The sequence below is a fragment of the Phytophthora infestans genome, genomic scaffold (genome assembly GCF_000142945.1).
Source record: "Phytophthora infestans T30-4 supercont1.19 genomic scaffold, whole genome shotgun sequence".
NCBI lineage: Eukaryota > Oomycota > Peronosporomycetes > Peronosporales > Peronosporaceae > Phytophthora > Phytophthora infestans.
The window spans coordinates 1141720-1388048 of record NW_003303740.1 but is presented as its reverse complement, the minus strand read 5'-3'; the positions used below and the strand labels follow the sequence as shown (position 1 = coordinate 1388048).

Here is a 246329-nt window from a genome sequence, read left to right as displayed (position 1 = left end):
CCAGGCCGAAATGATTTTGAGCAGTTTTTAGTAAGCCGTACAATTATTTATACAAAAAACTGAGCCCCCAGCATCTAGCCTACCCGATTAAAATAAAATTTCTAATAGTCTTGATACAATATCTTTAATTTTGCTGGCTATCTCTGTATATTTATCTTCCACCCAAAACCACCTGCACTTTAAATACACACTTTTACAAACGCTACACATTTGTTTTAGTTAAGCGTCGTACTCGATGTCACGGGCCGTTTCTGAGCCGCTATAAGGCTTAGCTCATACCAACGCAAAAGATAGTTTTGGCCTGTCCAGCTTGCACTAATTTCACGCTTGCACTGCCCCTTTAAGCTTAAAGGCTGATGACTTCTCATACCAACCTCAATGAAAGCTAAATATTTTCAAATTGAAATATTTTTAATGCATACAGCGTTCCTCTGTGCTGATTCAGAATTAGTCATTAGACACTCAATTCTGTGCCAGTTATGATTAAATCATTTGGACAATGTGTCGCAAGACGTCTTGCTGCTGTTGTTGTTGTTGTTGACGGTAGTGCTTTTTATTTGAGAGTTTAATGATGCTTTCAGGATGGTTAAACGTTATTTAGGCTTCAAGTTTACTAACGTTTCTTAATGGGGTCTACTTAACCAACTATAATTTACACCTCTCGTGTTTTGTTGTTGTCTTGGCGCTCCGTTTAAAATCGTATCATACGCCCTTGTCGGCAACACGTCCGCCGGTTAAGTAGTATCGAATTTTGCTGTCTAAAAAGCGCTTAGAAACAATGGCCAAGTAGTGATTGTCATCAGCACATATAAGTTCTTTTGCTCAATCTAAACCTATCTATCTTTGTGGCTCAAGCGACAACGTTTATTAGCCCAGCGTTCTTCTTACGGCCGGCTACTGATGTACTTGTAACTTGTACGATTTAGCAATACCTCATAGAAACCCACTCAGATTACTTATTAATGTTAGTACTTTTACAGGTAGTTATCATTTTAGTCATTGTAACTCGCAGAAACTACTGAGTACAGAGTATTACGCGTATTAATAGTATGTCCTCGAAAACATGCGTTCCTACGAGCACCTTGAAGTATTGGAAGCAAGCCCTCAGTTTAGCACTCGAATATTAAAAACAACATGCATTATCAATAGAGTAAATACGATCCCGCCTTCGGATAATGGACAAATCTCCATATGTGCTCTGTGAACCACATGAATTTACTAATATAAGCTACATAATTCAGTTTTGACCAATTGGAGCCGCCTTCGCTCCGCTCGACAGCCAATGATAAAGCTCAAAAACCCGAGCGTTTCGTGTGACGGACGGACAGACACCGTGCTAGCATTGATAGCTTAGGACTAGCCGTTCGCCGCCGCTACGCGGCGGAGGTGGCAGGTTTTAGTCCCAGGGGGAAATGGGCTCGCGCCTTCGCTGCGCTCCGACGTAAACATGATTATGTAAACGGGATGTATTAAATGCATATGAAATTAGACATTCCTACTCTGAACCAAAGATCTGCCCGTAGACAATGTTCTGGGTGTAGACCCCATCCTCCTCCTCCAGCTTTGGGTACTCGACCAGCGCCTTGAATCTTGATCTTGAAGTAACTCGCGACATCGCAACGTACAGCTGACCGTGGGAGAAGCAAGGCGTAGCAAGATATAGCCCCAAGTGCTGCACCGTTTGTCCCTGCGCCTTGTTAATGGTCATCGCAAAGGCCGGTTGGACAGGAAACTGCTTGCGTCTCAAGTGAAACGGAAAGCTCCGAATGTCTCCGTCACTGATGAAAACAATGCGGGGAATCAACACATGTTGCCCTTGTCGCTCACCTGTCGTGATAGTGGCGTGGATGACATGTGGCTTGAGCGCCACGATTCGAAGCCGTGTTCCGTTGCACAGCCCTAGATCTGGATTCAGGCTCCGCATCATCATAATAGGCATTCCTACCTTGAGGGTCAGCTTGTGGGGAGGCATTCCACTGGTATTCATCGAGTGGAGTACCTCCTGCTCGAAGAAATTACCGTCACCGTCGTCTTGTACAGAATCGGAAGACATATTCACGCGCCTGTCCAGTTAATCGATCGGTCACCGCTTCATTTATGCGGTGGACGATTGCGTTCGTGGTCGTGAGGATCGTTCGGTTAGCGAAATACTCGTCGGTAGCAACCTCGGGGTTGTTAATCTCTCCATACATCTCGTCAATGATTCGATCCATGCCTCTTGGAATAACACCAGGACAAATTTTTACTGGTCGTCGTCCTCGGGCACAGGTGGATTCTCAATCAGCATATCGCGTGGAAGCTTTATGTAATCGCTTCCTAGGGAATGGTTAGCTTCACGCCTTCCCTCGCCGACTTGCAGCAGGAACTCGGAGAACGCAGCCATTTCCTCAGCAGTGTCCGCAGTATCAGCTATGCGCACTCGCATGTTTTCCGTAAGCCGGAACGTCTGGAATTGGGGACACAGCCTAGACGACTTGAGGCAAGCGTCAATTGTCTCTACGGGTGTTCCATTCTTAACGACCGGAAGAATCTGGCGGAAATCTCACCGAAAGTACAAACACTTTCCCCCCAAAAGGCTCGGTATCGTTGTCAAGTATGTCCCGCAGTGTTCTGTCTACTGCCTCGAATGCGTGGCGATGGGCCATAGGTGCTTCGTCCCAAATAATCAAACTTGCATGCTTGATCAACTCCTAAATATGGGAGTTCTTCCTGATACCGCACGTAGAGCTCTCGTTTAATTTCAAAGGGATCTTGAATGTAGAATGAGCTGTCCTACCACCCATGAGCAAGAGCGAGGCAATACCGCTAGACGCCACAGCGATGGCGATTTTTCCCGAGAGTCTGACTTTGGCCAGTATGTTTCGAAGCAGCGTAGATTTTCCAGTACCACCCGGGCCATCGACAAAAAATAACTTGTTGCCTTCCTGAGGACAGTCTACCGCTTCAATAATCTGGTCGTAAACCACTCGCTGTCCTTCGTTTAGCTGATCTTCTGTGCTTACAATTGCCTCCAAAGCTGACGCATCGTATCCAGTGAGCTCACGTCGTAGTAATCCGTTTTGGCGAAGCGATTCACGAACCAATGTTGGGAACGGCCCCAGCTGAGGAAGCTCGTCGAAGTCAGCTATCGCATACCCACTCGCTTGAAGTAGTTCTTGAATGCTCATCAGCGTTTCAAATTCGACCAACGCCGACATAAAGGGGTCCATCAAAGCCTGATGTTTGCGTGCGAAGTCTTGGGAAAGATCCGCGAAAAACCGATCCCATAGAACACCAACATTTGCTGGAGCTGAATACACCAGAATGGTGACGTAGAGCTGGCGTAGTTGATACGGCATTTGGAACTCAGCCGCTTCCCTCAAACACGAAACCCACTTGTTGTCATTCTTCAAGTAGCCAGCCTCCCGCGCCGCAATTTGGAATGTGGCAGACAATCCCGTTAACCGTTCTCAAGTCTTCAAACGACGTTGGACCTCTACGCTGACAGAGCAGTAGCCGAAGATAGAACCGCTCCATGTCTCGAGGAGACACATGAATCATGCGACCAATCGCAGCTTGATACTGTTTCCTGCGGACCCACCTTTTCGGTTGACCTTTCTCCGGCGCTTTCCAGCTGAACTCTTTAGGGATGTCCTGATACAACATCGTTCTGGCAATATGATTATCGGGCACCTCGCTCGCACACAACGCAAAGAATCTGGTCAGCATCGTGTGACTACCACGTTCCAAAACCGCCTCCGGGTTTTCCGTCTCGCGAAAGCAAATCGTCTGGCCTGACTCGTTATGAACCGTTAGCTGTGTCACCGCATGGGTTTCCCCTGAATCGTGAAATCGAGCAGGCTTCCACCGGAGAAATGTACCGGGCGCTCAAAAAACGTAAAATCTCATTTGGTTTTCGACGCGCACTCTGCTGCCCTCCTCGGACTTCTTCCACAGTGAGTATAGCCATGTCGGGTCCTTTGTACACATACTTGTACAGGTATTTAAACACAGTAATATCCGTGCACACTTCCACATTTATGTGGCAGTTGTACTTCTGGGATAAGTACGGGTTGTACGGTACAACCCACTGGTTGATCGTAGCATTGTCGTATTCTCTGCCTTTGAACTTTAGAAAACCTTCTTGCCGTCGACGTCGTCTGTACACTGGATATCCGTTGGCATTGGCTTGTGTAACTTCTGCTAAGGGCTTCGGATATCCTTTGGTGCACTTGCCGTCCTTCATACACGCGCAGAAAGGGTTTGAAGGCCCGCATGGACCATGGAGCATGCACGACATGACCGTCTCATACAGCTGAGGGTTTGTATCCTTATCTGGGATCTCAGCGCATACCATCTTGTCTACGATCTCGCGGGTTCGAGGTTTGTCTTCGTCAGCCAAAATAACCAGTACGTGAGCGTGGGGTAGCCCTCGTTTTTGAAGCTCAACAACGTAAATCCGCGCGCGCACTCGCCCCAGACCGCCTTAATTTAAATGACCATGGAGCATGCACGACATGACCGTCTCATACAGCTGAGGGTTTGTATCCTTATCTGGGATCTCAGCGCATACCATCTTGTCTACGATCTCGCGGGTTCGAGGTTTGTCTTCGTCAGCCCAAATAACCAGTACGTGAGCGTGGGGTAGCCCTCGTTTTTGAAACTCGACAGCGTAAATCCGCGCGCGCACTCGCCCCAGAACGCCATGGTTTAAATGACCATGGAGCATGCACGACATGACCGTCTCATACAGCTGAGGGTTTGTATCCTTATCTGGGATCTCAGCGCATACCATCTTGTCTACGATCTCGCGGGTTCGAGGTTTGTCTTCGTCAGCCAAAATAACCAGTACGTGAGAGTGGGGTAGCCCTCGTTTTTGAAACTCGACAACGTAAATCCGCGCGCGCACTCGCCCCAGAACGCCTTAGTTTAAATCGTCAAGCGTCGCTTATAGTTTCTACTGCCACACGCGAGCCACGATATCTGGTCGGTCTTGAGCTGTCTGGATATTGGAAGGTATCGCTTCAAGAATCTCGTCCCGTTTGGGGTTGCACGTTTCCGTCAGGAAGACGTCGGGCCGTCCATACTCCCGAAAAATTGCCATCGAATCTTGATACGACTTGTACATGGACCGCGGGCTACCCAGGTGTGAAGCCGGTAGTATGATACGCTTGCCAACCTGATTAAGAAAGTGGGTTGGTCGTCCTCTGTTGCCTCCGTCCTGGTCCGGGTGCACCAATCTGTTCTGGGCCCGGTCATATTCCGATAGCAGCACTTCTCCTTCCGCCAAAGCCAAAGTATTCTCATTGAGCAAAGCGTCTTGATTACCCCTGTATTGATCGGCGCGAAGTGTTTTCTGATTGTCGGCCACCCAGCGAAGCTGTTCTTGTTCACATTCTGCACGCTGATCTACACACCACTGCTGAAATAGACGCCCGCCTTGGTGGAGAGCGGACTGATCATCCACTTTCTGGTGGAGGCGGAACGCGACGTGTTCACGAAGCGACATCGCCTTCTTGTTTCTATACTCAGCACCATTCGCGAACTCGTCTGTGTAGGTCCAGCCCTTCTCTCCATATGGAAGGAGAAGCGGGTATTGGAGTGGATCGTAATCGGCGTGAGTCTCGTACAAACGTAGCAGTCTTTGATTGCGTGTAAAGAGAAGTAGATCCCGAGGCTGAGCCAGGTTGCCATCCTCAATGAGGGTCGCAGCCACTTCAGACACAGTGGGGCGGTTATGTGTCCTCGGTCGCGAGGAGTTGTCATGTAGACGGAACACCAAGTCTACTGGAGCCTCCGTGTTGTGTTGACGCACTTGCTGCCCAAAGTGGAGGAACCGTTGCGCTAATGGGTTGTGCTCTGCCATCATTTTCTCGATGTCTAGTAGTGCAACACGATCCAGATCCGCGAATGTACCAAGACGTCGCTCCGCGCGGCGTTGCATGTCTGGATCCACAATGTAGATCTGCGCAAACTTGGGTGTTACCCGCGCGCCTGTCCGACGGTCTATGTGGGGAAGGAGAGACCCTAGGTAGTGCCCCATAGCCCCTTGAATGCGATATGTGTACACGCCGTGTGTACCGGCAACGCTCTCGTCTTGACGTACGTTTTGAAACGATCGGTTTGAGCACGATGCACCAATCGACGTAAATGCAAAAGCTTGGTTAGAGGCACGGATTTGACGCCGAAACTCGGGATCTCCGTACAGCTGAAGCAGCTTCTGGGGTGCGGGGTGTAGTGGGGGCAGCCTTACCCTGCCTGTCAGACAGCATGATATCGCAGACTCGCCAGGCCACTTCCAAGCATTGCAGATCGGGCAAACGGTAGTAGCCGGGAGCTTGTGGCGACCGTTCACCACGTCGTCACCCGTTATCATGGACGCATCGATCTCCTCAAGAGATATAAGAGCGTGCCCATGTCGGACGCATTGGCGTCGAGTGCGCACACGTTCGAGCTCCTGCTGGCGTTCTGCTTCCGTCAGCCGAGCTCGTCGATCCGCATGCTGCTGACGGTTTAGCTCACGTTCAGCTTCCTGTTCTTGTGGAGGCAGCCCCGCACGTCTTTCTTGATGGCGAGCTCTGTCTTCCTCGCATCGCTCCTGACGCTCCTCTCCACGCTGTCGAGCTCTTCGTGTGCGTTTACGCTCAGCATCGTTTTTCCTGACACGGTTGCGCTGAGATAGTGTCATGTTGGCTCGTCGTGTTCGGGCCCTCTGTGCGTCGCGGGCGCGCTCGCGCTCTGCCTGAGACAGTGTCCTGCTATCTCTTTTCGCGCGAGCCCGCTGCGCAGCCGACACTGGAACCGCGTCTTGAACAGGAACGGGTGGTATGACAGGCACCGCAAGCAAAGCCACTTCGGAGACCCCCGCTTGATATGCCGCTTCCATTAGAGCGGCAAACCGTCGTTGATGCTCCGCAGGATTGGACTCTTCTGTCTTCTCCTCCTGCTCTTCCAAAGCCACCGTTTGGCCTTCCGTAACTTCTGTAACCTCTGTAACTTCTTGGTGCCTGAAGCTCTTTGTTTAAGTCGTATCGTTTCTTTCTGCTCTTGGTTTGACGTTTTTTTCGGGCATCCATTTCCTCTTGTATGGGTGCTGAGTTAATGCGTTCGTTCTCGCGCAGGGCCTCCTCGAGCTCCTCGCGCGTCCTCTTTCGCTTACTCCGAACCATAGTTCTGCGAACACGAAAACGTGACGCGTTAGACAATGTCTAAGTACACCGCACGTAGCAGTAGGTTTTCATAGAGTAGTGTGTCGGAATACGCGTATTACCCGGGATTGCTTGCCCCCATCAAGGTTATCTCCGATCACTTATCCCACATCACGGGCCGTGAGGCCCGGAGCGGTTTTAGTTTGCAAATTGTGCAGTCGAATCTTCAGGGTTGGGCCCCCGGATAGTACTGTAGCTTGAAGTGCGATATCCTTTTGCCAAAAAGGCGGCCGTTAATTGCAAAGGCTGGTTATTGATAGGCTATTACAGCCCCCATCCCATCTGTCGGTTAAAAGAGGCCAGTTACGGTACCCCTCCTGACCAACTGCACGCACGCAAAGTGCGTGCCCATCAATAACCATTAGCGACCGGCTCAACTGGTTCGCTGTCGGGTTTGCGGTCAATGGACCAGGTGCCAAATGTGCTCTCGCGCAGAGTGGGCGGTGGGATAAAGCCCCAAGAACCCAGAGGGCTATGGAACTAAATCCCCATAGCACGGCTACCCACTTGCAGGATAAAATCCCGCAAGTTATAAGCTACCCCCTAAGCAGCCCCAAGAACCTCGGACTATCTGTGTATGTGTGTCTTGCTACCTACTAATGTAAACTGACATGCATACACGCAGCGTACCTTGAGTATCGTGGCGCTCCGCGGCTTCCGTTTTGAAAATGGGGGCAAAATGAAATTTGAACTGTGCATTTTAAGTACGATGTCTTGACCACATACAGTGTGTACACCACATAATGCGATTTAGCCAATTGGAGCCGCCTTCGCTGCGCTCGGCAGCCAGTAGAACGCCCGCATTTGCGTTACATTTTAGAACCCTACCCTCGGACGGACAGACGGACACCACACTCCACTAGGGTGGTAAGACTAGCCGTTCGCCGCCGCTACGCGGCGGAGTGGCATGGTTTGTTGGAGATGAGGTGGCCGCAAATATAGTGCTTCTTGGTGTCGCGTGTTTTGTGGGCGTCGTTCAACCTAGTACGTCGTGGCTTCGTGTAGTCAACCACTTAACTGTCCGTAATCTCATGTGGCTTTGTCCAATATCGTGGTTTGGTACGTTTCCGTTTCCCCGTACTACAGGTGGAATGTCGTGTTCTTCAATGGGCTGTGCTCTTCTGTGTTCTTCTTGGTTTCGTGGTTCTCTGTTCACCTGTGGTCCACGCTGTTTGTGGATATGCGCTCTCGTTTGAGCTTATGCACTTTAGTACATCCTCTTTCGTGGCTCCTAACTATTCCCTGTTCTCAAACGCTTACGTGGGTTGCACCGGCTTCGTGGTATATAGTCTTTCGTGGGCGTTGGCCTCTTTATCGCCAGTACGCTAGACTAAGGGTACTATTCCGTGGATTGGTGCCTCCACGCAGTCGTGTGTTTCCGTCGCCCGTGCATCGTGATCTCCTGGTGAAGTGTCATCGACCGCGGTATCACACTATCGTGCAATCGCGGTGTGGTTATACTGTCTATGGTATTGTACGCGTGTAGTGCATCTGCGTTGTCCGTGTTATCGTGCTCTACGATGTTATCGTGCTCCACGGTGTGTAATCGTGGTCATATCAAGCCCACCCCCTGTGCATTTGGTGGGCGGTCCGCAGCCCGTGTAATCGTGTTCTCGTGTACTGCTGTCCTCCGTGGCTCGGTAAGCTCAGGTTCTACATTGGTATTGTGCTCCGTGACTCGGTGATTTCGCGGGGCAGTGTGTTCTCCGATGGTTTAGTGGCTAACCCACCGTCAATGCTGTCGTGTTATCTCAGGTGTCGGGGCTGGGCTGTCGTGTGGCTTATCGTTAGCTACCGTAGTGTCGCGCTCCGTGGATCGGTGAGCTCATGTTCTACCTAGGCATCGTGCTCCAAAGATTGATGATTTCTGCTTTCCCGTATCTGCCTCCTGCGGGCTCAGGTTTGGTCGGTTGACTGTGCTCCATGTTTACCCGTGGTGTTGTTGGAGTATTGATTCTGCGCACTCTTACCGTAACGTGCTCTACCGTGGCTTCGAGCGTGCGTGCTCTTCCGTAGCCGTGCTTTTCAGCATGCTGGGATGTCTATGTATTTAGTTCCCTTCCGTGGCCCGTACGTTCCTGTCATGTTCTGTCCATCAGTTCTTTTCATGGCTGCGTGCTCTTTCATCTTTCACGCTACTTATAAAACTTCGTGGTTTGCATCGGCTAAGTCTTCTATCATCGTCCATGGCCTTCCGTGCTTCGTGTTGCTCTTCTATTCCATCGTCTACATAGTGTGGGTCGGTGTTACTTCGTGTTTCGTGTCCTTGCTTAGACATGTGCATCCGCGCCAACTTAATCACAAACGCTCTTCCCATTTTGTTTGATGTACACAACGTATATTGTTGGAAAGCTCACATAATAACTTAAGGTCGCACACTACGCGCGCAAATACAAAGAAAGATGATACTTTTTCCCGGGGGCAGTGTGGGGGGTACAGGGGTGTAAGCCACAATAATCTTATTTTTAAGTATTCGCATTTTTATTAATAGTAATAAAACTGTGATTTATTATCGAACGCTGATATAATAATTATGTGTACTCCTACTACAAATAGCTGCAAGGAAAAATATGACAAGCCTTGATAATAGTACTAAGCAAAATAAGTTTGTAAGTTAAATTAGTACAGCAGTACTACGAAGCCTAAAACATCATTCTGTATCCAATAAGTACCAAATATCCAGTTTAAGGCGAAATATAGGTCAACTGGGCCTACAATTTTTTGCAACAGCTCCTACGACGATATAGTACGTGTGTGCTCATCGGCGCCTTCTACTAATGCCTACTAACGCGCACACAGGCAGCGCCCTTTGCGTGGCCTCACAAAGCGCAGCTGAAAATGAAAGCAACATGAAATTTGAGCGGTGCATTTAAGTACGATGTGTAGACCACATACATAGTGTACAAAACACAACGTCGATTTTAGCCAATGGGGGCCGCCTTCGCTGCGCTCGGCAGCCAGTAGAACGCGCGTATTAGCGTGAGTTATATTAACCCTAGCCCGTTACGGACGGAATGACGGACGCAGACCAGACTCCACTAGGGGGGTAAGACTAGCCGTTCGCCGTCGCTACGCGGCGGAGTGGCATGGTTTGTTGGAGATGAGGTGGCCGCAACCTTAGTGCTTCTTGGTGTCGCGTGTTTTGAGAGCGTGGTTCACCCCATAGATCTTGGCATCGTGTATTTAACCACTTGCCTTTCCGTAGTCTCATTCGGCCCCGTATAATATCGTGGTTTGGAACGTTTCCGCTACCCCGTACTACAGGTTGGGTGTTGTTTTCTTCAATGGTCCATGCTCTTTCGTGCTCTTCCCGGCTTCGAGGTTCCTGTTCACTCATGGCCCACGCTGCTCAGCGGTTCTGTCCTCTCTCTTGTGGGTTCATGCTCTTTAGTACGGTATTTTCGTTAAAGCTAACTTTTCTCTGTTATCAAACGTTTACGTGGGTTGCACTGGCTTCGTTGTAGATACTATTTCGTGACCGTTGGCCTTCCATCGCCGGTGCTCTAGCCGAAGTGTGCTATTCCGTGGTTTGATGTCTCCACGCAGTCGTGTGTTTCCGTCGCCCGTGCATCGTGATCTCCTGGTGAAGTGTCATCGACCGCGGTATCACACTATCGTGCAATCGCGGTGTGGTTATACTGTCTATGGTATTGTACGCGTGTAGTGCATCTGCGCTGTCCGTGTTATCGTGCTCTACGATGTTATCGTGCTCCACGGTGTGTAATCGTGGTCATACCAAGCCCACCCCCTGTGCATTTGGTGGGCGGTCCGCAGTCCGTGCAATCGTGTTCTCATGTACTGCTGTCTTCCGTGGCTTGGTAAGCTCAGGTTCTACACTGGTATCGTTCTCCGCGGCTCTGTCATTTTCCGTCGATAGCTCCGCGACTGCGTTCTCCCATGGCTTAGTGGCACAGCCCATGCTATCGAGCTAACTTGTGGTGTCGCGATTGGTCTTTCGTCAATGCGATCGTTAGCTACCGTAGTATCGGGCAGTGAGACTCGGTGAGCTCCGGTTCTACCCTTATATCGCGTCCCAATTTTCGGTGGTATCCCGTTTTTGGTCTCCCGCGAGTTCATGTTCGGTTTGCTGACTGTGCTCCGTGTTCAACCGTGGTGTTGCTGAAGAATTGCTGTCCGTGCACTCTTAGCGCTACGTGCTCTACCGTGGCTTCGAACGTGCGTGCTCTTCCGTAGCCGTGCTTTTCAGCATGCTGGGGTGTCTATATAATTAGTTCCTTTCCGTGGCCCGTACGCTCCCGTCATATTCTTGTCCTTCTGTCCTTTTCATGGCTGTGTGCTCTTCCGTCTTTCGCGCTACGCATACAACTTTGTGGTTTGCATCGGCTAAGTCTTCTATCATCGTCCGTTGCCTTCCGTGCTTCGAGTTGCTCTTCTATCACATCATCTACATAGCGTGGGTCGGTGTTCCTTCGTGTTTCGAGTTCTTGCTGAGTCACGTGCCTCCACGCTAGATTAATCGCAAACGCTCTTCCCATTTTGTTTGATTTACGCAACATAGATTGTTGGAAAGCTCACACAATATCTTGAGGTCGCACAATACGCGCGCAAATACAAAGGAAGATGATACTTTCTCCCGGAGGCAGTGTGGGATGCAGGGGTGTGAGCCACAATAGTCATATTTAAAAGTTTTCAAATTATTATTAACAGTAATACAATTGCTATTTATTATCAAACGCTGATATATTTATTATGTGATCTACTACTAACAGCAGGAAGTAAAAATATGAAATGTCTTGATAATAGTACTACTCATATTATCAAACGCTGATATATTTATTATGTGATCTACTACTAACAGCAGGAAGTAAAAATATGAAATGTCTTGATAATAGTACTACTCAAAACATATTGTAAGTTTGATTTTTAGAAAAGTACTAAGAAGCCTAAAATATCATTCTATATCCAATAGCTACTAAAGTGTCAATTCAGGCCTAAATATACCTACAAAATTTTTCAAAAGCTCCTACGACGATATTGTATGTGTGTGCACGTCGGCGCCTCCTATTACTGCTAATTAACGCGTGCACAGGCAGCGCCCTTTGCGTGGCCTTGCGAGCCGCAGCTGAAAATGAGAGCAAAATGAAATTTAAACGGTGCTTTTAATTACGATGTGTAGTCCACATACATAGTGTACAAAACACAACGTCAATTTTAACCAATGGGGGCCGCCTTCGCTGCGCTCGGCAGCCAGTAGAGCGCGCGTATTAGCGTGAGTTTTATTAGCCCTAGCCCGTTACGGACGGAATGACGGACGCAGACCAGACTCCACTAGAGGGGTATTCAGGATCATTAGATCGGACCGTTTATCAAAGGTGAGTATTTCCCAAAAGCAGTACCGATTTGACCCAATAGTTTCGGAAGCAGTACCTGCTTCCGAACCGACCACATGGATAACATGCTCGAAGAAGGTTTTCACACGCTGGTGAAGCGTCGAATAATTGTGAGACGGGGGGCTGAAATGTAGTGTTGTCTGTACGTGCACAAACACTGTTTACTACTAGTGTTGGTTAAAACCACTACCGAGTTAATACCTTTTACCGTTAATCAACCCCCTAATACCAGTTAGTACCGTTAATAACTTTGTGTACTACTAATGTGTCAGAATGTTCGGATAGCGTTGTTGAAATCTGACGTGGCGGCCAAAATGTTTTGGTCGCGTTGTTGCTGTCTTGCGTGGTGGTCTGCTCGAACAACACGCTTTGTTGGCCCCCCTGGTCCTCCACATAGAGGTATCTACGGTCCTCCATCCTCGAGAAGCCGTACTCCGTCCTCCTCACTACCATTTCATAATTTTATTTGCTGTAAAGAGCATTGTGAGACCGACGATAGCGAACCATGGACCACGACACAGACGCAAGAGAGCCTAATGACGCCAGTACTCTGCCCCGAATCAGTGAACAAGGACGTCCACAGGATAGTGTTTGGAGCGAGTTTGATGTGGTTGTTCCAAGGTGGTCGACACCGAAGAAACAACATCCTGACGTCCAGTGTAAATACTGCGCGAAAACTATTCGTCATGCCCAACCGAAAAAGAATCTTCGCCCTCACATTCGTCGCTGCCATAAGGCTCCTAACAACGTTCGTTTTCGATATCCGCCAACTCCAGCCAAGGGATCCCGAGATGGCGAGAGTGAAACCCGTCAACACAAGCGAGCTCGAAGTGAAGGCGAAGAAACGCGAGCGGTAGTACCTCGACTCTACACGAAGAGTGAGATCAGGGCTTTTCATCACGAGGTCGCCCCTGCCTTTTATTCGTCTGCAATTCCCTTCCGTGTGGTCGAAAACCCGAAGATGCGGCATATTTTGACAAAGTATTGCCCCGGGATGCCGCTACCATCGCGTCAGGATCTCGCTAGCGCGCTACTGGATGATGCTTATCGCGAAAAACGAGCCAATGTCGAGCTGGTGCTACGAAGTCAAACATACGTTACTGTGGTTACCGACGGTTGGTCGGACCCAAATAGCGAGAGCATCATCAATTTCATGATCACATCGCCGTTTATGCGTCCAATATTTTGGTGCTCCATTCGAACGGGCGAAGACCGGCGCACCGGGATGTATATGGAATCTGCATTGGCAAAAGTAGTCGAAGAAATAGTTGGAAAGGGGGCTGTCGCTGCGGTCGTCACGGATAATGCTGCCAACATGCGTAAGTCATGGGAAATACTCGTGAAAAGAATTCCATCTCTGACGTGCAATGGATGCTCGGCTCACACGCTCAACTTGCTGCTGAAGGATATGTTCGGTATTGAGTTCATGAGAGACGTCCTCAACAAAGCGGTTGCCATTACCAAATTTGTCCGGAAACGACCAGCACTTCTCTATTACTTTAGGTCGAAGCAGCGACAGAGAATCGGCTCGCGCCAGCATCGACGATCATTGATACTTCCTGTTTCCACACGCTGGTACTCTAGTACCAATTGCATCTCTAGTGTCGTGAAGAATGAAGAAGTGCTACGTGCTGTCTTTCGAAACGACAGTCTCCTGGATCGCTACGGAAATGCTGCAGCGAAGCTACAACATGTACAGGAAATACTGGCGGACAGCCACTTTTGGACTAGAGCTCGTACCGTATTACGACTGGTTGAACCAGAAACTAAGGCTCTAGGGGCTCTCGAGAAGGATGGTTGCTGTCTATCTATGGTTTATCATTATTTTCGCGGCTTGCAATACAACAGCATCTACGCCATGAGTCATGGTCCATGACGACAGATGACGTAGCTGAAGGCGTTCTCGCGGACAAATTCGGTCTCGATGGAGAATGCTACAGCGGGAGTCGGTTTTGGCAGCGTTTTTGTTGGATCCGTCGAAGCATATAGCTGAATTTGAGGATTCAGACTTAATCAAGGCCGTTAAGGCATGTGTCGCACTCGCTTTGCGTGTCGGATTACCTTCGGGTGTGAGTGCTCAGGCGTTTCGGCAGGCGGTTCTACGATTTGTACGGATGAAGGAGAGTTGGAGTCCTGAGGAGCACGCCGAAAATGCTGTGGATGCGCCTTTGGATTGGTGGCTTCTTTACCGGAAGAAGCTCTTCGTATTGTACACGCTTGCTACCCGTGTGCTTAGCATTCCGACGTCCTCTGCAGCAAGCGAACGCTCCTGGAGTGTTCACTCTTTTATTCACAGCAAACGACGGAACCGGTTAAAACCCGAGCGAGTCGAGAAACTGGCGTTTGTGTATTCAAATTCGGGAGACAAGGATGCCACAAGCTGTATTCACTATATGGAAGTTGAGCAAGATGCGAGTGATAGCGAAGTAAGTGACGATGCGAGCGAAAGTGGCGACGAGTCACCTTCAGCAGCACACAGGAGCCGTATGAATGGTGCCCGCGTCGTCGCGAGACACGATGTCAATACTTCGCCACCTACTAGGTTTTTTGATCAAGATGCACCAAGAAGTATTAGGACGCCAACGCCTCATGTACGGCGAATGTCTACAACAACATCCCGTCGTACAAGACGAAGCCTTTGCAGCTCAAGCTCACACGGATACCAATCGACTACTACATCATCCCGTCGTAAACGACGAAGCCCTCGCAGCTCAAGTCCACGCGGGCCACAACCATCCACAAGTGAGCCACAACCAGCAAGACGCACGTTGTTCGCAGCGTCAAGCAGTCCTTTTTCCCCAAGGTTTTCTCCAAGCAACTATCACCCGCGAGCTGATTCAACCACGCCGTCAGAGCGCAGTGGAAATATGTCCACGCCCGCAGACGAATACCAAATAATGCGTCCACATCCACGAAGTGAACTAATTTCTGAGCATTTGTCTCAACATCTCACTACAAGGGTCAATGCCACTCCACGCGAAGAAATTAGTCAATCAGCAGCCAGCCTCGTGGATCAGCAGCGTTTACACCAGGCAGATTGAGGATTCTTCTCCTGAAGCGGTTTTAGCCGTCTTGGGTCGCGTTTGGATGGCTAAACTAAAAAGGAACTATGGGAGCTTGAGTCCAACATCTGATCATTGCCTCTTGTTAGTCCTCATTTATTTGTCACTTGATCTTTCAGTTTTGTAGGTAGCTCACAGCGTCTTGCTCCAGCTGCAAATGCGAAACTGCTTAGTACTACGATAATTTTGTTATTGATCTGCTCTTTGGCTACTGTAGGGATGAGTATTGTTGCCGACTTCAGCACTTATAGTGTTGGCGGTCTCGCTAAGCAATGTCTCTATCTGCTACTTGGATAGCATCAGGTTGGTATAGCTCGTGCGCATCATAGATCTTTGTTCGTACAGTACGGATCGTACTACATTCATACACGAGGCATATTTTCGATGGAGTGACGACGGGTCTTCTTGCCGCCCGCTTGTATCACCAAGAAATACCACATCGTGATGCCGCGCCATAGTGATTACTTTTTCCATTAAGACATTCCTTCATCTTCCTTTTCGGGAGATTCTTGCCGGCCTAAGCATATCAAGAGCCGGTTGCCTATCTTAAATCCTGCACCACAGCGTGGCAGCCCCACCCAAGAGCGATAATATGGGTCCAGCTCCTACAGCAAGCTGACTGGGTCGCACCCGCGACTTTTTATGATATTAGGTACACGATGCAGCTACCGCTGACGCTGTTCCAGGGGACATCCATTTCGGGCTGCTTCAGGCTTCCACGGAATCGCATTCTAGCCGCCGCATTGCTCAGGCTGACGTGGCGCCTCGCAAGTGTAAAGATAAAAATGTGAGTTGCCAACAAAATTTAATATGTGCAAAAAAACGACCCAAATAGTTAATACCATTCCCTATTACCTGTATAAACTACCGCGGTAAGTTATTACCCGTTTATTAACTTGGTAAAAAAAAAAACACTATTTACTACTTCCTGTAGTCATGTAGGTGAACACATCGTCTATAGTCATAAAGGTGAGCACATCATCGTTATTAATAGTCATATAGGCGAGCACATCGTCCGTAGGGATACTCTTCCGTAGGCATGTACGCCAATACGGTGTCCACGTTTTCGCTCTCCATCAAGTTCTGGGCAGCGTACATGCTCTTATCCGTCTATTTTAAGCGTCTTGTGGAGTTCTTGAGGACTGCTACAGAACACTTTCGTGCGATAACTGATTTTCATCAACCTCACACACCTCAACCTTATCGATGGCTTCGTCAAATCAACCTCGTATGGCACTTCTCAGCTGATCATCGGATTTTCATTTAGCTCTGGCAAGACAGCAGCGTACTTAATGCAGGACTATACATTCAACTCCAATACAAATTGTGTGGTCGAGAGCTGTGGTAAGATGAAGAAGTACAAGTGCGACGACAACCGAAATGGTGCCGAAGATGGGTGCAAATGGGAGGTCAAAGTCTCGTGTAAAAAAACGTGACAGCACTCCATTTTTTGGGGGGTCTCATCAATTAACGATGAGCACAGCGATTTCTGCACATCTATCGCAAAACCAACAAGGCGTCAGCTTGCCCAGCTTGCAACACTTCGTGCGGCCGTTCTTGAAGATCGAACAGTTAAACGTAAGGGTTTAATCTCCATGTTATAGTCCAGAGATGGAATAAATATGCAGTTTAGCCGGTCGATGATGTATCGCGCAAAGGACAGAATTTTACAGAGCGCCAATGGCGAATGAGAGGCTTCCTTTAAACATCTACCATTTATGCTAGCAGACCTCCGATATAGCAACGATGGCACACTGATCTCTCTAAACGTTGATCAACATCAACGATTCTTGCGGTGTTTTGTCACGTTCGGGTCAAACCTTGCGTGTCAAGAAGGTTTACTTCCGTTACTTGGCTTTGGTGGCGCTCATTCTAAACATCCAATGTACAGCGGAGTAGTGATAACCATTCTCGGTCGGGACGGAAACAACCGCAACGTGACCTTAGCATCAGCTTTAGTGAACATTGAAAATGAAGCGATTATTTTGTGGTTTCTCGAACAATGTCACGCTGCTGGAATCAATCTGGGTGATCGTGCTGTGTGTTGTGATCGTGGAAAAAAAATTGAGGCAGTAAGACGGCTTTTCGATACAACCGGAGTTCAAGTTAACTTACGCTATTGTACATTACACATGATCAGGAGCATAAAAAAATTAAGATTAGCGGTCAGCCGTTTGAAAACTTAATTTGGAGGGTTCAAGACGCTAAAAGTCATGATGACTACGTGGCAGCTCTGGAGTGTGTTGAAAATGGTTACGGAGAAGCCGTTATGAAGTATAGTAAGGCAATTGCCCCAGGCTCGTGGACCATGCATGCTAACATGACAACTTATGTGGAGCCTGTAGAAGAAACTTCAGAAGACAGCACTAGATGTGTTTCAACCCACGGCGTGTCGGCAGGTTCCGATGCTGCTCAATGTTGCAGCTGTGGCGTTCAACATCCCAACGACATTGCACTGGGGTTACCGCTACAAGGTGACTTGGCTTCGTTACTTCAAGCGGAAGAAGTTAAAACCGATAAACACGGAATAAATGATCTCGACAACCTCAGTGAAGCTTTATGCGAATGCAGCAATTTTGATCAAGAAAAAAAACTCCCCATGTTCAAGTGGAGAACGTCAAATTTTGTGGAGAGCGTTAACAATGTAATGATTGAAAACGGCGTGCGCCAATTCGACCCCTGCCGTGCTCTTTACAAAACTGCTGTAGAAGAAATGGCGAAATTTAGTCAAAGGCGCGACACAATTGATTCATGGCAAAAATCTAAGCTGATTTTAACCCCTTACGCGAAGAAACTCTGGATATTAGAAAAGAACGTGTTGGCGAATACAAGGTGTACGATCGAGCGACACCATATCTTACGTATCACATCCTGGGGTGACAACCCGTAGTTGTGAAGTGAACATCCCGAAATTATCGTATACGTGCAGTCACTTCGATCAAATGAGGATGGCTTGCCGCCACATTTTTGCAGTATTGAGTGAGCGTGGCATTCAAGATCAAGCTCTACACGCCTTTCATTCTGCGTATTTGGCGTCAAACTACAAATCTACTTTTTTCGACAAGAGTATCCATCTTCCCGTGAAAGATGCCCCACCGCGGAGTGCGACTATGAGGCCATCTCCATACTACAGACAAGCTGGCCGTCGCGTAACCCGACGGATTGTAAGCAGTGGAGAGAGCAACAACCGTTCAACTTACGTTTGTCGAGGATGCAGAGAAAGCGATCACAATAGGAGGACATGTCGGCGTCATGCACACGATTCGGATGAAGCTAATCCCGACCTTATAGCCACTATATTTGATCTCCGTCCGTACACACAGATGAGAGATCTATGGCAGGATCAAGTACCATTGATCTAGATCTAGCGCACCAAGCCCAGATAAGCGAACAGAACGCATACCAGCTCGAAGATCGACCCGACACCCAATCATCAAACGAAGGATCTGCCCAAGGTAGCCGAATGTCACTGAACTTCCTCTTAGGTATCTAAGCCATCTATAAATACATTTACAGAAAATGCTTTCTCCGAAATTCTTAAAAATACTTTATTTAATCTGTAACCCGACAATTTATTTAAGGCTTATGCTACCTTTAATTAGCTGATGCTGAACGGTTAAATTTACTTTATTCTTATCTTTCCCATCGGTCTTGGACCCATGATAATGGTACATGTAAGTATGTATGCGTCGGGGCCTTTGACGATTATGCTAGGACACAGCTCTGTGCCAATTGTCGGTGTGTTAAAATAGATAACTTCATTTGGTCCCTAACGGTATTTAATGTCGCTCCGTTATTTACTATTGTCCACATATCAGGTATTGTATGATGAGATACAAGCGGAGGTGCGCTCAGCTGATACTAACCTCCATCGAGCATGTTATCCATGTGTTCGGTACTGCTTTTGAAGCAGGTACTGCTTCCGGAACTATTGGGTCAAATCGGTACTGCTTTTGGAAGATACTCTATTCAACATTGATGCCTCAGTAAGTGTTGCCGAATCTGTGCCCAGAAAATACTGCAGAATCGCGGATACACGGATAAGCTCCCTAGCCTGCTGTTTCTCTTAAAACCTCTTCAATATTATGGACCGTTTATACATACACAACACAATTCCTCAAAAAATATTAGCCTATGAAACTGTCATATTGCTTACCCATGATCATTTCCAACCAGAGGAAGTAACAGATTAAATTCCTAGCAGATTTACGAAAAAAATAGCTGTCGGCGTATTTCTCTGGTGATGTGTACGTGTATTTTAACCAGCATTATTCTCACTACCAAATAATCAAGCCTTGGCTCTAGCTGCCTCCTTCTTTAACAACCTGGCTGCCATTTTTTTAGGTACTTTTTGTATAATGTTTCTGTTGTGTCTAGGTAAGATACTTGAACACCTTTTTTGGCTTGACCCCTAGGGCTAGTAAGCTCTTTATCTTCAAATTCGAGAAAGGTCCCCCTCTTCTCGTCTAGCGCAGACTTGTCTCCAGTGGGATCATTAGCAAGCGCTTGGAGCCTGAAATCTGGAAGTTTAGTGACATTTTTCAAGGTTTCAGGGGAAATCGTCTTCAGCATACCATTTTTTTCTCTGAAACCTTCCAAACTGTTCCAAGAACACCTCATTCTAATGGCATTGTTTCAGGGGCACATCTGGAATCCTAAAACCTGAAACTTGTAAGATTGAATAGTGCTCCTCACATCAAGTCCTCCCTTTTTAAAAGTTATGGACAGCGGAGCGGGGCAAATTCCGAAATCGGAACCGCTCCTGGCCAATCTGCTCTGATTAACGATCGCAAACGCAACTGGAATGATAACACAGCCTTGGCGCTCGTGTGAGTAGGTGGATAAGAGCAGCTGTGGGAAGAATGAAAAGACGGGCTTGTAATAATAACAGTGTTTAAAAAGCACTATATTCTACTTAGCTTAGAACAAGGCGATAAACGATATGCTGCAGGCTCAAAAGTATTATCCACAGAGGACGCTCGAGTCTGAGAATTGGCCCGATCTCAGGAATACGGCAAGCTTGGACGGGGCTTTGGCCTCGTAGACTGCCTATGGCACTGTAAGAGGCTTGTGCGCTAGAGTAGATGTAAACCCGTTATGGTCCGCTCGCTTCTTTCTCTCCGACGGTGTGATCTTCACAGCACCAGTGCGAGATTAGTGGCTCGCAACGCTGTGGCGGACATGCTGCCACGTATACTGAGAGGGAGGCGTAGGTAGGGACAGGAGCTAAGTCTTGAGGTGGCGTGACTTTGCTCGCACTAAGATCACGAAAAACGCCGCGTATTGATCGGTGGGAAGCGGGAACTAAAGCCGCCTTAAGTCTACCAGCTGAATTAAATGGTAACAGCTCGAGATGAGTTTGGTAAAGAGTAGCAAAAAAGAGCTGCTCGGAGCTTTATTCCAGGTTTCAGGCTCCAAATTTGCTAACGAGGACCACTGGCTCTCTTTAACAAACGGCTCGGAAGTTTGTGTGTACTGTCGCCATCGCTCTTGCTCCGAAGTGAGCGTAGCAAGAGCCACGAAAGAAGGTGCGTCCGATTTGTTCATGGTAGGCAACTTGGCTTGGTTTTTTTCTGCGGCAGCTGAAAGTCCATGACTCCCCACAACGAGAGCAACCGCAGCAACTACTAGGAAAACATTGAATTGACGCATGGCTAGTTTCCATTCTCTTCGGTAAAGCAAGTGTCTGCTGAATTCATAATTAACCATCACAAGCAAACCTGCTTACTACATATGTTCACAACTGCCTATCGCAAGCAAAAGTGTTTACCCAGAATGATTTGCATTTTTAAGTGCCTCATATTTACCGGTAACGGTTTTTGATGATCACCAATTCTAAGCGAAAAGCGCACTAGCTTATTAATAATACAATACAATACAATACGAAACAATACAAACAACGTTGAAATAAAAAAACAGGTAGCAGCTAATAGCATAGTCACTGTTGCTCAAAATGATGCTCTCAATTCCTGCAGTGCATTTAGCTTTCGAGTACGGTATTACTAGGACTGGTTTACATTACACTTTTAATATTTTTATTATGTCTTAAAGGATTTAAATATAAGAAAGTAGTAGAGAGTAGAAGTAGGGAGGTGGCATAAAACAGATGATCCAGCTTTTGGAAAAAAGTGAATACATCTTGCGCCAACAGGTCTGGACTGTTCCATTTGTATCCAGATGTAGCTCACAAATGTAATGCCTATATTAGATCTTGAACAGCATTCAATTTGGTGTCGGTGTAAACCCTCGTGTTTCAGGCTGCTCATATCATCTCCTATTGACTACCAGAAACACCGAATGCAGGACTCAGAGGGATGTCATCAACCCTAGTTCTGTCTTTGTTCACACCACAGGGCGCGATTCTCCGTAGCCACGAGAAGTCACCTCACACACCGCGCACCACCGTCACTAGAACGTGTGTATGCAGTAGGCTACCAAGTAGGCCAGCAAGCTTAGCACGCAAGCAGCATGCTTCGCCGTCCATAACCGACTGAAGGCGGGAGCCACGTTTGTTGATTTTTGCCACATGGAGTCATCGCAAGAAATTTTGACAGCACATGCGTCACCTCGCAAAACTGACGCCAGGGAGGTTGTAGAGTCGTCGGGGGGGGGGGGTCTCTATCTGCATAGGCTCCACACTTGGCCTTAGTGAGAGGTGGTATTCACTATGGACTACATTCCGTAGTAGCCTTAGTAACAATAGGTCAGCACAGCACCAAGCTGCACCTTGCGCACGCACGTTAATCACAAAGTGGATATGCAAAGCCATGACGTAAGGCTGCACGCGCACCTTTGCACGCTACTAGGTAGAGCGGCCACATATTTAAATTTCACCAAGCTGGACAATCGTCCATTGTATTATAACAGTAGATCGGTACAACACCAAGCTGCACCTTGCACACGCACGTTAGTTACAAACCCGGTTATGCAGAATAATTACAAGTTGTAATTTACAACCGTGTCATAAAGCGGTACACCTCACGCCAGCACGATGCGACGATGTGTCGACTAAAAAATGGTGGTCACAGATCAAATTTCACCAAATTGGATCACTGGAGCTTAATATAGAGCAATAAGAGAGAAAGTTGTCGAAAAAAGATGTAGAGTCGAATCGTTCAACCCGTTGACATTCCTGGTGAAGCCATCCAGGTACCACGATGTCTTAGATGAAGGAAGTGTTTATCCTCCCTCCCCCTCCCCTCTACATTCGGGTTCTCCGATGTGGTTATCTCATCATCTTCATCTGTTGAATCGTCAATCCCCATGAACGCTTCAACTGTAGCTTCGACATGTTCTGGCTAGTGGGTGTCAAAGTGTTAGCCCAAAGCACCGGGCCATAAGACCTCGAGTGTTTAATCTAACCATAGTAGGAACGGCTACAAATGCATGCAGGCAGGTTTAGTCGTACCTGCGAGAGGGGATCTCGTAATGGTGCCGTTGTAGATGGTGGGAGCGTGGCAAAACAGGTACAAAAAATTAGTTAGTTCGTAAGCACTTGCTGTGTCACGAGCGTCCGGGTCTGGGTACATTTTCTTCCGTATATCGTCGCATGGGGTTGTCGTCGGAAAGCGTTTTTTGTTCATGCGAGAGAGGAGATTCGCACCTGTGCGATGGGAGGTCGAGGATCGAGGATGCTCCGGCATACACGCGCAGCACATCGTACTCCCGCACCGCCACCTCGAGAAGGTGGCTTCTGGCATTGACCACTACGTGCATTGCATGAGGTTGAGCTGAACTCGCAGCTAGACAGCTCTCCGGCTCCGTAAGCTGCGCAATGGTATCCTGCATGTTTCTAGTCATCTTTCTTAGCTTTGAGCGTATCGGTGGACGTGGAGGAACGAGTTGTCTGAGCTGAGGCTACAAACCGCTGGGATCGGTTTAAGAGGTGCTGTTGACAGTATGTTTTCGTCCACTGAGACGCCAACATCTGTGTCCTCGGCGTCATCCTCGTCGTCAGTATCGTTAAAAGCAATCTCGTAAAAAGTTAGCCCACAAGAATACCAAAGTCCATTCTCCCATCCGCTCCTTGAGCTGGCGTCATGTACCCATTGGACGGGCTTAAACTGGGAGATCGAGATTCGACTCATTTCTGGAGTGGGACATTTCCTGGCTTTGCCAAGCTGAACAAAAGGTCTACCAAAGATGTAAAGACCATGGTCGCATTGCCCAACGCAGCTCCTACTGAGGGGATAGTCGCGCCGTGACCGATCACCTGAACCGGTAATGTTGGGTCATTGGTTGAAGGTGTCGAGACATCCTGTGGTCGCTGTGTCTTTCGAGCAGCAATAGAAGGGTGAAAAGTATTAATACTGAAAAGTACAAACACTGGTCTTGGAAAACGATCGAAGCAATATTCATCAACGCGGTGGTGTCATTCACCATGAGGGGGCACATGTTGATGACAGGAACCGCATCATACTGTCGCCAGACATGAGCGCTTCGACTGGAAACGTTGGGGTGATTAACGGTATGAGTCCTATCTTCGAGATGAAGTCGTACATATCGCCGTCGTCAAGGTCAGGGGGCACGTTGTTCAAGTCCACATAGAACATCCGATCGAACGCACTAGCAATCTTAACGGTGAAGTCCGTTCCGAAAATGCGGGCCGCAGAGCCGGCTAGCTTGGCATCAACGCTTCGGAACGCGTACGTAGAGTGAATACCGCGTCCAGGCATGCGAATAAAGCTGCACAGTGATGACAAGGCTGCGGACCAGGTAGCCGTCTGGGGTTCCTTGGTAATCGCGGTCATAATGCCATCAATACGTGCGATTTCGTGAGCTGTCCTGCAGGAATAAACAGCTTGAGCTTCTCTTTCGTCGGTACACAAGCACGTTCTACTTCACACAAGGCTACTAGGCGGAGATCCGCAGCGTTGCCGGCGCTCGCTAAGGCTTCGTCCAGTGTCATTAGTACGAATCGGGTGGCTAAACGGTCGCTGGTGCGACCCAACATCCGTAGGGTTCTGGTGTTCGATTCGCGGTTGTGCCACGTAACGCACGACGCAGGATATACGTGGAAAAGCGATTATCAGGTGTCGACAAGCTCGTAGAACTAGGGGGGGGGGGGTCGGGAGATGTCGAGTTGAGAGGGTGTAGAGGCCTGTAGGCAAAAAAAGTTAGTCACAAAAACAGCCCCTTGCCCTGTGTGATATCACTTAAGGGGTCGGCAATATATTCGACTAAGACTGATGATGACATCATAGAGAGCTTTAGCTGTTGGAATAGTGTAGCCTTTGGAACATCGATATTCTGGATAAAGTCCGAAGAGATGACGGATAAATTACCGATGGCTGTTCCAAAACATAGTTTTCAGTGGAAGAACGAAGGGTCGAGTAGACGGTGCTTCCGAATAGAGCAAACAGTATTTGTAAGTGAAAACAAAATAATTTGATTTTGATTTTCTGTTGTGTTTATGAAAAGATTTACTCGCAGTTCATGCAGATGCTCTTTTCATCCAATCAGATACGCTTTATGTGGCACGCTCGGAGCTGCATTATTGCTTGGAATCGGGACTATGGAGCACGACGTACCCGCCGCAACCGACGCTTTTGTCACGGCTGCCGGCGAACCGAACGAACGAATGCAAGCACCAGACACTTCGTTGGCAGGTACCCCTGTCGACAGCGGCATTTCTGCTGCTCAGGTGGAGATTGACACGGAACACGAGATGGTAACTGATGCTGAGCAACAATTGGATGGCGACGCGTCCCAGCAGCCTGTTGAGGCGGAAGACGCAAAAGAAAAAGAAGATCCTACTTCAGACGAAGATAACGTGGCTGCTGCTGGCCTTCAGGAGCAAAACGACGTGGTCATGGCAGAGCCAACGGCTTCGGCTGCTGCGCAACAAGTGGACGATGTTTCTGAGGAGAAGGATACCGTAATTGTAGGAAATGAGGACGCTGCGACCATTACGGCGCAAGAAGCAGACCTGGCTGGAGCGTCTAAATCGAATGATGAAGCAGGCAAGAAGGAAATGCCAGTGGCGGATATTAAGGCTCCCCCAGCTCAAGATTCTGCCTCTTTAAATGAAGCGGACACTGCTTCAAATGACGAGCAACACACCAACAAGAATGCGGATGTAATGAGCGCAGAAGACGACGGCGCATCATCCCCACCACCACACGATGAGAGTGAATACGATCCGTCTGCTCCTTCCCTGATAGTAGACCCTGTTCCTCATGGCGAAGACGAGTACGATCCAGCCAACCCGTCTCCTGCTGGAACACCAGTCGCAAGTAATGCAGCATCAGGAATTGCATCGTACCGGCCAGCCAATGAACAGGAAGAGTACGACCCAGATCATCCGTCCATGACTTCCGCAGCTGAGGAACCTGCTGCAATGGAAGTGGACCATTTGTCGACTAACTCGAATGATAACGAGCAGTCTAGTGCGACTCCAGCAAAGAGAAAAGCTGACGACGAGTCTCGTCCCTCCCACGTATCAGCCAATGGAGATAACGATCCCAAGCGACCGAGACACGTTGATGACAGCAAGAGCCGCTCTCACGACGACCACAGACACGGTCGTCCGCGTCGTGGAAGCAGCGATTCAGTTTCGTCTTCTAGCAGCAGACACAAGCACGAGGAAGACCACAAGGGACTCTCAGCAGCTGCGTGGGACCGCCTCATGGACTTCCAGACTAGCGGCGAGTTTCGCGTCACTCAAGTGAGTCGCGCAGCCTTCGCATCTGTCGGTGCCATGCCCGAGTTTGCCCAGATTGCTATCATCGCTCGCTTCGTACGCACACCCATGAAGGAAATACGCGACAAGAACGGACAGCTCATGCGGATCTATCGCGAATATCAGAAGGAAAACCCGCAGATCGCAGCTCTGCAACCTGCGGACGCCTTCGTGTCGGACTACAAGAGTGACCCAGGCCTCTTCCGCTTCGGCTATGCTCCTCCACAACCTGCGACGGGCATGTCTAACGTTCAAGTACCCTATCAACGCAATCAAGTTCAAGAAGATACACCCGCCAAGAACTCCCCTCGTCCAGAACGAACACCCACGTCACGATCGGAGTCTGAACGGCATCAGAAACCTGTGGACGAGTTTGGACGTGCTGTTAGCTCAGACAATCCACTAGCTCCAGCGACAAACGGGGCGTCGCGGTCAACCCAGAGACCCGCAGCAGACCCTCGTCTAGCGTCGCGAAGCCGTCAAGGTCCCGCATCTCCAACGCTTCAGCCGATGCCTCGCGCCACGTCAGGAGCAAGAGCTGAAGACCCGCGTCGTCGTGACCAGCCTCCACAAAGCTCTAATGCTGGACGTGATCCTCGTCGTCGAGCTTTGGTGACGAACCAGCCGTCACCACGTGGGAACCAACCGAACGCTCCTCAATCCGCGGCATCGAATGACTTGTATGAGCGTCTACCAGCTCCAGTGAAAGCTGTAGTGGACAGCATGCGTCGCGAAGGAAGACTACATGAACCGCTCAATGATAACGTGATCACCCGGTTGCTGCATCTACCCGAACGTGTAGCTCTGCAAGCTGTCGAGAATTTCAGCAATGTGGATCTGTCACAAGTGGAGAACTTGCAAGGCTTCCTGGTGGGGATCATCAACCGAGTCAATGAGAAGGCCATTGCCTCAGAGAAGCAACACCGACCGCAAGTGCCTTCTCCTCGAGGACAGCCTCCTTCTTCCATGTCTCGGGGCTATGGAGCTCCACCACAAGGTAGCTCTGTCCTTGGTGGGCCACCGCAAGGTGGGCGTTTAAACAACAATAACGGCGCTAATACTGCTGGTTACCGTGGTCAACCAGCACCAGGACCTGGTCCAGCATTGTATGAGCGACCGTACGAGGCTCCACAGGAGCCCCGAGACCCACGACGTCGACAGCCAGCACCCCAGGGACCAACGCAATATGGCGGAGCCGGTCGAGGACCGTCTCCGGTTGGTGGACATGCTCCTATTGGCATGCCGTCGTTCACTGCGCTTCCGATGTCGGTGCAGAACCACGTGCACTCGTTAGTGGCTAATCATACGCTGTCGTCACTGGAAGAGCTTGGTGGCAAGTGCTACGAGGTGCTGGGACAGCTCTCCGAGCCCTTGGCGAACCAAGTTCTCACTCGGTTCGCTGGTGCCAACCTCTCCAACGTTCGCAACAAGAGCGGATTCCTCATTGGTGTCGTCAAAAGAGCTCGTCAAGAGTACGGCTTTAACTAAATAGTGGCTAGGAAAAGTCGAGACACGGTGTGATGCTTTCGTTTGTGTGTGTGTTCTAGTGACCATTTCAACAAAAGTACGTACGTGTATAAGTTGCAAAGATAGAGGAAGCTCTTTTGTCTACGTCCAGGTGTCTACGGAGCCATACGAGGCACGAAAGCAGGCAAGCCAGTGATGGCACGTCCGAGGATGAGTGCGTGCACGTCGTGGGTGCCCTCGTACGTGTTGACAGCCTCCAGGTTGACGACGTGGCGGATGATGTGGTATTCGTCCGACACGCCGTTGCCGCCGAGCATGTCACGAGCGTTGCGAGCGATCTCGATTGCCTTCCCACACGAATTGCGCTTGACCATGGAGATCAACTCGACTGGCGCCTTGCCCTCATCAAGCAGACGTCCAACTTGCAGACAACCCTGAAGACCGATCGCGATCTCCGTGTTCATGTCAGCCAGTTTCTTCTGGATAAGCTGGTTGCTGTTGACAAATATACAGACGCATATTGTCAGAACTGCACTAATTGACCAGCATGAATCGATTGATTGCACGTACGCTGCGAGTGGAGCACCGAACTGGTTGCGGTCAAGAGTGTACTGACGAGCGATGTCCATGCATGCGTCTGAGTTGAGAAAAGCAAAGTGTTAGGGGGAGCAACAACACGTCTCTGTATTTAAGGCTCGTACATGCTGCTCCGAGGGCACCCCAAGAAATTCCGTAGCGAGCACTGTTCAAGCACGTGAAAGGCCCCTGATACACGTCACCAGAGTTAGTTCGCATGACGGATATATGGTGTTAGAAAGGCTCGCTGTGTTACCTTCAGGCCCTTCACCTTGGGCAACATGTTCTCCTTGGGAACTTCGACGTCTTCCAGGAAGATCATACCAGTAGCAGATGCCAACAACGTCGCCTTGCCTTCGATGTAGGGAGCTGATAGGCCAGGGAAGTCCTGTAGATGCAGGTGAAGTTACGTGAGTCAACTGCAAGTGACAAGTGAAGAGTAAGTAAACCCACCTTCTCCAGAATGAAACCACGGATGTCGCCCTCGTCGTCCTTGGCCCAGACGAGGAACACGTCAGCGATCGGAGCGTTGGTGATCCAGTTCTTGGAGCCGTTGAGGATGTACTTGTCTCCTTTGAGTCTAGCACGCGTCTCCATTCTTTAAAAGAAGATAAAACACAATCAGTTAAGAGACACAAACTCAGCGGTCTTCAGTCATGAACTACTCACGATCCAGGGTCTGATCCGTGGTTCGGCTCCGTCAAGCCGAAGCAGCCAATGAGTTCGCCAGTGGCAAGACGAGGGAGGTACTGCAACGATACAAGCACGCGTGAGGTACAATCCTTTATAGAAACTCATGATCTACCACATACCTTTTCCTTCTGCTCGTCAGATCCGAATTGGTTAATTGGGTGCATTACCAGAGACGACTGCACACTCATCGCCGACCTGTAGGCGCTGTCAACCTGCCACACAGCAAACACGACTAAGCAATTTATGCAAAGCACAGCAATGCCAAAGCTACGTACACGCTCCACTGCGTTCGCAATGAGTCCATAGGACACGTAGCCCACACCGGCGCAGCCGTAGCCCTGGACCGTGGGACCAAGGAAGCCCATTTCGCCCATTTCCTTCATAATGGAGCGGTCAAACTTGCCCTTACGGTTCGCTTCTACAATGCGCGGCAGCAGTTTGCCCTGGCAGTAGTCGTTGGCCGATTTCTGCGGAGAAAAGGCCATAAAGTCAGTCTCAAACGCGTTTAATGACCGTAGCTAAGACCGGCCAGACGCACTTGAATCATGGCCTCCTCGTCCGTCAGCTGGCCATCCAGCATAAGCGGATCACGCCAATTAAAGGCAGCACGGCCTCCAGCCATGCCACGTGACGCTACGAGCAAGCGACGTCCAACACCGGAAAGAGAGAGAGACTTAGCGGCCAACATTGCGAAAAGAAGTTGCGTCTACTTTGAAAATCGGGATATGACGCGGTCTGGTTTTGGTCACGTGAAGTGGATGCTGATTGGTTCGTCCTATATCGTGATTGGAAGTTTGTATGTGAAAATGATGTGCTAAACACGAACTTGAAGATTTGAGCGCTGAAAAGGTCCAGCAATAACGCACTTCAAGTTGGCTACCGGTAATCTCCTCTGACCAAGTGATATATTGTAAAAATATAAAGATAGGTAGGTTTAACAGAGAATTATCAACGACTCAGTTCTGACGCACTCGTTTCATCCTATCTTAATTTCTTCGCAAGTATTCCACTTCGTTAGCCTGCTCCAGTCCAGTCCATGCTTAAATCTTGACGGCCTTCCCACTCACGTTTCAACACGCAGACATAGTTTCCTTCGTAATTTTCTGAGAGCTCTCACACAATACGCAACTTCATCGATTTCTTTCGCTTCAGGAGCATCAGTGACTTTACGTCTGAGTAACAGTGGCATTGAGGTTTGCTTCCATTGGTAGACCTTCTCACCCAATTCAAAAATCAATCGACTTTAGTCGTTGTGGATTATGTCGCGGGCCTCCTCTTCATCGCGAAAAATGTGGTATAGGATCTTTCCGTCAACCAGCAAGAACACAATCCAGCCAACGACTGCGCCAGCAATGGCCCCAATACCAACTCGCATTACCGGGGCCGTCCAAAAGTTTATTGCGGTGGCGGCGGCAGCAGCAGCGGATTTTTGGCTACCCTCCTGTCCAAACCGGCACCCATGACAGGAGCGGCAATGCCGCCAATTGCGAGGACAACAACTGACCCCAGACCAAGCACGCCGATGCTTTGCAAACACGCCACGAAACCTCCAGCAGGGACCCCTCCACTGTTTGCGATGGCGCTCATGGACATTATCTTTGCAGCGATGGAGCCGCTCGCAATACCACTCGACGTGAAGCCAATGAGACCGGGGATTACAGCGACTGCTGACGATACTGATAGCCAAATTCCAGACCCGACTGCTACTTTAACCTTAACGGCAGGAACTGCCGCCGAGGTAGCCACAGCAGCGCAACAGAAATAAGCAGCTGCGGAACTAATGGCAGCACCAACACCAACGTTTATAACTTTGGTAAATGCCTTCTTGTTTGCATTGGTATCGGGTTTTGTGGAAGCCTGAGCGGGCTGTGGCACATTCTTGTCTGACTTCGCAGCACAAACAGTAGCTACAATCCCAATTCCAGAAGTAGCTTCAACTTCCCCACATCACATTGTTTTGATTATGATCCAATCAGCGTCCAAAAATTATTGATCACGTCCCATTGGTCAATATCCCTTTCATCGCCCCCTTGCCAAGCTCGCAGAGCTGCACACGTGGGTAATCCCAGCTAAAGCTCTTCGCTGCACCCCTCTCGTTGACGGCACCTCGACCCCCTGCAGAGCTACGGCAACTGTGTTTGCACCTCTCTGCTTTCTACACGCTGGTTCTTCGCCCCCCCCCACTTTTCCAGTAGAATCCGAGAGATCTCGTAAACCATGAGTCAGAAGTTGCGCGACTTGATCCGCGGCGTGCGCGCCTGCAAGACTGCGGCCGAGGAGCGTGCCGTGATCGCGAAGGAGAGCGCACTGATCCGCACAAAGTTTAAGGACCAGGACAAGCAGTATCGCCACCGCAACGTGGCCAAACTGCTCTTCATCCACATGCTGGGCTATCCGTCGCATTTCGGTCAAATGGAGTGCGTTAAGCTCATCGCCAGCCCCTACTTCGCCGAGAAACGTATGGGCTACTTGGGTCTAATTCTACTGCTCACAGACCAGGAGGATGTGCTCACACTCGTCACGAATTCCGTCAAAAAGTAGGTACTTCGATTGTCATTATTGTGAAATTTGGACTAAATTGTGTTTTTTTTTTTGCTATGATTTAGTGATTTGAACAACCAAACCCACTTCACTGTGGCACTGGCACTCACGGCAGTTGGCAACATTGCTTCGGTACGTCTCTTTAAGGTTCCAGAGCGAGAAAGGAGGCCAAAAAGCTCATCATTAAATCATATTGCAGGCAGATATGGCGCGTGACTTGGTGATGGATGTGGATCGTCATCTACGCAGCGACAACGAGCATCTGCGCAAGAAGGCGGCGTTGGCAGCTGTTCGGGTGTTTACAAAGGTGCCAGATCTAGTGGAAGACTTCACAGAATCGATCCTTGGACTTCTGCGCTCCAAGCACCACGGCGTTTTACTTGCAGGTGTCCAGCTGATCACTGAGGTTGTCATTCTGGATGCAGAGAACTTGAAGACGTTCAGTAGTCTCGTCCCCAAGCTCGTTAAGCAGCTACGCAACTTGCTATCCATGGGATACTCGAGCGAGTACGACGTCAGTGGCATAGCCGACCCGTTCTTGCAAGTGGCAATTCTGAAGCTGCTGCGTCTATTGGGTAAGGACAACGAGGAAGCGAGTGAAGCCATGAACGATGTGCTGGCACAAGTGGCTACAAACACAGAGACAGCCAAGACAGCGGGCAACGCCATTCTGTACGAATGTGTGCAGACGATTATGACGATCGAGAGCGACAGTGGACTTCGCGTGCTTGCGATAAACATTCTGGGGCGATTCCTGCTCAATCGCGACAATAACATCCGCTACGTGGCACTTAACACGTTGTCCAAGGTCGTCACGGACGATATTGCGGCGGTGCAGCGTCATACCAACACTATCGTGGACTGTCTGAAAGACCCAGACACTTCTATCCGTCAGCGTGCACTCGAGCTGATCTATTCACTTGTGAACTCCTCCAATATCCAAACGGTGAGTTCTTAACTGAAATGTGCAGTTATGGTATCATTTTCTAACTCTATTGCTTGTTATGATCTTTACAGCTCGCTCGTGAGATGCTCAACTACCTTGTCATCGCTCCAAATGATCAGAAGCCTGAGCTGTGCTCCCGTATTGCTGGTAACTTTTCGGTTTCTCGCGTTTTCGGTGTTGGTGGATAGTTTCTTAGCGTGTTATTTGTTGCTGTTAGATGCTGTGGACCGCTACGCGCCGTCGAGTCGGTGGCACATTGATACGTTGATCACGATGTTGTCGATTGCAGGTTCGACGCTGCCGGACGAGCGGATATGCAGCTCGCTTATCACGCTTATCCAGCGCAACACTGACCTGCACCCTTACGTGGTCCACAAACTGTTCTGGGCACTTCACGACGATGTGTCGCAGCTCTCGCTTGTCCACGTGGGTATCTGGTGTGTCGGAGAGTACAGCAAGTTCCTTTTGCTAGACGCGCCACCGTCCGAAGAGACCTTGAGCGACAAGAGTCGTGTGGACGAGAGCAGCATTGTGGAGCTCTTCACGACGATCCTACGTCACCATGGAGCCACTGACATCACGCGCGCGTACTCGTTGAACGCTATGGTGAAGCTGACGACGCGTTTCAGCTCTCCGTCGGAGATTGCCAAGCTCAATTTTATGATCTCTTCTTTCAACACGTCCATGGTGCTGGAGCTTCAGCAACGCGCCACAGAGTACACCACTCTGGGCCAGCCGCAGTGGTCTTCTCTACGCAATGACGTACTGGTTAATATGCCTGCGATCGATGCGTCCAAGGTGCGCAGTCGCAATGACAACCTTACGTCATCGGCTGTGGGTTCTGCTGATCTCCTCGGCGACGACAATACCAGCGCAAACGCCACTGCTGCCGCTGCTCCGAAGCCTGCGCAGACAAAGTCGAGTGCGAGTGCCAGTCTACTAGACCTGGACGACATCTTTGGCGGAGGCGCATCGACGTCAAGTGCCGGCACGTCGATGTCAGCTTCGTCTTCGGCTCCTGCTGTACCTGCTGTGGACTTGCTAGCAGATATTTTCTCAAGCGGCCCGAGTGCGCCAGCTCCTGCAGCTTCGTTCGGGTCAAACAACGGTGGGTCGGCTGCTCCGGGTGCCGACGACTTGCTAGGATTAATGGACTTTGGTGCTCCTGCAGCAGCCGCTCCTCCCGCAGCGAACCCTCCAGTGCGTGCGTACGACAAGAACGGATTGACTGTGGACTTGGAGATCACAAAGCCCAATCCGGACGACAAGTCCGTGACGTACATCACGGCGACGACGCGAAACTCGACGGCCCAGGCGATCGAGAAGTTCGTGTTCCTGGCTGCGTTCCCAAAGTACATCAAACTGAAGATGGAGCCTCCAACTGGCGACTCTGTGCCCGCGAACAACAGCGGCGTAGTGACTCAAGTCGTCAAGATCCAGAACAGCATGCAGGGCGAGGTGAGTGTTCGCTGTGGACTGGACTATTTCGTTGTGTGTGAGAAGCTAATTATGCGTGCTTGACGTTGCTGTAGAAACCTGTGCTCATGAGGATCAAGCTGGAATTCTTGGTAAATGGCAGCAAGGTGGAGGACATGGCGACAGTCAACAACTTCCCGTCCAACATTTAACCAGTCAAGTAGAGACCAAGTAGGCATTCGGTCTGGCTACAGCTGTGGGATGTGGGGTCAAAGTCTGACCAAGACCAACAAAGAATATAGCCGTGCTTGTTTTTCGTGTTGATCGTCGGCTACCAACGCACCTTTACGCGCGTCGCTTGAGTGTAGTGAGACGGAATTGCCAGTAGGCCTTCCTCACACAATCTGTGTCGTTCATGAGCGTCTCCACTAGCTTGTAGGCCGCTTCAACCGCCTCGTCTGTGCCTTCCTTCGCGTAAAAGTCCACTAGCAAAGCCGCTGCGAAGATGCAATCCGGTGTGGCTGTCAGTATCTCTTGTATCTTCGTCTTCACCTGCGCAGCAAACGCAGCTTCATGGCCACGGACGAGACCGCGGAGATAGTTCCACGGACTCTCGTTGTGCACTGCGATGGAGATTTTGTCCAGTGCATAGTCGATTTCTCGCTGACGATCCGCTGTAGTTGCAAGTCCCGACGAGTTGTTCAACACGAACCAGCGGTGATTCCACGCCGAGTTGTTGCGCACGTCCTCGAGCAACATTTTGTCCACGAACTGGAGCTCTCCGTCCCAGAGGCCGAAGGTCTTGACAACCCACTGACGGTGTGCCCAGGCGTGGTAGTTCTTGGAGTCTCCGTCGATAGCCAAAGCGCAGAACTCCTTCTCTTCGCTGGCGTCATGCAGCATGGTGCAGATCTCGCGGCGGTGGTGCCAGATCTGGTAGTTCTTAGGGTGCTGGATGGCCATATCGGCGGTGAACTGCAGCTCCTCGCGCAGATCCGAGCCTAGAGCCTCCAAGACACGTCGACGGAAGTACCAGACGGTGTAGTTGGCTGGATTAGCGTCGATCACGTCCAGGGTCAGCGCCAGTGTACGCTCGCTGCACTCGTTTAGCTTGAGCACACCTCGGAAACAGTCCATTACATCTGTGACTATAGCAACATGGAGAGAGTTAGGGGAGAAAGGAGCAAGCAAGATACACGTACAGTTGGCGGAGTAGGCGATGCTCACGATCGGGTTCGGGCCGTCATCCTGCGGCACCTTGACCACGTCGGCCCATGCAGGGTCCTCGCTGTACTTCATGGCGTTTTTCGGAAATGACTTGGCGCAACATAATTTCATCTAAAAGCAACTTAAATAGAACATCACATCATGTTGCTGAAATTTCACTAGCTGAGCCTACAATTTGGTGCCCTTCGCTTTGATGCAAATGGGAGGATACAGCTAGTTGCCTAGCACCTACGCTGCCTTTCCCTTGAGTACGGCGCGCATATCCTCAGCCGTCTGCTTGGCGATATCTTGTGAGCGCATCATGAATCGGTCCGAGACCCAGCAAACCAGGAAGTAGATGAGACCGAAAGGGATCTGCTCGGCTAGCAAGTCTCCTGCCTGGCGCGGGAGCTCCATGAAACGCGACGAGTAGCTAGCCAAATACCAGAAGCCTTGCAGTAGCGAGAACGCGAATGCCACTTTGAAGGCCAACAGCGGGTTAAACCATCGCCGAATGAAGAGCACCGTGCTGGCCCCGATGAGCACTGATAACGCCTCAAAACCCACGACGAAGCTGATACCGCGTGGACTGCGACGCATGCGCTGCACCTCCATGTAGCTCATGAGCGCTACAAGACCCGCCATCTTGCTCAGGAAGGACACCCACAAGTCATTGAAGTACACCGTCTTGGCGTAGTGCTGCAGGACCTTCTGGTTAGCGGCCTCCTCTGCCGATAACTTTACTGCCTCCTGCTTGATACGCTCGGCACGCTGACCAGCGCTTGTCTTGATTGCCGCCATATCCGTCAAAATTATTGTGTGAAACATTGTCATTATAACAAAATTGTCGCAGATTGCTTTTATTTTACCGGTATCAAGACGTTTTATTTTCGGGATGATCGGCGTCATATTTTATTTTTCCTGCATTTGAGCCTTTTATTTTTCCTACAAAAAACACACTGGATAAATTACAAAATCGAGCCTTCAGTATTCAATCGCGGCTACTTCACTTATTTCGTAAGCAGTGTTTCCTTGGAGTTCCCCTCTGACTAGGGCTACGCGAGGCATGCCTGAGTCACCACTTACCAGTAAAACTAAGTGTGTACATATTACCGTACCTCACAAAAAAAGATTTTAGAAATTCTGAACTCCAGTCATCTTAACGTTAAACATCCCCATTGTCGATGATACTGTTCTTTTTGTGTGAAACGTTGAAACACTCCCATTGTTATCTTTTGGCACTCGTTACATCCACCAACTATTTCGACATAAAATGGACAAATCTCAAAAACACATGTGAGCTTAGGGTTAGAAGATACCGGTATCAATGTCGGTATGAATCTCTACGAGTTGGCCCAGACCAACTATAAACCAATTTAAGTCTAGTACATAGGTGACACATAGATGTTATTTTTTTTCAACAATGTCAATGCGTTGTATTCGCTGTGTCGGAATTCCCAACGTTATATTGAGCACTGATACACGCAAAAGAAGAAGAAGAAAAAGAAGGACAATAATAATAAGAAAAAAGGTGGGGCAGGTGCTTTAATATATACAAAGCCATTATTTATATAAAGAAGGCATTCGAAAGTAGAATAAATCCATTTTTTAGTAGTTACTTCGAAATATTCTTGGTTTGCATCCCGAAGAGTACATAGCAGAAGATCTTGTAGCGAATTCTCTCCAGTTCGTTCTCTGATAACGGTTCCGTATCAGTAGATACGGTCGTATCTGGTGACAATATGTAGGTAGACATAGTAGTCGAACCAGTGAGCCACATACACGCCACAGCTAAATCCATCTTGTTGAATCCAAGCGCGAAATTCCCGAATCTCCAATTTGTAGGCCGGGTCGACTAGTTCCAAAAATACGTTTACCACCTTCCTTTTCACCTCATCTTCATGTTTCTTCTTGTGAAGTGGGTCGTAGATCCACATCACGCGTCTCTTAATATCAATTATAACTCCACACCAATGTCCGTAGTCGATATTAATGTAGATTGGACACAACATCGCTAACCATCGTGACATTTGCTGAAAATATGGTTCTTTGTGTCTAGGAGTCGATTGCGCTGGTCATCATCCTCGAAATACGAAAACGTCGGGCTGATTACATGAATATTCGGAGGGGGATTCCACGATGCCTCTGCTGCAATTCGTTGCGTTGCGCTCATCAGACACTGGTCACTGAGCCATCCGTCGTCGCCAAATCTAGCAAGCTCGGCAAATTCCACGGACACTCCACCAGAATTATTAGACCCGTGTAGATTTAACTCTAAAACAGTCTCCACAATAGCATTTCTCTCTTCCTCATCATCAGGATTCTCAATCTTCACACTTTTAATCCATGATACCAGCGCCTTTGCTCCTCGAACAACGGATGCCATGGAATGCCATTGCTGCATATGAGCAATATCAGTTGCCCGAAACGTCCCCACCTTCAAAATCACCACGGCAACATCGTCATGGGAGACATCCCTCCCATTGTTTGCTTTCTCGCGGAGTATCACGTTTTCAGTTGCAGAGATACACTTCTTAACCAGCGCAACTACAATTAACAGTTAATATATGTTAGTTTCAATTCACACAATAGTTGGTATCGAGTCGTTGGTAATTGGTGCAGGATTGGTGTTTGGTACACGGAGTAATCATATCCCAACTGCTTACCAATTATACCAATTTTGAACCAATTATACCAACTCAAGCACAAGATAGCAAACTTACCAGGCAGAATACCACGGGAGTTTAGTTTCACATGCGTCACTTGACAAATCGGTGAGCAGCTTCGCCTTGGGACGCTTGAAAACCGCATCTGCATGCATTAGTTGAAGACCACTAAACACGTCTTCAATCTCAGACAGCGTAATTGCCTCGTGCAGCGCAAGCTCGGCAAACTTGGCGAGCGTCACATCCCCGATTGTAGTTAGGCGGCCGGCTAGTTCTTGGCTCTCTTTGTACTCTTTCTTCCGTTTAGATTTCTTTACCGCCTGCTGCAACCGTGGCCGTCCAGACGGACGACTAGCTTCGTTCAAGTTAACCGCGGGCAGAGGTAACTCTGCCACGTTCTCGTTCGTAGTCGGCGCGTAATTCTCCTTGTCAGATACTCCATTGTCGTTGGTCACACTCTCCATATCGAGACGGCGTCTAGTTGTACTCACTTCGACAGAACCGTCATTAATCATGTTGCTTTCTCCACAATTATCATCCGCACCAACCGGTACGGGGTTTCCATTATCTCTAGCGTTCCGCTCGAGGCACTCAAGATGCGAAAGCCATCGACTTTAGTCTGTCGTCCCTTTGTCAGCAACGACTTCTGCGATCCGTTGGCAGACGGCAAATGCGTTCTTGTACTTGGCATTGTGTGAAATCACTTTTGATGACTTCACCCCAGGCACGTCTGCAATCGCAAACCTAGACACCTCCACTGGGCGCAGATTAGCATCCTCAGCTTCTTCAAGCAAGCACCATCGTGGCGGGATATTTTCGCAGGGAATAGCCGTAGATTTTGACTGCTGAAGCCGCAGAAATATAATATGGCGACACGGTAACATTTGAGTCTGGTTGAAGACGCAAGTGCACGTGTTTGTATCCACGTTCACCTGCAGAATTTGAATATCCAGAATAAAGGGAGGCAAATTAAAAAGAAATAAATCAATAAACAACATACCGCGTAGTCTTGCTGAGTTACTTTGCTTCTGAGAGTTTGAAACGTTGACGTCAGTCCATCTGCTACCACTGCATCTGCTACCACTGTGTATTCTGCCTTTTGACAAGCCTTGTACTGCTCCTCCACGAGAGTACAGGCATGGTGAGTGGCTATACGAGCTAGCATCTTCATTTCTCGGTCGTAGCCATGATTTACACGGTGACCGATCCGTGTAGTCTTGAACTTGTAAGAGTCTTCAGCTGCCTGCTGTAAAAATAAAAGTGTTTCAATACATTCATCCATTGGCATGTGTCTCGACAATACGTCCTTGGCAGCACCCCAGGTAGCCTCAAGCCTATTGTTGGTGTTATTATCGAGATGTGGCAGCTCACCTCGACGGAATGTACACCATCGATCTTTGCACGAAAGCCAGTTGGTCTCCAAATACTCCACAAATGCCAACTTCCCACGACATAACTCCTTCAGAGCATTCAGGTAGTGATCAAATAGCTCCTCAGTTGTAGCTCGAGCCATAATCGTACTAAAGTTCTTGAGGTGAAGCCTCGAGTGTGGATAGCTCGGTAAAATCCTTGTCAATAACTATGACTTGGATTTCCTTCCAGCATTCGTTGTTGATCTAGAGCGTCGAAATTGCGTTTTTCATGTTCTGTTCAGTTTCACCATCAATCAGTGAATGCTGCGCAAACGCTCCACCGAATTTGTCCGTCACCATGAAGCTAAAAAGCCGATACCTAGAAAGGAATAGTTGAGAATGGTTAGAAAGATATGATAATATAAGATAAATAAACATGATTGGTAAGTAATTGGTATAGTAGATGGTATAGTAATTGGTAGCGCAATTGGGTATCCAATTATTTCCCAACTATACCAACAGAGTCACCAACCAAACCAATTACGTCATTCTGCTCACCTGTTGATGTTCGTGCCATGAGTAGCATCAATGCAGACCACCTCAGGGAACAGACGCGCCATGCGTCTCATATGACTCGTCTGGAAGGCAATACAGGTCGTTAACTGAGAGTCCGTGTCTCGGTACACCCTCACCACGCTACCGGGGCCCTCGCTGAAGTCCTGTAGTAGCTCCGTAACGCGAATGTTGGCGTCAGGCGAAGTGTAGGACTCACGTCTCATCTCCGCGATCATGTTGTTTACATCTTGCGTTTGAATCGGCTTTCCAGATACATCTTTTAGGTATCGGAGGATTTTTTTTCTCTTGGCTCCACTTCATAAAAACAAACTTAGTGATACGTAAATAATAAAACAATTTCCTGGTTGCTTGCGGCGTACCTTGCCACATTGTCCGAACGACACTTCGAGTAGCAGGTGACGTGATCTTCCGCGTCGCTGCGTATGTGTTGAACACGTTCTTGCCGATGGCGTGGTTGTGTGTGGAATCGTGCAGCTTCACGCGCACGCGAAAAGAACCATCGTCGTCGACGGACAACAAAGCATTCAGCTTCGCAGGACATTGAATTCGACGTGTTGTGTGATTCGTACGCTTCCCCTGCCCTTTAGGCTTGAATTTACCTCCGTGAGTGCATGTCCGTCCCTTCGTGTAGTACAGAAGTGCTTCATCCCATAACTTTGGCTGCGTTTCACGAGCCTCCGCTTGCCGAGCACGAGTTCGATTGCGATCTCTAATTGAGTTGCTCGTCCGCAGTTTGTAGACTTGGAATGTATCGCGCTGGTAGCTAGGAACAAAACAAAATTATTAATTAAAACGATATTGATAAAAAAATTAATTGCAAATAATTGTACATACCCGCTGAATGCCGCCTCCATATCATCCCACGAGTCGAATACCTCAGCGGAGGGCTCACACATCACACGAACTTCGGCTTGATCAGCGTCGTCTGGATCGCGGGAGTTTCCGTCAACTGGCGGGATGGCATCAGCGTCGGTGACGCTCCTCTTCGTCTTTTTTGCTGGCCGATGCGTGCTGGCCCCTGGTGACTCTACGCCGCTGCCCCCCGATGTTATCTCATCCCTTCCCTCAGCAAGCTTCTTGTCATGCGCCGTGTCTCCCTCGCTGCTGCGCTCGCCTCCTTGCGTTGGCGCGCGCTTGACCTTCTTCGCGTCCTCCATTTAAGCGAACGGGGGATAAGAAATGAGCGGACAGGAACGGTTTGAAATGTCAAAACTTTAAGAATCGAAAAAATCAATTGTGTGGTTAGGGTAAAGTCGGTATTTCAGATTGTACGTTTTCTACAAAAATAGCTGGTGGATCTAGGCACTTCCTTATCTTTTTGTGTTACCGGCATCCTCCGTTCTTTACTGACGGTCGCTTATTACTGACAAACGATTTTAGCCAATCAAATACCGCTACCGCAGTCCCTCACTCGTAACTGACAACACATAAAATGGGGACGGGAAAACGTAAATCGGCTGTGCGCCACTCACTTCTCAAGATGCCACCGGGGCGCCACCGCGCCTCTGTTCCTGCAGCCGAAAAGCTAGCAGCGCTCGATGCCTGGCGGCAGTGCGGCAACATCAATGCTGTTATGGCAGCTTTCTATAGTGATCTAGATGCGTTTGCGCAAGAGCAGCGACGCAAGCTGTTGTATCAGTGGCGCGATAAGCGCAAAAGTATCGAATTAGCGTGCAAGACGGCTCGAGGACGAGCCAAGAAGAAGGCTCGGCAGCTCGGCACAGGTACTGCCCTCACCGCCGAGGCTGAGGAGGAGTTGGTAGCCTGGGTGAACGAGTTGCGGGGGGAGGGAGTACCTATTTCCTCCGTAATGTTGCACTTAAAAGCTATAGATGTTGCTAATTCGTGCGAGGTTGCCGGTTTTAAAGCTTCGTGGTCCTGGATGAAGCGTTTTAAGGCGCGGCACAGGCTTTCGATGCGAGCTAAGGCTCGTCAGGGCCAAACCAGCCCTGAAGACCTTGACAAAATTGCAGCAGCTTTCAGCAAAAAAGTCGCTGCAACGGTGCAAGACCTCGGGATCACACGCATATTCAACGCCGATCAAACTGGTGCGTTAATTTTTTTATTCGCTAATGGACATGATCTTAACTATTGAATCCTTCTCATGTGTTTATAATAGCTGTATTCTTTGAATACCTTCCTACAAGGACCATATCTAAGAAAGGCGTTAAGACGGTTTGGGTGCGCTGTGGCGGTAAGAGCAAAAAGCGAGCAACGGTACTGCTTCTTGCCGATTCGGACGGCAAGAAAATGGCTCCATTCGTTGTGTTTAAAACGGGTCCTTCTCGACATGAAGACACACAAGAGCAGAATACGCGCCTTCGCCACGGTTTTGGTGTCCGTATTTGGAAGAAAATCGACAAAATCCAACAAGATACATCTCTTCAGATCTACGGCAACAGAAAAGGTAATTTATTTCCGGTCTGCTTTTTTGCTTATTCTAATTCGTTCCGTAATACAATGCAGGGTGGTGGAATAGCTATCTATCAATTCGGTTTTTAAGATTTCATTTTGAAACTCGCGAAAACCCGTCGGAGCCGATCTTGCTGCTGTGGGGTGATTTCTCCGGACATTGGACCGAAGAAGTCGTCCAATATGCAGCAAGTATCAACGTTGTTTTGATGAAAGTGCCTCCGAATGCGACCGCTGTCTGCCAGCCAGCGGACGTGGCCTGGAACAGGCCGCTCAAACAGAAGCTGCGTGGGTTTTGGGTGGAGTGATTGCGGGAGCAGCTCAAGACAAAAAAGGATGGCGTTTCATTCAAGCTGGAGCCTCCTGACAGGGCTGTTATTGCAAGCTGGGTTGAGCGTGCGTGGGGGGAGCTGGATGCAAAGACTGTAAAGGCTGGATACAAGAAAGCAGGACTCGTAGTGCCAGAAGTAGAGATTGTAGCGAGTGAGATTATCTCGGAATTGGCTAGCTTTAGTCTTGTAGATGGTAGAATCGGCACGGTAGCTGACGAGCACAACACCATTGACGAGCTGCTCGAATAATCAATGCACTTTCTCGTGATTCACAACGCGCGGCAAACATCACCTTTTTACCCTTGTTTTGTACCCAAACATGCTTGTCAGTAAAAAGCGGAGGATGCCGGTAAGATGGTCAGAAACCGATGGAAATTAAGTGATGTGCTTTCAAAAATAATATTTTTTGATAAATCAGGATCTCTTAAACTTGTATGCACCGCTCGATATTTTTATCAAATCTTCTGCGTATTCTCCTCCGTATGGCGCATACAAGCTCTGAAGTGAGATTGCACATTATCTATATAGCTACTCCTATTTCTGATGTAAACGAAAAGCTTTGACGAGCTTGTATGCGTCTTAAGCAGAAGTAAAACCTTCCGTGACGTAGGTAATTATGTCCGATCTCAAAAGGCAGGGCACATCCAATACTCGAGGACACATTACGAAAGAAAGCGATATTGAGTAGCTAATTTTTGCTAAAAACTGCCATCGGAGCTACGCCGACTCGCTCGAATTTCTTGTAGTGCACTAACTCATTTGTGTTGGCTTTTGACGATTCTTTGCAGCGGCATCACAAATTGGGAGGTCGGGCAACACATTCAACAGCATTGTGCGCGCTTGTTTTAAGATGGGGCGATTAATCCAGATCGATTTTCCGGTGGTTCTACTTTGAATTTTCACCATCATGCACCTTTAGTACGAAAGTCCTTTGATAATTTGAAGGGTCTTCCCATTCCAAGAAACGGTAAGGTCTTTACTCACCACTGGGGTGATTTTCATGAGCAGCAGTTCGCTTCAGGCCTTTATAGAAGACGGTCAGATCAGCAGCAAAATCCACGTTAATTGAGCGCCCGTATACGCGATTTAAATAAAAACTACTTGACCGATGTAGAGTCGTACGCAGAAAGTCCAGGTATTTATTCATTACGGGCTTGCAGACGATGGTAGATTTTTTTACGGGGTCCAATACGGGTAGGGCTCGATAACAGGGTCTCGTAAATTTTCGCATGTATAGATCTGGTATTTCAGAGACCTTGAAATGGGGTCTGTATTCAACCTAGTGATACCTCGCTCAAATCAAAGTTGCTCCCCTAAACAACAGTGAATGAATATCAAAACTCTGAAATTGCAGCCCCGATTTCTGTAGTTACATTCTTACGTTTTCAATTGAGCTTTTTTATACTTGGTAGCCTCAGAGCTTAGCGAACGCTGCCTTAACTGGGCACAAAGGAGTTGACTTCGGCCACTTGACTAACGGTATCATAACACAAAGTAGAACATTCGTAAAAGCTAGATTTTCATCAATTTCACGATGTCCCACGGTATCCTGATGCACCCAAGCTGTCTTTTATCAGTTTCACGATGTCTCACGGGATGCTAGCAGCACACAGTGCTACATACTCAAACGGTGTTTACTACGATCTGCTAAATGCGTTGGTGTCACGTTCGCAAGTATCCACATTGGATCCGTGCAGCAGATATGTCCGCTACGACGTTTAAAGTGGTATACCACCTTGCTCAAGATCGTACAAGTGCACCTTCATATTTCGTCTCCTTTCTCAATTCGTCTTCCTTCTACCCGGCAAGTCCTATCGCTGGCCGGCATGGCATTAACAGACCCGGAACCTTCTGATAATGACCGCGCAACCTCAGCTGCTGATCACTCACGCCAAGTTTTGCATATGTACGAGCTACCTCTGGTTGCGCTTCCCCATGCCGCGGTAGTGTGGCACGCTCGCTATGATGCCATCATTAACCTAGGCGGTTTCCAGTATACACAAGCTTGGGTGTCAAGGCGCAAAATTGTATACCGCTGGAGCTACTATCGTGAATTTAGCTGCCGTGGGACAGTCGAGTATCGTGCGACCACAGGGGAGTACGACAACTTTGCCCTCCCCATATACCTGCCGGGTAGATTGAATCGCTGTACGAGCGCCTGCGAATGCTGTTGAAAAAATGCAACAGGCAGTGGATGAGCTTGCTCGCCGCGACGTCTTGTTGCCAGCAGAAGCGATTTGGGCGACGGTGGATGAGCGATTTACGGCGGCGATCACATGCAAGCGGTGGTGGGACTATAACGCAGGTCCTTTGTCGCGTGTACCGTGTTCAGGGTCGTTATTTTGGTGGAAATGCCCATGGGCGAATTGAAATGCCACATCTACTCTCAACTTCTTTCAGCTCCACTTTATATGTGTATTTAACGCATCGAACAATCTGCCCGAATCGTTGGGTTGGCACACCGGGAGCTAATAGATATGTTTAAGTACTCGGGAACATACCTCTTATTGACGGCACCTTGAGGTGTGCCCCCCCCCTGGATTTCACCGGTGCGTTGTGATGATAATCTACGACCGATCGACGGGCAAATATGTACCCATCTTTTATGTTTTAACGACTCAGAGGACACTAAACACCAATAGAATTTTTTTTTTCATCATACACGCTACCGAAGAGCAGCTTGAGCCTTCTGAGGTTGTATGCAATTTCGAGAGGGCTCTGGTAGATGCTGTCGGCATGCGGCTTACGGCCGCTGACGTTATTGGGTGCATGTTCTATTTTAAACAAGCAAATCGGAGGAGGATAAAAAAACTGGGGATTTTCAATCGAGCTGCAGCTATTGCAATGGTGCCTGTGGGTACTCGACATGCTGATCATAGTGCCACCAGACCAAATTGCCGTACTAGGTATTACATGACTTTCGAGCCCTAGTGTCCGTTAGATTGTCACCATCAGCCACAATTGGCCCGCTCGTCAGTCACCACCTCCCACCCCACACAATGATGATACCATCATGTACACTAGGCACAACCATTATGATAAAGAGTACTTGAGCTCAGTATACTAAGGCGTGCATGATTAATGTGTCGCAGTGTCAGAATCAATTATTTGTATCGGAGACCTTGTGTAAACTGCATAATCGCAATCATTAGCACATGTAGCCTATTCAGTGTGATAGCAGGAACAGCATATTTAAAAAGCACGTTTTATCTCTAATATTTGAGTGAGCTACAGCCACCGACGTGGGTGCGTGATCGTATGTGGCGCGGAGTGTATGAGCTGTCAGAGCCTATGCGCAATTGACCTCTGAAGTATTCCGTAAAAAGCGTTTAACGACTAGACATGGAAGAATCTACTTAAGTATCCCTTTGTCTAAAAGTTAAATATTGTATTCAGGTCAATATAACAGAGCAAGTGGAATGGTTAATAAACCCATGTCAAAATCCGTACAGAAACAGAGCTTATGCATGGGCATTCGCCGCGCTTAAATGGAATGAGCTGGAGCTCAGGTTTTAAATGTCCATTTCGATGGTGTTTAGCTCATTACATTTTATTGTTGCTAATATGACCTTAATTTTAAGTTTAGGGTAAAAAAGGAATTGTCGATGGTGACCGAAAAGAGGTCCAACTGAAACAAGTCCTAAAAAATGTTTTAATGCCGTTCGAATAGGTGCATTGTAAGACGTACATTCGAGCTCAAGCTAAATTGAGTATAGTTCGATGAGCCAAAGCCTGCTACTTTTTGTGCATTTCAAACAGAATAACCACGTGAAAAGCGCTTCTTCTGCTAAGCATTTTTTTGTGATATGCGGAGTGTTTTACTTCAAACTTAAAGGACATTTTAGCTTTTTAATCTAATAAAAATGCTGTCCCCAAAAAATGAAAAACGTGTTAAAGCTCGAAAAATACGATGCCCTCCAATATGGGCACGTACTGCACCTGCTTCGCATCCACGTGCTGTCGATACTTTTAGTAAGTCTCACCCGTAGGAGTAATAGAAGACTCGAATGCTTACGACGATATTTTGTCGTTGTGTCTTACTGAGAGATAAACAGCGGTCTAAGTCAGTGAGTTTTGGTCAGGGCCTCCGAAAATGATATTGTTATTTATCGGCCCGTTTGAGTAGGATAAATCATTGCAATGCTGAATCATGCGCTTACAGTACATAGCGTTCTGGTGCATGATAAAAATTATTAACGGCATTATTGATACAATAATAAACGGATTAGCTGTTTATTTTTAGCAGTACGGACATACTATCTACAAACGTGTTGCCTTATCTACTTCGAGTACGTACCATTTTCTCTTAGAAAGAGAATCATTTCCGATGTGATAGGAAGTAAGCCATGTCGCTCTTGGCCAAACGTGGTGCGAGCTACGCTGAAAACCGCTCGACTACGTTGGAAGCAGCCGGGGTCGCGTGGAGCAAGTCGTAATTTACATTCTTCTCAGCAAGACGACGCCGTTTCTGAAGCTGCTCGACACAAATGTTTTTTTCTTCTTCGTCATCCTCTCAGATCTCTGCATACAAACTAACTTTTGCAAACAGCGAAAGTGCGGCTTTCTCTGCGCGGGTGAGACGGCTCGTATTTCCGCTCAGGGCCCGGACGCACCTCGCCTCAAAATCAGGTCTGTGGACGATTTCGGCGCGCGGACGTGATTAATAAAAGCACATTAATCAAAATGAAAAGTTAGCAATTAGCGAGATAGCAACAACAGCAACAACAAGCTTACCGGTGAAGCGAGCATGGTGGTGCTTGATCGAAATTTATCCATCAAGCCACACACGAGCGCCTAACAGCGACACGTCTTCCTCTTGCAGCGTTTTCGATACATACTCTACTCTATTCAGGCCTTCAGCAATGCAAGGAGACGACAATTGCACGCTGGCGTCGGAAACAGGTCAATTATGTCATCGTCGCTAGTGTCGATAAACGCAAGAGGAATAAAGTACCGGTTGGCCATCGGGAATGTCGATCTCCATCGCGTGTCTTGGCGGATGACTGGTGGAAGCTTCGTTTAACCCCTGTAGCCAAAATTAAAACCAAGTTAGAAAATATTTTAATTCAAACATGTGGTGTACAAAACACCACGATCTTCAAACGGTTATTACCTGAGCTTGGCTGTCTATGTCAGAGTGCGCAGCCTAATCATCAGTTTTTGTACTGCATCGAAGTCAGTCTCAAAGTTCGCCAACTCAGCTTGTACCGCGCGGTTAAGACGGTGATTGGCGCAGCCGATTAATGGCACGCCCATCAGCGTCGTCAGCCGGCAGCTCACTGCACAGCTGTCTGTTACCAAAAAGCAGCACTGTCCCAGCTTCTTTCCATAGTCGCGGGGCAGCATGGTGGCGGGGAACGCCATGTGGACGCGAACTAAAAGAATCATCCTTCTCGTCGTTGAGGACTGAGGCCATTCACAAGAGGGGGGTCTTAATGACGCCGCTAACTTCGTAACGAGTATACACAGCAATGTAGTGCGCTGATGCATGCGACCATCCACCCAGGATTAGCCTGAAGCGTTCCTGCAGCTCTGCCCCAATGATGAGCCCGATAGCGCGCGTCAAGCTGTTCATCCCGGAGACTAGTGTCGCGACGCAAATGGGATCCAAGTTAGAGTACCTGTACATTGCAGAACAGTAATTAGAAGCAAAAGGAAAAAAAACGTTTGGACAATAGAAATAGGATATAAAACATATTAGCTTGCCGTCTAGCCGCCTCGTTCTCACAAAATGACAGCGGTAGGTTATTCTTCAAGATCCCCTCTAGCCAGCTGAAAAGGTTAAGGGACGATTGACGCACGTAGTTAATGACAGACCCCGTCTCCGCGGTTGTAGCCGTAAGCATGAGACTCTCGTAGTCAGGGTGCTCGCTTCGAACGTGGGACATGAGGTTGGAGAAGACGTTTGGACGGGCTTGCTTTCTAACCGTGTCGCAACGACAACGGTAGTACTCAAGTATGATCTCCTCGAGCTCGTAGCGGCACGGTTGAAAGAAAAAGCCAGCAAGCTGGGCCGGGGTAAACATCGAGTGAGCAAGGCAGCAGGGAGCTAGGATCATCTTGAAGGGCTTGTTGCTATAGACTGAGTAGCTTGCTGGAAAATTTGAAAGTGAGCTAGAGTAAATCGGTCAGAAGCGGCACCAAAAAGGATGCAAGGGAGCTCTCAAAAATAACTTAAGGTGAATATGTAATGTCAAAACCGCCCATTTTACCTGTTTCTTTTTTAAATTTATCGATTCAGCGATCGATTTATATTAAAACACTCCGTATTACTTATGTAAATCTACCACGGTACCTTAAATAATGGTTGTGAAGTCAGATTTGCGCTTTCAATAATACTTCCTCAGACGCCAGTAAATATAGCTACCAGCGGTCGATTTATGTATGAATCCCTCAGAATGCCGTATTTAACATGGGCATCCCAAGCCATTTGCAAATATATTGCTTCCTCTTTTCATCCATGAAAGTGCAGGTTGCAGTTAAGGTTAGGGAGATTGGCCGAACAAGCAGGACACATGTACGAGTGGAAGCTTCAACTTTGGCACGGATGCCTTCGAGCACCTAGCAGCCCAATCCAAATTACTTGTTACATCGACGCTCGAAGATTACGAACCAAAGACAGTCAGAACGGACCAGATCATCTACTTAAAACTAGGCCCGAAAAGCTTCCCAAATAGAAGAGGTGGTCAAACCTGGATCCAAAATGCTGCCAGAGAAATGGATGCCCACCTCCGAGAACGACCCCGACATCTAAGTCGTCGAGTTAGACCAGCGCATTGGGCAATAACGCAGGCTCGGCAGCCGGCAGGGACTGATTCTTAGGTTCCAAGCAATGCAACGTTTCAGCAGGCACAGCATATTGATGCGATGCGATCGACGCAGAAACAAGAGCAAGACGAGGATAAAGCCACTACAGCAACTCTGTTGGTCAGTATAAAAGGCTCGACCCCAATGCGTTTGACGTTTAATGTCAGCGCGATGCGGAGGGTTATTGAGATGCCCAAATACAATTTCTTAGCTTAAGGTGTCTTTTCTGAGTTTGTAGCTTCTGCTGGACCAAGTGAAACGTTCACGCAAAACTAATTTATGTTTTTTTATTATGCATCGGCTACAAAAATAAAATGAATTGCGGTAACTACACTCGCACAATTATTCATCCGCTCACACAAACAACCTATCCATCTCCCCGACTCACATGGCGCCTAGATTTTCCATGAAGGCTTCGTCATTTAGTCCACCTATTCCGTATCCACATTGACGAAAGCGATTAAAACAACTATCTTCAGCCTTCACACAGGCTCGCATAGGCACCTCCGAACTTGCTCAGGATATAAAGGGAATGCCAAGTTGGCGTTACGCATCTTTTCAGCTGACCAATAATCACTTCAATGGGATTGTACTGTGGACAATACGGCGGTAGAACCCGATGCATATCATCGCAGGCGTGTTGAGCTTCCTCCAACTCGGTATACATATGTATACTAGCATTATCAAGAACCACGATCGACCTGGGTAGAGACCACGGATTTAAATGCCGGACGAAGTGCTGTATGATAGCACGATGACAGTCGAGACGACTGAAAGTGCCTCTCGTTGTGATCCACGCAACCAATCCGTTAGCATCACAAGCCGCTAAAAAAGCCCCGGCAACATTCAGTAAAAGGAACACGTACTACAACTCGAGTTCGCTATCTTGACCACGCGTATCACCACATTGCGTCCATCCCATTCTTTGATGTTATATCGAGAAACAGAAGCTGGTCAGGGTACAGATACCAGCACCGGAGCTTTACCATGAAGGTCTCGATTCCGAGAGAAACAGCCTCTCTTGCCCGCCTCTCCAATACTATGCGAGACATTCCAGCTCAAACCGAGCTATACGTAGTATCGACGTAGAGCTTTGACCGGTTCTTAGCTCACTAAATGCTTCTTTTTAGCGCGCACTGCAACCCTTCTACATAGTGTTGGGTGCTCGTTTTCGTAGCCAGTAATAAAGTATATCAACCGAGGAGGATATGTTTTCTTCCGCACTCGGTTGTCACGGACGACGTGGCCCGTGGACTTAAACAATTCCTACCGCCGCCGAGCCGAGCGACCGGCGATTCTAAAAATGCGGCTAACAGCTTCGCAAGGGACGGAGTAGGCGTAGTGAAGGACAACTGCCCGCCATCGGAAGTCTGCTCCGTACTGGTTCGTGGGTTAGAAGGAAATTCAGCATATTTCTTAAACTCACTGGTGCTAGCTTCACAGACGGTATTAAGTGGCTCACCCTGATTAGTTACAAAGTAGGGCACTGTCAGCTACTATTTCCCGAAACGGGGACCTCTGTCAAAAGGGGGACCATCGGCCCCCGAAGTAGTGTGACCCACTCGTCGGAGGTGACGGCCACATCACAGAGGCGACGGAGCCAATGGTGACTTCCGCTAGAGCACTGACGCAGGCGGCGGGGTGCAGCACTACAAGGTGCACGACGGAGTGGAGCAATGCAAGAAATGAAGAACCGCTAAATTGTACAGGGACAATGGAGCGCTACCACCCCATGAAGTCGAGGGAGCGCTGTAAGTTGATAGTGTCGAAGATTCGCTTCCACGTGAAGAAAATGATGAATTGCACGACAGAGTGCAGCCATTCGAAACAGCACGACGGAGCACTGCAATTTGACGGAAGTGACAGAGCACTGCAAGCTGACAGAGACGATGGAGCGTTGGAAGTTGACAGGGACGGCGGAGTGCTCCAAGCTGAAAGAGCGCTGGAAAGTGGCAGGGACGGCGGAGTGCTGCAAGTTGGCAGATACGACGGAGCGCCGCAAGTAGATAGAGACGTTGGGGCGCTGCATGTTGACAGATACGAGGAGGACTTTAAGATTAGTGTTCTGCGAGAAGAACGACGGGGAGCTGCGAGCTGAAAGAGACGACGGAGCGTTGCTACGTTTATGATAAAATTATACACGTTGAACGCTAGTTCGCTCATAAGATGCGAAGACCGTGGCTCTGAGTAGAACACGGAGAGAAATGTACCAATGAAAGTATTGAACACTTCGCAATTTAGCTGCAGATACTAAAGTGCAGCGAAGTTTGACGTGTCGGGTCAGTTCCAATGTCACTAATTGACCTAGCATGGGTACACGGGACGGATCGATTAGAAGAAGGTCAAGTGTTTGCATCGATGAAAACAGCTACATATTTCATGATAGACTGCAACTTCAACATTGATCGGCGTGTAGTCAAGCGTCAGAACGGAGGGACAAATCAGCTGCTGCTTATTAATGCAGTGACTCCGCGCGGTGCTCCCGGTCAGCCGCTGTGTATAGGCGACATTTGGGAAACAAGCAATATCGAATATTACATTTCCTCACTAAACATCGTACATTCAGACTCTTTGCTCTTCTTTCAAATAAGCATATGAGCGCCAGCTCCAGGTACTCGACACATTCAACAGTGCTTTTGCTGCAAAAAAAAAACATTGAGACGTCAGGTGCAAGGACTTATGTTAATTCGAGACAAGTTGACCATTCAGCATCTTAGAAGCCTACTCTATAGGGCTAAGGGTGCCGTTCTGCAAAAACAAGATCGGGACTGGAGCTTGTCATTTACAATGATCCCCGCTCTTTCACAAGGTTTTGCTTCCAGAAATACTGAGTCTCGTGTAGCTTTGGGGCTTAATGCAGAGGTCCGCTTCTTTCGTTCGTTTGCTGCTTTGGGATCTGCCATCTGTGTCCTAGAATCATGTCAGCTTCTTTATGGTTTCGATGGAACTCATTCGAAACACAAGTAATATCCTGGTGTCATACTGATTATACTATCTCGAAATGGGAATGGGAATAATATCACTCTGGTCATGGCAGTAGTCCACTCAGAAAATGAATACAACATCCAGTGTTTTTTTTAATTGCGCTTCTACTGGAGTTTCTTTTGACGACAGTCCTGTTTTTTATCGCGGACACATACGCGGAGCTACCGATAAACCACTGAAGAAGATGATACAACTTAATTTAAAGTTCTGTACCATTCACATCATTCGAAATGCTCACGGCACATGCAAAGCCCGTGGCAAAGAGATTGAGAACCTTGTGCACTCATACAGAAACCAAGGATAAATATGACGAGGCTCTCGATGATATTGAGCGAAAATACAATGTTGAGACACGGGAATACATTGAATCTATTCCACCAGTGCATTGGTGCGTTTGGGCAAATATGCGAGGCCATGTCTCTTCAGAGCCCTTTCTTAATAGATTCGTTTCTCCGCCCCTTTTTTGGTGGAGATCAACCCATTTCGTGGAAACTGCGAACATCCAAATGTTAACAGCTGGACTACGGGATTGTACGCTTCAATCCGCGATGATCAACATGATGCAGCCACGGTTCGTATAAAACTATATAAAATGGAGTAACGCTGAGAAAACCATCACCGAACTTGCGGCAAAACAACACGATGTGGAGAAAAAAAAAGCAGGGTCGTACTGGATACGTCAGAGCTCAAGTACGAAGTATTTTACGAGCAGAAGTGCTTTTGGATCGAAAAGTGAGGTGGATATCAACTCATTAACTTGTGACTGCCCAACACGAAATCATATGTTGATTCCGTGTCGGCACGCTATATCAGTGCAACGCAGTACTGGATAGACAGATCGGGAGATGAGTGTATTTCAGAAAGTGTACTCACTACACGAATACGGACAAGCTTTTGGCGGATCAGCTGTCTTTATTGTTCCAGACAGCGCTATGTCAAAGATTTTCGTATTATCCCGTCTTCGTATTATCGACGTGCTGGCAGACCTAAACCCAGAAGAATAAGAAGTGCTGGCGAGCCAACTTACAAGTGCCGCGGATGTAGCCAAAAAACCGGACACAACGTTGCAACGTGCACAAACTATGCTGCAGAAATTCAAAATGCCGATGTTCGTATGGGTCGTGTTGTTTTGCCTGTAGAGATTGCAGTTGAAAACAGTAACACGGACATATCTTCAGCAGATGAAGCTACTGACACGACTACATGGAATACAGCTACTGATACGAATTCCATGGATGCTGGAATAAATATCGACGGCTCGACAACGCGGCACAGTATTCCATTTCTCTTGTCATAGCTAAACCGTTCAAATAAAAAATCTTTCTCCTTCGACTTAGCGTATTTCGGCGTGCACATTCGTGTCGATTCCCTCCGTCGGCAGTCCTCCGTCACTTCTGTCGACTTGCGGCTCTACGTTGTGCTGTCTCGCATGGATGCACTCCGTTGTACACTTCGCGTGATGGCCTTCTTCGCGATGCTACACCCCGTCGTCCTCCTTCGCGTGACAGCGCCCCCATTGTCTTGCAGTGGTTCTTAATGTAGCAGCGTCGCCTCTGTCAGCTAATAGCGCTCCGATGTTCTCTTTTTCGTGACTGCATTCGGTCGTACACATTGCATTGCTGCACTCCGTCGTTTTCTTTCTTGTGGCAGCGCTCCGTCGACGTGTTGAAAGGTACCGATACGGCCGAGATCCCGATAAGACGAGAGCGACACTACGGCGGACGAGGCTACGAGGCTCGATGGCACGAGCAACACGACGGCGTTCCTACAAATACACGTTGACTACAAGACGACAGCAAGAAGAGGTTCACAAGGAGCTGGTTAGTGAAGAGGATTAACAAGACAATAAAGCTCACTTTACATTCTTCTACGTCGAGCGCAACAGCTACTTCCTAAAGGTTATGAGCCCAAGCGGTGACCTCGACACACCGGCAGCGCAAGTGCCGGCGGCAACATCTCCCGCTCGCGAAAGGAGCGATGATAGTCAAGAAGATAAGTAAAGCTGACAGAGGCGACGGAGCGCTGCGTGCTGACAGGTACGGCAGAGTGCTGCAAGTTGTCAGACAAGACGGAGCGTCGCAAGTGGACAGGGACGGCGGAGTGCTGCATGTTGAAAGATACGACGGAGCGCTGCCACACCCAAAAGCATAGTGTGATGTTCCTGAAGATGGTGTTCGTTGAGACCTATTTTAATGAGAGTCCGTCTTCGTATTTTTGTCGTTACCACGACAAACTTCAAGAGCAAAGGTGCTGTGGTACAGTGCAGTGCATTCCATGTATTGCGTGTTGCCTTTCCATCGTTAGCCAATCGATCTTGATTAAAATTGTACCACGTGCGAGTAATTCAGGAATCTTTGCTGTTGTATTGGTGCTGTACAGTATTAGTCGTGTAACACACACAATATTCATTAAAAACCGTTAGTTTCTTCCCGTGAAAAATATGCAGGATGCGCATGATAATGCTTAGGAAGTGCTGGCACTGGAAGCCTATTAACTTCGTTAAATCGGAAACTGAGCTGATTCACCTGTAGGGATTCACTGAATTATGAATCTCCGTGCGTAACGGCTCAGTTTCCGATTGAACAAGCATCCAACTGTGAAGTGTGGAGGAAGAGCCAGGACTGCGTCCAGCTCAAACCTGAGGCTCAGGTGCCTCCAGGACGCGATGCTCGCGTCCAGAAGCCGGACTTCGACGGACCATTGGCTGGCGAGCCGCCAGCCCCATCCTACTGCTAATCCTACCAATATATGTTACCGGGGGGTTTCCGTGTGCTGCTACACACTCGACAACTTGCGCCGTCAAGAGCAAGCAGCAGCACTCGGTTTTCTCCCCTGCTGGACTTTCAGTCCCTGCAACTTACTGTTGTTACGACTACTTCCTTCATCACAATGGTCATTACTCGGCGTAGCCGAGGAGCGACCATCACTCAGGTTATGAGCCCAAGAAGGAAAGCTGGAAGCCCAGTCCGGAGTGTGCAGAGCTCGCGCGCGTCCGACGAGTTGCAGTTGCCTGCAAGAGCAGACGAGACAACGTCAGACGAGGCACATGCGACATCACAAGCGTCATCAACCCGAGTTGAGCAACAACTCGAGCTCTTATTGGCCCAATTCGGTACCGTTATGACTACACTGACAAAATCAGCAGCAAGTGCAGATCATTCCAGTGGAAGCATCCACCCGACGCCCACAAAGGCAGCTCATTCAAGAATTCTCAGCGGCTCGAGCACAGCCGCAGCGAGTGCCGACGCCGTACGGGCCCCGCCGAGGAAACCCAAGCACAGAGTAACTTACCGCCGGCGCCAGCACGCGTCAGAGCGAGCCGCCAAGAAACCCAAGAACGTCCGAGGCTGCAGCGCAGCCAGTCCAGACCGAGGCCGGGACCGACTCCGCTACGGACGAACCCATGGTTGGAGACCACAGATGCACGCGGTGCATGAACCAGAGCGGACACGTGCAGTTGAACGCAAGACTTACCGATACCAACTATTAGACGTGGCGCGTCGAGATTTGCTCCATTCTCGACGTCGCACACCTCTTGGACCCCATCATGGAGCGCGAAACGATGGCAGACCAACGTAACGAAGGACAGCGCGGCTGTTTCAAGCAACGACTGCGTGTTGCTCAACGTGAACTTACGATGGGACTTAGTCAAGAGCTACAGATGCGATTTACAAGTGTTATTCAACGTGCTGATCCTATCCTACTGTGGCGTACACTGGAAGATCACTTTAATAACCATCCTGGAGTAAACAGCGTATTTCTCAAGCGAGATATGCTGAATCGTCGCCCACAACGTGACGAACGACTTGACGATTACATTCGTGACATCGACGACTACCAACAGAGACTTCGCCGCGCAAACAAGCAGCTGCCTGAGCAGGAAGCCGTCTCTATCCTATTGTCAAATACAGTGGGTGTGTACCCAGCGGTGGTAAACGAACATGAAGTACGTATTGGACGTGATGAGTCCATTACGTGGGAGCAAGCGATCAAACGCCTTCGACTCGCTGACCACTCACGCCAAGAGACTGAACTACAGCAAGGACGTGGTGGAGGTGGACGTGCCGTCCAGCGAGATGTTGCATTTGTTGGTGGCCGTGGCGACGGACACAACGACGGAAGAGGACGTCGAAACTCGAGCAGCAGCCAAGCACGAGGCAACAACAACCGCAACAATCGTCGCAACCGCAGCTCATCGCCGCGTGGGCGGAACAAGCGGCAGAAGAGCAAGAGCTCATCCAGTGCGAGGGATGCATCGCCAAGCGAAAGGCGAAGACGAAGTGCAACACGTGCGGAGAGCAAGGACATTGGAGTGGCGATCCTGAGTGCCGCCAGCGTGGCAACAATAACAACAACAACTCGAGCAACCCGCCGCGCAGGATGATCGATGTGGTTACTGTGAAGACAGCCAAGTCGGCTGCTCCGACTCAAGCTGAAGGACAAGAGCATGTACTCGCGGTGCGTGACAACTTCAACTACAAGGACAAGGACAAGCACCAGGACATGGTGGAGTTGGTGTTGGATAGCGGCGCGCAGACCAACGTCTCGAGCGACCTTACCTTGTTTACGGAGCTACACGAAGACTCAGTTGCAGAGCTAGTCTTCGGCAACGGCACAACCGAGCGCGCAACTGTGGGCACAGTGCTTATGCAAGTGCTGAACGAGCACACGGGCCAGATCGAGGAGCGCCTCCTTGATGACGTGAGCTACGCCAAGTCGGCTGCCTACAACCTGATCTCGCAGAGCTACATGCAATTCAAAGGAAACTTCAAGGTGCGCGTCTCGCATGATCAGATAACTACGTGGCTGGTCAAGGACACATTGAAGCTGCGCTTCAAGTACATCCGCGGGATGTACTGCATGTGGACGCCACGTCAGAGCAAGAACGTGATGAGCGTCAAGGCCAGTGAAGCGGAGAACCCCATGACGTTGCTGCACAACCGCATGGGCCACGTAAACATGGAGACTATCAAGACTATGGCAGGAAACTATAATTTTGGCATCAACATGCAGTCGAAGAATTTTGCTCTCTATGAATGCATTCCATGCTTAGAGTCAAAGACGAAGCGCATGAGCTACAAGCGCAAGCCGTCTCGCTCTGCAAAGCCCTTGCACAAGCTTTGTGTCGACCTATGCAGTGTTGGAGTGGATACAATATCGAAATCAAACCAGTTTCTATTGATTATCGACGAAGCTACGAGATACAAGTGGGAATATCTATTAGCCTACAAAGACGAAGCCACGAAGCTGATTCAGAAGCAGATTTGCTGGATCCAGAACCAGTTCCCGAAGGCGACCATCAAAATGCTGTTCTCCGATGGTGGTGGCGAGCTCGTCAACATGCAGCTCGAGGCCTTCTGCAAGGACCTCGGCATCGACACGCGCTCATCCAATCCCTACAGCCCGCAGGAGAACGCTATCGTGGAGCGCACGAACCAGACCGCCATGCGGCAGGTCAAATCTATGTTACAAGCTACGCAAATGCCTATTTCATTATGGGGAGAAGCCTTCCTACATGCAATTGAGACGCTCAACAAGACGCCGACGCCGGTGTTAAAGGACCAGCAGTCCCCGTACGAGGCCCTGTACGGAGAGCGGCCAGACCTCAGCGTGCTGCGCACGTGGGGGTGCTTGGTGCACGCGCACATCCCTGATGATTCTCGGCAGAGAAAGGAGAAGCTCACTCCAAGGACGCAGATGTGCTTACTACTTGGCTACAGCGAGAAGACCAAGGGCTATAAGCTGCTGAACCTGCGCACAGGATCAGTGACGACGTGCAGAGATGGAAACATGAGGGCACATGAGAAGTACACGGTGAACACTGTGTATATTGAGCAACTTCTTGCAAACACCTACGCTTACGGAGACTACGACTTACCTGCAGAGATCCCGATCGTGCCGATCCGGACGACAATGTCTACGTACCTGCAGCTTCCTGCAGAGCTTGCAGAATAGCGAGCAGCGGAAATGGCGAAGCTGGCTACTGCTGGTGAGAGCCAGGACCAAGGTGTTGAAGTTGAAGCCGAGTCTGCGACTCGAAGTGATGACCCACAGCTACCAAGCGAGGACGCTAAGAAGCCAGCAGCTTCAGTGGGAGGTTCCAAGCGGAAGAACACAGAGGGCAAGAATAAGGCGAAAGCATGTGCAAATCGAGTGGGAGCCTCGAAGGCCAAGGACAGTCGACGTGATGCTCACGAAGACGAGAACTGGGAGCCATGCACGACGCAGAAGTCGTCGCCAGACGACAGTGCAGCTACCTCGCGACCGAAGCGGAAGCGACAGCCATCCGCCCGACTCAAGGACTACGTAGTGACGAATGTGACGAAGCAGAACGTCGAGGATGTGCAGATTCCCATTAGTCACAAGCATGCGGCAAGGTCAAAGAAGTAAAAGGAGTGGAAAGCAGCGATGCAAGTTGAGATGGACTCACAGCAGATCTACGAACCTTGGGTGCTCGTGCGACGCACGGAGGCCAAGGGCATGCGTGTCATTTCGTGCAAGTGGGTGTACGCGCTCAAGAGAGACTCTACGGGCCGGATTAAGCGATATAAAGCTCGACTAGTGATCAGAGGCTTTCTACAACGCATGGGCATCGACTACAGTGAAACATACACACCTGATATCAGATTTGAGACGATCAGATGCGTGATCGTATACGCGCTGCAACGCGGATGGGCCATCTTGCAGTTCGACGTCAAGACCGCGTTCTTGTACGGTGATCTCGACGAGGAGGTCTACATGGAGCAGCCTCCAGGCTTCGGAGAAGACTCTACGCGCTACGTATGCAAGCTACAGAAGAGTTTGTATGAGCTAAAGCAAGTGCCTCGCGTTTGGAACAAGACATTACACAAGTTCCTGACGAAGATCGGACTCGAGCGCCTCGACTCTGACTACGGACTCTACGCCAGGAAAGTGGGAGGAGAAGTCACCATGCTGCTCACGGTGTATGTCGACGACCTACTGCTCCTCGGCCCTAGTGACCTTTGCGCTAAGGTTGCTAAGCAACTCAGTGAGGAGTATGAGCTCACATATCTCGGACCAGTCAAGTATCTACTAGGCGTGGAGATACTGTTTGACAGCGAGCGTCGACATGCGGTATTTTGCCAGCGGCAACATATTACGGAGGTGCTAAAGCGATTTCACATGGAGGGTTGCAACGCGGTTGCAACACCGGAAACACTGCGCGCTGAGGTGGTCACAGATGCGAAAGATGACTCCCCGCCCCCGTACCGAGAGCTCATTGGTGCACTACAATATCTGGTCTCAGCCTCAAGGCCGGACATTGCGCAAGCTGTGCGTAATCTCAGCAAGTACCTGTCCTGCTTCGACCACACACACTACGCTATGGGGAAGAGGGTGCTACGCTATCTGAGTGGTACTCAAGACCACGGCTTAGTGATGGACATTGTTATTAGGAACGACGTCAAGCTGACGTGTTACACCGATGCTGACTACGCTAATGACCCTGATGACCGAAAGAGTGTTAGCGGGTTCGTGACGTTCGTCAATGGTAACGTGGTTTCGTACGGATCAAGAAAGCAAGAGATTAACGCACAGAGCACAACGGAAGCAGAGTATATTGCCATGAATGAAGGCACTAGCGATCTACAGTGGCTACGTGGACTCTGTGAAGAACTATGCTGGGAGTTCGCGACTCCGGAGATTATCGGCGATAACAAGTCGTGTATCTATCTGACTGCCAAGCCTGGCAAGCACAGCAAGAACAAGCACATTATGAACAAGTTCCACGTGGTGCGCCCCCTCGTGGAGGACGAGCAGCTACGGATTCGCCATGTTGGCACCGACGACATGATCGCCGACGCGATGACGAAGCCATTGCCGAAGGACAAGTTCGAACATTGCCGTGATGGGGTGAAGGTGCTGCGCATCGACCGTCAGCAAGGCTCAGCTCGTTCAGTGGGAGCCAAACATCATCGCCATGCGCGAATGCAAGCTACTACTACCAGTTCATGCATGCGAAGGACAAGAAGGAGGAAGAGCGCTACCAAGGACGAAGCGTCGTGCTGCAGCGCAGCTAGAAGATGCCAAGGACATCGTGGTTAGCTCTACAAGGTGATCATGTTGAAGCTGCGCTTCGACTAGATCAAGTGGGAGTGTGAAGTGTGGAGGAAGAGCCAGGACTGCGTCCAGCTCAAACCTGAGGCTCAGGTGCCTCCAGGACGCGATGCTCGCGTCCAGAAGCCGGACTTCGACGGACCATTGGCTGGCGAGCCGCCAGCCCTATCCTACTGCTAATCCTACCAATATAAGTTACCGGGGGTTTTCCGTGTGCTGCTACACACTCGACAGCTTGCGCCCGTCAAGAGCAAGCAGCAGCACTCGGTTTTCTCCCCTGCTGGACTTTCAGTCCCTGCAACTTACTGTTGTTACGACTACTTCCTTCATCACAATGGTCACCACTCGGCGTAGCCGAGGAGCGACCATCACTCAGCATTAATCTGTCTAGATGATCAACAACGATTACGAGAAGGCCTCGACGCCATACTGCGAACCTCGAGCGAGTTCCATTACCAGTGACTGCAATCTCAAGCAGATTGCACTAATTGAAAATGAGGAAGACTCTTACTCCAAGAAACCTCTTCAGGAAAAGATCATCTGGGGTGCCATCTACGGCGCTGCGTCGCTGGTCGCACTGTACTTCTTCATGGTGGCTGTCAAGCTTATCGGAGATGGTTTCACACTAGCACTCGGATGTGACAACAAGGGTGCCTTCGACTTCGCTGACAACCCTGTGGCTGGTTTGATGATCGGTATTATTGCCACCGCTCTGCTCCACAGTTCGGGTACGGTGACGTCTATCGTCGTTGCTCTTGTGGGTTCTGGTGGTATGACGATTCGTCAGGGTGTGTATGTCATCATGGGTGTCAACATCGGTACGTGTATCACGTGCATCATGGTGGCGTTCGGCCAGGTCGGAGACCGTGCTCGTTTCCAGCGTGCCATGGCTGCCGCAACGGTCCACGACATGTACAACCTGTGGTCGGTCTTCGTGCTGTTCCCCCTTGAAGTGCTCTTTCACCCGCTTGAGGAGCTGTCTAGAGCCATGTCGAGCGCTCAGACTGACAGTGGTGCGTTCTCAAGTCCTGTCGAGGCCATCGTAAACCCACTCGCGAAGGAGCTGATCGTTGTGGATAAGAAGTCTATCTACAAAGTTGCTACTGGCGACTAAGTGTGCGAGCCTGGGCAGTCATTTGCAACTGGAGGCGCGTTCGAGGGTTTCAGTTTGAGTGACGGAAGCATCGGTGCCATTGGGGTCGTCATCGGCTTCTGTATACTAGTCTGCTCTCTGCTGACGTTGGTGAAGATGCTAGCCAAGGTTTTCATGGGCCCCACCAAGCGTCTCATTTCCAAGCTGCTGAACTACAACGGCTACATCAACATCCTGGTCGGAACGATAATCGCATTCGCTGTTCACTCTATGACAGTCGTCACGTCCACCCTTACTCCGTTGGCAGGTCTGGGTGTTGTCTCACTAGAGCAGGTGTACCCTTTGGTGATCGGAGCCAACCTTGGCACGACGGGCACGGCGCTACTTGCAGCATTGGTGACGGGTAAGTCCGACTCAGTGGCAATTGCCCTCGTGCACTTCTGGTTTAACACGTTTGGTATCCTTCTCTTCTACCCGATCCCGATCACCCGTAAACCCATTCTAAGCTGGGCGCGCTCTCTGGCTTTCGCCAGTGCTGCATGGCCGATGACTGCGATACTCTTCCTCGTGATCCTCTTTCTGATTGCACCGGGTATTCTGCTTGGACTGGTGTACATGTGCACTGCCGACAGCACGGCGGTGGAGGTGATTGGATACATTGTGGGTGCAATCGTGGTTGTGGCGCTGGGTGGGGTCATTTTCTGGTACCAGAAGAAGGGCGGTCGAACAGTGTGGCACGCGTTTTTGGAGAAAAAACGCCAGGAACGCGAAATTCAAGACCCTGCTAGGTCGTCCACTCATTCAAACCTTGCAGTATAAAATAAGATTGTAGAAAGAAGCGTGCTTCTTGAAATATCCTCTCGTCCTTTCTACGACTTTCGAGTAAAATACTACTACTACTTGTACTAGTATTATTAATAGTAGTATTTTAGTGGCTGCTGCTCGCTATGAAAACGCAAACAAGAATAATTTGTTGTGAGAACTCTCTAATTTGCAGCTAATACGCACTCTATCAATGGTATTACCATGGGTTCGTACAGTATTATACTACGAAGTAGAATGCAGATCCATACTACTATTACTGAGGCGGAAATAGATTCCAGAAAACTATCGTACTTTCCCCACTTTTCTACTATCTTCACGTTTCTCAGAATCTTTATCAAGTAATATATTTTTGTTTGCAACTCATTATACTACCAGTGGGGAGCTATTTGTATTTTGCAGTGCAACTCGCTTTTGTGGATACGAAGCCAGGACCGCAAGTTTAGCAGCCTATATTGCTGAAAATGAAGCTACAATACCGGCAGCTTTCCCCGTAAATGGGTGAAAAAATAGTATGTCCCTCATATTTAGCTAAATTTGTGTCTTAATCCACTTGCACATATTGTAATCGATGTGGCCACGAGGCTACACCAGCAAACAGTGCCTTATGTTTGAGCTGGTAAATCCTCCCAATTGAATTGTGCAGCTACGGGCGCAGTTGAGCGGTATACAGCATATGTGCCAGAATTGCAGATTCTAAAGTGCAATTCAAGCTGCTTTACTGAAACTTAGCGTAGATCACGGTTTTATGAACTTGCACTATCGTAAATCCACCACCTGCTACTTATAAATCCAGCAAATCCAATCTAGTTTTGTCAAATCGCTGCAAAGCAATATAAGGTTTATTGTGTTACTAGTGCTGGGCACCTGAACTCTACCAACCATTCCCAGTGGAGATGTGTTATCAAGCCGAGTCCGCTGTCACTACGCACATTGCTACTTTCACACCATACCATCATGAGCTTCCAGAAATCTTGTCTTCCACCGTCCGACATTTCCAGTTACACCGTTCACCCTAATTAGTCGTGTGACTTTAATATAGTCATGCATCGTACTTATACGAAAGTAAACTGTGCATACACCTTAATTAGTCATACACCACAATTAAACATACACCAAGATTAGGCATGCTGGCAACAGCAGCTATGCATTCTGTTACTGTACTTTTCATTCGCAACCTCCAAGTGTTTTCTCACTTTAAAACAGGCATGGTAGAAGAAGTGCCGCGCAAGCTTCAGCAGGTCGTTCCTCTCTGCGATCGTGTACGGTGCACCGACTGGATGGAGCTGGATCAAGCTCTCCGAGGTTCTAATGGTCTCAACTGTCGACTTCTTTCCTTTGCTGTTTTGCTCATCAGATAGAAGGGTGAACATGAACAAGGCTCGCGACTGGTGGAAGAAGCGTGTTGACACAGCTACAAGCCTAAAGGACCCTAAGCAGCTCAAGTATGCGAGTCGAAGACAACGTATCCGACATCAATTCGTCGTAAAAGCTCTGGATGGTAGGGGCAGCAAATTAGCGGAGCACTGGATGTGGCTATACCCAATGTTAATGTTGACAGAGTTTCAAAGACTACGGCGAGCTGGTATCAAGCTCTCGAACCAGCTTGTTGCTGAAATGGACTTCGTCCTCATTCAGGATAGTGAGCACCCACGCTTCAACTCTCGCTTCAGTGTCAAGAACAAGCCATTTACGAGTCTTCTGACTCCTCGTCGCGTTCAAGACTTCTTGGAGCGCTACAACATCGTCTACAGGAGACACAAGTGCAAGAAGCAGGTCAGCGTTGAGAAACAGGCTCAGATCGACATATCTATAGAGAAGCACAAGGGTGAGCTTAAGCGCCAGTTTGAAGAAGGAACGCTTCACCCTGATCAGCAGTACAACATGGACGAGAGCCACTTCGTTATTGACCTTGAAGACGCTGGACTTCGTTGGATCACAGTCCGTCAAATATCGCAGCGTTGTGTCAGGTATGTAATATGGGATCTACGCAGTGATGATTTAAATTAACTGTGTTGCTTATGCTATAGGTCGCGAGGGCATCATAATGTGTGTTCTTTTGAAAGGGGGTAGCGATGCACGCATCCTGTGTCCGATGCTGATATTCAAGAACAAGAACTCTAGCTACCCTATTCAAAATCTTGCCGATTCGACGCCTGGTATGTGCTACCGGACTTCGCCGAGTGCGTTCATCAATGGACGCTTAATGTGTCAATGGCTGCGCGACCCAAGGTGCTGGGGCCGGGTGGACAGTTCGCGTCTGGACGGATTCTTTGGACGGACAACGCTAGTGGACATTGCGGTACAGACGTCGAGAACACAGCTCACGAACTGCGGACGAAGGTGAAGCTTTTCCCTGCTAACGCCACCGAAAAAGTCCAGCCTGCAGAATAATTCCCAATTCAGCGTATCGAGGACCACTGGCGTCGCCTTGCCGAGCGACGGAATACGGAAGCTATTCGGAATGGCGATTGGAAGACCGGCAATTCATCATCAGGAAAGTTTGCAAACCCTGGGAAGAAGTTCTTTCTTGAACTGGCAGCTGAGTACATACGCCTCGTCAACTTAGAGAAAGACAAAAACGGAGAAAATTGGGCAAAGAAGTTCATGGTTCGGTGCGGCCTGGATCTTCCTCGTGTCTGGAAAGTCGAGCAGCTCAGTAGAGAGCTTCAACAGATTATTGCGATGTATCCTGACGCTTTTAGCGACGGATACGAGGAAGCTGCCAGGTCTGCAGATATATAGTGGTACATTGTTTGTATTCATAATGCATAAATATATTTTTCACTTTTTTTAAAAAAGACTTACATGGCAGTTCCAGACCCCTAAGGGATCCTTCTGTTTTATCGCTACGCGCGGACTCGAACCCGCGATATTGCGCGTGGAACGACGCGGCTAAATCTCTCCACCAATGCCGTCGTTTATTACGAAAGTGCAAAAATGTCGCTCGTGACCTTTCTTGGAATAAACCGGTAATAGTCGTGCACATAATTTAGTCGTGCACCAAAATTGATCATGAACAATTTTAAGCATTTTGGGGATGCACGGTAAATAGTCGTGCCACGACTAATTAGGGTGAACGGTGTACCGATTTGTCAAACCGTTCCGTCATGAGTAGTAATCTTCCCACGTACATGACGCTTCTCCTAGTGTCCATGGCGAAGTTCGCTAACTAGTACGCATCCGTTATAATGTGTCCTGAATTTATGATTCCAATTTTTCACGGAGCATCGGTCTGACATTTTGCGCACAAGCCAAAACCAATGCAGCAATTTTAGGACATCGGTGGACGCCTTCTCTTTATGAGCCTTAAACAATTGCACTGTTGTCAACCACGCGTATGTGCGTCTATTCACCCGCTTGAGTAGACGGTGAGCCAATAAATTCAGCAATATTGTTGGCAATCTCTGGATTTCCAAGAGCAATAGTCGCGGTCCACACCCCTGTCTGCGCTCCCGTAGCCGAATCCTTTTCCAGAACTACACTCCCGCTTCCACCGGGTCTAGGGCTGTCCCCTAGATTGATCATAAAGAACCCGACTACCTACCTCCCCATATCCGCATTGGCTAAGGGGGTTGAGCAGTCCGTAGACCACTTTGTAATAATCCGATCGATGATATCCACTTGACAATTTTAATCACTAGTCAGCGGGAGTAGCCCTACATAAAACCTTCGGAAGGCGTCGATGACTACCCCCGTCGTCTCGTTTAGCATCGCTGCTTCCATTGGTCGTGAGACTCCCTCCGTATTTGGAGCTCTAAACGGCAGGCTCCAGATTCTGCGCTGAAAATTGCTTCAATTGTCGTGAAACAGATGGATTCGCTTCATAGCTGGTTTCCCTTTGTATCGCGTAGTGCTCGAGGTCGCCCCGAAGATCTGGACTTGGCTCATCGTAGACTTGGTCGTTGGAAGGACTACAAAGTGCTACCAGGTGTAACGGGGTAAGAGATACCGTTACTAGCTTACACTATAGTGCGGAGGAAGCTCGCAATAATAAAACCAAGTCTTAGGTTTGTGTCAAATTCAACTCTGATTTATTTAGGACCAGGGCGGCTACCCCTGGCCTCGTGTGAACCACTCAAACACATGTCTATATCTGATTGGTCAATAAGTGAGTCTGGGTCCTCGCTATCAACCAATCAGATGATGACACTTTGGCACACGCTACCCGTGTGCCACTTTACCTACTTATGTAATAACTAAAGAAATATCTACCTACTTATGTAATTGGAGTTGGGCCCATTACAGGTAACCCCGCTTACCTGCTGGTTGTGAAGGATGGTCTGTCGCACTTCTGTGAGCTGTTTCCGTGCGCTACGCCCACTGCCTACTTCGCTGCGGAAGCATCGACGCTTTGGTATGCCCGATTCGGATTACCGCAGACGCTTCTATCCGACCAAGGAACGCATTTCCGTAACGAGATGGTCAAGCATTTGGCAGCGAGACTCAAAATGGAGCTCCAATTTACGCCTGTGTACTCACCATGGCTGAATGGGACGGTCGAACGACTGAACAAGGACGTCATGCAGGTTCTTCGAGCGTTGCTGATGAAATACGCTCTGGATCATCACGAATGGCCATACGTGTTGCCTGCTATCCAAGCCAACCTGAATCATACACCGGTCCCATCTCTTGCTGGACACGCTCATGTGGAAGTCTTCACGAATGATTTCCATCACATGCATTGCATCAATATAACGATGAAAAAAAAACTTAAAAATCAGGTAGTAGCTAATAACACTGCCATTGTTGCTCAAATTGGGTTCTCAATTCCTGCACATTTGAGTACCGGCTGCTGATGACATAATAGATAACTTCAGCTGTTGGAATAGCTTGTAAACAGCGATATTCTGGATAAAATCCGAATAAATAACGGATAGATTACCGAAGAATGTATATAATAATTAGCTTCAGTGGAAGAACGAATGGTCGAGCGAATTGAGAGAGCCCCGAGATCAGTACACGTCTCAGCGACGGTGCCAATACAGCAAGTTTAACAAGTGAGCAGTATTGTCAGTGTAATACAAATAAAATGATTATTATTTTATGTTGTGGTTATGATAAGATTCTCGGGTAACTTTCACCCCGACCAATTATGGATGTACCTGGTATTTTCGAAGATCCGGTGCCTGTTGCCACAGTAGAAAAATCGGATGTCCCCACTAACTTAAGGATTTTCTTATGTTTCTAGCTAGTAAAGTATTATTTTTGCGTTAGTATAACGACCCGCAGCAGACAGTTAAATACTACGACAAGTACTACTACTAGGGAGTTTAAGATACGACTTGCATCGGTCTATTTTGCATTTTATAGACAAACTTATCAATCATTTCTAGATGGGGATTATTTGTTTAAAGGGGCTTTAAGCATAGCATAAGTTCGCTTCAACACTTGATGGAGTTGCAGTTGACATCATACTGCGGAGCGCTGCTGTAGAGGACATTACGGTCGATGAGATTCCCACTCAACACGAGAAGCAAACCGCTTACTACATGTGTCGCTCGAGCAACATTTTCGCGGAGCTGAAAGCCTTGCTGTTGGAGATGTTCTTCATGGCGTCGTTGATTAAAATTCCATCTTTTCTCACATGAAAATCACGCCGGTCCTGGGCCATTCTTTCAAGCATGCGATAAACGCGTTCCTGGCATCATTAACCCGCGTGTACCGGAATCTTAGCAGCTCATAGCTTAGCCATAAATAACACATTACCTGCGCCGGCGTCCGGTCGTGCTCTTGTCCAAATTCACCGTTGTGCTGCCGTTCTTCTCGTTCATGGTTGTCCATCGGTTCCGTAGCGTACCACGCCATCGTTCTCGGATTAAAAGAGACTCCAAATCGAGGCCAGTTGATTGACAGCTTATTCGGCACGCTTGCCTCCTTCTCAGTGAGGAGAGACATAAACACCAAATAATTATAGCATTCTAAAACGGCTTCTTGGGCATCTTAGTTGCTATTCCAGCTCTTGATGCGTTTGATGAATCGATTTTGGCTCACGTTTTGCTGGGCATGGAGGGGGCCGGCTTCGACTTGGGTATTCTCCGTTGTGTCTACACAGCGAAGGGCGGTAGCATTTTTCGCTCCAACCACACGCAATTCCCGCGCGGCGACTTGATTTCGTTAGGTTTGTCCACTGTTGCTCGTCTGGATGGTGGTGTCTACGTCAATCCCACCACGATCAGAGTCTTCTTCGTCGTCTCAACGATCGCCGCTCGCTCGAAGAAGAGCTCTGTAGCGCTGCCAGCGCAAGTCCGCTTTTGAAGACCGTTGCGTCCTGGAGCATGCTGCATTCCCCCATCTCACTCGCGTGGAGTGGGAAGCGCTTCACCGCCTCATGGCGGTGTCCGGAGACGCTGTCGTCGCATCGCTGCTGAGCTCAGCGACGCCCGACCAGCAACGTCTTGTAGCACAAGAGTTCATGGAACGCGAGCTCGCCGATGCGAATCGGCGGGTGTCAACTCCCTCGCGTCCATCCCAGAATGACGTCGTCAAGATGGAGACGTCTACGTATTCTGGCGCCGGTGAAAACCGGCTTCCGCTAAATCGGTGGTTCCGCGAGATCGACATCGCTATCGCCTCGCGACGCATCGAGGCGTCATCGGCCAAGATGAACTTCCTCCTCTCCCGGTTAACCGGGAAGGCCAAAGAATGGGCCCTCGGGAAGCTGGTTGTCGACCCTGAGGCTTTCCCGACTCTGGAAACTCTCCAGAGCGACTTGCGCCTCGCGTTCGAGCCCCCGCAAGATGAGTCTCGCGTTCGCGCAGAGTTCTTCGCTCTGCGGCAAGGTCAGATGCCCATGCGTGATTACGTCCAGAAGACGCGACATCTGGCGTCATGCATCGTGACCAAGCCAATCGACATGGCCTCGCAAGTCCACGTATTTGTGTTCGGCATGCGCGAGGGTATGACCCGCTACTGCCTCACCAGAGCTGAGCCCTCCTCTCTCGAGGAGGCGTTTGCACTCGCGATTCGCGAGGATTACATGGTAGCTGCATCGTACGCCGCAGCCATACCTGCGGAAGCCCGGGAGTCTACCCCCGAGCCCATGGAGATCGACGCCATCAACGCGTCGAGAAATCGACGTCGCGGGTCCTACCGCGGCAGCTCTGGGCGAAGCAATCGCTCCCTCATTTGCTTCCGCTGTGGGAAGAAGGGTCATCGCGCGGCGGAGTGCCGCGCGCCAGCTCCCGCCGTCTCTCACGTCGACGCGGAACACTCCTCGGTCGCTCATTCAAAAAACGACCAGGACCAGTAGGTGCGGGGCGCCCTACTGGCTTTAACGAAGGACCGGGCCCTCCGGTGGCAGCCCAACCTTCGAGCCCTCCCGTGCTCCAAGCACACACCAATGCCACCACTACGCCGGGCGACTCGAGACTGATCATTGTCAGCCTCCACGTCACCGGTGCCCGGCGACCACTGCGCGCGCTCCTTGACTCAGGAGCGACCAACAACTTCTTTCGCGCGTCGTGTTTGTCGGTACTACCCAAGAACGTCCGCGTCCGGAATGGTCCGGGCGAGATCCAAGTCAAACTCGCAGATGGTAAGGCTCGCCGCGTTGCGCGGCGTGACGTGTCTTTGTCGTACACGCTCGACGGCTTCCGTAGCAAGGACGACTTCTTGGTGATCAAGATGAACTACGCGTTTGACTGCATCCTGGGCATCCCTTGGGCTTGCGCGATATCAGCCAGAGATTGACTGGCTGGCCCAATCAGCCAAGCGTCGACGTGGATTCGACGTGAGCGAGGTCTTCACACACCTCTTGGTGGCGCCAAAAGACTGGCCCCACGTCACAGTCGTCGACAAAACAGCAACGACACAAGCAGTGCACAGAGCGAGCGATGGCCCTCTCTGCATGGCTTGTGCTACGTTGTTGAACGAAGAGCCCTCGCGGTTTCGCGAGGTAGATGATGAGGTGGTTGAGCAGTGGCTCCCACAGTACAAGACGGTGGTCGAGCAGGGGCTCCCACAACACGAGATGATGGTCGAGCAGGGGCTCCCACAACACGAGACAGTGTGCGAGCACAGGGTCTCCCACACAACGAGACGGCGGTAGAGCAGAGGTTCCCGCCGAACGATTCGGCGGTCGAGCAGATTGGGCTCCCGTCAAACGATGCCGCGGTTGAGCAGGGGCTCCCGCGTGTTCCCGGCCCGGTCGAGTACGGTCTCCCGCGCCTAGAGGAGGGTGATGCATCGTCGAGTAGCAGTGCGTCAGACTTAAGCGTAAGCTCGAGGAAGTCGAAGAAGAAGTCGAAGCGACGACGCCTGAAACCTCGTCGAGACTACACGACCAGCGATAGCCCGCCGATGGAATCGGTCAGCGCGCTGGAGTACGTGGAAGGAGGCCCGAATCGGTCGCGCAGCATCGCAATCGCGAGCCCGCCGCGCGAAGCGGCGGCGATCACACGCCTTCCAGGCTTGTCCTGGAAGAACTTTCTTCGGGACCTCAAGGCTGGAGACGTCGAGCAAATATGCTTGGTCACCGAGGCAGTCTCGGTGGATGAGGCGGCAAATGCGGTCGCAACGGACAGTGATCGTTCACGTCCGCTAGGTGCTGAACCTAAGTCTGCTCGAGAGGAACGGTTCCAAACGCAGTCTTGGGAGGCCTTGCGGGAGTCAGCGAATCCCGTATACGACACCGCCTGCGAGTACGCCGACGTCTTCCCGGATGAGATCCCCGCCCATCTACCGGCGGATCGTGGGGTTCAGCATGAGATCGACCTCGCGCCAGGTACGAAGTACTGCGTTACCAGACAATGGCCACTTCCGCGTGATCGAGTGAAAGCGATCGATGACTTCTTCGAGGGCAGCCGAAAGGCGGGTCACGTGCGTGAGAGTACCTCTCCCCATTCCAGTCCAACGTTCTGTGTGAAGAAAGCTACAGGGGGATGGCGTATCGTTCACGCATTCAACAAGTTGAATGATGCCACCATCCCCGCGCAGACTCCGATCCCTCGGAAGGACATGGTACTGGACTCCATGGCTGGCAGCGTCATCTACAGCGCCATCGACCTGACCGATGGATTCTATCAGATCCTGATGAGAACATCTGATGTGCCTCTCACCGCCGTAAGTACACCGAGCGGGATGCTCTGGGAGTGGCTCGTGATGCCACAGGGCCTCAAGAACGCGCCTGCCACCTTTAATCGCATGGTCTCCCATGTGCTTCGCCCGCTTCGAGACTTCGCGCCGAGTTACTTCGACGACATCTTCGTGCACAGCCGCGCTGAGGGCAACCTCAGTGCCGTGGACGTACATCTAAAACACCTGAGACAAGTCTTCCAGGTGATGCGAGAGAACAAGCTCTACGCAAACCTAAAGAAATGTGTCTTCTGCGCACCGGAGATTCCGGTGTTGGGATGCTACGTGAGCAAGAACGGTGTGCGCGCGGATCCCGAGAAGGTATCGTCTATCTGTGCTTGGCCAACGCCGACAAGCCCCACTGAGTTGCGTCAGTGGCTTGGCATGGCCAATTACTTGCACAAGTACACGAAGAATTACGCTGGGTTGATCCAGCCGCTGTCCTCGCTGCTGAAGAAGGACGTGATCTGGGAGTGGAAATCGGACCACCAAGCTGCATTCGACTCGGTGAAGAAGAGCTTAGCGTCTGCGCCGATACTGAAGCTTGCTGATGACTCAAAGCCATTCCACGTCGTCTGCGACGCGAGCGATTTTGCCATCGGCTGTGCGTAGATGCAGTTCGATGATGACGAACACGAACGCGTTATCAGCTATCAGTCGCGCCAACTGAAGCCAGCCGAGAAGAATTACCCAGTCCACGACAAGGAGCTCCTGGCAATGCGGTACGCTCTGATCAAATTCAGAGTGTACCTGCTCGGTGAACAGTCATTTGCGGTTTACACTGATCACGCATCGCTGCGGACAGCGATGAAGAGCCCTCACTTGTCGCAACGGATGGCCCGTTGGCTGTCATTCTTCTCCGAGTACAACTTCGTTGTTCACTACAAGCCGGGCAAGAATGACATTCTCGCCGACGCGCTGTCTCGGCGTCCGGACTACGATCCCCGTGAAGCGCTAGGACATCAGCTCGCTGATGAGGACGACGACGCATGTGCGGTCTGCGTGTCGTCAGGCTTCAACTTGACGTTGACCACGCCCACGCTCCCGCTGGGCGACGAGATTGCTACAGCGTACGATGATGACCCTATATACGGCGCCATCATGAAGCACCTGCGTGCTCCTAGTAGTGACACGCTAAGTGCCCTGTCAAAGACCACGTGGAATCAGATCGATCGATATCGACTGGACGGTAATCTGCTCAAGTACAGCATCGACAGGTTCGATGGACCTCGAGTCGTCGTCCCAAACGACGCTGATCTACGTGCGCGCATAATCCACGAGTAACATGACGCCCCGACTGGAGGACATCTCGGTCGCGAGAAGACGTACGCGGCTCTGTCGAGAGACTTCTATAGGCCGCACATGTACAAATGGGTACGCAAGTGGGTCCGCACATGTGAAACTTGCCAGCGAGTCAAACCGTCTTCGACGTCTCAGGCCCCATTGCGCCCTCTTCCGGTCGCCACGGAAGCCTGGCGCTCCATTTCGATGGACTTCATCTTCGGTCTTCCGCCCGATACAGCCGGGCGCACAGGTGTACTTGTGTTCGTCGATCGTTTCAGCAAGATGGTCCATCTCGTTCCGGTGGCGGCCTCAATCACCGCGGAAGAGTCCGCGGCCCACTTCGTCGACGTGATTTTTCGTCACCACGGCCTGCCGGAGTCTATCGTGTCCGACCGCGACCCGCGGTTTACATCCGCATTCTGGTCACGCCTCTTCGAGCTCTTGGGAACCAAATTGCTGATGTCAACTGCGGCACATCCGGAGACGGATAGACAAACAGAACGCGTCAACCGCGTTCTTGAAGACGTTCTTCGCAGCTATGCAACTTCGTACACGAGCTGGAGCTCGTTCCTACCGCTAGCCGAGTTCGCACTCAACAACGCCGAGCACTCCTCGACGGGTATGACGCCGTTCTTCGTGAACAACGCTCGCCACCCACGTGTTCCGGCACTTCTCGCCGTGGGTCACCCCACGGATGCTGGCGGCTCCACCCTTGGTGGGGGAGAACCTCCTTCGGTCGACATGGATGCTGAAGCTGCGCTCGGCTCTAGGGACAACGTGTCCGTGTCGTGGTCATCACCGGTACGTGAACCGTTGTCTCAGCACGCACCGGTAGCCTCACCGGTGTCAACAAGCCTGCCGGCGCACTCGACTTCAGGGTTATCTTCGGGTGTAGCCAGTGCGAACGCCCTGACTCGTTCTCCGTCCAGGCAGTCCATCGAGCCTCCTCGGCATACTGCATCTCCGATAACGAGATGGACGTCGCAGAACTTGATCGATCCAGGCAGCAAGATTCGTGAGCAAGAAGTTACCACGGCAAACTATACACCGAGACCCTCGGTGCTTCCTGCCGATCGCTCGGCAGTTGCGGAATTTGTCATGCAAAGGCAATCCATCGCAAGGTTCGTCCGCGACGCACTGCAGAACGCAGTGGACAAGCAAAAGGAACAAGCTGATAAGCACGGTCGAAAGAACGTGAATGTATTCAAGATAGGAGATCGCGTTCTCCTATCGACCGAGGGAATCCGCGCTTCCGCCGTGACCAACCTCGGCGCCAACAAACTTGCCCCACGCTTCATCGGTCCTTTTCGTGTAACCAAGGCTGTGGGCGACGCCTACACCTTGGACATCCCGTCATCACTTAGACTCCACCCGACGTTTTACGTCGGGCGACTCAAGCGGTACTTCCCTGCGACGATTCCTGATTCGAGCCAGCAGACGGAGCATGCGTCGGGCGACCAGCCCGACGAGCCTGACGCGCCAGAAAGCTGTCAGCCCCTGGCGCCCGCTCTCGCGGACATCTCCCTGCTGGGCAGAGCCAAGCACATGCGTCTCCAATCCCCGTAGGCGAGATAACAGCTCCCGATTCGAATGACGAAGCTCCGACGCGATCTGCTCAGCCCGCCAGGCACGATCTTCCGCCCGCTCAGCCCCAACCTGAGCGTCCAACGCGCGATTCGAAGCTGCCTCCACCTCGCCCTGAACGTACAGGGCGTACGCCGTATCATCGTGAAGGCCCACTACCGATAATTGACTCGGTGGGTGATGCGCGCTGGATTGTGGAGCGTATCGTTGACCACGAAGATTCCCACAGCTCGACCGCTCAGCGAAACGTCCGTAGTCGTGTTCCTCGCGCGGTTCCGACCGCGCGCCGCTACTTGGTACGTTGGCTCGGTTATCCCCCAGAACATGATACGTGGGAGCCCCGCGCCAACCTTCTCCGCGACGTTCCGGACGTGGTCCACGAGTATGAGACCATGCTGCTTGAGAAGAAGAATTCCGCGGGTCACCCCGCGGAGACCGTGAATGAGATCGAGAGCGGCCACGAGTACGACCCGCACGAGGAGGTGACAACGACGCCGCGCTCCGACGCGTGCAACGTCGGCGTGAGCCGCGGCGAACACTGACACAACTTGTCAGTGCAAGAATGAAAACAAGAAACCACCGGCGACATCGAACCGGTGACCAGTGGGTTGGCAACCCGACACGCTACGACGGCGCCGAAACGGACTTCGCGCTCACAGCGGCGATTCGGGTGGCCCTCCAAGTTCCTGGATTCCTGGGAGCAGCAGCGGGGGGCCAACGTGAAGCTCACCTTAGGGTGCTCCAAGTGGGTTGACCTTTGTCGGACAAGTATCATATTCTCGAGAATATTTGGAACCTATTCCCGTCTGGCAGCCAAAACAACACTCGCGTGTGCGTGAGTGAATGCGCCTGGTGGGAATCGAACCCTGGCGTCCTGACTGGAAGCCCCATGCATTGACCATTGCGCCACGAAGTCGGCTTCGTGAGGTTCCTCATGTCTGTGATCCAAGTGCCTCCAGCTCGGAGTCTTCTAAGTCGCATGTACGCTGGGCACTTCGTCGATGTGTGTCTTGGGAGCCGAGACGCACAGTGACGGTCCTCGCAGTACATCCAGAGCTTGTGGTGCACCTGTCGACCCTGGGCTTTCCCTTGCTACCACCGCCAGCGACGCGCTGGCGCTGCCGCCCTTCGCGCTGTCTCCAATGTCTCCGCCTTGTCGGTTTTCGAGTTTTCTTCAAATGTGTTCCGTGCGCTTATGTTGCGTAAGCGCAACTTAGAGAGGAGGGTGATGTAATGGGCCCAACTCCAATTACATAAGTAGGTAGATATTTCTTTAGTTATTACATAAGTAGGTAAAGTGGCACACGGGTAGCGTGTGCCAAAGTGTCATCATCTGATTGGTTGATAGCGAGGACCCAGACTCACTTATTGACCAATCAGATATAGACATGTGTTTGAGTGGTTCACACGAGGCCAGGGGTAGCCGCCCTGGTCCTAAATAAATCAGAGTTGAATTTGACACAAACCTAAGACTTGGTTTTATTATTGCGAGCTTCCTCCGCACTATAGTGTAAGCTAGTAACGGTATCTCTTACCCCGTTACATTACCGAAGCCTTCGCCTAGGAACAGGAAGTCTCAATGCACGACTTCGTTTCTCTGCGTCGTCGTCAATAGCAGGCCGTATGGACGCGGGATTTGACGTGGTCCCTTGAAATGCTTGCACAGAAGACACTCCCGCACAAACTTGGCCGTTTCACCGTCCAGCTTTCCGATGGCAAAACGCTTCTTCAGAGCCAAAGTTATAGCTTCCTGGCCACGGTGGCCATGAGAACCGCAGTGAGCGACGACAAAAATTCGAGCGAGTAAGTCCTTGGCATCAGTGGGGATCCATAGGCGGTTATCGACTGTCACCACACCATCCTCCCTCTCCGAAGCGTTCTGCAGCCGAGAGGCCTTCGCTGGAGGCAGCGAGCTGAGCTGCACGGACGTCGTTCAGTGTAGGGAAAATAAATTGATCGTCAGAGAGGGGGCGAAGCTGGGACAGAATCCACGGGGACAATATTACGACTGCGCGTCTGCACGGCAGCGACAGTCACGATGTCACGCGCGTGCCAACGCGAGACGATGTCGGCCCAAACATTTTTCTCGCCGGGAATGTGCTCGATTGTGTAATGAAGGTCACAAAGACGCATCGCCCAGCGCTGCAGCCTATCGCGAACATGGGTTTTCAGCTCGACATTGGGCGCAAAGATGTAAGCCAGGTTGGCGTGATCGCAGTACAAATGAAATCCGTTGGGGCGGAGCAGTAGATATTCAAGGTCGTGACAGGCCTTGACAATCGGGTAGGCCTCTTTTTCCACAGCAGTCCAATTCAACTCGTGGTGCTTGAACAAACCACCCTTGCACACGATCAGTTCGTGGTGTTGCTCGTCCACAGGCAGGGATGAATCTCAATCGTGCATCTGGGTGATGACAATGGCGTAGCCCGTCGCCGAAGCGTCCTTGAAGAGAAGCAGCTGAGCATTCGGGTCAGGTAAATTCATCAGCGCCGAGTCCTTCACCAGCGACTTGACATTACTGTAGGCAGCCTGCTCGTCGACAGTCCAGGTAGTCGCCACACTCAGTGCGTGTCGGCTGCGCCGACCAAGCCTGGCCCTTTCCACGTTCAGTTTCTCGTGTAGCGGGGCAATAATGCTCGCGTAGTCAGGAAGCGAGTCGTGCTGCCAATTCGTGGCACACACGAAGTACTGTAGGTCAGCAACGGTTGCTGAGAGCGGAAGCTTTGCCAGTGCACTGACACGGGACGGGTCGTGGCGAGCACCTTCACTGGAAATATGGCGCCCGGACCACAGGATCTCCAGCTCATACAGTGACGACTTCGCCATGTTGAGTTTGAACTTGGCCGCACTCCCAATCTTAAAAAACGCACGGAGCGTCTGTAAGAACTCCGAGATCGTGGGCGCGAACAGTATCACGTCGTCCACCCAAACCAGTGCCCTGTGGGGGATCAGGGGTGCGAGTTTAGCCTGCACCTGACCTTGAAAATGCAGGGCGGAGTCCATCGCTCCTTGTGGTACACGATTCGGCGTGAGCACACCGCCTAGCGTAACGAACGAGAACATCTCTTGGCTGTCCTCGTGCAGGGGCATCTACCAAAAGCCCTGCGTAAAATCAAATCGGGCGAAAAACTGCTTGCCTTGAAACGAGTCGATTTGAGTGGCAGCCGAAGGCATGGTACCGGCAATAGGGACGGTCATTGTGCTAACTGGCCGGTAGTCGATGGTCAGTCGAAATTTGTCCAGGGTGCCTGGCTTGCGTACGGGAACCACGGCCCATCGCGACGCATTGTTCTGCTCCACTAAGCCATTTTACGAGAGGCTTCACGTATTCTCAAATAAAAGCAGCCTGTAAAGGGGCATACTTGCGCGGGGCACTGCGGTGAGGCACGGCACCTGGTCTTAGCGTCACCAGGAGTGGCTCGACGTCGGCCGGCGGGTCCGCTCCAACTGCCTCGCGCCAAACTTCTGGGAACGTCTCTAGCAACCCTCGGACGGTGTCAACGTTCTCCTCTGGCAGTCCATTTACCACCGCACGGTCTAGCATCTGGCTGAGCGAGATGATTGGCTCAGTATCTGGCTGCGGGTCAGGAAGTGCGTCTCCAACAGGAAACTCGTCCTCTGCATTGTCAAGCGGTGTGCTCCCGGCCAGTTGAGCGAGCTGCTGGTCAACATCGATGCCGAGCCCCTTTAACACATCTCTCCCTAATAAGAGCTCGTCTCCGTCGCCGCCCAGAACCAGACATGACACCGATCGCAGCGACACAAGGCCAGCCACCGTTGTCAGCTCGAGATTCAAAAGCAGCTCTTGATCGCAGACCAACCGACGCCCATCAGCCATTTCCGTCTCTACAGGCGTACTTAGTCGAATGGTCGAGAGCGTGGGCTGCACAGCACGGAGTGAAGCCACGATTCCTCCCGGAATGACGCTTCTGTCAGCACCAGTATCGGGGACGTAAGGCACCGTAAGCAGACGGCTGATGCAAACGGACCCACTGCTCATCTTGTGACGAGCGACCTTGGATCTGAGAGCACCAGCACGTTGCTCCTCGGAAGCCTGGAACCTTTCTCTGGTTGCGGTTCGCTGCGCGTCCGTAGCCGTTGGGCAGTCCTTCAGCCAGTGGGGCCCTTTGCAGAACAAGCATCCGTCGTGTGGCGGTAGATTAGATGATCGGGGGCCCCGCGCGGGTTAAGAAGACCGTGAGAGCTGTGCGGCTGCCGACGCTGTTGCGGGCGTTGACGTTGCAGGCGTGACAGTCCCTGGTCGCTGTGACTTGCGTTCTGCCGGTCGCCCAGCCTTGGTGTCGGCCTTCGTCGCATAATCGTGCGACAGCAGATGGAAACGCTGTTGCACCTTCGCGTGTTCCAGTATCAGGTCGAAGAGGGCGACGTCATCAGATCTGCAGTCACGCCTCTCCAAGTCGATAAGCCGAGCGATTTGGGCTTTGAGAACAGGAGGCTGTAGGTTGTCCACCAAGATGCGACAACGAGCCTTCAGTCTGCTCTTGTAGCCCGCCTCGGACTCGCTTCCAGTTCCGATAAGCTTTTGCAGCCCGTTGCCCTCCACAATCCCATTGAAGTCCTTGTAATAGCGGAAGACGCGTGCGTTGCAGTCATCCACCGAGAGGTTCATCTTGAGCTTCTGGCGGAACAGAGACGTGACATCTGGCACAACTCGTTCCTGAGCGTATGACAGCGGGGCTCCCACTCGCGATACCACTCTATCAGAGCAGCATGGTCCAGCTGGACAGCTCCGATGCTTGAATGACCTCGAAGATCGGCTAAGGGATCGACATCTCGACGTCTCCGTCGGAGTCTAGCCTGTAGCCTGGACCCGACATGGTTGACGTTGAAGCTGAAGGAACCGAACTTAATGCGAACCGCACTTAAGCCGGGTACGGATTTCTAATCCGCTCTTAGTCGACGAAGTCCGGTAGTGCCCACGACACGGCGACGACAGCAGCTGTCTCTTGGTCGACGCGCGCACCGAGAGATCGAGGATTAAGAAAACTTGCGCTTCGACTAGCGCAAAGCTAGCTTTGTCGCGAAACCCGGGGTAGAAAAGTTTATTAATGAGCAAAAGCAAAGCAAAAGAAGTGGGGCGCCTTCACTCGAGTGCGCTCCTACATGAAGTTGAAATGGGCGCGTGCCAGCAACCTCTGGCGGCACTACTCGCGTGCACCAGCCCAGCAGCCTGCTTCTTGGCGCGCGTCCCGCGATCCGATTGGGTGGCAATCCCAACTCGTGCTGCAACGTATCCAAGCTCAAACCTTGTGACAGCAATCATGGCGACAAGCTTTTTAAAATTTCTAATCTTACAATCTTTACTAGTGGTTCTCACGGCTCGAATGCTTTGCATGTTTCACCAGCCAAGATGATTCCCTATTTTTTTTTCTGCAAGCCTGCACTGACCTTGCAAATAGAGAGTCAGTATGGCGACCACCCTGCAATGCTTGTTTTCTACTCATCTGCAGGTTAGCATTGTGTCAATGTTCCGTGAATAGGATTGGGTAGTAGAGCCTGCAACCTGTTAATCTGCCGTCTGTGTGAAACACTACTAGAGACCTTTAGTTTCGGAATTATTGCAAGATTTTTAAAGCAGCAATTGTCAGAAAAGGGTGAAATCCAATGGTTTAAAAATATATTCCAGTGGAACATTTGCGACCCTTCGTTCTTTCACATAACCTATGTATTGTAACATCCAACGGTAATCTATCATCATTTATTCGGATTTTATCGAGAATATCGTTGTTCCAAAGGCTGCACTATTTCAGCAACTAAAGCTCTTTATAATATCATCACCAGCCTTGGTAATACTCGCAAAAATACCGCCAACCCTTCAAGTGATATCGCACGGGGCAAAAGTCTCTTTTTGTAAGTAACTCTGTTTCCGCCTACAGGCCTCTACGCCCTCTCACCCCGACATCTCCCGATTCGTCGACACCCGCCAACCGCTCCCCCACGCCAACTCTGCAACGTGCTCCACGAGGCTCAACCGCGAATCAAACTCAAGAAACTTCCGGAGGCGGGGTCACACCGGCGACCGTTCGTCCTAATCGTTATACGCCCCCGCATCCGATACTTCAGACACTGGACAAAGCCTTAGCGAGCGCCTGCAACGCTGCGGATCTCCGCCTAATGCTCCTGCGTGAAGTACAACGCGCTCGTGTATCGACGGAAGAGAATATCAAGTTGTGTATTGTTGCTAAACAGCTCATGAAATCGCACCAACTTGACCAAATTATGGCCGCAATTACCAAGGGGTACCTGGTCCGCAGCCCCATCATTGCTGTGTAACTTCCTTCGCATCCCTGGACGCGGTATTCGCCTTACGTGCACGTCGCGTAACGTAGCTGTCAAGCTAACCGGCTATGTCGTCCCCGTTCTTGGAACAGACTTCGTCAGTAACGCCACTAGTGCATTCGACCGGATGTACAATGTGGACTTGAAGAACGTACCCTCTGACCTTAACGACGACGATATCTACGGCCTCTTCTCGAAGCTAGATCTCACTCCGTTAATAATCTCAGCGTACAAAGTATGTCTCGCGGCAGGACGGTGCCAATTCCGTCGTCACCATGTCCAAGACCCCTCATGTTGGATGACACCACCGCGTTGAGGTGGCTTTTCTTCAATGGTTTTCCAAGACATGTGTTTGTGCAGCATTAGAGCCGTGTTCTTAGTACTTTATCACCTTTATTGCTGCTCGAAAGGTGCAGCGACCGTATTCTCTCTCGATGGACGCGCCATCTTCGACCGATGACTCAATAGTACCGGGTTAGGTGACAGGTCACGGCCCGATTCCCCCCTCAGCCGAAACTATGTCTGGCAATGCAGCCATGGTCTTTACACATTCAGTAGACACGGTGCTCGACCTGGCAAAGTCGAAAAAAACGCCCCGTTCCAGAAATGGATTGAAGTAACAAGTCGAATCTCAATCTCCCAGCTTAGAGCCCGTCAAATGGGTACAGAGTACCAAGTGACGCCAACTGACGGAATGGATGAAGAATATGTTCGGTCATTCTTGTTTCTCAGGGTACTACGAGATCGCGTTCAGCGACTCCTGACGATCGGGAGAACGCCGAGGGCACAGAAGCTGACCCGCGAAAACATAGGGTCAACAGTACCTCTTAAACTGACCCCAGTGGTTGGGGCCTCATCTCAGCTTACTCTTTCCTCCACGTCCATTGCCTGAAATGAAACGCTCAAAAGCTAAGGAAGATGGATAAATCGTGCAGGATGCCTTTGCGCAACTTACGGAGCCCGAGAGCCGCCTAGCTGCAATTTAAGCTCAGCCTAATGTAATGCACGCAGTGGTCAATGACAGTAGTGCAGGAGCACGCTGTGCTGCGCGCGTATGTCGGAGCACCCCCCACCTTCCATGGCATAGACGTGAATCTCCTTTCGCGCTTGAAGAAAATATTTCCGACGACCCCCCCCCTCCCCGGCCGACGATATCCTGAAGAAAATGTACCCAAACCCGGAGGTTCGTGACACAGCAAGTGCTCATGCACTAAATGATCTGCATCTGTCTTGTCGAGCTCCGACCATCTACGACGACCCTATTAAGGTAGCCGCTATCGCAAGTACGACTATACCTACTAGTCTGCTGTACTCGCAGTTCCTAATATTGTCAGATGAAATACTCGAGGCCTTATGGTCCAGTGATTTGGGCGAACCCTTTAACACCCGCTTGCCAGAATGCTCATAGAGATTGACAATTCACTAGATGAAGATGATCACATCTGAGAATCTGAATGTAGAGGGGGGGGGGCGGTAAACACTTCCTCTCTCTAAGACACCGTGGTACCTGGATGTTATCACCATGAATGTCAACGGATTACACGATCTGCCTCTACATCATTTCGACAACTTTACTCTAACTACGCTCTTATTGGTTTTAAAAAAACCATATTCAGCTCCAGTGGTTCAGTTTGGTGTAATTATAATTAGTGGCCACGTCACTTTGTCGACACGTAATTGTAGCATGTTGGCGTGAGGTGTACAGCTTCACGAGACGACGGTTAATGTTCTACACAACCGCTTTTGTGTGCACAAGGTACAGCTTGGTGCTGTACCGAATAATTGTTACAAAGGCTACTATGACTGTAGTACATAATGACCGTGTGTGGGAGTAAAGTAATGCTGACAGAAACCGGATGACTGTTCAACCTACCTGGCGTCGGTTATGCGAGGTGACGCATGTGCTGTCAAATTTTCACGCGCTGACTACATGTGGCACAATGCGATGAACGTAGCTTCCGCCTTCAGTCGGTGACATTGGCCGTACGAGCTCGGTGAAGGTTGGAAATAGCAGATCTAGTGTTGATGGTACATTGGCCATATCCTACCACCAATTGAGCTTTCCTTTGCACGTGCAGATCCGTAATATCGATAAGATTAACTACTTGGCCGGAAATACCCAAGAGGATCTCAACGTTCAAGTTCCCGCTACAGGAAGCGGCAAGTACGACATAAAGTAGCTTAAAGGCTAGATAACACACCCGTAAGGTACCCTACGGTCAGATCGCAGATTAAGACAGTCAGATTGTACAAGCTCGAAAGCCTCGCTTGTGATCTGGACCCTACATCGGACGTACAGTGATGGTCTTTCACTACCACTCCAACCCATCCCTGCGACTCGCCAACACGCTCAAGCTTCCACCTCTTGAATTTCTCTGCAGTTACCAGAGGCTAGGCGATACATTGAGTGTATGACCCTGTGTTTGGTTACCAAAATGAACCTGCACTGCCAACACGCAGTAGCCGCCGATGAGCGCAAGGAAAACATGCGCTACGTTATGTGATCCGCTCCGTTGTTAGGCTGTGCGCCACCATGGTGTACGATTTCTTCAATTCGCTGTGCAGTTTTATGTCAAATTCAAAATTTACGTTTCTTCTCGCAATTTGTATAATAATATTTGTTGCGCAATAGTTGCCCCGCAGTACCGCCAACTTGACCGGTAAGTGTGTGGAAGCTATAACTCGCCACGCTAGGGAGCTGAGCATGACGCGTTGTGGTGCGAAGTAAAATAGGTGGGCTGTATTCGCTACTGTAGTCCGCGATCTTTTTCGCTGTGTAGCTTTGGGGCTACTTTATGTTCATATCGCTAGAGCGGTAGAGGTCATATTCTGTAATGTTATAAATTCTCGTCAATGTTGCATATTTGACAATACCGGTTTACCTTTGTTAAATACATATCAGGTAAAGATGTCGATATTTTAAATAAATCTAATACGTTTTGGCACGGCAAATCAAATTTTGACATTTAACAAAGGGGAAAAGACAAAAAAAACGTACAATTGAAATAACAGCAAAACGGATCCGTGTTGTCGAGCTAGCAACGGTGCGTATGTTGATCACCGTCAGCTAAAATGAATGGCGGTGTAGCCTTTTTGTAACATGGAACCGTTTAGTGTGTTTAACCATTAGCTTTGAGGTAATCTAGATTGCAGGATGGAGCCTACCTACAAAGATAATCCTACACATCCTATGAAGGCCAAATGAATAACGCAGTTCGCTGCGCGCTCGGCGTTTGCGCTTGTTGCGCTGCGGTGGCGCTGGGGTCTCCTTCTCCGTCGACTCTGGCTCGGATGCCTCCTGCACAGTTGAATATTCAGGCGTTTCGTTAGCGTCGGAGTGCTCACTTTCTTGAGCAATCTCGTTAATAGTGGAGTCGTGCGACGTAACAGCTTTTATGGCACCTTACACAAAGCCTTGATCTCTCTGTTCAACGCACACCAGCCGCTCGTCAATGTCCTTTAGCCGCTCGATTATGCCTTCCAGTAGTTTAATATGGTAACGTCACGCGCCTTCGGGCGTGGCCACACATGCAGGGCTTTGCAGGCACACTCGTACTCATCTCGGTGTCGGGGGGGGGGGGGCTGTACACATACCTTGAGGTGTTCAGCCACGAAGAGGTCTTTGAGTCGCTGCGTCGCTAGAGCTGCTGTTCGTGGGCAGTCCGGGAAGAGTCAATAAACACCGTTCTTCTTGTCCAAAACCCGTGACTCTTCTTTCCCCTCCATGATCGTCGCTTGTCAGCTTAAGATGTGAGGCTGAACGACGTGTGGCATGTTATGTGTACAGGTACTACTATGTGTACCATACATAGATACATACACGTCCAACACAAATTTGTTATGTAATGTGTATACGTTACGTATTGCATATACAGTACCAGGATGCTATACGTTGTATGAGAACTGTTCGTGACATAGAAGCTATACCTTACGCGAAAGATGTCTGTTTCTGTATGGCTATCTTCTTCACTGTGTTTGATTCCTGGCCCCGTTTGCTATGGTTCGTCGATCACACGCTCTGATATTGTGCCCTGCCTTACCACATCTACTGCAGTGAGCAGGAGAATCTCCTGAGTGATAGTCCACTCAATTCCAGATACGGACGACTTTAGGGCGACATCTTCGAGATCTTGAATCTGGGGGCTGCGTTTCGTCATTGCTAAATGTGTTCAGATCAACAGAAAAACGTGACACCTTCGTACACCGCCCGATGTTCGTGATGGAGTAGTAGGTGGATACGGAGCTGAGAGGGCAGGGCTGTGCAGTAATCCGGCCCACCAGTAGAAAATAGTACTATAGTACTATTAATATTACTATAGTACTCAGTAACTCGGCCAATTTTGATACTACTGTTACAGCAGTACTCAGTAACTCAGATTGGAGCTCGGATAGTACTATCGAATTACTGCCAAGATCCAGAAGAAGAAGGAACACGCTCCGTTTTGACCACCACACTGGATTTCCGAATGGCTTGATCACTAAGCTGTATGCGGCATCGGTATGTCTATCGTGTCATGTTCCCGTCGTTTACTTCACTCGAACACGACGAATTTGCAAGTTGAATGGCTGCTGGTGAGCCTTCAAGCACAATTGCAAAGTAATTTCGTTCAGCGAGTCCTGTTCGGGTCTGATGCGCAGGCCAGTCTCATTTACTTGCGATCTGAGCGAGCTTTCAGTCACTTTGCGATTTTCATTGCAACCCAGACTTCCTTTCCAGCCCGCTCAACGCCTCTCTCGCGCCAATAAAGTGCTCTTTTGCTGGATGTGACTACCCCGACATCGCGGTAGCGGTTCCTTGCTCCGTTTGCCAAAGGCCGGTCCATCATCTCTGCTCTAACAGCCAATACGACCCGGACAACATCGCCGTGCGGTAAGTAATCTTTAAACATTATACATATTCTATGGTTGAATTCACTTTACTAACAGATGCGTTATAGATTTTGCAGCGCGTCGTGTGTCACGAATTGGAGAGCCAAGAATCTGTCTGCGGGGACTGTTGCTGCGGACGATCGGCGACATACCGGATTAAGGGGCAAATTATGAAGAGGCTGCCCACGCTTACGGCTGAGTCGGTGGTTATCTTGTTGCTCGACCCCCGAACGAAGTTCACGGTCGACAGTCTCATTCATCATCCAAAGCTACGCCAAGAAGCCGCCGTTGGTGGTTGTCTCTGGTGAAGGCTTCGATGATACCGCTGGGCTCGCAGAAGACGCAGGTGATGCGGATACCGTTATAAGCAAGGGCAAGCAAATGCTTCGCAACGCACACCGAGAAGTTTTTCGGGCAATCCACGGTTCCAACACGAATAACAGCCTGCACACGGACGTGGATACACCACCGAACCTGGACTTGGTACCGTCGGTTGACGACGAGTTAGTGATGTGTGGCGCGCCATTGGTTGCTTCATCTTCAAGCAACACGCCTGTGGCCAGCCGTCACGACCGAGTCGATGAGGTCCTTGCGAAGTGGTACCAGCACAGTATGAACTGGGTACCCGTTGCACTCCAACAAGCATCGGACGACCAGTTGACGGAAGCAGACTTCACCAAGTTACTCCTAGTCCGACGCAGAAACGACATTTGCTGGAACTTGCAAGCTCTATGCGAGCACATCGACATTTGCCATTGGTACCGTGAGACTGGGGCTGCAACATTCCCGTCAATTGCTGCTCTTGCCCGTGTATGGCTAGGCCGGAGCCCCTCGAACGCCTTCCAAGAGCGTGTCTTCTCAACGGGAGCCTTTGTCATGGGACCTCTACGTACAAGCACAGACAACCGTCGAGCTAAAATCCAGGTGCTGATGAAGCACAACCGTGCGGAGATTCGGCGAATGGAACATGCGAGCATCCGCGTTTGCGAGAAGATTGACCATGCAGCGTCCCTCTAGTTGGTCGAGCAGCGGGAGCACAAGCGAGAGTGTGGACCGCACAAGCGAGAGTGTGAACCACACTTGACAATATTAAGTTGGTCGTAAGCAGTAGTTAGATAATACTACAGTACTTCTACTAAGTAGTTCAGACGCCGTGAATCGAGTTACTGAGTACTGCAGTAGGCTTCAGCTTTGCATCCTTCTACTGCCGCCAGTACTTTGGAAAAAGTGGCAGTACTGCACAGCCCTGTGAGAGGGTCTTCGGGTCTAAATAATAAAGTCGCTCAAGCGTGAACACATGGGAATTCCATCTCTTGCCATCTCCCACACGAGTAAGTGCGCTGCTGTACATCTACGACTGCGTACGAATTGTCGAAATCTCGCATACCTTCAGCGACGAAATCTGAACTGGGCGACATGAACCGCTTTTGAGCTTCTGCAGTCATCTATTTCGCCCATACGACCAGTAGTGGCTTCCTATTAAGATTAGGCACGCCTAACCTCGTGATAATGAAGCAGCATCTTCCGGGCCATCACACTTAGACCTTGAAACCACTTTTGGCTTCGTTCATCTATCAACCAGCTGTTAGAGCTCTCCGAAATATTTAAAGTCACTTGCCCCAATTGAGCGCGAGGAAAAACATGGGCAATCCAGCATTGGAAGATCTATAGCTAGCTTTTACATAATATCAACACGTCACACAACAGAAACACGTTAGTCATTCCAAATTCGATGTCTGCGATATACTCTGTTGCTAAAGTATCGGTTTCCGCAAATATCTGGTATGCATACTTTGCGGTACGACATGTAGCGAGCTTGCGAATATTCTGGTGCAGATCCATTCGAAACGCAAGACTTTACGTTCTTCTTAATGTGGAAGGCCCATTTTCTGTGTGATCACCAGACATTATTGAGGAAACTGCGCTAGAGATCCCCTTATCTATATCGCTCATCAATAAAATTATCCGACACAGAAGTAAAACTGTACTTATCATTAGATGCGAAAACAAATACGTATGCCATCCATCGTCTTCTGCCGGAGCAATCCCGGCCGCAATTAACATGATCTCATAATTTCCATTGAGCATCGATGCTGCAAGTAAAGTTCATTCCCGGGTTCAATGACACCACATGGAAGCAGGTGCTAGCCGTGGATGCCCTATACCGTAAGGCTATGTACACAGCCTGTAGTTTCCGTTGCGCCTTAACTACGTTTGCAATAGTTCTCGGGTACTGCGTGAAATAGTGTCTAATCGTGGAGTAACCAGGCCGTAACTGTCTTGATTCAATTCCAGATGACGACTGCAGGTGAAAACAAGAGCGCGATGTGCTTGTTGGTAGGAGACCTGAGCTTCACGCACCGTCCTAGCTTGTGCGATTACATCTGCAGGAGTAATAGGCGCATATTGAGATGCCTCTTCAGCCAAGGCTGTCCCCAGAAGCCTTTCGATGTCGCCATACATCGAGGCACACATGAATGCATCGTGTGGCAGGATGGTACGCGAGGAAGCCTGGCCAGATTAGCTCGCACGCTGACGAAAAACGGACAACGTTGACGCTTGTATGCGGTCCTCACGCGTATAGCGTTGTTCCGGGGCAAGACAACTCGCAGTTACCATTCACCGTTTCCTCTGCTCTCTGTAAGAAGCTATGTGAGACAAAACCCAGAGCTGCTCGTTCAACGATTAACGACGCTAGCCTCTGAGTGTGTGGCGTAACTAGACCAACAGAGGCAGTCCCCGGGAGTGATGGGTGGGAAACAAACAATTCATGCGGTGCCCGAGTCGAACGTGGCCTTGTACGCGCGCTCAGTTTTCGTCGCTGTTGAGGCACTGGATGCCGGAGCAGCGAAATGCCAAATGAGAGCTCTGGAGCTACACGACTTCACCGATGCTACCGCAGTGGAACTACCAGTGGTTGATTGGTGGGACGTGACAGACGAAACCACTTGCCTTGTCTAAGTCGTTTGCAGCGCTGCGGTCCATATCCACACTGGGGGGGTTTCTACTGATCTACGGTTATACAGATCTTCGGTCTTGCCGGAATTCTGGACGCTACTGAGGTGTATGTACGTGTGCGCCCCGAGCTGGTGTACATGGACTTCTTTCCGATCCAGCCCGAAAACCACGTTTCCACTTCGCTTTGTGCACCTGAAACTTAGCACATCTTCCACGATCGCTAGCTTGAACGTCTACTTGCTTACGTAAGTATCGCTTTTCTCGATTATTGTTGGGTGAAAATGGCTGAGGCCAGCCATTTTCACCAGTGGGGGGGGGTAGATATAATGCCCACTGGGCTCCTGGGCATTGCCCAATAGCCACCCATCAAGAAACATATGTCGCATAAATACGCAGAAAAGACGATATTGTCGGCTGGTAAATGTTCCAATGCTTTACTCACTTTTTACGCGGTGCCTTACAGCTAGTCGACACTATTTAGCTACAAGCTACTAAACAATATGTATGGTGTGCAGCACACAGCGTTTTAGCTGCTACTAGAGTGTGCACGAATCTGCTTTGATATTATTTCAATTATACGTATTTTGTCTGGATAAAATGCTCATCCGTTGATGAACATTTGTTTATAGCAAAAAAATCATTTTTACTTATAAACTGAATGAAAAATATAATTACCCAACTAAACCGCCAGAGACCTGTACATGTACCATTTTTCCGTAGATGTATCTCCGAGCTCTTGAACAAGAGCTCTTCAGGTTATGCTTTGATCTAAGTAAAATCTTACGAGGCTCGTTAAGAAAATTCCTTTTGCTTTTTTTAAGGATAATAAGTTCTTCTAAAACCCTTAAATGAAATGATAATTTAAAAAGTAGTACTGGCTCAGAGCTACTACTTCAGGTAGTAGTACTAATGCTGAGGTTTTTGACATTCAGAAAAAAAGAGAAAGACACATTTTATATTTCACAGGACCAAAGCCTATTTTAGATGTCGCCGAATTCATATTTTGGATTTAATCCTTTCGGATAATATGGGATTGCATGAAATACTACATGTATTACTAGACTAATTTGCTTGATACTCTTTAGACCGCATGGTGAGGAAGGTTCGACTGGGTGTGCGACCTGGCAGAATCGCGAGCCTCCTGGGCTTCACGCTCCATACGTTTCTTCTCCAAAAACGCGTGCCACACCGTTCGACCGCCCTTCTTCTGGTACCAGAAAATAGTCCACACCAGCGCCACCACCACGATGGCACCCACGATGTATCCAATCACCTCCACCGCGGTGCTGTCGGCGGTACACATGTACACCAGTCCAAGCAGGATACCAGGTGCAACCAGGAAGAGGATCATGAGGAAGATTATAGCAGTCATCGGCCACGCAGCACTGGAGAAAGCCAGAGAACGTGCCCAGCCCAAAATGGGCTTACGGGTAATCGGGATCGGGTAGAAGAGAAGGATACCGAACACGTTGAACCAGAAGTGCACGAGGGCAATAGCCACCGAGTCGGACTTACCCGTCACCAATGCTGCAAGTAGCGCTGTGCCCGTCGTTCCGAGGTTGGCTCCGATCACCAAGGGGTACACCTGCTCCAGTGAGACAACACCCAGACCTGCCAACGGAGTAAGGGTGGACGTGACGACTGTCGACGAGTGAACAACGAATGTGATCATCGTTCCGACCAGGATGTTGATGTAGCCGTTGTAGTTCAGCAGCTTGGAAATGAGACGCTTGGTGGGGCCCATGAAAACCTTGGCTAGCATCTTCACCAACGTCAGCAGAGAGCAGACTAGGATACAGAAGCCGATCACGACCACAATGGCACCGATGCTTCCGTCACTCAAACTGGAACCCTCGAACGCGCCTCCGGTGACGAATGTCTGACCGGGTTCGCACACTAAATCACCAGTAGCGACATCGTAGATGGAGTCCTTGTCCACGACCAGAAGCTCCTTCGCGAGCGGCTTCACGATTGTGTCGACAGGGCTTGAGAACGCACCACTGTCAGTCTGAGCATTGGACATGGCTATCGACAGCTCCTCAAGCGGATGGAAGAGCACTTCCAGGGGGAACAGGACGAACACTGACCACAGGTTGTACATGTCGTGGACCGTTGCGGCAGCCATGGCACGCTGGAAACGAGCACGGTCTCCGACCTGGCCGAACGCCACCATGATGCACGTGATGCACGTACCGATGTTGGCACCCATGATGACATACACACCCTGACGAATCGTCATACCACCAGAGCCCACAAGAGCCACGACGATAGACGTCACCGTACCCGAACTGTGGAGCAGAGCGGTGGCAATGGTACCGATCATCAAACCAGCCACGGGGTTGTCAGCGAAGTCGAAGGCACCCTTGGTGTCACATCCGAGTGCTAGTGTGAAACCATCTCCGATAAGCTTGACAGCCACCATGAAGAAGTACAGTGCGGCCAGCGACGCGGTGCCGTAGATGATACCCCAGATGATCTTCTCCTGAAGAGGTTTCTTGGAGTAAGAGTCTTCCTCTTCATCTTCAATAGCGATATCTTGCTTCTGGTTGGTGTCACTAATAATAGTGCTACGACGTGGCTCAAGGTTTGGCGTGGTCACCTTCTCATAGTCGGCAGAGGTGTCGTGGATCATGGCAACTGGTTTGGGTGCTGGGTGAGAGTCAAGTCGGAAACTGATGTTGAGATTGATGCGAGGAACAGTTGTCTAAAGAACCCTGATGGCAACCGACCACGGACGAGGAGGAGACCACCTTTCTGACAAGAAGCATCCGTTGATGTGGGGTCGAGTGCTGCCTGCATGTATCTGAGACTCGCGATTCAAGTTCAAAGCAGTAACTTCTAGGAAGTATTTCCCACATCTCCTAGAATCTACAAAAATCTTGGAGAGTGGTGTTGGAGGGCGACGATGGCAGGAGGGGGGTAAAGCAGGACACGTACCACGCATAAATGCCGCGCAGACGTGAAAGCCGGCGTTGCGCCTTTTGAGCAAATCTGAATGATCACCCTCTGATTAAAACAGTAACCAATTGATTAATGGCCCATCGAAACTTCAAGATTCACTACGACGACTGGGATAGCCCGTTCTTTCTAAAATCATACAATGGCGGGTACCACAGACGCAGTGAATCTTCCACATTCCTGATGTGATGCGTTTCGAACGCAAGCTGAGATTCATTGAGTCGAAGTGAGGCGCTTTCATCGACTCGCTGACTTGCTTGCTGTACATGTAAACTGTCATCAAAGCTGCGCTCTAAAGCCCCCTGTGCAGTGCTCTGCATAGGGGTAGATGCCCTTGCCGTTGCTGTGTTTCCGTCTATTAATACACCGAAAAGGCTTCTACAGTAGTTTTCTAAAATCGACTAATTTCTGGAAATTAAAATACGCCTGGTTATGTCACGTGAATGCAACTTCAATGCTCTTCATATCGAGACTCCACCGCAGTCGCTTAATGTCGGTTTGGGTGGAGGAGAACGACCCTGGCGCGCGACGCCCTCGCTCTGCCAATATCTGCGGCTATCGCCGGTGTATATTCCCTGCAGCATGCTTGAGACATCGGGTTTGTAACAAATTGTTGCTGCAGCTCTCGTCGACGAGCAAACGAGGTGCTTCGCCACATCGTTTGATGACAGCTGAAGACAAGATACCGTCCCATCAGTTGGTATTGGATCAAGCCTTCAGCTCGTAGCGGTTGAATCGCAGATTCGCGGTAGATGTAGAAGTAGCTTATCTAGGTACTGTACTGCCATCGGTCACGCGAGTGCACATGTACAGCGCTGATTTAGCCCACTGACTACTGTAGCATGTACTGTACTAGCACTTCGAAGTAAAGGGGTCACGGCACGATGAAGCGCAGTATTATACTTCGAGGTAGTCCACAGATCAGCTGTTTTCCATATAATTGGTCGGGCAAGTGCTGTTGAGCCGGGTCAACAGCACTTTCAGTACGGCTATTCAGAGGAATCGTGGACGCCCGCTAAAAGATTCAAGTGATCCTTTTCGTGCACACACATCGCGCTGAGATTACCACATGGCGAATCTCTTAACAAAACGCGTTGAAACAGAAAACAAGAATTACTGTAGTACATAATACAGTCGTGCACCTCCAATTCGGCACCGGTATCAGTCGATACCCTGCCAGATTCTATGATTACGCGAATCGGATGCGCAATTACCTTTGCCCATCACCACCTAGCAATTAACCTCAACTCCTCGCGGAGGGATGACACGCCGCATCGATCTGATTTTAAATTTTGGATCGGACGTCTTCATACAAGCACACACTTTGATTTTTACCGCCAAAGACAATGGGAAATCGCCCTTTCTCCTACATGTCCCCAACTCTAGCACAAAAGCAGTCTTTGTGCGAAGCACAAGTCAGATCCTGCATGCTCTCACTCCGAACTTGCTCGTTGGGCAACGGAGCGCCTTAAGACCCCCCAAGCAGTAAAGCGCACTACCGTCCAGAGTATTCTTAAGCGGTCGGCGGACGTTGCCGCCTTGCCGGATGCCTATCACGACCGGACCGGAAGCGCTGTTGCGCGCCCGCGATTCGCGCGTCTGACGCCAAGATTATGCAGAAGATTGAAGTAAATTTTGTACTGAATTGACAAAACAAATATCAGTGCACTGGATTTGCGTTTGTTTTTTGCTTTACGCTGTGCACGTAATAACAGTCCATTTTATTAGTACTAATATAAGCACACAAAAATTCAGTACTATTTTTTGTTTAGTAAGTACCTGGCACCCAATGTGTACATGCCGCGGTCTCTCACATCTTTAGGTGAGTCTAGCAATTTACTTCAAAGTTTCACACGAAAACAACCCAATCACGCTCAAATAAAGGTTAATTGTTGGCTAGTGTAACCCCGCATGCTACTGCCGTCTAGCGTACTCCACAGGCGGTATAATTTACGAAGATGATTAGGCCCGATCCTAGTTCATTAAACCTCAAGCCACACACGACACGAGGGAAACCACCAACCGAGTATTGAATCTTACCTGTTGAAAAGTTTACCGGGCACGTATATGCCTAGCAAACGCATAGCACATTTCAGTTGCAAGAATGAATGTCCAAGCTACATTTAGAAAAAAATGTAGGGCTCCGCCACCAGATAAACTATCACTGACCACGGCTGCTTCTTTTAAGAGAGCACCATAAAACAATGAGGTGCGTCAGCTCTAGCACAGAACCGATAGGTATCCTTTGCGTATTTACTTCTGCTAGACAACTTTTAATAAGTATTTGTTAGTTTCAATAGTAGCTGGCTACTGAAGTGCTGTGGTGCATTTCACGTTATTTATCTAACACTTTACCCTACAACGCTCGGGACACCACTGCTCTTATGTAGCAGATGTGTCAGGGGCGTTGTCTCGTACGATTAGTGCTGCCAACATTGGTTCGACAGGGTCACAGCACTTGTTGTTGCAGAATGGCTGCAGTTGAATAGTTTTTTACAAACTTAAGCCTCCATAAAAAATTAAACATTAAATCAAGCAGCCGTGTGATCATTATTACAAGGAAGCTTACTCAAAAAGCTTTCAGAACATACCATCGGCACTTGAAGTGAAAACAATGCAGCAGCAACCGCAATATTAATGTAGGCCGAGTTGAACTCGACCCTGTCACACTTCCCTTTTCAGAAATCGCGGATACAAGACCTGTGTCAAACGAGTCATTTGGCAAGTCTCCCATACACTCGAAAAAAATTACAAACAGAGAGTCCTATCGCCAAGCGTTATGCCATTTACCTAGACTGTGTTACAGTTGTTTCACTTTTACTCGAAGAGCTATTGAAACGAAAGGTGCATACAGTAGACAGCAATACACGTAGTTCTGCTCTACGCGCATAATCTTTCCCAAGGCTATCTCCCCGAGAAACCTGCATAGTGCTATCGCCGAATGAAATGTATTAGCTTGTCATAGATATTTCGGCTGATCATCATAGCAGCCCGGCAGTGGTAGCAGTTTACCGTATTTATCATTTTAATTACGACGCAATCTATCTAAAGCCATGCATGTTTTTGTTTTGTGGAGTTGTCATGTGCATAAATAATACTACAAAAATTGTTTTTGTTTTTAATAGGTTATTTAAACGCCTTTTATTGATCAAATTGATCCGTTGAAATAAATTGCCGAGGTCGATGGCACTAGCATCACAACCCGAAAGATAATTCAAAATACTTACTAGATTTCTTAACGGCAATTTTAACGGAGACTCTGGGAGACTTAATCACGAAAGTGTCATCGATCCCTCCTTTGTGCACGGATTCATTGGCATTACCAAAAGCAACATCAGAAGAACGGTACAAGCAGTGTATTCTATCAAATGGCCGTATGACGTTGTTACCTTGCATCAGCACGATTTGTCTTGATCTGAACGTGTTAGCAGCCTATATTTCGCGAAGTTGGAACATGGATGTTTGCGCGTTCATTTCTGAAGAGCAGTATAGATGTAGAAACTTCATGTACATTACAGCGATGGCCACGCCAAGCTTTTTGTTTTTTTTGGATATGCATGCTGATAGAATGGCTTCGGCTAACCAAAACGAAAGGTATTGATAAAAAGATGCACCAACAAAAATACAAAATGTTGTTTAGCAGCTTATTGGAATAAACATTTGGAATAAATAAGCTACAGTATTGATGTAGGCGAAAGCTGCACGGGCCTCCGTGTAATGTAGCCACTTTGATCCCATGGTTGGACGAAATTATTCTACATGTATTATAATGCTTCGTGCAGTACTTGCCGGTGGAGATGCCCTCAGACAAATTCGCTGAATTTTTATTGCAGTGCAGCAGTTTAAGCAAATCACCAAAAAAAATCTCGTGTGTACTGTACCCATGCGGATCATCGTATTTCACCGGCTCGTTCACTGGAGGAGGCGACGCGGCTCGGCATCGTCGAGTCATATTCTTCGGTTGGAGACCGTCACTTTCGCTAAGGCGTAACAGCGCCAGGCGCTACAAAGGCCAACGTACACGCGCAGTGCGGTTTTGACGGGCTTGCTTCAGTTCCAACTCCAAGCCATGCTCACGCGAAGTCTATAAGTAGCAAAGAGCTCGAATTGCCGCTTTCCAGTGTTGTCGCCCAGGGTTCTCGAGGAGACGGGACAACTGTGTCACCAAGTTTCCTCGAACGGGACAAAATGATCCCCTCAAACAAATTACATGTACCGGTAATGGCTCCTATTAAACGGTAGAAGTCCTATAGCGGCAAGAGAAGCCCGGTTCTGTATGTACCGGTGTACTTGAGTTCTTGATTTTCAATTTTTCCAAGCAGCATCTCGATCGCAGCTTTAATGGTCACACATAAAATGGGCAAGTCGCCTGAATGTTATTATTCGATACGGGTATTAATACCGGTTGACATGTATAATTCAATTCTGGTGAAAAGATCCCCTGGAATCCAGGCTGGATGGCAGCCCGAGGCACCAGCACCATTCAACTGATTGCAGATCTTATTGCAGCAGGCTTACACCTCTCAGTTTAACTCAAAAATGCCACCGTGGAACAGTCTGTTCCTTTTGAAGGCATCCAAAAAGCGATAGATGTATGGTATCGGCAAGGCTCGCAAAACATGTACCAACGGTGACTACAGTAAACATCTTCAGTCGACAACATGTTCATGTACATGTATTTATGGTTGGGTACTTTGTTGTACTAAGTACACAAGTACACAATACAGTACTTCTGTGATTGTAAATGTGTACTCGAGTCCTCGAGTTCCGATCGGCACGTTGGTCCAGTCGAGCAGTCAGACTGCTCCGAAACACGCAACAAGAGTCTTGCTGCTGACACGGGACTGATTTCCGCTGGATTTTATGCCGGCTCGACTCGAGTCTCGCAAGCAAAGCGAAGCCAGCCTGTCAGCATACTGTATCACATGCTCAATGCATCAAACAGGCTACTGTACATGTACAACTCCATTGGAAACTCTGTAAACTGCACTTTCACAGCCATCTTTCGTGGAAAATGAACTTGCCGCGTTATTAAGATGCGTGCGTTCGCCTCATATCGCATGCTTGAGAGCTGACAAACCATGTACTGCTACATGTGTCGAGTTTGACGCTGGATACATGTCGACAGCCAACTGAAAGGGCCAGATAGCATAACTTAAGTTTAAGTGTGTAATTAACCGTTTAGTTCTCGGAAGGCGCGAAGTTGGTGGCGATCTTTGACATTCGATTAAGCACAGCGACGGGTCATCTTCGTACCGCCAATCTGATTGGCCATTTTGATGCTTAATCGTCCAGCACTGCAAGCAGAGCAGTGCGAGATTGATATCCGCACACAACCCAGCGACTTCTTTTTCAACCTGACCTATAATACAGCAACACACGCCATGTTAAAATCTACGGAAGATCTGTGATCGTAGCTCGAGGTGGACACGCAGCTTTCCAGCGGTAAAAATACACCAGTCAAAACCCTTTATGAATGCATATTGAAACATTCAGTTAAAAAATCCACCGCCACCGGGCTAGTGAGATTCAGTCAAATCAGCGAGATTCATCTCTGAGATCCGATTCCTCTCGATAGCGGATCCGCCGGATCAGTTGCACCTACGCCAAAAGAAAAACGCGGCAAGCTTGCTTGAAGATGTCTCCACCTTCGCAACTTTTTGTCTTGGTTTCCACGACTTGACTTCCAAGCCTACAAGCGTTTGGTATCACCTACCTTCACCACCACCACTGCTGGCTGCTTTTGTTGACTGCACGCTTATCTCGATTTGCGCGGGACCTTTCCCCAGCCCCAAATCGTCTGGCCCGTCTGGAGTGCCTCTGGCTCTGTACCAACACACGAACGACACACCAACAACGGGTTGGGCGAAGGGGGACGAGCTCGTCAACCCGCTTAGTCGAAGGCCTCGGTCATTCCCGAACTTCCCTCGGCAGATTCAAGTCAAGCCTACAGTCTGGTATAAAGGTACTCGACTAAAAACAGCTTTACTCGATCGCCTCTGCCCCGTGTCTGTGCGTCCTGATCTGGAGATTCGATCTTATCATTCTCCCGCTCGTCGACTAAAGAAGAAGAGACCATGGCCTCGTTCAAGCTGGTCACGGGAGACCTCATCCGACTCGTGGAGACCCCTCATGAGAAGCAACAGAACGTGCTCGCTAGCATGGGCGGCCTCGAGGGCGTTGCCGCTGCGCTCAACGTGGACCCTCGTCAAGGTCTCGACTCGAACAACGCCGCGGATCTCGCCAAGCGTGAGGAATCGTTCGGCAAGAACTACGTGCCGCCCCCCAAGCCCAAGAGCTTCCTGGAGCTCATGTGGGACGCGTATCAGGACATCACGATCATCGTGTTGACCATCTCGGGTTTCATCTCCATCATCCTATCGAGTACAGTGGGCGACCATCCCGAGACCGGCTGGGTCGAAGGAGCTTGTATCATTCTGGCCGTCGTCGTCGTCACGATCGTAACGGCTATGAACGACTACCAGAAGGAAGCGCAGTTCCGCGCCCTGAACGCTGTCAAGGAAGACGAGAAGATCAAGGTCATTCGTAACGGCCAGCCTGCTGAAGTCAGCAAGTGGAGCCTCGTGGTGGGCGACATTGTCCGTGTGGACTTGGGTGACATCATCCCGGCCGACGGTATCGTGTTCGACGAGAAGGAGATCAAGATGGACGAGAGTGCCATGACGGGTGAGTCGGATCTGCTCTCCAAGAACGCTGACAACCCGTTCTTACTCTCCGGCACGAAGGTCATGGAAGGTGTCGGTAAGATGCTCGTGGTGTGTGTCGGCGAACACTCGCAGGCTGGTATCATCAAGAGTCTGATCAACGGCAACCGACCGGGAGCTGCTGCCGGTGGAAGTGACAGCAAGACCAAGAAGAACCCGGACGCTGCTGACGACCAGATCTACGTCGAGATTGAGACCCCCAAGAACGTCGCTACCCTCGAGGAAGAGACCAAGGGTGGAGAAGAGGAGGAGAGTCAGTCTCCTCTTGAAGGCAAGCTGTACAACTTGACGGTGCTTATCGGCAAGCTCGGTACGCTTGTGGCTCTGCTGGTGTTCGTGATCATGTCGATCCGCTTCTCCATCGACACGTTCGGCAACGACAACAAGCCCTGGAAGAGCGGATACGTCAGTGACTACCTCAACTTCTTCATTATTGCTATTACGGTGCTTGTGGTGGCTATCCCCGAGGGTCTACCGCTCGCTGTGACCATCGCTCTGGCCTACTCGGTCAAGAAGATGCTGGTGGACAACAATCTGGTGCGTCACTTGGACGCTTGTGAGACGATGGGAAGTGCCACGACCGTGTGCTCCGACAAGACCGGCACCCTGACGACCAACCGTATGACGGTGATGCAGCTGTGGATTGGAGACCAGGAGTTCTCTTCTGCTACGGAGGGTGTTGGTGCTCTCTCAGACGCCACTAAGGAGGCTCTGTGCGTGGGTATTGCTGTCAACTCGACGGCCGAGATCTTGCCTCCCAAGGTGGACAACGGACTGCCTGAACACACTGGTAACAAGACGGAGTGCGCTCTGCTGCAGTACATTCGTGATGGTGGCGTCGAGTACCCCGAGATTCGCCTGAACAATGAAGTGGTGCACATGTTGACGTTCAGCAGTGCCAAGAAGCGTATGTCCGTGGTGGTTCGTCGTAGTGCGACCACGTGCCGTGTGTACACCAAGGGGGCCACGGAGGTGGTGCTTGGTCTGTGCCAGGACATGCAGCGTGTAGATGGCTCCATTGAGGCTCTGGATGATGCTCGCAAGGCGAAGATTGGTGACGAGGTGATTGAGAAGTACGCGTCTCAGGCGTACCGTACGTTGTGTCTGGCCTACCGTGACTTGGACGTGCCTGCTGAGGAGACGGCTAACTGGTCTGATGAGGATGTGGAGAAGAACTTGACTTGTGTGGCCATTGTGGGCATTGAAGACCCCGTGCGTCCCGAGGTGCCCGGTGCTATTCAGAAGTGCTATCGTGCCGGTATTACCGTGCGTATGGTGACTGGAGACAACATCACGACTGCTCGCTCCATTGCCAGCAAGTGTGGTATCACACAACCTGGTGATGGCTCGTTGATCATGGACGGACTGACGTTCCGTAGCCGTGTGCTGGACGCTCAGGGCAACATCATCCAATCGGAGTTTGACAACATCTGGCCTATGCTTCGTGTGCTCGCCCGTTCATCGCCTAAGGACAAGTACACGCTGGTGTCTGGTCTCATGCAGAGCAACGTTATCCCGCACGGCCCTCAGGTTGTTGCTGTCACCGGTGACGGTACTAATGACGCTCCTGCTCTTAAGAAGGCCAACGTGGGGTTCGCTATGGGTATCAGTGGCACGGCTGTGGCCAAGGATGCCTCGGATATTATTCTGATGGACGACAACTTCAACTCTATCGTGAACGCCATCAAGTGGGGACGTAACGTGTACGACTCGATCGCCAAGTTCCTGCAGTTCCAGCTGACTGTCAACGTGGTTGCTATCTCGCTGGCTTTCATCGGTGCCGTCGTGCTGGAGCAGTCTCCTCTGTCTGCTGTGCAGATGCTGTGGGTCAATCTGATCATGGACTCATTCGCCTCGCTGGCTCTGGCCACTGAGGAGCCCACGCCTCAACTTCTGGAGCGCAAGCCGTACCCGAAGACGCAGCCGCTTATCTCTAAGAAGATGACCAAGCACATCCTCGGTCAGTCTGCGTACCAGCTGATTCTGCTGCTGGTCATTGTGTTCACTGGTGAGAAGTGGTTCGACATCCCGTCTGGCCGCCTTCCTGACCTTCCCGAGGAAATCGAAGATGACCCGACGGTCCACATGACCATCGTGTTCAACACGTTCGTGTGGGCTCAACTCTTCAACGAGCTCAACTGCCGTAAGATTCACGATGAGATCAACATCTTCACGGGTATCACCAAGAACCGCGTCTTCCTGTACGTGTGCGTGCTGCAGGTTGCCATGCAGTACGTGATGGTGCAGCACACTGGTGACTGGTTCAAGTGCAAGCCTCTCAGCGTTGGCCAGTGGTTCGCCTGTATCGGCATGGGCTTCGTCTCGATGCCGCTTGGGCTCGTGCTGCGCTCGATTTCCATGAAGAACGCTCCCAGCTGGATGGCTCTTTGCCGCGAGGTGGACGAGGATGAAGTTCGCAAGATGACTTCGAACTCTGGTCGCGGCCAGGAGCTTTGGGTTCGTAGCCTCGCTCGCATTCGCGCCCAGATTCGGGTTATTAAGGCCTTCCGGAAGGGACTCCAGTCGAAGGCTCTCCTCAAGGGATAGATTAAGTATCAGCAATATTGTTTTCATCTGAACGATCTTGCTTGTCTCTCTCTAAAATTACTTTAAAGACGTAAAACTCCTTTTTTACTTCAAAGCAGTAGTAGTACTTTAGTACTACTTTTCGTGACAATTTTGCGAAGCTACTTCAGATGCACTGATAACTCATACTACAGTATTACTAAAACAAAACGAAGAGGTACTACTTCGTAAGTAGTAGTACCGCAGCAACATCTTACTACTTGTAGTACAACGAGGTTATTCTAGTAGTACAAATGAAAGTACTACTACAAGATGCTTCACAGTAGTACATGTACCCAGATTCTAGTAGTAGTAGATGTACTATCTGACTCTTCTTCGCAGTAGTACTGTACTACTCTTCCTAAATTGTCCACCTTCATTCCACTGTGGAATTTCCACAACAATTTTCTAAAAGCTCATCACTTATCACTTTGGTTTTTATATGATACAGTACTGCGTCCACGTTGTCATTCTTCGATATGCTGTCAAGCACACTCGCCCGGCGCCTCCTGCGAGGCAAGTTTATCATGACACTGCGGGTGCAAAGAGCATGCACAAACACGTCAACGTATCTTTGACGCTAAAATCGTTTTCTTATCAGGTAAACCCAAGCTCCGCAGCTTGACACTCGACACTTTGACCTGGTAGGTGATGATGGTCCATTCTGCAATCTTCCCTGGTAGACAGCAACGCCGCTCGCCCGCCGTCTTACTGCTGGTGGTGCTCCCTCTGCTGCTCGGTTTAGATACAGATACGAAATGAAAACTGCCATCAATGGCCGGCAGTTCGCCTGACAACGTCACACAACAACACGCCGCTATGGAGAAGCACGTGGACCTCACTATTGTCGGTGCCGGACTGGCTGGTGCGTTAGCTATCGTAAACTTATCAAAGAGATACAGTCACTAACCCAAGAGCTTTGTAGGTCTCACCGCCAGTCTGGAAGCCGCCAATCTGGATCCGTCGCTCAAGATTCTGCTCGTGGAAAAGGAAAAGAAGGTCGGAGGCAACTCAGCCAAAGCTTCATCCGGTATCAACGCGGCACTGGACGCCGCCGACGAGCCAGTATTCACACGAGACACTCTGAAGTCGGGTGGTGGACTTGCTGTCGAGAAGATCGTCGACACCTTCATCCCCAAGGTGTGTCAGTCGATACGATGTAGATCCCTAGATTTGAGCTAATTTGTTGCTACTCCAGACTCCAGACACCAAGGAGTTTCTGGAGAAATACAACGTGGATCTGTCGGTGCTCTCACAGCTCGGTGGCCACTCCGCCAAGCGCACGCACCGCAACAAGAGCGGACCCAACATCGGATTCGCAATTATCAGTACACTGCAGAAGGAGATCGTCACCAGAGACAACATTGAGATCCTCACTGGAGCTACAGCTAAGAAACTTTTACTAGCGGACGAGACACAGACCCCTCCGAGCGTGACGGGCGTTGAAGTCAAGCTGGTCGATGGACAGACAGTTTCCATCTACAGTAAGGCTGTGATCCTGACCACGGGAGGCTTCTCGGCTAGTCACAAGATGCTCAAGCGCTTTTCCCCTGGTATGGAGATGTACCCGACGACTAACGGCGTGTGGGCGCAGGGCGAAGGTGCTCTGATGTCGGAAGCCATTGGCGTGGACCTCACGCTTATGGACAAAGTGCAGCTGCATCCGACAGGTTTTATCAACCCGAAAGACCGTGAGGCTGGCACGCGTTTCCTCGCCCCTGAAGCCATCCGAGGCTCTGGAGCTGTGTTGCTGAACAAGAATGGCAAACGCTTCGTGGACGAACTGACAACTCGTGACAAGGCCTCGGATGCTATACTGGCTCAGCCTGGTCAACAAGCGTACATGTTATTGTTCGAGGACGGCGCGAAGGCGATGGCATCGGAGCTGCCTTTCTACAAACACATGGGCATCGTAACGATGACAAAATCGGTCGCAGAAGCTGCTGAGTTCTGTCACTTTGACGACCCACAAGCTCTGCTGAAGGAGCTGAATGATTACGCGGAAATAGCTGGCGGCAACCAGGAGGATCCGTTTGGAAAGAAGACGTTCCCGTACCCGATTGAGCGTCTCGCCACTATCGACACTCGGATGCAGATCGTGGCGATGGAAGTGGCTCCTACCGTTCACTACACTATGGGTATGTTTTGAGTGTACTTAGCAAGTTACCAATGACTTTTGAGTTGTGGATTGTTAACGTATTTGCTGCAGGTGGTGTTAAGATTACGGAGAACACGGAAGTGATCCACAAGAACGGAGAGGTTGTGCCGGGTCTGTTTGCTGCCGGAGAAGTTTCAGGAGGATTACACGGTGCCAACCGTCTGGGTGGCAACTCACTCGCGGAGTGCGTGGTCTTCGGCCGCGTTTCGGCTCAGCAGGCAATCAGCTCGCTACTTTGAATCTGTGTTGCATGTTTCTAAATGGAAGGCTCTTGCGTCATGAACCATGACATGGTGTCGCAATCTTTGGGTCGTAAAACTACCTCGTCCGACAAGGAAATCTACCGTTGTTGCACCCGATTACTGTAACGAGCTTCCGTGCAATGGTCGTTTCTTGGGTTGAGGAAACGTCGCGACCTTGGAAAATGGGGTTTCGTTAGTTGAAACGTGTGTTATTGAGCAGGAAATGGCTTCCACCAGCGCATCCGACGCCGGTGACAGCGAGTCTTGGTCCTCCTCGGAAGGAGAGGAGCAGCTGATTGAGATCTCTTCACACAGTCGGATCCTCATTTCTCCACGGAAAACTCGTCGCCACAGCAAGTCACAAACTAGCCGCGTGAATGTAGTTAAGAGAAAGGATAATCGAGTTCAGCAGGAGCATGACGATTTAAAGGGTCCAAGAGCTCAGACAAGTCTTCATTCTCTAAAATCGAAGTCGTACTGGGCTGCAAGTCCGCGAAAAAAACCAACGAGTAATCAACCAGAGCGATCGAACAACTCCGACAGCTCAGGTAGTGAGAGTGAGGAAGATCTCGCCTCCAGTCGAGGTGACAGTGATAGCGATGACTCGTCAGAATCTGACGAGGAAACGTCAGAGTTTCGTCGAATTAAAAGAAATCAAGAACCCAAGAAAACCACCTCGAAAGCGTATAAACATCTAGCTACGTCCTTACGGGAGTCACTTGGATCACCGACAAGCTCAGGGAACGAACTAGAAAGCTTGAAAGCGACGCTGAAGAAGTTAACTCGACACGATGACAGCGACGATAACCCGGTTACGCAGAAAAGGCCCAATATAACATCCGCCACAGCGTTGCATGAATATCTTACCGCAGCGACTGCGGTAGCTGCTGCAAGTCAGACTCGTCCGACGGAAACCACACGAATGAAGCCAAGACATTCCTCTCTTCACCTGCCCCGATCGAGTTCCAACATATCGAGTGGGTGGAAGAGAAATAAACCGGTATCAAAGCGAGAAAATGATAGTGGTGATCCTCTTCCCAACAAGCTTAAAGGGGGTGCAGTATCTGGGGATGAAGGTCTTAGCTTTGACAAGAAAATCTTCAGCACCCCTCCTCCACCCTTTAAAGTACCGGGCACGTATGCTGGATTTGCGTTTCCTATGAAAAGTAATGTAACAAGCGGAGGAAGCGGTGGGGGTGCCCAAGGGTCTCGAGCTATGTTGGCGGCTCTCAAGGCATTGCAAGACAAGATCGGTCGATTGGAACAAGAGCGCGAGAGTTTATTACAGCAACTTTCAGATGCCAAGTTGACTGCTCGAAAGAGAGAAGCAGAGTTGACTGCAACGGAGAAGAAGTTGTCCTACGAGCTGGGGCAAACCAAGGAATCTGCCAGAGCCGCGTACGACGCACTGCGTTGTGACCGTGAAGAGCTCAAGTTACAACTCGTCAGATCCGAGGAGCGAAGAGAGACGACTCACAACGAACTGCAGCATTTCCAGGAGCTTGCAAAGAATTTATCAGCCAAAGCAGACGAGTTGCAGTCACGACTTGAGATCTCGGAGTCACATCGCTCGCGTCAAAAAGCTGGTAAGCTCTAGAGTTTGGTGCTGATAAAAAAAACGCTCGACAACTCACCCACGTTATGTGCAGAGATGAAGGAGTCTAATAGCAACCATAAACGTGTCGTGGACGAGCTGCAAGCTGAGCTCACTCAAGTACGTCAGAAAGAGCAGGCCACTGTAGAGCGAAACGAGCTACTCGAAGCGCAAGTTCAGCGTGAATCCACGAATTGTGCCGAGAGTAGAGAGCGAATGAAAGACGCAGAGGTATACGCAAGCACTCATCCGCTTGGAGACTGGAGCTGCACCGACTGATCTTTACTATTTCTTATGTAGCAAACAGTGGCGTCGATCTCACAGCTGAACGAAAAGCTGGTAGCCAAAGTTTTGGAGACGACGGAAGCTGCGAACCAGGCGATGAAGAAGAACAAGAAACTCCAACAGCAGATACGTTCGTCAACTCTGCTTCGACCCACAGCTGCAAGTCGTGCTAGTGCAGCAGCAGCCAGCGAGGCAACAGCACGACGATCCTCACATTCCAGGGGAGAGACTCCGGCCAAAACGCTGAAGAAAAAGAAGGCAGCGACCGGAACGGCATCCTCGACTACTAAGAAACCAAAGAAAACCGAGAGCGTCAACAACATGACTCTGTTGCGAGAAGCCAATCTCGGCAAGTACGTCGGTCTTCTGTCCACTGGATCTAGAAATCCAAGCACTAACCGACATTGTTTTCCTTTAGGGAGATCCCATTCTTGCTGGGTAATTCAGTCCAGCCGTCATTCTCGTTGATTGGAAACATCCAAGATGCACTGCGACGATGCGATACAACGTACGTCATGCCGACACTTCTTAGTGGCGCATCGACAACGCCAGGATCCTCTTCAAACCAGCCGACGACAGACAACTCTGCAGCTACCAATAGAGAGGACATTAGTCCAGCACCGCCAGCTCCTTCACAAGCGACACCAACCAACGAAGCCGCATCATCGTCGCCGCCCACATGGGTCCAGTATCACAGTGCCAGCGGCAAACCCCCACCTATCGAAGTGGCATCTGCTTTGCCGAAAACGTACACGAGTCCCATGCAGGTACCTCCCCGTCCTTGTCTTCAATCATCCCATCACCTGACAGTCTGTTCGTTCTTCTGTGTAGTGTCAAATAATGGAGGATCTACACACAGCTATTGCATCTGCTGAGAAGGAGTTCAAAGCTCTCAACAACCGGTATAGAGCTCTAGTCACTCAGATGGAGACAAACAATCGTCGAGGGGTCTCTGGATCTCAAGATGGCTCAGGTATTAGCTCTGCGCAGTTATCGCAAGCTTTGACTCCATTGCTGGACGAGCTGGAAGCAAAAGCGAATCAGCTAAACCTGCTCAAGCAAATCTACCAGCAAGCAGCCAACAGCACCATCAACCCACAAAGGCACGTAGTTGTCAGCCCAGCGGCTATTCGTCGCAAAACGGCGTCGTTGCGAGTGCTCAACACGTATCGACAGCTCGAGAGCGACTCCAAGAACAAAGGAAGTGGACAATCAGCCTCTTCTTGAGATAGATCAACGTATGCAGCCTAGAATAGAGCTAACAATCTAGTCCGACTCGCCAAAGTTCCTCCGTCTCTTCTTGCCTGACGTCGTAGAGCTCGAGTTCAGGTTTTCCCGATGGAATTTTTGAAGCAAGTTGGTCTACAACGACGATAAAGGTAGAAGATATCACGCAGCAGTGAGAACGGCGTTTGAAAGTATTAAGTGATGCTCTTATCGCCGAAATTATTACCATGTTGGGGTGTTTCCGGGCAAGGAGCGTCACGTCCTCGGTCTTGATGATCTTACGGTTGGCATGACGCGCGAAAAACTGCAGCTCCGTCGCCATCACTGCGAAATAACAATGATAATGAGACTGATTTAGCAATTAGAGGCCGTGGTAGTATTGCAGTGGACCTTCGGATTGTTTGTAGACTAGATCGGCGAGTAATGCCATGGCCTCCTTAGACATATGAGGTCTCGGACGGGCATGGTGCTCCTGTTGCTGCTTCTGAGCTGCGGGAGGAGCGACAGTGAGCAAAATAGCCGGAGTAGAAGGTGGGAAGGAAAATTAGCAGACCCTCTTCGTCGCAGATGCGGCCGACAGTGTACAGGATGCTCTGGCGAACGCGCAGCTCCTCGCCACCACCCAGGTTCATTGTCAATTTGAAAATGGGGACTTTCAATTGGTTGCTTTGGATTTGTGGACAAAACACGAAATACACTTCAACTTCGGTACAGTAGCTCTTTTTTAAAAGAGAAGAAAAAAACTTTTAAGTTTAAAAAAGTTCGAAAAAGTAGAAGTGACTGAAGATCCCACATTCAGCTTTGATTGAGAAGAATATTGAATGTACTGCACACGTTTTCCGTCAGTACAGTGAACTCTTTCTCACAGAACGTCAGTTCAGTGAGCTGCAGCAACGATGACGAGCACCAGAAGGTGTGGTACAGTTACAGAAGCACAAGTAGCACGACCTTTTTGCAGTCTGCAATTTGCAGAAGTGGTCTCTTATTACCGGTATAGCTCTTTTTGCTTCGCCCATCGGCAATGAAACTGTCGTGCGTAGAAATGCGGTGTTACCCAGCAAATTGAATTTCACTAGGGTGGGATGTCTCTGCCTTTTGATTGGTCAGGTAATTGTCTCATCCTGGTACGTAATCGATCGAGTGGTCCACACACCTGTCAACTGAAGCAGACGTCTATTTCACTTCTCGATTCGCCTTTACCAGAATACACAAGGCAATGAGCCACAATTCAGGTGCGCTCGCTGTTGCCTTGTACTTGTCACTTGCATGTAAGTAAAGTACTCACCTCCAGTGTGTAAATACGCTGCAGACTTGCTGTTAAACTCGGACATGGACCTGCACGCGGTCGTGAATGGGCTGGACGATTCGCTACCTCTACTGGACATCGAATCCTTGGACAGCGGCGCCGTGTTCGACGCGTCAGTGGACGATATGGACCTGAGCTTCCTATCAGACTTGCTGCAACAGAGCGAGCCCGTGCCGGAGCCAGCGTCACCTGCGTCGACGTCCTCGGTCTCGTCTCCAAGCGCCAAGAGCGACACCGCCGAGAGTAGCGACGACGACTCGACACACGACATGGCGGTGGCTATGCAAAACTACGGTCCAAAGCGTGCCACGGAGCCCAGTGGGCTCAAGAAGGTAGAAGAGCGCAAGGCCAAGCGAAGAGCGCAAGTGGCCGTTAGTGCCCGACGTCACCGTTCCCGCAAGAAAGTGAGTTCCCGCACCTAATATGGAGCTCTAAAAAGGGATATTGTTACTGACTGGTATTGTTGACTGTAGATGGATATGATCAACCTGAAGAAGGCAGCTGATTACCTCATCTACCAGCTAGATTTCCTGCGTTCCAAGCACAAGTTGATGCGTGCTGATGGTGCTGTGGCCGAGTGGGAAGAGAAGGCCATTGCACAACGACACAAGCGTCGTCAAGCGGAGGAACTGAACGCTCAATTGCGGTACGCGCTATTCCAACAGAGCGGCTACGTGCGCGACTTTAAGGCCATGTTCGCGCTCGGGTCGCCGAACACAATGGAGCTCAATATGCGGCGCTTCCTGCACACGTACACGCATCTGCGCAAAGACCCGCAGTCTCGTGAACGTGACTTGGCTTCGGTATGCACAGACGCCAAGCTGGAGCTCGGAATGCAGACGGTTCTTCGCGAGACAGAGGGTATCCCAGTCCTGCGTCCGCATATCAGCACTCGTCAGATCAGCACGAGCTCAACCGAGTTTGGTGCGTCCACAGTGGCCGTGTACGCGTTCGACACGATGAATATGGTCCAGATCTTCCTTGCTGCGTGCGTAGCCATTTTGGGTTGCGGCAGTGAGTGGCCCAAGTACGCGCAGCTGGACTCATACGGCAAGGTTGTGGATGCACCTACAGATAGCATTCGGTACGGAGTCTCGGGATGCCGCTACCGCAGTGACGACGGCCAGGACGAAGTGGCCGTCGAGAGTCGAGGACTATCGTACTTTAAGATAATGGACCAATGCGCAGTGCTGCTTTGGGACTATATCGATGACGACGACTTGTACCCGATGAACAGAAACACTTCGGTCAAGCGCGACATCATTGGAACGTACGTTTTATTCCGACGCTGATGTTTTTCTGCTGTGCTCACAAGAGTGCTAACGTCTCGGTGGACTTGTATTGTGTTGATCAGTGTGGTTGTTCGTCCTGAGATTTGCGAAGATGGCGTCAAGCGTGTGGTGTGCCGCAGTATTTGCACGAAGGTTCACTCGGCCAACATGACGCAGTTGTCTCCGGACATTCGTCGATTCTCCGAGTCGAAGAAAATGGGTGCGCAGATTTGTGGCTCGATGGTTTACCAAACCATTGTGGGTCGCTGCCCCGATGCCCGACCAATTTCGGCGTAAGAAGCCGTCATGTAGTGTAGTGCGATTCTTTTCAAGTTGATTATTTAGCCGTGTACTCTTTCGGTAGCAAAAAAGAAGAAACAATACTTACTAAAGGGTATGTACATGTAGCAGCACTCGATTTACCTTAACAGCATTGAATTCGACTAAAAAAACTTTAAGACACCGCACAAACCAACCAAACGGGTGCATTATATGGGGTAATGCTGGTAGCAGTAGTACGTGTACATAGAGTGATGTTTTTAGCATCGGAACAGGACCGTATCACTTCAATACGAGCTGATCACTGCATCACTCTTGATAGTCTCGTACACCAGTGACCCGCAGATCTGAGCACATGCATATTGCAGCTGTCTCGACTTCGAGAAGCGCTCTAGCGTCGGTCACCTCGGACGAGTCCAAAAGGTGCACCTTTGTGCAAATATTACGGCAAACAATGCGCTCCACGCCGTCAAGGCAGGTCTCCGGACGCACCAACACCCTACACAAACGTTAAATCAGTTGTCTCTGCATCTGACCACAAAAGGACAAGTCCAAGCAAACTGACGCTCCCGTCGTGCAGCGAATGGCGGACGTCTTCGTCTCCAGTGGATTCAAGTCGTCCGCATCCACATAATCCCACAGGAAGATACCGCAGTCCTTGGTCATGCGGTAGTACGAGATCTCTCGGCCCTCCACAGACACCCGATCGCCCGTAGCGTCGCTCTCATAGACGTTGTGGGACTTCCCGTATTGAATGTTGAGCTTCGTTGGAGGTAAATCTGCAGCCTTGAATGAGGAGGTCACAAGCCTGTAATTTGGCCAAACTACCGCACAGTTCATGACGGCACTGCACGTAGCTTTGAACGTTTTACACGCGTTTCGAGTTTCCAGCGCGTACACAGCCACTGTGGTCATTCCAAAGCCGTCACGTCCCAGATCGATATGCTGGCAGGCAATGTGAGGCGTCGTGAATGGCTTAATCCCACCCGTTTCCTCCATGATGATCTGCTTAGCCATGTCTAGCTTCGCATCGGTGCAAACACTCTCCAAATTTCGTACTCGAGAGTGTTGACCCTCCAGTAGACGCGTGGGTGTGTGGAGGAAGTTGCGCATATTTAGTTCAGTACTGCACGGCATCGTGTCGATGAACATCGACCGGAGGTTCCGTACAAAGCCACTTTGTAAAAATAATGCTTGTCGTAGCTGTTCATTCGTCTTCTCCGCCTGTCGCCGCTTATGGCGCTGTGCAATGGCTCGCTCTTCCCACGCTGCTACGGCGTTATTAGCACGCGATTGTTTGTGTCTTGAGTGGAGAGTGTCCAATTGTTGCTCCAAGTGAATCACCTCAGTCTTTAATGCCACCCTCTCCCACTTCGTACAGAAATCAAAAGGCAGTTACAGCTGTTTACCTTCTTTCTGCACCTTAATAGTCGCCGAGCACTGCTGGCGACTTGTGCTCTCCGTCTTGCATCGCGATCGGTCAATCCTTTCTCTTATTCCAGTTCCAGCTCAGTCCCTACCGCACCCAAATGACGACAACAGCGTCTTCTTCGCCTCAGTATCCGGCGTACTGCTACTCACGTTAGCTGCATCACTACTGCAGCTGTTCGCAGGTGACGAGACTCCTGTCAGGGATCCTGACTCGTTACTCGATGGTAGAAACTCCGCTTGCGAGCTGTTGTCGGACTGCAGCAAGTCCGACAAGAAGTTCATATCGAAGTCACCTGTTGAGCTTCCACTGTCCACCACCCCACAAGCGCTTAGATGGAGTGGCTCATCCACTAGGTCGCCAATGCGCAGTTCCAACTCCTCCGGTACCAGGAATTCTGAGGATGAGATAGCAAATTAGCAACTTAACAAACGATTAAAAAGAGCGCTAAAGGCGACATTCCGAACCAGCATCGAGCGAGTCGACCTCTAACGACGCGAGAGACGCTAAGACTGACTCGTCGGTCATTTTATCAAGCGCCTCCATTCGCGCAGAGCTGTCGCCGGTTTTCTCCTTTGTAAAGATTGTCGTATGTGATGACGAATCTTAGTTTTAGCGTCTACATGTAGAAGTGTTTTAGTCGATCCAAATTTATGTTTTGTTTACTCTACGTACGCCATTGAGTCTTGCCAGTCCGTGGCTCCTTCCTTGATGAATTCGTACACCATCATGTCTTCCAGCAGTGCATATTCGGCAACATTTAGTGATGGTTTCGGCGAATTCACGAGTATTTGCATGTCCGTGCAAATATTGCGACAGACCATGCGCTCCACGCCGTCCGCGCAGACCTCTGGACGTAGTACCAACCTGCCCCATTTCAGCAAGTTAGAACTTCTTTTAACAAGTGTTCTTAACAGCGATATCCAAATAAACGTACGCTCCGACGGTGTCACGCTTGATAAATGTGCTACATTTCAACGGGTACGAGTCGTCGTCGTCGACAAAGTCCCAGACCAGAACACCGCAAGACCCGATCATTCGAGAATAATAAAGGTCCCTCGCTTCAGTAGAAGCTTGAGCCTTCGTCACGTTATGCTGGTAGCTGTGCTTTGTGATACCGTACCGAACATTGAATTCCGTTGGGGGGACGTCTACAAACTTCATCGATGACTCAATTCGGGAGTGATCAGGCCAAACTCCACAGGTATTCAGTATCGCCCTGCACGCCACGTCGAATGCCTTGCTCGCATCTCTAGTGTTGAACGCATACACTGCAGTGCTGGTCTTGCCGAGACCCTCAGCGCCTAGATCGAGCTCCTGGAACAGAATCTCGGGGGCAGTAGAAACCGGGATGGTCGCTGTTTCGCGTAACACAACTTGCATAGCACGGTTGATCTTGGTGGCCGTGCCGACAGCTTCCAAGTCTCGCATTCGGAGGTGGGGCTCTCTTCGGAGGTGAGTGTACATGTGTAGAAAATGCCGCATATTGAGCGCTGCGCTTGGAGGTGCCGACTCGGTAAAAATGGACCTCGAGTCGCGACCCACACCGGTATAGGTAAATAGTGCGTGCTTCAGCTGCTCATTTAACTCCTCAGCTTGACGCCTTCTGAGTCGTTGAGCAATTGCCTTCTCCTCCCAACATGCAACAGCACTATCTGCGCGGAGCACGTGATGTCTGCGCCGTAATGCGTTCAGCTGCTCCTCGAATCGGTGAGCTTGCTCTATCAACGTCACCAGCTCATTCTGCAATAATGAGAAAGCACGTTAGATACCAGTGAAGATTGCTTATAACCAGTATTACCTTCTTGCGGGAGCGGTAGAGTCGAGCATTCTTTGCACTGAGCATTCTGCGTCTCTCATTGCGGCTGTCTGTTTGAGCATTATCGTCCACAGACTCTGGCGATGATGACACCAGCTTATCGCTGTGCTCAAACCCACTAGCAGCATTCGTATCATCGGACGACTTTGCGCTACTGGTGCTTCCACTTACTGTGGCTTGACGATGAGGGCGACGGTGCTTTGTTCATCATGGGAACGGTGACATTTGGGACGTCATTTGGGACGTTCGAATTTTGAGACAGAAGCTCAGACAAGAAGGTCAAGTCGACCTCGTCCATTTGACTGGTGGGTTCTCGGTGCGTCTCAAAATCGGCAAAATTAAGAGAATCGTGTCCACCTAGAAATTCGGATACAAACAGCAGCTCATTAGTGAAAGAGGGTTAGACTTTAATGTCACGGGCACAGCAAGGACGCTATAACGCTGGGTGGCTGGATCGAAGGAACCGGGATTCAGGTCGACGGTGCGAAACTTTACCTAGCACGACGTTGGTGGAGCTGTCGGGTGCCTCTAGACGCTCAGTACTACCGGTATTCTTCATCAGGAAGCGGGATTTAGTGGAAAATGTAAAATGTCATTATGCACCACTAGGGCTAGGGAAGGGTTCATCAATCTGAATCTGGAACAATTAAATTATTAAGACTGATTTAAAAAAAAAAAGCTAAGTCAAATCTAGCTTATCAAAACTAGAATCGTCGGGAGACCGAAAAACGAAGTAAAGCTATGACGACCGTAAGGTAGCGCCTGAACTGAAGAGTACCGCGTCTACAGGGCCCAGCTCACTCGATATTGGTAGGAAATGAAAATCCCCACACGAGCGTTTGACATGATGTAGACATTCCGTTGTGAGCTATAAAACTTACCTGCGTGTCGAGCGCCAGTGCATTGCAGTCTGCCAGTGTCCGGTGCCCCCATCTACGAGCCACCGTCCACTTCCAGTGTCTGCAAAGACACATCCCAAGGACACTCATGCGCCTGGCAGTGCAGCTTGCGGCTGCACTACAACCGGCTACACTGAGTACACATGCGTGCAATGGCGAAGGACTATACCAAGGACTGTATGCACAAGGACATCGTTGGCTGTGCGCTGCCAAGATGGTGTACTCAAACGAGAGTGCATTTATCTAGAGTTTAGTATTGACCTATTTGCTATTTGTATACTAATCTACTTTTGCGGTACAGCGGTGTTCTGGCGGAGGCTGCTCCACACTTTGCGTTTTGACGCCTGCCGCTCATCAGAGAGCAGCAGAGAAGAGCAGCCTCGCCAGACACCGCAGTCCTGTCGCGGCCTTTTGCCCGGCACTTACGTGTTTACGTTACTTCCTGATTAGTTTCCTAAAGTTGACATTTAAGTGTATTTACATTTAAATGGCTCCTACTTTTAGAAGCGATCGACACATGGAGAACAATCCCCCCGCGACGAACCCTACGTCACCACTGGTTATGAGCCCAATCAGGGCGCAGTCTGCGACTGACGTGGCTGCTGGCGTTCCAGACACAAGTTCTGGAATTTCGACCAATCAAGATCAAGCTTCAACCCCATTGGCAGGAAATTCAAGCTTGAACAATGACGCAACACTGTCGCACAGTGATGCAGAACGACTAATTCGTTCATTGGCTGGAATCCCGGGTGGCCGCCCGTTATTCCAAATGTTACTCGAAAGTATGCATAAACTTTCGTCGACGAACACGGAAGAATCCGTGCCAGTTGACAATCCTCCCCAGTCGCCGCTAAACGAACAAAACGGCGACCGAGACCCTGACGATCCGTGGCGCCCTCTAGACAACATGAACCCTACTGGCCGCTACAACGACGGCGAGCTGGCTGAGTACACCAAGGTCCTTATCAACTCGCCTCCGATCAAGCTGCCCAAGCTACATCTGAAAGGCGACTACAAGGCCTGGAAGAGCGAGGTGCCGTTGCACTTCGAGCCGAAGATGCTGGGAGACATCACCTATGGCCCTGAGCGTTACGATGCAGTAGAAGGCATGCGTCGTGACAAATATCGCGTGTGGTACAAGTCGCGCAAGAACAAGGCATTCTCAGCACTCGCGTTGTCGCTGTCTGTTGACCTACGTACGACGTTCAAAATCGACGACATCCACGACAACATGGACGCCGCCGCTATGCTCTACGATGCGATTACGCAGCACTTTGAGGCTGGAGATGGTATTAATCCTGATTACCTACTGCAAGAGCTAGTGACGCGCCGGCTCAAGCCAAACGAGTCAGTATCGCAGTATGCTGACGACATTGCAAAGAAGGTGACACTTCTACATCAAGCTAATGGTGAGTTTGCTGAGTGGCAACATGCAAGCCTACTACTATCGAACAGCGTGGAAGCGTTTAAAGATCTCGCCCGTGAACACGGCGATTGGCTTAACAACCATGATCGTAAGACACTTACACTTGCTAAAGCTTTACAACGACTACGCGCTGCTGAACACCAGCGTGACCAGCTGCGTGCACAGACCAGACAACCGGTCGCGCATTCAATGCAAATTGCTCATGTCGGAACGGACCAAGGACAAGGTCAAGCCCGAGGACGCAAGCGCAACAAGCAACAGCGCAAGCGATCTAAGGGCGTTGCAGATAAGAAGCAGCGCACAAACTGCGCGAACTGTCAAGGAGAAGGACATTGGTATGCCGAGTGTACGGCTCTCACTGGCCAGCAACTGAAGCCAGAGCTCGCGAGAAAGCTGCAAGAGAGACAACTAAGGGCTCCCGTGTCGCTGGTGAACTCTGTACGTCGTGTGGATGCGGTAGCGTCGGAAGAAGATGGCCAAGGACTGTTTGCTGGCCTATCACTATGCGATGCGAATGCGATTGACCTTACGGATGGTGCTGCCCTATCGTCTACGGCTACGCAATCACCTGCATGGTCACTAAAGTCTCCTGCAGAAAGTGAAGAAGGAGGAGAGCGTCGTGTTGTTGAAGGGGTGCGGGCAAGTACGCAACGCACTCAATCGTCGGTTGCGCAAGCAACGCAGCGACTGCAGCTGCAAGTTGGAGTTCCTGTTCAACACATACAAGTTGGAGGACAAGGACTACAACAACGACAATCAACCTCACTGCCTACACTGCAAGCACCAGCTGTAGCTGTGCAAACTGCCATACAATCTGCGATACAACCTGAAGTGCAACCTACTGGACAACCTGCTGTTCAACAGGGTGTACAAGCTACTGTACTGCAAAACATGCAACCTACTGTATCGAGTACTGCGCAGACTCAGTGGGAGGGCAATCGGTCTACAGCTGGATTGGTGCCTACGTGGGAATCAGTCATCTACTACTTGGGGCAAGGACTGTCGAGTAACTCGAAAGGGCCTACACTTGAGCCATGGCGCAATCAAGCTGAACCACAAGGGGGTTCGACTGTGCCGGGGGATAGCTGTCGAGGTCCTGATGTCGGGTTTAACAGACGCCAAGAATCAGGGATGCGCAATGATTGCAGACCTAACTTGGAGAGTGCGTACGAGAGAGGACTCTGGAGTCAAGATGTTGGACACTTTGACCCTCCTATTCAAGGACGAGGACGAAGTCGTTCACCACCCCGATTCTTCAATCGAGAACGAACTCCACCAAGAGGAAGAGGCCGTTCTCCGTCAATGCGAGGGTGTGAACCAAGAGGAAATCCAGGGCGTTATCGATCTCCACCGCGTCAGCAGCAGTGGCGTAACGAGAGACCGAGTCGCTATGAGCCGCCACCTCAACGTGATGATCGACTGAGTCGCTATGGACCGTCGTCTCCGCAGCAGCAGTGGCGTGACAATCCTTCGAGAGGACGAGGACCTTCACCTCGACGTGACAATTTCCAAGGGCGGAACATGTCTCCGCGTCGATTTGAAGACCGTCGTGAGAACAGACCACCCAACTCTCGTCAAGTCAACGCTGTGAACCAGAACCAAGGTATGCAATCAGCTCAGTCTGAGTTTGTGGAGTGGATACTTGATTCAGGATCCCAGGCAAATGTCTGTGGTGACCTGTCATTGTTTACTACCATAAGGGAAGACCAAGCTAGTCGACTTGACTTTGCGAATGGCACAACTGAACACACTTCTGTTTGTGGGTCTGTGCTATTGCGTGTTGTTAACCAGGCAACTGGCCAGCTCGAGGACCGTCTCCTGGACGACGTGGTGTACACACCGAACGCGAAGGTGAACATCATTAGTTTGGGCTACCTACAAACGAAGGGCATTTTCAAGTTGACATGCTCAGAGGACCAACAGACTGCTTGGATCTCCAAGCCAAGCACATCACTCAAGTTCAGGATGCGTGACAGTATCTACCGACTACGTGCAGAAAGAGTGACTGGAGTAATGGTGATGGCGGCTCTAAAAGAGGACATGGACAGCAAGAAAGCCATGGAGCTGCTTCACCAACGATTTGGTCATATGAGCATGGAGACGGTGAAAGTGTTGGCAAACAAACTCGATGTTGGAGTTAAGATGAATGCAAAAGGTCTGACTTCCTACGAGTGCGTTGCTTGTGCTGCCAGTAAGGAAAAACGAATGTCTTATAAACGGATTCCATCGCGGAAGTCCGAACCTCTGGAGACTCTCATGATGGACATTTTCTCTGTGAACGAACAGTCTGTGGATGGAGCTACAATGTTTCTCTTTATCATAGATGAGTCTACAAGGTACAAGTGGCCGTTCCTACTCAAGAAGAAGAGTGAAGCAACGTTTCACATCAAGGTCCTACTGAACAGGCTGCGAACTCGTTTTCCTGAGAAGAAGGTGCGACGACTACACTCTGACCAAGGAGGTGAATTTGCAAGCAAGGAGCTAAGTGACTACTGCGTCGACCAAGGGATTGAGCAGCAGTTTACGAACGCCTATTCTCCTCAAGAGAACGGCATTGTGGAGCGTGCTAATGGCGTGGTTCTACCAAGAATCAGAGCGATGCTGATGGCTACACACATGCCCAACTCCTTGTGAGGAGAAGCCTTCCTGCATGTGGTGACGACGTTGAACTGGTTGCCCACCAAGCCTTTAGGATTGGTGTCCCCGCACCAGAAACTGTACGAATCGGAGCCCATGCTGGATGATTTGCGTACTTGGGGCTGTCTGGCACACGTGCGTATTCCCTCTGAGTCAAGACAAGCGAAAGAAAAGCTGGAAGCAAGGGCAAGACTGTGTTTATTACTGGGTTATAGCGAAGCGACCCTAGGCTACAAGTTCATTGACCTGGTGACAGCTCAAGTGGTGACAGCTCGTAGTGGGAATGTGAAGTTCCATGAGGAGTTCACAACCGATGGCATCTACATGAAGCATCTATTAGAGAACGCATTCTTTGATGGTGATCATACTCTACTCAGACTGTACCTGTGGCGCGCATCAAGACCAACATGGAGACGTACCTTCCAGGTTGGAGTGACGGCATCTCTAGTGCGGAGAAGCCACTTGAGGCGGTACCACTTGCTGACGAACCTGCAGAAACTGAGTTAAGTTCAAGTGGGAGTTTGTCAATCGCTGACGCACCTGTGAGCAAGGACAGTGCGGAGACTGCTGGTGTTGCAGCACCAGCCGTGTTGCAGGATCCTGCTGAAGAAACCGAGAAGGGTTTGGAAGTGAGGAAGCGCAAGAGACGCAGAATAAAGAAGAAACCTGTAATGGTGGAGAAGGAGACAAGTGGCTTCGAGATTCAACCTCCATCAAGAGAACCCTGCCTAAAGCGACCAAGAAGGAAGCAGAAGGCAAACGTTCGACTGTCGGATTACGTGGTAGGCCTAGTGCAGGCTATGACTACGGATGTGCAGATTCCGACGACGTACAAACAAGCACGTGCAAGCAAGTACTGGCAGCAGTGGAGAGCTGCAATGTTGGTGGAACTTCAATCGTTGAAGGGTCACAAGACCTGGAAACTTGTACCCCGCAAAGATGCCAAGAAAGTGAAGGTGATAACGTGTAGGTGGGTCTTTGCTGTGAAGCGAGATGAGCGTGGACGAATCAAACGTTTCAAGGCGCGACTAGTGATCCATGGATTCAAACAACAACTTGGGATTAACTACTCTGAGACCTATGCACCTGTGATCCGGTTCGAAACCATACGTGCGGCTATCTACTACGCTGTACAAAGAGGTTGGGAGGTGTTGCAATTTGACGTGAAGACGGCTTTTCTGTATGGAGACTTGGACGAGACTATCTTCATGGAGCAGCCTCCTGGCTTCCAGGTGGATGGACCTGGGTCCATTTGCAGATTGTTGAAGAGCCTGTACGGACTGAAGCAAGCACCGAACGTTTGGATTCGCACGCTTCATACGAAGCTTGTTGCGATGGGGTTTACTAGGACGGACTCTGACTACGGCCTATATGCATTGAGGAAGGATGGTGAAGTCAAGTTGCTATTGACTGTATACGTGGATGATCTACTGCTGATGGGTTCACGTGACCTGTGTGCCACAATCGCTGCCTCACTGCAAGAGACATTCGAGCTCACGACGATGGGCACAGTCAAATATCTCTTAGGCGTCGAGATCCTGATTGACCGGCCGCGCCGGCAAATAGTGTACTGCCAGAAGCAGTACGTACTGGAGGTGTTGAAGCGTTTTCATATGGAGAACTGTAATGGCTGCGCTACACCAGAAGCTACGACGCCCTCGAAGACAGACGTGCCTGCTTCGAAGGAGTATCTTCCCTACAGAGAACTGGTGGGTGCTCTCCAGTACCTCGTTAGTGCATCGAGACCTGACATAGCTCATGCTACCCGACACCTGGGCAAGTATCTTGCGAGCTATGATCATATGCATTTCGCACAAGCCAAGAGGGTACTGCGTTACCTGAAGGCTACATGTGACTACGGACTAGTGATGAATGTGAAGCTACAGACTGATGTGCAAGTTAGTGGCTACTCTGATGCTGATTATGCGAACGACCCTGTGGATCGACGGAGTATCAGTGGCTACATCACTATGCTGGACGACAACGTCATCTCCTACGCATCTCGCAAGCAAGAGATCAACGCGCTTAGTACCTGTGAAGCTGAGTACGTAGCAATGGCAGAGGCGACCAAGGACTTGTTGTGGCTTGCTGGCCTATGCAAAGAGTTGAGCTGGAAGCATCCAGTACCTCAACTACTGGGAGACAATCAAGGAGCCATTGCCCTAACTGCGAAACCTGGCAAACATTCGAAATCGAAACATATCGATAACAAGTACCACATGATCAGACGCCATGTGGAGTTGAAGCAACTTACAACCCAACACATCGGAACTGATGATATGGTGGCCGATATAATGACAAAGGCACTTGCAGTGGTGAAGTTCACACACTTTCGCAAGGCTATGAAAGTCTTACCTATTGTGTCGAGCGATGACAACGTATCCGAGGACATGGCTACAACTACGACTACTGCTACTGCGTTGACTACTGCTGTTGATGCGGAGGCTGTACCTGAGCGACATTGATGAAGACGAGGGCGATCGAGTGGGAGTACTGTTACTGAGTGGACTGCTATTGCCTTTGAGCTGCGACTACGCTACTACTAGGACTATGGCGGCAACTAGGATGCGCGTGTGTGATCGCGTCGACTTCCAAGTGCGTCGCCGAGATCAAGTGGGAGTGTGAGCTATAAAACTTACCTGCGTGTCGAGCGCCAGTGCATTGCAGTCTGCCAGTGTCCGGTGCCCCCATCTACGAGCCACCGTCCACTGCCAGTGTCTGCAAAGACACATCCCAAGGACACTCATGCGCCTGGCAGTGCAGATTGCGGCTGCACTACAACCGGCTACACTGAGTACACATGCGTGCAATGGCGAAGGACTATATCAAGGACTGTATGCACAAGGACATCGTTGGCTGTGCGCTGCCAAGATGGTGTACTCAAACGAGAGTGCATTTATCTAGAGTTTAGTATTGACCTATTTGCTATTTGTATACTAATCTACTTTTGCGGTACAGCGGTGTTCTGGCGGAGGCTGCTCCACACTTTGCGTTTTGACGCCTGCCGCTCATCAGAGAGCAGCAGAGAAGAGCAGCCTCGCCAGACACCGCAGTCCTGTCGCGGCCTTTTGCCCGGCACTTACGTGTTTACGTTACTTCCTGATTAGTTTCCTAAAGTTGACATTTAAGTGTATTTACATTTAAATGGCTCCTACTCTTAGAAGCGATCGACACATGGAGAACAATCCCCCCGTGACGAACCCTACGTCACCACTTCCGTTTTCGTCGCTAACTCGTTCTCGTACTCAGACTTCTTGGTCCCCGAAGAGATGGAACTACAGACTGGTACCTTAGCGGACGAACCACTCCATCTAAACGCTTGTGGGGTGGTGGGACACTGCAGTGACCCAACGGACGACTTGGACATGAACTTCTTGTCCGACTTGCTGCCGTCCGACAGCTCGCGAGTGGAACTTCTATCCACGAGTAACGAGTCAGGGGACTCATCACCGACAGGCAGTCTCAGCAGTGATTCAGCCGATACAAGTAGCAGCGCGAACGAGCCCATGAAATCTGGTAGACCCAAGAGAGCTAAGCCGATGCTGTCTCCGCCTTCGTATTCAATACTGATTGGGATTCTGTTTTTAAGGTGATGAGAGTCCCACCTGTATGAAGGTATCCAGACTGCTGAGTTCTATGACAAGCTCGAGAACGTGCTTGCTACCCAGACTAACGCCTTCAAGGTAAACATTGCTCTTGGGTACGATCTCATAAGTCTAACGAATGGCAATTTTACCCAGTACTGGCACCCGAATCTGGCTACCACTTACGTATTTGAGACGACCAAGGCCCCAGCTCTCCAGTTACAGTGCCATTTTACCATTACTTTATTGAGAGTCGTCAATAGAAATTGCATCAGCCGCGGTGTTGCCAACAGGAAGTAGATTCGTACATTCATCTAGAAGCTTTGCAGGAAGAATGTAAAATGGAGCCCTTGAAAAGAAGAAGCCAAAACGCAAAATTTTAGAGAAGCTAGCAGAGGCTGAGCCTGGACGGGAGCAAGAGAGACGACAGACCGATCGCAAGGCAAGACGACGAGCACAAGTCGCCAGCAGCGCTCGACGCCTGCGTTGCAAGAAGAAGGTGTGTTGGTCACCCGGTGGATGACGTGATTGACTCACTAATATTATGTGTGTACCCATTACAGAACGAGAGGATGACGCTGGAGACCGAGGCGAACTACTTGGAGCAACAATTGGACTCTCTCCGCTCAAGACACAAACAATCGCGTGCTAATAACGCCGTAGCAGCGTGGGAAGAGCGAGCCATTGCACAGCGCCATAAGCGGCGACAGGCGGAGAAAACGAACGAACAGCTACGACAAGCATTATTTCTACAAAGTGGCTTTGTACGGAACCTCCGGTCGATGTTCATCGACACGATGCCGTGCAGTATTGAATTAAATATGCGCAACTTCCTCCACACACCCACGCGTCTACTGAAGGACCAACGCTCTCGAGTACGAAATTTGGAGAGTGTTTGCACCGATGCGAAGCTAGACATGGCTAAGCAGATCATCATGGAGGATTCGGGCGGGATTAAGCCATTCACAACGCCTCACATTGCCTGCCAGCAGATCGATCTGGGACGTGACGGCTTTGGAATGACCACAGTGGCTGTGTACGCGCTGGAAACTCGAAACGCGTGCAAAACGTTCAAAGCCACGTGCAGTGCCGTCATGAACTGTGTGGCGGTATGGCCAAATTACAGGCTTGTGAACTCCTCATCAAAGGCTGCAGATTTACCCCCAACGAAGCTCAACATTCGATACGGGAAGTCCCACAACGTCTACGAGAGCGACGCTACGGGCGATCGGGTGTCTGTGGAGAGATCTCGTACTACCGCATGACCAAGGACTGCGGTATCTTCCTGTGGGATTATGTGGATGCGGACGATCTGAATCCGATGCAGAAGGAGACGACTGCTAGGCGCTGCACGATCGGAGCGTAAGTTTGCTTTGTTTTTGTGCATTTGCAGTAGTAGACACTGACTATTGGTGTGTATGCTGCAAAGTGCTGGTGCGGCCTGAGATCTGTGTTGACGGCGTGGAACGCATCGTTTGCCGCAATATCTGCACAAAAGTTCACCTCGTGGACTCGTCCGAGCTGACACCGAGCTTGGAGCGTTTCTCAAAGTCGAGGCAGTTGTGTGCTCAGATCTGCGGATCGTTGGTATACGAGGCCATTAGAAATGACGCAGCGACGAGCTCGTGCTAAGAAACCAAATTTGGCGAGGAAGGGCAACGCTCTCAATTGCTCAATTAGGTGAGCTTCTTTACTTGTCAAAAATTTGTTCGATGGCACACCGAGTGCAAGTAAAACGTGGGGTACCGGAAACATCGTAATTTGGAGAATGACGCTGTGTGGTATGTATTTTACAAAGTTTGCTCTGGTAAATGATGTTGCTTCAGGTAATTGTCGTTGGGGACAAGTATACCGGTGCTTAAGTAAGTGTACATGTACTTTTGGTCCAAAGGCTTGGTCAGCCATGTGAACTGGCGCGTATACAAACTGATATCCTTGAGGACGACGATTACGGGGACAAGTCTTGTTGACGTATCTCGTCGGAACTGAAGACGTTAAAGCTCAGTCTTGAAATTAATACACGCACATCACGTGATAAGAACCGACAACTAAGCATGAGATCTCTTGGCGATGCATCGATCAGTGTGGGCGACGCAGATTTCGACATGAATTTACTGTCTGAATTCCTGTTCCAGACGGATGAGGTTCCTCAAGTACTCGACGATAACGAACTTCAGATCAGTATCCTTTTGACAACAAGCACGGACGGCACTAGTAGCAGCGACGACGCAAATGTATCGCCTAATTCCACCTTGCTTTCGATTGGAAACGACAAACTGACGGACCGCAAGACGAAACGAAGGGCACAAGTGGCGGTGAGTGCGCGACGGCATCGCTACCGCAAGAGACACGAGATGCTGGACCTAAAAAAGAAGGTGACGGACCTCACCGATCAGCTGCATTATCTGCGCTCCAAGCACAAGTTGCTGCAGTCGGATGGGACTGTTGTGGAGAGTAAGGAGTATACTATGATGCAACGACACAAGCGACACCAAGCGGAGAAGCTGAACGAGCAGCTACGATGTGCGTTGGTGATGCAACGGCGCTTCTTCGCTTCGGTTCAACGTATAGTATTGAATTCCCCAGTCACGAACAGTGACCTCAACATGTCCACTCTGCTGCACACCTTCACGCATCTCGGACAGACAGCATATGCGCGTCGACGTGACTTCTTGGCGATGTGCACGGACTCAAAGGCGGACTTGGCAGCTCAGATCCTTTTACGCGAGACGCAAGGAATAAACTTCGCTGGGCCGCCGTCGATTATTGCGCGTATTGTACCTGCCTCGAATGAGCAACAGCAGATCGTGACTACTGTTGCAGCGTACGCGTTTGACTGTTTGGATCTGAAGACCATCTTTGTGTCAGCTTGCGATGCTGTTCTGGGTTGTGGCACGGACTGGCCGCAGTACACGACAGTATCCCAGAATGGTGGGGTTGTCGACAAGCCTCAAGGCAACATCAGCTAAGCGAAATCGGACACAAATTACCGTAGCAGTGCTGCTGCATGTACACAAACTGTGGGAGTAGAGTCTCGCTCCCTTGTGTTTTATCGCATGGGTCACAACTACGGCGTGCTGGTGTGGGACTTCGCAGACCAGCACGATCTGCAAACCCGAGACGACTATCAAGCGCGATCTCATTAGAGAATTGTGTCAGGATGGAGCGGAACGAGTAGTCTATCGATCGATTTGCACGAAGTTGCACTCATTTTCACTCCCAACAGCGTCTGATAGTACAAACTACTTACAGCAGACAGAGGAAGGTGCCAAGGTCTGTGGCGGCGCTGTGTTCAGCCATAAAGCTACGAAAGTTACTAGATGTACAGTGTAAATCCACAACAATGATTATAATTCTTCACATTAGAAATTAATATTCTCTGCAATTGCACATAAAACACAAACTTCAATACAGTGAGCTTACGGGTTGATCATCAAACGACAACTTCCGCTTTGGGCACGCGCTCTGGGTGTGTTTTCATCAGCAGGTTCCACGCGGAGTTCTCGACTGTGTCGGCGTTGCGGCAAAACACCGTCAGGAACGCCTCATTCACTTTGCCACGCGGGTGTGTCATAACTCCAACAGGCGGAGTGCTGTGTGTGATGGAACGGAACGTGGTGCGTACCCCCTGGTCTGGCATGCGCTCTGACTCTAGAATCATACTGTACGCACAACGTTAGCATAAAATACATGACGTTAAACACCAGCAATGGACGTACCAGCCAACTTCGTCGTTGCGCAATGTCGTCTCTGGGCTCTCATCAGCTGGAGGCGGATACAGATCGTCATCTGTGATGGTCTCCCACGTGATCATCACGTAGTCGTCACGCACGTGTCGTCGCACTAGAAAATACGAATGGAAGTAGACGATGCGGCCTTTGTGATCCCGAAGCAGCGGGACGATCGTGCGTCCATAGCGAGTGTTGGAATCCAGCTCCATGAGGCGTTCACACGTCACATGGCGTCGGAATCTCTCGGGAACGTCGAACAAGAAGTTGGAGAACGAGTTCCAGCACGCTTCGCCCACTTCGTGATGGGTGAAACCCGACACCAGTCGTCCGCGCACTTGTTTGATCTCCAGATCCGGCCCGTTCGAGTTCAGCTTGATATCCGTCAACGGATACGACGTCCCAGCGCCAAATTCAGCACGAATGTATTGCTCTCCAATCGCCATACGCTTATCGGCAATACGCGTTAGCATGGTCGATCGCTCGAGCGTGTCAATAGGCAAACGGTGATACCAGTGCTGGATGTGTGGCTTCTGTGAAGGCATCGAGATGAGACCGACGTTCAGGTTCGTGAGCACGCCATTGCGCAATATCTCCTCGTCTTCGTCCACTTTCTTGCGTTTGCGGTGTTGTGTGATCACGTCCTGTTCACGTTTGATGCTGGTGGGGGAGCTGGAGCCTTGATGGTGGGCCATGATGGCCATCTGCTCCTGTAGCATCTGTACTTGCTCTCTGAGCCTCGTCAGCTCCTCTTTCTGACGGTTACGGTGCTTCCTTGCGGACTTGGCCACTTGTGCACGGCGCCGCAACTTCTTCTCCTCTTCCGTGAGGCTCTTTACGGGCGCATTGAGGATCTCTTCCGAGTCCTTTAGACTGAAGCCGCCCCCATCGCTGCCGTTCACGCTTGACGGCGGCGAGTATGTGGGCGAATACGAGCGTGTAGGACTCGGTGCCGATGCCACGCGGGGACGCGCACGTTGACGGCTGCGTGGCCGCGAGGTTTTGTGGGGTGATGCACCAAATAATGGCTTCTGTACCTTCGGAGGATCGCGGAAGGCCGACGGGGACAACGGAAGGTTCAGAGGTTGGTGCAGTAGGCCATCGCTGAAGGATGTGGGCTGCTCGGGGGAGGAGGAAGGTGTCGTATCGTTCTGGTGCGTGGGTAGCGCCTGCACAGTAGCGGCGAAGTCCAAGTCGGCGATTGAGGAGGGATACCCACTCAGGAAGAACTCGTTCTCGGGTGAGTCGACGGCCTCTCCTTCGAGGAACGGATACAGCTCGTCCTCCAGCGTGTGTGACGCCGGTGTCGGGTGGAAGGCTTGCGCGAGTGGCGTCTCCATTGTTGCAAGAACTGCTCTGCGTCGTGGCTGGTCTCTTGTGAACTGGCAGCTCAGCTTTTCGCCAGCAGAATGGGAGATCCAAATTCAGTATGTTGGGCTGCTGTCAAACTACAGCTGTAAAGCTTGAGACAAAACGAATATACTGCTATAGCGCTAGAATGTTTTTTTTTTCAGGCTAAAATTAAGCAAATAAAAATGTTCTTACTAAAGACGCCTTTAAACTGCTATTACAGGCCCAAAAATAAGAAAATCGAACCGCTTGTCATCGACGATTGTGTGAAGTGGGACGAAAGAAGTTCCACCCCCCTTTGTACAGTATTGATAAACCACTCCAGTCCATGCATATATGACATATATAATATGTGTACAGCTATGGCTCTAGGTTGTTGGCTGCCAGTGGCAGCCTGACTGGTCGACTTTTGTGGGAGCAATCCGCGCTCACTGCTCGTAATCAATGCTCGCTGCAGACTGATGAAAGAACGTCAGCTCATCGGCGCAGCGACGGGGCATCTTTGACAAGTTGAAGTTTTTTTTGTAAAGTATCCGGTGCTCCATTGCAGGACAGTGCTCCACTCCCTCGTCGCCTTCAACCACGTTGGTATGCGGCTCGAGCCGTCGTTGATACATGTATGATAATGCGAGACGGGATCCATTGCACGCGGCGCCTTGCCTAAAGCAGGCGTCTCCTGCCGCGGCTTTGCTGCTGGCGCCGACTCTCGTTAAACCCAGAGTCGGATTCCGAGTCCCGGACCGCAACGTGGGAGATTCTGACGGTGGTTTGGTGTGGTTAAATGAGGCGATGTAATCGCGGGGGATTTCATGAGCGGAGACGGGCAGCAGCGCCAACAGTACGCGTTGCAGTTCGAAGTAGAAGTTCTACAGTAGTTGGACTGTGCGATTGACTCTGTCAGCATCACTTGCTGTAGCCGTTCTCTGAAGTGCAAAATGCTATACAATCTTCCCCGTTGAAGCATTAAATACCAATTAGCACGGCAAGTGCTGTGCACTAGGTATTCTACAAGGCCCTAGTCACTACACAACCAACAACAGTTGTAGCGGCTGCTGCAAAATGCGAAGAACACGTACAGGGCCTGCTTACGGACGCACTGTGACGAATCAAGCAGCACTTTTAATATACTGTTCATATTAGTACATGTTTGCTTTATCACATTGACTCAAAGCTCTCAAGTGGAACGCAAGGTGCTAAACGTGTCCAGCGTCGCCAACTAAAATCTGATCGCGCGCTTCGGTGGAATTGAGCACCACTTGGGGCCCCACTTGTGCCCAGAGGTTCCGAAAATGTTATTTTTATTGAGACTGGCAAAACAGCAATAAAAATAATTTTAAGTGCTTGGAGCACCACGGGTGCAAAAATTATTGGTGTTATTGCATGCAATATACAGTGGGCTGATACTCGTCTAGTTGGTGGGAGCCTCACCACGCACAACCTTCCGGACTGTGGCAGCGTTCCAGTAGGTGACCAACCATCAAAATGAGAGGACAAGAGCGCGGCAGATCGATCGTAGATTGCGGTTTAGCTGGACCGCTGGTCTGTAGGAGACCGCAGAATAAATTATTTGATTTTGAAATGGGAGCTCGAAAATAAATTATTTTACTGCAAAATAAAAAAATATATTTAATAAAAATAACATTTTCGGAACCCCTGCTTGTGCCCCAAGTTGGGGCGGCCGAATTGAAGGTTCTGACCGGCTGAGGGGCTCATCGCTTTCTGAATAAACAAGAGAGAGAAGTTGGCCTTTAGTTTACATGTAGTTTTTCTTTACTATAGATTCTGAATAAGCAAGAGCTCCAAGTCGCCCAAACCAATTTGAAACTTAAAATAAACTGCTTTCGCGAAATTAAATCGGTCACAAATTCAGATTCTGAAGCAAACGGGGCTTGATGGTACTGTAAGCTGCTTACGTACCTTTTGACCGAGACACGATGAGATAGCGCCGACCAGGCTGGATGCTGGCTGAATTAGCATCCATCATGAATTCCATGCCTCACTTCTTACTTTGGAATTTGGAAGGTATTTATCCTTTTCCTAATTTAATCGTTCGTGTTTTCATAATATAGGTTTTAGAATTCATTTCCTAGGGTCAATCCTTGATGTTGTAAAGTCAAAATGGAAGCGACGGGTGCGCTAGAGGAGTTGCTGCTGGAACAGCGAGCTCTCATTGATCATGCGCTGTACTCAGTGCTGGAGGACGCGCCGGTACGTCGTTGTCATCGTCACAGAAGTAGCTGAATCTCATCCGTTTGTCGTAGCTCGGAGATCTGTTGGAACATTTCCAGTCAACTCTACTGGGTCTGCAACAGCAGGAACCGTCATTCTGGCATTTGCAAGTGGTAGATTTTATCCGGAGTGTATTCAAGTCGCGGGTGGGCAGCTGCATCGATGCAGAAGTCAAAGCTGCTGCCTCCAAGAAGCCACAGAATCCAGACATTGCTGTGAACCGCGCAAAGGCTCAAGTGCAGACAAGCAGTGAACTACAGGAAGCTCTGGTGCAATTGCAGAGAGATGTGGAGATGGAAGTGGCCAGAATAAAGGATGTGCTGACTGAGAAGCACTTAAAAGTAGCTTCAGACATGGACGAGCATTTCTTGGTCAAATTCTGGACGGAGCTGCAAGACGTAATTGGAACTAAAGCGAATCAACATAAGCTGGACGAGGAACGTGAAGTAAAAGGCGTCGAGCAGGAGCTTGAGAGCTGCTCGTTCGAGAGATTTAGTTTTGACGAGGATTTTAATGACCTGTCCAGGTCAGCGATGAGGTGTGTACGGGTGGAGACTTTGAGTAAGGAAAACAAAACTTATCGCTGTTGTTGTGTGGTGCATGGGAAGTTTCCCATGTATGGAGGATTTCCCAATGACAATTAGACGGATGCAGAGCGCAGATGTGACAGAGCGGGCGGCTGGCTTGGACGAGTTTCTGCAGGTGAGTTTCTCAGCTCGTCGGCTGTTTAAAGTGAGATTGTTTACCTAACGCTCTGTTTCCTAGATCCCCGTACCGGAAATCATCCATTCTGGACCCATTTTCCCTACTGCTTGTTCAGCTGTTGTTGGGTTGTTTCTCGACACTGGAGAACGATGTGCTGAACGAGCTAAAAGGGTTGTGTACGACTTGATGAACCAGGTTGAGGACGCTGCTCAGTTTCTCGAACTGTTTTGGGCAGTCCTCGACTTCATGGGGGCGCGTCTGGAGACTGGAGAGTTGTTCTTGTACCGACGTGAGATCTGTGACGCACAATCGATCGCTGCTGTGGATTGTTTTCGCGTATTGCACGCGTTACTCTTCAAGACGATGCGGCACTGGGTGTATCTTGCTGCCGAAGCACTCGCCCAAGTCTTGCACTCAACATTTCGCCTGCTGATCACGTACTCGAAGGCAGAAACGGAAGTCGAAGCGAAGCAGCTCACTCCTCTTACAATGTTGTTCCTGGTCGACAACGATCCAGTGCGATGGTTTAAGCTCTGGCTGCTCAATGCTCCAAGTTCACGACAACTTTTCGTGGCGATGGATGAATCTGGCTTCATCGCTGATCTACTCCAAAATCTGTCTCGATTTCGCCCATTAAGCTTCGAAAAATCATCCAACCGCTCAGTTAATGCCATCGAAAAACGTATTGCTCAATGCGTAAGTCGAGAAAAGGTTATAGGATGTTTTAGTACGTTTATTTATTTATTTTTCTGAGCAGGCGTTGGCAATTTTGTCCTGCATTTGCGAGTATCAACAAGGGCGAGATCTAGTTGGCCAATGGCAACGACTTCCTGCTCACGCGTATATTAAACAACGGCGTACAAGTTGGAAGAAATGTGCTCTGGAAAGTGACGCAATGGAAAATGATTCGCTGTATCATACAGTGCAGCAACCGGCGTCTGCAGAGGTGAGTTTGCATTGCTAAAACACGACCGCAATTGGGATCTAATTAGCGCTCTGTTGATCGATAGGAACTGCGCGATGAACTGGGAGCTGACTACCCGGATCTCGGAAAGGGTGTTGTGGATGCACTCATCCTATCAGTTGCAGCGGTTTGTTGCTTATGTTTGGCCTTAGGAGCGCTAGCGATCATTGACAGCTTGACGTGTATGTAGGTGATCGTGACGACTTCGTGTTCGCAAAAGGACACCGACGTGCTGTTTAATGAACAGTGGTCCACGAGTATCTCGAGAAGTGTGGCGACGTACCTGCATTGTGCAGACGCTCCCGATCTACTACCAGCACTTACAAAAGTATGATATAACGGCGAGGTTATTCTTCCTGACACAAGTGGTGACTTAACGGCGTATCTTGTCGTAGATTGTCGAAGCTTGCTGGACAGACAACTCGTGTGAAATGACTGATACTTCTGAGCGGGAAGAAACGAATTCATGGTTCCCCTTTCGGCAGCCGAAGAGCGTCGCCGAGGTGTGTCAATTGGTGATCGACAGTGTGTTGAAAAGCGGAGTTGTCGATTCAGATGTTCAGTCCTCTGGCACGCTGATCTTACGATTGATACTGTCAAGTAAAGCTGCGGATAATGCTGTCACCCAATCTTCCAGCTCTGAAACAACGGAACGCATTTTTGAGCTATGCAAACGATATCTACAATCCCAACACTATAAAGTGACGGCGTCAAGTGGTCAACATCATCTGTGGACGTGTGATCCGAGCGCACTTCTTGGCTTAATCACTGATACGGCAGTAGTTCCACAGGCATTCGAGGTGGCAGAAAGAACCGGAGTTATTGACGAACTCTGGAAAGTTTCAAAACAGTGTGAAGGCCAAGAGTGTTCTCGTCTCGGGAGTCGTATCACAATTGCTCTGCTGCGCTCAGTGTCAGGAGTACGTAATATGAGTCGTACTATGACTGCGGATACCTGCATACAGAACCACGTAGCAGCGCAAAGTTTTCGCGATCTCTTGGGAATTCTGTCGCATCGAATCTCGGCACAGTCTTTTTTCGACCTCGTCAGTGTTCAAGCCACCATTTCCCAGAGTATCACTGCACTCCGAGAGACAATTGACTTCTCGATCTCTCTTAACAGCCCCGACGATGAATGTCCATCGCAAATAGTCCCTCAAATCACACGTTTGCAGTGGCTACGGTGCTGCTTGAGCTCGCAATTTGCAGCCTCATCACTGTTGTCAAGTGAAGACAACGCGCTGGTTCAGTTTATCTCCGAGGCGCTTACCGTCCACAGAGCTGGGTTCTGTATGAGCTCCAGTCACGCCGAAGATACGTGTTGCGTGGCATTTCAGCTGCTCATTGCGCTGGTGTCGAGTGTGCCATCGATGCTCGAGTGCAGTTCGTTGCTGTCAAAACTCAAAGTGCTGAACCTCGACGATAAATGTACACTCCAGCGTGGTATTTTGAACGACATCAGTGAGATCCTGGGTCCGTGTTCGTTTCTAGAGAAGCAGCTGTGCTACGAGTTTGAATTCATCGGTGGACCAAGTGAAAAGCTGCCACAGTGTGAGCTCTTCGAGTTTGACGGGCGCTGTCAGGAGACTCAAATCGATAGCAAAGATACGACTGGAGAGAGAGCAGACCGTACCATTTCCGAATTCGCCGGCGTATTGCAGAACAAAATTCTTCAAGCTATTAGCGATGGCGTGGAAGCTGGCTCATCGACGCCTATGGATTTTGTGCTGATCTCGCAAGCTTCGTGGGAGCTCATCCATGACCTAGAGGCTCGTTTTGGAGCAGAATCTCCGTTCATATGCTGTAACCCAGCTGGTCCTGCTAACGAGCTCTTCGCCAGACTCACGTTTAATCTCGTTATGAGCCAGCGCAGTCGTTTGGAGCCAGCACGCAGCGTTGCAGTGGCATTGATCCAAACCACAAGCCCAACGCCAAACAGTGAATCGTTTTTCCCGACAGACTCGGAGCGCAAGTTGATGAACCGGTTGTACAAGAATTATGCGAGTGGCTTATCGCTGGAGTCGTCGCCCACCTTGTTGCATTGTACTGTCAAAAAGTTTGGCAAAATTGCAATGGATTGTTTCCCAGTAACAATGTTGATCGGCTGTCATCCGACTTTCGACGAAGCCGATATCCTGAACTTCTTGTCGCACTGTCTCGCGAGTCCATCGGCTGGATACCTGTGGCCCCGGAGTGCTGATCGTGGAGTGGCAGTAGTGATCACAAAAGGAGTGGAGATCATACTAGCACGCGAGTTTCCTCAGGTGCGTGTCCAATACGTGGGATAGCTTACCTTACACTCCAATTCTGACTGTTTAAAGCTGCTGGGAGTGTAGATTTTACAGGCAATCGATCGATGTCAGTGCTCGTTGCTGAGTCTCGTGCTGCGTTGGCACAGTCAAAGTTTCTGGAATTATTTGGCTTGGGAAAATGTAGTTCTCTACACTTATTTCAGCGTCCTCTACGGTGTCGAGCTCCAGGTATTTCTCATGATGAAGCTTAGGAGTGTTGCGTGACTGACTACTTTAATTATCTTCGTTTCAGGTTTATACCATCGTCGCAATTTGTCGGCACTTGGAGCCGACCATGCGGGAGCTAGCGGCAAGGCATAGTTCGCAAAGTCTCGCTCCTTTCCTCTCTCTCATCCGTGAGCCTATTCGGAACTTTCGCTTCAGCCCCTGGCGACCATTTCTGCTCCGACTTCGTAGCGAATATCACGATGAGATGGAAGCTCTGTTGTTTCCGTAAGTTAAATTCTGCGCTTGCGACCAAAGTGAATACTCTTGGGGATGCGCAGTTCCCGCATGCTTTCTTCTAGGTCTGCCATGTCGACGTCTGTTATCTCACTCGGAGTGTTTTGTTTGTGGCCTTCTTGCTTTTGAAGCCCTTCATCCACTTGCATGTCGGAATTTGGAAGCTTAAGTTGCTCTAATAGCTTCTTCTTCTTCTGTTGACGTCTGCGTTTCCGAGCTTCGCGCTTTTTGATAGTCTCAGCGTCAACTTCAGACTGCTCGTTTCCATCTTCATGCTTGAGTCCAGCACTTCCTTTGCTTAACTTGACTTTTTGCTTTCGCTGCTGGTGGAATGAAAAGGTTCCTGGATACTGATGCACTCGTATCAAGTGTTTCGTCCGCTTATCATCGTGTTGGAAAGTCTCCGGACAGCCGTCCACTAGACAAACATACATCGGCTTCTTCTTGGACAAAATCTTGAAGAAAGCGTCATGGGTCTCACTGCAAAGTTCACATTGTCAGATGCGAATTTTCAAGTTTCACATTTTCCCCTTTTACCTAATGTGAATGTCCAGTAGACGCAAACTCAAAAACGATCTTGAGCATTCTCGGCAAATATTTCGGTGCATCCTACAGGTTTTGACAAAAAATCAAAAATTGCCTATTTATTTGCCGTACACGTACATGTCGTAGTGCTCCTCGTACGCCGAAGTGGACTGGAAGCTCACGTTGCATTTGGCCAATCGACACGTGATCGGCTCCGAGTGAGCTGGTCCACCCACAGCTTCTTCTGGCTGCATCATCGACCTGGATCAATCAATTTACAAATGCTAATTTTTAGGTTAAATATGGCACGACAGCAATGCCGACGTACCCTAGCTCCTGGTAATACTTAGCTGCCCACAGACGCGTACCGGTGTCGAAGAGCGGGTGCTCGGGTGAGTACTTGCGGACGCATTTGCCGCTCGGCAGCTCCCGAACCTGCTCCATCTTTTTCAACACTTTTATTTTTTTGTGTTCGGTAATGCAAAATGTCAAATTAGTGCAACAATGCCGAGGTGAGCTTGTTCAAAATTCTACATGTTGCCGATCGGTTGTCATCGGGCATTCTTCACATAGAATATCTTCGTTAAGGTAAAAAAAAAATCAGCATATTGGTGCTTGTTGTCGGATTCACAGGAATCGGTTGTTAGTGCTCAGAATCTTGGTTGAGCGGTTCTTGATCGATGTCTGCAGCTTCTTCAGAGATGGGTGATGGGGGGTTATCTTCGAGCTGTACCGCCTGCACCAAGAGCCGAAGTGCCGCTTGTTTCACAACTTCACTCACAGGTTGCACGTGTCGAATCGGTCCACTGTTTCGGCAACAAGAAGAGTAAGAATTCTTTACTACTCGCTTGTTCCATGCATAGCGTACCGACAATACGGGCATTCTCTGCGTGGCAGCAAGCGAAGACACGGTTCGCAAATGTAGTGCTGACACTTGAGGAGCATCAATTTGAGCGGGGTGAAGTCCATCCAGCAAATTCTGTAGGCAAAACCCAAGCCATATGAAAAAAAAGACTGTCATCGGCAGCATAAAAATTTCCACGTACCCGCACTCCATGCGATCTGTTGCCAGCCTGTGCGGGAGGCTACGTGCAACGTTGTATCCTACTCGGAATATATTCTCTTGGTGGTCGTACTGCAGAAGCAATGGTGCTATTATTTTACAGCATTAAGGCAAACGTCAGAAACTTTTATCATTTTAATAAAAAGAACAATGTTAAACAACTTACTGAGGCAAAGGATACTCGGAGGTACGTGGATCGAGTACCAGTTGCTTCTCACCTGAGAATCTTGGAAATAATCGCCAAGTGCGTTCCCAAGCCATTCACTCATGAGAAAGTCGCCAACACTCCCGAAGAATCTCTTGGTACGTGATGCTCTCGGTGCAACAGCTTGGTTGTTGCCTTCGGTGCCTCGGTCGGTAGGGCGGACTGGCGAGTCCAAAGGAGACACTTTCGCCACCGAGTTTTCCTGATGCTGGTCGCATAAAGTCCCAAACATCCGGTTGTCAAAGGTGAGCAAGTACGCGTCCTTGAGCAACGGGAGCAGCGTGAAAATGGCATCACCACTGTAGCGAGCGAAGAGGATGAACGGCAAGCTTGACGCTCGAGAGGCAGCTGAGGCATGGAGTACTGTTTTGGCACGACGAATTGCGTCGGTCGGCTTCACGGGGTCGACGTTAAGCAGGTCGTGAAAGAAATCGTCCAGTTCTCTTGAGCAAACTGTAGCCGAGTACCCAGATAGCTTCAGACCGCGCAAAGTATCCACACGAACTCTAAAGCTTCGACGATCCGGGCTCCACACGTGGATCACTCGTCCACGACCGCAGTACAGCGCGTAAGTGAGTTTTTTCGATTGCCATTGCCCGATCTGGACGACATCACCGACGTAAAGACCCCACTGTCGATCCTCCTCTGTCTGCTCAGGAAGAGAAGCTTCAGTATCAGCTTCGACAAGTGGCATCGTTGGTGCTTCCCGGCTGTCTACAAGGAGGGTTAGAAAGAGAAATGTACTTGGTGGAGTCTTTCTCGCTCTCGAAAAGTTAAGCCAAAATTTAACAGGCCTTTCTTGACTATGGGTAGAGAGACTTATCCATCGGTCTACAAGTCTCTTCATTTGCTCATTAGCGGTTCTTGTTGCTGTCTATCGCACGATGCATTTAATCTCAATGTCACAAGCTCCAAGGCCTTCAGCTTCCACTCGTAGAGAGCCTGTCGCTCGACCGGGATGATGGAAACTGAGAGCTACAGTGACAATTGCCGCCAATCCAGGAGCTAAACGTGCAGCTTCCCGTTGATAATTGGCTTCCGCAATACTGGCACTAAACCCTGAACAAGTGGCAACTACCCGGTTGACACGAAAACGTTCCTGACGAAAACCTACATTCCGAACTCGCACGGGAAACAGATACACTTGGCCGGTTTGCAGTGTACCCAAGTGAAGTAGCGGAGGCGACACCTCCACTGCAAAATTCTGAGTCATTGATGCTACGACTGGAAGCCGTTGCTCCGAAGAAGGTGCAGCACTAGCGAACAAGAATCCGACGGTCTTCTTTTGAGAGGTGGTCTCTTGAGGCGACGCAGATTCGTTCTGATCGTATTCATCGCTTCTTTCCCATGAAACACCAGCATACGGCGCGAGTGAGAGCAACTCCGCTCCATCCGTGCGTGACTCAGAGCTTGAGAGTGTTGAAGCACTGCTCTCATCGCTCTTTAGAGTAGTTAGGTCGGTCAACCGCGTTGATGGCGAGCAGGGCGGTTTGCGTGACTTTGGCGTGCTCACTGCGAATCGAGACAAAGCGGCTAGCGTTTTCTCGTCTGCCAAGTCCACTCCGAACCCTTTTCGAGCAGACTCGCGTGCTGAGAACGCTGCAAGGGACGAAGGAGTCTCTGGTCTCGCTGATCGACAAGATAACGGGAGTGACAGTGGCATTAAGGGCCTTGGTGACGGTAGTGCGGGGAGCACTGGCGTCCGTGTAGTTAGTCTGTATTCAGGCCCGATAAGTGTTTGGATGCCGTAATCGGTCAATACCCAGCAGACTTGCTTGGTGGACGTAAACGTCTTCCGCCATAATGAACCATCTTTTAGCCACTTGTCGTTGTTGTTGCTTGGAGAAGCTAAACAGCCGATAGACTCGCTAGAAGACGAAAACAAACCAGTTGATGACAGATTCGATCGTGGGGGTGCCAGGATCGATCGATGTCGGTTCAAGTTGCCGACGTCGCGGGAGTATTTCATCTTAAAGTCGTTGACTTCTTGTGGATTGTGGCGTGTGATGAAGTCACGGCCGCCAATGAACTTGCTTATGTTGGAAAGCGATCTGCAGCTATAGGGTTGCATGATTTTATAGTCGTCATAGTCCGGGATGGCCATGATCAGCAACGCGTTCTTTGGGTCGAGTACCGTGGACTTGCGTGCCTGTCTGGCAATCTGCTCCGTGACGGTCATTTCCATCCTGATGGGGGGAGTGGCTCGACCACCCGAACGAGACGGAGGCCCTGACGTTGACGCAGCGAGTAGCATTGATCGAGTGGAAGACCGCCGATGTGCAGGCATTGGTAGGGCGTTGCAGCTGGTGTTGTTATTTCCGGTTGGGGTAGAGCTCCTGGCCTCTTGAATGGCTCGAGTTGATGGCATTTTGGAAGGGAGAGCCACTGCAGGCGAGGATAGGCGTATTGCAGCGTGGGCATCCGTCATGATCGACAGTCACACTTGAATGATAAATGAAGAAGACCGATGTAAGGTTGGTGCCGCCTTAGGCCATTTGGATAATAAATGCACACAAGGTTGAATTTAGATGAAGCCGTAAAAATAGGTGACAATTTTGGTATTGTTTTCTTTTCTAGCGCGAATATTGATTGACGGGGTCACTTCAACATGCTTCTAGTATATTACAGGTAGAAATTCGGCTGAAAAAACAATTCTGACCAATGCCATTGTCGCATGTGCTATCTTCGTATTGGTCAAAATGTCTTTTCGCCTCCAAGCTCCACGTATAGAGGGGGCCGCTGTGTCGTAAGATAAGGAAAGGATTCCTCGTTCAAAATGGTGAGTACGTTCGGCATCTATACGTAGCTCTGCACACACATAGCACATCGCTACCACAACACGGATTTATCTACGACTATCTGCATCATATTCCTTGTCTGCTCCCATTTGTTCTATGCTCTAACGACTCGTCACAATGTCTTTTCATCCGTTCTTGTAGGTGGTGCTCTCCGCTGCCCTGTTGACCAGAAATGGCAAAGGTACGAAGCTTACGACAGCTTAATAAATTATCTCCAATTCCGATGTGTCTTGTGCTGCGTATTCAACTTACCACGTCGTAATTATCGTGTTCGCAGTGCTCGTGGCGCGCCAGTTCGTGGAGATCACCCGCATCCGACTCGAGGTGGGTGCAATACAGCTGCTGTATTATATCCAATATAGTATTATTGACACTGTATACAGGGTCTGCTAGCAGCCTTCCCTAAGCTGCTATCAAGCGGCTCCCGTGAGCACACGTTTATTGACACGGAGAGTGTGCGCTACGTGTATCAACCCTTGGAGAGTTTCTTCGTGCTCATCATCACCAACAAGACCAGCAACATCGTAGAGGATCTGCACACGATCCAAGTTCTAGCCAAACTCGTGCCTGACATCTGCGCGCCGTTGAGCGAGACGTCCATCCGTGACAAGCAGTTTGAGCTTGTCTTTGGCTTCGACGAGCTCATCACGGCCGGTGGCCACTCGGAGAACATCAACGTGTCGCAGATCCGCGTCAATATGGAGATGGAGAGTCATGAGGAGAAGCTGCACAACATGATCCTCGAGAGTAAGCGCGCGGCTGCCAAGGACGACATGAAGCGCCACACGGCGCGTATTAAGGAGGAGCAGCGTGAACGCGCGCGTCTGGAGCGTTCCGGGCTGGGCGGCAGTGGCTTCGGATCGCAGAATTCGTTCGGCAGCTCGTTCAGCAACGCGTTCAAGTCGCCACGTAGCGGTGGCAGCAGTGACAGCTTCATGAACAGTCCCAGATCTCCACCTGCGACGTCTCCGACGTCCTACAACACTCGACCTGAGCCGGTGGTGTCCAAGGCTGCTGGTATGAAGCTGGGCAGCTCTAGTAGCAGTAAAGGGATGGGTCTGGGCGGCGGTGGCAAGTCGTTTATGGACGCTATGGCCGCTGAGGACGGCTTGAAGGAGATTCCGCCAATGAGCGCAGCTGTGGAGCCTGTGCAGAAGCCTGAAGTGGCTGCTGCAGTCAGTCACGACCCCATTGGAGCTGTGGTTGAAGAGAAGATGACGGTCGTATTGACACGTGATGGTGCACTAGAGCAACTGGAGGTTAAGGGCAGTATGTACGTGTCGGTGAACGATCCGAGCGCTGGCTGTTGCCGTCTCAAGCTGCGTACAGGAGGTGCGGAAGGTATTTCGTTCCAGACGCACCCCAAGGTGGACAAGCGACTGTATGACAGCGAGTCAGTGCTCGCTCTACGGGATCCGACCAAGCCGTTCCCGACGTCTCGTGTGGCGTTCTTGCGGTGGAGCTTGAAGACACAGGACGAGTCGATGCTGCCACTGAACATTACGTGCTGGCCGGAGGAAGAAGGCAACGGCAAGATGAATGTCAGTGTCGAGTATTCCTTGGATCGCGACATGATGCTGGACAATGTGAACGTTGTGATCCCGCTCGGAGGCTCTGACGCGCCTAGTGTGGCAAACGTGGACGGACAATACCAGCACAACTCGGCTGAAGGCGTGCTCCTTTGGCATCAGGACCAGATCAGCTCTGCGTACGGTGGTTTTGTGATGCGATATATATTTTGTGTGTATGTGCACTAATTTTTTGTTTTTTTATTTTTTACAGCAACAACTCAGGCACGTTGGAGTTTTCGATTCGTGGCAACAACATGGACGCGTTCTTCCCCATCTCCGTCTCGTTCTTTTCACGCAGCGTGTATAGCGACGTGCAGGTGGAGGCTGTTCAGAAGGTCGAGGACGGCTCGCCCATTGCCTTTGGGTTCGAAAAACTGCTCTCCACGGACTCGTACCAGATTGTTTAGCTAGAAGACCGGCACGCGTGTGGCTGCTGGGTGGACAGGCAGTCTTCTCTTTATCTCAACACGTAGGTTGACCGCGCTGCTTGTCCTCGTCGTGGCCTTAAAACCCAGAAACAGATACGAAATCAAAGCCAGTATGTGTGTTTTATTCTATCGACGTTCAGGTCTATGGGGTGGCTTTGGGTCGGAACACTTGCGGTTGGGAGGCTTGAAGCAGCTCCTCGCTCTTGCTGCGCATACAGCGCTCCAGTAGTCTCCTGGTCTGTGCACAGTCGCGGATATGTTTCTCCCCTCTCGTCACCGAGTTGATACAGGATTTTAACTCTAGTAAAGGCTTCTCACAGAGCGCCGTGCCGGTACAGTTGAGATACTCAGTGTACACCATCTTCGGGTCTGCGCCTGCGTCCTCCTGGCTAGCGGCGCTGCCTGAGTTGATTAACTCATCGAATTGTTCGTCGCAAGATCGCAAGGCTCGGTATTTATCGCCTAGACGACGATTCGACTCCAACGCGAGCACTCCGCTCTCTCCAATTGTCCCATTTAGTAGCATCTGAGGACAAGAAAGATAAATTAGAGGCGCGTAATTATTGGAGCTATTGAGAGGCTTTGAGCGGTGAAATTTTTGGAGACACTAGACAAGATGGACATCGATAGAGAGTACCTCATGGAGACGCAGAGTGGAGTTGAATTGAGGCGGCGCGATGTCCACAAAGTCTTGAGACAGTTGGATGGGCTCCATTTTAGCAAAAGGACGAGAATGACAAGCTGGTGAGAATGGAACATACATTTCGATACAAAATCTGTGACGTGTGACATGTTGCACCGTTCTACATGACGCTTCTGGACGACTGCGCATGGCGAGGGATACGTGGGCCCGCACTGACATCGTCGCATTCGTCATCGTCCACATCGTAGTCCTCGTCGTCGATACTGTTGATGGTGACGCGCGTGGGCTGCTCAAGACTACTGATGTTCATGTACGGCTGACGAGCACGCCGGAAGACACGTCGATAGAGATACGCCAGAGTGAGCACGACGATCATCGCGCACGAGCTCATGATAATGTAGCCGAACTGAAGCAATCCAGACGCCGGTTTGTCGTCCAACCCCAAATCAGTTGCAGCTAAAGCAGTGGTGCCTTGAGTCGTGCCAGAGGAGGAAGACTTGTCGTTGATCTCATCGTTGTCGTCGCTGTCACTACCGTCTTCACTGTCTTCGCTTTCGTCGTCGGAGTCGCTATCGTCTGTAGCTTTGGAGCTGACACTCTTAGATTTTGTAGCGGACGAGGAAGTTGTAGTGTCATCACTCGAGTCTTCGCTATCTTCACTTTCGTCATCACCCGGAGCTTTTTTCGTACGCTCTTTAGGCGCATCAGTGCTGTCGTCGCTATCGTCGCTTTCGCTCTCACTCGATGTGGATGCTGGTGCATTCGACAAAGATGGGGCGGAAGAAATAGCTGACGACACGCCAGTCGTCTTTGCGGTCTCAATAGCGATGGCCTGGCAGGTTAAGCCATGAGTGAATAGTTAGCGAGCTAACAGTTTTTAGACCACGAATAACACTGCACGTACCGGAGATGTCCACTCGAGAGAAGCCTTGACTCGATGGCCATTCCACTCGAAATCCCAATCTGGGTTTGTTCGAGCATTTACCAGGTGCGACTGCGGCGGTACGCGAGGCGAAGGTGCTTCGTCCCCAGAGCCTTGCTGCTTCCAGTCCTAAAGTACAGCAGAGCCATCTCGTGAGACTACAGTCGCAGATAGTGATCAGAAGCGGTGGTTTACCTGGTCGACAGTTGCTATAGCTCGAACGTACAGCTTGTCCGAGGTGACATTACCCAGATCGAGGCATGTAACAAACAGCGAAGTCCCCATCGTGTCGACGTTCGCAGCCGCAGCTTTAGAGGAATCCGAGGCGAACTCATAGAACCGCCGCGTGGTTCCTTTCTGCGTTGACGTCTCCATCACAATGGCATTATCTTGGAAAGTCTCGCTGGAAGACACTTGGACGTGCGTGCTATCGACAGTGAGAGCACCAAGCACCTCCCACGCGATCTGCACCTTGGACTGAGCAGAGTTGATCAAACTGCAATCAGAGACGCTACACGTCGCGACCTCGTTGCGTTCCCAGGCCAGAGCACCGCATCCCATCTCAGTAACTAGATCGTCTTTGGTAGTGTACAGACTTGCAGCGGGGAAGACGTTCAACAACTCTTGACTTTGAGACGACCCTGTTGCATCCACCCAACGCACCAAAGGCTGAGCCATTTCGATCATCATGAGTGCTAAACGGACGTTCCGTGGTACGTGACCGACCAGCTCGGTCTTGGCTGCTTCCGTTCGAAAGAAATCGACGTTTGCTTCGTACAACTCCTTGAAGTTTCCCAAGTCTGCTGCGTTTGGCTCTTTACTGTTCGACGTCTCCACTAGCATATTGAAAGCACGATGCGTGATGTTGTTGTAGATCGTCTTCTTCTTCGGATAGCCACCAAAGGTAGACGGCTCACAGGGACGGAAAGGCTGCGATTTCGCGTCGTAAAACTGGTTTTCCCACGACGCAGCGTAGCCCCAGTCCTCCATTCCACCTACAATGCATTTGCAACGTTAGAAAAGCTTCATGATATTTAAAAATTGTAAAATATTACGTACCGGTGACACCGTACACAACATCATTCATCGTTCCCGTCGGGTAGAGGTTTCCGTCCGGGAAAACGCCAGCAAAGTTGGCCAGCGTGTTGCCAATCTGGACCTGCGCCATCTGATCCGGAGACTTTTCGCTTGGGTTTCTCTCCTTGCCATTAAGGTAGTGATCGGGTGAGCCCCACTCGTAAGCCACTGCTCGAGTGCCGCCATGGAAAGTCACTGCCAACTGGAAGATATGGTCCCTCCAGATCTCATTAACCACACGGGACGTCATCGTTTGCATACACTCAGCACCTGATCTCATGTAATTGTAGTCTCGATTCGGATCCACCGTCAACTCCTCGCGATGGTTGTGCGAGTAGCCATAAGCGTTGGTCATCGGCATCACCAGCACGTTCCTAGTGTTCACAAGCTCTCTAAGCCACCTCTGTGTGTCCACTGTAGGCTTCACCTTATCGTCCGTGCCATACATCGATGTGGCGTGTGCAAATAAAGCGATAAGCTCAATAGCCGCATTGGGACCGACTCGTTCGTTGCCATGCAGAGCTCCACTAATGAACACTTCGGGTCTCTCTGGGTCGTTCGCTAGCGTCGAGTGGTTGGTCAGATGCACCACATATTGTTTGCAAGGTTCTTTTTCAGCTTTGCTTTCGTCGTCTATTATGCACTGGAGCTCCTTGGGGTACGGCAGATCATACGTGTCTTGAGCTATCGACACTTGGACGACATCTGGGAACGTGGCGTTGAGCTCCAGCAAGTACCTGGACATTTCCGCGTACGTCTTGTAGTTGATTGGGGACGATGACGCATTAGCAGAGATGGGGCCAAGCACCCACACGCCCAATAAAGCCAACAACAAGCAAGGAAGGCGCATGGCGGGCGTCCCGGTGCACTTGTCCTCCCGTGCGGATAAATTGAGACAGAATTGAGCTAAGCAAAAATTGGGTCTGGGGCTAAAACGGTACATGGCTACATTATCAATGAAATGACGTATCGGACGTAGATCTCTCACTAACGCTAGCTGTCCGTTATTAGACCGATTCGCTGGTTAAATATGAGCTCGCCGCGATGCGAGAGATCTCTTCCGGCTGACGCGACAGCTCCAGATCCAGGTGGTCGTCGCAGTATCCGCCACCAACGACCCATTTCTTGCAGAACGTGTACGAGCACTTTTTCCCTCCGCCGTGGCCCTTACAATAGCCTCCTCCACGCTGAATCGCGCTGCATCCTTCCTCTTTGCATCTCGTTCCTCCACCATGACGGATACAAAAGCCTTTGCCTTTCTGCATGTTGGTACACCCTTCGAATTTGCACAGCTTGCCACCGCCGTGAGACTTGCACAGCTTCCGGCTCTGCGCGGCGCGATCGCAATTCGGTACACTACACAGGACTTTACCACCGTGACCACGACAGCGCTTGTTGACCTGACGGATCTTGCTGCAGCCTTCGATAATGCACTTGCGCCCACCACCATGAGCAATGCAGAACCCCCCACCGAGGTCGTACTTTGTGCAGCCCAACATGTTGCAGCGCTTACCGGGGCCTTTGTGTTCCGAGCAGATACCGCCACCAAGCGCCCAGTTCTTGCAGCGCTCAGTCTCGCATTTCTTGCCCCCGCCGTGGGCTTTGCAGAAGCCACCGCCTCGATCCACTTTTTTGCAGTCCTTAGCATTACACTTCTTGCCACCACCGTGGGAGATGCAGAGACCGCCGCCTATATCGCGTTTCTTACAGCCCTCATGCTGACAGAATCGGCCTCCACCGTGCGCCTTGCAGAACCTATCAGGGAGTAACATCAGCTGTTGTGCTTGATAGTAAAGCTCAGGAGCTCCTGCACGTACCCTCCTTCCATCCTCTTGTTCTCGCATCCATCAATAGGACACAGAGGCTTCCCGCCATGTCCTGAGCAGTAGCCGTAGCCTTGTACATGCTTGTCGCATCCTTCGAACTTGCATATCTTGCCACCACCATGTTTGATGCAGAAGCCATTGCCCTGATTGTATTTATTGCACCTGGGATGTTTGCAGAACTGGCTGACCTTGTGGAGGGCACAGCGTCCATCTAGCCCTGTTGCAGCACGTTTGCACCTCTCGCGCTCCTTGTTGTAGAATCTGCAGGTTTTCTTGGTCAAGACGAAGTTGTCCGTGGGGTTAGCAGCTGGAGCCTTCTCTACGCGTCGACTCTGACTCGTATCTGCTCGCACACGCGCTGATGATAGCTGCAACACGCCGGTGACTGCACCAGCGGCCTCTTCCGCCTCAGCTTGAGCAGCTGCGACAGCTTCCTCTGCTTCAGCGTCCTTGTGTTCCTGCTCAGCTTGAGCCAGTAGCATCCTGGCAAACTCAGCTCCGTCATGGTCAATCTCCGGTAGTTCGTCGGGTCCCACGAACGACGTGCGGAAGTCCAACTCCGAGGACTGCGTCGTCGACAGATCAGCTGGAGTCGTTAGGTATAAACGCAGTACGGTTAGTACAGTGTGAGCAGCCTATTGCCATCGCGCCTTAGTAGAATAAACTAGCGCTCTACATTGCTACGCACGCATTGAAGCCTGGATATTGGCGTCGTCTGGCCGCATGCCGCGCAGGAAGCGCAGATAGTCGTTCTCACGCTCGTCGGAGGCGTCCATGGCTCAGTTCAAACGACGTGTGGCACGACAGGTGATGAGTAAGGTAAAATAGTTACTTAGTACTCTGCAAACGTGATGCACGGTCTGTTTCGATGGTGAAGAAGCCGAGAGCGACGCGAACTTGTCCCGTCAATTGGCGCGGTTAGTAAATTTTTAATCGAATTATTGGAGCCTCCATTTCGCGAAATTTTACATTTCTAGCATTTTGATTGGCTACCCAAAACACGCGTTTCGCTCCTCCAGTGGTGTTGCGGTCAACCTGAGCTCTTCAGTAGACGTTGGCGACCATGGCGAGCGTGGCGGAGATCAAGCAACTGGAGGCCAAGATCAAAGAGGATGTCAAGCAGATCAATGAGCTCCCCAAGGTGGTGAAGGCGCTGCAACAGAGTGATAAGGCTGTGGCACAGGCGGCCATGCAGACCATGCGACGTGTGCTTCTTTATTTCCTTGAGAAGGGTGACCTCAAGCCTAAGCCTACAGAACAGGAGGCAGCCAAGAAGGCAAAGGGCTCAGACACTCAGGCTATCGATAAATTCCGTTGCTGGCTCTGGGATGTCTACGTGAATTTCATCAAGGAGATGCTGCAATGGCTAGGTGACGCAGAGGCGGACAGCAACCTGCGTGTTGGCGCGTTACGCACACTCATGGAGTTTGTATCTCGCGAGGGAGAAATTCGCGGTGGAAACGCACCCGCTTTCGGCAATGAAACCTTCACACGCGTCGTACAGGAACTGGCGAAAACAGAGAAGCTCAAGGGAGAGCTGGCCAGTGTGTTCAAGGGCGAATACGTCGGCGCATACATGGACGTCCAGTACTATATGGTATGACTTATACATGGCGTTGCTATGAAGATATAATTGTAGGAAACTGATGCTTGGAATGATTGTTTTTTAACAGCTGAAGAACCTGGCACAAGTTCTGGACAATGCAGACGACATGGAGAAGGACTTGACGTTGGTTGCCAACGCGCTGCGTTTGCTGGGAATGGTGCAGATGCCGTATGACGCAGAAGAGATCACGTCGTTCCTTGTAGAACCCAAAGACTCGAGCTTACCGGAGCAGGAATTGGTGAGCAGTGACGAGGAGAGCGATGACGAGGAGGAAGAGGTGTCTGCTACAGCTGGAACCAAGCGAAAGGCTGCATCTGCCAAGAAGAAGAAGACGAGAGGTCTCCGTAGTGTGAAGCAGCACCAGCACGCTTTCAGTCTGGCGTGGATTGCTGTACTGCGTCACAAGTTGCCTCAGGCTTCGTACAAGAAGGTGCTGGTGCAGCTCCCCGACGACATCATGCCGCACCTTGTAAACCCGCTGCTAATTGCCGACTTCCTCACTGACTCGTACAGCATCGGTGGCGTCACTAGTCTACTGGCACTTAACAGTCTGTTCATCCTCATCCAGGACTACAATTTCGACTCGCCAGACTTCTACAACAAGCTGTACGCTCTTCTGGACGATCCATCGCTGTATTCCGCCAAGCAACGCGACCGCTTCTTCGGCCTGTTGAACCTCTTCCTGTCCTCAACCCACTTACCGGCGTACACGGTCGCAGCTTTCGCCAAGCGGTTGTCGCGCAGGGCGTTGACAGCTGAGCCTGGCGCTATTCTGTTCATTATCCCGATGGTGTACAACTTGATTCTACGTCACAAGGAATGCCTGCAGCTTATCCATCGAACCGGTGCTTTCACTGCAGCAGAGAAGGCTGCTAAGCGTCGAGAGGAATTGTCAAGTGGGTCAGCTGTCGATGCTGCAGCCAAGAAATTGTCCAACGAGAAGACGGAGATGGTGCTGAAGGACGGCCACGACCCGTTTATTAACGACGAGCTGGACCCGATCAAGTGCAACGCGCTGCAAAGTTCTCTTTGGGAACTGTACACCATGAAGCACCACTACAATGCTGATGTTGCGTTGAAAGCGAGGATGTTCGAGGAGAAGCTGCGTCACCAGTTTGTGGACGTGGACGAGAGCATGGAGATCACGTACAAGAGTCTTTTCGACAAGCAGTTGAAGCGGAAGGAGAAGGGCAAGGTTCCTCTCGCCTTCCAGCCTTGCAACGCACTCTTCTCGACTGGTAGCGACGCTGAAGACAAGCAAGAGAGCAACGTGTTTGCCAAGGTGTTCGAGCTTTAGACTGTTTCTGGCTTCCTAGCTAATATATCCATCTTCATAGACTGTTTCCGTGTGTCGAGTGAGCGTCAAATTGTCATTTTGCTTGGCTACTGTAGTCGTAGAATATGTGCAAACCTAAGGTCTTGTCGTTAGTGTGGACGCAATGTCTTCGACAGGGGAGAACAGCAGGTTAAAGGCATCACAGGACTGAGATGAGAGTTTAGTTATGCGATGCGGAGGATGACATGGACACCACTGTCGCTTTCCACCAAGTCGCTGAGTTCGCCAACTTTAAGAGCAAACGCAGCCTTTTCAAACGAAGGAGTCATCTTGCCGCGCGTGAACGGCCCCAGGTCACCGCCGCGCTTCGCACTAGAGGAACACAGAAACGTGACCAACAGCAACACAAGACTCCATACTTTCAATACACGAACCTGCTACAGTCACTTTCTTCCTTAGCAATTGCCTCAAAAAGCTCGCGTAGTGCCTCGGCTGGTCTCTGCAATTCACAGATTCGAGTTAATTCCACTCGTTATACTCAAATAACCTCATCTTCCTGCGCAAACGTACAGCGTTGGCCTCCATACATGCCAGTAATTTATCGCGGATGCCACCTGCCTTAGCCTCCGCCACCGCTTTGCTGCGAGTGATGTTCTCCTGTCGCCAGGAGGAAGGTCTCCTGGATCCAGAATGTTTCACGAGGATATGCAGCGCCTGCAGTGAATTTCAGCACAAACCACGTCATCATGATCATATTAATACTACGACCCATCGGTGCGTCGTTTTAACAAGAGCCACATACCTGAACGCTCTCCGGGCCGGAGCCGTCGGCTGAACGGCGCTTTTTCGTGTCAGCCGCAGCGCGGTGTCTGAATTCGCGCTCCTTGGCGTGCACGTGTGAGAGCTTCCATGTCTTCTCGCCGCTCTTGAGGTGCAGGAAATACACCTTTCCAGGTCGGCTCTTGCTCTGCACCTCCTTCCAGCCGCGCGGCAGGTCCTTCGCTGTCGTGCTCATGCTTGCTACGGCCTCCGCTATTTCAACTTTGGACGTGATTCGCTGGAAATACTGGAATTTATGTCCAATCAAACCTGTGAAAGTTTGCGGAAAGCATAATGTTGCACTAAACTTTGAGCATGACTTCAGCCGGATTAAAAATAGCGCAAGGCTTAGAACAAGTACCGGTATCTGGGAAAAATCTAAATAAATGACGGGTAGATTACCGATCGATATTCCAGTACTTTATTCCAGTGGAATAACGCGACCTTTCGCTATTTCTGGACGAATACCAGAGACTAAAGTGAGTCATCAATCCCGCAAAGCTCGCCGCCTTGCACTGCGAACAAGATGCAATACATGTAGCAGTCGTAACACTGACGGGATATACCGATAAGGCAACCGTCAGCAGTGCTCAGCACTGAGGGAGCTCTGCTCCAGCCATTTTGAGAAGCTCTCGTTGTCAAGCGCTCGGACTCGACGGCACCATCTCTTCCCCCACAAGATGACATTATGATGCATAACAAGTGCGAAATCCCCATCTATCCGGACTTCTAAATGGCCAAAGACGAGGAATTCTGTTCAAATTTGACGAGTCCAGACGTGACAAGCGCATGGAGAGCTGCTCCATTGGGTGGCTCTGTGCGTAAGGGATTCGTTTTTTTTTCGCTAGGAGCAAGCTCCATGTCGCCGAGGCTCGAGCACCGCCTCACGGTCAAGCTCAGGCACTCACGAGATCATTCTTCTTTTGTCGGCGTAAGAGACAGCAAGCGATCGTCGCTACTCTCACCCCAACAGATATATACATACAACGGCCATGGGTTTCTCGGCGCTGTGGCGGACTAAGCCCATGTCGGTGATTCAAGCCGAGGAGATCAAGGAGGACATCCCGCGCACACTCAATCTGTTCGACCTTTGCTGTATCGGTATTGGCGGTACCATCGGCAGCGGTATCTTCTCCACCGCCGGTTCCATCATCTCGGAGACTGCTGGCCCCGCTGCCGTCGTCAGTTGGCTTATTGGTGGCGTTATCTGCTGTCTCAATGCGCTTGCGTACATGGAGCTGTCTACCCGTGTTCCGTCCTCTGGAAGTACATACGCGTACGCCTACCACACGATTGGAGAGCTCCCTGCTGTCGTCGCTGCATGGCTGTTGACTCTCGAGTACGCTGTGTCTGGTGCTGGTGTTGCGCGTAGCTGGGGGGACAAGGTCGAGGAGTGGCTGCTCGTTGAGTACCCGGACAAGAGCTTCCACTGGCTCAACCTGCAGTCTGCTAATCTCAGCGGTGGTCTCATCCAGTTCCTGAGTATGGTGGTGCTGTTAATGGGCGTTCGATTTGGCAAAGCTTTTGTGAACACCGTAACGATAGTCAAGATCGTCGTCGTGGCTTTTATCATCATCGCCGGCTTCAGTGCCATGAACCCGGACAACCTCTCTCCATTCGTCCCTACACGCTCTGATCTGGAGGGTACGACGGCGTTCGGAACGCAGGGCATTATCACTGGCACTTCGCAGGCGTTCTTCGGCTACGTTGGCTTTGATGAGATTTGTTGTCTCGCAGGCGAGGCCAAGAACCCGAAGAAGATCATGCCAATTGCCGTTATGTCCGTTGTGATCGGCACAATGGTTCTTAGTGCGCTCTGCTCCCTGGTTCTCGCCGGCTTGGTGACTTACGTCGATGCTGGCAGTTTCGGCGATGGCTTTGAAGGCCACGGTTGGAAATGGGCGGGAACTATCGTCCGTGCTGGTGAAGTGGTGACGATGCCCGTCGTAGCACTCATTGGCTTCTTGGCGCAGCCTCGCTTGAATTACGCACTCGCCTGTGACGGACTATTGCCTCGTGTCTTCGCTGAGGTGGATTCCAAGGGCAACTTGTTCAAGAACACGCTCATCACGGGTCTGTTCTTCACGGTGATTGCCATCGTGGTGCCCTTCGATACCCTCTGGGACATTGTCAACTTCGGTGTCATGATGTCGTTCATCATTGCAAACGTCTCCCTCACGCTGGCGCGAATGAAGCCACAGTCGCCGAAGCTGTCTCCGCTCCTGATTGCAGCGCTCGTCGTGACCGCTGGATGCACGGCCTTCCTTTACCAGGAAGGATACGAGAACAACTCTTCGACTGCGTGTCTGGTTCTCGCTATTATTTTCCTCGTTATCACCGTCGGAATCTCGGTAATTCTCTTCGTCAAGTGCCCGCAATCAGCCAATGCGCCCGGTTTGTTCGCCGCCCCGTTGGTGCCGTTCATTCCGACGATCTGCATCCTCGCCGACTGGTACATGATCGCGCAGATCGGCCATTTGGCTCTGGGTCTAAGTGTCGCCTGGATGGGTGTTGGCGCTCTCTCTTACTTTGTCTACGGACACTTCAACGCCGAATCGCGCGACAACTGGAGTCAACTGATGGGTCAGAGCCTTCCTCTTCACGGGGACAGCCTCTCGGCACCCATGCTCTCGGCCAAGTACTCCTCGGTGCAGGACCTTAAGTCCCCCGCCATATAGGTAGATGCGTGTGTTAAAACGAGGCAGCCGTGTCAACTTTGTAGATGACCTCTCCCTCAGTATAATGAAGCTTGCAATTGCAGCTCTGCAGCAGTTTAACACAATGATTCATTACTATTAATACGAAGTGCTTCGTATTGAACCACACACAGTTGAAGTTGCTGAGTTGCTCTAATGTTGCTCAAAACAAGAGCAACACACGTTGTGTGCACCACGTAATCATTTCAAATTCTACACCTGGACGCCACTATGCCGCTTCGCTCGCCTCCAGACGACGGCGACGGCGCTAAGGGGGCCGCACAAGGCCGCGAGACCGAGTACGGCACCTTCTCAAGCTCAAACTGCACCCAAGAATCGCCACGACCGGCCCAGAAGTCGCAGCAGAAGGCTGAAAACCCCGTCGTCAGCGAAATGTCCAAGCCTCCATTAAACGCGCTACATCCGGAGTCCCCAACCACCGCGTGGTGGCGTAAACTGTTCTTCGAGTTCTTCGACAAGAAACTACTACACAGTGAGCTAGACGCGAGTCAGGTATGGGACCTCACGCCGGAGCACACGAGCGCCGAGGCCTCCGCCGCTTTCCGAGAAGTCTACGCACAGAGCCACGAGTGTCGATCAATGTGCAGAATCAAACGCGCAATTTTCCAGACCCACAGGTGGAACCTGGCAATCTGTTGGACTCTGCAGTTCGTCAGTCTTCTGTGTGACGCCTCTACACCCGTTCTGCTATACATGCTACTGACTATGGCCATCTCCAAAGAGTATACACAGACGCAGATTTACGCTGTACTAGGTCTACAATACGTCACAGCACTAGGTGAAGTGCTTCTCCACTGTCACAGCCACTTTTTGGGCTTCAAGATCCACATAAAGATCATGGGGGCGCTACGTGCACTCGTGTTCGAGAATACTATCAGCCAGCCGGAGCATATTCCAGGCCATGCAGCTGGAAGCTACGACAGTGAGAGCGGCAAGAAGAGGATGGCGGAAGTGGCGCATCTGTACGCTGAAGATGTGGTGAATGTGGCGAAAATGGTGAACCACTTGCAGTTCTTGTGGCGGAGCGTGCTGCAGATTATATTTGAGCTCTGTATCCTCGTGCAGGTGATCGGCATCAAGTTCAAACCCGTGGCGATCGCTTTCCTGTTCATGGCAGTGTTTGCAAAGTTCCTATCAGCTTCTGGGAGTCGACTACGTCGCAAGCTGCAGAAGAAGGTCGAAGCGAGACTGAATGTGATTCACGAGTGCTTCAAGGGCATTCAGATGGTCAAACTCAACGCCTGGGAGGACAAGATGCAGGAGAAGATTGAACGCGCCCGGAAGGAGGAGAACCGAGAGCGTCGCAGGGTCAACGTGGTGGCTGCATTGCAGTATTGCGTGGGGGTGGACTCACCTAACTTGGCTTCTATATTCATCTTCGGGTGGGTTGCGCTGCAAGATTTAAGTGCGTTGTCTCCAGCTCGAGTTTTCCCGGCGTTATTGCTGCTACGTCGCATCAAGACGCACTTCTCCAATATCGCGCTACTTTTCGACGTCGCGAGTAAAGGCCAAGCATCTTTCTGCAAGATTGACAGCTTCTTGAGTGAATGCGATGCTAAAGCTAGTGCTCGAAGCCAGGCAGAGGATAGTAGACGACCTCAGCTGAGTACTACCAGCTCCAGTGCACCAGAAACTGTGGTGGCCATGGAACATGCGTGTTTTGGCGAGTCAACAGAAGAAGGGAAGGCGTTGCTGGCCAACGTCTCGTTCCGTTTACGGCGAGGCCAATTGGCTATGATTCAAGGAAAGGCAGGCGCTGGCAAGTCCACTATACTCAATGCTTTATTGGGCGATATCAAGTGTCTGGATGGAAACGTTTCTATTGCGGGAGATTGCCGAGTCGCGTACTGCGCACAGGAACCGTGGCTACAGACGTTGAGTATTCGTGACAACATCCTTTTTGGGTCGGCATTTGACTACAAGAAGTACTGGTGTGTGGTCGAAGCGTGCTGTCTGAAGGATGACCTGCGGATGTTACCAGAGGGTGACACTACACAGGTGGGACCGAAGGGTATTAACCTGTCGGGTGGACAAAAGGCTCGTATCGCGTTAGCACGTGCGTGTTACGCCGACGCGGACGTGTATTTACTGGACTGCCCTTTGGCTAGTGTTGATGCTATCGTCCAGAACGACATTTTCACCAAGTGTATTGTGGAGCTACTGCGGTTCAAGACGGTGCTCATGGTGACTCATAACCGCGAGCTGTCGGCATCTAGTTTCGTGGATCATGTGCTTCGTATTGAAGACCTCACGGTCGTCGTTGAGTCTGCTGAAAAAGGGTGGGAATTCGATCGTCATCCGTCCAGAAGAGCTGATCCACGGAACTCACTGCCTCCGTGGAAGAGCGAGGACCGACAAGACGAGAAGAAGAACGCAGCTCATCCACGTGATCTTGTGCTGTGGGAGTCTGCTGCACTACCACTGTCGTCAACAGCGATGCTTGTGAAGCCAAAAGCTACTGAAACACCAGCGAAATCGATCAGTACGCAGGTACCTGTGACGTCGGAGTGTGTTGGGCTAAAAGTAGCAAGGAAGTTCAAGTGGAAGGAGGAGTGGTTCTCGCGCAAGACGTGGAAAATGCTCTTGAAAGGCAACAAGTGCATACGATACCACGTTCCAGCCAAGTTTTTTCTCGTTCTCTACGCTGTCGCAGTCACTTCCAAGGACGTTTTTCTAATGAAATGGAGTGGCCGCGTGGATCAGGGAGATGTCTCGTCGATGCAACACTCAGCGAATGTATACGGTGCGTTAGTGCTCAGCTCAATGATCTCGGGATTCGCCAGCTCTGTGCTGCACGCTCATGCGATGGCTAACTCCGCCAACCTCATGTTCCACGAGATGACAGCAGCTCTTCTGCGTGCTCCGATGACGTTCTTCTACTCAACACCAGTGGGAGAGCTCTTCAATCGCTATTTCAATGACGTTCGTGTGCTGGATACGACGTTCGCGCTGGCGTTTATGGCCATGTTTCGCTCGGCAGTGACGATTCTCGCTGCTGATGCGATTCTTTGGTATTTCACGGGCGCTGCGGGCACCAGCATCCTTCTGATCGTGCTGTATGTGATCAAAGAATTCATGACGTTGGGCAGCTTTCGTTCCGTGCAGAAGCTGCCAACCTGAACTTCATCTCGGAGGCTCTGGACGGCTCGGCGACGATCCGTGCATTCGGTCGACAGCAAATCAATCGCTTCCGAGTGGAACATGGCGTGCTGTCGGATGAAGTGATGAAGGGGCAGTATCACACCGAGGCGTTCAACCGATTCGTGTTGATCCGCTGCGATCGTGTGCTGGGCATTCACATGTTGCTGCTGATGATATTGTTGTCTATGAACAACGTGTCTCCAGCTGAACTAGGTCTGATGCTGTACTATGTCTACACTATCAACTCGGATGTGTACACGCTGAGCTCCAAGTTGCTGGAAGTTGCGCTGTGTTTACTGAATGTTGAGAGAGTCCGCAAGTACGGACTGATCGAGCCGGAGTTGCAGAGTTACGAAGGTAACCCGCTGTCTATCCCGGCGAGCTGGCCAACCCGCGGTGATGTTGTGTTCGAGAATGTATCGTTCAGCTACGCTAGTTCGTCGAGTGACGACAAGCAATCGCTGGCGCTCTGTGATGTGAGCTTCTCTGTACAAGGTGGTGAAAAGATTGGCGTGGTGGGACGTACTGGATCAGGCAAGAGCTCGCTGGCGATGGCACTGTTTCGGGTTCACCCGTTGGTTAAAGGACGCATTCTTGTCGATGGGATTGATGCGTCGTTGCTGACGTTGAATGCATTGCGTACCAACGTGTGCATTATCCCACAGTCGCCATTATTCTACAGATGTTCGGTCCGTAATTATCTGGATCCGTTCAACGAGTTCGGTGACGTCGCGCTGCTAGACGCGCTGCGTAGATGTGGACTTAAGGGCAGCATGGCCAACCTCGAAGCCGAGCTGTCCGACAACGGAGAGAATTGGAGTTTGGGTGAACGGCAGATGTTGTGTCTTGCGCGTGCTGTGCTGCGGCCGTCACGTATCGTGGTGCTGGATGAATCTTTCTCTGCTGTCGACCAGACGAATCAATCGACGTTGCTAAACGTGCTGGACATAGGCTGCAGAGGCCAGGCTTTTTTTCCCTCTAACGCATCGACTTAGCCAGCGACATCAGTTCGCCAAGCTCCCGGGCGTCACAAAAGACCAAAGCAATAGTAGTTTGGCCCACAGAAAGACTCTTGAGCAGACCCCCCACATTTCTTTTCCGAGGATGTTGGAAACAACGCTGTTAACGTACTAGAGTGGACTACATGACATGTAGTCCACTCTAGTACGTTAACAGCGTTGTCTCCAAAAACTCGTATGAACCAATTGGCGGTGACCCGGGTCACCAACTTTTATTTGAGCAAAATCTGAAATATTTATTTCATTTTAGCACCAGGTAATTAAGTACCATTTCTCGTTTGGACTGCGATCCTTTCACTGCTCGCTCAAATGAGCGACCCTCCTACCACAGAACGACGAGCTGGCGGCACAGGTGGCTCGAGTCAGACTGCACCACGGAAGAAACAAAAGCCTCGGAATCGACTTACTGCATTTGAGCGTGCTACTTGGCACTGGGAAAGCTGAGCAGTAAAGCGCAAATCGTTGTCGTTAAAATATTTCTCGATTCCTGCCGAGTATTTAACTTACAATCCGGATGAATCAGCATTCAGCGAGAATAAGGACGAGTCTAGTGACGCTTACAAAGGTGCAAGAAGTACGAAGAGAGAAGTAGCTGTAGGAGTGCAAGCAAAGCGACCAATTGGATGACCTCGGAAGCAACAAGCTCATACAACGAAATTCACATTTATCCTGCGCTTTCTGACACCGCGTCCACAAACACCAAGCAGCCTGCATATCGATGATTCGAATTCGGGCACTTCTAGCAGCACAGTGATGACTAATGACCACGCAGTCGACGCCAATAACAACAATCAGTATCGGCAGCCTCAGATATTGAAGGCGACACCACATATTTAAGGAACGACATCATTTAGCTTAACTCGGACGTTGGATCGAAGCTGCAGTGCAGCAAGGAAAGGATAGTCGGCATTGCCTGATTACAGAAACTTAAATAATGCATATGTTTTATGACAGAATAGTTGAGTACCGGGTCATTGGTGTGACCCGGGTCACCGCCAACTGTTTCATGTCTAAAAACAAAAAAACAAATGTATTATACATATACATACATGCAATAACTCTAATGATGGAGGCGTATGAAGTACATTGTCAGTTTAAGCGTGTTTGTTGGTTATTGTTTTTTTATTAAGCAGGGATGTCATCGTGAATACTCACCCTTTGCATAACTTTTGCTGAGCGATCTTTCTAACATACTGCGCTACGTCGATATCAATCTGCTTGAACCCGTAGTCAGTCTTGCAGAGGTACACCATCAACTGCCAGAAAAGTCTTCAAAAGGGTGGCAGCATCAATTCATTCTTGATCTCGAATGCCGCTTGGATCATCTTAAAATCAGAATGATCCAACTAATGCATAGCATTTGGTATTACTCTGTTCGAGTGGTCTCATACAAAACTTTTCGGTGGCAACACCTTGCAGCAGCACTCTCTCGATATATTGACTTATCAAGCCCGATAATCATCTTGTAACGATTGTAAATCCGAAAATGAGAAGTATGCCACTGGAGAATGCAGGCATAAGCAAATTTCATCAAGCGCGTCAACGTTAAAGCGAGCGCCGATCAGAGCCTCTACCGCCAAAGACGAGTACGCCAGATACGCTCGGCTGGGCGGTCTCTCCGTTTGATAAAATTGAAACAGCAGGTGCCTCATCGGTTTAATGAATACTTCCTCGAAAAAACGAAGCATAGTCTTTAAGTTTCTGGTACCCAGCTTTGGTCCAAGGATTTATGAAAGCAACTGTCCTTGACAAAGTGGGGGTAAGTAAAAGAGTGTGGACTAGCGAGTACACAGGCAGGAAGAAAAAGACCGTAATCGAGAGCTCCACCAGATTCTTCATTGTTTCCGATTGAAGTAATAGGTCCACGTGACCTAAGGGTGATAAGCAGCACCCTTTCTCTCCGTCAGCGCCACTACCGCCGACAGCCGGAATGTTTTGCTCTTGATGCGTTATGGTTTATCTCCTTGCAGCTAACGTCGAAGTCGTTACTAGCGGGGTACCGCAGTAGTGTAGAGCTGAACGCGAGACAAGAGAAGGAAACGCAGGAACACTTGAGCTTGTTGCCCACAGAGAAGGAATGGAATTAGAGGAGGAAACCTCGAAGGTGACAACCCCCTCTCTCTTATACACGCAGTATACACTAACTGTCGCGTAAAAATACGATCGTCCTACGTATACTATACCGTAACAGTAGAAGCAAGTTCCTCAGAACTGTGTGATCAGGCGGAGCTCGACACGCCAATCTCCACACTCCCACTTCGGGATCCGCCATTCTACCATCCTCGTATAACAACAACTTAGTCATCCTTAGTAGCATCACTCTCCATTAATGGTAGCGGTACCACATTCAATAGCTTGCGCAACTTGGAAAATTGAGTTGATCCAAGTGGTTTCGTAAATATATCTGCAAGCATTTCAGCCGTAGGGCAGTAACGTACATCAAAGTCACCCCGTTCATAGAGATCTTTCACCTTGTGATACTTTAAATCCACGCCTTTGACTTTGTAGTTTCCCTTCGTAGATTTAATAACTTTAATCGTCGACTGATTGTCTTGAAACAGCACAGTTGGACGACGACGACAAAGTTTGAGTTCTTCGCAAAGATTATGGGTCCACACAATCATCACAAAACATTCTGCAGCAGCAATGAGCTCAGCACTGCATGTATCATCCTGAGTGATCGACTGCTTGTGGCTCTTATAGGCGTAAGTACATCCATTCATCTGAAGTACAAAACCTGTGATCGATCTGCGATCATCTTTTTCATTTCCAAGATCAGCATCAGCATAAGCTGTAAAATGCAAATCCGAGTTTGCAGGTTTCTTCCACAAAAGCCCATAGTCACGAGTGCCTCGTAAGTAACGCAGTACTCGTTTCGCCATCACAAAGTGTTCCTTAGTATACCTTTTCAAATACTTCCCTAGAGTTCGCACAGCATTTGCTAGCTCAGGGCGAGTGCCTTGCACCAAGTATTGAAGAGATCCTACCAACTCACGATAGGGTATACTCGGATCGTTAACTCCAGGTTCATCATCATCTACAGTATCAGGTAAATTTCCTGTAGCTTGTGGTGTAGCCACTGGCCGACAATCTTCCATACCAAAGCGTTTCAGCACCTTATCAATGTAGCCACTTTGAGACATCCACAAAACATCACCTGGAACATATGAAATCTCCATATGCAACAGATCTTTGACAGGACCCAAGTCCTTAATCTTAAACTTGGCTCGAAGTTCTCGAAGCACCAACTCAATATTCTCCTCAGTGCCAGCGATAATCAAATCATCGATATAAACCGACACAAATATTGGGCTGCCTCCCACTGAGCGAACGTAAATGCCTCCATCCATCTTCGATCGACGAAAGCCTAGCGACCTCAAATACTTGTCCAGTGTCTGGTACCATATCATTGGCGCCTGCTTCAATCCAAATAAACTCCTCAGCAACTTACAAACTCGATCGGATCCATCATCAAAATATTCTGGCATTTCCATGTAAATATCAACGTCACCAATCGGTCCATTCAAGAATGCTGTCACGAAGTCCACATGACGACAAGAGAGCCCCAAATGAAGTGCCAATAGTAGGATAAACTTTACAGCCTCTTGTGCGACAACTGGAGAGTATGTCTCCCAGAAGCTCACCCCATATCGTTGTTGACACCCTTCGATAGTGATTCTGGCACGGTGGCGAACATAGTTTCCGTGAGCATCGCGTTTTCGCACAAACACCCATCGACTTGTCAGCACCTTCTTGCCCTTTGGTCTCTCCACTAGTTCCCAAGTATTATTTCTCATCAGGTCTCCATATTCTTTCTTCAGTGCTTGGATCCACTGATCTGCATCAGGAGCAGACAATGCTTCTTCCAGCGTTTGTGGTTCCATAATTGAGTTAACGGCCTCAATCATCAAACTGAGTGGAAGCTCTACTTCAAAGTCCTTGTAGCGTGAGCTAGGCCAGCGAGTGCGATGTGAGCGCCGAAACGACTCCGTTGTGTCATTCATCATAACATCATCTTCACTCTCGCTGTCTCTGATCGCATCATCAACTTTATCCACTGGACTAGACGGATCACCAATCGCAATTGGTTCCTTGTCCTCCATATCATCATACTCAACGTCTGCATCAGTGACTACCCTCTCTTTCCCCACTGAAGGTGATGTGTGTGAAGCCACAGGAGGCTCAGCCACTGAATCGCTGTTAGGCAAATTCATGTCTGTGTCACCTTCTTGACCTTCACTATCAGTCCACTTTACACGAGAAGGGTTAGCTTCACGCTGTAATAACTGATCTCCTGTCGCAACAGGAAACATCTCAGCCTCAATCAACGGCAGCCTGTCAGGCGCACCTGGACATGCCGGAGAAGACCGCACCTCAGTGTAATGAGAATTAGTATCACCAATACCACCATCGCAATGGCGTCGTTTTGTACGAACTTCATCGTGGATCGACGAATCTTTCGTCGTAGACGACAGCACTGGTAAACGGACAAATGGAATAATCGCTGGTAGCACTTGATGCCCTTTATTGTAGCGATTGTTCAGCAAGCCTTCTACGTAGCTGCGTTCCACCGTCCAGTCTTCATGAAAGTCCACAGAACGAACCTCTTGAATATTACCAGTTACCAAACTCAACACACGATAACTTTCTGAGTGCTTGGCGTACCCCATGAGCAATGCAGGTTTGCCAGGATTCTCCAGTTTCGACATACGAAGCACCTTTGGTGTGAAAACGTAAGTCAAACAACCCCACGTACGCAACGCAGATACATCCGGCCGCTCTTCAAAGCGTCGAAAGTATGGCTTCTCTCCATTCAAAGCACTCAAAGCACAAATGTTACCCACTTCAATCGCAAAGCTGAAGGCTTCGCCCCACAAGAGATACGGCATATCTGCAGTTGTAAGTAGACAACGCACTCTCGCCATAATAACTCCGTTCATTCTCTCCACCAATCCGTTCTCCTCCGGACTGTAAGCATTGGTCCATGTGTACTCGACACCATGACTATGAAGAAACAAACGCAGCTTCTTGTTCAGGAGTTCACGGCCTTGATCTGAATTGAACACTTGTATCTTGTGTCTTTGAGACAAAAGCCAATTCACGTGAGCTATAACTGCTTCAGTTGCATCTTCCTTCCTCTTTAGCAAGAAGCCCCAAAGATATCGCGTGGCCTCATCTTGCACCAGTTGGAAGTGCATGTATCCATCATAGGTCGCAATACCAACGTAGCACATATCAGACATCAGCTTCTGATAAGGCTTGGTAGCACGGCGAGTCAAGGTCTTCTTGTATGACATCCGAGTCATCTTCGCCGACTTGCAACTCCAGCAAGGAATTTCAGCATCATCATTCAAGTTCTCTTCCATTCCGGTTGTAACTTGTTGTTTTGCCATTTGCTGTAGAGCTGGGAGATTTGGATGTGCAAACCGGAGATGCCAACGTATAAGCGACGTTGCAGCTTCTCTACGGTCACGCTGGTTCACTGCTGGAACATGATAAACTGCACTAGCAGTTGTCTTCAAACGGTATCTACCACGAGACTTCGCAAACAGTAGCTGTAGACGACCTTTTGTCAGGTTGTGAATCACGTCGAGCTGTCTTCAACGACCATCCAGCGTTCTCCAGTGCATCAAGACTCAGAAGATTATCCGGAGCTGAAGACTTCAACAGAACGTTCTCCAGTTGCAGTGATACTTCTTGATGCGGCTGGTTGTTGTTCATCACCTTGATGTTCACATTACCTATTCTCTCGTTATCAGTAATATTACCATCATAGCCCTGAAAGACGTGCTTGGAGTCTTGCTGCAATTGAGACAGCAACTCCAGTTGGTTACACACATGTACATCACTCGCAGAATCCAAAGCCCACTCAATGTCATCACTTGCTGCATTCGACACCGAAGCAACCATCAATGACTCGCGAGAAATACATCCAACAGCACTAATCTTCTTCTCCTTCTTCTTACTTTTACAGTCACCACCAGACCGGTTTTGCCAACGTTTGCGCTCCGATCCTTCAGACGAAATTCCAGCTGCTCGATCATCAGATGAATCTTCATCACGATTCGGACAGTTTGGACGTAGGTGACCAACTTCTCCACAGTGAAAACAGTCTTGCTTTCCAGTTTTCTTGCCAACTTGTTTAGCATCCTTCTGCTTTTTACCGCGAAAAGTTCTTTTGCGCTTGCCTTTACCTGAATTTTGCTTCTTCTCTTTGTGTTGTGTAGACTCGCGTCCACATGCAGCTATTCCAGCAGGCAACTGCTCCTCCGAGCCAATCTTCTCATCCAGAGCTGACTCAGCGCGTAAGGCGTTCATCACCTGAGTCGCAGTAGGTACAGGTCGGACTGATGCACCATCACCTCGAACCACATAGTGTTTTGAGAACTGACGAACAACATCACGATGTGTTCGTGCCACATGACCAAGAAGAGTCTCAGCATAGTCTTCATCCGTCACACGTCTACCATAGTGTAGCAATTGGCGTCGCATTGATTCCATCTCGCGTAACCATTGATCCATGCCCTTATCCGCTGTATACACATGCGAATAAAACTCTGCTCTAGCAAAAATGTAGTTGCGTTTAGTTTGTTTATCCACAAATGAATTCCACATCGCTTGAGCAGTCTCCTCTTGACAAATCATCTCTGCATCTTGAGCTGGAACATCAGACAAAGTAGCTTCACGGGCGATGTTATTCCTGGCAGCGAAGTTAATCTGTTCGACTGGAATATTCGGATCGAAACTACCGTCAACCACACTCCAACAATTCAGCCGAGTCAAAAGCGCTCGCAAGTGAGCTGCATACAGATCAAAACTTCCTTTCATTTTAGGTACATTGTCCATTTTCACTGGCAACGCGCCAAAGCCAACACGAGGCAGGCCAAATCCACCTTGCCCTGGTGTAATTCCTCCAAAATTAAAGCCACCAACGTTATATCCTCCACCACTAACTCCAGGAACACTAGCAACACCGCTAGCGACTCCACCCGACATTCCACCGGTAGTCACAGCTCCCGCAGTAGCTGTAGATACAACTCCAGAGACTCCACTCGTCACACATGACACAACTTGTGTAGACGTAGCTGAAGCTACCGGTATCTGTGTCGTCGTGGCTTCAGCAGAGGCCATCAACGACGTAGCAGTAGCGATCGAAGGAACTACAGTTCCAGTTGTAGAACTTGAACTCGGAAGCGACGTACTGGACATTCTCGACTGTGTTGTACTAAACGTTCTCTGGTAACTCCACACAGAAGCTTGGGCTCATAACCTAGCGGGGTACCGCAGTAGTGTAGAGCTGAGCGCGAGACAAGAGAAGGAAACGCAGGAACACTTGAGCTTGTTGCCCACAGAGAAGGAATGGGATTAGAGGAGGAAACCTCGAGGTGACAACCCCCTCTCTCTTATACACGCAGTATACACTAACTGTCGCGTAAAAATACGATCGTCCCACGTATACTATACCGTAACAGTAGAAGCAAGTTCCTCAGAACTGTGTGATCAGGCGGAGCTCGACACGCCAATCTCCACAGTTACCGTCCTGTCGCGGTGCGTCACGGTCTGTTCTCAGGATCTGAGCCTCGGCAGTACTGCATTGCCAAAGCTTGACAAGAATTCCCACGATATTCGCAGGTGGCGTCCAATTCTTGGTTAATCGCGCTATGATATGAAGGTCTCAGACTGGGACTCCCAGTATTCGTGCCGAATGTTTTTGAAAAATGTTGTGTTTTTGGAAAAATCAATAGTTCGCCTGCACTGCAGGTGGCGTGCGGCCAGGTCAGTGCCGCGATCCGGTCGCTGTCCAAACGCGGCAACTGCCATCGATGACTAGAACTGGTAGCTCCCAGTCATTTGAAATTGTTTCTCCAAAGAAGCAATTTCCTGGAGAATCCGCTTCGGAACGTCAGAAGACTTGTACAATAAAGGATTTAACATTTTTCGGGAAATGGACAACGAGAATAAAAAAATATTGACTCAAACTTTTTACTGTTGGAACACGAAAAAATAAAAACTACTTCAAAGTAATAAAAATACAAGACCGCTCCGAGAGGCAAAACCTAGCTTACTCGTCGTCCCAATGCAGGAGATGCTTCGCATGAAGCTTCGTGGACTCGTGGATCTCCTCCACACCCGCAATCGGTAGTCGGCAGTATGGACAGCATTTCTCTCCTTGAAACGCCGCGTAGCACACCGCGCACGTGAAGTGATCGCACGGGAATGCCACTGCACGCACACACAGCAAGTTCGAGTAGCAAATGCTGCACTGTAGTTCTTCTTCGGCCAGACGGTTCGCCAGCGCATCGTGTCGTTCATTCGTGTATTTCCTTTTGGAATCCTTCGCTGCACCACGACGAGGTGTCTCGACCCAGTTCTCCATCTGAGTCATCGCGTCCATCGCTGCTGGAGCACACGATGCCGGTAACCCGTTCCATAATAACTCACGAGTAGCCCTACGCACGTGTTCATCCACCTCTTCTTCATCTTCCTCTCTTAACGAGGCTGTTGCTGATGTACCCATTGACGCACCTGTCCCTGCCGACGTCGTAAGTGCGTCTGCCTTCGCAAACAACGAGATGAGTCCGCCCACCACAAAGCCAGCCATGCCGCCGACTACAGCTCCCACCATGGCCCCTGCCAACACCTGATTCGCATTGGACGTCACCTGAGGCGACGCACCGAGCCCATATCGCGCCCACGTCACGAAATGCTCGCAGTTGTGCGCCAAGCAGCTGTACTGAGTCTCTCCGAGTCTCGACATGGCTCTCTGCACCACCTCATCACCGCTAAGCGGCAGTACATTGTGATCAGCGAGCATTCTCTCGTCCAACTCGTCTGAAAACGTCTCAGGTGCTTCGGAACCGGAACCGGCAGCTCTTTGCACGAAGCGGACGGAATCCACGCGCACCTGAAAATCGCTTTCGCCCCATAGATGAACGACTCGACCGCCACCCACATACAGCGCCAGGTGACTGTACTGCCCACGGTCAAAGCGAACAACGTCTCCAAGCGCGAACGACATTCTGCGACTGTTCGACGCAAATGGTGGAATGGAAAGGTGAAGTTAAAAAAAAAGGATCAGGTTGCGCTAAATCAGAAAAGAGTTGCACACTTAAGTTGCTCTAGCGCCACTTTACAAAATTTGATCCCGACCAAAGTCATGCGCAGCGCTAAGGCCGTGCGGAGCGACCAGCCGTTCCGCGCGGGGAAGCAGCAGTCCCTGCGTCGCTACGTGTCTGCAGGGTCGAGCCCTGTCGCGCTGACGCCCAATTTCTCGAGCCTCTCGCCGTTGTATCCGCTTCCAGGGTCTCCGCATTCAGCGGGATCGTCGCCGTGCTCCACGAGCTTGGACGACGCCATTGGTCATCTCTTTACGCGGTATTTGCCCACGTTTTTCGACCTACTGGAGAAGTTCCAGTATCAAAAGGTTCGTTTGGGCTATTGCCTTTATATTTGGGGTCTGCATAAGGCACTTACATGGTTTGGTAGGCACTGCTGATCGTGGAGGACGAAGAGGAGACACGATGGAAGAGCTGGAATGCTGTCAAAGTCATGCTGAAGCTCGGCGCGTCATGTGAGAGCACGTGCGTCGGTTATGTTGCTTGAAGATTGCTGTGTGACTGCTCGACGCTGACTTTGAGTTGCTATAGGTATCACTTAATGAAGTATTTGGAGGCGGAGCTGGTGCAGTCAGACACAATCGAGCAAATGTATGGCAAGCTGGTCGTGCTCATGAACCACCTGGCAGACGAGCTGAAGCCCATCGTGGCGAGACAAAGCCGACACTTCCCCGTGCACACTCCGACGCCCCGTGGGATTAGCAACGCGAATGGAAGTCGCGATGGACAAAAAGAGTGCGAAGCGGACTCCATGCTTATGATGGAGATCGCAATGTGTGGAGACATGAACTACTACGTTGAGTTGCTAGAGCAAGGAGCAGAGTTCTTCTCGGTGAGTTTTTTGTAAATAATTATTTGATGACGCAAGATTTGACCTTTTTTGGGATCTTTTGGGCAGCTTCGTGTGCCCATGATACAGATCTATCGAGGACTGGCACTTTCCTCGGTGCCTCGTGACTACCACAGTGTAAGACTGCAACGTGTGGAGACTTTTCAGCTGGTTTTTGGAGCTGATAGCACTATTTCCTTCAGATGCTGAAACGATTGGAGAATTTGCTGCTGCGTTTTGACGCATTCGATCACCCGCTGCTGGAGACGATGAAGCAATCAGCTATCGAGGAGCTGAGTACCTTGCACGCGGCTATCCAGTGTGAAGTTCGCGTGGCGGAGTATGATTTCACGCGCTCAATCGTCGCTTTGCACCGACTGAAAGTTCAGCTGCGCTCCTGGAGTGACCATATCGATGGCGTCTCTGACTACCCGCTATTCGAAGGCAATGGCGTTGACTTTGGTGCTGGTGGCGAAGAAGAAGGTCTGCTTCTTGATGAATCGGACGAGAACTACGGCGTCACGTCGGACTCGATGTACTCCAATACAAGCTACCAGTCTTCTTCGTCACTTGCTCGTGGCCACATGCTCAACTCGAGTCTAAGTGGAGAGTCCCATCATGCCAGTGGGATTCCAGGCATTCCTTCCTCGCTAGCTGAGTCGCTGGTGTCATATCGCGGTGGCCGATATGCGAATATGGGGGATACTTCGTATGATATTGCGGACGAAATGGCCTTGCTTGAAGGTCATCACTCGGGCGTGTCGCTAAACAGTGCCAGTCCAGCGTCTTCGGAGACTCACAGCACCTTTAGACGTCTATTATCACACAGCAGTCTACTGCGACGAGGTGGGTTGGCGTCTGCGTTGCCTATTCGACGTGGCCTCGTTCAGAAGCCAGGAGATCCGTACGTCAGCTCGATAGGTGCGAGCTCGTCCACGCCGACGATCACTCTGGAGCAAGCCATTTTGGGTGGAGGGACTGGAACAGGAGGAAGTGGCGGTAATGCTGGCACATCTCTTGGAACGCAGAGTATTTTGAACGGTGGAGGTGTTGCTGGTGGCAGTACCAACCCAGTGGCGGCTGAAATGATGGCATCGTCCATGAAAAGACAGGAACGAGACGATGGCTTCGCTCTGCCAGTGTTCCAGTGGTCCAAGAGGTTTTATCGCTCTCTTGTGGCCAAGTTCTCGCTGTACTTCCACCGCTGGCTGGAACCATTCGAGAAGAAGACCGATTTCCTGACGCTGGAGCTGCCTCGCTTTATCAGAACGCCACTAGGGATCTCGTATCTCGGATTGATGGACGTCCTGCTATCTCGAGGTTGTAGAAGGCAATTGAGTGTCTGGTATTTGAGGTGTATCGCTCTAACGTTGTTGTGTCTATTACGCTTCAGCCCAACGAGGAGATGGGAGTGATATTCGAGTCATGTTCATTCTGGAGACACAAGCGCTTGAGAACAAGGGCGCGCATTACTACGAGAACGGCTATCGCTGTCCGAGTTCGAGTAAGGCGCTTTATACCCGTACAGACCAAGAGAAACAGGATGAGCAGGTGGAACACCAAAAAGTGATTGCTTTAGCTGGTTCTGCTAACGCTTCAGGAGTCAGTAGTCGCACACATTCGCCTGCATCTTCCAGAGGAGGAGGCGCGTCACCGGCAAATGGGCATCGCAGGTCTATTGACCAACAGAATCACGCGCTGTTCATGCGTGTGGACCGTGAGGAGAACGAGGAGCAGAACGACTTTTCTGAGCTCTGGGGTCTTCGTAGTTGGCCGGCGGTGTTCTGCTATCCGGAAGGCTCGTCACCTCCTCTGGATCACTGGCCGAACATTGTCAGCCTCATCATGGACAATCGATCCGCACTTGACTCGGTTCGCCCTGTGTAAGTTCTGCAAGTATTGAAAACAGTGTTGAGACGTTTACTTACCCTCGTATGCGATGGGTAGCTTCCTGCACTCAGAACGAAGACAGAAGACAACGTATCACATCTCGAGAGTGGACGAGGCCATGTACCTTGTGCTTCTGGCCGAAGGAGTGAAGAAGTCGAACGAGAAAATTGCTCAGGTAGGCTACGAAGCGTCTATGAAGTTTTATTTTTCATCGTACTGACATTAACATGACGAGCAGGACTTTATGCAAACTGTAACAGAGAATTTGCAGCACTCGGGGGCATTTGCACCTCGTGTATTAGCTACAGTCGAGGCGTCTTCGGCGTAGATGTTTCAACGCATCTGATGGCATTTTGTAGGTAGCGAGCGATCAATGCGATGGGTTTTGTTTATTAAGTGACACGAAGATGGACTTGTGGTTTGGGGGGCATCTTAGAGAATGTAGACGGGCTTGACGTCGGTAGATGAGAAAACATCTTGAGTGTCGACGCACTTGATCGTGCCGTCGGAGCTGCGCTGTGTAAGGAGTTCAATGCCCTGCTTGCTGTATACTCGGCCATTGGGAAGCACAAGCGGCGGATTGTGCTCGTCCATGACGCTTTGCGTTACTCGGCACACCAGTCGAGAGTGTGGATGATACGCAAATGGGAGTCCCGCGCATAATTGGCTGCCCGCTTCGCTGCAAGCTGGACAGATCGGCACTGCGACCTCAGCACGTGTGTACTTGCGCTTCTTGCTACTAGCCGAGTTAGCTGACTCCCCCTCGGATGCAGTAATTGCCTTGAACCACTCCTTGTTCTCGTCTTCGCTGTCTCCATCGTCGACATCGTCACCTTCTCGACGTTGTCGCTTGCCTTGAGCTTCACTGTGTGCAAGTCTCGCCTTCAAATTAGCATCTCGAGTGAGATGACACGCTCGAGTATTCAGCGTAGACAGTCCGGCATGCAACGCAATACACAGCGACGGCGGATCGTGCATCCCATACACGTCATTGAATGCCTTACGGAACATTTTCTCCAGTGTCAGCCATCTGTCCACAGCGAAAATCTTCTCGTACGTCTCGATGCCGCACTCTTCAGGCGACTTGAACGCCAGCGTCGCCATAGCGATCTGCACTTCACCGATCGCCGCATCACGAAGACTTTGCTTGTCTGGCTGCATCGCTAGAGGGGTCAGAAATGTGCGTGCGTGTTGGACAGCCTCTAGCGGCTTGTGAGCGCGTACAAACTCGATAAAATCCTGCAGTCGCAAGTGGAATTCCAGCGGCGACTGCAGGCGTCGCAACCGTGATCCATTCTGCGAGCACCACGTGAGTGCCTTGTCTGTGTGGTGAGCTTGTAGATCCTTCAGCACCGCTTGACACTCGCCATGAAGCTCGTGATCCACCAAGTGGCCGACATCTACAAAATAAAGTCAATTATCCGTATAAAGTCATAAAATATTGCATGAATCCTATTAAAACTGTCACCTTTTGTGTCTTCGATGATCTTGGCACTCTCGAGGTATCCTTGACCCAGCAAAAAGTCGGCGATGAGTCTGTCGTTGATGGATCCGGTCTGGTGGCTTGATAACGAGGGGTCACCCTCGATCTTTGCCTTTTTTAAGCTCTCAGCGTACTGTGCACGTGTGATACAGCTCTGTAGGTCGGTCTGTTGCTCGAGTACATGATTCTTGGCACTTTTCTTCAAGTCCCGGAGCTTTTCTGTCAGCTCCGCGAGCTTCTTGATGGCCATCTCGACGTCCATGCGATGTCCAGGCTGTTGCCCGTCGCCGTCGTCCAGCGCCTCAATCTGCGCCGCAGCCTGCGCCAACTCGCGCGTAAGTTGCTTATGGTACAGGCGGAAGCTCTTGCTGGCGCCCTCGAAGGGCACGCGCACAAGCGGATAGCTGAGCTCCATGTTTGCGTGGGTTTCCTGTGGCTCCAGAGCGTCTAGAAGATGTCGCGACGACTCGGCAAACGCTTGAGACTTCCAATGAAGAGAATATGGCAAAAGAGAGACAGAAACAGTAGAGAAAAGCCGTCAGGAGCGACTTTTCTCTCCTGGTTGAAGCTGTTCTGCTATTTTACATGAAGTGAGACCTACAGATAAGAAGAGAGGGACAGACAGCGAGACGCAAACGACCGCTAGAGTGTGCAGACTGTGAGGAGGGCTAGAGGTCACGCCGTGAGCAAGTCAGCGGCGATAGGATGCTAGCGGAGACTGTGCAGCGCCGAAGGTTCTTGAGGAGTGACCATAATTCTTTGGAACTATCCACTCAAATTCAGAAATACCTCGTTTGTAGAGATTTTTTCAAATAGAAAGGTTTCCAAATTGTCAAAAAGCGCAGTATTTCTGAAATGAAGCAGGGGATGAGATGCAACTGCCTTGCAACTTTGAACTTCAGCAAAATGTTGTCTATAGACAGTCAGCCTACTCGAGCCACAACAGCGAAGAACGGAATGTAACGTGACGGTACGTGCGACTTCCCTCTCCAAGCATACGCTTATTTCTAAACACAATGAACGTCGTCAGTACAGTTTGCCAGCAGATAGTTGCTCATCGCACCCACACGCAGATCAAATACGTGCCTTGCGGTTGAAGCGCTTGCGAGTAGCTCTCTTCTCGTTCTTTGCGTCGACCTTCTGCTGTTCCTCATACGAGAGCGACTCGTATTCCTTCTGCTTCTTCTCGTTCAACTCTGCCAGGCGGCGGGAGGTTTTCTGATAATAGAAAGAAATGAGAAGCATTAGACACTAAACGCATTGGTGACAAACTACACGCAGCACGTGCATCTTCCTGGGCAGACGCTAGAGCCTCAGCTGCCTGCTTGATCTTCACGCGTCTCTTGATGGCGCTGTGCTTTGCCTGCACACGACAAGACCAAAACAATATTGTTAATGGAACTTTATGTAGCACAGAGTGAGCAGCACAACGACGTACGTTCGGTGACAGTTTGATAGTGGTTCCTACGCCGTCAACCAGGTCAAACACGAGCTGAAGCGCCTTCGGGACGTCCAGTTTCTTGGAGCCAGCCTGGAGCTTGAAGCGGACTCGCAGAACGTGATTCTGCGTCCTCGGCATGCCACTATGACATGACACAGGTCGTGTCAGTCCTTGATTACTTACAATGATCACACTCAAACACTCACATGATCAGCTGCTTGTTCATGTCAGTGATGACAATGTACTCGAGAAAATCTTCCAACTCATTAAGTGACTGCAGCAAACACATCAGTCAGTTAACACTGTGATGAAATGCATCCATCAAACCACAATAGCAATGAAGTACCGCTTGGATAGAGTGCGTCAGCGCTGCCTTGGGGATCTCGGTGCAGTCCGTAGAAACCCACATCGACTCGGGCACCTCCTTAACCGGGACTTGTTTCGCCGTTTCAATCTACAGTGCAGCATTGTATAAAGATTAGAAGGAAATGACCACTTTAAGCCAGAATGAAGTCATAACACACGTACGAGTTCAGGGAAAACCTTGGACAGCGCGGTGAAGCCCAACTTCTTGCAGATACCGAAAATAAACGGGTCCACTTCCTCGCCATGGAGACCAACGTCAATCGTCTGCATATCATATCACGTGTCAGTATTGCAACACACATTCGATAGTTTGCTTCTTGTTGCTTACCAAAAAGTCGGACGTCGGCACGACGATGCGATAAATTCGCGAGATGAGGTCGTGACGAGATTTCAGCTGCAAAACACACACACGTTAGCACTCATTATCATAGCTGAGAGCTATACAGACGGCAAATACCTCCAGGTCAGCAACGAAACGCGTTAAGAAGCGGCGGCCCGTGCAGAAATACTTGAAGTTGCTACGACTCTCCTCGATGAGTCCCATACCGTTCTCTACCGACGACCCTGTATACGAGAACTGGGTGCGTAACACAGGCTCCGCTTCCTCCACCCTACGTCAAGTCATTCTCAATAAGTGGACACGGCTCATTGCCACATCGACACCAACTATCTCCGTACCATTTGTACGCAATCTTGCGGTTCTGCGACTTGCCGACGAAGAAGAGCAGCACGAAGACGATGCCGAAGCCCCAGCTGCACGCCTCTGTCACGAAGTAGTCCGCTGTCCAATTGACAACATGCGTAGTCATCAATAAGTACCTGTAGACTGACCTTTGTGAGTTGGTTAAAAGGCGACGAACGGTTCTGGAAGGGAATAAACTGCTTGGCCAGCATCGTAAAGTCCCGCGCGGGCACCGTACGTGAAGGCGTCGGGGGTGCGGCCTCTTGGGTCTGTAAGTGGTATCAACACGTCAGCGCCTTGTCCTCAATAGAGCTGTTGAGATGTTTAGTATGACCTTGAAAACTTACCTCCGCGACGTCGAACTCGTCCGCTTCATGGGCTAGTTAACGGCACAGAGGGGATTAGGACATTGTAGACGTCTAAAGGGAGAGAGTATTATTCTTCTCACCGTGCACGAACGCCATTGCCATTGCCAGCAGCGCCAGCACTCCAACTTTGCGCCAGCACATCGTCCCACAGTACGTGTCAACCTTGACTACTGGTACCGGGAGGTAGAGGTATCACTTAAAATCGCACCTAAAGGGATATGACGAATTTGCGACGTTGAAGTACCATGGTACTAAGCTAAGCTTATCATTCGAGTGGCTTTTAAGACGTCATGTTAGTGATCTCCCGCTCTAGATTCTGCGTGGCTGTGGTTTCCTGTTGCAGTCGTTGTTGTAGTTCGCGATTGCGACTCATAAGTTTCCGTAGTCGTTCGTGGTCGGGGGAGGACGCTGCACTGGTAGCCGACGAAGAGACGGACGACACCGACGACGTCGACGTCTTTCGCTGCAATCTGCCGTGCGGTGAGCGTGGAAGCGGCTTGACTCGCTCCACACTGCGGTGACGGGTTGCCTGTACCCCACGGGGACTTGAACGGGTCGTCGACTGCCACTTTCGCGACGACACTTTCCTGGATGCCGAAGGGGATTCCGGCGAGCTTGCTGGACGAGTCGTTGTGCTTGTTTTGGAGACCCTATAGTGAGGTTCGTCATCGTGGTCACTGCGACTGCTGTGCGGGGAAGCAGGTCGGCGTTCGTGAGCACATGAACGTTTATGGGGTGATACTTCGTGCTCGACATGACGGAATGCACCGTTGTCATTGGCATCATACTCTTGCTCCATATGCCACACACTCTTGCAATTAGTCGAAGATGAAGCGGTTCGATGTTTCGTTTGCTCTCGCTGCTGTGAATACTCTTGATCAAGATGTGTATCTTGCTGTGCAGCAATTGCGTTGTCATTGCGAACAAGCATCCATTCGGAAAAGAGCGAATTCTGAGCCTGGAGCGACGCCAGGTCTTCCTGAAGCTCGAGGACATGCTGCTCCACTTGAGCTTTCTCTTCTATTGCCCTTTCCAGTCGCACCTTCCCGTCCTTTTCACGTGTGAATTGTTCATCCTTCATGTTTCGGATCTATTATGACAGCCAGAAACACATAAGTAGCCACTCGACTGTAGAGGTAATGGACAGTGACTTACCGTTTGAAGCAGAGTCTCGTTGTCCACTTCGGCATCACGGAGTTGCACTTTCAAGTCTTGGCACTCCTGCGTTACAGCTGATGCGAGCTCCAGTCGACGGACAAGTGCACGACTCCGCTGCTCCAGAGCGGCGTTCACTTCACCCAATGTGACTAACTGCTGCTCGAGAGTCTCACGCATCGCTCGGTCGTCTCGTGCTTGGTCGTGGATGCGCTGCATGTTTTCAAGTTCATTTGTGATCTCAGTCTGAGCTTGTTGCAACTCCGCTTCAAGTTGTCGTCGATCTTCTTGAGCAGCACGTTGCGTTTCCTCCTTCTCGCGGATGTCATCCTCGAGCGCTTTGATACGAGCTCTGTCACGCTGAGATCGCTCTCGATACGATTGAATCTCGTCTTCTTTTCGCGACAACTCCTCTTCAAGCTCTTCTATCGTGAGCTTGAGCGTTGATTGGATCTTGTTCACCTGCTCTTTATCCCACGCCGACTGATGCTTCAAGCCGATACTGGAAGTGTCTTCTTGAGCACAGGTGGTGCGTTTGGGGGTCTTTTGGGTGTGTAGAGACTGCGTTGTTAGCAGGGCACTCTTCTCACGTTCGAGCTCTAATGCTTTCGCTACAACTCGTTCGTTCTTCTCTTTTTCAAGTCTCAGTTCACGTTTTATCTTGTCTAGAGTTTCTTTGAGCTCACGAACGTAAGCTTGCGTCTCAGCTCGACAGGATGCAACAACGGGTGATGCCTCTTTGTCCAAGAGAACTTTCAGTCGCCGAACTTCTCGTTCCGCAGCTTCACGAACTTTCGTTTCCTCCTGATTATTCAGCATAAGTCCGTCATGGTTTGAATTGGACAACCTACGATAAGAACTCCTACCTTCACTTTCTCCGTGAGTGCAGCAAACTTGCGGCAAAGCACACGCAACTGTGCTGTGGCCTCCGACGGAGACAGATTCGTCTTCAATCCTGCTTTCAGTAGAGCTGCGTTCGACGGTGACTTGCTCTTCACGACAGCTCCGTGGTTCTCCAAAAACGCAACCTACAGCAATAGCAATTAATGTCTACCTGAGTCGATGAGACTGCAACACAACACCGTACTGATGCATCTACACAACCGACGTCAGAACGAAAACACGATCCCCAACTTATGAAATTGAGCCTCACCTCGTTTCGATAGCTCACTCTCCATACACAGATCCGGCGTTGCATCCTGCTCTTGCTGTTTGCTGTCCATAGTGCTGCTCAGAGTGTACGGGTTGTCGAAATAAAGTAACTCCTGCAGCGAAGTAAGCCTCCAAGGTGGCAAAATAGGTTGGTCCGTAACACCCAAGTGATAATCCAGGAGGACGTTGGCCGACACTTAAGAAGAATAGAATCATCACATGCTCATCTAACGAATGGTTTAATTAATGCACAGTCTAGTTGGGCGTGTCCATGCCGGCACGGACGCCACCGCGAGCAATGAGGTCAGCGATGTCGTCTTTATTAGCCAGCGAGGACTCGCGCACGTCCTGCACGAGACGCTGCACCTTCTTCTCCTGCTTGAGGTACTGCAGAGCTATGTTGCCCAGGTTGCTCTCCGGGAGCGCCTCCGTGAACTGGAGTCCCTCACGGTAGACGATCTTACTGGCCAGGCTGGAGGCCACGATGGAGCGGATGTAGGCCAGAGGCACGTTCTGGTGCACACGGTGCAGGGCCAGCTCGCGGAGCTTTGCCGGCAGGTGCTCCTCAATCAGCGTGAACAGGATCTGCTGGTCCTCCTCGCACACGTTGTCGAAGTGGGCCAAGACAGCGTCGTGCACGCGGGTGATGGCGTGACTAATGCGCTCACTGGCGGGCGGCAGAGCTGACGACGGGTCCTTCTTGTACTCGCGGAACAGCAGCTGAGCCTCGACACGGGCCAGAGCACGCAGCTTGTCAACCACCTCGACGACCAGCTCGTCCTTGACAGCAAGGAACTCGTCGGTCTCAAGCAGCATGCTGGCAACGATCTCGTACGACGAGCACACCACGCCGCACTTGTTGGCCGAACTGTCCTTGACGATGACGACGCCGGCGTTGTCGAACAGCATTTGACGGGCCTCAGGCGTCACGAACAGGTTGGCACCTTCCACGATGAGACCCGACGACGGCTTGCCATCGGCGTCAAGGTAGTCAGCCCAGTTGTTCTCGTTGATGGTGTTGGGACGGCCACCAGCGGGGATGAACAGGTCGCTCTTGACACGGTTGTGCATCGTGTTACGGGCACGGATGCCCTCAGCCGTGCTGATGTCGTGCTTGATACCGGTAGCCGACGCGATCTTGGAGTCGTCGAAGCTCGACAGGGGAAGCGACTCGTCCACAAGACGCAGCAGCTCACCCATGTCCAGACCCTGAGGGTCCTCGATCACACCCGTGCCGTCGCAAATGCCGACCACGCGCAGGTTTGTGCCGTACTCGCGGTGCAGGATCTTGATGACGTTGCCGGCAACGTCACCGTCCGTTCCGCCGGTGATCTTGACCGTGAACGGCTGCTTGGTGGGGTCGATGTTCTGCGAACGCAGAGCCACGTCGGCGAAGACGGCGACACCCTCACTGGTCACACCGTACACCTTGTGGTTGAAACCAGCGTCCGGCTTGGAACTGATGAAGGCGCGCGGCACCGGGTAGCCACGGTACGCAGCACGGTTGGTCATCCAGGTAATGTCCTCGGGGATGATGTTCTCATCGGGTCCCAGGTAAATGAGCTCGTCCTGGCCGTAGTAGTCGACGATCTTCTCCTTCACAGCCTCGTCCGTGGTGTTCAGGTCAAGCAGAGCGTCCGAGAAGGCCTTGACACTCTTGCGAATGATGAAGTCGCGCGGAGCCATGTCGCCAACGGGTCCGACGATAGGGTCGCAAAGCACCACAGCCTTGGAGCCACCTTCCGGGATGTCCTTGTTCTTAAGCTGCTGAGCGAAAGCCAGGTTGTACGCCTCATTGTACTGACGAGCGCTCTCGAGCGCGTGGGCGTCAGTGGAGCTGGGGTACACCATACGGAGACCACCACGAGCAATGTCACGGAAACGCACGTGGAAGCCCTTGAAGCGACGGCCGTAGATGAAGAACACGCCGAAAGGCGTGTCATTGCCCACGGTGCCGTAGCCCAAGACCTTAGGGTCCATACGCAGCGACAGAGCGTAACGCTCACGCACGAACTTGTTGGTACGGAGCGTGCCACGGACGGCGTCGGCCATGGTGTTGAGCAGCTCAATGGCGTCCTCTTGCTCCACGTTGCGGCGGATGTCGGCCTTGATCTCATCGACAATGGCGTCCTGCTCGGTGTCCGTCAGCTGCTTCTGCTGAGGGTCAAACTTGTTGAGGAAGTAGTCTGAGATGCGCGAAGCGAACGGCAGGTGCTGCTCGTGCTCGAGCGTCTCCATGATGCGCGTCAGCGAGTACGCAAACGGGTCCTTCTTGGCCAGAACACCGTGCATCATGTTGCCGTACGCGTAGATAAGCTCGGCACGCGAGATACCCAGGTCCGGGTGCTGCAGCGTGAGGTTCACCGGTCGGTCGTCCACCCACTTAATGTATTTGAGGTTGCCCGAGATCTTGGACCACTCGAACTCGAAGTTGTCCTTCAGAGCCTGCTCGCTAGGCTGCACCAGGATACGGACCATGGCCACGTGGTCACTGTCACCCCTGTTGACGACGTCCAGGTGGGCACGGACAACGTTGAGGTTGCACAGACCCAGGTAGGTGGCAGCCTTCTGCATGAAGCCCTTAGGAAGGACGTTGGACGCAGCCATGGTCAGCATCGTCTGCGCGGCGGCGGTGGCGTACTTGTTCTCCTCGCTACGAGACTCCCAGTTGTGCTCCACGTCCACGACGACACCCTCAGTGCCCTTGACGCGGGCGAACAGCTCCATCTGCTTGGCGAGACGACGCGGGTGACTGAACTGCACGTACATGGTGTTGCTGCTGTTCAGGAAGGCGTCCACGGTCTCGGGCTCGAAGTGCGGTCCGGCGACCGGGTAAGCCTCGTCACCGGTATACTTGCCGGATTGGATGTCGGCGCAGAACTGCTGGATGGTGGCGCGAGCGGCTTTCTCCTCCTCCGTCTTGTTGAGGAACGGCTGCTGCTGTCCGAAACGGAAGATGTCGAGGCCCAGCGAGTCATCCAGCGCTGTGAAGATCTTGACACGGGCCAGTGGGGCGCCGTCAACCGTCTGGGGGAGCTGGTCCAGCACGTTGGCCAGACGTCCGGGGAAGTTAGCACCCGAACGGAAGTGCGAAAAGACCTTCTGGTCGGTCGAGCGTAGAAGAACCTCCGGTTGCTCGGCGCCCACCAGCGCCGTGATGGCGTTCAGGTGCTGCATGCGGTCCTCCTCGTGGATGGAGCGGAAGTACGACGGCGGCATGTTCTCGAGGAACCAGGGCACCGTGTTGCCAGCGGCCTCCTTCTGGAATTTGTCCAGGGACTGCAGCAGTTCCTTCTCGCAGACCTCCACGTCCGCGTCGCTCTGCGCCGAGAAAGCCCGGGCCAGCGACGTCTGGAGCGGACGGCTGTGCATGGTCGACTGCGCGCGGCGCAGCGCTCGGAACTGGGAGACTTGCATCATCTGAGCGAGGCTTCCTTCTGCTTGGACTGGGGGCAGGCGCTTGTCACGGACGGAGCGGAATGAGGAATGAAAACTGGTCCTGAGTTTTGGCGCCGCTGCGAGTGGAGTGGATCGAGAGCGTACGTGTACACTGTACAGGGTATCCGACACAAGTGCAAGTTCGGCGGTCGCCGGCTGCACCTGTGACGTGGCGAAGCAAGGCAGCGGCTAGGTGTGCACTTTTGAGCAAAATGTGTCCAAAACCTTGGCATTGCCATAGACAGACCCAAATTTGCACCGGAAATTATGGGGGGCTCACTTGAACACGAAAAGCTGTGCAGCACATCGTCAAAGTCACTGGATTCAACTTCCACCAGCCAAGTCCGCCCGTTGTGCCACGACTCGGGTGCTTGACGAGCACTGCTTGTTGCATTACCGACTCACTGACCTGGGTTCTCCATGGCAGCGCATTGAGAATCTCGACGTCGTCACCGCCAGCGCAGCCATTTTGGGCCTCGCTAATCGCAACATGAGGAAGCCTTCAGTCCCCACCTCACAATCACTCGAGTTGCTTAACGGCAGGTTGAACTTCGCTTGAATTTGCTCGCGCTTCAACCACGTGTTAAGCTTTGCGCAATGGCTCTGCTTGGTATCAGCGCCAGCAAAAACATGCGAAGAGGCAGTTAAAAACAAAGAACAAACCGTTGCACCCGCTTGGACGGGGCGTTTGGACATCAGTCAGTCCGGATGGCAGATGGCCATGACGCTGCAAACGCTGGGACCCACGGCGAATCTACGTCAGGGTTGAGCAGCGAGGACCAGTCCTTGCACCATGCGATGCTCGCAACTGCAACAAGTGGCGAGTTGAAGCTGGCGGACCGGCATTCCAGCGCAGGTGCTGCGGAGCCAATTCAACTGGAGTCTACATGCGATCAGGGCGCAATCTCGCCTAGTCCGCTTTCTGCAGATGAGGTGGAAGTTCCAGCGGCTAGTTCCAGGCTAGAACTAACCGATCTCCGCCTAGAGCTCGCACAACTTCGGCAAACACTTGAGGAAGAACAAGACGATGTCGAAGAGGGAGACCCAGCTAGAACCACCGCGGCGACGGCAACAGTAGACGAAGAAGATAACGCGATCGTCGAGTACCGAGTAATTGACTTCGCCGGGGGACTCTACCGCGGCCAAGTTCAAGCGTTTGGCCCTTCGGATCAAAAGGAATGGCGACCTCACGGTCTCGGCGTGCTCACCACTGCGACAATCCACACGCGCTGCGGGCAATGGGTCAACGGTACACAAGTGCACTATGGCACGCGCTACAGTCCCACACTGCGTTATGAAGGCGACGTCGGTGTTGGGAGCACATCCACAAGATGCCATGGAGTGGGGCTTTACACCTTTGGTGTACTATTCGTTGGGTGTTGGGTATCTGCTAGTCGACGTTATCCTCATGGTCTTGGTAGTCTCCAGAGCGCAACAGATGCATGTACTATAACTATGATATCTGTAGACGGATGGTTCCACGGTCTGCAGTGCGTCCATCCCCCGGTACACAAGTGCATCTTCAAGTTGTCCTCCGATGCTCGATCGCAGCCTCAGCCGCAACGCGGCTTGATGGTAGCGGACGAAAAGCTCCAGTTTTGGCGCCGACATGCTCTTACCCGCGCGCTGAGTGCGTGGATTCGAGTTTGTTGCGACTTCAACATTACTCAAGCGAGGCAGAGCCGACTGCTTGCCTTGCAGACTCAAGCACACGCTCGTGAAGCGGAACAACGAGCGATCAGCGCGAATCTGGAGCGGCACAAGGCTGATAAAAATGAAGACGCCACAGAGTTGCTGACACTGCTCGCCAGATCTCGCGAGGCGCAGGAGCAGCGATTTCAGCGACGACAACTGTATGCCCAGCGACTTGCCAGTGCTATCCAGCAACGCGATCTTGCTCGAGCATGTGTGGCTAAGCAGGACAGTGCTGTCAAGGTATTGGAGACTGAGCTGCAAGATGTCTCAAATCAATTGAAGAGGGCTCGGCAGGCTGAAGACGACTGCGCACAGTACGCGCGCGACCTGCATGTACTCAAGCGACAGATCGAGAACGCCTCTGTCAAGGTCAATGCTGCTCGGTTTGACCAGCGCCAGCAAGCCTCTCAAGTGGAGACTCAAGAGCAGGAGCCACAGTCGAGCTTGTCACAGCGCAGCATTCTACCGACACCTATTATGAAGACGCCCCGAGCGCGAGATTACGCTGATGAAAACAACTCTGTGCAACAAAGCCGACTTGGCAGCACACGACGTAGCGTCACGCTTGGACAGCAGTTTGTCTGTGGCGTGCCTGGCTGCATGTGCGGCATCCCACGCGACGTCTTCCTGCGTGTGGCCGGAGCACTGAACGACGAGTGAAGATCAAGCCTGTCTTGGCTCAGGCAATATACAGTAGTGACTTTTTGTCTGGATGGCTGTAAGGGGCGTTCACGGACTCTTTGGCTCGACCGAAGTGTTTGCAGGAGTACGCTGCTACAGTAAAGCCTGTTCGCTCGCCAGCCAGCATCAATGTACCTGGGCGCCAGGATCACAACCGACGCATAGAGTCCGCCGCGCAGTGCGGAAACACGAGGACCTTTCCGGAAGTTCTGGCAATTCGAAATACAGAACAATGAAATGTCAGTTGTTTTTAAAACTGGCTGCCCTACTGCTTCTTGGAGCCGATCGTCCCATTGCTCTTTAACTCTTTAGCCAGGTGACTGCTGCTGTCCTCGTACAGTTTGCTGACATAGTCGATCATACGCTGCGACTCGTGTTTGATCCTCTCTTCAACACCAGCCAGGGCGTCACGTAAGGATGAATCCGTCAATATGCGGCGCATACTATCCAGCAGTTCTTCATCTCGCTTGTGCAGCGCAGTCAGACAATTCCGGTCCTCTTCGACATGCGCTTCGATCTCGACAGCCTTCTCTTCGAGCTCCTCGGCGACAGCTGAGACGCCTAACGCTCGATACGAGGCGATCTCGCCACGCATCGGAGCCAGCTTCGCTTCGTTTTCCTCCACCCGCGACATCATAAACTTGACACAAGGCAATTCGCTTTCAAAATAGTTGAGTGAGGCCTCCAGTTGCTGGGAAATACAAGCTGTTTGCTTGGCACGAAGCGTGTGCACTTGGCTGTGGGCGAGTCGTGCCTGACGCACTTCACTCTCCACTCGGCTCACCTCGGTCGATATGACGCGACGACGTTGCGCGCGGGAGAATCGCCGCGTGACGTGTTGGTGCTCGGCGCGGAAGCGCGCAGTGTCAGCGATGAAGCGCTCTTCAACTGCACGCATATCCTCGTCCGCTTGGTGCTGCTCTCCAACTGCGCGTTGCAATTCACTCTTCACGGCACGCAACTGCGTCTCAAGCTCCTCTTGTTTCTGACGTAACGTCTGCACCTCAGCACTCGCTGCGGTCTTCTTTGTGCGTAGAGGCGCCAGCTCTGCGTCCTTGCGGTCCTGCATATCCTGCAGAGACTTGGTCACCTCTTGCATCAGAGTCTCGTCTTCTGCGGTGTGTGTATTATCCTCGGGGCTATCATCGTCTTCCTCTGCTTCCTCCTCTGCTTGATGCTGCTGTTCAGAGCTGCGGACTCGCTCCTCGACCAGCTTGGTGAGCTGCTGTAGACGTCTTTCATGTAGTGACAACGCGTCGCTACGTAGATCACGTCGCTGGAACGATTCCCGGATTGTTTGACCACGCACAGCTTCGTCTGCATTGGTCACTTGTGCGATCTTAGCCTCCAGATCCTGGACATCCTTCGTCAGCGGCGAGTCCAGGTCCACGCCATGCAGTGACAGCGCGTGCGCCCGCACCAATCGACTCAAGCTCTTTGCAGCGCGTTCGGCCTCTGCATTAACATCATCTGCGTCCTCCACGTCCCCCTGTGATTGGTCTGCAATGGCTCTTACAGCTGCCACGACCTCTCCAGCCATTTGTCGATGAGGTGCTGCGTCCGTCGGCTCAGAACTGCTCTCGACGGAGAGGCAGTTGGCTAGCAAAGCCTCGAGGTTGTCCAGAACAGTAGCAGCAGGACGGGAGCAGAGCAAGTTGCCCAGCAGCAGACACAGCGCGTCGCTCTGAAAGAAAGTGAGGATGGTATCTGTGTGCACGTAGAGTCTGCTCCAGCCTAGCAGTCCCACGAGCGCCGCGTGGGTGTCGGGGATGGCCGCTGCCACTTCTAGCCGTCGTGCGAGCGGCAATTGCGACGGATTCTCTTCCTGTTCGGCTGGGCTCTTGTTGTCTGCAGTAGACGCGTCGTCCGTCTTGGTCTTGGTTTTCTTCTTTTTACTCTTGGATTTTTTCTTGGAGCTGGCAGTCGAGGACGTGGGCGTGCCGCTGCTGGCACTAGCGGTGCTGCTTCCACCCATGCTGTTGGTCTTGGTCAGTGAACTAAACATGTTCGCGGTTTTGACGGCCTCGTGCGCCAGCATCTTGTTGTAATCTGGTCCCGTGCGATTTCTAGATTTGCAAGATCGCGAAGAGCTGTTTACCGGTATTAAAACAAATCATATTTAAAAGTATTCTCTGAAATTTATCAGAGTTTGGTACGGTAATATATTTGCGCAATGATGTTACGTGAGTGAAATAAAAAAAAGAGTTTTATTCGGAGTTTAAAAACCTTTTTGCCAATGTGAATAACAATTTAAATAAAACATGTCTTCTCAAATTTCAGTAATGGCTACCAATATCATATGATATTTTTGAAGGTAGCAGTACTAACGGATGCGCCCGAATAAAAGCCCCCTTTCGCATAGTGTCCTGTGGGGTGCAACGTGTCTGCACTATTAAATATAAGCCTCTCCCGAATAGAGTCCTTATTGAAACTACCAAACCAGCTATTACAAAATTACTGACCATTCATTACACTATGTGGAACAATTTTCGGCAACAGGTCGAAAGTTGCCCCCACATTAGGTCTGGAAAGGAAAATATTCACCGTCTTTTAAAAACAAAGTCAGGGCCACTTGTCGTGACACACCTACCCCGAGCTTGGGCTGATAGCGAGCTGCTCAAGAAGTGGATGATGTGGCTATTCCATTTGTGATGCACAATGAACGTAAATACTTGGTTTGGGACAGCATAAGAGTCCACATCTCGAAGGCTGTGAAAGCTAAGTGCTTTTCGAAAAGTGTCCGATGTGTGTTGTGCCCGGGTGGTCTCACGCCTTACTTGAAAGCTGGGGATATTAGTATCGATAAGGGTTTCAAGGACCTACTGTACATAGAAATTAACGCTTAGAAGGAGTCAGACCAATAAAGCCCTCACCCGTATAAAGTGGCACTATTAAATATAGTCCGGACTCTAATAGGGCGCATCCGTTATTTTCGATATTAAATAGCAATATTAACTCTGTTCTTCAAAGTTAGCCTAGCTATTTTAAAATAAACTCAGAGATTTGAAAATGTTTTAGATACTAGGTGATATTTTTTGATATTGTCTTAATCAAGTACGTTTATTGCCTGCTGAGTGAACCGAGGGCTACTAAAGAACTCTTTGGGTCAGGTCAGTAGTGATGGCAGGCTTTAAAACTGACCAGTATTTGCTCTAGTATTTCACTGTGACACAGACAAAGCCAATCGGGAGTGAAAACTACAAACGGTTGCAGTTGTTTGACGTCGATAGAGCGAAATCAATGTATTTGCTCTTGTTCTCTGCCGATAGCTTTGTCCAAATCGTGCGTCTCATAAACCTGCAACCTGTGACGCTAGATAAATGCGCTCCGCAGTGCCAACACACCACACCAACCTTGCCACTTGGTTAGAACTGAGGATGGTGGCAAGAGGGGTCCGGTACTGAAAGAGTTCACTCTTTTAACTCTTTCATCCTTTCACTTTACTCTTAGCATTTCTCTTCTTAACTCTTTTTAACTCTTTTTTTAAATTAAGCATTAGTTTGCATTGGTTAGAGATAAAGAGTTAAGAAAGAGAGTTTCTGTGTGGTTTTACATGCGAGTCGCTTCATCATAGCTCCCCCTCAGCAACTGTATTTGGCGCTTCACTTCAGCAGTTTTTGATGCCAGGACATCTTGCGCTGGATGGAACACGAATGATTGGTTACATCTAGACGGATTCGTCCCTTTTATATCCATGATAAGGGATGAAGGACACGAGTTACGGGATCCCAGATCTGGTTTTAAAAACCACCGCCATGCGCGAAGAGTAGTGGAGGTCCTGACATGTTTATAATAGCAATGCCGGTGTACACGTAGCACTTTAATTAGTAGTCCATTCTCTTGGTGGGGAGAAACCAGCGCTCATTGGTATCAGCCACTCGATGGGAGCTGGGGGCCTTTGGAACGCGGAGGTGCAGGACCCTGGTACCTTTGACGGTCTCATTCTATTTGAGCCTGTGTATGGTGAGGATGATCCAGTAGTGACTGACCAGGTCACAAGCTTTTTGGTCGGTGTCACCCTGAAGCGTGGTCTTCGTGAGAGGAAGCGATCCAATGCTTTGAAACCCTCAAAAACTTCAAGCCCTGGGACCGCGAGTCGCTGGCGGCGTATCTGCAAGGGGTCTGGTAGAGGATAATGCTACGGGGAAGATGGTGTTGGTGTGCCATTCACGCATTGTAGCTCCTTTGTATTGTCATGAATATCTTCGATTCACAGATCACGAAATTCAGCAGCCGAAGTGTACTGTTCGCTTCCACAGAGCAGAGCGCTCGAACATGTTCTTCACGCCGCATTTTGAGCACACGGTGAAGCTGCGCAGCGACATCTACTCGATTGGAGAGCCTATGAAAAACTGCACGCACTTAATGGTGCCCGAGGACCCCGAATCAACAGCAAACAGGATTGTCAAGGACCTAGCAAAGATTGCTCCGTTCCGCAAGAACACGCCGAAGTAAGACAATGCATTAGCCCGTAATCCACCTCTAAAGAGGTCAGCTTTTGAATGTGTGCTTATCCGCGCACCATACGTGCACCACTGTTCAAGCTTTTATTTGTGCGTGAATGCCGCAGCGTTTAGTCAGTTCGAAAAATCTGTGTTTGTACATTCGACAAGTAAAACAGCAACTCACAGGCAGTAATTATTCGAGTGCCAGGTCGTACACGAAGCGCAGCTCCCAGTCGTTTGTGACAGGTACTTGCGGTTTACGCAGTACCAGGCGGTCACCAGCGACATCGTACTGAAGGTCCAGCGCGCGCTCACCGCCCACCAGTACATTCTTGGGTAAGTTGACTTTGGACAGAAAGCCGTACATTACGATGCGTTCGACCCACATGACCGACGTATAACGTCTACCCTGTGTGGTAGCAGCAGTAGCCGTCGAACGTAACCCCTCCTTCGTCTGGTGAAATGACACCAGAGTGCCTTCGCCCTCGAGTTCAGCAGCAAGCGACCGCTCGTCGTCAACGTACAGCTCACCGCAAGCCTCCAAGTGCTGGTCCAGTGTCACCACCAGCGTCAGTGGGTCGTTGTGCATTAACTCTGAGCTGCGACGCACACGCTGTTTGCGCGGCAGGATCGTACCACCTCGTTGAAATACGGGGATGGCATCCAGAGGCGCCGGGATGTTTTCGTACGTCTTGCCACCGAAGAAAGGCTTGTATCCGTCGGTCACGTGATACCACACCGTCTTGTCTTCGGGGTTATCGGTCGGGAGGAATACATGGGTGGACTCAACGCCCTTCTCGGTAATTGGCTTTACGAGCAGAGCGTCACCCAACAGATACTGATCTTCCTCGCTGAAGCTCTGGGGTTCCTGTGTAAAGTGCGCCCAAAGCGGACGCATGACGGGCATACCACGCGCATAACATGCGTGGAATACCGTGTAGAGATACGGAAGCAATGCGTAACGCTCACGAATGGCAGCGCGGATGTGCGATGTGGTTGGCTCGCCGAACATCCAAGGCTCACGGCGTGCCGTGTCCTGATGAGAGTGGCCGCGGACGAACGGCTGGTACGTAGCAGCTTGGTTCCATCGTGTTAGCAGCTCTGTGGACGCACTGCCAAAGAAGCCGCCCACATCAGCGCCTACGAATGTAAGTCCTACAACCGACATGGACAGAAGCATCTTGGTGGCGTAGCGCAGATGCCCTCACTCCGCTGTGTTGTCGCCCGTCCAAATCGCACCGTAGCGCTGTGATCCAGCAGAAAATGCGCGAGAGAGCACAAACGGTCGTTGCATATCCGCCGTAAGCTGCAGGTCCTCTGCAAAGGGGGAGAGCGGCTTCTGCTGGCGAATGAGCTGGCCCTTCATGGTCGTGCGCTGGAAGAGGATGTCGTACAGGTTGTGCCACTCGCGATGTTCAACGCCGGCGAGACTTTGCATCCCTTCTGCATCGTGACCTCGGGGCCGTTGAAGACAGATGGCTCGTTCATGTCGTTCCAAGTGTACAAATGCTTTGTGCTTCCTTGGTAGTTCTCATAGCGGAATTGGTGACGCCACCATGCGCGGGCTTTGGGCGATGTGAAGTCAATGTACGAGGACTCGCCTGGCCAGCATCAGCCCTTGAAATCATCCCCCTCTTCATCTTTGATAAACAGCCCAAGCTCCTCCGCTTCCTTGTGAATGTAGTACGGATGTTTGTCCTTTGGCTGACTCACCTTAATGTGCGGGTCGACAATGGTCACCGTCTTGCGACTGGTACGTGCTAGAGACTCCTGCATGTCTTTGGGCGTAGGTAAATTGTGCCCGTCCCACGTGAAGTAGCGCCTTCCGTCCAAGTGATCAATTTCCAGCCACAACACGTCATACGGGATCAAATGCTCGTCAAAACCAACATTCACACGAGCCACGTCGGCCTCATTCTTGTAGTTCCAGCGGCTCTGGTGATATCCCAAAGCGAATAGAGGCGGCAGCTGTGCGCGACCCGTTAGAAGCGTATACTGCGAGAACAGGTCATCGCGACTAGGACCAGCTAGCAAAAACAAATCGAAGACACCCGACTCACTGAGCCAGTGACTGGACTTGCTGGTCGCCTCTTCGTTGGTCCAAATGTCGATGTACGTCTCAGTGGGGTTGTTCCAGAACATGCCGACAGTGTTTACCTTGTTCGGGGCCACGAGTACGGGGATAGAGCCATACAGAGCCATCGGGTTGTCCAACTCGTACTCGAACACATCCAGGTTGTACAACGGGGGGAGCTTACTCGCGAGTACAAAAAGGATGATCTCCGAGTACACACACAAAAAGGATGACTTGCGAGTACAATTTGGGAAAAAGGTGGATTGGCGAGTATGGCATCATAAAAGGTGGATCACCGAGTACATTCGCAAGAACCGACAAGTTTGGTCAGTGTCACCGGAGACTATGGGATGACTCGCATACCTAGTGCGTGACTGTAGGCGACAGCAGCTGCGAGCTGTTCCACGTCCATGAGCTCCACTTTTCCGGCTGAGAACTTGACCTTCCACTGATAGCGACCGCCATTTTCGAGCCAACGGTCGACATGTCCAGGCACATGCTCACGTAGCACTTGCCCCCTGTTCTTCACACTAAACTCCTTGGTCACGTGCCAGTGTGTTGGCGCGGCGGGGCTTTCCATGAAAAGCTGCTCCAGGTGCGAGACACCGAAGAACCGCGCGTCGCTTTTGTTGAACCGCGTGCGGGCAAGCGCGCCGCGGGATTAGAACTGACCTCCCGGGCGTCGTCGAACTGGCAGCACACTCAACAACGCGTCGATGCTGATCTTCTCGAGGAGCTCCATCGTCGCGACAATGTGCTCGCACATCCATCCTGACTGGCGTGACTCAGAGCAATCGCACACATAGCACTGACGCACCATTCGGATCTAAAGTAAGAACAGTCAGAACCGTCGCTGCCATGTGGGATTGAGATGAGATCAAGTACGTACATCGTCTGCACTCCATTTTGGAGACACCTCGAACGGGTCATGCTCGCTGTTGAGTACTTGAACGCGGTAGAGTGACTGGTAGAGCAGTTGGGCCTCCGTCATGGGTTTGTTTTTGACCAGCTTTCCATCGAGAGAATCAATGTACCTGACAGATTCAAAAGTAACAATGACGTGAGACGGAGACATACCGCAAACAGAGCGACACCAACAGAGCGACGGACTCACTTTCGCATGCGCGCCTCCGTCACTTTCACCCCTTTGCTCGAATTCTCCACACACGTCGCATACTCCAGCGCGTTGAAGACGACTGTCGCTAGCCACAGCCAGCCACCAGCAGTCACAGGCAGCCATTGGTTGCGACAGGCATCAACTGGGGTGCACCACTTATCCGTAAATAGCGTTTCCTAGTGAGCCATAAATAGTGTTTTCCGTGTAATCGGGAACTCGCAACTCATCCTTTTCGAGCCATGGACTCGCCAATCCACCCTTTTCCCATTTGTACTCGCAAACACTCCTTTTTGAGCATGTGCTCGAAGATCATCCTTTTTGTACTCCGATATAATCCGCACCCTTGTACAACCGGTATGGGTCGGTCACCACCTTCCTTTCCCCATCATTTAGCGCAATAGTATCCTTAAGCAAAAAGTTCGTCGCGTGCTCCGGGATGCCGTACAGCGAGCGCGGGGCTCCTGTCTATCCGTGGAATGACACATCAAGACCAATCGAGCTCGGACCGAATTTCTCCTTGTCCGTGTGGCCACCAAAAGACTCCTTCCACCCTTCCACGTTCCCATCAACTCCAACAGTAGCTGTCATGGTCGCCTGGTGTTCCTTCTTCTTCTGCACGGAGCCATCTGCATAGATCGCAAGCCCATCTTCTCCATAGTCGACAATCGTCTTGCCCTCATGAGCATCCACCACCGCTTGATCCGCCGCCGCTCTTGTCTGCGCCGCGGCATCAGCACGGTTATGTCGGACCTCGTAGTGGAACAGTCCGTCGTCGTTGGTGGACACCACCAGCTCTCCATTCAGGAACAAATCGACACCGAAAGATCCCAACTTCAAGGCGGCCACGACCTGTGACGATCCCTGCGTCTCGGGGCTGAAGAGCAGCACTTCCTTTTCATTGATTGGCCTCTTGAGTCCTGCCTCTTGTGCTGTCAGTTGACGCAGCGGGCGAGTCTCTTCAGCGTCGGGAACGAGAACGTCGTCGCTGGTCCAGCGGGTTTAAGGGTCGTTTGGATCTTCGAACTTCTCCTGCAGTCGAACACGGAGCGCAGGCACCGCCGCTTTGTCCTCATTGAGCACAAAGGCGAGGGAGCCTGCGAGTGGAATGCCATCTCTCTTGGCTGCGTCCTCCACCAGGAAACGCACCAAGTCGGCGTCCAAGTCAGGCCAGATACTGTTGCGCGCCACGCGGAACTTGCTGGGCAGCTCCTCGCGCTGCGCATTGCGGTACTTGTTGCAAAATTGGCTCTGTTGGCATGTGCGGAGCTTGCTGCGGTCCACGGCGTCCACACACAATACCAGGGTTATCGCGGTGAGCAGCAGGAACAACAGCCGACAATGCATCTTGGTCCCGTTCGAGGTCGTCGTGGTGCAAATACGAATGAAACGAAAACTCAACAATGCACATGTGATAAATAATGAGTGTACAAAGGAATCCGATAACTGGCGAATACCACTGATTAGTAGGAATCGGTACACTTATTTCTTTCCACGCAAGCGAATTGATACAGATGTACACGTGAGCCGTTGGAGTCCAACTTGAACGTCATCGTTGCTTTCGATGGAGCCGCCTAAAAGGCGGCATAGGCGGTGCCTATGCGTGGCGCGTACAGTAGCAAAATGTCGTGCGTGTATGTGTTACACTAAATTCGCTTTGCTCTAAAAACTAAAATTAAAAATGTATTTGTGAAATTTTGATGTTACTTCGGCCGTTCACTGCTGCCAACTAGGATTGGCAAAGGTGTAGTGTCCACTGAGTTGCATGTCAGCACTGCTGACTCAGCGTGCTTACATGTATTAATACAGTTAGCCTGCTCAGTACGGGGCCACGAAGAAAAACAACTCTAGGCTGAAGATACAGCAGTAAAGTGAAAATCAGTTTTGCGCAGGACCATAAGAATTTGTGATTGGAGCACCTGCTATACTGCTTTAAAACTCATTCCTTACCGGTATCCGGGATCCCATTTTCGTTCAGTGGCCAAGCCGAAGTACAGGAACCAATGGAGAACGTGACGGTCAAGATGGACGACGTGCAGCTGGAGGACAGCTCCGCGCCCGCGAAGAAGATGGCACGTCGCGACCATCTGATCGACATCGAGCACGAGGTCATCGCCAAGTGGGATGATGCGAAGCTGTTTGAATCGGACTCGGACCCGAGCAAGCCCAAGTACATGGTCACGTTCCCGTACCCGTACATGAATGGCTACATGCACGTGGGTCACCTGTTTACGCTCATGAAGGTCGAATTCGCGTCTCGCTATCACCGTCTCAAGGGCGAGAACGTCATCTTCCCCTTCGGTTTCCACTGCACGGGTATGCCCATCCAGGCCGCAGCGAATAAGCTCAAGCGCGAGCTCGCGGAGTACGGCAACCCGCCTAACTTTTCTCGTGGGATCGACGAGGAAAGCAAGCCCAAGTCCGCCGCAGACTCGCTCAACAAGGCTCACGGAAAGAAGTCCAAGGCTGTAGCCAAGTCCGGTGGCGTTGTGCACCAGTACGACATTCTCAAGATCTCGAACATCCCGGAGGACGAGATCCCCAAGTTCCACGATCCACTTTATTGGCTACAGTACTTCCCACCGCACGCTATCGCTGACCTTAAGCGCTTCGGCATGAACATTGACTGGCGTCGCTCTTTCATCACTACGGATGTCAACCCTTTCTACGACGCCTTCGTCAGGTGGCAGCTCAACAAGCTTAACGAGCAGAAACGCGTTGTGCGTGGTAAGCGCCCTAATGTCTACTCGATCCTGGATGGACAGAGCTGTGCCGACCACGACCGTGCGTCTGGTGAAGGTGTGGGCCCTCAGGAATACACACTCGTCAAGCTGCGAGTGCAGGAGCCGCTACCGGAGAAGCTGGCTGCTCTTGCTGGCAAGAAGGTTTACTTTGCTGCTGCTACGCTGCGTCCCGAGACGCTGTACGGCCAGACGAGCTGCTTCGTGCTGCCTGAGGGCGACTACGGCGCGTTCCTCATCAACGACGACAACGACGTGTTCGTGATGAGCCGCCGCGCTGCACGCAACTTGGCGCATCAGGAGTATTCGCGTGTGTGGGGCAAGGAAGAGTGCTTGCTGGAGATGAAGGGACACGACCTGCTTGGTCTGCCGCTGTCGTCGCCCAATGCGCCGTACGCCACGATCTACACGCTGCCGCTGCTCACGATCTCCATGGGAAAGGGTACGGGTGTGGTTATGTGCGTGCCGTCGGACTCGCCCGATGACTTTGCGGCGTTCCGTGACCTGAAGCAGAAGGCTGCTCTGCGTGAGAAGTACGGCATTGAGGACCACATGGTGCTGCCCTTCGACCCAGTGCCTATTATCGAGATCCCAGGCTTCGGTGACATGGCTGCCGAGAAGGTCTGTAACGATCTCAAGATCGTGTCGCAGAACGACAAGGACAAACTGGCCAAGGCCAAGGAACTCGTGTACCTTAAGGGTTTTTACGAAGGTGTGCTACTTGTGGGCTCGCAGAAGGGTCAGAAGGTGTGTGATGCCAAGACTGCCATGCGTCAGGAGCTGCTGGATGCTGGCTACGCCATCCCGTACTGGGAGCCGGAGTCGCTTGTGATGTCCCGCAGTGGCGATGAGTGTGTGGTTGCTCACTTGGACCAATGGTACCTGACTTATGGCGCGGAGGACTGGAAGAAGCGTGTGATGGACCACATCAGCGACCCCAAGACCTTCGACGCGTACAACCCCGTCGCTCTTGGCGAATACAAGTCTACGCTCGGATGGCTGAAGGAGTGGGCGCCGTGCCGCCAGTCTGGTTTGGGCACGCGTCTTCCGTGGGACCCGGAGTTTGTGGTTGAGTCTCTTACGGACTCGACCATCTACATGGCTTACTACACCATCGCACACCACCTGCAGGCCAACCTGGACGGCTCGAAGCTGGGCCCGCACGGCATTAAACCCGAGCAGATGACCAAGGAGGTGTTTGACTACATCTTCCTGAAGGCGTCGCCCCCCACGGAGTCCACGATCCCGCTGGCTGTGCTCAAGCAGATCCGCGACGAGTTCGAGTACTGGTACCCCGTTGACGTCCGCGCATCTGGCAAGGACTTGATCCGCAACCACTTGACCATGTGTCTGTACAACCACGCCGAGATCTGGCGTGATGACCCGTCCAAGTGGCCGCGTGGCTTCTTCACGAATGGCCACGTGCAGGTGGACGGCAAGAAGATGTCCAAGTCTCTGGGTAATTTCCTGACGCTTAAGGACTGCGCCACCGAGTTCGGTGCCGACGCCACCCGTTTCGCTTGCGCTGACGCCGGTGATGGCATGGACGACGCCAACTACGCTCTGGACACGTGCCGTATGGCCATTCTGCGTCTCACGACCGAGGAGGACTGGATCAAGCGTATTGTGGAGGACAAGGCGCCGCTACGCACGGGCGAGCTCAACTTCAACGACAAGGTCTTCCTGAACCAGATGAACAACCTCATCAGCACCACGGCCTCGTTTTACGAGCGTCTCCAGTGGCGTGAGGGTCTCCACACGGGCTTCTTCGAGTACCAGATTGCTCGTGACTCGTACCGTGACATCTGCGCGCGTAGCGAGGTGCCGATGCACCACGACGTCATCATGCGCTTCATTGAATCGCATCTTATTATGCTCGCGCCCATCTGCCCGCACTTCTGCGAGTACATGTGGACCGCTATTGGCAAGGAGGGCTTCGTGTCGGTGGCTTCCTGGCCGGTGGCCGAGGAGGTCGACCACGGTCTTCTGCGTGCTGGTGACTTCCTGAACAAGGTGACCCGTAGCTTCCGTGAGGCGCTCACCAAGAGCGGTAGCAAGAAGAAGGGCAAGAAGGGCGCTGCACCGGCCGAGCCGGCCAAGAAGCCTACGCACGCTCAGGTGTACCTGACTACGGAGTTCCCGGCGTGGCAGCAAAAGGTGCTCGTGTTCATGGATGGTCTGTTCGATGACGCGACCAAGCAGTTCCCTGCTGACTTTATGAAGCAGCTGAAGGGCGAGATCAAGGACGACTCGCTGAAGAAGCTGACGAAGAACGTGATGCAGTTCGCGGCCTTCATCAAGGCGGAAGCTGAGCTGCGTGGCCGTGAGGCTCTGGAGCTGAGGTACGATGAACTTCAACTCTTTCAACCGCTGAATGTTTGACTGATGGTATTGTTTCGTGTGATACAGGATGCCGTACGACCAGAAAAGCGTGCTTGCCTCTAACAAGCTGTACTTCTGCAGGTCGCTGGACCTCCAGGACATTGAGGTAAGATGGCTGCAGCGATGCAGGATTTGCGCGCGTACCTAACGGGTGTGTTGCTTTGTTCCAGTTCTTCTACGTGGGCGAGGAGATCCCGAACGCAGACGCCAAGAAGATGGAGTCGGCGTCGCCAGGCAAGCCTGCTATCTACGTTTACGCCCAGTAAGGTCGTTCGCGATAGTATTGAGCTTCTTTGCATTAGATAGGCGGTGCTAAGAGAGTAATTATCATGCTCTTCATCATCTTGTGCTAGATATAACAGCAAAGTCTGCAAGTCATGTTTCACGTACCTTACATTAAGTGGTGCTTCCCTTTTGCGTCTGCCACCCTTACTCTTGCTGCGAACGGAAGGAGGAATAATGCTTGAGAGCTGGATTTACCATTACTACACGAGCTGCAGACTCCGCTATTCGCTCTTCCATCTCCATCTGATCTTTTCCTTGCTTCCTTTCCTTCCTCTTCACTGCAGCAACTCAAGATAAAACTTGACGGGGATATGTATCTATTCGGAGTCGGCAATCTCGATTCGGCTCCCACGGCGAATCTGGCCCCAGCCGATGAGACGCCAATGCTTGTCAATTCGGCGACTGATAGCGATCTTCTCTCCCTCCTGCGTGCACACGGGGACTGTGAGCAGAATCTTGGCAAGATCCTGCTTCACAGCCAGCACCTTGCCACCGGTGGCTGTGGAGCCAATGTTCACCATGAGCACCTCGGCCTTCGACAGCTTCTGCACCTTGGAGGCCTTGCTACCTTCCTGAGTCTTGACACCGAGCAGACGCTTAAGCAGGTAGAAGTTGATTTCCAGCTCCGTAAACACGTGCGGCAGACTGCCCTTGAGACCCAGCACCTGACCCACCAGACGATCCGAACGCGTCAATGTGGGGTCAATGTGCGTTCCTACACCGATCAGTCCACCAGGGACAGCGAACTGCAGGTCGTTCTTCTCAGCATACAGCGACACAATACGCGAGAAAATGGGCACACACGTCATCTTGCCTTCCTCGTCCTTGCTCACGATACCCGGGCGTACCTCGATCTCGTCGCCCACACGCAGTACACCTTCCAAGATGGAGCCACCAGCGACACCTCCCTTGAGGTTCTCGACGTCCTCACCGGGCTTGTTGACATCGAACGAACGGATGACAATGAGCTTGGGCTTGGACGTGAAGTCGCGCTTGGGGACCGGGATGTTGCGGCAGATGTACTCGCACACCACGTCCACGTTGTACTTTAGCACGGCCGAGATAGGAATAATAGGGGCGTCATGGGCCACCGTTCCGGCCACGAACTTCTTAATCTGCTCGTGCTGGGCCACAGCCGCGTCCTCCTTGATGAGATCCACCTTGTTCTGCAGGATAATGATGTTCTGAAGTCGCATGATCTCAATAGCAGCCAAGTGCTCGGACGTCTGGGGCTGCGGACACACCTCGTTACCTGCAACCAGCAGCAGCGCAGCGTCCATGACGGCAGCACCGTTAAGCATCGTAGCCATAAGAATGTCGTGACCAGGACAGTCGACGAACGACACGTGACGCTGCAGCACCCACGTCGTCTTCTCGTCGTTCTCGTCCACAAAGCGGTCAGGCTTGGAGCTGCCAAACGCGCGGTAGCAGCCGATGCCCGTGCCGTTCTCGGCGCGGTAGATCTTGGCGTTGGCATAGCCGAGCTTGATGGTAATGTTACGCTCCAGTTCGTTCTTGAACCGCACCGTCTGCACGCCCGAAATGGCCTTCACCACCGTCGATTTACCGTGGGCGACGTGGCCAATGGTACCGATATTAATGGTAGCCTAAATTGCAGCAAAACAAGCGAGTCAGAAACGTCTCCTGTTGCTACATTCTCGCGTTAATGAACGACGGTACCTGACGACTGATGACCTCCGGAGTGAGCGGAGTGAGCTCCTCGATCTTGAGCTTGGTCAGATCCTGCACCGCCAGGTGCTTCTGTACGAGTTCCGGCATGGTCGATAGATCAATGGGGTGGGGGGTCTCCTAGTCTGCTTCATTTCAGTACATACACATCGCAGCGCTTAGCTCTCCATTCTTATTTGCCAGGTGCGTGCTGGACCTTCACACGACTTGTGAGTGAACCGCCACACTTTCTACATGCTGTGGGCGTCGTGGCGCCGGCCTCACCTGTCGGTTGAATCTGCCTCTAGCAAAGCCACTGGACGCCAAAGGGGAAGCGGAACCGAGGTGGCTGTCAGGAAAAATCTGCTGGCGGGCACGACGTGAGCAGTCATTTCAGTACATATTATGTGGTATACATGATTCTGTTTGGAGCACGAAACGACGTGTATGGTCACTTCAACAACTTTAGATTGGCAGCCATGGCGGGCGGCGCTAGCAACACCAGCAGCGCTCCAGGGCTCATCCATCGGTAAGAAGGTGTATCAAACTTGTGATCTATTGTGAGTACTCTTTTGAAAGCTAAACATCAAATATGTAGCCACTTCTTTGGGCTCAAAGGCAGTGTGCACAACAACGTTGCGTTCGCAGAGGAGAGTGTGCTCGTTTATCCGTGCGGCCACAATGTCATCATCTACAATCTTGAGTCCAAGGAGCAGCAGTTTATACATGGCGTCGAGACTACGGGGCGCGGTATCACGGCACTCGCCGTGTCGCCCAATAAGCGCTACGTGGCCGTGGCGGAGCAGGCGGAGCGCGCGGTTGTGCACATCCACGACCTCAATACGCTGCGACGCCGCAAGACGCTAACACCTAGTGACGGTCTGGCGGAAACTTTTGTCTGGGTGGCGTTTTCAGGCGATAGCAAGTACTGCATCACGCAGGGAGGCGCACCAGACTGGGTGCTTTCGCTCTGGTTGTGGGAGAAGACCAAGCTGCTCGCGAGCGTCAAAGCCTCAACGCCTCAAGGCAACGTCATTCATCAGGCAGATTTCAGTCCAAATGAACCTCTAACGATATGTGCGAGTGGCAACGGACTGCTAAAGTTCTTCCGATTCACAGACGGCCAGCTGAGATTACAGGCGACGCCGCTGAAGCGTGAGCCCGCGCACTTCCTACGACATGCTTGGGTCTCGGACGACCGCGTTGTAGCAGCAGCAGACTCAGGTGAACTGTGGCTGTTCGAACAGTTTGAGTTTAGACAGATCTTGACGCCAGCGACTACTGGCGCAACGGGAGACGGCAGCTACGTGAGCTCCTTGTTGGGCTACTCCAAGGGCTTCGTTTGTGGCGGGTCGGGAGGTTGTGTGCGCATTTACGACCGAAGCGATGACGGAGGATCGCGCGAGTACTACAAAAAGGCAAAAACGTTTCGAATCGAGGGTGATACTAGCACTATCAAGGACTTGGCTATCAGTCCTAGTGAAGATCTGCTCGTTTGCTCCCTTGAGAACAACCATATGTACGCACTTACACTCTCAAGCACCGATATCCTCAAGGAAGACGCCATGAACTTCGAGGTCGTCTCGACGGCTTTCCATGCACCGAGTAGCAGTGGGAGCTGTCATATCACTGGACTTGACACGTGCATTCGTAAGCCGCTAGTGGTGACTTGTGCGCTCGATCGATCTGTGCGCGTGTGGAATTACTTGGACAAGTCAACTGATATCCTTAAATTCTTCCGCGAAGACGCTTTGTGTGTGGCCTTCCATCCATCCGGCTTGCACGTCGCTGTGGGCTTTACAGATAAGCTACGATTGCTCAACGTCCTTATGGACGACATTCGCTCTTGTCGTGAGTTTACTATCAAAGGCTGTCGAGAGGTGCGTTTCTCGAATGGAGGTCAGTTCTTCGCCGCAGCAAACAACAACGTCGTCCATGTGTATGCCACATACACAGGGGAGTTGGTGTCCGTGCTACGTGGCCATTCGAATCGCGTGACGGCGATTTCATGGAAATCTGGCGACCGAAAGCTACTAACATGTGGAGCTGATGGTACAGTCCTCCTCTGGAGTCTCCGTTCAGCATCAAAAGCTGGCGATGGCCACTCACAGGCACGTTGTTCATACATTGATGCCGCGCTATCTCCAGAAGGGGACGTGGCGTACGTAACAGGCTCTGATAATATGCTCAAGGAGATTGATACGGCTACGGGTTTGGCACGAAACGAGCTTTGGGTCGGCGGTAGTGGGGCTGCATTAGGCCCATTAGCTCTCGCAAACTCACAGCAAGTGCTTTTTGTCGGATCGGCAGAGCCAGGTCGTCCCGGTACGGTGAGGCTATACCGTTTGCCATTCGAGAAAGACCACCCGCTACCAACAACGACGTTGTTGAGTGGTGGTGTAACTACTTCTCCGGGATCTGTATCACCCACAGCCCAGACTGGATCTACGTTAGCTGCTGCTTCTGCAGGTACAGGCTCAGCGTCCCAGGCCTACACTGAGTACCATTGCCATGACCTCCCGGTGTCACGACTTCGACTATCGTTCGACAACCAGTTCCTCTTTTCTACAGGCGAAGATGGATCGTTGTGTATCTTCGAGACGCAAAACGTCATCGGAAAAGGAGGAAGCGTTGGTGCTAGTAGCGGTCCAGGAGGTGGCACTGTTGGGTCTCGAGAAGCTCGAAGTGATAGCATGACACTTGGTGGCGGTGGTGCTAACGGCTCGGGTTTACCCTTTGCAGAGGAAATTCTGGTTACCAAATCGGATCTAGAAGAGAAGAATCGTCTTATGAACGAGCTGAAGTCCAAGGTGGACGAGTTGACGCTGCACAACGAGTATCAGCTTCGATTAAAGGATCTCAACTATAAGGAGAAGATCAAAGAGGTATCCGACAAGTTCACCGCTGAGCTAACGCAAGATCGACAACGCTGTGGCGACTTGCAGAGTGACAAGACGGAAATGGAGAATGAGTACCAGAAGAAAATGCGCGAGATGGCTGCAACGCACCGAAGTGAGATACAAGAGCTGAAAACCACGTACGAAGCCAAAGTCGAGGCTGAAAAAGCACGCTACGCAGCACTAGAACAGGCACGTGGTGAGCAGAACACTCGGTTCGAGGAGGAAAGTCATCTACTCGTTGAGAGCCACACACAATTCCTAGCGGAAATGACAACCGAGTACGAGCAAAAGTTCGCTCATGAGCAGGAATTGCAGGCAGTCTGTGAGCAGGCTAAGAATGAGCTCATTGCCACAAATGAAGCGCTGAAGCGTTCTCTTGAAGAGGATGCAGAGCTCGAGGTAGACGAGCTGAAGAGTAAGTACGAGCTGAAGCTGTCAGACGAGCGTGAGGCGACACTACGCCTTAAAGGCGAAAATGGCATTATGAAGAAGAAATTCTCGGCCTTGCAAAAGGACATTGAAGACCAACGCGAGGAGATCCGATCTCTTGAAGAGAAAGGGAAGGAGCTGACAGAGAATATTCGCGGTCTTGAAAAAGATATCCAAGGTCACAAGAAGGAGATTCGAGAGCGTGAGGAGACGATCCAAGACAAGGAGAAGCGTATCTACGACCTGAAGAAGAAGAACCAGGAGTTGGAGAAGTTCAAATTCGTGCTGGACTACAAGATCAAGGAGCTGAAGCGCCAGATTGAGCCGCGCGAGCAGGAAATTGCAGATATGAAGACGCAAATCGAAGAGATGGACGCAGAGCTAGAGCAATACCACAAGAGTAACGCGGCGTTAGATCTCATGATCGGAGAGCTGCGACTTAAGATGGACGGCATGCAAAAAGAGCTCAGCTTGCAAGCTACACAGGTGGCGCTGGGTAAGGCGCTAGTACGACAAGTACAGACAGATTTGCTAGGGTGTGCACAGCTTCTGGATAACAAGAAGGCGCTCAAGGTCGCCGTCATGGCACTGAACAAGAAGTACGAGGACGGTGTCACACCCGACGCGAAGGAGCCCAACTCGCAGGCCGAGTACAACCGCCAGCGTGAATATCTCGAGAAAGAAGTTGAATCGCTTAAGCGAAAGATCATGAAAGGCATGGCCATCAGCGAAAGCGAGCTGCATCGGCTACAGCGCGAAAACGCAATACTAACCACACAGGTCAATGAGCTGCGGCGCGAGTTCCACAACGTGCGCATGCAGACCCAAGAAGTACGTGACGCCAAGTACAAATCTACCCTTTCGATCGCCAATAGTGCTGTGAACAAGAAGCTCTCAGTGAGCACTGAGGTGATGCGTGAGCGCAAAGAGAAGATGCGTGAGGCAGAGTTCCAGAAAGAGCACATCCTGCAACTCAAAGCCCGCATCACCGAGCTGCAGAAGACGCTTGGAGGCGGCCTCAAGTTTGCATTATCTGGATCTAGCAATTCTTCCCAGCACAGACAGCAGCAGCATAGAAGACCGGCTCCACCAGCAGCGCAGCGCCTTCCACCTGTATAATACGTACTTTTATAGTAGTATGTATTTCGTTAAGATCATGATTGTCTCGTATCTACTGTCCTGGTCGTGAACTGGCCGTGCGTTTCGCACGAGTGTACATCGTAGCACTCTGCCGAATCATGCGCGTCTACATGACAGCAACAACAATTATCAATAACCCTTTTGCATAACTAGAAAGCCATCAGTACGCACGTATTGCTGCAGGTGCTGAGTGATGTTGATTCGGTCGGGGATGTGCACATATAGCACTGTCTTGCCCATGACGAACACCTCATCCAGCATCAGTGTAGTGCCCTATCAGCACCAGAGTACTACTATCAGTACTTACTACCACCACGTGCTCTACAGTTGCAGGAAGACCCACATTTGGTTTGGTTTCGCAGGCATCAAGTAATGTGAAGTCCATATCCTGCACAACCTCCTGCACTACGCCTTCCAACACCGAGTCATTCTTCAAATCGATGCGCACACGCAAACCGACGAAGCTCTTGAGCAATAGCAGCAACGAGCGCGGCTTGCGTCGCTTCCTCTTGGGCTTGGCCAGCTCTGCCGCCGCTGGTGGAGCTGCCTGCTTCATTCAGACCAGGAGAATGGCAACATGTACACAATATGCACACTATTAGGTGTGTCACCTGTGTAGAGGAGGCTTCGTTCTGAGCCAATGATTTCGTACTTAGGAAGAGGGCCAGTCCCAAAAAGCAGAAAAGAATAGGTCCCAGAGCGACAAAGTGTGACAGGTTACGATGGGACCTCGCGGCGCTGGACGCCGTCTGAACGACCAGGAGCGCATGGAAATCCTGGAGATCATCCAGCGCGAGGCCAAGGTTAAGAATGTAGATCTGGCCAAGCGCTATGGTGTGTCGGAGGGTGCTATCCGCAAGCTCAAACAGATGAAGGACACTATCCGCAATCGCTACTACATGGGCAATGAACACAACCGCGACAAGCGCAAGCGCGGCGGCTTCAAGCGCAATGCACCATTCGAGGAGGAGTTGTATCAGTGGATTGTACGCATGCGCGAGTCGCAGCCCTACCAGCTCATGCCGCTCACCCAGACAGCCGTGCGCCAACAGGCCATTATCCTGTCTAAGAATTACGAAAAGATGGCCAACTTCAAGGCTTCACCCGGTTGGTTTGCACGATTTTGCTCGCGGCACCGTCTGGACCCGATCGTCGCCAATGTTGTAGCAGGAGGAGATACCGCCAGTACGACCATGGGATCAGCTCCCGGTGATGTCTCGCTATCGGCAGATGGAGTGCCGCAAGCGGTGACAATGCCACCTGCAGTGTCAATGCCTATGACTACAGGTGCTACGGACGAGACAGCGTTTTTAATGGACTCACTGACTGCTGCACCGTCGCAGGAGATGGAGATGGTGAATGCTACGGATACGATAGCAACTGACGCGGAAGAGTCTAAGACCGGCACGGCGTCAATCAATGAGCAAGTCCAGCAGGCTGCTCGCGAGCATAATGAAGCCGCGCTGCGAGCTGCTGCAGCAAAAATCGGTGAGGCACAGGCCACGTCAGAGGACAAGATGGCGGATGCCGAACCGGAAGCGTCTGACACCGAGTCTGTGAAGAAAGAGGATGTTGGCGGAGAAGAAGAAGAACAGACAAAGAAGGAAGGTGATGCCACTGCTGACGTTGCGGAGGACGAGATCTTCAGCCTCGGACTGTAGTCAATCCGTTTTAATCAAAACATACTTAAGTTGCATTTTTTCATTTTAGAATTCGCCACCCTCGAGCGGAGATACAACTAGAAACCTTGACGTGACAGGTGTACTGGTAGCAGAAATTGGTATCCTGGATGGGTCAACGCTTATTGTACTACTAGTAGTATGACTTTGCTCTTTTGGCTTACAGGCACCTAAACACCATGATCGAATACTACCTCCGTTCTGAAAAAGATAAATTATATTACAGCCTACCCAAAACAATACCCCCTCTATGCCGATCACTTTTTGGATTTCGAATCTCCCGCGCTTCCCCGACCAGACTGGCTCCCGCGCCCAGCTTTCATTTTGAAAGCTGGCACCTGGGGGAGATCACAGACAGTGAGCGCCAGGCCGTTCGGGAGACCTTACTGCTTCGCAGCGTAGGAGGAGTGCTCAAGCATGGAGAGATCGTTCGGGCTGCAGCGTACTTCGGTGTGGGCCGCCAAGTTGACGAACGACTTTGGAGGCGTGGAATCAATTCGATGGGAGATCGAGTAGCAGCCGTGGTCAAGTCAAGGAAGAACGCATGTGGTAGGAAGAAGGTGGATCGAGCTGCGCTGGGCGAGAGATTCGCTGCAGTTCCTGTCAATGAGCGCGAAAACCAGCGTCTGCTTCAGCGCGCGTCCAACATGAGCTGCTACCTGGTTCAGCAGGAAGGCTACATACGGCGTGCGCTGACCCGTCCACTACACAAGTTGGCGCGCCTCCGGCACAAGGACAAGCAAGTACGAGCTGGCACTCTTCCTACGTCACTGCCTTGTGACGCTATCTCACTTGCCAATGCTAACGCGTACATGCTGCTTCTTGCAGCACCCCACCGCCTACCGCTGAAGTTCCAGAAGCCCCACTGAGCGCCCCTTCAGAATGTGGCGATGTAGTTGCCGTCTTAGATCCGTTTTTGTATCTGTAGTTGCACGGCGGAGCATGAACGCCTGTGCCTTGCTTAGTTTCTCACTGTCAGCTCTCGGTCATAAAGCTAGCTAGCCAGCCTCTCACAAATTAATAAACGCTCAAATGAACGAGGCGGAGCGCTGCGCAAAAAAAAAACAAATGGTTATCTTTTTCCGAGCGGAGGTAGTATTAAGCACAACCAATAACATTGTAAGAAAAAACTAAATAGTGCCCTGCGATTTAGCAGAACGAAATTAGAAGAGAGCCTTACAAGTTCTTGGCAAACTTGCAGCTATGAAATGCTCATTGCAAACCGTTCTCGAAGGGGGGGGGGGTAATACCACCTTTCCACGTGCGAACCTCACTGTTATCAGCAAAGACACTCACGATATAATCCACGTTACCTCAGATTTGTAGCAAGACGGCGTGATTTTGCTGTGAAATGCTCCAATGAGTTGTCCAAAGACACTAATTTTCTGCTTGTAATTAGATAGTAATAAGCTAATACAAGCGTAGTAGCTATTGTACATTAGCTCCTGAGCTAGATGGTCATTGCCATAATTTTTGGTGGTCGACAATATTAATAGCCCAGTAATATAGTACTACAATAGTAGTGCTTCTCCTCGTCTTGCTAATATTACTCGAGTATTAGTTTTGTAAACGGTCATGCTAAACTGATATAGTAGTTTGTCGAAAAATCATTCTACTATCAATCCCTGCCTATTATACCGTGTTTTACTGTACTGTAGCCAATAACACGATAGGTTTTCAATGAATTAAATCGAACTATTACTGAAATTTCTCCTTCTTCAATTCAAATTTACATTCGTTTTGTCTTTTTTAAGCTGCTTTAGTTAAAATACAATTTCGATTCTCAAAGATGAACTCGGAGAGGCAAGCTGCCCGCTTGAAGCGCCGAGCAGAACGACTAGCCCCGCCGTCACGTACGCATAGCAGCTCTGTGGGTACTAGGCAAAGCTACACTATCTCTAGCGATGCATCATTACTGCGAACACGCGGGTCCAGTGTCCCGACGGACAGCACCGACAGTCTCCGCCGACCTCCCGTAGCATCCGCATCATCCGCTACGGCTGTCGCCATGAGCACGCGTCGCAGCTCCAGTGCGCGCAGTCCGCGAGACATCAATGTTTTGGTGGATAAGCTATTAGGCAAGGTGCATGGCGCGCCGTCCGCCATCACTACGCGCCGCACGGTCGTCCGTCTCCATGACGCCGTATCTACAGCTCCACAGACAGATGCAGTACGTACCCTCGCAGATGTAATCTTTTGGATAAATAACTAATGAGAGGAATGATAATGTAGTTTTCAGTTCTGGAGAAGATCAAGCGCAAGATCGCGACAGACGCGCCGCAGTTCTATGCCGATTCTCACGAGACAGTAACACGACTCAATGAGGTTTACTCGCGCTTCGTCAAGTTTAAGAACCTGGATAAGAAAACGTAAGTGGCGGTCGATATTGCGTCTATCAATCATTTTACTAACGGCAATTGATGTTAGTGAGGCGTTGTTGCTGCTGTACGGCCTGATGGACACCGCTCCGCCTCCACTGCACACCGAGGAGGTTCACCACCGTCCAGAATTTGCAGCTACAAGCATGGACAATTACTCGACAGCACCTACACCTATTGATGTCGACAGCTCGATGTCTGAGGGCTATGGAGACCACCACCGGTCTCAGTCGATGCCAGCTGTGTCATTACATTTAGGTGCACAAAACTCAGCACCTGTTCCGTCGATGGAGGAGTCCAAAACGGACTTGGATTCATTGGAAGATTCGTTTAAATTTGCAGTGGGAATTGCTCCCGCGCACAAACCAAGGCAAGGAAGAAGCACCAGCCCTCGTTCACATTCAGAAGCGCTCAATGGAGCCAGAGGACGCTCGTCTTTCGACGTACCAGAGGAGGTTCTTCTGCGCGACGTTCTGTACGCGTTGCAAGCTATCGAGTCGCGCTATTTGTACTTTGACGACGCAGCCGACCGCTTTCAGATTACGAGAAGTGTCGGCGTCCCAACGCGTAAATACGGACTTATACTACGTGACACGATGACTTGAAACACTCACTTTTGTGTGTGCTGCGTTTTGCTTAACAGCCATGCGTGAGCTGATCCACATGTTGTGCGATCTTGGCTGGATCTTCCGCAAGATTTCAGAGTATATCAAAAAGCATCGTGAGGAGCTGGCGTTTGGCTTGGTTCGTACCAGTCCTTAGTTGCTTTACTATGTAAAATGTATCACTGACGTTTCCGCTACCTGTAGGTGGGACAAAGCTTCTGTCATGTGCTCAACACCGAGCTAGTAGATTACTTCCGGTTGATCGCTGTACTGGCAGCGCAGATTGATGAAGATGCTGAAACGAGGCAGCCACATGAACGTCGAGTTAGCAGCCTGACGCTGCGGACGTTAATCGTCTGGCTTCAGGATCCACTTGACAGAATGCGGCTGATGGCTCGTCTTATCGACAGGTAAGGCCGCGTACGTGTGGCGGATGTTGGGGTTTACTTAACGATGGGTGTGTCGCTACAGTGTTGACGGACTTCGTGGCGGAGCGCTTGCGTCTGGCATTCACTCGCACGTACTGCATGGCGATCCAGACGTGTCACAGTCCGTTCAACGAGTACTGAAGCAGATTGCTGCCCCAATCGTTCGGATGATTAAACGGTGGGTCTTCGAAGGCGAGCTGGAAGATGTGCATGTAAGTGACGCGTTAACTCTCTCAGTATGGCATTTTGTACCGACGCGTGGTTTGGTAGGGTGAGTTTTTCGTGGTGGCAGATTCCACCGTGAGTGATGATCAGTTCTGGGCCAAGAAGTACACGTTGAACTTGAAGATGCTCCCCACATTCATTCCCATGTAGGAGCACCTGCTCATCTTGCCGTTTCTGGTCACGCACACTGACTTGTGCCTCTTTGATGTGCGTAGAGAGCTTGCGAAGAAGATCTTGGTCATTGGGAAGAGTATCAACTTCATTCGCCAGTGCTGTGGGAATGCCGATGTACGTGGAAGTAATTTTTGATTATGTGTCGTGCCATAGCCTCATCAATTGGTCGATTCTTAATACAGTGGGTTATGGACGCTGCACAAGAGACCGCCGTGATCGGAATGGACACAGCGCATGAAGGAGCCTATTTCGCAGAGTTGAAGCGACTTGAAACAGTGATTGAAAGTGTGTCAAACTCTACCAACGAGTATCTGATTCGCACGTTGACGGAGAAATATCGGCTTTTGGATCACTGCCAAGCATTAAAGCGTTATTTGCTACTGGGACAGGTACAGACTGGCATATAATTGCTCGTGGTATCATAAGGCTAACGTCGTATCAACCGTGCACTTGTCTGTAGGGTGACTTTATTCAATATTTAATGGATCTTCTAGGACCGGAGCTGTCAAAGCGTGGAGCACAAGTCTACCGCCATACGCTGACAAACGTTCTGGAAACAGCGCTAAATGCTTCGAACGCAAAGTTTGAGGTTTGTACTCTTGTAAAAACGCTTAGATTTTCCACCGGTGCTTATGACTTTACGCTGTGTTTCAGTCTCCAGATATTTTAGGGCGTCTAGACGTTGAACTACTGCAGGGATCATCAGGTACGTGAATTGCCAATCTATTGCAGCAGGCGACACGACTTCTAAGTGTGTGCTTGTAACTGCGTTTGACAGCGGACACTGGTTGGGATATCTTCTGCTTGCACTACAACCTGCAAGCGCCAGTGAATAGTGTCATTCCTGCGTCTTCGATGCTGCAATACCAGCAAATCTTCGACTTTTTGTGGCGAATGAAGCGCGTTGAGCATTCACTGTCTGCATCTTGGTCAAAGGATATGAATCTTGGGCATGAGGTCCAGGTACGCTCTGCTCTTGTCGTATCTCCAAAGCGTCAGACGTCCTCTAACTTGTACCCGTTGCAGGGCTGTGTGCCTGGTATTAGACCTGTGCTTCACAGGAGCCAACTCGTGCGATCGGAGATGATCCACTTTATAACGAACCTTTTGAACTACATTATGTTCGAGGTAAAACATTTGATAGTCATCTTGGCTCTCTCCCTTTCGCTGGGTTTAACGTGCTTTACTTTGCTTATTAGGTTCTGGAGACGGCGTGGCATAAGTTGGTGAAAGATCTGAACGCTGCCAAAGACTTAGATGGCCTCATCGAAAGCCACGCGGCGTACATAACCTCCATCAAGAAGAACGTAAGGATCGATCAGTTTACCAGCGACCAATGGCGGCAAATAACGAGCGTGTTTCGTGATCGCAGGGCTTTATGATGAAGGACTCACGAGACCTTCTGAAACAGCTGAAGCTCATCTTTGCAACGATCATCCGATTCTGCAAGGCACAGGAGAATTTATACACGACTGCGATGCACGAAAAGCACGTGGAGGAGAGGCATCAGCAACTGATGCAGCACCAGGAGCTTGGCGTACGCTTCACATAGCGCTCCCTAAGAAGCCTGTTTGTACTGACCGATGTGGTTTGTTGTTATGCAGAGCTCGTGGGGAATACCAGAGGAAGATGAGTACAGTGTGCGAGCAGAACGAGACACGTTTGGGTCCAACTCGAAGATCTTGCGGCAGATCGAAGAAATCGCGGAAGACTTCAGCGGCCAGTTCCTAGAACTCCTCGAAATCGTCAAGAAGAACTCAGTTCGGTACGGCTCAACTTTGTCCCAACGGCTAAAAAATGTTCTGACGCACTTAATGTTGCTTACAGAGGATCACAAAGTCTTTCGTTCCTCATGTCCCGCTTCGATTTCAACGAATTCTACTTAAAAAAGACTACGCCTGTTATGGATGCAGACGAATAGACGATGTGAATGCAATTCTGTTTCGATTTGCTCAACTTTGTATCGAGAAGTGTGCTTTGTTCCTGGTCGTAGGGAACAATTTATTTGTTCTTGAAGTAGTAAATGTTGCAAGAATGTTGCGGATCCCGAGGTAGCGGATCACCTGGTTGCAATCCAAGAAGCTCATGTGCGTCATGCTTTAGCAGCGTCGGAGCGACGATGGATATAGGATTCGGAATCGGGAGTACATCGTAAGCATTTTAATAAGGGAAACCCAGAAGCGACGTCCCAAAAGTGCGCTGGATTGTATTAATCCTCTATTTTGATCCAGCAGCGAGCACGTTTTGCCTGATAAATACTTATTATACAATTTGACCCAAAAATGGACGACGCACTGGGGCCGATTTTTTAAGTAAAAACCTTATTAGCTATTTTTTTAGTTTTTTCTAAAAGGGTAAACTGGTACAAAAGGTAATGTTTTTACAGCACGGCGTTGCTATCTGGTTAGGGACGATACATTGCACTATACATTAGCACGATGTATGTTAGCACGACAACTAAGGATGCTTGCACCCGCAGCGCGTGGACGCAGCCAGGTAAGAAACAGCAAAGGTCAATGCGAATGCAGTTTTATATCGTTACAAACGACTTGCTCAACTTTGTTCTGAGGTTTGTCCTTCAGGTGCTTCGAGCTGCAGTCTCATCGCTTTATGGGCTGCCGGCTTCGAGTTGTGTCGTGTTTAAGTGCAAACCTGTTGCTTACACACGTAGTTGGTAGTTGCCGTCAGTTTTGGATATGAGGTGGCATCACATGGCCACCTCTCCACCACATCCCTCGGCTTATCTTAAGTTGGGTGGACGCTGGCCTCTTTCCTTCAGCCATTGCCCTTATTGACATTTATTCAATCAAATAGACTATTTGATTGCCTTTTAACCTATCATATTGCACAAACCGAGTATACAAACTCAAAGGTATTGCGTCGCAACACTCCCACTAAAGAAGCCAGCGTTGCCATAAACTTTCTTCTTATTGTCCGTCAACTTTCTTCATATTGTCACCAAAGATCCTTCTCGAAGTCGACTTCAACCTTTCTCAGATTTACATGCCCAAAATAGCAAAATCAAACTACCGAACTGGGATTTAGTATAACTTTGAATGCTGGGCACATACCCAAGCTTAAATTCGCAACCCAAAATCAGAAGCAATACTTTATTTCATATTAAAAGTAACTTAGCTTATGTATTTGAAGTTTCCGACTTTTGCGAGAGCTGCTCACTCTCTATTTTGCTGCTGTCAAGCGCAGGTCCCGACGTTACCCTTCGGGGGGGGGTTCACAAGCGTCTCCGTATCCCATCAGGCGACAGTGATCCGGCATAGGCCACAGCGGCCCTCGTGTCCTGGCTTTTTTTGCACCTAAACGGATCGCCAATGGCTCATTGGAGGCACTGCGGAGCGAAAGTCCGGTTATCCGGTACCCGTGAATTTCCAGTCTTTGACCATTCGTGCTTTACTTGGTGGTATTTAGAGAGTCAGGATAGAATTAAACTTAAAAAGAGTAAAATATACTCTGGGGCAAGGGGCTGATAGCCCGGACATGTCAGAATTACTTTTAGAGGGCTAGGTGACGTGTAAATCTAAGTTTTTAAGGCTAAAGCCGTACTTTTACCAAACCCTTACACTAAAATGTGCCCTTTATTGTTAACTTTATTTCTGACTTTGCTGCCAATAATTGAAATTCCACTTTGATCTTGTAAACATATCTTTGAAGCCAAATCTTACTTACGTATGGCAATCTTTATTTATGGAACTCTTATTTAAGGTCTTTAACGCCATCATAAATCGGAGTTTTTCAAACTGATTTTGACTCAAGGGTTTAGTTAAGGCATCCGCTATCATATCATTGGTGCTACAATAAGTAACCCTGATTTGCTTATCTTCATGTTTATCTCGTGCAAAAAGATGTCTAATATCAATGTGCTTAGTAGAAGAGTGACTGCACGGGTCCTTAATAATACTGATAGCGGCCGTATTATCACACCAACAATGAGTCGGTAGTAATTGCTCGTAGCCTAATTCTTGCAGTAGTAATCGTAACCACATTGCTTCTCTTACTCCTTCACTAGCGGCGACTAGTTCTGATTTCGCTGTATTAAGACTAATACAATCTTGCTTAATACTCTTCCAGGTAATGCATGCACCAGCGAGAATTGATACATATCCTGTAATTGATTTCCTTTCTTCAGATGCATTCGCGAAGCTCGCGTCTGTGTATAGCTCTAACTTAATAGTACTATTACCATTGTACTCAATGCCATACCTCGACGCTCCTTTCAAGTACTTTAGTACTCGCTGAGCCGCTCTCCAATGAGTCTTATTATAGCAAGATAGATATTTACTAAGCTCTCTGACAGCATTAGCGATATCAGGTCTAGTTCCCCTAACTAGGTACATTAAGGACCCAACTAACCCTCTGTAGTCGAATGACTGTGCCGCTATTTGTTCGGGTGACAATGTATTTTCCTTCTCTAAGACCACAGCTTTTGCTTGTGGTGTAGGTGCAGTATTGCAGTCTCTCATCTCAAACTTATCTAAAAGGTCGTTAATATACTTTTGTTGAGATAGGCGTAGAGTCTTATTTGTAAGGTCTCTTTTAATCTCCATTTTAAGCAGGTAGTGCAACTCACCCAAGTCTTTCATAGTAAACTTGTCAGACAGCTTAGCTTTAAGATCATTTATAGAACTTAGATGTGATCCTGCAATTGTCAGGTCGTCCACATACACACACACTATAAGGACGTGCTGAACCCCATTTATCTCCCACCGTTTTAGATACAAGCAATGCTCTTTCTTGCATCTAAAAAAGCCTAAGGTTTTTAAGAAGGTATTCAAAACTTCATACCAAATTCTAGGTGCCTGTTTTAGTCCATACAGGCTCTTCTTTATTTGCAAACTAGATTTTCAGTTCCTTTGCGAAACCCCATTGGTTGCCTCATGTAGATGTTTCTACTTAAAACTCCGTTTAAAAACGCTGTAGATACATCCATTTGGTGTAGATGCAGCCCTAATATTGTGGCTAATGCCAGTAATAAGCGCAACGATTCATATCTTGCTACAGGTGCAAACACCTCTTTATAGTCAATTCCATACAATTGTGTATTTCCTTGCACAACTAAACGTGCCTTAAAACGGTCCACTGAGCCGTCGGCTCTGTATTTAACATCAAACAGCCAATGACAACCCAATGGCCGTCTTCCAGTAGGAAGGGGTACTAATTCCCACGTTTTATTACTTAAAAGGGCGTTATACTCTGTCTTTATTGCACACTCCCACTGCTTCGCATGTGGGCTTTTCCTGGCCTCCTTAATTGACCTAGGAATAGGTATTCTGGCTGTCTTATTAATAGCTACAGTATTTAACTCTGTCACGTAGTCGTTGAGCCGCACATTTGGCAGTCGTCGTCTTTTAGACCTACGAACAGCACCGTTTTGCACTCCCACTTGTCTGGGTGTCGGTGGTCGAGAGACACAATCTGGGCCAGTGGTGTCAATATCCTGCACTTCAACTTCTAGATTAGGTCTAGTTCTTTTACCTAGGCCTTGAATTACCTTTTCTTCTTCAACGTTGACGCTACAGTCCTCGATAGGGAACGATCGACTGATCATTGCTTAAGTACCAGCTGAGCTAAACTTTACATCACGGGCAATAAGGTATTTATTAGCCTTAATGTCCAGGAGTCGGTACCCTTTATGTTTAGGCGAAAATCCCAACAACTTACATTCTATAGCCCGATCGCCTAGTTTAGGATCCTTTCGTTTTGACTTTGGTATATGCGCATAGCAAGTGGAGCCCCAAATTCTTAACCCTAACCCCTTTGGTTTATGGCGGTGCAGTGACTCATAAGGGGTTTTCATTCCCAGTCTAGCCATTGGTAGTCGATTAGTGACATCCACCATATAAAGTAGGGCCTCAGGCCACCATTTAGCAGCCATATTAGCACCCCTAATAGCACACCTAACACCAGCCATCATGGTCTGGTGGGCTCGCTCAGCACTGCCATTTTCTTCTGGAGATTCAACATTAGAGCTTTCAAACTGTAAGCCCAATTTATCGCATATTTTGGACACTTCAGTGTTTATAAATTCTGTTCCACCATCAGTCCTTATTCTTCTGACCTTATAAAGAGGAAGTTGACACGACAGCTTCCTCAATAAAGACTTAATTTTCCCAGGTACCTCTTTTAAAGATTTTACAATAATGTACCACTTATAAGCAGTGGCGTCATCTACAACAGCCAATGCGTATCGGTACCCAAAAGATCCGTATAAACCGTTAACTCCTAATCGTCCGGTTGAATCCATATGAAGTGTATGTAGCCCCTATGCGTCCAAAACGCGTCGTTGCGGCGCTCCTTATCCTCCGAGGACGGAGCCACTGCCTCTGTAGCCGTAACTGTAGACGTAGGTGTAACCGATTAAGGCGACCCGAGGTAAGCGGCAATCTGCCAATACGCAAATATGAGGAAGACCATCAATCTTCAGCGTTAAGCTGATAGTCCTAATTAGACGTTCCTTACCGACATGACCCAGTCTTAGGTGCCACTCCTTTAAAAGGTTAGCTAAGTTACCACTCTGAGTGCTAAAAACACGACTTTTAGTCGGTTTAATACTCGGTAAGTAATAGACTTCTCCTATTGCCACTGCTGCAAAGAGCAATTTTTGGTCTAAATCCCTGTCGAGCTAAATAGTAGGCACTCAACAAGTTACTATCACACTTACGGTCAAATGAGATATCACTTAGTGTTAATACACTCAACCTCTTTTTAGGGTTTAAAACGGTAAGTTTTATTGATCCCTTTAGTGAGCTATGAGAAAAGCTCCCGTTTCCGTAGGTAAAAGTGTGGCCCTGACTCGGTTTTAGGCTCCCACTAAACCAGCTTCGATCTGATGTTATAGCTCGGCCTGCACCAGTATCAACCACCCACATATCATCGGTCAGTTTTAACTTCTTCAAGGCTCTCAAATAGGAGTGATGCTGCTTACGTACCTCCTCTTCGATGTCGTCCATTTGTAGTGGGGACCTGACAGGGGTATTCGGCACGTTGCCACCATCCTCAAAACCTTTATGGTAGGCGGGGTCCAGATCCTCAATGTCGTCCATCTCCTCGTCCTCAATGCACTCTTCCAGAAGAGTCTTCCCACACTCATTTAGGCGTTTTTCCCCTTCTAGCACCACCGATTTGAGGGGATTAATCGGGGTTGTCTTCGCCTTCTTGGCCTTCTTAGCACCCGGTGCAGTGTTGATATCGGTCCTAAAAAGGGGTCCACCTTCGCGGTTAGGATCCCTATCAGCGATCATCACCGAACAGTCCGATTTGAAGTGTCCACTCTTGAGGCAATAAAAACACCTTTTTCCACCCTCACCTGCACCGCTTTTTCTCTTGACCCCGACATTGTTGACAGGAATCGCTTGGGTTTTATCCATTAAACCCACTTCTTTCTTGGATCGGTCACCAAAGGTCTTGCGTAAGTCCACTTCGACCCTATTCACCGTGAAGTCCTCTTTCTTCATGGAGATCGCTGAAGCCCAAAATTCACTTGGGAGTTGTGACAGGACTTCAATGCACAGCCAAGACTCGGTCACCATGTCCTGGCCGAGCAGCTTCCGAGACTTTCTGTTAATCTCGTTCTTTGCCTTCTTAAGTTGCGCGGAAAGTGTCCTTAAGTCACGCCAAGGGCTACGCAACACCTTCGACCAGGCCCGGGTCAGCTCAATCAGGCCCGCAGCGTCACCTTGGCCGAAGTCCTTCTCGAGAAGTCGAATGACTTCACATGGGTCCATGGAGGACACCACATCGGGAAGGGTAGAGAGAAAGAAGTTTGGAAGGACCTGATTGAGCAGGTTTTGTAAGTCGCCCCTTCCTCTCATCCAGTGCATCACGTCCCACCGCGCCGAGAGCGCCTCTTGCTCGTCCATTTTGGTGGTCGGTGGTGCTGGCTTCTTAGGATTGTCCCGCAGGAAGTCGGCCATGAGCACCTTCGCTTCAGGCTGTTCCTTCTCTAACAGCTTCGTTTGGTACTGATGGTCCAACTGATTGACGTAAGTCAACAGCTTGTCCTGTAGGACTTACCATTAAATTTCTCGAGGCCACCACCAGTCTTAGCAATAGCAGCCATTGAGAAGTACTTGAAATGTTGCTTACACACGTAGTTGGTAGTTGCCGTCAGTTTTGGATATGAGGTGGCATTACATGGCCACCTCTTATCTTAAGTTGGGTGGACGCTGGCCTCTTTCCTTCAGCCATTGCCCTTATTGACATTTATCCAATCAAATAGAATTTTTGATTGCCTTTTAACCTATCATATTGCACAAACCGAGTTTACAACCTCAAAGGTATTGCGTCGCAACAAAGCCTTTCGAGAGCAAGACTCCTTTCAGCAGCAGAAGCCGAGTTTTGGTCGCAGACATTCGCTTCGTGGTGTGATCAAGAGCACGGATAGCGATTTCGACGGACCGCAGCGCTCTCTTTTGACGACTATCCACGTCCTCAATCTCAGAACTTAAAGGACATTCCAGCAGCAGTTCTGCCAAGTCAGTGTGGACTTGCACGAACTCGGGGATGGCGGGGCGATACAAGTTAAGCCTCTCCTCAAGCACCTTGGGATCTGAGCTAACGCCGAACCAGCCATCATGCTCCAGCAATACATCCAGTACTTGCTCTGCTTCGCTTAAGTGTCCAGCGACTGCGTTCAATGAGTTTGAGTGCGGCAAGAGAAGCGCTTTCGAAAGGAGTAGCGAGCTTAAAGCTTGCAGAGTGTGGACATAAGTGAGCGAAGTTGACGTGTGAGTTGCAAGCATCTCCTCTCGCAAGGCACAGAGCTCCACTTCCACTTTCTCGCGTTCGCCTAGGAACACTGCAGCCTGTAGTCGCTGTATCTCTAGCTGTTGTCGGAGGTGCTCTTCTCCCGTGACTCTTGTCGCTTCAATTGCAGCTTCAGCAGTCTCGAGTGCGGTGCGAAAGTGAGTCTGGGCAAGACAGCATGCAACTATTTGTGACCGACACTTGGCCAAAAATGTGCCTCGACCAAGCAGCAGCGAGAACTCAAACTTCTGATCCAGTTCCAAGCGTAGCGGTTGTTTTGCTCCCAGTGGGATGGCATTGTACTCCCCAATGGCGTCCAAGCTGCTCGCCTTCGATGCGTTCCAGTCTCCTTCAAAGAACGCGAGATAACTCAACTGCAAGTGAACATCAGCTCGAGCTCGACGAAGCTGGAGATCTTCCCACGACATTTCCTGCAAAGAGGCGACATCCTCCTTATCCACAGTACTTCTGGAGGTTGAAGCGGATGTGTCACTCGGTTTAATCATCGACAGCAGTGTTTGAGCCATTTTCTTGGCTGCAGGACGGAGAATTGCTGTATCGCGGTCATGTTTGCTCTCATGGCGCGCCATGGCAACAGCAAGACGCAAAACTCCTGCCAAGATAAACACCACAAGCGTCTCGGGGTAGTACTTCGTCAGAGCTGCTTGGGTTTGCTCTACATTGAGCGAGATCAACCAGTTCACGGCGGCTCGATTACTCTCGTCGAGAAGTGGCTTATCGTCGCGGAACACTACAGCATCTGATTCTGGTGCACCGCTACTATTGCGAGGCGTTGTTCCACCTCGTAACAAGTGCATCAGCACTTGGAATGCCTCCTGGAAGCGTCCACATTGAACAAGTGCTTCGACGCGGAGTCTTCGAGCATTCGCGACGTGGTTGGCATCTTTGAGACAGCTCTCTGCGACGTATTCGTAACCTGCGATGACAGGCATTGCCGTGGCAGCATACTGGTGTTCGTACTGAAGTAAAACCTCAGGAACTAGCACGAGCATAATGCAAAGAGAGAGCGGAGAGACACGATCCGGGTCTGTCAGCAGCTCGCGTCCTGGCCACAACTGGCCAAGTATCCGATACGAGCCGTACAAGAAACATTTGGTCGGGTGTGGCACCGAACAACCGAAGAATTGAGTGAAGACCGCTGCTGCCATCAACGCGTAGTCGATCGCCTTTTGTAGCTCAACACCAGACGAGTGCAGGACCAGCTTTGATAACACACTGCAGCACTGCATACCCACCCACAACTCGTCGCCAGCAATGGTGTCTTTGGAGCTGCTCTCGAGAAAATGGTCTGCAGGTGGGGTGAGAACGTCTCGCCAGGATGAACACACGTTGAGTGTGTTAAATGCATTATCCAGTGACTCAAGCCAGCTCTTAGTAGCAGTCTTCAAGTCTCCAGACGCGAGGTGGAAGTCCCCAGCTTCATTAAGAGCTTGACACACGATACGCTTTTGACGCTTCTGTCGTGCCAGAACCACACAGCGATTGAAGGCAGCGATGGTCTGACGTCGAAGAGCAGTAAGCTCTTCATTGGAATGTTTGCGCTGATCGAGTCGACGGTATTTTTCTACCAGTTCGTGGCAAGTGTTGAGCGCTTGGTGACTCTTGTTGATCGCTTTCGAGAGTCTTTTATGGATTTCCAAGAGACTGACCAGCTTCTTTCGTTCGAGGTTTCTTTCAGAGATGAGCACTTGGATTCGCTGCTCCATTTCCTGCTTGGTGGAGCGGAACGTCATCTCCTCGGGCGTAAGAAGCTCTTCTACCACCAGTCTTGACTTTTTCTTCTTCTTCTTGGCTTCCTGTTCCTGGAACGCAGTGATAAACGCGTTCAGTTCTTCCTCTGCCGTTGCTACGAGTACGTCCTGGTGATTCACGATTTGTTGCTGAGCGTATATCAAGACGGGGAAGTTCTGCTCGGAGAATCGACTGCCTTCAGTGCTGCCACATAAAGAATGGTATCTGCTTCCTATTCGGACAATGCACTTCCAGTCTTGGATCGAACAAAATGCTTTCAAGGCGTACGCCATCAGTCTTCCGAGCCAAGTGTGGTCGATCTTCAGTGCATTGGCGGCGGAGTTCAGCACAGTTGATAGAGCCGTCGATGAAGGTAGCGATGTCGTAGAGTCCATCATGTCTAGTAGTGCGTCGACGCAAGTGGACAGCTGTGCTAGTCTAGTAGGTGACGCGCTGATTCGAGTTGGAGGCACCCAGGCGAGCCAAAGCACGTTCCACAGCTGCTGAGCCACGGCTTGCAGCCCTTGCCAACAGTGTGTCAGTCGAAAGAGCTTGCAGCATCCCGCTGATTTCTTCAGAAGTTCACCGAACATTTGATCCAGTTGAGTCTCTTGTGATGCCTCTGCACTGGTAGTCTCAACCTCTGTGGGAGCATCATCGGATACATCTGTAGCTTCAGCTTGCGTCGCTTCTTCTTCGATGTTGCCGATACCGCCATGAAGTAAATTATACGTGCAGTCTTCGGTATCTGGTCCTTTAGCAGTGTCCACTACGTTGATGTTACAGCTGAGCTTTGTGACCTCCCGGTACTGTTGGCACAAAACAAGAGAAATTAGTGAATGAAAAGCACATGAATACGACACAGACGACCGTACCAACACGACGGATTGAATGAAGAAGAGCTCTCCACACCAGCGATACAGATACTCATCGTCCGTCGCAGCCTCTGGGATAATACTTTCACGTGGAGTAGCGTCGCTGGTTGTGGTCTCCAGATCCTCTCGACCACTTAATGGGTTCACCTCATCAGCAGGATGAACGTCTCTTAGCTCAGGAAGAAGTGAATCGCCACCCAGTGAGCTGAGCGTATCTCGAAACTGGCTGCTTATCACTCCACTGACTTTCAAGGAGGACAAGAACTTGTCCATGTGGGCGGTTCCATGTCCCCCAGCTCCAAGAACAGCTCCACAGATCTTGCTGGCGAACTCAACTACTCGATGGTCGGAAGGACTCAGTTGCTCAAGCGTACTGAAGGTCTTCACCAGGTCGTACCCAGCCGAGTGGAGGATCTCGCTCAAACCCGGATTCTCCGCTTCCGCCTTGTCCTTCTCGCTGGTTCGTGGAGTGGCTTGAGGCGTATTGCTTTGGCTCTTATCTTTTGAGACAACTGGTGCTGCTCCCTTTGTACCAGCACCTCGAGGAGAAGCCACAGCTGCCGCTGGCATCTCTGGAGGCTGCATATTAGCTGAGCTTGTGGCTAGTTTGAAGAGCGCCACAACTTCCCGTAAGCTGTCGTCTTCTTCATTCGGTGCGTCGCTATCGGACGGAGATCGCTCTGGGTCATGGTGACAATGCCCTGCTAGTACCAAGGGGAGCGTGGCTCGAGCGATATCGCCGTGTGCTTCTTGTGCGACTCGGAACAGTTCAAAGCCGATACGTGCACAGATCTGGCGCGTATCAACGTCCCAGTTTGCTTTAGGAATCACATGAAGCGCTTGGTAGTTTGTCACTAGAGCAGCGAACGTGAGGGCGTCGCAGCTACCTTTCAAGTGTAGCAAGGGCAGTAGCAACCGATACCCTTTGAAGCACAGAGCTCGAATCGCTTCTTGGTTGTCCGTCGCACAGGCGATCTCGATGGCCATAGAAATCTTTCGGCTATCCTCAAGAGCTTTTGTCTGTGTTGCAGTGAGCGACTGCGCTTCTAAGTCGGAGGACGTGACAAGTGCTCTATCTTGATCAAGCTCTCCAGGTTCGTTGTGACACAAGATGATCAGCGCTTGGATGCAGAGGTTGAGAACTGGTATGGGGAACTGCGCCACTACGTCACGCTTCAGAGCTTGTCTGTAGAATGGGTTCGCCATCCACGACGGACGTCCAGAACACACGGAAGCGACGGTCTTGTACAAGTAACTTGCCGCTTGGTTCGCTCGACCAATGAGTTGGGCGTCATAGCAGGCTTGGGCGAGATATCCATAGCACATCGCCAAAGGCAGAGGGTTGAGCGCCACAACGGGTTCACAGGACTCGCCGATGGACTGAATAACCTCGTGCTTGCTGTCGAACGCAGCAACAGCGAAGACGTAGCTCTCGTTGGGAAGTAGTCCAGAGATGGTGGCGTTCAAGTGTGGAGGGTAAAGCGGAGTGGCGGTTCCTACGAGTTGGTTGCTATTGAGAGAGACGGCAGTCCCCGCCCCGACGGATTTCGCGAACACCATGTAGTACTGCACGCGCTTCTTTCGCAGTGATGGCAGTAAAGGATGGTACTCCACGACTCGGACGGTGATAGCTGAGCTCGAACGAGCGATCACAATTGGTGCAGCTGGAACTGCAGACTCGGGTGCAGATGATCTTGAGGTCAAGTGGCTTCGCAGTTTCTCCTCTTGCGTCTCCATTTGTTGCAGTAGTTGAATGCTCTCGTCTGCGAGTGCGCGTCTCTCTTTCATTGTTTTCTGTGGGTGAGTAAGGCGTTGGATGTTGAAAAGCGCTTTGGCGTAGCCATTCCGATAGCACTCCTCGACGAGTTTCGCTTCAGTTGTTAGCAGTACGGTACTCGCTTGAAAAGAAGTTCCTGGAGTGATGTTCGAAGCTTTAGTGCTGGTCAGTGGAAGCGCGTCGATCATTGTGGCAGCTTGGAGTTCCAAACGATAAAGCGAAAGCAGCAGATCGACCTGGACGCAGCACAAGTCTTGATGAATACCACCGAGCTGAGACCCGGTACCGGGTACACCAACGCGATCTCGTGCGGTAGTTTCTCCGACAGTGTCAACTAAGCTCGGATCACTGATGGCGCAGGAGAACGAGGCGTTGGAAAGTGGCGCATTTGATGCCGTCTCGACAACAGCGTGGAAGTGAGAAGAGAAATCTACTACCTCGCTTCGTCGCGAGTTGATTCGACCCAGACATTGCCGTACAACTTGGCAGCCTCTGCGTGCCTCTCCTCGTATTGACAGCAACGTAGCCAAGCGTAAGCAAACATGCGCATGAAGTAGAAGGTCTTCAAATCTGACAGCAGCGAACGTGCAATGAATCGTCAGGAGCAAGTCACTCGTCAGGTGTAGCAGTGCCTTTGAGAGCTGAGAAGGTTCGGTGGAGTCCAACTCCCTTAGCATCGGTTCGCTAAACTCACGCCACATTTGTAGCGCTACGGACGTCAGTAAGTCTTGATTGGTGCGAGCTAAAGCGCCATCGCCTTGGAAAACGCAGCTTTGCGTCGCCTTCGACAGCCGTGTCAGAAGTGTAGAGCTCGGGACCGAGCCGCCGGACACTGGCAAATGTATTCGCGACTGCAAGCGTTCATCTTCTGATTGAGTTTCCCACGATAACCAAGATTGCTGGACCTCGTGTAGTGCCGCGTACAGCTCCAATAAACTCTTAATCATAGCTGAGTCCGTCGCAGATAAGCCGTCCACCACGACCAGCAGTCGAGTGTGGGCGCTCGTAGTGAGCAATTTCATTAGTTCGTCGGGTTTTGTGAGTTGGAAGCAGTGTCGGATAGTGACCAAGTGGAAGGACATTGGGAACATGGCAGGATCAAGCGTCGAGAAGGTTCCATCTTGCTTTAACATCGGTGTCACAAGCGCCATAACGAAGTCAAACAGCTCCAACAACGCCTCGTTCGTCTCTGGTTCTGTCGGTAATAACGCAAAGATAGCTTGTCCACCTGGCTTCTGATTCTTTTGACGTGACAGCGTCTCCATGGCATCGATAGCAGCACGTATTTGGTCTCGTACGGCTGGGAACGCTGTCTCAATCGTATCTTTTGTAAGTCGTTGATGCACTTCAGCGGCTTTCACTCTCGACATTAACATCGCAGCTGTGGTCTCCGCTTGAAGCAGAATCTGCTGGACCTCAATGGGCAAGGGCATGTCCAGTTCTTCCTCTTTACGCAACCGCTGGACTACTTTTTGAAGATACGCAGCACACGCCACAGCAGATTTAACGTGTAGACCAGCATTCGCTTCTTCTTTTAGTGCCAAATCCTCGTAGCAGTCACAAATCGCGGATCCAAGCTGCAGACGCCACATGACGTACTTGGTCGTACACAACGCCACTGCCGACTCCATGGCAAGTAAACTCCACTTCAAATAAGCGACGACTTCTCTCGAGAGCCCCAAGGACTGTAGAGGCTTCGTAATGGAGCAAATGAGTACCGAGCCATTCAACGTTAACCACGAAAACTGGCCAGAGAATTGACGCTCCATAGCCACAGAGATCTCCATCCCAAGTCGCAACAGCGTCAAAGACTCGATCATTCTCTCGAGCGTTCCTGGATTCCTTACCGAGCCGTCTGATCGCTTTTGGACGTGGAAACAGCACATGGCTACACCAAAGAGTGCTCGAACGTAGGCTAGGCCCTCTAAACGACTCCGCTGGCGTGGCGGTGAGTCTATAGAGGCAACGACCCGTTCAATAACGCCCTGAGGAGTTTCTTGGCTACTCTCCTCGTCCAGAACGAGCACTTTTTGGTAGAAATACGTGGACGCAGCGCTGAATTCTTGAGCTTGGTAGAACTTGTCTCCAAAGACAAGAAACAAGTCAGCCTTCTTCTGCGCGTTGATCTGATCCGGTGTAGCTCGCATCACTCGATCTACTAACGGAACTAACTTTTGAGCTATATCACCGAAGAAAGCCACTTCTTGGCGAGCATTTGCGACGTCCTCTCCGACGCTCTCGGTAGTGAGTTCCTTGCATTGTTTCTCGCGCGTTAGCTGCAAAAGTGCGGTAAACTCACGCGTGAACTGATCCGCAACCACATCTGCTCCGTCTTCCGACTCCAAGGCTCTAGGCCGATCGGAGTCAATTCGAATCCGTGCACCAGCCTTTTTCACCATTGACGAAGTGTCCGAGATTAGTTCGAGAGCGTCGTGTGGGGGACCTTCGCAAAGGTCGGTGGATTGGAGATTTTTAAGCGACTGATGAATTTGTCGAAGCCCACTGCGCTGGCAGCTTTCGCAGCAAAACAACAGCTTCTCGATGATCTCGATATTCCAGAAAAAGGAGGTAAAACACTGGCACAGTTGAAGATCCCGCCATTGAAGACACTTGATGATTCGGGTGATGTCGGTCCAAACCCGAAACAACTCAAGGAATTAACTCCTCTTGGAGGCGGCGTGTCCGTAAAACCACTTAAAGCTGCGAATGTAAGCAGCGGTAATAGGGAGTCGTCATCACGCAAGTTGACAACGAAGATTGAAGTGACTGAACACGCTGACATTCATAGCGTGGCGGCTAGTGCGTTATCCCCTCGAGTACGGCGACAGTCGAGTTTAAAGTCTCTTGCTGCAACGGATAAAGATAACCGGAGTACACGTACTCAGGAATCCGATCCGAAGGAACTCGAGAAGACGAACAGGACAGCTACAGCGAGTGATGCCAACACGGCTCCAACACAAGACGAAACGAGCCAAAAGGAAGGCCAAGTGACAGACACTAAACCTTCTGCCAATGGTGACAGTGAAGAAGAAGACTTTACTTTTGACGACAGTGGGGATGAGACGAAGACTACAGAGCAAGAAAAGTCAAACTTACCGCCGATGACTGAGCTGCGGCATACTTCGATCGACCTAGAGGATCTGTATGACTGTCCGCCAGACGCCACACAAACTCAGCAGCAGAGGTTGAACCCAAGATCCTCTCATTGGTCTGAAGGTCGATGTCAGTTGCTAACACTTCGTGTCACTGTGTTTGTAGAGAACCAAAGATGTTTCTGCCTCGGGCTAGCGACATTGAACTGTTTCATTTGGTCCTTACGGAGGACACTGACCAATTAGAGCGGTATCTACAGGACACAGCGCCTTGCGAAACACTGGAAGTCGTAGACACGACGCAGCGCACCCTGTATCACTACGCTGCTCTCTCCAAGAACAAGAAGGTGCAGGAGATGATACTCCAACACGTGGACTCCTACCATGACGCGAAATTTGAGCTTGAGCTGCAGACTCTGATGAGGAAGAAAGCGCAGATGAACATGTACGCCTGTACATTGCACGTCGTATAATCCTGATCATTGTTTCCGATATATTCGTCAGCTGGATGCAAGACACTGAAGAGCATGGGAAAGAATGGGTGCCACCTCGAGTGAAAGAGTTGCAGCGGCAAACGACGCAGCAAAAGTGCGCCGACTGGGCAAGAATCTGCAGCAAAGTGGACGAGAATGGCCGCACGTTGTTCCATTACGTACATGCCTGTGCTCAATAACTCTTGGTAGACTCGACCTAACGGTCTTTGTATTGCTCAGATTTCTACAACGACGTATTTTATTCCTAATCACGACGACTACGAGCTCTGTAGTGTCCTTCGCAGTCAGCCTAACATACTTTCGACTAAAGGTATCACTGAACCGCTCAAACTTAAGAAACTATTGCTGAATATTCTTTTGGTATTGCTTAGATAAATTCAAGAAGTTGCCACTTCACTATGCCGTCGAAAGTGGAAATCTGAAGCTAGTCAAGTGGGTTTTCCGGATGGGTATTAAACTGAACCAAGCGGACGTCGACTTGTTACTCTCGTTCAACGTGTCCCGCGTCATGGAAAATGTCCTATTGCGCCAGCTTGAAGCTGTCGACTTCCGAAATTACTATCTTTCCAATCGTAGTGTGGATACGAGCGATGTTACGTGCGATCCGGGGGTTAGCACCTTTGTCCTCGCTAAACTGCATCGGAAAACAGACGACAGTACAGGGCATCGACACCAGCTACCGATCCATCGAGCTGCGATGTTCGGGAACATCCGCGCTGTGGAGCTTCTTCTCGAAGAAGGGGCAGACCCCAATACTCGAGATGCCAACAAATGGACCCCGTTGCATGTAAGTGTCCAAGCGGAAGTGGATATGACAACAGAACTAACTGACTATTTGTAGTATTGTGCGGATGAGGCTACACCCCGACACCTGATCATTGCTCAACTTCTCGTGGAATCATCAAAACGTGTCGATGTTAATGCCAAGTCGCTGAAAGGAAGATCTCCGCTTCACATCGCCATTCGCTCTATAAATCACAACACTCGAAACAACAATGGGGCAGAGGCGTGCGAGTCTCAAGATCGACTTTCATTTGTGACTTATCTTCATGAATGTAGGGCGAACTTGGATCTTAAGGACAACCACGAAGCCACACCGTTACTTCTGGCTTGTCGTGGCGGTGACGTCGGTGTGGCTACATTCCTGTTACGTGCAGGATGTGACCCAACTGCGGTGGGGGATAACAAGTGGAACCCGTTGCATTTTGCAGGTACCTGAATCGACTACCAGCTTATTCGAAAATACTCACCGCGTGGTGTGTTCGTACAGCAATTCGAGGTAACCCCAGTATGGTGCAGTTCCTGCTGTCGTGGGATGCTGACTCGCGACTCTGGATCGACTCACCCGGTATTCAAGGGAGGAGGCCAGTTGATGTCTCAAAGAACAATAGTATCCGGCAAATGCTAGTTGTAAGGCCTCGCTTTTTGTCAAGTTTTCAGAAGGTCTTGGACCCATTTTTTTCTTTTGTTTTAGAACCTGTGGATGGAATGCTACAATGGAAACGTAGATCATGTGAGGCGACTGCTATTAACTCGCTCGAAGGAACACTCGCAAGCATCTCAAGGAGTTCAATTAATGTCTGTGAAAGATACAACAACCCAAACAGAGAGAACCTCGCTTCATTTAGCAGTACGAATGTTAAATTTCTCCATTATTGACGACGTTCTGCTAATATTTTTGCCATTGTCGTTTAGATTTCGGGATACATGAAGGCGTTGGAGTTACCCGAACCTAAAATCTCTCTCACTCCGTCGCTTGAAGAGCGTCTGAAACAAGCTAAAGCATCCGAAGTGAGGAAATCTGCCCCTAGACGATATTTGCAGGTCGCGATTCTCTTGCTTCAAGCTGGAGCAGATTTAAGCACTGCAGACAGATGGGGAATCACGCCACTCATGCTTGCAGCTAGTATCAAGGACCCTGTCTTCATGGAAACGCTCCTTGAACGTTTACCAGACGACAATGACCTGCTAGTCGTCGATACGGATGGAAACACAGCTCTACATTACAGCTATGCGTTCTGCCAGGTCTGAGAGTTATGCTTTCCTTTAAAAAAAAAGGCAAAAGACACTAACAGTTCTAATGCACAGGCTCATATCTCAACAATGCTGGAAGATCGGATGGACGACTCAGTACGTAAAATTACTATGAATGAGAACAGCGTTGACGTTTACTAACTTAAACCGGTTTTTGAGTAGGAAATTGAGAACAAACAAGGCAAAACACCTTTCGAGATGACGGGATATCGCGACAAAATCTATCCAAAAGAATATCGCGGTTTTCTTCAACAGCAACGAGATTTACGGAACCAGTTCTACGAGAAATAATCATTAATGGTTCATAGATTATTACTGTCTAGCTTTCTGCGAGATTCTCGATATTTTAAAATGCAGTTAAAAGCCTTCAAAGGTGTCGCTGCCTGTGAATGTTCGAATCTTCGTGTCCTCCGGGTAGGCATCGAAGTTGCCAGCATCGAACGCGTCCTTGATCGCGGGTGTGTACGGATCTTTCAAAGTTTTCTTGACCATGGCAGCCCAGTCGAACTTGGCGTTCGTGAAGAACGGGTGGTTCACCACGTCCTGCATACCTCCAGCCAGTGAGCCGATACGCAGTGCTGGGTTCGTCTCCAGCAGCTTCATGACCAAGTCTTTGGCATCGGGATCAAACTTGGACGGGAACTTGACCATAGCGCGACCCTGGAGGATCTTCTCGAAGATCTTGTTCTGGTCATTGTGCTGGAATGGAGTGCGACCGGCAATGAGCTCGTACAGCAGACAGCCAAGCGCCCAGTGGTCCACTGCCTTGCCGTGGCCTTTGTTTAACACAAGCTCGGGGGCGAGATACTCCGGGGTACCACAAAGAGTGAAGGAGCGTTCGTACAACGCACCATTGCGGTAGTACGGCACGTGCTTGGCAAAGCCAAAGTCGACCATCTTGAGGTATCCGGCGCTGTCGATAACCAGGTTCTCAGGTTTCAAGTCACGGTAGGCGACCGTCATCTTCTGGAGATAGCGGAGAGCCTCAACCACGTTCGCAGCGTAGAACCTTGCGGCTGAGACGTCGAACGCGCCACAGACACCCTTAGCGACCTTGTAAGCCTTCTCATAGAGTAGACTCCAAAGTTCACCGCCCTGTACGAGCTCAAACAGCATGTAGAGTTGGTTGGCGTCTTGGTACGTTTCGTGCAGCTTGAGGATGAGCGGGTGGTCGCATTCGGCGAGGATTCCTTTCTCGTACATGACGTTCTTCTGTTGGTGCGTCTCGACGATCTGAGCTTTCGACATGCATTTTAGAGCAAAAGCCTGGTTCGTAGGACGGTGACGCACAATTATCACACGTCCGAAAGTTCCTGTACCAATGGTGCGGATCTTGTCCAGGTCCTTGTACAAGATCTTTTTGGCCGGCGGTACTATCGGGGTTGCAGTGTCCGCGCGAACGTCAGTGCGTCCACCCATAACGGACTGCTGGACGAGCTGTTGGCGTTGCATCTCACGCTGCATGATGTGGTCAAGCTTGCCAAGAAGCTGCTCAAAAGCTGCACGCTGAAGGGTGAGGCATTCCACACGACCGACAGCAACGCAGTCGGCGGCACGTGGTTCGTTAGCGAGAAGAGCACGCTCACCGAAGAACTCGCCTGAACGGAGCTGCATGATCTCGAATCCGGACTTGCGGACGCTCACCTTACCGTCCGATATCATGTAGAAGGTATCGGCATCATCACCTTCCTTGATAATAGTACTCTTGTCCTCGAATGCCACGACGTTGAGAGCATGCGCGAGGATGTCGAGTTCATCGTCGGTCAGAGAAGACAACAGCGGCACGCTACGCAGGACACGGATGCGCATCTGACGATCGATTAAAGATCGAAGCGGGCCAAGCAGCTTGGTGAATTCCGCACGGTCCATGACATAGCAGTCCACAGCGCCCACGGCAATGCAGTTCGCTTGACGTGGCTCATTCAGCACGAGAGCCATCTCACCGAAGTAGTTGCCGCGTTGAAGTGTCATAAGCTCCTTCTCGGCTTCATCATTTCCACTCATTCGAGATGTACAGCGTACGGTACCCTCGACGATGATGTAAAAGGTGTTGCCGTCGTCACCCTGACGAATAATGTAATCGCCGTCGTTAAACCGCTGCAGCTTGAGTGCCGCCGCCACTTTTTGCAGTTGGTTGTTGCTTAGACGTTGCAGTAGCTCCACGTTCTTGAGGAAGTTGACGCGAGCGAGTTGCGTGGCCGAAGCCGTGGTAGCCATGATCTTGCGGAACGTAGTGCGCTCCACCGTCCAAAGAATACACCCCGTAGTGGCACGGATCGTAGCAGCTCGAGGACAATTGTAGAGCAACGCAAGCTCACCGAACGCATCGCCGTTCGTGTAGGTACCCACCAGTTTGCCGTCGACCACGATGTCACAGTTGCCGCTCTCCAGCACATAGAAGCACTTGCCCGACGTGCCCTGTGCGATGACCGGTTCCCCAGCTTGAATGGTGACCATGGCCATGACGTCAATCATCTCGTCAATCTCACCTTGGTCCAGTGAGCTGAAGAGGTAGTGGGCTTTCAGGGCTTTGGTGATCATGGCACGGGTTTGGTTGTTTTTGGGAACGCGGACATGCTGAGCGCTGTCAAGGTCACCCGGCTCTACAGCGTCTTCCTTGATGGGAGCGCGTCGAACACCTTTGTGTTCATTCAGGTCCAGCACATTCAAAGCCGGAGGAGCCAACTGCACCGTCGTAGTGGTGGCAGCAGCGCTGGAGTTGGCACTCGGTTTAATGCTCGGAGGTGCCGGCGGAAGAATCAAATCCTTCATACGCTTCGAGAAGTCCATGGTGAGGGACAAGGAGGAAACGATAGGTTGACTTGCTTGAAGGCGAAAGCTGAAGTGAATGCCCCCCCCCTGCAAAAAAGAGGGTGCTACCAAGGTGAAGGTGTCCGATATGCTCGGACAAGAAATCTGCTAAGAATATCGCGTGCCGGTCATGGTTCATCGACTCGTTTGAACAGGAATAGCAAAGCTAAAGAGGGTTGTTGGGGGTTTGAAGATAAACTTTCGTTCGTTTCAAGATCGGCATGAGGATCGGGGGCTTCAAGCGAACGGATTTAGGGCGTGAATTATGGCTCCAGAGCGAGTGGGGAAGCGTGTTAGAGTATACTGGTCTGAAGAGGAGGAGTGGTTTGAAGGTACTATTCAGGAGCTCGATGAATCTCAAGGATACTACGTCGTCTATGACGACGGTGACGAACGGTGGGAATCGGAAGGTCAACCGATGCTAGTTGAAGGCGAAGAAGAGGCACAGACTGCTGCGAACTATGAAGAGCTGAGGGACACAGATCGAACGCCTCAAATGATGGAGCCTCCAGCATCACCTGGAAGTGACGACGATGACGACTACGAAGGAGTGGAGCAAAGTGAGAACCACCAAAAGCCTCAAGCTGTCGACGATACCGATGCTGATGAACCTCCAGGTGCGCATGAAGTCCAACCTCAAAACGAAGAAATCGACTATAGCGAGGATGAAAGCGACCAGGATACCTACCAGCAAGAAAAAGAGGAGGATCAACAAAGTAATTCTCAGTCAGGCAATAACGTAGAGAATGATATGGAGGATCATCGAGGCGAAGACATGGATGACACGAGGGATACGCAATCCATCGCTGAGTCAGAGATGCCTCAAACCTTCGGGACAACGAGAGAGAAAACAAGTAAGCGTACGAGCACACCGCCTTCAGCCGTACTGGTCCCAATAAAAGGAATGTTGGAAGGTAGAGTTTTACGAGCCACGGGTTTGCAAACAAGTCGAGCGCTTGCCCCCAATGCTTTTGTCCGAGTTTCATTTGTAGAATCTGGCGATGCCACGCATGCGAGCGCCATGCTTCGATGTAAAGAGACATTGTCAACCACTGGTATCGTTCGAGGCTCTGTCAACCCTGCATGGAGCGAAGATCTAATGAGCGATGACGATCATCAAAGCAAAGATAGCAGCAACGACGGAAGCTTTCAACTGGAGCTGCTTCCACGAGTCATACCACCTGCAACAAAACCTGCATGGCACCAACTTCCAGGCGACGTACTTTTCACCGTGTTTTCAGCCTCGAGATCCGACGGTAGTCGCAGTGGAGCGAATGAACATATCGGCCAGGCCACGATATCATTGCGAAGTCTAATGCACGATTTATTAACCATATCTCCCTTCACAACTCGCGTTCTCGAGCTTCGATCGCGCAGTGGAAAACGTCTCGGGTACGGCAACACATCGGCACGAAGTCTATATGACGATGGCAGGGCAGAACCCCCAACGTTGGTCGCTTCTTTCAAGTTCGTGCCGACTTATGAGAGTAAAAAAACCAAACCAAAAGCTCTCCGTTTAGAACCCAGTGCGTCACGAGTAGCCCCCTCTAAGACATCTTCCAGATTAGGCTCTCGACAAGAGAAAGCTCGAAGTGCAAAGCGAACAGCGCCCGCTCAAACGAGTAGCAGCAGTATCAATCGTCGACGCTTTGAGCAACAAGTAGCGAAGGATAATCGATCGTTTGCTAAGCGATTGGAGTGGAAAGAAGCTCGTCGAACGCGTCAATCGGCTCAAGCAAAAGCTCAGGAGAAGAGGAAGGTGACTCCACCTCAACATGGCGCCAGAAAGCACGGACATAAATCTCATTCAGGCATCAATCGGACCAAGTTTGTGCAACAGATTGCTGCCGAGAACAAAGCAATGGGTCGACGACTGCAGAATATCCTCGGCACTGACGACGGTGCTCGCAATCCCGAGAAATTCAGCAGTTGGGCTGCAGCAGAACCCAAAGACAGTTTAAGCTATGACTACATGGATCGAGATAAACTGCATGCACAGGATAAGCGCTGGCAACGACAAGTGGAGCTCGATTTTCTAATGGAAAAGGCTCAGACTACGTACCAGCAACAACATCAAATGGTGGAGGAAGTCGTGGAGCTTCAGGAAGCGGTCGCGACACTAAAAACTCAAGTGGATACACTGAACAAGAGTGTACTGCGTCTCAATATCCTCAACAAGAAGGACCAACACGTACGCGACTGCCTCCTGCGTGCTGCTGTAACTTCAGGAAGCTCGGCTGTCAAGGGGTCACCACGACAACCGCATACGCTGAACGGAAGCTCGTCCAAGACACGCACCCAGAACAATCCAGAAGACAGCGATAGCTCCGGTAAGAACCGTAAAGAACAAGAGCTGGAGCTTCTGACGCAGCATCGAGATCGTCTGCAAGCTGATAAGCGCAAGTCAAGCCAAGAGTTGATGGCTCTTAACCAACAGGAGCTCGAACTCGACAGCGAGATGGAAGATCAACAGTCGAAGTGGGAATACGCGCTAGCCACGCAGCTTTTCCATCGACAAATGGGCAAGAAGAACGCGGCTCAAACCCAACAAGCAATGCAAGAGATGAAGAGGAGACAGAAGGCGTTGGAACTCTCACGTGAAGAAGAAGAACAATGGGCTTGTTACCAGGCGCATCAAGAACTTACGCAGCTTCAAATTGCCATCCAGATTCTCAAAGACCAGCACGGCGGAGGTTTAGCTGGCAGTCGAGCCTCCAAGTCTTCGTCAACTGCAGTTTGCGAGTATCTGACGAAAAAGATTGCCAAGCAAGAAAGAAAGTTACAGCAGCTTCAAGAGGAAGTGGAGCGACGACGCAATGACTACGAGGTAATGCTAGTCAGTGGCGGGAACGAGAGTCTTCGGAGACGTGTGCAGGAGCTGCAAAAACTGGTTTTCCTGTGCAAATCTCAAGCTAGCCATGTCAAGAAAGCAGAGAGAAGCGCACGACGGAAGGGCGAGCAAGTGGACTTGGAGTTCCAACGACGATTGTTTAGTGAACAAACGGAAACAGACATTTTGCTCAAGAACATTCCCAAGCAGGAGGAACTCAAATAATGCAGCTTAAGTAAGCTTACCTGCCTTTTACCAGCCCATGTTACGCTCGAGAAGCGTGTAGAGTCTCTCGTTGTACGGCGCGTAGAAGGCAGTCAACTTGGCACGAACAGCGTCGTCGATGGGGTCGTACTTGCGCGTGTTCTTGGCCGACGTGTCCTTGATGCGGTGGTACGGCAGGTCCAAGAAGTTGAACACCTTGTCCATAGTAGTCTGTCAAATACAGGATAAGCAAGTTAGCAACAGAACAGTACGACAGAGCAATAAAAAGTGTGAAACATACGTAGAGGTTCTCCGTGGTCTTGAACTCATCCAGCGTCAGCAACAGCACGTTCTCCTTGCTATATGCTTCAATCCATCCCGAGAGCTGCAACGCGTATAGCCCACGCGCTACGAACGAGTGAGCGCCGTGGTCGAAGTCAAGACGCTTGTGCATGACCTTGTCATCAAACTCCTCGAAGCTCATGTCCGGATGCACTCCAAGCTTCGAGAGCTCTTGAATCTCGTCGTCCACGATCTGTTCGAAGCTGCGGCCCTGAAGATGGTGATGGCCACGATTGCGCTTCTGCTTCTCGGAGCCTTCCGTGTCCGCAGTCATCGAGTAGTGCGAATATGCGCGCTCTACTGGGTTACGCATGATAGCGAGGATCTTGCGACAATGTGGGATCACCTGCCTCATGCGAGTGAGTACAGTCTTTCCACCGAGCATGTAGCTGGGCGTGGCTTCGCCCGACATAAGCGACGGGAAGCGGTACAAGATGTTCCTCTCCAAAAACGTGTCCTCGAAGTATCGAAGGTGCTTCTCAGCGCCCTCAGGTGTCGACGGATCGGGCAGCTCTTTGTTCCAACGCCAGTCAAAGTAGTGAGTCTCCTTACGCTTGGCAGGCCACACGAGGTCGTGTTGCAGGATGTAGTCGTACAGAGAAGTGGTACCGGCCTTCTGAGCACCGATAATGACGAATGAGGGCGGCACGCGCTTGCCGTAGTCCGTGGATAAATCCACAGAGCGGCGGGTCTGCCAGACAGTTGTGCCCTGCTTGAGATCCATGCGGTTGATGGGGAAACTCTCGTCGACGTAGTCGAAGATCAAGTGGACACGGTGCTGATCCCAGTTGTTCTTGACACGATGACGGCTGATGTTGTTGAGCTCGTAGAGGTTTCCCTGCTTCAACTCGTAGCGCTGCATGTTCTGGTCGTTGGGACCCACCATGAAGTCGATGTCGGGGCTTGTAAACACGGGGATATGCATACGATGCGTGAAGTGTACCCATGACCCAGTATCGTGATGCACGGGGATGTCCGCTCCAGCAGGCATGGAAGCCAGGATACAGCGTACGATACGGTTTACGGGGATATTGATCTGCTCAAAGATTGGATCGAGCTCCTTTTGCCACGAGTGGAACCATGGGAACGTGAATACTTTCTGGAGATAGTCGTCGCAGAAGATGAAGACGACTTTTCCAATGCCCCAAGTGTCGTGGCCTGCGCGACGCACTGGAACGTTGTCCTTCTGGTTTGCGGGATCCCAAAGCTCCCTTCCGCCAGCCCGAATACGCTCCTGTAAGAGTGAGATGTCGATGTTCTCTTGGACCGGCACTACCATAGCCAGGGTTTTGGCTACTTCCTCAGGAAGCTCCTGCATCGGAACCTTCTTGTGTCTATTTAGCAGTAAATTGGTCAGCAAGAAGTTTGCTAATCAAATACATTTCTTAGCGAATTAACTGACGCACTCGAGTGGAACGTGGGTAAAAGCGGTCATGGCTTATCGGTAGACGATTGGAACGTCTTGATATTGTGTGTCAGGGCTGTGGCGTGGCGTAGTCGTAGCAGGAAGGTCGGGCGATGCGGTCCAGCAGATCAACATCTCCATGCAGCGGACTACGTCAGTCCATTGCCACACCACAGGTACATCAATATAGTGTTTTTCACACATCCACTAAAAAAGCTAAGCGCCACATTAAGCGCGCTTAGGTTATGAATTGAATGTTGCAAGAAGGTCGTACGTGTTCATCGGGCCCAGCCAGCCAACCAGTGGTCTCCCCTGCGTGGTTGGTTCCGAGCGCGGCCCAAGTCGCTGACAGTCTTTTTGCGGCGCCGTCTTCATCAAGTTTCAATTTTAAGACTAGCAATATGGTACGTTGTCTTTTTGGCGATTGATATGAGGCCAACGCCAATGCGCGCGAGCCCGGGTTGTAGTGGAGGTGGTCGTACTTCTTCTCGGCATTCTGGTCGCGGTGCTTGCAGCTTCGCAGCTGCAATAGTCTGCTAGTTATCAGGCAACAGAAATATGGATCTGTCTCCCGCGTTCCGCCCTCATTTTCGGCTACCAAGCGACGAGAATACTACGGACTGAATTAAGTACGAACGTTGGACGGATGTGATGCAGGTTAAAGCAGGTCAATAGCCGGGCAGGAGAGCGGGAGACAGATACTTGGGCAGGCACGCGACTTAGATCAGACATTCGCCCACCTTCTCTACGACCAGATACAGGCTCTACGAGTTTTTTTTTTTCTAACAGGTTGCCTTGTGTGCTGTGTGCTCTCGTACAGGGTATTGATCTTGTCGCTGGTGGCAAGGTCGTCGGCAAGAAGAACCGCACGAACCCCAAGTCGGACAATGTGTACCTGAAACTTCTGGTGCGCCTGTACCGCTTCCTGGCTCGTCGTACGGACGCCAAGTTCAACGACATTGTGCTCCGTCGTCTCTACCAGAGCAACACCAACCAGGCTCCTCTGTCCCTGGGCAAGGTTGCTCGCTTCATGAAGAAGCACGAGGGCAAGATCGCCGTCGTTGTGGCCACCGTCACGGACGACATCCGTCTTCTGACCGTCCCCAAGCTGACGATTGTGGCCCTGAACTTTACTGAGACCGCGCGTGCTCGTATCGTTAAGGCTGGCGGTGAGTGCCTCAGCTTCGACCAACTGGCCCTGCGTGCCCCCAAGGGCACCAACACGGTGCTGCTCCGTGGTGCCCGCAAGGCCCGTGGCGTGTACGCCCACTTCGGCCACAAGTCGACGCTCGAGTCGGTGCACACGCACGACCACGTCAAGCCGTACGTGCGCAGCAAGGGCCGCAAGTTCGAGCGCGCCCGTGGCCGCAGGAAATCGCGTGGCTTCAAGGTGTAAGCGGCCTAGCCACAAGCACACTGAAACCAGGCTTTCTCTGTCTTGTACCTTCGGACGTTGGTTGTATTGGAGGTCGTCTTCGAGTGGGGATTGCGGCAGCTGGAGCAGCAGTTCGGCTAGGAATTGCTGCGTGCTGGCAGCGAGTTTATCTCGTTGTGTGGCGCCTCTGCTGCAGTCGTGGAGACGGCTACGTGCTAATCAGCGGCTGGAATAAACAAAACCCAGGGAATAAAATTGAGACGCGCACCATTATTGTCTTCATCTCTTCTCTTGACTTGCAATTAATGCAAAACATACAGACAGTTACAGGCGTTTTTTTTACTAAGATCATCAACGTTTGAGGCGTGGTGCTTGTTTTGACTCATTTCCGACGCGAAAGAATGTACTTGAGCTTGGCGACGATCTCGGCTGTGGCAACGCATGCAACAAGATGTGTAGTTAGTCCTAGTAGCAAATGCCGACTGTGTTTGACGTACCGCATTCGTAGGGCGAGTCTGCAGTGTAGTCTGTGATGATCTCCTCGATGCTGTCTTTAAAGTAGATCTGGAATTCGGATGGATCTTGGTTGAAGCGAACCCACACCACACCAGACATCGGTCTCTCCGCCTACACAACAATGAATAGAGTAAGATGCCAGCACACACGCACAGCAACCGCAATAATTCAGCACGTACAATCTTTGTGGACTTGCTCGATGTGATGACGCGCTCTCCCACTTTGCGGTTGTAGATCTTGTTGAGATCGATACCCAGCATACGCTGCTGCTTCTTGCCGTATTTGTTCTTCTTGATAACGTGCCATTCCTTGAACATGGCTGCTGTAACATCGTTGAACATAAACGTCTCGGGAGGAGGACGGGAACGACTGTCGACATTTGCGGTTTCCTCCACGGCGGACGGAGCTGGAGCGGAGATCTGGGGAGCATCGGCGAAGATTTCTGATCACATACACGCGTCTCTTTTTAGTCTTCACCACATAAACAAACAGCAAGTAACTTACTCGTGGCGAGTGTAACTTCGTGGAGATTAAGTGGGCGCAGCTTGGTGTGCATATCGATCTCATCGCTGGCAAGGTCCAATCGTTCGCGGTCTGCTTCGCTGATCTTAAGCACATAAAGCTCTTGGAAGAGCTGGAGTCGATGCTTTTTGTTGAGTGTAGGAAGCAAGTCTTGGCCCACGGTCGTGCCGTCAATTGCCACCACCGTGTAGTCGTCGCTCTTCGGCCTAGACACATATCATGATGTAAGTGAGATGAAAAATTTATCAGTACTAAGAATAATGATAGTTCGCACATAAATATCTTGAGGAAAGCCTTGTCGTTTGGCAGAGGGGCCTTGGTAGCCGCAGCGCTGGGCTTTGCAGCTGCGGCAGGTGCAGCAACATCTACACAGCACAGTGGTGGTGAACAATCGACAAGGAGACATTTGGACACAAGGTTGACTGTACCGGCAGGAGCGTCGCCCGAAGGCGGACACGCGTCAGGACGCTCGCACAAGCAGTACTCGTGGCCTCCAGCATCACCGAAGTTCTTAATCTTCCTCGATCGATCCAGCGCTGTCATCAAATGTATCATATTAGCACGAAACGACACAAACAATCGCAGTTATGTACACAAACCGGGAAAATCTTCATCTGGAATACCGTCGGAGTCATGCAGTCGAAGTTCATAGCACTCGGGGTGACCATAATACAGTGTTGGTTGACGAGCATCCACTTGATGCACACGCAATAGCTCTTGAATAGCCTCATCCACTGTTGATACGTCGTACAGCTACAAAATATGACAGAAGTCAACACCATCTCTCCACATTTTGCCCCAATCAGAACGTACATCGATCTTCATCTCGTCTCTTGTTGGCAAGTAGATCGTCAGGTGCAGCACAGCGCCTCCATCCGCCCCCATCATAGGCGGCCTTGCACCACCCCCAGCTGCTGGACCCTTGAGGGCTTTATCCAGCATTGAGGACTCGTGGAAAGAGATCGGTGGGACCTCCTCCTTCTCAAAGGTAAAACCATCGTCCAACTTCTTCTTGTCTGCTCCGGACTCCTTGTTCTCCTTGTCTTCATTCTTCACACTGGCAGCCGCGCTGCCCTTCTTTTCAGTACGTCCAGCCTGGGTAGAAGTGCGTCGTCTTGACACGTTGCTGGAAGTCACGCTCTTCTCTCTGCCCTCTCGTGTTTTGACTGTTGCGTCATCTCCCGCCATCCCATTGTTGGCTGTCGAAATACTGGAGCTGTTTCCCTTACGTAGACCCTTGGGTGACTTTTTGCCTCCCGTGGGGGACGACGAGGTGGATGCCAGAGGCTTGAAGGCAGTCATCTTATCAATCCACGAATTGCGCAGCTGCGACTCCATTTTGGGCGACGAATTGTAGATCCGATCCACCTCCGAGTCTTGTCGATCATGGAATGTCGGGCTGTTGCAGGCCGCTAGCCGCATGAGCCCCACCATGTGGTTGAGTTCGCTTAGCTCCGTGAACTGCATGGCGTCCGCAATGTTGGGAATGCAATAGCACAACCTCCTTTGAAGAAAATAAAACACCACTCTAATTACCAGGTGAGCAGATACTCAAACGTTCTATAAATTACATATCTATGTGATTTAATTTGCGCTAAATACACATGTGTGTAGCCACTGCAATCTGCTCGTCAAAGCGTCGAAGAGAACCAGGCAATCGTCTCACTTCAGCATGTCGTCGACGGGCGCTGCGGCGTCTGGTGGGGCGGACGACGCGCTCTTCCCTCCGTCCAAGGCTGTGATCCTCATTGGCGGACCCAACCAGCAAGGTAACCATTTCCGCCCGCTCTCTTTGGACTTGCCCAAGCCGCTGTTCCAATTGGCGGGCCGTGAGATGCTCTACTTCCATGTCGAGGCCTGTGCGCGTGTGCCCAACCTTAAGGAGATTCTAATGATCGGATCGTACGACGAGGGCCTCTTCTCTCGCTTCTTCGACTCAGTTTGGCGCCGCTTTAACGTGCAGATCCGCTACCTACGTGAGGAGAAGGCGCTGGGCACGGCTGGCGGCATCCGCTTCTTCCGCGACGAGATTATGGATGGAGATCCTTCCCATCTCTTTGTGCTACACTGCGACGTGTGCTGTTCCTTCCCACTTAACGAGATGATGCACTTCCACTTAAAGCACAAGGGATCTTGCACGGTGCTGGGCAAGCGTGTATTCCACGATGAGGCCAAGAAATACGGCTGTCTGGTGGCAGACCCCATAAGTAAAGAGATTCTCCACTGGGCAGAGAAACCCGAGACCTTTGTGAGCGACATCATTAACTGTGGCGTTTACCTATTCGATGTGTCGCTCATGGACACGATCGTCAGTGTAGGAGACAAGCTCAGTCGACAGAGATTGCGCAGCGAGTCCAACTCAGAAGCCAACACACAGCACGACCTCAAGAAGCTCTTCCCTGAGTTTAGCAACCTCGACAATCTCCGGTTCGTAGGTGCTCTATGCTTTTATCGTGCTTTAGGCTAACTGTGATTTTTGTAGACTAGAGCAAGATGTGTTGCTGCCGCTGGCTGATCAACACTCCCTTTATCTGTTCGAACTTGGCGACTTCTGGTGCCAGATCAAGACTCCGGGCATGGCTATCACGTGCTCAGAGCTGTACATGCAGCGTTTCCGCTTCACAAACCCCAGCGCTCTAAGCACAACGGGAGGGAAACTGTCCCCAATTATTGAAGGCAACGTGGTGGTGGACTCGTCGGCCATCGTGCATCCCACGGCCAAGTTGGGACCGAACGTGACAATTGCAGCAGGTGTGACCATTGGCCCTGGAGTACGAGTTGCCCACTCGATCATTCTCGAGGGTGTGACCATCAAGGATCACGCCTGCGTGCTCTTTTCCGTCATTGGCTGGAACTCGATCATCGGCCAATGGGCTCGTGTCGAAGGGCAGCCGCCTAATGCATCGCAGATCCAGGTGCATTCAGCAGAGACCGCGCTGGTTCGCGATGTCACAATTTTCGGTGTGTCTGTTGTGGCCAACCCAGAGGTGATTATCCGCAACTGTATCGTGCTGCCACACAAGACTCTCACACAGAGCTACCACGATGAAATCCTATTGTAAAGAGCTTGTTGTTGGCTTCGCTCGTGGCTCCTAGTCAATCGGTTATAAACCACCAAAATAACATGGGAAAATAATCAATAGGTGTAGTTTCACATTTGAAATGTGGCGTCAAAGTGTCCCATCATCAGGTGCACCAGTTGAGTCATTTTGAAAAGTTGCAACACGCATGCACATAAACGTTTTTAACTGCTTTTAAAGCGAAGTACCAATCCTGCAGCTATTACACATTCTTCTGTTGTGGCCAACCTGCTCACAACCTCCACCCCGATACGTCAACTCAGCACCATCTTCTCTATTACTGCCGATTCGTTTTCTCCGCGTAAATTTGACAAGAGTACATGTAGTAAGGAATCAATCTTAATTGACAAGATTACATGTACATAGAATTAAGCGGAGTTTTACCGAATGCTTCCTCTGTCCGGAAATAAAGGGCCAGTTCGCACTGAAGTACGTCCCGAAATATAAGACGGTCTTATATTTCGGGACGTACTTAGGCCGTGTTCGAAAACGTATCGAAACGACGCGCTCGCGAACACGCCACCCTCGAAACGCAGTTTTGGTCGCAAAACGTCGTTTCGGACCCCATTTTCAAATTCATGCCCGGAGGTGAATTTTGTTTGGCCCGTATTTGGCTGGGGCCTAAAGCGACGCGTGTCCCCTCAGCACACTGACAAGATCCTGTTAGGCGCCAAAGTTTGCCATTTTTGCTTTGCGCGCACTGCAAAATCCTCCCCCTAACGACCCGAAGGTGTTCTCGATGAGCACACGAGACGATGCTGCTGCTGCCCAGCGTGCAACGTGGACTAGGGGCGAGGAGCTTGCACTGTTGGAGAGGTACTTTGAGGCACGAAAGGACCCGTCAAAGGCCACGGATAAAGGTGTCAAATCCAAGGCGTGAAAGGAGATCAAAACCACTTTGAGCACCAAGCTCAAGAAGACTGTGGACAAAGGTAACGGAAGCTTTTTAGCTAAGGTACTGCGTTTCTAATGTTCGTTCAGCAGGGCAATACAAGTCCAAGGTGCAGCGTCTGATGCAAGACTACGATTTATTCAAGGAGATTACGTCGCTGAGTCGATGCGGTACCTGCCCTCAAACGGGGAAACCTCTTCTTGATGACGACGTCTGGAATAAACTGATCGACGCCAAACCAACCAAGCTGCGAGGTCGCATCAAGGAGATGCGTAAGAACGGCTTTGAACACGCGACCATCTGCAGTCTAATTGCAGGTAAGCGATGCATTATTTTCTCTGAAATTAAACTAAACTCGTCTGTGCAGGTGATTTAAGAGCGACAGGTGCGGATGCGGAAAGCGTTCAGAGCCTGCTTGGCCTGCTGGAAGACGCCACGGAAAAAGAAGAGTCTGCATTACCGCAGCCCAATGGGACTTTACTTCCCAACAGTGGCGAGCAAAGCTCTGTGACCGACCCCGCTGCCGCGCAAGACCTCCACCCAAGTCACGAGCGTCGTGTCCAGACCGTAAAGCGTGTCCGTGATGGAGCTTCAAAGACGCGCCGCAACAAAAAACGAAGGCAGTCACCTTCTGGAGACTTCAATGAGGAACTTGGTGCGCTGTTAAAGACTTTTACCGTCTACATCAAATACAAAATGCGCCAAGAAATGGGTGACCAAGCCCCACAGTCCGACTCCGCAGCTTTTGCTGCATCGCCTTCGTCGGACGACTGAGCTCGAGATGGCGTATGATGACACGGGCTAATAACAGGCCAAGGTAATGTGCACGGGTGACCAACATGATAGTTTCATTTTCATCGTTCTCTTCAGGGACTTTAGTAACGTAAAGATGATTTTTTCATGATATTACTCGCTTACAGAACCACTTTCACTGCTGGAACTGCCTACTTGTCAGAATCACTCGTACCACTTGAAATTTCATCTTCGGGTATGTCGCTGTCATCTTCATTACCCGAGAATTCTTGATACTCCTCCCACATTGTGCCTGCCATCCACGATCGCCAATTGTCAGAAGTGTCGAAGTCATACGGAATCGGATCAAAAGTTTCATTTACAGCACGGTGACGACGCGTATCTCGACGACAAGAGGCGAGATCGGACCCAAGGTCCGATGCATCATACTCACGGATAAAGTTGTGCGTTAAAACACAAGCGTAAATGACAGATTTTATCGTCTTCATTTCGTAATCCATACATGTGCGGAGGACCTTAAAGCGACGCTTTGAAACTCCAATGGTACGCTCAATAACATTGCGAGCCTTCGCATGTCGTAGGTTAAAAAGTTCTTTTGGGTTGCGTGGGCGACCAGCATCACTAGTCGCCCACTCCTTCAGGTGGTATCTTACCCTTCGAAAGGGAGTTAACACCTGTTTACTTAGGCCATATCCAGCATCTCCTAGAGCGTAAAAGTGTTCTGGTAATTGGTCGAGCAGAGAACTCCATCGTAGTACAGTCGCATCATGCGCACTTCCCTCGGCTCCCGCATAAGCAAAACAAATTTTCATACTCCAGCTACAAAACAGTATCACATTGGTCGTGACAAAACCCTTGTGGTTTCTAAAGCGAGCTGTATCCTCAGTGCTCACAACCACTTGAAAGTGCGTTCCATCAATTGCCCCCAAGGCCTGGTGATAATAGGGGTGCTTCAACAAGAAAAACGATGGAACCTGCTTAGGTATCTCCATCGAGCTGTTTATCGCACGCAAAATCGCTCGAGTACCTCGGATTCTATACTTGTGAATCGTAGAAAACGTTAGATCAAATAGCACCTCTTGCATGCGGCATGTAGATGCCGTTCCAATCCAGTGGAGAGCCACCGCCAGTACCTCACGTTAGTTGCGGACGGTGTCAACGATGAACGGTTGGCAGAGCTCGAACAATGCGTCAAATGCGGCCACGTCCATCCTGAAGTGATCCCGAAACAGGAAGGAATTTCTCGATGAGTGAATGGCGTCAAAGAACCGCTGTCCGTCTGCCGTCATCAGACCTAGTACGCGCACCATATTCTCGTGAGCAGCCCGCCTCGACAAGCGGTGGTTCTGCACCAGTCGAGCACACACAACAGCAACAAGCAACAGGAAGATTTCGTCCAGCATTCGTTGTGAAGAGGCAGTCCGTTTGTCCAGGTGTGGGTGGTCAGGGTAAACTCTGGCTGCGTGCGAACAAGAATTGAGCGAAACGATGTTTCACATCGCTGGCCAAATCATCGTCAAAAATAGATTACAACTCTGAAACGCAGTTTTAGTAAAACGTCGTTTGCCGCGAACACGGCCTTAAGTGCGAACTGGCCCTTTATTTCATCGAACAGATTTTAAAGTAAATCAGGTGGTCTTATTAAGACCACCTGATCTACTTTAAAATCTGTTCGATTGTGGAATAGACCCATCGGTAATCTATCTGTCATTTATTCATTTTTTATCCAGATACTCGTTATTCCAAGCCTTGAGTTATTCCAGAAACTAAAGTTCTCTATTAGAGAACTTTAAATGACTGCCCAGGTCATATTTTAACAATAAAAAGCTACTGTGCTTTGCAATTATTAAAACATTTTTTAGCCTCTAAAAATAGCAGCTTGTCACCGTAAATGTGTGTAAAAAAGAGTCTTTCCCTAATTTTTAGCTAGATGTCTGTCTAAATCCACCTGCATATATTAGAGAACTTTACTTTCTGGAATAACGCAAGGCTTGAAATAGCGATTATCTGGATAAAATCTGAATAAATGACGGATAGATTACCGGTCGATATTTCAATAATTTATTCCAGTGGAATAACGCGACCCTTGCTATTCCACTGGAATATATTTCCCAACGAAGAAAATTCGTATTCCAGAGCTTGCGTTTTTTCCATAAACAAAAGTTCTCTATTGTAATCGATGTGGCCACGAGGCTACACCAGCAAACAGTGCCTTATGTTTGAAATGGTAAATCCTCCCAATTGGATTGTGCAGCTACGGGCGCAGTTGAGCCAGAATTGCAGATTCAAAAGTGCAATTAGCTGCATTACTGTAAATCAGCGTGGATCACGGTTTTATGAGCTCGCGTTATCGTAAATCCACCACCTGCTACTTATATATCCAGCAAATCCAATCTCGTTTTGCCAAAATTGCCGCAAAGCACAATAAGGTTAATTGTGCTACTAGTGTTGGGCACCTGAACTCTAACAACCATTCCCAGCGGAGATGTGTTATCACGCCGAGTCCGCTGTCACTACGCACATCGCTACTATCACACCATACCATCATGATTTTCCTGAAATCTTGTCTTCCACATTCCGACATTTCCAGTTACCGATTTGTCAAAGCGCTCCGTAATGGGTGGTAAACTTCCACGGCGATGCCCACGTACATGGCGCTTCTCCTACCATGGTGAAGCTCGCTAACCAGTCCACAGCCTTATTATCTGCTCTGAAATTATGAATCCAATTTTCCACGGAGCATCGGTCTGACATTTTGCGCACTAGCCAAAGCCAATGCTGCAATTTTAGGACTTCGGTGGACGCCTTCTCTTTAGTAACCCCAAAATCATTGCACTGTTGTTAACTACGCGTATGTGCGTCCATCCACCCGCTTGAGTAGACGGTGAAGTCCAATGAATTCGGCGACATTGTTGACCATGTCTGGATTTCCAAGAGCTATAGTCGCGATCCACACCACTGTCTGCGCTGCCGTAACCGAATCCACTTCCCGAATTACACTTCCAGTTACACCGGATCCAAGGTTGCCCCCTGGATCGACCATGAAGAACCCGACTACCTGCCTCCACATATCCTCAGAGACTAAGGGGGTTGAGCAGTCCGTAGACCACTTTGCAATAACCTGATCGATGATATCCACTTAGCAATTTTAATCACTAGTCAGCGGGAGTAGCCCTTCCCAACACCTTCGGAAGGTGTCGATGACTACCCCCGTCGTGGTGTTCAGCATCGCCGCTTCCGTTGGTCGTGAGCCCATCTCCGCATTTAGAGCTCTAAACAGCAGGCTCCCAATTCTGCGTCGAGAATTGGAGAGTCATTCAGAGGAAATCGATGGTACGGTAATTAAAGCATGCATTGTGTTTTATAACTATTCCATTCTTCTAGACAGTAGTGACTTAGACCCTCTCAATGCGATCGTAACAACAAATGAGGAGATTAATTCTCTAGACAATAAGATGGTGCATCATGCCAACGATATAGATGAAGTTGAAATGCCCTACCAGGTGAATGAAGCGATAGCACAGTCGAGCGCAAAGAAGCTACGTTTAGGAGAGACCAAAAGGAGCTTTTACTTACGGCAAATATGCGCTATCTAATAAAACCTACTGAGCTGTACCCCGACGATGCTGCACCAAATCTCCTACAATGGTGGCTGAAGCATCAACCTTCGCGTTAAAAGACGAATAATCCGTGCACAGCGCGGAAATGTCGTTTGGACTTCTGATATTCCCGTTTCATAGTCTCTCGTTTCTGGAGTAATGACTCCAGTCAACTTCTCCATCGAATTACAAACCCGAGCAAAGGAGATTTGGTTAATGTTTTCTTTAGCTAAAAGATGTAACAATCTTTTGCCTTTTTTGAGGAGATTGCTGTCAACACTTGCTGGCGATGAAACTTTCCTAAGAAAACACCCTCCCACCGGTGAGGTGACGTGAGCTACCCCCCCCCCCCCCAATCAGCTCACGCAATTTAAAAACGGCGCTTAGCAATTCACAAGAAAGGTCCCAGTAAACTGGGAACCTGGGTGCCCGACGGTGTCCCGTCGCTGTGAACATTTCTTGGGCGAGTCTCCACTACATAGATAGAAACAAAAAATAGTTATATGTAGAACATTTTTTTACACAACTTTTAGTTCACAAATACCTTGTACGGTTTCACCAGTGGCTTGAGCTAGCAATGTCCCCACTCACGGTTAAAAATTCCGCAGCAACTAGCTTCCAGTTAGTTGCTTAAGCCTTTATTTTCTATACAATAAGAAAGCTAAGGTAAGGGAAAGATAATACATACTCTTCGATATGAGTCTGTGTACTGCGCTGAGTAGCAAAACTATTAACAGTCGTCTCGTTCTTGAATCGCAACGTGAGCGGCTGGATCGTCTACATGCACATGATTATTATGTGCATATCATAAGCTTAAGAAGCACACAAAATACCTCCTCCGCTGACCAGTTTAGGCTGCGTATTGTTGTCTGAACTGGAATGGGGACCGGCATGTTACGATCATGTTCTTGCTCCATCGTTTGTTCACGGGCTTGATCGTTCACGGGCTTGATCACGTCCATTGAATGCGGCGGGAAACTCCGTGGGCACTCCATCCGCGCGGTTGGTAGTACGCGTCATGCTCTTTAGTACACGGCACTGTAATCTGAATAAAACGTCGGGACAGCTGTGTAAAAAAATAGGGGATCTGATTGGCCAATATAATTGCCCCACTTAGCATACCTCCGAACCAAACACCCCTAAGAATCCCATCGCGTGACAACTCCCCTTGTAACGGGCCTAGAGTGTCCGTTACTAGCTTACACGTAATAATGAGGAAGCGTGCAAGTTCCGCGATAGTGAAACCAAGTGCTTAGTCTGAAGGAAAATCAACTCTGTTTTTATTTAGGTCCAGGGCAGCTTGCCTGACCACTTAAATACACGTCAGCCCCTTATTGGCTGATAATAGGTCTAGCTCTTCATATATCAACCAATAGGATGACGGCAGTTCAGCACACGCTAGCCGTGTGCTGCTGCACCTACTTTTGTAATACAAATCTACCTACTTATGTAATGGCGTGGCCCACTACATCACCCCCTCTTAAAGTTGCACTTACGCAACATAAGCGACGGGCGGGGAACAAATCAATCAAAAGGGAAACGAGAAGAAAATCGTGGCCAACAGGAACGAACGAGGCGGGGGCGAGACAGATCCTGCGCCACGCAGGAGAAGTACAGCACGACTTGCACAGCAGACAACAGGAGCGGACGATGGAACAGCAGCAGCAGATTCCAGCGACGGCGACGTCGCTGACGAGCGCAACGACCGCGGCACGCGGCACCCACATGATGGACGAGGCGCTGAGACCCTGACCCCTGTATGACATCTCTGGAGCGCAAGATCCGGAGTCTCTGGACGAGATGAAGGACCTCTTCCGGCGTTTTCGTGCGCTGCTCCAGAAGCCGGTGGACGGCGTCGACCACAGTGCGCTGCAGGAGTCGTGGTGCGCCTTCATCCGGCGCTGGAACCGGACGCAAGCGCAGGAAGAGAATCTCGTCGACTGGATCGCATACCGGGAGGAAATCATCGGGGGCCATTCCTTGGGCGAGCTGCGCGTACACATCTGCGACAGCGCTTGGAACGCTGACGACCGCATCTGCTACGTGCGAATTGCTGAAGGCTGCAGGATGTGTGTGTCGTCTCGCCCGACTACGGACGAGTGGAGAGCCCATGTCGCCGAGCATCCGCTCAGTGATCGCGAGAACGCCTGGATCCAGCGTTACCGTCGCTCGCTGTCCGAAAAGGCCAGCGCCACTAGTCGCGCCGGCTCGCGCCGACGCTCATCTCGACAAAGCGCATCTTCGCCGCCCCGTTGGGATTACGAGAGCTCAGGTCGACGTTCTCGATCACGTTCGCGTGGTCGTGCAGACTGGAGATCTCGTTCTCGGCCGCCGCGTGATTATTCGCGGCGCTCTCCGGCGCAGGAAGACTGGAGTCGTACTCTTGGATCACATCCGGGACATCGCGAAGAAGATTCGCGCGGGGCTCCCACGTATCTTGGTCCGCCGGAAAGCCAAGCCATCGTACCCTATAGCGGCGCGCGGCGGGAGCCGTGCGACTGGTGGACACATGGCGCTGCCCCGACCGACGGGGGGGGGTGCAGCGGGGCTGCCGTAGCTTTAGCGTCAGAGGAAGACGTTCGACTCAAAGAGTCACTGATACTAAGTTCCTTATCCAAAGGACACTTACAGCCCAAGACCAGGGCTCAAAGTTAACACCTTAACTTTTATGCTTCAATACCAGAAGTCTTTTATTTACTATTATTGCGGCCAAGCCGCCTAGGGGTAAATGTATCTCCTCAACTATCTAGCATAGTTAAACCTAATCAAATGCATAACGTGTGGCTTTCAGCCAACGTACTGAGAGACCTTGTTAACTCTCCAACTTATGTACTGAGAGTTTGTTAACTCTCCGGGTACTTCGTACCCCTGTGTGCTCCACACCATGTAACCCCGTTACACTCTCCCCCACTAAGATGAGAACATTCCGTTCTCGAAACTCTCCTCAGCGAGGTCACGTCTTGTTAAGACGGCGGAGGTTACTACACCTCACACCAGCGTTGTACAGCTCCGTGAGCTCACAAACGCCTACGCATCGTTGATGCCCAACTTCTCGTCGTCGGCCCACGGCTAAATGCTCCAAGCGCAGCGCGCATCTTGCTCTCAAGCGGTCTCAGACCTACGCTCGCGCTCCGCGCCTACTCCAAGAGCTGCGTACGTCGTATTGCGCCACTCATCAAGCTGGCGAGACAGCGTGAGTAGTTTGCAGACCTTCAGATCCTGGAACGGAAGCGCCTTGTGAGTGGTTCGTGTGTACCAAACGTGTTGCCTCTCATACCATGTCGGACGCGTGCAGCTGCGACAGCTGCAAATGCAGTTTCTTCATGTACTTCACATGCGTCAATGGGCGAGACGGCTTCTGCTTGTAGTAGGCTTTGTGGACTATGTAGCCATTCACAATTGCTAAATCAATTAATCATAACACCAGCGACTTGTAGTACTTTTTGAACCGCACGGACCGCTGAATAGAGTACCGCTGCAAACGTAACTGGTCGTGGACATCCACGCCCTTCATGAAGGCGTGGTAGTCCTTCACGACGCGTGGGCAAGGAACTTCGACTTTATCTGCGAATTCTTGGTGAGCAACACGATCCATCTCAAGACTCCCGCCAGTGAAGATAAAGTGAACCGGCCGCGCGTCCCACCAGCTAACAGCAGTCGTGTTTGGCACTAACTTTGATCTTGAAACTTTGAAAGATCCGCGAGCAATAGTAGCAGGTCTAGACTTCTTTTTTTCAACGACTCCTTTGCAATAGCCCAACCGGCTCGTCATAATAGTCCCAACACAGTAGAATCCCATGAGCAGCAATTGAATTGCCAATGCCACCGACGTATAGAACCGATCCACTACAACAAGTCTCATCCCATTCATCCGAGAATCTGGCCCAAACACAGCGAGAAGATTGCGGACTACTGCAGCAGGCCCTGACTTCATATACGTCTTGTGTGCATAGCCGGAGTGCTGTTTCTTACCGCAGTAAACCTCGAACCTGTATAAATGCAGCATACTTATAGCAAAATATCCAGCTTTAGTCTGCATTATTCAGCATAAGAAAAAACTTAGAACCAAAAAAATATACCTGATGCAGTAGGCGGTCACCGCACTGCACAACATAAAGAGCTTCGTGCCCCATTTGTGGGGTTTGTCTTTCATATAGACACGCATCTTGTTGAGCTACGAGCGGCTAGGAAGCATCGCTTCATCAAAAGGCAAGAGTGCTGGAGCCATATACCCTCGCTCAAATGTCCTTTGTAGAACTTCCACAACTTTGCGAATCTTCCATGCTCTATCTGTGACCGCCCTTGGATCAGAGTTTGGATTGAAATGTAGGTTTCAAGAAATCTCCATAAATCTATCGCGACGCAGCACGGATCCAAACGCTCCACGTGAAATACCGCCTTCATCAGTAGTTTTCCAATGGTTTGCAAGTTTTTCGCGGTTGGGGGCACTCGTGCGTGCAATTAGGAGGCCGATAAAGCGACAAAGCTCGTGAGGTTGTATCTGTTTCGCACCTTCTAGCTCTGTCTTGATGTCTCGCTTGGTCTTCTTTGGTAGTTGAGGATTGAGCCGGCACTTGCTACGGTAGTGTTTGTACCGTTCATCAACACGAAGGCGTGCCATTTCACGCCCATACTCGTTGGAGCACACCGCAATGTGCTGCCACAGCACCACTGGTAGAAAGAAAACGAAATGCGCAAGCGGAGAGTCAGCATTGCGCAGTGCATCAGCTGTGGGGCCCGAATACCCTTGCCGTAGCCCAGGGTAGCTTCGTGTGTTGTCCACCGGCTCGTACGGCGTGTTCATGTAGCCAAACGTATCTGGTTCCTCCACATCTTCCCAACCAGCCGCAGCCATTTCACGTAGAACATCGTTCTTGAGATTACCAGCTAACACTGCGCCCCCTCCTCCAAAACTAGATAGGAATCGCTCCGCGAACAGAACTTCAGCAGCAATCTCAGTCTCAGAAGCTTCCGATTCGTCTTCATCAGGTGGAATGTACGTATCAGCGCATTCGTCATCGTCTCCACTGTCTTCATCCATAACCAAATCGTCTTTTGCAGCAGCATCACCAGATTCCATGGCAGCATACTCGGCAGCGTCGTCTCCATCACACACCGTATTGAGCGAGTCGTCTTTATCAACAAGTAGCTCACTGCTCACTCCTCCATCTTCATCGTCATCGTCAACTCCATCTCCAACACTACCATATATAAAGCAACGAACCATACACAAATCAGTGAAAATGCACCACAAGATACAGTACTATATGCAGCACAAGATGCAGCATAATATAAAACGCACCAGGCTGGCAATCGCTTCCTTCCTCGACCGATTCCACCGACATATCGTCCACAGTCTCCTCGGCTTCAAACTCGGGGTCGTCGCCGAAGTTGTCCGGACTACCAACGCTGACATGGGGTGACGAAGCAATCAGTGTCGTGTGTGGCGGAGATGTAGCCGCCATAGGACTCTCTGAATCAGCCAATGAGCGCCTCGTAGGGCGCGAAGACCGTCGCCCAGCTCCAGGACTAGACGGTGGGGATGTTGGGGCACTTGCAGGGACATTAGGAGGTGCACTTCGAGGCGGTGAAAGCGTTTGAGATGGTTGCGAAGGTTGTGGCACGCTCTCCGCTTCGTTGCGACCACTTGTCCTTCAAATAGGTGGCCGTAGGTATCGCGAACGACTTGAGCAGCGCACTCTAGATCAGCATCATCACGGGTAGGTAGACTGGATGTTCGCGCTCAAGTACGTAGCTCTGTGTACGCAAACATGTAACGTTAGTTACCAATTGATAATAACATCACTAAAGTACCTTACCGTTCGCATAATACTCCAGCACTGCTTTTTCTCCCAGGAAAACGTCGACTCCTTCGACTCCGTCGGGGTTGCATCCGGGACGGACGTAGCGATATCTGTCGTCAAGGCCACGGCTGGACGGACGCTTGTTAGTCCAGCCTTGGGCTCTCAGCTCACGCCACACCGACCGCCAGGAAAGGTCACTCGACGTCACGTCGACGTCACGAACTTGTTTGTGTCGGGCTCGCACCATCTTGTGTCTCCACTTGTGTCCTAGGCGCGCAAAATCTCGAAAAAAATGAAAAAAATATCCCTCCGTCGGCGAGTGGCTGTCAGCCGTTACCTGTCAAATTTGCTGATGCGCGTCAA

The 246329-nt window shown here is 50.5% G+C and overlaps 47 protein-coding genes across 47 annotated transcripts; 23 read left to right on the top strand and 24 right to left on the bottom strand.

The window, feature by feature from the left end:
• Positions 1–25114: 25114 nt before the first annotated feature.
• PITG_11146 (uncharacterized protein) lies at positions 25115–27769 on the top strand (the record flags this gene model as incomplete). Its single annotated transcript, XM_002901871.1, has 1 exon — positions 25115–27769. One exon carries the CDS (start codon positions 25115–25117, stop codon positions 27767–27769), a length of 2655 nt encoding a protein of 884 aa, XP_002901917.1.
• Positions 27770–27834: 65 nt separating this feature from the next.
• Positions 27835–29731, bottom strand: PITG_22928 (glutaryl-CoA dehydrogenase, putative; the record flags this gene model as incomplete). The annotated part of the gene is made up of 9 exons (XM_002901870.1): positions 27835–28243; positions 28319–28385; positions 28450–28513; positions 28581–28712; positions 28778–28922; positions 28994–29073; positions 29137–29229; positions 29293–29484; positions 29556–29731. 9 exons carry the CDS (start codon positions 29703–29705, stop codon positions 27904–27906), a joined length of 1263 nt encoding a protein of 420 aa, XP_002901916.1.
• A 1503-nt stretch (positions 29732–31234) lies between these two features.
• Positions 31235–35220, top strand: PITG_11143 (AP-1 complex subunit gamma-1; the record flags this gene model as incomplete). The annotated part of the gene is made up of 6 exons (XM_002901869.1): positions 31235–31554; positions 31624–31690; positions 31758–32504; positions 32576–32651; positions 32722–33962; positions 34037–35220. The coding sequence occupies 6 exons, from the start codon at positions 31235–31237 to the stop codon at positions 34130–34132; spliced, it is 2547 nt and encodes an 848-aa protein (XP_002901915.1).
• On the bottom strand, positions 34406–35927 carry PITG_11142 (protein farnesyltransferase/geranylgeranyltransferase, putative; the record flags this gene model as incomplete). Its single annotated transcript, XM_002901868.1, has 4 exons — positions 34406–34417; positions 34473–35068; positions 35123–35208; positions 35380–35927. 4 exons carry the CDS (start codon positions 35925–35927, stop codon positions 34406–34408), a joined length of 1242 nt encoding a protein of 413 aa, XP_002901914.1.
• A 53471-nt stretch (positions 35928–89398) lies between these two features.
• On the bottom strand, positions 89399–90949 carry PITG_11140 (sodium-dependent phosphate transporter, putative; the record flags this gene model as incomplete). Its single annotated transcript, XM_002901867.1, has 1 exon — positions 89399–90949. One exon carries the CDS (start codon positions 90947–90949, stop codon positions 89399–89401), a length of 1551 nt encoding a protein of 516 aa, XP_002901913.1.
• A 6403-nt stretch (positions 90950–97352) lies between these two features.
• On the top strand, positions 97353–100547 carry PITG_11139 (P-type ATPase (P-ATPase) Superfamily; the record flags this gene model as incomplete). The annotated part of the gene is made up of 1 exon (XM_002901866.1): positions 97353–100547. The coding sequence occupies one exon, from the start codon at positions 97353–97355 to the stop codon at positions 100545–100547; it is 3195 nt and encodes a 1064-aa protein (XP_002901912.1).
• Positions 100548–101216: 669 nt separating this feature from the next.
• PITG_11138 (fumarate reductase flavoprotein subunit, putative) lies at positions 101217–102962 on the top strand (the record flags this gene model as incomplete). The annotated part of the gene is made up of 5 exons (XM_002901865.1): positions 101217–101282; positions 101394–101430; positions 101491–101705; positions 101764–102703; positions 102775–102962. The coding sequence occupies 5 exons, from the start codon at positions 101217–101219 to the stop codon at positions 102960–102962; spliced, it is 1446 nt and encodes a 481-aa protein (XP_002901911.1).
• Positions 102963–104104: 1142 nt separating this feature from the next.
• On the top strand, positions 104105–106071 carry PITG_11137 (uncharacterized protein; the record flags this gene model as incomplete). The annotated part of the gene is made up of 7 exons (XM_002901864.1): positions 104105–104117; positions 104171–104551; positions 104615–104790; positions 104860–105197; positions 105263–105456; positions 105502–105611; positions 105676–106071. 7 exons carry the CDS (start codon positions 104105–104107, stop codon positions 106069–106071), a joined length of 1608 nt encoding a protein of 535 aa, XP_002901910.1.
• Positions 106072–106110: 39 nt separating this feature from the next.
• On the bottom strand, positions 106111–106703 carry PITG_11136 (uncharacterized protein; the record flags this gene model as incomplete). Its single annotated transcript, XM_002901863.1, has 4 exons — positions 106111–106206; positions 106298–106395; positions 106462–106560; positions 106625–106703. 4 exons carry the CDS (start codon positions 106701–106703, stop codon positions 106111–106113), a joined length of 372 nt encoding a protein of 123 aa, XP_002901909.1.
• A 584-nt stretch (positions 106704–107287) lies between these two features.
• PITG_11135 (uncharacterized protein) lies at positions 107288–109040 on the top strand (the record flags this gene model as incomplete). The annotated part of the gene is made up of 4 exons (XM_002901862.1): positions 107288–107339; positions 107381–107781; positions 107851–108647; positions 108732–109040. The coding sequence occupies 4 exons, from the start codon at positions 107288–107290 to the stop codon at positions 108943–108945; spliced, it is 1464 nt and encodes a 487-aa protein (XP_002901908.1).
• Positions 109041–109236: 196 nt separating this feature from the next.
• On the bottom strand, positions 109237–110040 carry PITG_11134 (uncharacterized protein; the record flags this gene model as incomplete). Its single annotated transcript, XM_002901861.1, has 3 exons — positions 109237–109426; positions 109493–109706; positions 109761–110040. 3 exons carry the CDS (start codon positions 110038–110040, stop codon positions 109237–109239), a joined length of 684 nt encoding a protein of 227 aa, XP_002901907.1.
• A 978-nt stretch (positions 110041–111018) lies between these two features.
• PITG_11133 (uncharacterized protein) lies at positions 111019–112313 on the bottom strand (the record flags this gene model as incomplete). The annotated part of the gene is made up of 3 exons (XM_002901860.1): positions 111019–111223; positions 111294–112099; positions 112158–112313. The coding sequence occupies 2 exons, from the start codon at positions 111839–111841 to the stop codon at positions 111019–111021; spliced, it is 753 nt and encodes a 250-aa protein (XP_002901906.1).
• An 8980-nt stretch (positions 112314–121293) lies between these two features.
• Positions 121294–122087, top strand: PITG_11132 (uncharacterized protein; the record flags this gene model as incomplete). The annotated part of the gene is made up of 2 exons (XM_002901859.1): positions 121294–121923; positions 121968–122087. The coding sequence occupies 2 exons, from the start codon at positions 121294–121296 to the stop codon at positions 122085–122087; spliced, it is 750 nt and encodes a 249-aa protein (XP_002901905.1).
• Positions 122088–124154: 2067 nt separating this feature from the next.
• On the bottom strand, positions 124155–125789 carry PITG_11131 (uncharacterized protein; the record flags this gene model as incomplete). Its single annotated transcript, XM_002901858.1, has 2 exons — positions 124155–124383; positions 124441–125789. The coding sequence occupies 2 exons, from the start codon at positions 125787–125789 to the stop codon at positions 124155–124157; spliced, it is 1578 nt and encodes a 525-aa protein (XP_002901904.1).
• A 2128-nt stretch (positions 125790–127917) lies between these two features.
• On the top strand, positions 127918–132033 carry PITG_11130 (uncharacterized protein; the record flags this gene model as incomplete). The annotated part of the gene is made up of 8 exons (XM_002901857.1): positions 127918–128007; positions 128061–128566; positions 128904–129429; positions 129744–129824; positions 129888–130025; positions 130489–130617; positions 130873–131961; positions 132019–132033. The coding sequence occupies 8 exons, from the start codon at positions 127918–127920 to the stop codon at positions 132031–132033; spliced, it is 2574 nt and encodes an 857-aa protein (XP_002901903.1).
• Positions 132034–132446: 413 nt separating this feature from the next.
• On the bottom strand, positions 132447–133419 carry PITG_11129 (uncharacterized protein; the record flags this gene model as incomplete). The annotated part of the gene is made up of 5 exons (XM_002901856.1): positions 132447–132539; positions 132594–132930; positions 132988–133059; positions 133114–133187; positions 133288–133419. The coding sequence occupies 5 exons, from the start codon at positions 133417–133419 to the stop codon at positions 132447–132449; spliced, it is 708 nt and encodes a 235-aa protein (XP_002901902.1).
• Positions 133420–135117: 1698 nt separating this feature from the next.
• On the bottom strand, positions 135118–136706 carry PITG_11128 (uncharacterized protein; the record flags this gene model as incomplete). The annotated part of the gene is made up of 1 exon (XM_002901855.1): positions 135118–136706. One exon carries the CDS (start codon positions 136609–136611, stop codon positions 135118–135120), a length of 1494 nt encoding a protein of 497 aa, XP_002901901.1.
• Positions 136707–137003: 297 nt separating this feature from the next.
• On the top strand, positions 137004–139150 carry PITG_11127 (coatomer subunit delta, putative; the record flags this gene model as incomplete). Its single annotated transcript, XM_002901854.1, has 6 exons — positions 137004–137022; positions 137183–137222; positions 137319–137365; positions 137425–138058; positions 138092–138749; positions 138824–139150. 6 exons carry the CDS (start codon positions 137020–137022, stop codon positions 139017–139019), a joined length of 1578 nt encoding a protein of 525 aa, XP_002901900.1.
• Positions 139151–139843: 693 nt separating this feature from the next.
• PITG_11126 (uncharacterized protein) lies at positions 139844–142427 on the bottom strand (the record flags this gene model as incomplete). The annotated part of the gene is made up of 4 exons (XM_002901853.1): positions 139844–140515; positions 140588–140734; positions 140801–141600; positions 141665–142427. 4 exons carry the CDS (start codon positions 142425–142427, stop codon positions 139844–139846), a joined length of 2382 nt encoding a protein of 793 aa, XP_002901899.1.
• A 262-nt stretch (positions 142428–142689) lies between these two features.
• Positions 142690–144284, bottom strand: PITG_11125 (uncharacterized protein; the record flags this gene model as incomplete). The annotated part of the gene is made up of 4 exons (XM_002901852.1): positions 142690–143437; positions 143500–143780; positions 143862–144094; positions 144197–144284. The coding sequence occupies 4 exons, from the start codon at positions 144282–144284 to the stop codon at positions 142690–142692; spliced, it is 1350 nt and encodes a 449-aa protein (XP_002901898.1).
• A 252-nt stretch (positions 144285–144536) lies between these two features.
• Positions 144537–146411, top strand: PITG_11124 (nucleolar complex protein 4; the record flags this gene model as incomplete). Its single annotated transcript, XM_002901851.1, has 3 exons — positions 144537–145105; positions 145182–145391; positions 145440–146411. The coding sequence occupies 3 exons, from the start codon at positions 144572–144574 to the stop codon at positions 146409–146411; spliced, it is 1716 nt and encodes a 571-aa protein (XP_002901897.1).
• Positions 146412–146811: 400 nt separating this feature from the next.
• On the bottom strand, positions 146812–147405 carry PITG_11123 (peptidyl-prolyl cis-trans isomerase NIMA-interacting 1; the record flags this gene model as incomplete). Its single annotated transcript, XM_002901850.1, has 3 exons — positions 146812–146889; positions 146961–147104; positions 147193–147405. The coding sequence occupies 3 exons, from the start codon at positions 147403–147405 to the stop codon at positions 146812–146814; spliced, it is 435 nt and encodes a 144-aa protein (XP_002901896.1).
• A 796-nt stretch (positions 147406–148201) lies between these two features.
• On the top strand, positions 148202–149887 carry PITG_11122 (Amino Acid-Polyamine-Organocation (APC) Family; the record flags this gene model as incomplete). The annotated part of the gene is made up of 2 exons (XM_002901849.1): positions 148202–148555; positions 148601–149887. The coding sequence occupies 2 exons, from the start codon at positions 148202–148204 to the stop codon at positions 149885–149887; spliced, it is 1641 nt and encodes a 546-aa protein (XP_002901895.1).
• Positions 149888–150763: 876 nt separating this feature from the next.
• PITG_11121 (ATP-binding Cassette (ABC) Superfamily) lies at positions 150764–154003 on the top strand (the record flags this gene model as incomplete). Its single annotated transcript, XM_002901848.1, has 5 exons — positions 150764–150942; positions 151114–151469; positions 151557–152905; positions 153016–153795; positions 153857–154003. 5 exons carry the CDS (start codon positions 150764–150766, stop codon positions 154001–154003), a joined length of 2811 nt encoding a protein of 936 aa, XP_002901894.1.
• Positions 154004–162148: 8145 nt separating this feature from the next.
• On the bottom strand, positions 162149–163105 carry PITG_11120 (uncharacterized protein; the record flags this gene model as incomplete). Its single annotated transcript, XM_002901847.1, has 1 exon — positions 162149–163105. One exon carries the CDS (start codon positions 163103–163105, stop codon positions 162149–162151), a length of 957 nt encoding a protein of 318 aa, XP_002901893.1.
• A 138-nt stretch (positions 163106–163243) lies between these two features.
• On the top strand, positions 163244–166249 carry PITG_11119 (uncharacterized protein; the record flags this gene model as incomplete). The annotated part of the gene is made up of 10 exons (XM_002901846.1): positions 163244–163510; positions 163573–163667; positions 163734–163894; positions 163946–164034; positions 164101–164169; positions 164235–165030; positions 165079–165351; positions 165425–165914; positions 165979–166096; positions 166160–166249. The coding sequence occupies 10 exons, from the start codon at positions 163244–163246 to the stop codon at positions 166247–166249; spliced, it is 2448 nt and encodes an 815-aa protein (XP_002901892.1).
• A 104-nt stretch (positions 166250–166353) lies between these two features.
• PITG_11118 (uncharacterized protein) lies at positions 166354–168152 on the bottom strand (the record flags this gene model as incomplete). Its single annotated transcript, XM_002901845.1, has 3 exons — positions 166354–166653; positions 166747–167321; positions 167390–168152. The coding sequence occupies 3 exons, from the start codon at positions 167817–167819 to the stop codon at positions 166354–166356; spliced, it is 1305 nt and encodes a 434-aa protein (XP_002901891.1).
• Positions 168153–168736: 584 nt separating this feature from the next.
• PITG_11117 (uncharacterized protein) lies at positions 168737–170402 on the bottom strand (the record flags this gene model as incomplete). The annotated part of the gene is made up of 11 exons (XM_002901844.1): positions 168737–168756; positions 168833–168987; positions 169052–169119; positions 169192–169299; positions 169374–169475; positions 169540–169605; positions 169669–169822; positions 169875–169992; positions 170072–170162; positions 170241–170272; positions 170342–170402. The coding sequence occupies 11 exons, from the start codon at positions 170400–170402 to the stop codon at positions 168737–168739; spliced, it is 975 nt and encodes a 324-aa protein (XP_002901890.1).
• A 2381-nt stretch (positions 170403–172783) lies between these two features.
• On the bottom strand, positions 172784–176269 carry PITG_11116 (NAD-specific glutamate dehydrogenase, putative; the record flags this gene model as incomplete). The annotated part of the gene is made up of 1 exon (XM_002901843.1): positions 172784–176269. One exon carries the CDS (start codon positions 175986–175988, stop codon positions 172824–172826), a length of 3165 nt encoding a protein of 1054 aa, XP_002901889.1.
• Positions 176270–177478: 1209 nt separating this feature from the next.
• Positions 177479–178361, top strand: PITG_11115 (uncharacterized protein; the record flags this gene model as incomplete). Its single annotated transcript, XM_002901842.1, has 2 exons — positions 177479–177496; positions 177558–178361. The coding sequence occupies 2 exons, from the start codon at positions 177479–177481 to the stop codon at positions 178359–178361; spliced, it is 822 nt and encodes a 273-aa protein (XP_002901888.1).
• A 248-nt stretch (positions 178362–178609) lies between these two features.
• PITG_11114 (uncharacterized protein) lies at positions 178610–180443 on the bottom strand (the record flags this gene model as incomplete). Its single annotated transcript, XM_002901841.1, has 1 exon — positions 178610–180443. One exon carries the CDS (start codon positions 180418–180420, stop codon positions 178648–178650), a length of 1773 nt encoding a protein of 590 aa, XP_002901887.1.
• A 1820-nt stretch (positions 180444–182263) lies between these two features.
• Positions 182264–182837, top strand: PITG_11113 (uncharacterized protein; the record flags this gene model as incomplete). Its single annotated transcript, XM_002901840.1, has 2 exons — positions 182264–182395; positions 182514–182837. The coding sequence occupies 2 exons, from the start codon at positions 182264–182266 to the stop codon at positions 182835–182837; spliced, it is 456 nt and encodes a 151-aa protein (XP_002901886.1).
• A 183-nt stretch (positions 182838–183020) lies between these two features.
• On the bottom strand, positions 183021–184007 carry PITG_11112 (neutral alpha-glucosidase AB, putative; the record flags this gene model as incomplete). Its single annotated transcript, XM_002901839.1, has 1 exon — positions 183021–184007. One exon carries the CDS (start codon positions 184005–184007, stop codon positions 183021–183023), a length of 987 nt encoding a protein of 328 aa, XP_002901885.1.
• A 3992-nt stretch (positions 184008–187999) lies between these two features.
• On the top strand, positions 188000–191404 carry PITG_11111 (leucyl-tRNA synthetase, cytoplasmic, putative; the record flags this gene model as incomplete). The annotated part of the gene is made up of 3 exons (XM_002901838.1): positions 188000–191098; positions 191166–191244; positions 191309–191404. The coding sequence occupies 3 exons, from the start codon at positions 188019–188021 to the stop codon at positions 191402–191404; spliced, it is 3255 nt and encodes a 1084-aa protein (XP_002901884.1).
• Positions 191405–191595: 191 nt separating this feature from the next.
• PITG_11110 (eukaryotic translation initiation factor 2 subunit 3) lies at positions 191596–193442 on the bottom strand (the record flags this gene model as incomplete). The annotated part of the gene is made up of 3 exons (XM_002901837.1): positions 191596–193030; positions 193104–193237; positions 193377–193442. 2 exons carry the CDS (start codon positions 193200–193202, stop codon positions 191741–191743), a joined length of 1389 nt encoding a protein of 462 aa, XP_002901883.1.
• Positions 193443–193570: 128 nt separating this feature from the next.
• PITG_11109 (WD domain-containing protein, putative) lies at positions 193571–197539 on the top strand (the record flags this gene model as incomplete). Its single annotated transcript, XM_002901836.1, has 2 exons — positions 193571–193620; positions 193690–197539. 2 exons carry the CDS (start codon positions 193571–193573, stop codon positions 197537–197539), a joined length of 3900 nt encoding a protein of 1299 aa, XP_002901882.1.
• PITG_11108 (uncharacterized protein) lies at positions 197211–198139 on the bottom strand (the record flags this gene model as incomplete). The annotated part of the gene is made up of 4 exons (XM_002901835.1): positions 197211–197666; positions 197732–197833; positions 197904–198066; positions 198123–198139. 4 exons carry the CDS (start codon positions 198137–198139, stop codon positions 197592–197594), a joined length of 357 nt encoding a protein of 118 aa, XP_002901881.1.
• Positions 198140–198282: 143 nt separating this feature from the next.
• Positions 198283–199221, top strand: PITG_11107 (uncharacterized protein; the record flags this gene model as incomplete). The annotated part of the gene is made up of 3 exons (XM_002901834.1): positions 198283–198711; positions 198862–199048; positions 199169–199221. The coding sequence occupies 3 exons, from the start codon at positions 198283–198285 to the stop codon at positions 199219–199221; spliced, it is 669 nt and encodes a 222-aa protein (XP_002901880.1).
• Positions 199222–201037: 1816 nt separating this feature from the next.
• PITG_11106 (gamma-tubulin complex component, putative) lies at positions 201038–204970 on the top strand (the record flags this gene model as incomplete). Its single annotated transcript, XM_002901833.1, has 17 exons — positions 201038–201409; positions 201472–201608; positions 201667–202184; positions 202261–202361; positions 202427–202632; positions 202694–202862; positions 202921–203021; positions 203091–203163; positions 203232–203438; positions 203510–203638; positions 203704–203755; positions 203828–204012; positions 204076–204177; positions 204249–204356; positions 204422–204586; positions 204654–204814; positions 204877–204970. 17 exons carry the CDS (start codon positions 201248–201250, stop codon positions 204968–204970), a joined length of 2670 nt encoding a protein of 889 aa, XP_002901879.1.
• Positions 204971–211381: 6411 nt separating this feature from the next.
• On the bottom strand, positions 211382–218612 carry PITG_11104 (uncharacterized protein; the record flags this gene model as incomplete). Its single annotated transcript, XM_002901832.1, has 6 exons — positions 211382–211418; positions 211462–214370; positions 214437–214961; positions 215061–215077; positions 215132–217333; positions 217442–218612. 6 exons carry the CDS (start codon positions 218610–218612, stop codon positions 211382–211384), a joined length of 6861 nt encoding a protein of 2286 aa, XP_002901878.1.
• A 734-nt stretch (positions 218613–219346) lies between these two features.
• On the top strand, positions 219347–222124 carry PITG_11103 (uncharacterized protein; the record flags this gene model as incomplete). The annotated part of the gene is made up of 11 exons (XM_002901831.1): positions 219347–219397; positions 219472–219750; positions 219810–219957; positions 220019–220109; positions 220171–220586; positions 220641–221010; positions 221070–221209; positions 221274–221429; positions 221495–221824; positions 221888–221929; positions 221996–222124. 10 exons carry the CDS (start codon positions 219482–219484, stop codon positions 222122–222124), a joined length of 2091 nt encoding a protein of 696 aa, XP_002901877.1.
• Positions 222125–222190: 66 nt separating this feature from the next.
• Positions 222191–224665, bottom strand: PITG_11102 (cGMP-dependent protein kinase, putative; the record flags this gene model as incomplete). The annotated part of the gene is made up of 1 exon (XM_002901830.1): positions 222191–224665. The coding sequence occupies one exon, from the start codon at positions 224621–224623 to the stop codon at positions 222191–222193; it is 2433 nt and encodes an 810-aa protein (XP_002901876.1).
• A 244-nt stretch (positions 224666–224909) lies between these two features.
• On the top strand, positions 224910–227699 carry PITG_11101 (uncharacterized protein; the record flags this gene model as incomplete). Its single annotated transcript, XM_002901829.1, has 5 exons — positions 224910–225230; positions 225336–225370; positions 225434–226158; positions 226213–226927; positions 226970–227699. 5 exons carry the CDS (start codon positions 224910–224912, stop codon positions 227697–227699), a joined length of 2526 nt encoding a protein of 841 aa, XP_002901875.1.
• Positions 227700–227726: 27 nt separating this feature from the next.
• On the bottom strand, positions 227727–229544 carry PITG_11100 (uncharacterized protein; the record flags this gene model as incomplete). Its single annotated transcript, XM_002901828.1, has 4 exons — positions 227727–227909; positions 227980–228533; positions 228573–229354; positions 229427–229544. 3 exons carry the CDS (start codon positions 229336–229338, stop codon positions 227727–227729), a joined length of 1503 nt encoding a protein of 500 aa, XP_002901874.1.
• A 205-nt stretch (positions 229545–229749) lies between these two features.
• On the top strand, positions 229750–231082 carry PITG_11099 (60S ribosomal protein L18-2; the record flags this gene model as incomplete). Its single annotated transcript, XM_002901827.1, has 2 exons — positions 229750–229829; positions 230246–231082. The coding sequence occupies 2 exons, from the start codon at positions 229827–229829 to the stop codon at positions 230819–230821; spliced, it is 579 nt and encodes a 192-aa protein (XP_002901873.1).
• Positions 231083–231182: 100 nt separating this feature from the next.
• PITG_11098 (uncharacterized protein) lies at positions 231183–233331 on the bottom strand (the record flags this gene model as incomplete). Its single annotated transcript, XM_002901826.1, has 8 exons — positions 231183–231229; positions 231298–231427; positions 231496–231758; positions 231821–232044; positions 232113–232203; positions 232267–232374; positions 232438–232591; positions 232652–233331. The coding sequence occupies 8 exons, from the start codon at positions 233258–233260 to the stop codon at positions 231183–231185; spliced, it is 1626 nt and encodes a 541-aa protein (XP_002901872.1).
• Positions 233332–233462: 131 nt separating this feature from the next.
• On the top strand, positions 233463–234998 carry PITG_11097 (mannose-1-phosphate guanyltransferase alpha, putative; the record flags this gene model as incomplete). Its single annotated transcript, XM_002901825.1, has 2 exons — positions 233463–234265; positions 234321–234998. 2 exons carry the CDS (start codon positions 233511–233513, stop codon positions 234898–234900), a joined length of 1335 nt encoding a protein of 444 aa, XP_002901871.1.
• Between the last annotated feature and the right edge of the window lie 11331 nt (positions 234999–246329).